The 288358-nt window shown below is 46.4% G+C and overlaps 4 protein-coding genes and 2 long non-coding RNA genes across 10 annotated transcripts; 2 read left to right on the forward strand and 4 right to left on the reverse strand.

Moving 5' to 3' along the window:
- Nucleotides 1-98801: 98801 nt before the first annotated feature.
- Nucleotides 98802-142689, reverse strand: LOC105470768 (glutaredoxin 3). Of its 2 annotated transcripts, XM_071068916.1 has the most exons (12): nt 142531-142648; nt 133394-133502; nt 118970-119058; nt 118736-118810; nt 117816-118017; nt 111537-111709; nt 111238-111299; nt 109025-109082; nt 106890-106942; nt 103051-103090; nt 102871-102963; nt 98802-99072 (listed from the first exon to the last, which is right to left on the reverse strand). In XM_071068916.1, exons 5-12 carry the CDS (start codon nt 117853-117855, stop codon nt 99022-99024), a joined length of 570 nt encoding a protein of 189 aa, XP_070925017.1. In that variant the 5' UTR covers nt 117856-118017; nt 118736-118810; nt 118970-119058; nt 133394-133502; nt 142531-142648; the 3' UTR covers nt 98802-99021. The 2 variants fall into 2 exon arrangements, with proteins under 2 accessions (XP_070925017.1, XP_070925016.1); XM_071068915.1 differs by lacking the exon at nt 118970-119058 and having other exon boundaries at nt 142531-142689.
- Nucleotides 142690-150467: 7778 nt separating this feature from the next.
- LOC105471433 (uncharacterized) lies at nt 150468-165278 on the reverse strand. The gene is made up of 3 exons (XR_011607574.1): nt 164968-165278; nt 157366-157592; nt 150468-152318 (listed from the first exon to the last, which is right to left on the reverse strand). It is a non-coding gene; the product is annotated as an uncharacterized lncRNA (long non-coding RNA).
- LOC139356159 (ribonuclease P protein subunit p25-like protein) lies at nt 158405-159699 on the reverse strand. Its single transcript, XM_071068917.1, has one exon. The coding sequence runs from the start codon at nt 159416-159418 to the stop codon at nt 158729-158731; it is 690 nt and encodes a 229-aa protein (XP_070925018.1). The 5' UTR covers nt 159419-159699; the 3' UTR covers nt 158405-158728.
- A 790-nt stretch (nt 165279-166068) lies between the features above and the next one.
- Nucleotides 166069-227443, forward strand: C9H10orf143 (chromosome 9 C10orf143 homolog). Of its 4 annotated transcripts, none has more exons than XM_024789436.2 (5): nt 166069-166290; nt 199326-199490; nt 199599-199661; nt 204521-204813; nt 214750-227443. In XM_024789436.2, the coding sequence occupies exons 1-4, from the start codon at nt 166222-166224 to the stop codon at nt 204572-204574; spliced, it is 351 nt and encodes a 116-aa protein (XP_024645204.1). In that variant the 5' UTR covers nt 166069-166221; the 3' UTR covers nt 204575-204813; nt 214750-227443. The 4 variants fall into 4 exon arrangements, with proteins under 4 accessions (XP_024645204.1, XP_070925019.1, XP_024645208.1 ...); XM_071068918.1 differs by having other exon boundaries at nt 204526-204813; XM_024789440.2 differs by having other exon boundaries at nt 204563-204813.
- On the reverse strand, nt 168561-171174 carry LOC105470726 (melanoma inhibitory activity protein 2-like). Its single transcript, XM_071068920.1, is given in 5 exon segments — nt 168561-168686; nt 168688-169019; nt 169087-170307; nt 170310-170856; nt 170858-171174. Coding segments are annotated over 5 exon segments (2385 nt in total). The 5' UTR covers nt 171017-171174.
- An 8181-nt stretch (nt 227444-235624) lies between the features above and the next one.
- On the forward strand, nt 235625-238268 carry LOC139356034 (uncharacterized). Its single transcript, XR_011607404.1, has 3 exons — nt 235625-235707; nt 235879-236099; nt 237420-238268. It is a non-coding gene; the product is annotated as an uncharacterized lncRNA (long non-coding RNA).
- Nucleotides 238269-288358: the final 50090 nt, after the last annotated feature.

Genomic DNA, 288358 nt, shown 5'->3' on the forward strand with positions numbered 1-288358 from the left:
GAAGGGGAACATCACACACCGGGGCCTATCATGGGGAGGGGGGAGGGGGGAGGGGGGAGGGATTGCATTGGGAGTTATACCTGATGTAAATGACGAGTTGATGGGTGCAGCACAGCAACATGGCACAAGTATACATATGTAACAAACCTGCACGTTATGCACATGTACCCTACAACTTAAAGTATAATAATAATAAATAAATTAAAAAAAAAAAAAAAAAAGAACCACTGGCATTATTGAAACCTGGCAGCCCCTTGTACGAATGTTAATGTGTTCCTACTGGCTTGGTTACAGGCAGGCCTCCTTTCATCCGGAAAGTCAGTTCTCATCAAAAACCCTCCTCCCGCGGGTCCAGGGTGATTATGCTGTTTTGGCAGCACGCACTCAACCATATTGTACATTTTCAAAAAAATATTGATTTTTCATTTGTCCTTAAGATTCTTCAAAAATAAAAATAAAAAACTATTGATTCCACTACATTTACATTTAAAATTTCAGCACGCTCTTGCAGATCCCGTGTTAGAGACTTTTTCTTAGAAGGCTTATTTCATGGGTTCAATGCTTTCTCCAAAGGTTTTGCACAACGGAGGGTTTGTTTTTGTTTTTGTCCTCTACAGGATAGAGGCTTTCTTTGCCAAATAAAAGGACAAGCTCTTGAGGAAAAAAGAAAATCATGTTTCTAGAGAAAACTCAATATGGTCCCCACACACCTACTTTGAAAGGGAAAGGTCACACATGAGAAGCGTTATTCTAGACAATGTGACTGGTATTTCAACAGATGGGTCAAATTTACACATCCAAATACACATTGTTTCTTTACAAAGCTCCATTTTTATTTCATTACTGGAAAAACCTCTTTGTCATCTGCTTTCAGAAAGGTGTAACAGATTATTTTGAACAGGTAGAAAAATCTTCCAATTTTCCCTGGCACAGTAAAGCCGAGGCAGGAGGATCACCTGAGGTCAGGAGTTCGAGACCAGCCTGGCTAATACAGTGAAACCACATCTCTACTAAAGAAAAAAAAAAAAAAATTAGCCAGGCATGGTGGTGCACATCTGTAATCCCCACTACTCCGGGGGCTGAGGCAGGAGAATCGCTTGAACCCAGGAGGCAGAGGTTGTGGTGAGCCGAGATCATGCCATTGCACTCCAGCCTGGGCAACACTGTGAGACTCCGTCTCAATTAAAAAAAAAAAAAAGGAAGAAAAGTCTTCTAGTTTTGAGAATAAATTGGAAGTCTGGGAACAGTCAAAAGTCATTCATGGCAGGGTCTGATAAGACAGGAGGGTGATTGAATGGAAAGAATGCTGTCGGCGGCCAAAGGTAAACCTGGCTTGCCTCTGGCAGGTTGCAGCTGCACTAATGACAGCTTTGGAGGGCGGAGGGGTCTTGATGTGGACTCTCCACACTGATAAGCGCTGTGTTTCCTCATGTGGACTCCTGGGAGGTCACTCAGCACTTGCCACCTCCCCCAAGGTGAAACACAAGGGGCCTTCCGGTGCGATGTGGGACACCAGGATAATTCTCAGGTAATGGCGATTTCTGGCATGAATGCAGCTTTCCTGACCAGCCCTGCTGAAGATGCAGAAGAGACTGGCGATTCAGTTTTCCAGAGGGCTTTTCTGCTTCAAGTATAACAGATTACTTTTTCCCCCAACATGTCTTAATTTGAGTTCCCCCTGAAGCAGACTTCAAGCCGAAGAATCGAGTGCAAGTGGTTTACTCAGGACATGATCCCAGGAAGGCACTGGTCAGGGAGCGGGCAGTGGGATGGGGAACAGGAGGAAAACAAAACAGGGTATGTTGTTGAACAAGCTACACTGTGGACAACTGGTGCTTAATCCCATCGGGCACTCTGGGGGAGCACGAAGACCATGCACCTCAGAGCTACACCCCAAGGCAAGGGAACTTGGGTATTTATCTACCAGTCCTGTGGTTCCGCTGTTAGCTGAAGATTTCTCTAGGATGGTGAATGGGACCCAGACCAAGTGGGCTCTGACTGCAGAGAAATCCCTTTGGGAAGGGGATGCAGCTCCCAGACATTTGTTGTGAGGCTGAAGGACATGAAAGAGTATTGCTGGAGACACATGGCTGGGTGCCTACAGTGTCTGCCACATTCCACAGTGGCAAGAGGGTCATGGCCACTTCCACCCATCTAGAACCCAAATCCTCAGAAGGTGAGAGCAGCTGTGTTGGATCATAGGGAGTGTCCCCAGGATGTATTAGCAGGAGAAAAAGTGCAAGCCAGTGTGGATTGGGCTTCCACTTGAATAAGGGAAAGGAACACACACGCTTTCTCATGTGCCGCATGCCTTATTTCTGGAAGAATCCACAAGGAACTCTGAGAGGGGCACCAGAGCCCAGGCTGGGAGAGGGGTTACTTTTCACCGTCTGACCTTTGGTGCTCTTGTTAACCTTTTCCTACGTGCATATACTCTTTCTTTAATTAAAACTCTGATGGGCATCACCTGTGTTCAGAGTTGGCTCCAGTGATTCCCCCACTGTTCTTGCTCTGCATTCCCCTCCCAGAGACGGGGTGCCATGATTACCCCAACTTCCAGGCCCATGAAACAAATCTGGGGCATTGGCTGGACAAGAAAGAACCCAGAAAGCCAGTGGACCCTCAGCTTGCAGAAAGCCTGCACCCCACTATGAGAACTGCACATCTAGTGACCAGATGCCAGGAGGCTGGGGGAGGAGGCAGAGCCCTGGTGACCCAGGAGGCTGGGGGAGGAGGCGGAGCCTCAGTGACCCAGGAGGCTGGGGGAGTCTCGTGAATAGAGCTGTTGCTCCATAGGACTTCTACAAGCAGAGGTTTGGGATGGGTTTGGAAGTGGGGGAATGGAAGTGTGTCTTTAGTTGTCACACACTGGGAGATGCAGGAGACGTCTTGTTCTGTGATGTGCATAACAGTTTGTGCACATGAGAACCTCCCCTCCCCTAAGGCTGTAGCTCAGGTCCCTCCCCACATCACTTTGGGAACATCGTGGAAGCTTCCAGTCCATTCTAGAAGGGCTGTGGCTCTCCATAAAAGCCATGTGGCCTGCAGCATTGCCAGATCTACTGATCAAGAACCCTCCTTTGGAAGCGAGTCCCTTTCTAGGGCCAGGTCCATGGAGCACGCTCTGGGAACCGTCCTCCGTCAGCCAATACAGCTCTGTCTTCATAGGGAAGGGTGACAAGGCCTCCTGCTGAGGAGGCCACAGCAGCACCTGGGACAGAAAGGGCCTCGAAAGAATGCTGAGACACCGTGTCGATGTGTCAAAACCAGAAGAGACTGGCGCCTGTAGGTCCACAGGGCCCTGGGTCCTGCATACATGTAGCCACAGTGTGCCCTGTGTGTTTGCGACACCAGGCCCAGTTCTCAGCATCCCTGCCTTTAACTTCCTGACAATGCCAAAAGTGGACATCAAGCAGGAAAGCCCCAGAGAGCCACGCTCAGGCTGCGGGGCACTGGGAGTGGGAACCACCCGGAGACAAGGGCTTCAGGGGCTACCAGGTAGCCCTGGGCTGGGGTATTTTCTTCTCCCAGGAATGGCGGCAGAGCAGGGGTAAAGGCTGAGACCTTGGCATCAAACACACCTGGATTCAAGTCCCAACACTACCAGTGCCTGCTGGGTGACCATGGGCAAGGTGCTGGCACTGTTTCCTATTGGGTAAAATGATATCCTTATAATCCCTGGGATGTGGGAATGTGGAAGAATCAGGAAGGTAATGTGTACAGAGCCAGGGCCTGGCCACAGTTACCAGTGGACCAAGGTGGCTGCTGGCACAATGAGGGCCCAGCTCTCTTGAGGAGGGTCACGGCCATCGCAGCCAGGGCATGGGGCTGCGCTCTGCCTTTCCTTCAGGCAGAAACACTGAGGTTCAGGGGAGTAAGGAGGCTTGTCCACAGCCACACAGAGCAGGGCCAGTGAGAGCCACACCCAGTGCAGGACAGGCATCCCTGGCCTTACCACCACCCACCACCCATCACCTCCTAAGGCACCATGTTGGAGTGGGGAGTGGGGACTGGATGGAAGATCAAGGGAAAAAAATGGTTCTGGAAGCAGGAACAAAACCTGTGCCGTCTGTACCATCTCCTCTCAGAAGCAGGGACAGTAAGAGCATCTGTATTCAGGAAAAGCAAAATAGAACTATGTGGCTGCTCACTCAGAACACACCCCCAGAGCACACACCTGCAGCACACAGGACACACACATGCAAAACACATATATAGAACACAGATCATATACGTGGACACACATGCACCCAGAGAATGCACAGAATACACAGAGAATAAATAAAATGCACACAGAACAGACATATGCAACACACACACACACACGCACACACACACAAAGCACACACATGCACTCCAGAAGAGATCGGTCGGCCACAGTCTCAGCTGGCAGCAAGAGCAGAGGTTGGAGGAACGGCTGAGAGGAGGAGTGGGGGTGGGTGAGGACAGAACAATCGGCATGGTCAGCAGCTGCAAACTCATTTCACTGCTTGGAAGAACAACTCAGCAGCCCAACATCCACAGCGAGGTTCTGGGACCATTGCATGCATTGGTGGGGACACTCTGCCAAATGCCCAAACCTTTATGCCAGAGGAACTAGCTACAGCATAGAAAATGGCCTGCATCTTGGAGGACCTCTGTAACATCACCTGGCTGGAGGTCATCACGCCAACATCAGACATTTCGGCACAGTCCAGCCTGGCCAACATGGTGAAACCTCGTCTCTACTAAAAGTACAAAAATTAGCCAGGCATGGTAGCACTTGCCTGTAATCTCAGCTACTCGGGAGGCTGAGGCAGAAGAATCGCTTGAACCCAGGAGGCAGAGGTTGCAGTGAGCCAAAATCACACCACTGCACTCCAGTCTGGGCAACAAGAGTGAGACTCTATCTCAAAAAAAAAAAAAAAAAAGACCTCTTTCTTTCATAAATTACCTAATATTGAGTATTTCTCCATAGCAGCACAAGAAGAGACTAATACAATGAACAAACTCACTGAATGGGCCAGAGCAGAGCAGTAGCATGGTGGAGAGTACCCACGCTGCCCCTTGTGGATGCTTGAAATGAAGGAAGGAGGAAGGAAATCTATGTATGAAAGGGCTACATGAGTAGTCTTAAATCTCTACACTTATCACGTAGTCCTTCCTCCTGGGTTCAACTCCACACCTTCCTCACCAATCTTTCTGCTATGGCTTTGTGACATAGCTGGAGTAGCTTCATTCACTAGCAACCGTGGTAGGCACTGAGATGCACCTGCAGAGCCCAGTTCCTTCAGGAATTGTCTCAGCTGTCTCCCCAAGGCCAGGCCCTCCCTGAGACACCTGCATTTGGTGTCTGAGTGAGGCAGGACATACATGAAAGCAGCTTTCACTTCAGGACTTCCAGGCCTGTGCCAGGCTGACTTCTCCCTCTGCCCAGTCCCGTTTCCTCCCCTCCCTCTCAGATGTTGGTCACCAATAAGCATCCACTACCCCGTCTCCACCTCAGCACCACTCTGGAGAACCCAGCCTGAGACAGTGAGACCTGGGCATGGCCCACAGAGGAGGAGCCATGGCAGGCGAGGTGCTGGAAACCCCACAGCCCTGGCAAAAGGTGGGCCGATGGTTAGGAACCTCTCTCCAGCGGTGATGGGGACCATGCAGGACAGGAGGGAAGCCCCAGAGATGCAACGAGGCACTGGGATGTCGAGAAAAGCATCACTGTGGGACAGTGGGAGGGACTAGATATTGCTAAGCAACACAGGCGCCCCATGCAACAGCCCGTGGGCCAAATCCTGTCCTAGGCCTGTGATGTGTGGCCTGAGAGGCATGGGTGGCTTTTACATATTTAAAACATGAAAGAGGAAGAGGAGGAGGAAGACAGGAGGTGCAGGAGAAGAACCTGTAGACAAAAATAGAAGTTCCAGGTCTTGGCAGGGGCAACCAATCCTAATCCTGGGGGAACAAGGTCTCTGTCCACACGGGGTGGGGGAGGAGGCGACTCAGAACCTGGGAGCCTCCCGGGCACCTCACGGAGCTCCCTCAAACAGCTGCTACAGTAATGGACGGATGAGGCAACCCCATCCCGAGGGCCAGTCACGCCGCCACCTGAGCAGTGAAACAAGCGTGGATGCTGAGTGATGGGGAGGGGGAGCCGGTGGACACAAAGAGGGAGACGAAGAGCTTCACTTGGGGCTCGAGGCCACTGCAACAGGGGGGACTGAAGTTCATCCTACTCATCGTCTTCCTCAAGAAAGGAGTCCCCTGCAATCCTTAGGGAGCTGCTCCCCAAATAGCTAAGGAGGCACCAGTGGTAAAGTGTGGTCATCATGGAGATGCACCTCCCAGATTCCCCTCCGAGCAGGCATTGCCTCCCCAGCTGCCGGCTGCCATGAGCGAGGTCCTAGCTCCACCAGCACCCACCCAGTTGTAGAGCCACCTTGCCTGCCACACTCTTCTCTGCCAGGGTAGCTCTTCTGGCTTGAGAAAGCCAATTGCTGCATCTCTTCCCAATTCTGTGTTCAGTCGCTAGAATCTAGTCCTGAAGAGAGTGTTTACGCTTTGGATCCTGACAAATGCTACAAGGCATGGCCTGTGTCCCAGACAGCCAACTGTTAAAGTGACCAGCGTCCCCTGCCTGGAGAAGCCAGCACCCAGACAGCCAACTCTTACACAGTGACCACCAACCCCTGCCAGCACCCAGTGACGAGGCAGGTGGAATGTGAAAGCCCCAGGTCAGCCCAAGGGGGCACTTCTGATGGGGCCCCTTGGCCTCAGGGCTCCTGGCGAGGCTGGCACAGGTTGCCACTGGACATCTTTCTCTGCCCCATTCTGCCTCCTTTCCCTTCCTGCATCTTAAGCTCTGTCTTGGCATCAACATCAGGAGAATCCAGCACACACCCTGGTCCCTCCTGGAGCAGACACCCTAACTGACCCCATACTCGCGTCGTGGCCTGACCCACACAGTACAGAGGCCTAAGGGTTACCCTTTTAACTGTTTTTTCCAGTCAATCAGCAAACGCATATCAAGTGACTTCTATGGGACAGACACTGCACTAGAAACTACATATAAAAAGATGACTAAGACATAGTCCCTCCCCACTAGTTCAGAATCTGGGGCACGTACAGACACTCAGACAAGTCAGTCCCGTGCTACGTCACCTGTGGGGACCAGGGCAGAGGGTGCCGCACGAATCGCGCAGTTGGCTTCTGTTAAATTTGCTTTAAATTAATATAGCAATTACCTTTATAATTATATAAAAGCAAAAGAAATAACAGCATAAAATATGTTCAAAACATGTTATTGTCATTTTAAAAAATGAGATTTAATATCTTTGACATTAGAAAAATAGATATGTCCTGTTTTTGTTTGAAGTGGATTATAGTTAAAAATGAAAATCAAACTGGGTTGTCAGAATTTGCATAATTTGTTAACAAAACAGAGTGTCAAGCAATGGACTTAAAAATAGAAACCTCTGTTTCAGGGTTTCCTAAGCCCTGCCTGGGCCAGCCCCTGTAAGAGAAGGATCGGGTGATACAAGAAACGCTCACCCTTGAGAGTGCTTCTCCATTGCAGAGTCCCCACCAGGACTGGCCTCTTTGCAACCAACCCTCACCACCCACACCCTCACAGGGCTGGTTCCATTCTCCCCACTTCACAGCAGAGGAGACGGGGGCTCTAAGAGTTAGGGCACCGGCACTCTGGACAGGCTGTTCCCGCAATTTTCTGTGAACAGGTCTTGGTGCTCACCATGAGGTGGCAGCCACTGACGCTTCCAGATTTAAACAAAATCACTGTATTACAAGCAGTCAACATTTCTAATTTTTAAAAATAAACTGTCTTGTAATTAGGCCTCCTGTTTTTTTAGGGATAATCCCAAGAGGCCTGCACCCCCATGTCTGGGGACCCCGAGCGTAAGTGGATTGTCGCTCAATGAAAAAGATATTTGAAAACCACGGATTTGGGAGAATTGGGGAAAGCACTTATATTTTCAAGTATTCTCTAGGAAACCATCCAAAGCCCACATGTCACAGAGATAAAAGTGATTCAAAGTTATCAAGAAGTACTTTCAGGCTTCCAGTAGAAAACCCTTGAGAATTCAGAAGACAGAAGCCAGGCAAAGGGATAAACCTCTCTTCAGCAGTAGCTCTGGGTCTGGAGCAAACAGAATCCACGGGCAAAGCCCCAAAAATGAGACGTTCCCAAACACCATCAAACTGAAAATGGTTTCCCAAAATATCATTTTGAAAACAATTAGTGATTTGGAATTTTAAAAGCCGTATGTGGCGCTAATCAGGTTTCATGCATATTCATTCTATTTTTCTCTGAGTTTAGAAACAATAGAATCACAAAAGCCTCTTTATTGAGGGTATTTCATCACCATAATTTAATGTTAAATTGAAGTTCAAAAACCTTCATTATCTGCAAGGTTTTTGTTCTGTTCATTTAAACTTCGAACAGCTTCCAACTTAATAACACCCTCTTTTATAAACTGATAATGGCTTGCAGCAGAGTAGGAAGGTAGCTAAAGCACTGCAACCTTTAACTAAGTCTGACTTCATGCATTTGCATTCGAGATGTCAACATGAAGAGCAATCACTTTTAATAAATGATAGTTAAAGCCAATTACAAATTTGCTATTAAAATCACACTAATTCCACTTTGAATCTGAAAAATTTAATTTCATTTTAAAGACAAAGCACACTCACGCCTTTCTGGAGCTGCACAAACACATGTCAACAGCGCTGTGTGCTCATCTTTTTTCACTGCTACTTGAGTCAGGATCGCATGAAAATTTCCAGTTGAACCCTGCCCGAGCCAAATTCTAATGTGCTCTCTTCCATTAGAAGGGGGCGGCAGAACAGAGAACTTGGACAACAAAGAGGCTCCGATAGTGACCACACATAAAAATAACAATGGCCATTTTCATTATTATCATCATCATAATACTTACCTAGAGAAATGATAGTAACTAATATGCATTGGTTTTAACCATGTTCCCACATTTGCTGAGTGTTCTAAAGGCATCACGTCACTGAATCCTCGCACCCCCTCTGTAATACATGTTTGGTGTCTCATGTAACAAAGGAGGAAATGGAGCCTCGGGAAGAATAGAGTCTACTGCCCACAGAGAGCGCCAGATGGGGGATGCAGAGTCACTGATGAGATCAGTGGCCCCGATTCACGGTCGCCCTGTGTCCTCCCCTTTGCCCTGTCACTTTGGAGTCTCCCCTGACTCTGAGTCTTGACCCATGGGATTGTAACACTTGCTATCAAGAACCTTAACAAGTACTTGTGTGTTTCTGCCTCATCTCTGGCTTCCCTGTCATCACCATGAGCATCACTGCCACAGGAGCCCGAGGAGGGAAGTGAGACAGTCAGAGGAGAGGTGGGTGGTCCCAGATGAGGCCACTCTAGACCGGTTAACCCCCGGCCAACGCATGAGCTGTCCACAGACACCCCAGCAAGCCCAGCCAGGCCAGGCCCAGAGCACGGACAACCAACCACCCAGTGCACCTGCAGCCCAGGGAGAAATGAGTGGCCGCTGTTTTCAGCTTTCCAGTTTCAGGGTGGTTTGTTCTGTAGCAATGGAATTCTTAACCCTCACTCTACACTGCCAGCCAGGAAGTTCTCTTCATGACCTCTGGTCAGCTAATGGCCCCCAGAGATGTCCAGATCCAAATCCCTGAAACCTGTGCATGTTTCTTATATGGCAAAAGATACTTTGCAGAGGTGACAGATGCAGGATCCTGAGATGGGGAGATTATCCCAAAGTATCCAGGTGGGCCCTAAATGCAATCACCTGTGTCTTATAAAGACAGAGACAAAGGGACATTTGAGATAGAAGAGAAAAGCAGTGTGACGACTGCAACAGGATGCTCTGCTGCTGCACTGCAGGATCTGGAGGTGGAGGAAGGGCCCCCAAGCCAAGGCCTGCAAGGAGTGCTTCCAAGTGGAGGATGGAAGAGGCTGGGAAACAGCTTCTCCCAGAGCCCCAAGAGGGAGTGATGCCCTGCCTACACTTTTTGCCTCAGAGAAGGTAATTTCAGACTTCTGACCTCCAGAACTATAAGAGAATAAATACATGTTGTTTCAAGCTATCAAGTGCTTGGTAATCTGTTGCAGCAGCTAAAGGAAGCTAACACACATACACCAATTTTAGAGACACGGAAACACGAACTCTGCTTTAATTCACATCGGATGGCATTTTATAAAACCAAACTTAAAATAGAAGCTTATAGCGCTTTCCTGTCTGCAAGGAACAAAGCCTACTCCACGCCAACCTGGACCCAGACGCTGCAGTGAGCACTGGGGGAGGAACAGTGTCCAGGGGGAGCCTCAGGACTGAAAACAAAGTCAGGGCAGGGGCCACAGGGAAGGCCCCGAGCACCGAAAGCTGGCATGAGCCCGTGCCACTCACACATCCTCAGCCAACTGTTTAGAAAACCCCAAGCTCGCTGAGAATGAGGAGATCTTTTAAAAACAACTGACTCCTTTCAGATAATAAGCACAAGCCATGTGGTGCAGCACGGCCAGGCAGAGCTTTCTGCAATGGCAGAAACGTCCTCCATCGGTGGTGTCCAGGATTGGCAGCCACTGCTGCCCGGGGCTTTTAAGAATGGGAAACGTGGCTGGTGCATTTGAGGAACCGGATCTTTAATTTTACTCCATTTTAATACATTTAAATATAGCAGCCACATGTGCCTCGTGACTGTCACAAGGGACCACGCATCTGGGTCAGTAGAGGAACTTCAGGTTTGTAGCCCTGGGAGCATGTCTGGCCTAGAGGCCTTTCTGTCCATGTGATCCCAGCAGGGGATGGAGGCTGAGTCAACACTGACCTGCAGCAGCTTTGCTCCTGATTGTGGCTGTGACAATCCTGGGGGCTCAGTTTCCCTATCTATCTCCTGGGAAGATCTTCTAGCTCCAGGGTGGTAAGGATTAGAGATAATCTCCGTAAAGCCCTAAGCGCGGTGCTGAAGATCAAATACGACAAACATTTCACATGGAAGCAATAAAGAGTAGAACCAACCCTCCCCTCCCATGATTCAAAATTCGCTGCCGGACTTTGCAAAACCTCCAAGTAACCTCACCAGCATCTGTCACTGCTGCGCAGGACCACAGCTACCCAGAACCTCCAATTCCCTCTAGAAACACGGCGCAAGCCGGCTTGGCTGTGGACTTGTCTCTGCTCTGTTTTGTGTTGCTGTTCTGGGGGAGGGGAGGGGAAGGCCATTCGCACAGCAGACGGGTCACGAGGGCAGAGAGGGCAGCCGCCACACCACAGTGGCCACAGTGCTCAGGACCCGGCCGTGCCTGGTACTCCCGCATGGCTGCACAAGCATGGCCTGGCCCAGCCAGGCACAGAGCAGGGGCTCCCAGCGATGCCCACCTCCCCTCCTCCAGCCCCGTCTCCATCTGCAGCTTCGTGAGGAAAGCCCTCCATCCACCTCCCTCCTCTGGAGTTCCCGGCAGGATCCCCAGGTCAGGGTTCCCTCCTCTCACCTGCCTCCCCTCCCAAACCAACCTGGCCAAGAGGCCTCCTCCACACTGAGTTTCCCCAAGGCTGCCCTGGGAGTGACATCACCGTGTCCTCCCCACCTGGGTGCCCAGGACACGTGGCCCTGCCCAGCACGGAGAGCACATCCGGGCTGCTTCTCCCCCGAGGACAAACAGCCAGGGGGCACGTTTCCCTGTGCGGGAATGTTTTATGTCAGATGACCTCTGTCCCAGCCCTTCTCACTACCCTCCCACAGCACCTCTGGCAGGAAGAGGGCGATGATGCCTCGCTGTTCTCTCCTCGTGCTCCAGAAAATTGAAGATTCATCATTGTTGGTTGGAGTCGCCCAAATGTGCAGGGCAAACCGAAGGTCAAAGTTACTATGCAACCCCAATCTTAAAACCAACAATAATAACAGCAGCACATAATTTAGTGGAGAAGGCCATGTGTCAGGCACTGTCCAAATGCTTTCCACCACGGTTGTCTGTGTAACTTTCACACAAGCATGTGGGGCACGTGTTACCATGACCTGAGGCTCAGAGAGGCAGTGGGACTGGCTTACCGTCTCAGTGCTATTAAAGGCTGGAGTTGGGATCAAAGCCTAGATCTGTGAATCCAGCAGCCCAAGCCTTCCGTCCTACACAACCGTCTTTCTGTTGACCTTTAGGCTGGTACCACTGACCTAGACAAGGACGCCAACCAGGAAATGCCAACCACACAAGAGCCAGCACCTGCTGGCACAGCTGGGACAGTGCAATGAGCACCTGGACCTCGGCCAGCCTCTGTGAGACTCAGTCCCTGAGGCCAGTGACTCACGAACTAGGTTCTGTTTCCTTGCATCTGGTCTTCAGTAATAACTCCCCCTTCCCTCCCCGTTTTTCAAAGGTTTCCAGTATCTTTGCATGTGAATCACATACACAAAACCTCAATATGACCAGCTATATGGTTTGGCTGTGTCCCCACCCAAATCTCATCTTGAATGATAGCTCCCGTAATTTCCACGTATTGTGGAAGGGACCCAGTGGAAGGTAACTGAATCTTGGGGGTGGGTCTTTCTCATGCTGTTCCAGTGATAGTGAATAAGTCTCATGAGATCTGATGGTTTTGTAAAGGGCAGTTCCCCTGCACACACGCTCTTGCCTGCCTCCATGTAAGATGTGCCTTTGCCTCTCCTTTGCCTTCCACCGTGATTGCGGGGCCTCCCCAGCTATGTGGAACTGTGAGTCCATTAAATCTCTTTCCTTGCTAAATTACCAGTCTCAGGTATGTCTTTATTAGCAGCGTGAGAACTGACTAATACACCAGCACAGTGGAAATGAAATTTTAAAAAGGTAAGAAGTCAAGCACCCTTCATAGGTGGAAACCAAGGCATATTTGTAGTGGGGAGTGACAGGGAGAAGACCAGGGAACGAGTGGACCTGGGTGAGGCCCCCAGGAGCTGATGGCTCCAGCCATAGAAGTGGATAAGCCAGAGGCAAGGAAGAACCCCAGGGTGGAAGAGGAGGGGAGGTCATGGGACAGCAGCAGCCCTGTTTTGGACTCTGTGGGTTTGAGGATCAGGGGACACCTGAATTGAGGGCCTTGTGGGGAGCTGGAATTCTGCTCCAGGGCCCATTAGGGGCTGAGGTTGAGCCCAAGAGAGAGAAACTGTGGGAAGATGGTAGTGAGAGGAGGAAGCAGAAGGAGGCAGAGGCGAGTCAAGGCACGGAAGGAGCAGCCAAGTGTGGGAGGCCAGGCCAGGTGCCAAGGGTGGGAACTGGAGGAGTCACAGTCTTAGGTGGGTGGAACATATTTAAGTCTGACCTTGCTCCCCAGGGCCAACACTCCTCCCTGGCATCCCCCAGAGGGTCACTAGGCCCTGCCCCATGTTCTTTCCGGCACTGGGAGCCATCCTCTCACTCAGAGACTGAGACAGAAATCGCTTTCTGGGCACGGCTGTACTTCCTGCCTAGGGATCCACTACGGTCCTCAGTCTCCCAAGGAAAAGCAGTGTGGGTATCTCAACAGCAAGTGTGTATCGTCACCATTCCACAACCCCCCGCAACCCACCTGTGGCTGATGAGGCTATGGCCGGCTCTGATGGTCAGCAAACTGCCATCTAATGCTCATCCCCCAGAGCATTGTCATTAACCCATCTGGCCTGACCCTCCACCCCTCCCCGAGGTGCTCCCATGATCATAACCCTGTACCTGCACTTAGCCACGCCCCTGCGTCCCTGCCTCTGACCTCCAGGCAACGCCAGGCATTCAGCAGGGTGAAAATGACAGGCCCGTCAGGGGCACATTGAGACCCACAAATCGATGGATTACCCTGGCAAGGAAAGGAAGGGGCTGGGAATTGTAATAAAGTGTTTCTCAAATGGTAACCATGGCAACCAACAGCACGAGGGAGATTTTTATGTCTTCTCCAAGTTTTATGAGTCACAGGCAACTCTTTTATGGACTCTGGCATTAATTAGGCTCATCATAGGATGGGCTACACCGAAGTGGGAAGGTCGTTCACCCGTAGGGCTTTGCTCAACTCACACACATTACCCATAAAAGTTTAAGGAAGTAATTAGAAGGGTTCCCATTTGGGTTACTTTATTACTTAATAGTTGACGAGGCAAGGAATTAAGGTCAAAATATGAGCTTAAACAACAGAAAAGAAGAAAAAGAGGAGGGGGTAGTGTTGAATTTTAGGCAGAACAGAGCATCCACTTGAAGCAATACTATGGGAAAGCTCCTGTCTGATCAAGACAGACACTTAGACGTGTGTGCAAAAAATAGTTCAACTTGTTTCAAAATCTATAGCAGATGGTAACACAAAATCAGGCCAGAATGTGGTTTTTTCTGTTTAATCTTTCTAGATTCCATCCATTCAGAAATAAAGCAGATACTACTATTTCATTGTTGGAAATCCCTAAATTCTCAGTAGCACTTACTTCCACAGAATATTTTCAGCATGTTTCAATTAAATAAACCCATCATTTAAACTTTAACTCTTGTCCTGAGGGCCAAACATCCAGAGTTTTCTGCAAGAAAAGATGTTGGGGAGCTGGAATACTGCTCCAGGGCCCATCGGGGGCTGAGGTTGAGCCCAGGAGAGAGAAACTGTGGGAAGACGGCAGTGAGAGGAGGAGGTGGAGGGAGGCAGAGGCAAGTCAAGGTGGGGAAGGAGCAGCCAAGCGTGGGAGGCCAGGCCAGGTGCCAAGGGTGGGAGCTGGAGGGGTTCCCTGGACTGGAGTCCTTGAGTGTTGTGCTGTGGATGGAGTCATGCCAATGGATACTACTTTCTTAGGTCATAGAATTAAAACGGTAGAGTCTGCTGTATCTGCAGGCCTGTCCCCGTGGCTCACCATTCACTGATGCCCAAAGAACTCAAATCTCAGGTGCTACCAAACTTCCAAGCAGACAGGCAGATCAAACACTCACTGCTTTCTCTGTCCCTACCCGAAGCCCAGAAAATGACTGCAAAGGAAAACCCAGGGGATGGTCCCCTGAGGACAAAGGGAAGCAAGAAACTGCTGCAGGCCTGCGAGGTCAGTGGCACTGTGAGACTGGAAGGCAGGCTGGGGCGGGAACGGACTTTGTGGAACAGAGAAAGCTGAAGCTAAGGCTTTCGGGAAAAAAGGGGTACAGGACCCAGAAACTCCCCAGTGGGGGAATGGGAAGTGCCTGCTGCTCTGAGGATGAGCACAGGCCATACCTGCAAACAGCACCTGTAGTGACAGGAGCGCAGGGAGCAGTCCAGACCCCGCCGAGACCAGACGCAGACAACACCCCACCCCACCCAAGGAGAAAACAGAGATTGACTTGCTGGGGAGGCAGAACCAGGCAGGCTCTCAACTCCGGGACATGGGACCCAGCTGAACATGGGAGAGGAATAAATGTCGGGGGACTCAGTGAAAGTCAACATTCCCTTAGCCCTGCCTGGGCTCACTGACCACTAACAGCCACCTTACATCCCAGGACATGGGCAGAATCATGTCCCTCAAAATTCACAGGTGGAAGCCCTAATCATCCATGGGACAGTGATTGGAGGTAGGCCCTTGAAGGTAATTAAGTTGACATGAGGTCCTAAGCATGGGGCCCTAATCCATTAGGACTGGGGTCCTTAGAGGAGGAGAAGAAAATGGCAGGGATGCATGCACAGCAGAAAGGCCAGGCGAGGACACTGCGAGGAGGCACCCTCTGCGAGCCAGGAAGACAGGCCTCCGTTGGAAACCCACCCTGCTGCACTTTGATCTTGGACTTCCAGCCTCCAGAGCCAAGAGACATAAATTCCCACTGTTGAAGGTTGTTATGGCAGCTAAAGCCAACTAAGACACCCTCTAAGCAGGAGGTGGAGGAGGCCTCTCTAGGAACCTAGGAAGAAAGTTCGAACAGAGACACCTGGAGCCTCTCTGTGAAGTGAGCAGGCCGCACCGTCTCCACCCAGAGAACGGGCCACTCTGCACAAAGCTGCAACCCGCATCTAGGACTGTGCCATGAAGAGTCCCAGGCCAGAGACCAAGTCAAGGAGAAAGCACAAAGAAGGAAAGGAAACTCATAGCGTGCAGGCATGTGCAGAGGTCAGAGTGGGAACACTGTAAGAACAGAGCAGAGCTGTGACCTACATCCTGCCAAAGATAGTTTGCTGCATCCACAAAAGAACAGGAGTCTCTAAAACATTCAGACGATAGGGGAGAGGGCTTTAACGTTAAAAGTGTGATCGCAGAATTAAAGAAAAAGCACCAAAGGCTTGAAAGGTAAAATGAAGGACATATCCTGAAAATGCTAATGAAAAGACAGAGATAGAAAATAGGAGATTTAAAAACAAAAGAAATTAGATGACTTGTCTAGGGGTTCCAACATTCAAACAATAGAAATTCCAGAAAGAGGGGACAAAGAAAAAGAAGAAATTATCAAATAATGGGAGCCAACGGAAAGTCAGTAGACGATACTCAAAACAGAATAAGAACAAACAATCAAAAGTAGAAGTATAAGCCCATTTTTAGATGTAGAGACTTAAATTTCAGAAGAAAGAGTCAAAAAGGATTAGGGTGGTTTCTTCTCACAATGAGAATCAAAGTGGGAGAGGAGGGTCAGGGAGCAGCTGCTGTTTTGGGTAATCAGCCTGGTGATGTTTTGACTTTTAAACCACATATGTTTATTACTTTGATTTAAACAATTTTAAAAGTGGCCAGGCATCATGGCTCATGCCTATAATTCCAGTGCTTTGGGAGGCCAAGGCAAGAGGAGGTCCCTTAAGCCCAGGAGGTCAAGGCTGCAGTGAGCTATGATCGCACCACTGCACTCCAGCCCGGGCAACAGAGCAAGACCCTGTCTCTTTAAAAAATGATTCCAAAAATTAAACATTAAGATACATCAAAAGTTCCCCTTCCCTTCTCTAAGTTTCTTTCTGTTTTTATGCATGTGTATGTGTGCCTACGAAAACCCCATGTTACTGTTTTTACTTCACTTTTACACAACTGACATATTTTTAAATTCCAGTGGAGTGACTGCATACTGGAATGTTCTGATTTTGCTCAGAAGCAGAAAATCCCAAACTCTTACCTTCTTCAGGAGCTTCACTGGGCAGTGTAAAATGGCTGCACAGCCTCACGAGGTTCCTAAGGCATGGATTTGGAGTGACGCTGGGCACTGACCCTCATTGTCCTGCCTCAGGAAGGGAGCAGAGCATGATGCAGAAAGGAACCAGTGTCCCCAGAGAAGCAGCCAAGAGCCTCTCGGAACTTTGTGCAAGGCCATGGGTTGCAGAGCTGCAGGACTTACAGGCAAATTGAGCCTCCTTCTCCCACACTGACTTCATTCCATTTCTTCCATCTCCTCCCTGCTCTGACAACAAAGCTTTCACTCAGAGGCAGTCTCTTGCCCACCTTGACTTCATAAAAGTCTCTTTCATCTCCAATAGGCTTTGGGCATGTGGAATGTCATATTATTTGTACCACTGTAATTCAGTATTATGAAATGATGGTTGAAGAAAAGCCTAGTTGGTTATAAAAACAAACAAAGAAAATAATCTCGAGAAGATACAACAAAAGTGTAATAGCAAAAAAGAATCCTCAACTCTGGGTTTTGAGGATTAAAATCTAATATTTGTCATCACTAAGGCACGCATCCACCCGTGCATCCTAAAAGCACACGGAGGCCATTCACAAGCTGCTGCTGGGGGCAGGACCAGGTGGCCTGGCTGGCCAGTTACAGCCATGCCCAGATGCTGAAAGTCAGCAACTCTCATGCATTTATGCCAAGGAGGACAGAGGTGGACCCTGCATACCAGACCCCATAGCAAGAAAACGGGTTCCTGTATGGAGTCAACAGCTACAATGGACCCAAATGGGCCATACTTGCAACTTATTAAAAACAGGAACAAAAGGTGAGGAAATTAACACAGGGCCAGTGCCAAGGCCCTATCTAACATTATGTTCACTGGCATAAAGTGCTGTAGCTCTAAGGACCAGGGAAATGAAGAATGATTGACTCCAATTCACAACTCCCAAGCCCCTCTGGCTTCTTCTATTGGTCACATATTTGCAACGTCTGCTGGAGTAACACGGAAACAACACAGTCAGGCAACAGTGTTTTCATTCAAGACAACAAAATTCCTTAATTTCAAGGAACTGTGCATACAAAATATTTTTCCTAGTTTATCAGTCTCTAAGGTAAATATTTACTTTAGTATAGTGGCTTGATAGTGTCTCCCCAAAACTCATGGCATGTCCGCCTGGAATTTCAGAATGTGACCTTATTTGGAAACTTATTAGGGTCACTGCCTATGCAATTCATTAAGGTAAGGTCCTAATAGATGAGGGTGGGCCCTAAATCCAATGACTGGGGTCCTCACAAGAAGAAGAAAGTATGCAGTCCTAATTCAGGAAAAGGAGTTAGGCTGGTGGGACCAGAGAAAAGCAAAAAGAAAAGGCAGATAAGCTATGTCTGCCTTTCTTCATGGCCCGGGACACATATCCCTCCTGGACAAATAACGCACAATCTTCCTGTGCCCAGCTATCACCAGACCCCTGGCTGATAGAAAAATGCAAGTTACCACACTGCAGCTTTGGCATTGTCAGTACCGACATAGCTGTCTCCAGCACAAGCACCATCCTATCAAATCTCCAACAAGCCTTTGTCTCCCGGTAGTCAGCTCCTCTCTTGCTGACTTGCCCATTGCTTTCTTGCAATGTATTTTCTCACTTTCTCTACTAAATCTGCCTTTCTTTACCTACAACTGTCTTGGTAAATCACCGTTACCGCCTGCACAACACCAGCCCCAGAGAGTTGCTCCCCACAACGGACAGGACACACACCGTGGAACAGAATACACAGGGATAGATGCCCTGCAACCATGAAGGCAGATGCTGGAACCATGTGGCCACAAGCCCAGGAACTCCAGGAGCCACAAGAACAGAAACTGGAAGAGGCAAGGAAGGATCTGCCCGCAGAGCCTTCAAAAGGAGGATGACCCTGTCGCCATCTTGACTTCGGAATTCTGGCTCCAGAACCGTGAGAGATGAGAGTATGTTGCCATAAGCCTAGTTTGCAATAACTTGCCATAACAGCCACAGGAATTGTGACCATTTAGCATGTATACGATAGAGAAGTGCTGGACTTCTACAAAATCCCACTGGATCTTCATTCAGCAAGTAAACCAAGAATGGTTTTATATACATGAGAGTTCCAACGCCAAATAATTTTAGGAACAGACAGCGAGTAGGCCCTACGCCTTGGCTTGGGACAGCTGGGGTCGGAAGGCAGGGAGGCTGCCCTCCTCTGAGGATGGGGCCTGACCAGCAAGTCCAGGGCCTCCTGCACTGGCGAGAGGGCAGGACTCACAGCTGTCATTCAAGAATTCCCCACGCTGGTGAGAGCACTTACAAGAAAAATATTTTTACCAAATATTTTATTCTTCAGGAAGAGATCCACTTAATAATGGGGAAAATACAGGTTTGAGCTTTTGTCAAAATTGTTTCCTTTGGGCTTCATTATAAATTTCTCTGCCTCATTTGAAGCTCAGAGAACTTGGTATAAAATGACCCTATTTCCCCTCTAAAGTCTATGTGGCCACATCAAAGTTAAAATTACTTTTCCAAAGATCTTATTGCTTTTTCAGTTTTTCTGTGCTGTATTAATAATGTATGGGGTGTGTACACGACTTTCCTTCCAGTTCTGTTTCCTTGCTGGAATAATTTGTAAACAACATGGAGGCCTTTAGGGCAGATGGTCAAAGACAGACACAGAACTTGGAGCTTACATGAGATCTATGCACGTTCTTTACACAGTTCCCACAGGGTGATTGATGGCTCAGCAGCCACATCTACACACACGTGATCTACACACATGTGCAAGCCTGCGCACACATGCAGATCTGCACACACATACACAGATGGGAGCAGCGTCCACACCGTTTTCCATAGAGCCCTCGCTTCCAGCAAAGGGGCCCTGCTCCGGAGCTGGACAATCATTAGAGCAGGGTGAATGCAGAGGCTGGGGGTAGAATCTGGCTCTGCCACTCCCAAGGTATGACCCCAAGAGGACACCCAGATCCCCCGGGCCTCAGTTGCTTGTCTGTGAATCAGGAAGACACCCAGTCCGAGGCCGTGGTGCCACCACCCTCAGTGAGGGTCCCACACCTTCCCCAACACACGTCAATCAAGTGTCTCCTTTCTCTGGAAAATAGCCTTGGACCATTGCCCTTCAAGGGCAAAAGAAGTAGAGCAACACTTATTGAATATTAATTATGTGCTAGTCAGTGGCCGCGGGAACTACCTGTTATTTCATTTGAAACTCAGTACAAGACACACAAAACACTAGTAGTTTAAAGTAATTTAAATTCTAAAGAGAAACCATTTCTAACACCCATTTTTCAAAGCATCAACAAAACCATCAAATAAACCCTCCATAGAAGGCTGTGGTGACCAGCTGTCCTGATGGCCAAGAACAGGAAAGGGCCCCTCGGTGTGTTGTTTGTGGCGCTGTGAACGGGCACCCATACGCAGGGATGTTTCCTTTGGAGAGCACTTTGGCAAGATCCACCAGTACTGTAAGTACACCTGGCCTCGGACCCAGTGATTTCAGTCCTCGGACTGAATATCATGAAACAATCGCCTGCAGGCACCAAGACGTGGGCACCATTAGGCTGATTGTGTGGTGGTTTGAAATAGCAATTTATAGAAACTGCCACTAGGGGACTTGTTAAACAAATCATGGTGCCTCCATTTACCGTGAATCTAGGCAGCCTGTTAGTAGAAGGGTGCAGATCTCCAAGTGCAAACATAGAACAATTTCCAAGACACGTCGGGCGGATAATGCAAGCAGCAGAAGAGGAATGTGTGTGCATGTTCTCGTTAGTTTACACATGTGTGCAAGCGTGTGTGCCTTTGTATGTTGCCATGTATCTGGAATGACACCCATGGACCACAGACTGTGCTTGCCTCTCAGGAGATGCTACAAGTCTGCAACGGGAGGGAGGCTTTATACTCTGTTCCTAAATTGCAAATGTTTGAATTGTTTACCAATCTGGTGGAAAAAAAAATAACTAAACCGTTCATTTGTTTAACAAACATTACTGAGCACATCTAAGTGTGCAAAGTCGTAAACTAGATGAGCCAAGGTGGGGCCCACAGCACTCTGTCTAGGGGAGCACAGGATCTTTTCCACGGAAATGACCTGCAAAGTTGCTAGTTTAGGACTGCTGACTCCATTCACTTCTTCGGGTGGATTTCCGTGCTGGGATAGAGAGAGTGGTGGGGATGACTCACTGTTTCCCAGGAAAGGTGAAAGTGCAGGGCTCCCCACCACGTGCATGGGCTTAAAACAACACATGTGCTAAGGAGAACCAGGACTGGAGCTTCCCCGCCTGCTGAGTGCGACAGTGGTGTTGTCTTTCAGAACCAAAAGCCAGTGTTTCATCTGTGACATTATTCGAGTTTCCAAAGTTTGAAGGATGGTATTGCTTTGTGCACCAACACAGCTGCCTTCCCCTGTGGGCCCCATGGAGCTCAGGCACAGTCCAGCTGCAGGATTTAGAGTCCATTCAGAAAACAAATACAGGTGAGATCCAGACAATTCCATTCTTCCCTCATTAACTAGGAAAAAGTGCATTGTGGCTTTCTCTGAAATAACATATAGAGGAAAAACGTTCACCTGCCATTCATGGGGTCCTATAACTCATAATTATCTAAAGGTGTGCGGTTTGAATAGTGTACCCCAAAATTCATGTCTACCTGGAACCTCAGATTGTGACCTTATTTCAATTATGTTATTTCAAATCTGCAGTTCCCGTTGCGTCCATCCTTAAAAAGCTTGACTGTTCTGCTCTAAAAGGTAAATTCATCTTGATCTGGTCTGCTGTCTGCCTGGGGTTTGCAACATCAATATTCCCCTCCCACACAAACCCCCAGGAACACCCCAGGCCTCTCCCTTTCCTGAACCCCTTCACCCAATCAGTGACCCTGCCTTCTGCTGAATCACACACTCAGGGACCGTCTTCAGATGGCTACTTGACTAGGGGATTGAGGGGGCTGATCTCCATCTGGAGTCCTGAACCAATCAAGAGAGACAAGGGAGGAAGGAGAGGAAGACAGAAGGTCTACCTTGTCCCTGTTGGAGAATGTGGCTTGGTGCCCTGCCACAGGGGCTTCCTAATCCCACACACGGGAGGTAGGCAACTCCCACCCAGGTCCTTCAACAGCCACAGACTCCCCTAGGGCTGGCCTTGGGCTAGTACCTTTACTATCATCACCCTCCAGCAACGGGACCATAGCCTGCAAATCTCATCAGGAGTTCCATTTGGCACCAAGGGAGGCTCTTGATAAGAAAACAGCCCTCCACAGGGCAGAGCAAACATTCGGACTTAGAAAGAAAAGATGTAAAACTGAAGTGTAAAATGTGGAGCCGGTCTCCATCCTAAAGTCCTGCTGCCCCCAGGTGGGGAAAGAGCTGTGGGATTTGTCTGCATGGCCACGCACAGCCTCCTCCACCATCCGAGAACAAGTGGGGGCTGGGAGCCAGGAGCAGGACGCGTCCATTCTCCTCAAAAAAGCAACCTATTCTTGCCTTAGGCATCTCAGGAAGCCTTCTCTAATGTCCCTTTTCCACCCCCCTAAACTATGTTTCTAAATTGATAAAGAGCAAATGAGAAGCAGGAAGTGCCATCCCCCTGGGCTGCACTGTGGTGCCTCGGGGCCCCAGCACACAGACAGCCCCACAGACTACGGTGCTGGGAATACTGGGGGCTGCAAGAAGAGCGTGCCCGGCCACAGGACACAGCCACAGCCACTGGCAACTGGGTGCCTTTCCGAGGCAGCCTGTGACACATGCAAAGATAGGAGTGACAGCTGGAGCTCATCACGGCTTGGGTATCCATAACTACACATTCTCCCAAGAAGCAGTCAGCATTTGGACAGTTCTTAAATGTTCAGACCAACTTAAAAGCCCGCTTGTTTATCACTGCAAATCCCTGGGCAATTCACCGGGGAAGATAAGATGCATCCCTTGCTTGTTATGTTCAAGATGAGACAAAGCACAAAACTCAGGCTGCAAAGGAAATTTGGTGTTTGCCAAGTTCAGAAGAAGTGACAGTTTATTAAAAAATATAGGCTACGCCGGGAAAAAGTAATATCGGATTTTATGATTATTTCATACTGGGAATTGTTACATAGTTCCAAGCCTGTTTATTACATAACTACAGATTGCAATAATACATTTTGTAGCTTATAAAGTTCTGAACAAGCAATTTTTACATAGCTACATTTAATAGGTTGATATTTTTTAAAGGAGGGGGAAATCTCATGTTAAGAGAAAAATAAGCCTTTGGGAGAATAAAAACTATCATATTTTTCACATGATTTTCTTATAGTTTGACAGAACCTGTCTTAAACAGTGTCTATGCTGACACTCACGTGTATCAGTTTTGCAATTAGATCACTGGGTCGGGTGCTGGAACTGGTCCTTCCTGGAGCTGTTGTAAAGCCAACAGGCAAATGCTCAGCCCTGTGGCTCTCTCGGGATTGTGGAGCTGTGGGATACTGTTTTATGTATTCACAAAAGTTCTTAAGCATCCTCAAAGTCAGGCGCCATGGTGGACACTAGGCACATGATTCTGAGAGAACACACACACACACACACACACACACACGACCCTGTCCTTTCAGGGTTTATAGATGAGGGAGAGACAAACATCAGTCAAATAAGTCATGCGCTGTAATGCAAGCTTACAGCTGAGATCATTTCTAGAAAGGTAAGTATATGGACCATTAGGAACAAAAAGAGGCTGTCAATAACCAGCCAGTTCCAAATTCTGATTGAAATGCATCCTTGTTGTTGGAGTGGAATAATATGATTCTCCAAACATGAAAGAGTATTTCCATAAACAACATCTTAGTACAAAAAGGTGCTCAAAATAACTAGTCCTCTTGCTAGGAGAACCTAAGCCTTGTTAGCTGCATTGACAGCATCAATAAAAGAGATTAAAAAAAATCATATTCAATCTCCCAACAGACCCGCAAGTATCCTGGAGTACCCCTAACACATCCGCCTCCTAACACAGCCAGCCACCGCCAATGCGCGCCCCTTCCAGGAAGCCGTTTCATGGGAGTTAAAATAAATCACTCCCTTGGTTTCAGGAGAGAATGAGACACAAACAAGATCATATCCAGTAATAATTTGCCATGGGTTTTAATAAGAAAATCAGCCTTGTTTGCTAGGATACCTGTTTTAAGACACATGAACTCAGACCAGAAGATGACACAGCCATTGCTTTTCAATACATCTGACTGTCAAGGGCTCCTTTTCACAGTGATGTTTCTTTTGGGAAGAGTAAATGTTCGATTCACCCAGGCAGCCCCTGGGTGAGCACTAGAAGGAGAAGCACAACAGGGTCCCTTTGGAATGAGCTCCAATAACAAGCACTGTTTCAGGGCAATGTGTGAGTCATTATAAACCCTATTTTACCAACCGCTGCCCTCTTAGAGCTGGGTGTGTACCAGGCTCTAAGTCCACTCTCACACCCTCTAACATGGTCTCACTTTGACCTCAGAGAAGCAGTGCTCTCAAGGCTCTGTTGTTGCAGCCAGTGTGCATTAACTTAGAGGGGAGGGATGCATTTGTTGTGTTCAGGTTGGACCTGGCACAGTGAGGCCAGGAGCTATTAACAAAATCTGAGTGAGAGAATGGCCAGTGCCACTGCTCTATCTGTCTGTGTCCAGATCAGACTTCAGGGCTACACACTCAAGAAGCTCCATGGCTGATCAATGGCCACACCTCCATCATCATCTCCTTCCCCTCAAAACAAACACAGTTCTAAACTCAATGCAAAAGGGAAGGTCACCAGAGATTTGCGACAAGTCACTCCACAAACCAGGCTGACAGGCAGTCCGAGCACATCATTCCAGGGGCTGAGGAGGCCACACATCTCAGCATGTGAGTCAGCCCCACCGAGAAATTCAAAGGGTGACAGTCGAATACCACTGCCTAAAAGTAGGATGGCTGGCTAAGAGCAGAGCTTCTCCTCTATTGTGGGTTAAACTGTGCCCCCCAGGAAACATATGCTAAGTCCTCACCCCCAGCACCTGTGACTGTAACCTAATTTGGAGACAGAGTTCTTGCAGATGTAATCAACTTACGACGAGGTCATGCTAGATTCAGGTGGATCCTGAACCCAGTGACTGGCGTTCTTCTCAGAAGAGGGAGATCTGCAGACACACAGGGAAGGAGGCCATGTGACAGCGGAGGCAGAGATTGGAGTGATGCAGCTGCAAGCCAGCAAAGGCCTGGGAGGGCCAGCAGCCACCAGAAACCTCGAAGAGGCAAGGACGGGATCTTCCCTAGATCCTGCAGAGGGAGCACAGCCCTGTCAATACCTTCGTTGCAGACTTCTGGGCTCCAAAACTGGGAGAGAATAAAGTTCTGTTGTAAATCACCTAGTGCATGGTCATTTGCTACAACAGTCACAAGGAACTCCTGCATCCTCCAAGGTGAGGCATCACAGTTTACTGCACGACACCCGTGTGCAGGTTTACGTGTATTTCCAAACATGTGAACAAAGGAACGATAAAACAAGAACGAACAACACACAAAAAAGCATTCACTATAGAGTGAGGGTGAGGAGAGACAGGAAGGGATAGGGAGGGAAGCCAACCTTTCTGAATATGCCTGATTTTATGTCTTGCCTTTGGAACTATGTAAATGTTTTCTATAAAATACAAAAAATAAAAATGGTCATCTTTAAAAACCAAAAATAAACTGAAAAAAAAAAAAACTTAAGGGTACATCAAGTAGGTGGTACAACCACACAGAGAAAAATTACTGTGAATAAATCTGAAACAAGGTATCTCAGCTGTGCAGCCCCATATGGTATGAGAAAGGCTGTGAGCAAAAAGGAATCTTCACCTGCATGCAGTCATCTTATTTTTATTAATGTCAGTTTTCTGGTTTTCTCTGCCCTCCCTGATGGAAGATCTTACATTCCTGTCAATACTTTCATTGCAGATTTCTGGGCTCCAGAACTGGGAGAGAATAAAGTTCTGTTGTCATAAATCACCTAGTGCATGGTCATTTGTTACAACAGCCACAAGAAACTCATGCATCCTCCAAGACAGGACTCCTCTTTGACGGGAGTCTTGGCTGTGTGATTTGCAGGCCCTTTCTGCAGGAAGATGAGAAGTCCCCTCCCTGCTGTGCTCAGGATTGGCCTTGTAACTGGATGCAGCCAAAAAAAAAAAATGTGGATGGAAGTAATGTTGCAAGAAATCTAAAAGCCAAGTTCCAGTTCACTACATCTGTTTTATCTCTGCCAAGACCATGGACCATGCTACATGGTTATTTCAAGTAATTCAAGAAAAAATAGAAAAATTAATAAAAATGGAAAGTCTTCACCAGCCTGGGCCTCTGGGGCCTAGCCCAAGAAGCAGGGCCACGGCCGAATCAGGTGGACACAGGGCAGGAGCACTAGAAGAACTTTTGCAGCTGCAGCTCATGGAGATTCAAGGGCCATTTGTCCCCCACAGCATCATCTAGCTTGTCTCTACTGATCATGGCTGGGTATATAATAAGCAGCATAACTATTATACACAATTAGGAAGGTAGTCATTGTGCTTTCAGTGCAAAAGAGAAACCAACATAAAATCAGGGTAATTGAATTTAACACCTTGTAATTTTTCATTTGAACTGTTATCAGTATAAGCTCATAATTTTTTTCTTTCTAAAAAGTATACATTGCCTATCTTCATTCGTTGAAGGCCTAAAACAATGAAAATCCAACAGCAATGAGCACCCCAGCACTCAGATGATGATCTCTAACTACCACTTCTCTCTAAAAAGAACAAAAGCTCCTTAGAGAAATGGCTCAAATCAGGTCTGGAGCAATAAATATTCAAGATGAGTTTGAGAATGTTTCATTGGCCCAACACACCACACACATGTATTTGCACACACACGCACACATACACGTGTATACACACATATACATACAGGCACACGCATACACACACATACACACAATCAGAAGCCACTGGGATTTCATCTACCTGATGAGCAGACCAGATAGAACCCTCACCAGCCAACTAAGGAAAGATTTGAACATCAGAAAGATCAATATTAATTGTAATGTGGTATCTTGAACTGGATTCCTCAAAAAAGGACAATGGTAGAAGACCTGGAGGAACTCAAACAAAGCCTGCAGTTCAGTTAACAGTCACACACCCATGCTATTTTCATGAGTTTGGCAAATGCCCCACGGTGACATGAGATGGCAACAATGGGAAGCTGTGCCGAGTGTGCACAGACTCAACGCTCTCATGGCAACCTTTCTGCAAACTTAAAATTATCCCAATAACAAGTGTGTTTCTAAAAGTATAAATGACTTAAGTTAAACTACAAGAAATAGATATGTTCATGGATGCATAATAATGCCGAAAAAGACTCATTGACCGCCTACGAAGACAGATAGGGCACCAACTCAGTCAGAATATTGATATATATTCTCTCTCTCTTTACTCTTTCGAGTAAGGCGCCTCTCCTGCCTTTTTTATGGCACTCTATTTTCAGGTGAATCAAACAGTTAACGAAGGCAAGATTTTCTTTATTGACAGTGTACAGTCAGCAAATGCAAAAGGAATGACAGAATTAAAAAATTCCATGTTGCTGCTGTAACCATTCTAAAGGGTGGAGGAATATGGGAATATTTAGAAAAATTACACATGTAATTATTCTTTTGCATCTTCAGAACCCTATCCTGCTGCATGTTAGACCTATGTGCCATGCTATTTAATAGGAAAAGACTGGATTTAACTAAAACGATCATTAATGGGGGACTGGTTAATTAAACAATGATACATTCACAAAATGAAGTGCCACGCAGCTATAAAAAAGAAAAGAGGAGGCCGGGCGCGGTGGCTCAAGCCTGTAATCCCAGCACTTTGGGAGGCCGAGGCGGGCGGATCACAAGGTCAGGAGATCGAGACCACAGTGAAACCCCGTCTCTACTAAAAATACAAAAAAAAAATTAGCCGGGCGCGGTGGTGGGCGCCTGTAGTCCCAGCTACTCAGGAGGCTGAGGCAGGAGAATGGCGGGAACCCGGGAGGCGGAGCTTGCAGTGAGCCGAGATCGCGCCACTGCACTCCAGCCTGGGCAACAGCGTGAGACTCCGTCTCAAAAAAAAAAAAAAAAAAAAAAAGAAAAGAGGAATTTCTCTATATAATTATATGGTGTGATCTCTAGTGTATTATCAAATAGAAAAAAGCAAGATTAAGAAAAATACATATAATACATTCTTTTAAGAAGACTGTTTAAAATATGTAAATCTATATTTGAAAATATAAAAATAAATAATAAATGAAAAGATCATTTTAATGGCTAGCCTTTGGGAGGATAAGGCAGAGTAGAGGAGACATGAAGAGAAGTCTGACTCCTGTAAATAGATCTCATTTTATAGATTTGACTTCAGAAACAGGTCAATATTCCATGTATCTTATAGATTAAATTAAATTATAAATTAATCTCTACAATTCAAACTTGAGGACCAGGTACAGTAGTTCACACCTGTAATCCCAGCAGTTTGGGAGGCCTCAGGGCAGATCATCTGAGGTCAGGAGTTTGAGACCAGCCTGGCCAACATGGTGAAAATCCGTCTCTACTAAAAAATACAAAAAATTAGCCAGGTATGGTGGCGCGTGCCTGTAATCCCACCCACCCAACAGGCTGAGGTGGGAGGATCACTTGAACGTGGGAGGCAGAGGTTGCAGTGAGCAGAGATCGTGCCACTGTACTCCAGCCTGGGGCGACAGAGTGAGACTCTGTCTCAAAAAAAAAAAAGTCGAACCATTTGAAGATAGCTGTGTTTTGATTCAATGGTATTTCCTCTTAGAGAGAAATTATTTCAAGTAATTTTAAATCACAGTAAGATAATCACACATCCCTAGTGGGAGACAGTCTAAGGACAAAACACCATGAGAAACTCAGACTGATTTCAGGAATTCCCTCATTAGTGGCGGTTGGCGGGGTTGGAGGGGGACTGATGAGATGAGAGTTGTGTGATCCTGAGACTTGCACATGTGTGTGTGCTATGGATGATGCAAATCAGCAACTATGTCGGTGTAACAGGGAAATGGGTTTCACATGGAGAAAGTAGATACAGATATAACACTGCAGAGATGAAGTGAAAACTCTATAGCCTTTCATTTTAATTGAAACTACAAATATGAATTTATAACTTTTTTTTCCTTCTTTTTTTACCTCCTGCCTCAGCCTCATGAGTAGCTAGGACTACAGGCATGCTCCACCATGCCCTGCTAATTTCTTTTGTATTATTAGCAGACACAGGGTTTAACCATGTTGGCCAGGCTGGCTTTGAACTCCTGACCTCAGGTGATCCACACACCTTGGCTTCCCAAAGTGCTGCGATTACAGGTGTGAGCCACCGCACCTGACCTATAACCTCTTTATCTCTAAAATCATCTGTGTGTCTTTTTACCTGGCCACTGAAAAAGTCTAAAAACAGTGAGCAGCTTAGCAGCAATAAGCATTCCTACTACCCTATTTCCTGTACTGCTACTTCCACTAATACGAAGCAGCATTTCTCAGAAAAATATCTGATTCAGTGAGATGTGCCTGGAACATTTTGTCTCAGCAGAAAGCAAACAGGCTAAAAAAGATTGGGATCATGTCAGATGTACTCAGAATCCAACTGGAAGATGTCCCCTAGGCCACAGATGGGACAATTTTAGAATCAATAAAGATAACAGTGCAGCAGCTCAAATACATCAAATGACTCAAATCCATGAGTTCAGAGCAGTGATTTTTTTAAAAACTCAGTGTTCACCTTTGGAGGATGTTAGAGAACCAAGTCATTATTTTGAAAGCCGGTTTAAACAAGAAAGAAAGAAGTAAGCATTTCCCCAGCCTTTCCTGGATGAATCAGATCTGATCCCTGGTATGAATCGTACAACTAATAATCAATGAGAAGTTTCTTTTTGTAAAAGCATTACATCTTATAAAGGAAGAAGCAACAATAGTTCATCAGAATATCACCATTTGTCAATCTAGTAAATGAACCTGGGCAATGACTATCATGGGTTGCAACACCATAAAGAAGAGATCACCAGACACTGTTGCTCCTGACGGAAGTGCACACAGCTTCTTATTGCTCAAACAAACAAACAACAACAACAAAAAACACTGAATGTGATTGAGCCTCTAGATCTCATTACTAACTTACAGGAAATGCAGAGAAAACACGTTAAACATACACATACACGCACGCGCACGCACACACACACACACATGCCCCACTACAAGGCATGTAGTCAGCAAAATACACACTGTGGGAGACTCTACCAGTGAAATTTTGTTTTTCAAAAATAAATTGTAAGGGGTATGAGAGGGTAAGAAGGAGATGGAGATGGAGGAGAAGAAGAAAAAGAACACAAAGAACAAGAAGTAAAGAAGAAATGTACAGAGGAGAAGAGGCATACCAGGTGGTTGAAGTGGATCAAATTCATTTGGATCAAACAAACTAAAAAAAGAAGCATGAGACAACCAGGAAAAGTTAAACTCTGATTGGAAGGTAGAAAGGATTTATTGTTGACATTTTAGGGGTGATAGTGGTGTTTTGATTCTATGGAGAGAGGGAAAGCAAAAATGAAAAAAGTGGCCACCAGTCACCATTTCACATCCCCAATCACCCATCAGATAAAGGAAAGTTAATGGAAGATTTTCTAATAAGGTTGATGGTGAATATTGAGTGTCAACTGGATTGAAGGATGCGAAGCATTGTTGCTGGGTGTGTCTGTGAGGGTGTAGCCAGAGTAGAGTAACATTTGCGTCAGTGGACCGGGAGAGGCAGACCCACCCACAACTGGATGAGCACCATATAATCAGCTGCCAGCACAAAAGCAGGCATGGAAACAGCAGACTTGCTGAGTCTTCTGGCCTCCATCTCTCTCCCATGCTGGATGCTTCCTACCCTTGAACATCAGACTCCAAGTTCTCGAGCTTTTGGACTCGTGGACTTCTACCACCAGTGGTTTGCCAGGTGCTCTCAGACCCTCAGCCACAGACTGAAGGCTGCACTATCAGCTTCCCTACTCCTGAGGTTTTGGGCTTGGACTGGTTTCATAGCTCCTCAGCTTGCACATGGTCTATTGTGGGACTTCACCTTGTGATCATATGAGTCAGTCAACTCCCCTTCATACATTCGCCTACCCTATTAGTTCTGTCTCTTTAGAAAACTCTGACTAATACATAAGGCAATCAGGCTGCCAGCATTGAACGGCCTGCTCTATCCCAACATCCCTACAGGTGGGACAGCCAAGCCCACTCGGTGGAGACACGGCCGACCCTCACCTCCTGATGCATCCCACAGGAGTGCTGCCCTATAGAAGATCTTGACTGCAAGTTGTCCAGATTCTTGACATATGGAACAAAAAACTGACGCACAAACAAAGCAGCAAAAGAGTGAAGCAAGGAAAGCGCAGGTTTATTGAAGTGAAAGTGCACCCTACAGAGTAAGGGCAGGTTAGAGCAAGCAGCTCGAGAGCTCCAATTACAATGTTCTTTAGGGTTTTTATAAAGCTAAAAGAATCAGGTGGCTGGGCATGGTGGCTCACACCTGTAATCCCAGCACTTTGGGAGGCCAAGGCAGGCAGATCGCCTGCGGTCAGGAGTTCAAGACCAGCCTGACCAATGTGGTGAAACCCCATCTCTACTAAAAATACAAAAAATTAGCTGGGCATGGTGGTGCGCACCTGTAATCCCAGCTACTCGGGAGACTGAGGCAGGAGAATCACTTGAACACAGGAGGTGGAGGTTGCAGTGAGCAGAGATAGTGCCATTGCACTCCAGCATGGGGAACAGAGCAAGACTCCATCTCAACAACAACAACAAAAAAGGTAACACCCCTAGGGGCCCTTTGGAGGCCTTCAATTGGTTACATCCTATGAAGGATTGGCCCACAACAAATCAGAGGCTGAAATGGAGACTTGGCCTGAGGCTAATCAGAGATCAGAGGCTGAAGTGGAGACTTCTGTCTTGTCCACCTCCCCCGCCCCTGGGAGTGAGGACTTGGCCTGTGTGCTGTCCTATCTTGCTTAGAACTGTCTGCACCTGCCATTCTCTTGCTTATGCCTTAACCCTTGGTTACCCTAATTCTCTAATTGTCTTGGCTTGTCCAGTCAAGCACATGCAGGGCCCAGATCCAGGTTTCCCATCACCACAGCACAGACGCTCATTTCCATGTGACTCTTGTGACCACGAAACACAAATGCAAAGGCTCCCTGATCCCTACGAAAGGATCTGACCTCCACATGGGAGAGGTGAGGGCACAGCAAGGGGTGGTGCTGGCTTTGCTTTTCTTCCTGCTGGTGTGGAACAATGACCCTAGGTGGCCCCGCAGCAACCTCCCACTACCTCACCACATGCCCATGGGGCAGTGTAAGGAAGGGCTAGGTGCACCAGGAGAAGGGGAAGAGGTACATTTCTTCCTTCCTGATGCAAATGCTGGTTTAGCATTTCCATCATATCAGACCTGGGGCATCACAAATAAAACAGGAAGCCAGGCCCTGGTGAGCCAGACTCAGTTACTGGGGGATGAAAGGCAAGGGTCAGGCTGGGGACTTGTCTAAAACGAGGGAAGGACCTCTGTTAGGGACAATGTGTGGCTGCCTGACCCAGAAGAGCAAGGGCCTGGAAATCAGATGCACTAGGTCATGTCCAGAACTAAGTTCAAAGAAATCAGCACCCACCCAGCCAATGGGACCAGGCCAGAGGAGACCACACACTTGAGTCAATTTGCATGAGCCCCTGAGACCAGGAGCCTGGGGGAACAGGCCGTATTGTGAGGGCACCTGTACCTGCAGCACTAGAAGATTCCTGGAGGCTGGCAAGTGCTCAGGAAACACTGGGTGAGAGAACGAGCCTGTCTTTTGCAGGAGCTGCTTTGTGCCCCAGAGCACAAGTAATGCCGCATGACAGGCCAGGGGGGCAAGAGCACTCTCACCTGTCAGTGAGGACCAGGGACACCTGTCAAGAGCAGGGGCAGGTGAAATGTCATGCCCAAGTGACTCTGCAGACTTCAGGCCACAAGGGACGGGGGCCTGGGAAGGAACGACATGAGGGGATCTTTTGCAAATATGCTCAGGCAGGGAGCCCAGGAAGTAACCAGAGGGCACGGTGGCCAAGAAAAGGGACAGAGGCCGCAGGCTGAGGCTGGGGACAAAGGGCCACAGGACGGTGCATCCTTGCAACAAGTGTGGCCTCAGTGGTGCTCATGGAGCACTTTCAGGTTTCCAGCAAGCAGTCAGGGCCAGACACAGCACCCCAGGCCTGGGGATCCAAGGCCTGCTCAGCTCACATGGGGAGTTCCTCCATGCTTCCTGCTGGGGTGGTAGCCAGTCAAGGAACCAGAGTAGCCCAGCTTTGAACACCCCCAGGACCCACAGCCCCTGCCCTGCTGAAGCTTTAGCCACCCAGTCTCCTCTGCAGACCATCAGCTCCTGAACACCAGATGGCAGCTTCTCTCTGTGTCCCTGTGCCCAGTACAAGATCCGTCGCAGATGGGGACTGGTAAATGCTAAACAGAGCTTCAGCATTCTCCTAGGCTACCTCACACACATGGGTCTCCGAAATTGTAATAATATCATCCATGCTTGCTTCCTTCACCTGAATCTACCAATTGCTCAGGTTCAAGGTAACCATCAAAAAGGCAGAAAACAAAATGAGACAGCACCCTGCAAAGGGAAAGGAAACACCTGGCATTAGCATGACACCTGACATTTTAGCATGTCCAACCTATGCCTAACAGCTGGATACAGTAATTCTGTGCATTAAAGCCCAGAACAGTACAATAAAACATCTTTTGGACCAACACAATTCTGGTACTTATTATTATTTTAATATTTGCTTTTTTCCAAATTTCACTTGTATTGAACACTGACCCAATAAGAAAATTTTACTTCGTGTAGATCACTGGTTCCAAACCTGGTGGTAGATGAGACCTGCCCACAGAGCATGTTAAACACACATGCCCCAGACCTTCTAATTCAGCTGGTCTGAGACACTTGTATTGTAATGAGCTCACCAAGTGCTCCGGAAGCTGCCAGTCCTGGGAGGCATTTGGGAACTGTTGGGGTTGCCAGTGGGAATTGCTCCATTGATGGAATCATATCAAACTTCACCCTGATGTGAGTGAACATCTGTGGCCATGGACAGCAGTATCTGTAGTGACATCAGCAAACATTTGCTGAACGTTTATGCTATGGCAGGTACTTGGTAGGTACCATCTCATTTAACCTTCACAACAATGCCGTTGAGATATTTGTGGTTATTGTCTCATTTTAATGACATGCCAAATGAGACCAGAAAAGACAATAAGCCATTTGCCCAAAAGATCAAACAGCCGGTAAAGAAGTAATCCAGGACACACACTCAGCCCAGGAAACCCAGGGCTTATGGTCTTACCAGTACGCAAAGATAACTTTGAGAGTTTCGTACAAGCTGCATTTAAGAATCATTTGCCAATGTAATAAAACTTAATTCTCCCCTTTCTGCAGTTAGTAAACTTTCCAAATATACTGTGCTGCCAAACACTTTTGCAAAGAAAAACATATTGTTCCTCTTCCTCTTAAATGTAAAAAGGAGAGAGAGGGAAATCACTTGAGAAAGTAACATATCTGGCAGTTTTTATACCTGACACATCTCTAAATGTTCTACCTCTATTGCAGTGTTCCCAAATTCTTAAGCACTTAAAAAGCATCAAGTAAAAGCCTACAGAACTCAAGGAGGAAAAGTCCACTCATCTGAATGTGGCAACTCCATGGCTCACTTTCCATCTCCTCAAAAAGACAAATCACCACAGCTTTCCTCAGGAGGGTTTCTGATGCCTCTTTCCTGCTTAGAGCCTGGGGCTTCTGCACACCTGCAGAGGGCAGGGGCCACTTCTGGCTCAGCAGCTGCCATCTCCCAAGAAGACAAGAGAGCTTTTCAACAATAAAAGACTCAGAAAATCCTCTTTCAGAATTAACTGCTAAGAACTTCTGCTGCCAGCCACAAAGGATTTACTGCTACAGGAGTTGTCCTCCTGCCATAAACAACTAGAAAACCAGACAAATACATAAAACAACTGTTTTCTGGAAGAAAAAAAAAAAGTGGAAAAAAGACAATGCAATACTGTTGACCCTGATTGAAAGGAAACAAATGAGGTGAATCCCAGATTAGTGCCTGGACAGTAAACTGGCTGGGTCCAGGCCATGGTGCAGGTGGGGAAGACCCAAACAGAGCTTGGGGGTCTCTCTGAATTGAGAAGGTCAGAGGCTGTGGAGGTTAAAGCAACTAGAATCTGAGGAGCAGAATTCCAAACTGGAGGGAGCTCTGTCCAGAAAGACTTCCAGCAATCTGCCTAAGGGCTCCCTTGAGTCTTTGACTAAATACAAATCTGCACTTGGAGCTCCCCCAGGCTGGGCAAGATCAGCTCCTCCAGAAGCAGAGTGATCAGAATCTATCAGACAAACAATTCTCAGAGCTCGCACAGGGCTGCAAATTTTCCAGCTTTCCCCAGAGAGATTGGACAGACCTCACAGGCATTCCACAGAGACCCCAGACGTATAAGTCTTTAAAAGTGGAGCTAAATTAGCTGTGCAATAAAGCTACTTAGACCTTCTCTAAAACAGCTTAAAAGTGAGCCTCAAAAAGATCACACTAATCCAAAGGTAATTTATATACCTGCCAGAAGAAGTCCACCACTGTTAAATAAATGAAACAAAACCCTGAACTCAACAAGAAAACGTCCCGCATCTCATCAAAAGACATAGAAAAAAGCAAGAAAATGTGTCCCATAACCAGTAGAGAAATCCATCAATAGATATAAACACAGAAAAGACAGAAATGATGGAATTAGCAGATAAGTACATTAATGTAACCATTATAAATTTGCTCTACGTGCTAAAACAGGTGAAGAAAATAGGAATGCAATGGGAAGTGAAAGATATTTTTTAAAACCCAAATAAAACTTCTAGACATGAAAAATACAGCATCTGAAATTTTAATAATATACAAAATAAGAACAGCAGATTAGACACTGTAACATGGCGAAACCATCTCTACTAAAAAATACAAAAATTATCTGGGCCTGGTGGCAAGTACCTGTAATCCCAGCTACTCAAGAGGTTGAGGCAGGGAGAATTGCTTGAACCCAGGAGGTGGAAGCTGCAGTGTACCAAGATCATGCTGCTGCACACCAGCCTGGGTTTGGAGGCTTAATTAGCCCCATTTTTAGGAAAATTACATCAATCGAGGGGTAGCTGTTGAGATATTCATGATTAAAATAGACACAGCAAGACTCCATCTCAAAAAAAAAAAAAAAAAAAAGAAGACATCAGTGAACTTGATTACATAGCAATAAAAACTATACAAAATGAAGTACAGAGAAAAAATATGAACAGAGTCTCAGTAACCTGTGGGACAATACAAAGTGGTCTAATATATGTGTAATTGGAGTCCAATGAGGAAAGGAGAGAGAAAGGAGACCAAAAATAAATTTGAAGAAATCATAGCTAAACATTTTCCAAATTAAGAGAAAACTATAAACCCAAAGATTCAAGAACGTGAACAAATGCTATACTTGATAAATATAATAAACTAAGAAGTAATCAAAATAACACAGGTATGTCATAATCAAATTGCTGGAAATGGGTGTTAAAAAGAACAACTCAAAAGGAACCAGAGAAAAACACATACTATGTGCAAAGGAATAAGGGATGATAACAGAGTTCTCACCAGAAATTATACAAGACAAAGGACAATGAAATTATATAATTAAATTGCTCAAAGAAAAAAGAAGTCAACCTAGAATTCTACACCCAGTAAAAATATATTTGAAAAATAAAGGCAAAATACAGACTTTGTGAAGCAAAAACTGTAATAATTAATTGGCTCTACAAAACAGAAAACTCCACAAAAAATATAGGAAGCTCTTTAGGCAAAAGGAAATGTGCTTACATTATACATAAATCTTAGAGCAAACAAATATCATCATCATCATTATCATCATCAGAGAAAAACAAATAAGCAAATAGTGGAGATAAAATTAAATACTAAAACTACTCAATCAAAAAGAAGGACAGAAAAGAGGGAAAAGGATCAAGGAACACAAAGACAGGTGAAAAATAGAAAATAAATTAAAACATGGTAAACTTAAACTCAACCATATTGATAATTATGTTAAATGTAAAAGGTCTAATCACTTCAATAGAAGGCATAAATTTTCAGAATTCTTAAAACAGAAAGACCCACCATATGCTGTCTACCATAAATCCCAGAAAATGTAAAGTCACAACAAATAGGTTAAAGGTAAAAGATTGAAAACAATGATATACGTCAAACTGTAAGAAAAAGAAATCTTTAGTGGCTGTATTTCGTCCAACAAAGTAGACTTCAAAAAGAAATACTACCAAGAATAAAGAGAAACTCTTGAAAATAAAAAAAATAGGACCAATTCCTCTGAAAAATATAAAAACCATAAGTATTAAGCACCTAATAACAGAGATTCAAAATATATGTAGTAAAACTGATAGAACTGAAAAGAGAAATCTACCAGTACTATTGTTTCAATAATTGACACAAGGAGATTAAAAAAAAAAAAAAAATACTGCTAAGGACATAGAAAACTGAACAACACTAACATACCAACTAGAATTGACATTTATAGGAGACTCTACCCAACAATACCAGAATTTGCTATAGAACATTTACCAAGACAGATCATAATCTGAGTAATAAAATAAGACTCCATTTACTTTAAATAATCAAAATATTACATAGTACATTCTCTGGCCACAGCAGAATTAAATTAGACATCAATTACAGAAAGCTATTGGAAAAAAATTTCAAATATGTAAAAAATAAACAGCACACCCTACATATGAAATGGGTCAAAGGAAAAATTGTGAAGGCATTTAGAAAATACTTTAACTATATTAAAATAAAAATGCAAATTATTAAAATGTATGTAATACAACTAAAGCAATATTTAAGGAGAAATTTATAGTAATAAATGCTTATGTTAGAAAAAAGGACAGATTTAAAGTTAATAAACTAAACTTTCAACTAATAGAAAAAAAGAACAGGCCGGGAGTGGTGGCTCACGCCTGTAATCTCAACACTTTGGGAGGCCAAGGCAGGTGGATCACGAGGTCAGGAGTTCAAGACTAGCCTGGCGAAGATGGTGAAACCCCATCTCTATTAAAAATACAAAAAAAAAAAAAAAAAATTAGCTGGGCACAGTGGCAGGCACCTGTAATCCCAGCCACTTGGGAGGCTGAAGCAGAAGAATTGTTTGAACTCGGAGGGCGGAGGTTGCAGTGAGCCGAGACTGCACACTGCACTCCAGCCTGGGTGACAGAGTGAGACTCCATCTCAAAAAAAAAAAAAGAAAAGAAAAAGAAAAAGAGAACAAATTGGACTCAACATACGTAGAGGGAAGGGAATAATAAACATTACTGGAAAGCAATGAAATAGAAAATAGACAATCAATAGAGAAATTTGCTGAAACAATAAAGAATAAAACAATGAAACAAAAAGCTGATTCACTAAAAGAAAATCAGTAAACTTGATTAATGCCTAGCCAGATTGATCAAGAAGAAAAAGAGAGAAAACAAATTACTATTATCAGGAATGAAAGAGAAGATATCACTACAGAACTTACAGACATTAAAAGGATAGTAAGAAACTATAATAACAATTCTATTCCCATAAATTTGAAAACTTTGACGAAATGAAATAATTATTTGAAAGACATCAACTAGCAGAGCTCACTCAAGGACAAATAGATAACCCGAATAGTTCTTAATCAAAATTGAATTTATAGCTACAAATGTTCTTAGAAAGAAAATTCCAAGCTCGAATACATTCACTGATAAACTCTACTAAATATTTAAGAAACAATGCCAATTCTACATAGACTCAGAAAATAGAAGACAATGAAAACACATTTAATGAGGTCAGCATTACTGTGTTACCAAAAGCAAAGATATTACCAAAAAAAGAGACTATTCAATATGCTTATGCATATAGACTTAAAAATCCTTAACAAAATACTAGCAAATAAAATATAGTATTATGTAAAAAGGATGATAAATCATGATCAATTAGAATTTAAGCCAGAACTATAAGCCTGGTTTAGCATTTAAAAATTAAACAATGCAACATTTCATAAAAGATAAAAAGCAAAACCTCAATGGAGGCAGAAAAATCATTTGATAAGAAGTTAACAGCCACTAGTAATAAATAAAAACTCTCAGCAAGTTAAAAACAAAAGGAAACTTTCTCAGCCTGATAAAGGGCATCCATAGACACTCATGACTAACATCATACTTAATGATGAAAGGTTGATTCTGAGATGAGGGACAAGGCAAGAGTGTCTCCTCTCACCACTTCTATTCAACATTATGGTGGAAGTCCTAGTCAGTGAAGAAGGCAAATAATAATAATAATAATAACAATAGGCATATAAATAAAAGGAAGAGATAGAACTGTCTTTATTCACCAACATAATTGTCTATATAGAACATTCTGAAGCCTACAAAAAGAAACTACTACAGACAATATTTAATTTACAAAGGCCTTAGGATACAAGGTCAATATATGATTATATTTCTACTAGCACAGTATCAATGAACAATTGAAAACTGAAAACCTAAAATAAAATACCATTTACAATAGCAACCAAAAAGAAAACTCACGAAATCTTTAGAGAGCCAGATATGTTCACAATTTGTACATTAAAAACTATAAAGCACTGAGAGAAATTTTTAAAGACTTAAACGGGGAGATGTACCATATTCACGGATCAGAGTACTCAATATAGCTAATAGATTGATGCTCCCCACATGGATATATGGATTTAATACAATACCAGTCAAAACCTTTGCATGCTTTTCTGGGAGAAATTGACAAGCTGATTCTAAAATGTATGTGGGAATAGAAAAGATCACAAATAGCCAAAACAATTTGCAAAGACTTTTTAAGTTGAAATTTGCACTTCTTGATTGTAATAGTTATTATAAAGCTTTAGTAATGAAGAAAGTGTAACATCGGCAAAAGGATAGGCAGATAAATATAGAGCATAACAGGGGATCCAGAAACAGATCCACACATACATAGACTTGACTTTCAGCAAAGGTGCAAAGGTAGTGCAGAGAAGAGAGGGCAATTTTTATGAAAGGTATTGAAGTAAGTGGATATCAACATGAAAAAAAAAAAGCCCTCAACCCTACCTCACACATTATACAAAATAAATGCAAAGTCAATCATAGACGTAAACACAAGAACTGAAACCATTAAACTTCTGCAAGAAAACATAGGAGAATCCTCGTGATGTTGAGTTAGGTAAAGATTTTTTAAATAAGACACAAAAAGGCAACAACGTGGATCAATCTCAAAGGTATTAAGCCAAGAAAAAGAAGCCAGACACAACAGAATACATACTATATAGTTCCATTTAAGTTACACTCCAGAAATGACTCATGTAATCTCCAGTAACAGCAGATTAGTGATTGCCGGGCATGGTGGAGATTGCCTGGGAACTTATTGCAGTGAAAGAAATGTTTGGTATCTTTAATGAGGCTGTGGTTGCATGGGTGTCTAACTAAATGTGTCAACACTCATCAAAATGTACATTACAATGGATGTGTTTTACTCTATGTAAGTGTACGTCAATATAATTGATTTTCTGGAAATTAGATATCAAGAATCTCTAAACTTGACCTTTGGGTTGATTTCATCAAACTGAACCCCAAGAAAAGTTAGGAGTTTCCAATCTGGTTTTCCTTTGTGGTGGAAGGGTTGATTTCTGAGCTGCCAGTTTTAGATATTTATTTGAACCGAACATAAACCTGTGGTCATTTGGTAACCAGCTGCCAGTGAATCACTTTATGGTGGTAGAATTATTGTAGCTTTTCCATCAGAATATAGAAAGTGATTTCTCTTTAGACTGAAACCATTTTTGCTAACAAAACCCTATTAATGTGGGTCATAAAAGTGGCCATGCTAAATGCCCTTTACAGGGAAGGTGGGGAAAGCCAAGCCTCCTGGTGAGGACCCGGGTCCCCTTTCCCTTATTGCATGTCCCAGGCAGGGGCCTTCTTTGAGGTTCTCTCCAGGCATGGAAGTCCTGTGTGCATAGCATCAAGTTCTACTGCTGTGGTGCTGGCTCCTGGAGCTGTGCCCAGGGGACACGCACCATCCTGACAGCACCCAGCCCTGCTAAAGCCAGGACATTTTTATCATCTCCATTGTAAACTGAGGCACAGAGATTCTGAGAAGTCTTCTGAGTGGCATATCCAAGGCCAGACCAGGTTCCTGAAGTCTTTGCTGTCTCCCCACCAAGGCGAGGTTGTCTTCATCACATCATCCTTCTTCAGCTGAGACTCAACCCTCTAGTCCTCTCAATTTCCTGCCTGGAGTTGTGCAGAGGATCTCGCATTTCTGTGGCAATTCACAGTTCTCCATGACCTTTTCCACGAATTACCTTATTTGTTAATCAGTCAACAACCACACACACACTCCTTCCACTGGCTGAAGCCCCCTCCCCTGCATCTGCATCTTCTCACCCCCGCAGCTGGGATCTCAGTAACCAGCCAGCCTGCCTCTCACCACCCCAGATGCAGACAAATCAAGTCATTTCATGAGCAGAATCCCAGCTGTCTCTTCTGTGTTTCGTGCTATAAATCAAACTTAATTCTGGAGGATTTTTCCTTAAGGCTGGTGATATTTACCCTTTAAAATGAAGTTTTCCCCACGACCCATCAAGGATAAGCTGATATTCCCAGACACTCAAAGGAATCTCTGAGGAACAAGAACATTAACAGAGCAAATAACCCAACTTCAGCCAAATCCAGGAGGCCACTGCACAGCCCATCTCCATCACTGCTGAGTGTCTGCCGCTTCCTGAAAGAAGACTAGGGAAATGCAATACATTCAAAAGGCACACGGCTGCTTCCCGGGGTTCCCCACAGGCAGAATTCATAAAATTCCAGACTCTCTCAGATAAAGAAAGCTTTACAAATTGTCGTATTCAATCATCTTCTCATGCTTGAAGGAAAACCATGTATGGGTGGGTGTGCAACCTCAGCTGTATTGCCCTTTGTGATGGGAGGCTCACTACACCCAAGGCAGCATCAACAATTTTGGTCCACACAACCCATTGAAAGTGTTTCCTTACTTCATACAGAAATGACCTCTAGGTGGCTTACCAGCTTTGGTTCTGAATTGAGGCTTTCAGTCTTGGCCATGGCTAGGGAGAGGGAGGTGGGGCAGGAGAGAAGAGGAGGAGCCAAGGGGAAGTTTGGTCAGAACTCTGGTCCAAATCACAGTGTCCAAGACCACAGAGGCCTAGGCACCTGCCAGGGGGATGGGCAGCTGAGGTAGGGGCACTCTAGCAGTGGCAATGCCCAGTGAGAGAAACAATTCAGGCCCCATGACCTATGCCCTCTGGCATTACTCCCATGATTCTGTTACCAGACATGGAAAAGAGGACTTTGCAGATGTCATTATGGTTACTAATCAGTTAATCTTATAATAGTGAGGTTGTCTTGGATAATCAGGGTGAACTCAATCACATGAGCCTGGAAAAGCAGAAGAGAAGAGCGGAAGAGAAAGAGAGGATCAAAGTGCAAGCAGAACCTGGCCTATCCGCCAGGCTTGGAAAGAAGGAGAAGAAATTGAATTCTGCCAATAACAAGCAAGCTGGAAAGAGGACCTTGAGCCCCGGGTGAACTCCAGCCCCAGGCAGCACCTTGATTTCAACCCAGTGAGGCCCTGGGAAGACAGTCTAGCCTTGCCATACTGGAATTCTGATTTACAGAACATGGGATGATAAATGTGTGTTACTTAAGCTATTAAAATTGTGGTAATTCATTGCAGCAGCTAGAGGAAACAAATGCACTCACTCTTGGAAAGTTCTACCTGCTGGGTCCAACCAGCGTGGAGGACTCCATGCAGTGGCTGCAGGCCATGGATAGTGGACAGGTCCAGACCCTGGAGAAGGCAGCTGGCACCAGTTGGGCAGAGTTCCAGGGGCAAGGCTCCTCTGGGGGTGCTGAACCTGGCACAATGTGCTAATCCCTCCAGATGCAGAAGTATAAGCCCGAGCAGAAGCCCAGCCATGGGGGCAAAGCCTCTTGGCAGGATGGGGCAGCTGCTGATCCATGGCCCACCCCAGGAGCAGTGAGAAGCTAATTGCAAACAGTACCACTGGCCAGGGCTGGGCAGAGTGGTGCCAACGGTGGGAGCTGGACCTGGCAGGAGCAGCAGGGTGCACCTGCAGGACGTGTCTCATCGGGCTCCCAGCACTGCCTCTCGCCAGCAGGCCTGCAGGAGTCATCACTCACCAGCTCTCAGCAGACCAGGGAGGGGAGGGGCAGTGAGAACGGGGCCCAGGCAGGCTCTGGGTCCACTCTGCGAGCTCTGTCCATTTGCTGTGCTTGCAGCCATGATGGCAGTGGTACTGACCTCCCCTGCTTCTGTCACAACGTCGTGAATGGCCTTCCTGGGTTTGCATCTGGGAACATACCAGAGCACAGAAAATATTACATACAGAGGAAGCTAACTACATGTCACATAAAAGTGCAGCTGGCAGGGCCCAATGGACACAAGAGGGTGGCCCCTGAGTGGCCAGGTTGCCGAGTGGCCAGGTTGCCGAGTGGCCCGCCTGGGCAGGATTTTGGAAAATGGAGAAAGCCAGGGAAGAATGAGGGACTGGGAAGATGCAGCTTGCTGGCTGCCCAACTCCCCAGCTGGGCCACGGACTCCCCTAGCTCTCCTTCAAGCCATCCTTGTTCTCACAGGGTCCTCTTGTTTTCAAAATGCCTGTTCACTTTAGGAAATCTTTAAAATGTAAATAAACCCCAGCAACCACAATCACCTGCACACTATCACCCAGAAATAACCACAATTCATGACTTGATGTAGAGTCTTCCAGAAGTTCATCCCACAATACCTGTCTATATTTTTATATTGCTCACCTTGGATCATAATGATTTAATGTTCTATTTGTCTACTTAACATTTGCTTATCTTGCACCTGTTTCCTTGCATTAAATGCACTTTCTTTCTCATCCAAACCCTTCTGGAGCTCCAGCAAGCAAGGACAAGCCCCAGAGTTCTTGTCTAGAGTCCAGACCTCATTCTCCACAGGCTAACTTCAGGGCACCCTTTCTCCGTAAGCCCTCTGTCCTACAGAAAGGCTAACCTTGCAGGCAAGCACAAAGGCTCATTTACAAAGTCTTATGAAAATCCCAGCCCTGCAGCTTCCGGGAACCTGCTAGACTAACACTGGCAGCGGGTGGGCTCTGCCTGGGATCACCATGGATGGGACAGTGGCAAGCATGCCAGCCAGAGGAGGAGGTGGCCACCACAGGCGGAGCCCCAAGGTCCCCACCTGAGCACACCCCATGGAGGATCACATCCAGGCATCACCCTAATCTGCAGCTGAGGTGCCCCTGTCCTTTCCACATGGGATCACTCTGCACCCCTTGCCCTATTCAGGCTGATTTTATGGGACATTTTACGATGTGACCACTGCTGGGTATAAGCCAGGAACAACTGGCCCTTGGAAAGCACACATTTTTACGGTGCTTCCTTCACATTTGATTTCTATTTGTCTAAAATGACCTGCAATAAAATGAAAACGTGCATCGTGAAGTCGCGAAATTGTTCACCCTTACAGTATTTCAGGTGGCTGCAAACATCCACAGACCTTGTTACCCGAAGCCTGGACCCAGTGCTCAGTGGAAGTGCCCATAAAAATTAAATGACACACAAACATTGCCTGCAGACTCGGGAAAGGATAGAGCGTCAGGTAGCACGAGACACATTTTCACTGACTTCTGTGTTTTAGAGACGCCTCTCGGCCTCCGGGGCCAGGAGAGGATGGGAGTCTGCAAAGCCAGAGCCATGCGAGGCTGCTGAGGGCTGAAAGTCTTTCTGCCGGTGGCCTGCCGTGCACACTCTCCTGCCATCCCCATCGGGCACGTGCCTTCTGTGCCAATGCCCTCCTTCCCTTACAAGTCCAGTCTCGGCACTGACATCTAGCATCGCCATTCCTAGAACCTGCTTTCCTGCTGGCACCGCCTCCACTCCTACCCACATCCAGCCCTGAGAACCAGCTTTGCCAGGCACAGAGAAGAGAAGGCCTGGCCCGTAGGGTGGTGTGAGGATCAAGGCAATGACAGGGGACAGCACTTGGCATAGAGCCTTATGCATAGTAAACACTGAACAGTCTCATGACTGCCATCATCACTGCTGCAAGCCTGCACTGCCCTGGGCTGGGCCTCACCACGGCCTCCACCATCCTTCGGGTCTCTTCCCCTTCCCCAGGGCAGCTGGCATCTTCCTAAAGCATCCAACTTTAGGAACTGCAACTCCTGTCTGCCCGGGCTGGGCTCTCACTCTGCTGGGCTCTGAAACCATCTCTGCCCCTCCCTGCACAGCTTTCACCACCCTGTGACCACTGGCACCAGCAGCTCTGAGCTCCGATGAGGAGGAAGGGAGGGAGGCCCAGAAGTGCCCAGCGCAGCAGCAGTGTTTAGAAGACATGCACCGCGTCCAGTCAGAGCTGCAGCATTTATATGCACAGACTGTGTTCCTAGAGAAATTTTACAACAAACCTCTGATGTCACATTAATTTTAAAAGCTCTTCTGTTTGTATTACAGCAACCTGCCCGCTCGGGGGAGACGTTCCTGCTCCAACACGAGAAATGTATCACAAACGATGGAGGAAAATATGGTTCCCGGCCACTAAGAAAACAAACCGTATGATCCCCAAATAAGGGAAGATTTGCTGACATTTTAAATGCAGAACAGAGAAATGAAAAAAGGAAAAAAGTAGTTTATATAGAAAAACTAATTTATGTCAGTTGTATATGTGTGAGGCCCCCAAATACACTGGATCCTATGCAGAATAAACAACTCTGCCACAGCCCTGCCAGCATTTCTAGCTCAGAGGCCAGGAAGACAGGTCGTGGGCATTGCCCACACTGAACCTGGCAGAGGTGTAGGCTTTCATTGACTTTATATTTCAATTATTGCCACTTTAAGTTGCATAAGCTTTAAAAAAGTGGCCCTGGCAGCCTCCTCTAAAATTAGGTGTGTGATGGTTTCCTTCTGTCTCCAGCCTCAGTAGCTTCAGAGTTGATAGATAGGCATGTGCCAGCCATAAGAACCAGAAAACCTCCCTTCACTCCCAAACAGCTGGCAGGATTCCCATCCCCTGTGTGCACATCAGGAAGCTGAGTCCCAGGGTGAGCCGGGGCCAGGTCACTGGGGCGGCAGAGCCAGGCCTGGCCTGCAGAAGGGCCTGGCTAAAAAGTCCTTAAGAACAGGAGGCCAAGTGGCCCCGGGTGCAGGAAAAGCCCAGAGTGGAGCTGGAGCCAGGCTGGGAGGCAAAAGCCTGTGTGTACCGGGGGCAGCTGCACAAATCGATGTGGCCAGTGGAGTTACAGATGCCCACGATTCAACACCCACAGCCTGTGCACGCGTCACCTTCCATGGCAGTGGGGACTTAGCAGCTGTGGCTGAGCTGGGAGATGATCCTGCATCATCTGGGGTCCCAGTGGGATCACAAGGGCCTCCTGACAGTGGGACAGGAGAGTCAGGGTCAGAGATGTGACGACGGCAGAGGCAGAGGGTCAAGGGCCAGCCCCATGCCGAGCCTGGGGCCTCCAGGAGCAGACACTGCAAGGAACAGACACCCCTCCAAGCCTCGGGGAGCACAGCCTTGCCACCCCATTCTGGACTGCTGCCTCTTGCTAGATAACAGCTGTGCTGTCTGACACTGTTCCGTGTGTGGGTGTGTGGATATTTGTCCCAGCAGCCCCAGGAGGCTTGCATGGGCCAGTGCCATCTTTGGGGTGTTCTGCTGTAACCCCATTAGGCACAGAAAGGAGAACTGAGCTTCCCTTCGCCTCTCGGAAGGACATCAGGTCAGCCCCCTCACCCAGGAAGATCTCGGAGTGTTAAGAGTCTCCAACCTCCAGAGGCACAGAGACAGAGCTTCCCAGGGATAGAAGCTCCCAGCTTTGCTGGGACTGAGAGAGACCGTGGCCTCACGAAGACAGTGACTCCCCAGGCTGAGAGGATTCAGAGTCTGGGCAGCGGGCAAAATGAACCCACTGGGCAGTCACACTGGGGGTTGGCTGTGGGGCTCTCAGGGAGAGCTTGGAGAAGCGGCTCCTTATGCAGATGGAGGAAGGTGGGGCCTCTGGGCTGTGGGGGCACAGCCACAGTCACTAAGAAGCAGGTTCCCTGGAGGACACAGGTGGGACAGGGGCTGAGTAAAGGGCAGGAAGAGCTCCTGCCTGGGGTCACCTGCCCTGCCCCACCCTCCCTTCAGTGGAGGCTTGCTGAGCCTCTGCAGTGCCTCTCCCAAGCCCCTAGGAAGGAAATTTGCAAAGTCTCACCTCCCATTTTGAGAAGTGGGACGCCCATCCCCAACCCCACCCTACCCTCGCCTTAAAGATTGAAGCCTCTCATCTTCCCTAATGATCTTGGATAGACGGACAGCATCCTTTCCAGGAAAGGGCACTGAGCAGGGTGGGGCTGGAGTGTAGTCCTTCTATCCCCATCATCTCCTCGGAGTTAACCCTGAAAGTATCTGCTCTGGGGATTCCAGGGAGATTAGAGTAGGGGGAGCAGTGGGGTTGGCTCAGAGCAGAGCATCATGGAACACACAGCCCCCCGCCAGGTGCCCCACCCTGCCTGGGGACAAGTGAGTGGACACAGCCATGGGAGTGACCCAGGTGAGCAGATCTGCCTGCCTCAGCACAGCCGCCCCACACAGGACCCTCAGCTGCATCTCAGCCCTGCTCTGCCCATCTCTCCAGGAATGCTGAGGACCAAAATGTCCTTGACCCACCCACATCTATTCTTCTGAAAACGTGCATTTCAAAGAAGGCCCTGGGGAAGGTGATGACAAAATCCGAATATCGCATCTCCAGTGGGGGAGGTCAGGTCCTCACATCTGAGAAACGGGCTGTGCAGGCTTGGGGCAGGAGCCTTCTGTCCACTTCCTGATCACCAACCACATCCCCGCAAGGACTGAACTCTAACCTTGTTTTCCTGCTCAAATCCCTGTTTAAGAAGCCTGGGGAAAGTCACCCTTACAAGCCATAAAATTGTGTTAAATGGGTCTCTTTGGCCCAGTATATCATGGCCTGCTTTCCAACCGGACTCTGGCCTGGCCTCACATGACAGACAGCAGACCCCCTTATCTTAACTCAAGCATTCCTTTCTACTGACCCCGAGGCTTTAGACGAAGCTCAACTTTTTCAACCAACTGCCGAGAAATAATCTCTAAACCCACCTATGGCTTGTAAGTCCCCACTTCAAGATGTCCCACCTTTGAAGATAGATATATACCAAATCAATGTGTATCTCCCATGTATTGATTTATGATTTTACCTGCAATTCCTGTCTTCCTAAAATGTATAAAACCAAGCTGTAACCTGATGGCCTTGGGAGCGTTTTCTCAGGGCCTCTTGAGTCTGTGTTTCCCCAGGCCGTGGTCACTCATATGGCTCAGAATAAACCTCTTTAGATATTTTGGCAGAGTTTGGCTTTTTCATTGTCACCTCATACTCTTCCCTCCTTCCCAATCTCTCCATGCCAACCCCTTCTTGGAGCTTTTCCCACCTGGAGGACCCCAAAATGCCCTTCACTGACCTCCCCTACTCACACTGTACCCCTGGGTCCTCCCCTAATCCTGGTTGACATAGCCAGAAAGTCAGCCCAAGTATGGAGTTCTCCTCAGTCAAGACCTTGAAAGCATTATCATGGCCTTCAAGAACAGAAACATCCAGCAGTAATTGGCTTTGGAGGTTTCTATCAAAACAGAAAGAATGAACCTTCTTAGTGGGGCAATGTTAGTTCAGCATCAAACAAACAGAAAATCACCCTCAGCCTTTAAATGAATGCTTTCCTCCCAGGGCTGCTTTCCTGTCTGGGTCTAAATAAATAACAACGGCATTAATAGAAAACACAGCTATTTACCTTCAAGAATAGAATTTCAAACCCCACAGAACAGTTACTGGTGTTTCAAGCTTTGATGAGAAAAGAGTAAGTTTACACCAAATTGTATTTTCAATATGTTAATTAAACCAATAAAGAGTAACTATATTTGAGTTTCCTGATCTAATAATAAAAAGATATGTTTGGCTGACTATTTAAAGTGCTTGATGGAATATTTTATATGCTGTATTTGCATACTGAATAAATGCAAGACTAACATTTCAAGTTTCAGTAAACTGCTCAGAATTCCACGGACGAAGAGTTCTATACAATTGCAAATGACACCCCCCTGTAATTAACTCTTGTTGTTCAGAAAACCAAGGCTATAAAAGTCTATTTAATCAAACTTCCCACCATGTGCTTTTTTAAAAAATTACACTTAGAAATCTATGCACTGAGATTGTAATTTCAACCATAGTGAGATCATTTGACTAACTTGCATAGGAGAATCACAAATTGAAAAGAAGACAATTAGCAAAACTGAATTCTGAAACTCACATAAAAACATCAGAGACCATTAGGTTTGATTAACAAGCATTACTTTTTATAAATCTGCCATTTGTAAACTTGCACTAACACTGGCTCCATGATAAACTTTACCCATAAATCAATGGGAATATGAAGAGCACAAACCACGTATAACCAACCATATTTCATGTCTTCTGTGTCTTAGTCTCACTAAGCTTAAAAAGCACCATACAATAAAGCTTTCATTCACTGAAGCTGGAGAGAAAACAGTGGTTAAAGTTATCTGTTGTTGCACAAAGAATTACCCCCAAAATTTGGGGACTTAAGACAACAACACGGTTCTATGATTAACTCTCACACTGGAGGTTGACAGGGCTCAGCTGGGTGGTTTTCTTCTGGGTCTCTTCTGGGAAGCTCATTCAGTCACCTATCTGGAGGTTGATGCTGGCTGTCAGCTGGGCCCTCAGTTGACTCTGTCAGCCAGAACATCCACACATGGCCTCTCTGTTACCATCTCTGTCTCCTCACAGCATAACTGGGCTCCAGGAGCAAGTATAATAGTGAAACAGCAAAGAACTAACGTAGCTAATATCATTTTTGTTTAAGGAGCCTTTACCCATTGGTTTTTATAACTAAGTCTGGGAGTAAAGGGGAACTACATATACCACTAACTATGTTTTGTTAAAGATTTATAGGAGTATTGTGACCTGACAAAGTTCCCAACCTCCTTGGACCCTGGCTGCCACTCAGATTTCTGCAGGCATCAGTCACCTTTGGATCTCAGCCTCGTCCTCTTCTCCCTGTCCTTAATATAAAAGGAGCCTAAAATTTGTACTGGCATACAATGGTACTTTATGATGCTAGCTCACCACCTTCTCAGTTTTGTCGGCTCTCCAAATAAACCTGCTTTTCCTCCCACCAACCCTTGTCTCTCAAGTCTGGCTTTCCAGGGGCAAGCCACTGAACTTGGGTTCAGTTACATCCTGAGCATCCTAAGATGGAAGACACAGTGCTTTTTATGACATAGTCTCTCAAGTCACATAGTGTCACCTTCCCTGGAGACACAGTGCCATCCAGATTCAAGGAGAGAGAACCCAGATCCTGCCTCTCCAGTGGTGGGTCAACCTACATTGTAAGAAAAGCATGCAGGAGGGAGAGCAGCTTATGTTTTTCAGCTCCAGTCCCTTCAGATCACACACTGCCTGCTCCCCAGCCTCTGTCCGCAGGTCCAAACCTGCATTGCCACTCCAGTCCATTTCCTCGTGTGCATCCCACAGGCTGCTCTAACTCAATTCATAAGTGTTATGGGCTGAACTTTGTACCCACAGAACTTATATGTCGAAGTCCTAACCCCCAGTTCCTCAGAGTGGGACTGCATTTGGAGACAGGATATTTAAAAAGATGGTTAAAGTTAAATGAGGTCATTAGGGTGGGTCCCTAGTCCAAAAAGACTTCCATCCTCCAGAATTCTAGGGGAACAAATTTCCATGGTTGAAATCAACCAGTCTGTGATCCTTTGCTATGGCAGCCCCAGCAAACTCCACCCCAAGCCAAACCCATCTCCCCACCGTTTACTATCTTAGAGAATGGACATGTCTCTTTGCCAGAACCCTAGAGTCCTTCTAGATGACACCAGCTCCCTCCCCACAGGTACTTAGCCACCCACTCCTGCCACACACTGCCCACACCATAACTGAGCCCATCTTCCTTCCTCCCCTGCTGTCACAGCTCTGATCCCAAGTCGGACAACTACAGCCCCTGCCCCAGCCATTCAGCCTGTGCCTCCAATCCATCCAGAGCCAGTGTGGCCTTTCCGAAAAACAAAGCTAATAGGTCACTCCTCCAATTAAAATGTCCCCATGGCTTCCCACTGCCTTTGGAAAACTTTCCAATGCCCAACCCTGACACCCAGGCCAGGAGAGACCGTGGGATGTGTGCATATGCATATGAGCACCAGAGACCCGTTGCCAGTTCAGACACCAGCCCCACCTTCACCAGCAGTGAGCCCGTCTGTGGGTAACACACCTGTGCCTGCCTCAGTTTCCTCAGCAGGACAATGAGGCTAATCCCACCCATGCAGAGAGTTGCTGGACAATTAAAGTAGCACATGGAGAGTGCCGCCATCAATGATGCTGCCGAATGCTGGCTGTTGTCACTGATGGTCTCACTGTTAGCTCCTCTTGTGTCCCTCCCTTTTGAGAATTGGCTCCATCACGCCACATGGCTGTGGTCACCTCCTGTGTCCATTCTGACTCCTTCAAAGGCCGGCCCATGGGAGAGGCCTTCCAGGCTCCCCCGGGGGGGCAAGCCCCTACAGCTCTGCACAACCCTCCACTCACTCAGGACCAGGGAAGTCAAGCGGGGCAGTGGTTGGGTGGGGTGTCCTCTCCAACTCAACACTCTCCTTTTCTGCCTCAGAATGTCCCCCCAAAGCTAGAAAAGCCCCCATAGCCCATGAAAGTCACAGCCCCAAACTAGACTCATTTGTCCCAGAGAACTTAAGACTTATTTTCTCACAGAAACCTCTCCAATGTTTGTAGCAGCTTTATTCATAACCACCAGAAACTGGTGGCCACCAAGATGTCCTTCAGTCTGGGAATGGATAAACCACTGGTGCATCCATGCCATAGAATACTGCCCAGGGCTCGAAAGGAGCATGCTATTAATTCATGCGACAACAGCGGCAAGTCTAAGCGGAAGGAGCCAGTCCAACAAGGCCCTGTCATGTAGATCCCATCCCCGCGACGTCAGGAAGGGATGGGAAGCACATCCACGCCAGCTACTGCAAAGTGAACGCACAGCAGAATTCCAAGGGCATACAACTCTCTGTGCAGTACTAGGGCAGCAGAGGCAAGGCCCTAGGCAGTAATCAAAGCCCACAAGACTGTGCGACACAAAAGTGAAGGTTCACACACACAGATTTTACAGAACCAACCAAGATGACAGAAGGTGCCAGGAAGGAATGCAAACTGGGTCAAGTAAGGAAAAACTTCTTTTTTTTTTTTTTTTTTTTGAGACAGAGTCTCACTCTGTCAGCCAGGCTGGAGTGCGATGGCATGATCTTGGCTCACTGTGACCTCTGCCTCCCAGGTTTAAGCCTCAGCCTCCTGAGTAGCTGGGATTACAGGAGCGCACCACCAGGCCCGGCTAATTTTTTTTTTTTTTTAAATTTTTAATAGAGATGGGGGTTTCACCATTTGGCCAGGATGGTCTCGAACTTCTGACCTTGTGGTCTGCCCACCTCTGCCTCCCAAAGTGCTGGGATTACAGGTGTGAGCCACCGCACGTGGCCCTGTGAGGGGAACTCTTGCAGGCACACAAGGAAGGGCAGCGGACCTAAGGCACTTTGGAAAACAGTGTTTTGACTGGAAGCTCTAAGGTTAAAGACAAAAACAGCCATAAATAATCACTATACTCTCCTTGGAAAAGTTATTACTCACAGGAGAAGGGCTGAAAAATCTGAATCTGCTTTGCATGTATATGACATGGAATAAACAAGTAAAAGAATGGTGGGTGGTGGCAGCCAGGTCCTCACTGGCAGAGAGGACAATGACAGATAAGCACAAGGAGGGCCGGGATGTGCCATGCACCCCTGGATTAGAGGCGGGAACATAAGCACGGACTCAGGTTTTTCTCACTCTAGACACAGAGGGCACCTAGAGGCAACAATACCCTACAAACATGTTTTCTAAATGCCATTCTTCAATGAAAGGAGCTGGGACTGCTTGGAGAAATGACTGATTCCGGGATCAGGATGCAGAAGATGTGAAATGGGCATGGAGCCCCTTTTGGTGCCAGAAAGGAAGGAAGTGCTCTGAAGAACAAAAGGATGGAAACGTCAAAGGACCCAGGACCCAATCTGAAAACCTAACCATCCAACCGCCAAAGCTGAAACAATGTGAGCAACAAAATAAATAACATAGGATTGAATCACAACCAAAGTAGCAAATAAATATGCATGAGTTCCTAGTGACATAAATAAATGCATGATAAATGGATGAATAAATAAATGGGAAGAAGAGAGATCTTCTTTACAGAAGAATTTTTAATAATCTATGCAGCTATTTTCCTCTCCAAGGAGTGGAGCTTACTTCCCCCCACCCCCCCCCACTCTGAGCAATGGCTGTGCTCAATCACTTGCTTCCAAAGGACAGAGTCTGCATGCGGGGGAAAGTGGCTGGACAGTGGAGAAACCTGGCAAACATGACCTTGAACAAGTGTCAAGGTCATCATCCCCAGGGATGAGTCAGGTTGAGGGTACGGACTGTCTGGCATGATGTGATGAAGCGGACAGTTCACCTTTGTGATCTTCCTCCCAAAAAAAAAAAAACCAATGAAAAATGGAAGGAGGGTCTAGGAAATGCAGGGCCAGCACTCCTCAAAACTACTGAGCTCATTAAAGACAAGGAAAGTCTGAGAAATTGTGACAGACCAGAGGAAACTCAGGAGACGTGACAACCAAACACAACTATCATATCCTGAATTGGATCCTAGAAGAAGAAAAGAACTAGTGAAACCCAAATGAAGTCTGGAGCGTAGTTGAATGTAATGTGCCAGCATCGCTGTCTTAGTTTTCAGAAACATACCGGGAGAAGAAGATGTAACATTAAGGGAAATGAGGAAAGGGGTACACGGATACTCTCTGTACCATCTTTGCAACTTTTTTGTAAATATAAGATTATTCCAAAATGAAAAGTTTACTTTAAAAAAAAAAAAAAAAAGCATAGAGGTTTTGCATACTTGGGATGTCTTCCAAGTCTCTTGTTGAGAACCACTCCTACTTCCTTCCAAATAACCAAAAAATAATTAGCAATTCCCCACTCAGCTCCTCCTCAGCCCTGCCTGCCCCTCCCTCAGGCATGTTTTCTTCTACTAACCCAGGTTCACATGAGGCACCGGTGCTGCCATTATTCAATAAAGCAACCAGGTACAGTGGTTGGTTTTGTTTTTGTTTTAATCCAAATGATTAAATCAACTGCATTTAAAAAAAAAAAGAGAAGAAGAAGAAAAAGGGCCAGCCAGGCACGGTGGCTCACACCTGTAATCCCAGCACTTTCAGAGGCCAAGGCGGGTAGATCACAAGGTCAAAAGATCGAGACTATCCTGGCCCACATGGTGAAACCCCATCTCTACTAAAATACAAAAATTAGCCAGGCATAGTGGCGTGCACCTGTAGTCCCAGCGGCTCGGGAGGCTGAGGCAGGAGAATCGCTTGAACCCAGGAAGTGGAGGTTGTAGTGAACCAAGATCGTGCCACTGCACTCCAGCCTGGCAACAGAGTGAGACTCCATCTCAAAAAAAAAAAAAAAAGTAGGTTTGACAGTGCATTGGACTACCCTATTCTCTGGCATCTTTGTAAACGGGTGGCCACAGCAGTTTCCCAGAAAGACAGGGAGGGGTAAACAGTTCTGTCTCAGTGCTGCCCTGTTGCATAATGAGACTGTGGTGATTTTGCAGTCACATGGGATACGGGACCCGGGGACAGGGAGAATCAGAGCAAGTTGGAGACAATTATATAATTGGCACACTAGCGTATTTTTAAAAAGACATAAAATGTAAATTACCTGGTTGCAAATTGCACTTTGACTATTTATAGAATGTGTGACTTTGAGTGCTTCGCTGTAACTCTCCAGGAAACGAGGACACCAGCACCTGCAGCAGCCACAAGCCCCGACTCGCAGACGAGTGGCTTTGGGCTTTTGGAGAATAGCCAGAGAGTGTCCCTCTGGGGTAAGACGATTCCAAGAAGTTATTGGATACATAATCATTTTGTATGAAATCTGGACGCCAACCACCTAAGACTCCTGGTCTTTCAGAGGACAGAAGTCCGTACGAGCATTTCCAGGCATCTGGGCCCAGTGCTGCAGCTTTGACTTGCTGCCAGAGAAGGCCACCTGGCTGTGGTCACAACCAGAGCACTGGGTGGACAGCACACCCTACCCTTGCCCCTGGCCGAGCAAGCCCTGATCAGGTGTTAGCTACACCTTAACACAGCACAAGCCACGAGTACATTTCCGCGGCATTGTCACACAGTGGCCGTGACGGCTGAATGAGCTAAGATCTGTGATGCGCTGTGCCAGTCAGGACCTGCCGGGGACGGAACTCACCCTACGCGAGGTCCAGAGGAAACGCTGCTAATCCAAGTACAACTGTGTTACAAGAGAAACTCGGGACTGTAACATCCTCCCCCTAAACTGGAAAGATGTTGAGAGACCAGAGAACGACTGGGACAAGTGCAGCCTGCTGAGGACTCACCTTTGGGGCACTCCTGGGCAGCAGCAGGACTGCTCTAGCAGTCAGCACCGCCTCCCATCTCTGAGCTGCCTTTAAGCTAATTGTCTGGCTCTTTGCCTCCTGCATTTGAATGATGAGACTGCTTTTCTTGGTAGGTTCTCAGATCCTCTCCAGGATGTCTGGTTTCTCAGGGACACCTGCTCCTGGGCCGGGCACCATGACTTTGGCTCACTGCCTGGCCTTCAGGGTTCAGGCAGTGGACATACGCCCTTAAGTAACCTGGTGGGAGATGTGTCACACTACGGACTGAGATGGAGACACACCCAGAGTCTGGCCATTACCTCCCAAGGCATAAAGGCCAAGGGCCAAAGGAAGAGCATGTCCACCAGTGCAGGGAAATCCAGCCGTGAGAAGGAAAGGCTGCCAGGGGAGGCTGGCACCACAGCACAAGGGAACGGGAAGAACACTCCCCAGGCTCTCCTCCTGCTGCCAATATCCAGTTCGCCTCAACCTAAACTCTGAGACCAACCTAAACCCCGCCAGTGAGGGACCAGAGCCCAGGAGATGCTGCCCTCAGAGGTTGGGCTTCAGGGGCACTAAGGAGGGCAGAGAGAGGAGGAGAAGATGGGCAGAGGGCTCAGGAACAACTCCTGCAGACATCGTCTATGGGGGAGTGAAGACTTCGGCCTGACACGGATGGAAAGCTGCAGCGAGTGGAGGAGTCCGCCACTGCCTTATATGAACGTATGAGTCAAACACACATCAAAAGCTACAAGGGGTCGCCACATGTGCTGGGGTCCCAGGGAAACCTTTGCTTCTTCACACCTTTCTCTAGCTCCATATTCTCACAATAGATTTTTCATATTTTATATTCAGAAAAAGATTTGTTTCTAAAATGTAATATAAAATATACACACATTCACACTGACATATTAGAGTGAACCATAAGCAACTGCTATTGTTGTAGTCAACATGGTTGAATGTTCGACTTAACACACACACACTCACACACACATACAGATGCATTTCCACACAGTTACCTACACACACACTCACACACACACATACAGATGCATTTCCACACAGTTACCTACACACACACTCACACACACATACAGATGCATTTGCAGTTACCTACAGACACACACTGTCACACACATACATATGCATTTCCACACAGTTACCTACACACACACACACACACACATACATATGCATTTGCACAGTTACCTACAGACATACACCCACACACACATACATATGCATTTCCACAGTTACCTACACACACACTCACACACACATACTTATGCATTTCCAGTTACCTACACACACACTCACACACACATACAGATGCATTTGCAGTTACCTACACACACACTCACACACACATACAGATGCATTTGCACAGTTACCTACACAGACACACACCCACACACACATACAGATGCATTTGCACACAGTTACCTACACAGACACACACTATCACACACACGTATTAGACACATACATCCTGAGCATCCTAAAATCAAGATGGAGCAACAAATGCCAACTGGTGTATAGGGGCTGGCAAGACAATTAGCTGAGTCTTGCATCTATGGCCATGCCTCTGTTGATGTGGGATGTTCCAGCCGGTCCTCAAACCATCAGCCCCTCTGTGTCATCACAGAGCCTGGACTCCACAGAGCTGACCAGGCCCAGCGCCTGTGTTCACCCGTCACATCTGTGATGCCTCCCGACATAAAGCCTCACAGAGACTCCTCCTCCATTGCAGAGATGTTTGTCTTCCGCTGTGAGTATTGGCCAAAGGGCAGTTTTACCCAGATGTGTGCCTTGTGATCACCACCATCCTGCCCACAGGGGCGGGCTCAAGCTGCGGTGGGGACAGAACTGTGTCCCCCATGTCTAGCAGGCTTTGGGAGGGGTTCCCTTCCATTCGCTGCACCCCCACCTGTGTGTGTGCTCACAGCTGACGAGGGCTGGCCGCCGAGCCAGAGTTACTGGAAACATCACATTATTAAAAAGATATACCTTATGGGGGGAGCTTGTTACACAGCCGTGATTTTTGCAGGAAGTTTATGGCAGGATACTTTCTCAGCCCTGAACAAATGTCTCCCTGGTCACACATTGTCAGGGAGCGCAGTTTCCCCGCGTGAAGATACATGCCTGCTGCGGAAAGTTCCCTGCAGAGGTGATCGATGGCCAGCCCATCCGGCCCTGCTATGGGGAATGTGTCCTAAATCAACACCCTCCACTCAGCCTGCCCATTCACCGTTTGAGAGACACCTCTCAAAGATCCGCAGACACTCTGAGTGCCTCGTGCCCACTGGTCCCAACTGCAGCAGAAAGTCCTTGGCCCTTGCACCTGCTGTCGGCCCTTCACCCACCAGCACATGGCAGAAGCTCCAGGTTGGCTCCCTACGTGCAGAAATCCCTCCAAGGCCAATGGCCTCTCAGGCCTCAGGCTGGCAGGGCCAGCATCAGCCACAGACCTTTCAGAGGACAACTGTCCCTCCCTGTCTGGGGCTCTCTTCACTGACATGCGTTTATTCTCTATATCCCTCTAAACTTTGTTCCACCCCTGCAATTTCTTAAAAGAAAAACTATAGACAAATTCAATTTAACAGAGTTTAACTGAGCAATTTAAAAGAACAATTTGCAGCCAGGCACAGTGGCTCACACCTGTAATCCCAGCACTTTGGGACTCCAAGGCGGGTGGATCGCCTGAGGTCAGGAGTTTGCAACCAGCCTAGCCAACATGGTGAAACCCCATCTCTACTAAAAATACAAAAAATTAGCCGGGCGTGGTGGCAGGTGCCTGTAATCCCAGCTACTCAGGAGGCTGAGGAAGGGGAATTGTTTGAACCTGGGAAGTGGAGGTTGCAGTGAGCCGAGATGGCACCATTGCACTCCAGCCTGGGCAAGAAGAGAGAAACTCCGTCTAAAAAACAAACAAACAAAAAAACAATTTGCAAGTCAGGAAGCCCCCAGAATCACAGCAGAGTCAAAGAGACTCCAAGGATGCCTTGTGGTCAGAGCGAATTTACAGACAAAAAAGAAAAGCAACACAGAGAAAACGGAAGTGAGGTACAGAAACGGCCGGGTTGGTTACAGCTTGGCGTTTACCTTATTTGAACACAGCTTCAACAGTCAGCTGCGGTGAGGGGTTGAAGTACGGCTGCTGGGATTGGCTGGGACTCAGTACAGCTGCGGGGATTGGCTGGGACTCAGTACAGCTGCTGGGATTGGCTGGGACTCAGTACGGCTGCTGGGATTGGCTGGGACTCAGTACAGCTGCGGGGATTGGCTGGGACTCAGTACAGCTGCTGGGATTGGCTGGGACTCAGTACGGCTGCTGGGATTGGCTGGGACTCAGTACGGCTGCTGGGATTGGCTGGGACTCAGTACGGCTGCTGGGATTGGCTGGGACTCAGTACGGCTGCGGGGATTGGCTGGGACTCAGTACGGCTGCTGGGATTGGCTGGGACTCAGTACGGCTGCTGGGATTGGCTGGGACTCAGTACGGCTGCTGGGATTGGCTGGGACTCAGTACGGCTGCTGGGATTGGCTGGGACTCAGTACGGCTGCTGGGATTGGCTGGGACTCAGTACGGCTGCTGGGATAGGCTGGGACTCAGTATGGCTGCTGGGATTGGCTGGGACTCAGTACAGCTGCTGGGATTGGCTGGGACTCAGCAATTGTTACAGAAGCCTACTCCCAGGTGAGCTTTTCAGTCTGTCTACCTACTAAGCCAGGTTACAGTTCATCCTCAAGGACTCAGCAGGTATGGAAGTACAGAGGCTGTCTCAGGCCATATTTAGTTCGATTAACACTTCCTTCCCAAGCATGCTTTTTAAGAATGTAAACCAACATGAGGCCCATGACTGACTCGAGGGTTGTACATCAAGCAGTCAGCCTCACTTTGGAGCCTAGGGCACAAACACCTCCCAGCTGTGTGACCTCGAGCAAGAAACTGCACCTCTCTGGCCTCAGTGTCCTCACCTGCAAAAGGCAGTTAGTCTCCGGCCCGCCTCCCAGGCTGTTGTGAGCCTCGGCCCAGTGCCTGGCCTAAGTGAGAGCTCAGAGAACACCTGCTGTCACTCCTGCTCCTCCAGGCCCCCAACACAGGACGCGCCTGAACACGCCGTGGGGCGGACCAGTGAGTGGGATGTGAGCGGCCCTGACCCTATTAAGAGCTGCTGTATGGCCCTGGACCAGCCACACCTACCGCATATGGGCCTCAGCTTTCCCATCCGCAAAATCGAGGGCTTGGGTGAAATCATTTCTGAAGTCCCGTCCAGCCTCCACATTCCTGTCGGTCAGATCTAGTAGCGTCTGGTTTTCTCTCTGCATCTACCTTGGTTACAAAAAAAAAAAAAAAAAATCAAAAATGGGCAAAATCCAGATGTCACAATTCATCCGGCAATCGAAATCAGGGGCCCAGATCACAAGGAAAATTCCAGTGCTCTAGGGCAGGCCACAGCTTCCCAGGCCAGGGAGGGGACAGCAGTCAAGTCCTGGTGTGGCCCAAGACAAGCGCCATCACGGGCATCCACGGATTTAGCCACTCCAGACAAAATCTGGCAGCAACCACTCCCTTGGGAAGGGCCCTCCACAGAGGCTCCTGGGACAGAGATGCCCCAGCCCAAAGCAGCCCTCCTCTCAGCCAGGCCCTGGTCTCATGGCCAGCAAGCAGGAGCAGCAGGCCTGGTCACCGTCTCAGCACCACCGCAGTACACAGAGCAGGTCCTGTCAGGTCTCGGGGGCCACAGAAGAGCCGACCAAGAAAGTAGCAGCCGTCTACCCTGGGTCCTCCCCCCAGGCCTGGATGAAGGCCTGCCGCAAGCACCACGAAACAAACACACAAGACAGAAATGTGCAGTCACTTTAGGACATGTGCAGGCAGGCTGTTTCAGACCAGCACAGCACGGCCACCAAAAGTACTCCCTCCTCCAAAATCATCGTGTGCCACTGCCAGGAGTGGAAAATGGTGCCACGGCTGTAGAAGACAGGACAGCGGCTCCCCCCAAAAATTAAAAACCTCAAGGCACAGTGACTCATGCCTGTAACCCCTGCACTTTGGGTGGATTACTTGAGCTCAGGAATTCAAGAGCGGCCTGGGCAACATAGTGAGGCCTGGTCTCTACAAAGAAAAAAAAAAATTAAAAAGCAAAAAATTAGCCAGACATGGTGGTGCAAACCTGTGGTCCCAATTACTTGGGAGGCGGAGGTGTGAGGATCGCCTAAGCCTGGGAGGTCAAGGCTGCAGAGAACTGTGATCACCACCCTGCATTCCAGTCTGGGTGGCAGAATGAGACATTGTCTCAAAAAAAAAAAAAAGAAAAAGAATTACAAACAATCACCGTATGATCCAGCCATTCCACTTCTGGATATACACTCAAAGGAATTAAAAACAGTCTTGAAGAGATATTTGTACAGCCATGTTCGTCATAGCACTATGCACAACAGCCCAAATGTGGAAGCAAGCTAAGTGTCTGTCAGTGGATAAATAAACAGAACATGGTGTATCCATATGATGGAATATTATTCAGCCTTAAAGAGAAAAGAAATTCTGATACGTGCTACAACTTGGATGAACTTTGAAGACATTATGCTAAGTCAAATAAGCCCGTCACAAGAGGCAAATGTCCTATGGCTGCACTTCTTTGAGGCCCTAGAGTCATCGAATTCATAGACAGAAAGTAGAGGCTTCCAGAGACGAGGGGAGGGGCACGGGGAGTCCGTGTTGAATGGGAACAGAGTTACAGTTTGGGAAGAAGGAAGCACTCTGGAGATGGATGGTGGGGACGGCTGCACAACGGTGTGAGTATGCTTCATGCCACACAACTGCACACTTCAAATGGATTAAAATGGTAAATTTTCCATTATGTAAACTTTACCACAATAAAAAAAGAAAAAAGAGAACACAGGTAAGGAGACAGACACGCGGGAGGAGGAACCAAGATGCTGGGAAATAGCTGACTGGAAGAGGAAGCAGAGTCGGGCAGGGCACAGGGCAACCGGAGGGAGAGCTCAGCAGCTGGGGGTCCCAAGAACCATAAAAGCACCCCAGGAGAAGAGCTGCTGGGCAACAGCCCCACAGAGAAAGCTCGGTGCCAGGTGCACCACGCCAGTCCAGCAAGGACATTCCCATCTCCACGCCCAGAGTGAAGGGCTGATAGCTGCAGTCAGCAAGGGGTGACCACAGGGCAGCCCCCCAGGCACAGCCACCTCCCTCCTGTCAGCGTAACCCATCTTCTGTGTAAGAGCTCCAGCATGCACTTCCCCAGCACCCACACATCACCGTGCTCCAAAGATTCCAGGCCAGGCGCAGTGGCTCACACCTGTAATCCCAACACTTTGGGAGGCGGAGGTGGGCAGATCACCTGAGGTCAGGAGTTTGAGACCAGCCTGCCCAACATGCAAAACCCTGTCTCTACTAAAAATACAAAAAATTAGCCAGGTGTAGGGGTGGGCACCTGTAATCCCAGCTACTCAGGAGGCTGAGGCAGGAGAATCGCTTGAACCCAGGAGGTGGAGGTTGCAGTGAACCAAGATTGAGCCACTGCACTCCAGCCTGGGCAACAAGAGTGAAACTCCGTCTCAAGAAAAATAAAGAAAAGAAAAGAAAAAAAAGGGGGATTCTAAAAAATGACACCTACTGCGCGTTATTTCTGTCTTGCCATTTTAAAACCTACATTTGTATTAACATTTTAAAACACACAAGAAAATGGAAGTTATAAGTAACCACACCACCCGGAAATGCCCCTCCGACATTTTGGTGTACAGCATATACTTCCAGAGACTCAACCGTGTACACAGACACATATGTATATGCACCTACAGACATATTCAGGCGTATTATTTTTATTTCTCATCTTTAACCAAAATGAGATTTACGGTGTCTGTTCTTTTGATGCCATTTAGAACTTTCTCTATTACTAGCTTTTACCAAATGACTAGCTCTTCCTTTTTTGAATGTTGTATTCTAATGACTGCATCATATGCCACCGTAAGGCTCAGCCGTGTTTCATTTGGACTAATTCATAATGGAGAACACTCGGGCTATTTCCAGTTTCTGACAGGAACACTGCAGAGCTGTGCACCCTCTCGGCCGAGTCTAAAGGACATTCATAATTCATTCCTAGCTGAGAAATCTGTAGCTCAAAGGGCGCACGCATGCCCCTTGATGTATATCACCCTCCAGAAAAGCCACGCCAAGTCCCACTCCAGCGGCAGTGTGTGACAAAGCCGAAAAGGAAATCAACTTTGACTCAATTAAATTTGCTAAATCAATGCATATGAAGCAAGGGTACAAAATGAAGGCAACCAGGATAGGATGCGACACCTCCAGGGCCTGTGGGGATTCCCAAGGTTGTCTGTCCAAAAGCTCACCGGATTCTGCTGTCAACGTGGAACTGATGTTTCGTGCAAACAGGCTGCAACTGCTTGGGGAAGTAACCTCCAGTGAAGTGCCTCTGCACCTGCAGGTCCCCCCCGCCCCCACCAGCCAAGGCCACACCTTGTCAGGCCAGGTTAGGGCACCCAGGATGGCTGGGTCAGCCATTCACCTCCTGGGTCTTCTTGGCCTCCAAGGAAGCTGGAGCTGGTTTTCATAGAGCTGCCAGTTAGCAGAACCAGTCCTGTGACCCCAGCCCACGGGGGCACATCAAAGGCCTCACCTCCCAGGCTGCTTCTGATGGTGTTGATGGCATTGATTTTGTGTCAAAAGTTAGCAGGGTTCTGTTTTAATTGATGATCTTACAGCTGACCCCTGGAATGCATTATTAATGAACGCCACATCTCCAACAGCCGGTACAGCCCTCTCAGGGCAGTGTGCATCTCCTGGCCCACAGGGTACAGAACCAGAAGCCCAGAAGGACCCAGGAGGCAGCAGTCTCCAGTCGCTTCCAGCACCACTGTCATCAGGCCCCGACCCCAAATCCCCTGGGCATGCGTTTAGCATGCACATCTCCGGCCCCAGCCCAGGAGGTGCAGATACAATAGCTGGGGATGGGGCCCAGGAACCTGCATTTTCACCAAGCCCCTCCTAAACCAGGTGGCCCCTGAGTTGGAGTCCCCACCTTTGGGGCCACTGCTGCATGTCAGCTTTCTCTCTGGTTTTCTTCTTTTTACATTCACCTGGCTAAAACTTTAACCAATATTTTTGAAATATGTGCAGTCTATACCGAGGGCCAGTGACGACAGGACTGTTACACGGACACAGCCAGATCCACCCCTCTCACCCTCCTAGGGCTCTCCAAGGCTGGCCACAGGCCTGGAAATGTGCATTTTTAAAACTCTTCAGGTGATTCTGACACTCACACAGGTTGGGAACCCATCTATGAGGTGAAGAGTTTGGAAGTGAGACATGCTGAAATACGTCCTAGTCACTCCCTCTTGGACTCATAAAGCATGGCTCCCAAGGTGCACAGCACACCACCTTCAGGCCCCAGAGCACACTCACGGCAGTGGAGGAGGCAGCAGCAGGCCTGTATCCTAGGATTCAACCAAGTACAACTCCCCCTGGAAAATGGGCCCTCCCATGCCCAGACCTTCCCTCTCCTCCACCTCCTGAGTGGCGATTACTGCACCAGGCCTTCCAGACCCTTCTTGACTCCCGCTGCAGGTGATGGTTTGGGGCACCAGTGAGACCTCCTGCCCTGGCCTGCTTTGGATTCAGTCCCATTTTGGGGTCTCTGTTCTAACCTCCACCTATTTCCTCACCATGCGCAGTAAAACCCAAAGAGGAATCCACCACATGGATCACACTGTTTCCCAGAAAGTCCCTCGGGAAAACAGCTGCTGCTGGGAGGACCAGAAACTGCTGTTCTCTACCCATCCCAAGACCCCGCGCAGAGCCTCCTGGTGACCTCCGCAGTAGAGAGGGATTCCAGCAAATGCACAGAGCATGAGCCAGGGGAGGCCACGGATGAATAGGGTCCTGTGGTTTTGTTTTGATTTTTTTCAATTGCATGGTAAGCCTTCTATTTGGAGTCAATTCAGAATTCTCCAAAGGACATGGGTCTATAGACTTAGGAAAGGCCCCTGAGACCCCCCTGTAATCTCACCCACCATTCTGGGTCACGTTGGCCCCGAGGCCCTGCAGGCTGAGGGTCTGGGTGCTGGAGAGGCGTCTCCCTCCCCAGGGCTTTCCAAGGCCCAGCGGCGTCCCGCAAGCTCAGGAGGCCTCAGCAGGTGCGAGGGTTCTTGTGGGAATGGATTGGGCTCACGCATCAGAAGCCCCGGTCCTAGAGGCTGAGTTACTGACTCCCTCTACCCACAGTGTAAAGTGGTTAGACAGCCCCGGGCAGTGAGACCTCGCAGTCACTTAGCAGTCCCCATTCACTTCCCCGTCAGGGTGGGCCGAGGTCTCAGGTTTTCTCTTTCTTGAGCCTAGGCTGCCTGTGACTGAAAGATTCTCCCTGGGGCCTGAAAGCCGAAGGGAACGAATAACTCCTCCCTTCTCAGGCCCAGTCCCAAGGCGCAAGACCTCCTGCGCCGGCAGCGGGCGTCAGCAAGACAGCAGAAGCAGGAAGAGAGTCAACTGGAGGACACCTACCCCATGAAGACCGAGAAAGGCCGTCCGGGTTCCGCGCAGCTGTTACATCAGACTGAGACACTTCCTGTTTACAGGAGACCATAAAACCCCTGCCCCATCCTCATTTGGTGCTGACGCTGTTTTAGGCCTCAGCCCACCTGCACCTGGGCGCGCATTAAAACAGCGTGTTACTCCACACCGCCTTGTGTTGTCTGTTGACGCACTCTTGGGGTTTGAACCGATACAAGAGCCTTGCAGTGACAAGGCCCAGGTCATAGACATGGAGGCTTAGGATCCAGCTTCAGTTCCCTCTCTCCTTTCTGTCACCCTTTTCTTTCTTTCAAGGATCCAAATTCCACTAAACCCGACCATCTTTTCCTGAGCCGTCGCCTCTCACAGCCCCAGAGAAAGTTCAGGCCGGGAAACATCTTCCCCCAACTTTGGGGCAAGTTTTTAGGCAGACATGCTCTGACTGTACCAGATGTCCCAGCAGAACCTGCTAATATGAATCCATTAGTGGATATTTACTAGAAGTTCTTAAGTACATGTCCTTAATTTTGCCAATTAAGTTCCCAACTGCTATGGTAATGGGCCCTGTAAAAATCCTAGAGCAATAAAAGCCATTAGATTTACGACAGCTGGGAAAGGCCCGGGGTAGGGGGCTGGGCTGTTCAGGTCAGGAGTCACTCTCACATTCGTTTATTCCGAAGGGTGATGTTGATTTCTAGGTCCAGCCCTGTGCTGGGTGCTGGGGACAGGCGGAGGGGAAGACAGGAGGACTTTGATGTGAGCCCCCTCCTGCCACAGAAGGAGATCAGAGTAGGAGAATGAAGGGACTGTGTGAATGCACCCAGGCATTGGAGGCTGTCTGGAGGCAGGGGTCCTCAGTGGGAGGGGAGCGGGGCCTGATGGGAACTTCCCACCCCCCACCCCAGAACCCTGTCCATCAGGCACAGCAGACGCCAGCTAGGGACCCAGGAAATGTTTCATTTCTGGCAACAAACAAGATGGCGAACTTCTTCACTATACTCATCTTTGCACCAACACAATCTAAAATACAATTTTTAATGTTTTTGTAGAGTAAGGGCCCAGGAACGTCATCAGGAGGCCCTGGGAAGGGTCCAGGCAGGGGAGGGGTCCCGGTGCTCGGAGAGCTCTGATGCAGCCCAGACCACAGTGCTCCCCCACCCACCCAATGCCTCCTGAGAGACGAGGTGGCTCCAACAGAGAGACAAGTGTGAGAGGGACAAAGACTCCCTCAGAGGCTTCCCCCAGGAGGAGGAGCTGTCCAGAACAGGTGGCTAGTTCTGACCTGGGAGAGTGTTGGAGGAGCAGACCCTCCCACTACTTGCACCCTGGGGTCTCCAGGGCTACTGACTGGCCCCAACAGCGCATCACCCACAAGACTGGTGTTTACACAAAGCAGGTAACCCCAGCGCTGAGAAGCCACCAGGGCTGCGTGTGGCTGCATGTGGCTGTGTGCAGGGCCATCACCCTTGCCTACACGTCAGTTCAGCAGCCTTGGAGGAGGAGCAGCCTTCCCAGGAACCAATAGCTCTACGGAAACGTCCACCAGCTCAGCCACTCCAGGCCAGAGGCTGTAACTGAAGGGGAGGGACTTGTCCACACAGGTACCACAGGGGTTGGGGTCCTCACTCTGTTACACCCAAAATCAAGCCAACCCCATTAAGGGTGTTTAGACCCAGCCCTGTCAAAGAGGAAGCTCTGGCAGTAATGCCGGTTGCCCTGCAGGAGCATCCGCACCTAAAGCCCCCGCCCCAGGTTGAGGCAATCCATTTGATGAAAGGGACAGGCACGTGTGGGAAGGGCGTGCATAAGCATGGCGGTGGCGGCTATGGCTGACATCAGAGTCTCTCATCCCACCTCGGTCTCATCCCACCACCATGGCTTTCCTTCGCCTACAGAATAAAGTCGTCTTGTTTTGTCATGGGGTTGAAAATCAAAGAAAAATGACCCAGGTGCATCTCAATGAATTTAGAGGTTTAGTTTGCCAAGGTAAAAGGAACACAAAACCACAGGACCATTTGTGCTTTTTCCAAAGAGGGTTTGGAGACTTCAGTCTTTAAAGGGGAAATAGTGGGCAGCAGGGGAAGGAGGAAAGAAAAAAAAGAGGCAAAGAGAAGATAAAGGAGGCAAGCGGTTGCATTCTTTTGAGGCTTTGATCAGCGTTCACTGAATCTGCATTTTACCTGGGAAAGGAGTGAGTAGAGGAACTGTCAGCTGTGCGTTTGTCTGGCGCTCAGTGAAACTGCGTTTTTACGTAAGATAAAATAAACATAGAGGAGGCAGTCAAAAGTGCATTTGTCTCAGGTGAGTAGAGGAATGACTTCTAGTTCCATCTTTGTCCCTACTGAGCAGATAAGCTGTTAATTGACACTGTCAGGGTGAAATTCAACAGAAGTTTGTTTTAGGGTAGAGATCTTGGGGCCTAAAAGGAACTTGCTTGTGAGGAGCCTCCATGGGGAGGTAGGTGGCCTCCATCTTTGCAGCAATTTAGGAACAAACTTGGAGGTAGTTTTGCATAATTTGGTTCCTAAGCTTGACTGTTTTCTTTGGCATAGTGAGTTTGGGGTCCTGAGATTCTTATTTTCCTTTCACAGGATTCACATTCTCACCCCAAATTATCTTCCCTGCCTAATAAACTTCACCTTGTTTTCTTCCTTCAACCATTAAGCTACCTACAGTTCCCAAACATTGGATGTTCACTTACAGTCTACAATTCCATGTGCATCTTGGTTGATGTAGTGAGTCGAATGGTGGCCCCAAAGAGATATGTCCACATCCTAACCCCAGAACCCATGAATATGACATTATTTGGAAATAGGGTCTTTGTAGATGACAGTAAGGATCTCAAGATGGAGTAATCTCAGATTACTTGGGTGGGCCGTCAATCCAATGACAAGTGTTCTTTTAAGAGACAGAAGAGAAGACACAGTGGAGAGGGCCATGTGAAGACAGAAGCAGAGGTGGCACTTATCCTGCCAGAGCCAAGGAGTGCCAGGAGCTCTGGCTGCAGGAAGTGGGGAAGGACCCTCCCCTGGGCCTCCGGAAGGAGGACAGCCCTGAAGACACCTTGACTTCAGACTTCTGGCTTGCAGAGCTGTGAGAGAATAAATTGCCATTATTTTAAACCACCCAATTTGTGATAATTTGTTATGGCAGCCCCAGGAAATAAATACAGTTGACAAACATACGGCGTGGCTAGGGGCAAAGCCAATACCCGTTATTCTATTCCTGCCACGACAAGCACATCTGGGGAGAGAAATACACATAAGAAGAAAGAATGTGAAAAATTGCTTCCACTGACCCACTAAGGGAAACATGAGCGGCTCCTGCGCCAACCCTAGAGCAAGTCAGGGGAAAGGAAGGAGCGTGTTAAAAGCAAGAGATTCAAAAGCTCACAGTCTCTGGGGGTAACATTTCAGAGCCTCTTTCTGCAACCCACAGGCTGAACATTCAGATTTGCTTGTTCCAAGAAAGGATTTTCATAGTCTTGGGGTGGTGCTTTTATAACAGCTATGGAATTGCAGAACAACACGCATTTTAAAATAACCTGAAATCAGTGGGCCTGGTTTTGTGGAATCCTCTACAAGCTGCCAGTGAAGAGGGGCCGGGTCCAGGTGACTGGCCTCTGTACTCTGGGTTTGGACCCCTGATGGCTCTGCACTGGCCATCCCCACAGGCCACAGACCATGTGGCCTACAGGACATCTGAGAACGCCCGACAGGTGCCCTGAGCTAAACAATCTTCTCTGTGAAACACACACAGAGTCTTCTGGGATCCCCGTCAGTTTCAAGCTGTATTGCCTTGGGGATTTTTTTCAGAGCAACAAATTTGTATTTTCTAAAGATGTGAATAATTTCAAACAAAAGCAATGATGAAATATACATGAACATTACTGTGCATGGCTTTTTAGTTGGAAAAATGTCCTTATAGTCAGAAGAGCTGTTTCACAGGGTTGTATTGCTGAGAGCCATTTGATTAGGTTATAACACAAGAGAAACAACATTTACAGAAAGCACGAATCCAATAACCGTATCAGGATCAGGAAACAGCATTGTGCTAACCAACTAAACGTACTAAATGAGAGAGCTGGACCCTGGACACAAAATGAGGAATGAGTGTCCCTGCATCAAAGTCACAGCCTGAACCAGGCACCAAAGCTCAAGGCTGGCTGAGGGATGTTGTGCTGCCCAGGAGGATGCCTGGCCCCTGCTTCATGGGGGACATCTCTGAGCTCCTCATAGACTCATCCGTGTCTCTGTTGCAGCCAGTCATACCACAGTTCAACCCCTCACTCTGCCCTGACTGCTCCCACGTCCCTCACAGGCATCGCTCCTGAGCCTTCTCAATAAATGCCCTGTGCAGATCTTCATCTGAGAGTCCTCTTCCCAGGAATCAGGCCTGTCCTGGATGAATAAAACCCCCATTCCCATTTCAGGACTCAGTTTCCTCCTCAGTCTTCCTTGAGATTCTGAACTCTCCCTCCTTAAAGTTGTTTTCAGATCGTGCTATTGTTTCCATTTCCTTGGGTGTGCCTTTTTCCACATGTACTGTCTACCAGTTGTTTCTCGGGGCTATAAGTGTCTTGTGATTTGCAAATTTTGTTTGCAACGTCTCATGTGGACATTGCTTCTCTCACCTGACTCTGCAGTTGCCTTAGTCTGGCCCACAGGTTGCATGGTTAACAGCAGCTCCTCCAATAAGCATTTGAGGCTTAGAAAGCCTTGCTGGTCACTCCATCTGGTCCCCAGTCCCTTGAACCCACTGCTTCAACCTCTGCTCACCCCCATGGGCCTTCTCACTCCTGGGCCTGCAGTTTGCCCTTGCTTTTGAATATGTTCTTTCTTCTTTTTAAAAAACAGTTTACGTATAACCTATGTTAGGAGCAGAGGGGAGAGAATGACTCCTGGCTCCACTCCCTCATCTGGGCTTAGAAGTCCAGCCCAGTCTTCAATAAACAGATCTTCATGTTAAAAGCTTCACCTGCATTTAGAGTCAAAATCAGCCTCTTCCAAGTTGTAGTCTTTAGTCTTACCTCTACCCTCCGAAGCCACCCAGAAACATTTCTGCTCCTCCTCCACGTGAAGTCCTTCCAACAGGTGATGACTGACGGTGTTTCCCATGCCTTTCCCGGACAAAACATCCCCATTCTGCCTAAAGCATGGTTCTGAAACCTTTCATCTACTTGGAGATCTTTCTCTGGATGCATTTCCATTTGTCAATTAATATTTAATTCTCTTAATGAATTTTCTTAATATAATTCTTAATACAAGTATTTCCTTCTCCACTGAAAAGTCTATGCAGACTTTCCATTTCATTGCCAGAATATTTCCATGTGCAAAGAACTGTGCACCCCCAGCCCAGAAACACCCCCCCACACACACAGCATCCCCAAGAGACAGCCCACCTGCCCTAATCGGGGCTATCCCAGAGATGGGACATACTGACTTCCCAGCCAGGTCTCAGGCCACTGGGCAGACGTTGAACATGTTGGTCTTTGCTTTCACTGAACAGAAATCTTCCTCCCATCTAAAGATGAACGTACAAGAACATCTGTTAGGACATTCCTTCTCATCGAAAAGTGGGGGCAGGAGAGGGGTGGGGGGCAGGCACCTAAACACCCGTCAAGTCAGGAAATGATTAAACACAGCAAGGTAGATCACGCCATGGCAAGAACACATCCATAAATGCTGACAATGTCTCTCTAGTGACACAAACAGTCCACTACACGCTGCTGCCGTGTGAGTGTGTGAGTGTGCATGTGACAGCGTATGTGTGAGAGTGTGAGTGTGTATGAGTCTGAGTGTAAGAGAGTGTGTGTGTGTGCATGTGATTGTGTGAGTGTGACAGCGTATGTGTGAGAGTGTGAGTGTGTATGAGTCTGAGTGTAAGTGTGTGAGTGTGTGTGAGTGTGCATGTGATTGTGTGTGAGTGTGACAGCGTATGTGTGAGAGTGTATGAGTCTGAGTGTAAGTGTGTGAGTGTGAGTGTGCATGTGATTGTGTGAGTGTGTGACAGCGTATGTGTGAGAGAGTGTGAGTGTGTATGAGTCTGAGTGTAAGAGTGTGAGTGTGTGTGAGTGTGCATGTGATTGTGTGAGTGTGTGAGTGTGACAGCGTATGTGTGAGAGTGAGTGTGTATGAGTCTGTGAAAGAGTGTGTGAGTGTGAGTGTGCATGTGATTGTGTGAGTGTGTGTGAGTGTGACAGTGTATGTGTGAGTGAGTGTGTATGAGTCTAAGAGTGTGTGTGAGTGTGACAGCGTATGTGTGAGAGTGAGTGTGTATGAGTCTGAGTGTGTGAGTGTGTGAGTGTGCATGTGATTGTGTGTGTGAGTGTGACAGCGTATGTATGAGTGTGTATGAGTGTGAGTGTAAGAGTGTGTGAGTGTGTGAGTGTGCATGTGATTGTGTGAGTGTGTGAGTGTGAGTGTGACAGCATATGTGTGAGTGAGTGTGTATGAGTCTAAGAGTGTGTGTGTGAGTGTGACAGCGTATGTGTGAGAGAGTGTGTGTGTATGAGTCTGTGAGTGTAAGAGTGTGTGAGTGTGTGTGTGTGAGTGTGCATGTGAGTGTGTGATGTGTGTGTGAGTGTGTGTGTGAGAGTGTGTATGAGAGAGTGTGTTTGAGTGTGTGTGTGTTGGGGACAGGTAGTATAATGAGCACTGAGTGGCTTCAGTGATGCAAAACATGAAAGCAACCATTTTATACATAGATGTTTGTATTTGTAAATACATAGAAAAAAAGATCTCGAGTCTGGATTCCAGATAAAGCCTGCCCAGGGCTGGAGCGGCTTTCTCCCTGCAGAAGACCAGAGATGAAGGACAGAGTGTGCAGCTTTCAGTTCATTTTACACATAATTACCTCTGTATTGTCTGAACTTCAATGAGCATGCATTACTTTTGCAATGTATAAAGAAAAAGGAAAACATATTCTCCAAGGCCACATGCCAATGAATAACACTTCTAATAGCACAGTGAGTGTCTGCCATCTGCTGACCTGAGCTGAGGGCACCACGTGCCCACGCCTGCTGCCCATCCCATAGCACACCCTGCAGCAGAAACCACCATCCCCTTCAGCAGACAGAAAGGCAGAAGCACAGAAAGGCCAAGTGGTTTACCCAGGCCACACAGCACAAGGCATGCAGGGCCAGGACTGGCATCCCAGGAATCCCACCAGGAGACCATACGCCCAACCTCTGCTCAGTGTGACCCCAGGACTCTCTGCCTGCCGAGGACCTCTTCAACCTGAGCTTGAGCAGACAGCTTTTAACCGATGCACAAGAGGCCTGGAGCGTCCAGCACAGTGGCCTCCTCCTTCAAGTGGTGCCCACATGCCTAGCTCCCACGTGGGCCTTGAGGGCCCCAGTGACTCGGCCTCACTCATCTGTGCTCATGAACTCAGCACAGCACCCCAGAGCAAACGCATGACAAACCCACATTCTGTAATAGAATGTTCTAAAATTAATTCCACAAATACGTTGATACACATTCTGTATTAAACTCAGCATTTGAATATGCTGCTGTTCTTGAATAGGCACCACCTTGGATGTACGACTTTGATCAAGATTCTCAGATTCTTTACTTCTCAGTTGTCTCCCAAACATGACGAAGAGCAGCTCCCAAGGTGGTCCTGAGGAGTAAATGAGAACTAAACCTACAGGAGGCCGTCGCCCGCGGAATCATTTCAATAGCCAGCATAGGGTTCAATGCTTTCATTCAGTTGACCCCTTGTTGCTGAGGAAGAGATGGGGGTGGCAGGTGTTGGGATCTCATGAAACGTCACTGCCATTCAGTGACATGAACCTGAAGCCCCACTGCCCCAAAGCAGACCTCAGGCCTCACAGAGGGCAGAGCTAAGCGACATTCCCCATCTCTTATGACTGTGGCACCAGAATGCTAAGGCCAGGCATGTTACATCTGACAGTTCCTCTTGTCTTAAATATCGCCACAATAGCCCGTCTACCCTGATGTAACATAGACACCAACCTCGGACAAGGACCCCCCCGGGCAGAATGGAGAACTCTGGACCCTCCTGGCAGGAAGGTGTAGGGAGGACCCCGCCCTGGCTTCAGCAGGTGGTCCTTCCACCCGCTCCTTTCCTAACCGCCTCTCCAAGCACATCCCAGCCCAGGCACCTTCTCATGTGAACACAAATGCTACTGTGCACAGAAGATTCCTGAGGCGTGTATAGACGCCGCATCTGGCTTGCTGAGTTAATTATCAGAATGAGAATAATGGAGCAGACAAAATGAGCTAACGCCACTCACCACGACAGTGGCAAGAGGAAAACAGAGCCCCTCGAAGTTCTGAATCGGACTCAAGTGAACCTATTTATCACTGTCTAATTAAATACCCCCATTCCTTTGGAAAATAAATTTCCATAATTCTTTCCTCAATTAGACCAATAAACTGTTACTTAAGTGTCTTTCTCTTTAAAGTTTTTCTAACTCCTCACTCTCAGCTCTTAAAGCCACCTGCCCACATTCAGGAGCTTGGTGAGGCAGGGACAGAGATTTTAAATTCTCTGTGTCCTCTGTCCCCTTCCATCCTCCCCTGGCCCCCATCCGGATCTCATCCTCACCTCTCCTCAGTCCATCCCTGGCTGGGCCTGGCTGGGCCTGACTGAAGAGCTCCAGAGGCCCTGGTGGAAGAAGGCCAGTGCAAGCCCCAGCTCCTCCACGGACCAGCAGGGTGGCCAGGGAGCACCGACTGGCGGAGCATGAGTCCCCACCAGGGAAGTGGGAGAATGCACTCAGGGCTGCTGTGAGAGCCCAGGGAGACCTCAGGTGAGAAACACCTAGAGTGCATTGCAAACCAAACGCAGGTTACAAACACCCACATTGTTCTTGGGACCAGCACGATGCTCTGCCTCACCCACTTCCCTCCCATCACCCTCAGGGAACCTGTGCTCTAAGGGAAAGCCATCAGCACTTGGTCCTCAGATCAGCAGACCTGGGCTCTAATCCCTGCTACATGCCATCATACCTGTCCTCACCTCTCTGAATCTTCTTTTCCTGTCTGCAAACCAGGAGTCCCAGTCACCCTCAGTTTTGCTGTGACACTAAAGTGCACACAAACTGCTAGCTTGGTGCCCCGAACACCCAGGCTGTGAAATGGCCCCATGACTAAGTCTGCGCTCCCTGAAAAGCAGACACTCATCGCACCTGAGTGCCCGGAGGAGGCAGGGTCAGCACCTGGACTTGTCTGCTGGAAGCATCCAGACCCTTGGCTGTCGACAGAGAAAGGCCAAGCAACCCGTATTTGATGAGAAGACTTTAATTGCTAACTTTGATTCATCTTTCCAATATCCTCAATCCCCTAATGAAGATGTGCACAAGATTAACAGATGCAATTAGAAAGAGAGGCTTTTGTTTCATTCTATACAGAATCAGCTTTATTGTGCTTATTTATAAAACCTTCCCATTTTCAAAGTCCAGGAACACAGAAGGGAAACACGGAATGCCGGAGGACATCACAGGCAATTATCTTTGCAGGAAAATGAGGACAAATGCATGACATAAATTTCATTGCCCACTGAGTGGTGAGCCTCCACAAGAAACAGAAAAATGTCCCAAGTTTGTGTTTACAAAACAAGTGCCCCTGTACGTTGCCTTCATAAACACTTTGTGTTTATGACACAGAATTTTATCAGGGTGCCAGCAGCAAGGCAGGGGCCCAGGCCTAGGGGAAGTCCTCGGGGGAAACTGAGGCAGGGGCATGGTCCGTGAGACCAGGGCCATCAGCTGTGAAAATGCCTGGCTACCGGCATGCTGGTACCTGTCACCCTCCCCAGCACGGTCAGGGCTGGCAAGGGCCTGGGACAGGCAGAGTCTGAGAACGCCCATCCTGGCAACCAGGGGCCGGCGGGGGCAGGCGGGCAGTGTGGGGAAGGTGGGCAGGGATGGACAGCCGGGAGAGCAGGGATGGATAGAGGGCAGCCAGGGCTGGTGAGAATGGACAGGGGCAGGCAGGGGCGGGTGGAGGCGGGAGGGGCAAGCAGGCCTTTCTCGAACCGATATTCTGGAGCTTAAAGAAAAAAAAAACCTACATCGTCTGCTGAATATTTTCATGCAATTCATACAATAAGAGCATTAAAAATAACCAGTGGGAATTATTTTGACTTTCAAGAAGCCCTCTTAAAAGGCGACTGAGATGAGCGCGTCCTCGCGGGAGGTTAACAGTAAGATCTTCCATATATTAAACACCGATGAAGCATTAGGAATGAATCGTAATTCTCAGTTCTCTATTGGAAACACGTTAACTGTGCAGAGTTTGAAAAAATCAGAGGAGGTGTTTCTTCCCTGCGATCATTAGCAACCGGCCACCGCCACCAGCAGCTTGCGACAGTTTGTCAGCCACGACAAAACAGAGTGGCAGCGGCTTCCCAAGTGACCTCAGGGCACTGCACAGCAGTGAGAGGACACCTGGCACCCCCGCACCATGCGGGCTGTGCGGACACCGTGAGGGCTGTGCGGGCACCGTGTGTGCTGTACGGGCACCATGCGGGCACCGTGTGTGCTGCGTGGGCTGTGCGGGCTGGACGAGCTGCGCGGGCTGTGAGGGTAAAGAACAATGAGGGCAATTTCATGTTATGTGTATTTTACCACCACTTAATTAATTGATTTTTGATTTAAAAAAAAAAAAAAAAAAGGGAATTTGGGGCCGGGCGCCGTGGCTCTCCCAGCACTTCGGGAGGCCGAGGTAGGTGCATTGCCCTAGCTCAGGAGTTCCAGACCAACCTGGGCAAAACAGTGAAACCCTGTCTCTAATAAAAATACAAAAATTAGCCGGGCGTGGTGGGTGCCTGTAATCCCAGCTACCCAGGAGGCTGAGACAGGACAATCGCTTGAACCCGGGAGGTGGAGGTTGCAGTGAGCTGAGATTGCACCACTGCCCTCCAGCCTGGATGGCAAAGCAAGACTCCAACTCAAAAAAAAAAAAAAAAAAAAAAAAACAGATTTGGTTTTGTTGCGGGGTTTTGGGGGTTTTCTGAGACAGGGTCTCACTCTGTCTCCCAGGCTGAAGTGCAGTGGTGCAATCACGGCTCAATGCAGCCCCAACCTCCCAGGTTCAAGTCATCCTCCCACCTCAGCCTCCTGAGGAGCTGGGACCACACCCAGCTAATTTTTATTTGTTTTTTTTAGAGATGGGATCTCATTATGTTGTCCAGACTGGTCTTAAACTTCTGGGCTCAAGTGATTCACTCACCTTGGCCTCCCAAAGTGCTGGAATTACAGTCATGAGCAATCACACCCAGCTAAAAAAGATTTGGAAGCAGCCACAGTCAAGCTGAGCCTCCTTACTGCCTCACTATCTCCCTTCACCTCGCCAGTTCCCCTCTCATCTCCTTAAATCCACCCTCACCTCCCCAGATCCACCCTCACTTCCACAGATGCCTCCTCACCTCCTCAGATCCATCCTCTCCTCCTCAAATTCACCCTCACCTCCCCAGATCTTCTGATACCTCCTAAGATTCCCCCTCACCTCCTCAGATCCCTCCTCACCTCCTCAGATCACCCCTCACATCATCAGATCCCCCCTCACCTCCTTAGATCTCTCCTCACTTCTTCAGATCCCCCCTCACCTCCCCAGATCCCTCCTCACCTCCTCAGATCCCCCCTCAGCTCCCCTGATCCCTCCTCACCTCCTCAGATCCCTCCTAACCTCCTCAGATCCCTCCCCGCCTTCACATCCCCCCTCGGCTCCCCAAATCTCCCCTCACTTTCTCAGATCCCTCCTCACCTCCTCAGGTCCCTCCTCATCTCCATTTCCCCCTCTTCCCCAACTAGGTGACCCACTGGGCCTGTCTTACCCAGGACTTCCTTGACTTGAGGACTAACATTCCCATATCCCAGGCACTTCTTCAGTCTTGGCACACTGGGACAGCAGGTCACTCTATTCACTGGGCCTCCTTCCTCAGAACTGGTCATCACCCCATGGACTCCTCTCCACATGTCCCCCAGGCCTGAGGCAACAACACGTTACAGTCCGTATCACAGCCACTGCCCTTGGCTCACATTCGGCCTCCCTCTGGGCTGCTCCTGGAGCCTCTGCCCTCCCCTCCCCCTGGTACTGGTGTTCCCGGATAAGAAAAGACAACCTAAGTCTCCCCAGCCATGGAGGCCCTGCCTCCTTCCCTCCGGGTACTCACCATGTGCCCCGTCCACTGACCAGAGCCAGCTCATGAAGGACCTTGAGGCCTCCGCGGACATCCATGGGCTGCTGTGCAAACTCCCAGCTCAGCCCAGGGGCTCCCCATGGTTCTGTCCTGGGCCAGGCCCCCTTGTTCTCTGAGCCCAGGCTAGGGACGAAAGCCAAGCAGGACGTCTCCCCTCCTGCAGACCAGGCCTCCTCAGACAGTGGGTTCCAGCTGGAAAACTGGCTCAGGCCCAGAAACATGGCCAGGGACTGTGACCGTGTCCTGGGGGTGACCCTCAGCCTCCTTGCTTCTCGTGGCCATAGAGACTGAGCAATGCCCAGCAGACGGCCCGCTCTCTCCTGGGGCCACGTGTCCCCCTTTCAACTCTCCCCACAGTGCCCCACGGGTCAGGGCCTCGCTGCCACACATTGCAAAACCGTGTCCTTTCTCTGTGCACTTATCACAGTGACATCCTGCCCCGCCCACCCCAAATGGTGAGCCCTGCTCGGTGGCACCGCTTTGGCCCGCAGAGGCCAGCGCTGGGCTCCCAAGGGGAGCTGGAGCCGTCACCAGCAGGCTCCCCCCAGAGCATACAGGTGGCCTCATGCGGACACCCACATCTCTGAGCCTCTGGCCCCTCCTCTCTGGACCCTCTGGTGCTTCTTCACTCAGCCAGGCCATCGCCCCTGAGCCTGCAGGAGCCCTCCAAGCACTGGGGCCTGCCAGGGCATGGACCCCATACCCCGAAGCTCCCAGAGCAACAGATTCTCCTCTCCCACCTTCCCATATGCCACCCCCAAGTTCCAGTCCCATGCGGCCTCTCCCAGCTCCTGGCAGCACAAGCTGGCTGGTCCTGCAGTGCCCACGGGGTACAGGGCCCCTGGGGGCTCAGGAGGGGAGGGGAGGCCAAACTCTGAGGGAGGCTGAGCTGCCCTGGAGGCTGGGCGTCCACGTGTGGTTTTCGACAAGGAGAGTGCTAGCTTTAAATGGAGGGTGGGGACAGAGAATCAGAGGATTCAAGAGTTCTCCCTATGCCATAGGTGGGGGTCCTCTTGTTTCCCCTGACTTTGTGACTATGTGCCTGCCTGGGCTGAGAACTCAGGCTCACCCAGTGCTCTGCATAATCTGAGGCTTGGGCCAGGCCTCACCCTCGTTGCCCTCACTGCTTGGGGCAGTCTTTCAGGAGAAGGAGGGTCTTCAGTGGTCAGAGGAAGGGGCCGGCCAGGGCCATCTGGAGACCATGGAGTCACACCCATACCTCCAGTACTCCAGGAGCCCCTGTGGCTAATGCTCACCACCCTCCACCTTCACCATCCTCCTCCTGGGTGTCACCGGTCCCAGGAGCTGTCGCTCCACTTTCCTATTATTGCTGCATCCCGACACCAGTGACAGCCTCGGTTCCGCATTAAGGGCAACTGAAAGCAGAAATCTGCTGGAATGGGGTGAAGGGATCTATAGGGAGTGTAAATGCATGAGTTAGCATCTCAGCCAGCCATCCTGAGATACACAAATACCTTCAAACCCAAACTCTCTCTAGGTACAAAGGAAGTAAAATGTGATCGCAGCAGAGCGTCCCTTCTTTCCACCTTCAGGGACTCCTTCTAAGTCCCTCTGGGCATGGGTGGGGTTTTTATAAAGCTCCAAAGTCTCCCTTCCAAGTGAAGTTGAGGCTACAAACCAGTGCCTTTCATAAGCCAAGCTTTAAGACCTGAAGCTACCATCTGTTTTGTTTGTTTGTTTGTTTGAGACAGAGTCTCACTCTGTCTCCCAGGCTGAAGTGCAATGGCACAATCTCGGCTCACTACAACCTCCGCCTTCCGGGTTCAAATGATTCTCCTGCGTCAGGCTCCTGAGTAGCTGGGATTACAGACGCTTGCCACCGCACCCAGCTAATTTTTGTATTTTTAGTAGAGACAGGATTTCGCCATGTTGGCCAGGCTGGTCTCAAACTCCTGACCTCAGGTGATCCACCTGCCTCGGCCTCCCAAAGTACTGGGATTACAGGTGTGAGCCACCACGCCCAGCCCACCATCTGCTTTTGATGCAGTCTTTCAGGAGAAGGAGGGCCTTCAGTGGTCAGAGGAAGGGGCCGGACAGGGCCACCTGGAGACCATGGAGTCACACCCATCCCGGAACCTGGTCCTAGGGCAGCAGCACCTGGTTGCAGCCTGGGCTTCTAGGAACTCATGATTAAAAGCTAAATGATGTTTTAGAAGTAATAAGGTTTTTTGTTGTTGTTGTTTGTTTGTTTGTTTCTTTGAGACGGCATCTTGCTCTGTTGCCCAGGCTGCAGGCTGGAGTGCAGTGGCGAGATCTTGGCTCACTGCAAGCTCTGCCTCCCGGGTTCACGCCACTCTCCTGCCTTAGCCTCCCCAGCAGCTGGGACTACAGGCACCCACCACCACGCCCAGCTAATGTTTTGTATTTTTAGTAGAGATGGGGTTTCACCATGTTAGCCAGGATGGTCTCGATCTCCCGACCTCGTGATCTGCCCACCTCGGCCTCCCAAAGTGCTGGGATCACAGGCATGAGCCACCGCGCCTGGCCTATATGTAATAAGTTTTTTATATGTACGTTTATGAAAAGAGCATCATGGAACATGTCCCTCTAGTGAAAGGGCATTTCCATTAACTCGCCCGATGCTCCTCATGCCTACCCAACTCCGTAATGCACAATGCACTTACAAGTAATGACACCAAATTGCTTCCTCAGTGTTCTGCAACTCAGACTTCTCACTGAGACCCAGTGAGCTTCATATTGGAATATCACCTTGCTGGCACCTCTTTAGCAGGGAGTTGCTACAGTAAATCCAGGTGTGCTGTGAAACCTCTGGATGAAATTTTCTTTCCCTATCTGTAGCTTAAGGATGAAACAGACTACATTTCTCAAAGAGATCCACGAGCTGCTGAGAAAAAAAAAAAAAAAAAATTCCACTGGTCAAAAATTTGGTATCTTTCTTACAATTTGTATTTTTAGCTATATTTGAAATCAATTACTCACATTTTTGCACAGGTAGCCAAACATGTTCTCAGCAAAATTCTTTCTTTCTTTTTTTTTTTTTTTTTTTTTTGAGATGGAGTCTTGCTCCGTCGCCCAGGCTGGAGTGCAGTGGCGCGATCTCGGCTCACTGCAACCTCCACCTCCCCAGTTCAAGCAATTCTCCTGCCTCAGCCTCCAGAATAGCTGGGATTACAGGCACCGCCACCTCACCTAGTTAATTTTTGTATTTTAGTAGAGATGGTGTTTCACTATGTTGATGAGGCTGGTCTCAAACTCCTGACCTCAGGTGCTCTGCCCACCTCAACCTTTCAAAGTGCTGGGATTACAGGCATGAGCAACCACGCCCAACCCGCAGCAAAATTCTTAATGAGCAGCTTGTCACTATGTTGTTGACTTTTGTGCTTAGGGGGAAGGATATGCCACTACACTTGGATTTAAAGGACAGCCACAGAATCTGGCACCTCAGCCAGGTGATGCTCCCCCACCAGGTGATGCTCCCCCCCAGGTGATGCTCCACCACTAGGTGATGCTCCTCCACCATGTGATACTTGCCTGCCAGGTGATACTTCCCCACCAGGCAATGCTCCCCCAGCAATGCTCCCCCTCAGGTGATGCTCCCCCCAAGATGATGCTCCCCACCAGGTGATACTCCCCTTCGAGGTGATGCTCCCCCCAGGTGATGCTCCTCCACCAGGTGATGCCCCTGCCAGGTGATTCTTCCCCGCCAGGCAATGCTCCCCCCCAGGTGATTCTTCCCCGCCAGGCAATGCTCCCCCCCAGGTGATTCTTCCCCGCCAGGCAATGCTCCCCACCAGGTGATGCTCCCCACCAGGTGATGACCCTGCCAGGTGATGCTCCCCTACCAGGCCATACTCCTCTGTGGCTTCTACTCTGCAGAATACCTACTTAATTGAGCTGGAAGATCATTCCCCGTTATGGTTGTTAGTGGAGAAGCTGGTAGCAGCATTATCCCCCTTCAATAGAATAATTTTTATGTCAAGGGTCTCAGCTATAAGCAGTAGAAGAAATCAGTTCCCAGTTTGTATCCTAATAAAGGAAAGATTCTCTCTGCTCACATTGCAATGAGGTCCTGCCTAGAGAAGAATGCTCCATTGAACCCCTGATTCCAGGCTGACCCAGAGGATTGGGGGGACAAGAAATACTCCCACCACCTGGAGAGGGGCAGACTGTCAGCCCTGACTGGTGCTCAGCCCACACCATGCTGCTGCTACCAGGAGAGCAGGGATGCCCCGCAGGTAATGGGGTGGCAGGGGCCAGGCTGGATGCCCACCACGGGCCATGGCAGGCAAGCTCAGGCCTTGGCGCCACACTGTGGCCTGCTATGTCCATGGATGCCAACAGGATCCTGTAGTGGAGGACAGCCATTCCAGAGCAGAGGCTGCACAAACATGCTCCCTGCAACCTTCTGCAGCTGAGGGTGCTGTGTGAGCATCCTTGGAGTCTCTCCTAGGCAGCAGGGCCAGTCCACGCTCTGTTGGAGGCTGGAGACTCCAGGCCTGCAGCTCCTGCCCTGACACCCATCTGGGCTCAGATCCTGGCTCTCCACAAGACGTCCTAGAGGGTCACCAGCAGGATACCAGAAATGAGCTTGCATCTTCCCACATACATGCATGCACACATGCACAAACACATACACATATATAAACACACTTGTGCACATGTGTCCATGCGCATGCACACACATCACATCCATGCACCGAGTTTACACACCCATGCACATGCATGGGCACCCCCACACACACATGCACTCCCCACAGCTTAACTGCGCCGGTAAGGCGAGTGGACGCCAGTCTTCTCTCCCTGTAGCCTGACATTTCCACAATGCACCTTTACACCCCCACTCAGAGGTGAAGCCTCTCCCTAGCCCGGGACGCTGGGCATGTCACTAGCTCCAGCCTGGGCTCCGGGGGCTCACACACATCTACTTGCCATCTTGGACCCTGTGAGCTCCCTGAGGACAAGCCCAGGCCAGCTGCGGGGAGGATGAGAGGCCCAGTGGAGCCCAGCTGAGCTGTCAAGCCAGGGTTGTCCCAGAGCAGCCGGCCCCAAGCCAACCCCGTGTGTGTGAGTGCCCCGCCAAGCAGAGTCCCCAAGTCCAAGATGGCAACAGATAGGAGCAGAGAAGTGGGGTGGGGGTTCAGACTGTTGTTACTGTGGCAATGGGTGCGAGATACAGTGGGTGGGGACAGTGACTCTCCTATTGGTATGAAAGCATAGTGAACACTCAACACACCCAGAAAGAAGAGAGTCTTATAAATGGCTGGGCTGTGCAGGGTGCCCGCCTGCTCCCCTGCACCGAAAAATAAAATCCCTGCTGCGAGAATCAGGTAAGCCCCACCTGTCCATGTGCAGCCTTGTAACAGGAGCCTAATGAAGGCCACAGAGGGCTACTGAGAAGGCCTGGCCTGATGGGCAATGGGAACCTGGCTCCCTGTCCTGTTCCCATCCTTCAGGCCTGATGCGAACAGGATGCAGGTGCCTGTGGGGCTCCTGGCACTGACCCATGGCACCCTGGGCCAAAAATGGCTTCGAGGACCACCCCTCAGGTCCAGCCAGCCACCTGGGCTCATTCTCCAGGTCTGGCCTTGGCCTCTTCTGCCAGTCCCACCTGTGTCAGTGTCGGGCCACTAGGACTGCAGTCCTTGAAGCCTGTCCCCAGGCCAGCAGCCACCACCACCTAACCTACCTGCACCTGGGTTTCCGGCCCTGCACAGTTCCTCCTGCCACAGTGGCCCAGGCTAATGTATTTCCAGCAGCATTTCCACTTCCATCACCCCTACCCTGCCCAGGAGCTGAGGGGTTCCCAGTCACTCTGGGGTTAAGGGCCAGCCCCATACCTACTATGGACGGACCTCCATCCACCGCAGGCCCCTGGTGCTCGCTGCGTGGGGTCCCCTCAGTGACCAAGTGACTCGGCATGGATGCTGGACGTGCACAAGCAGACGGTGTCTGGAGCCTCCATGGACCCAGCACTGGGGAGCAAGGGGACGTCACAGGAGGGGACCCTGCACCTAGGAGGGAGTGGGGAGGGACTGCTGAAGCCAAGGAGTGCCACAGAGGAGCCGGTGTGACTCAGGGACCCCAGCAGAGCCCCTCCACAGCCCCAGTCCCAGCTCTCCCTGGCCTGGAGGGCACTGCGTTCCCAGCTCACCGCTCCTTCTTGCTCATCTCTGAACCCATCCAGCAGCAGCCCCCAGGGAGCCAGGCTCCCAGCACCACTGTTGCTAAGGGCCACGCCTGCCTTTCCATGCCATGTGTTATCTTCACTCCTGCCTGCATCTAGCCAGCCCCTGAGGCTGAGCGACGTCCTTGTTTCTCCTTCTGTGCCCCCACAATGGCCAGAGCCAGGGACCGAGCCTGCCAGATACCTGAGAAATGATGGAAATGGACAAGCCCCAGATCACCTTCCTCACTTTCAATCTGTACCAGGGAAGGATTTAGAACTAAATATTCCATTGGCCTGGAGGGGCCTGGCCAGGAGGTCTGGGAGAATTGAAGAACTTCCCCTTCCCCCTCCTCCCTCTCCCCCGTCCTCTCCTCCTCTCCTCTCCCCTCCTCTCTCTCTCTCTCTCTCTCTCTCTCTCTCTCTCTCGCTCTTGCTCTCACTCTCACTCTTTCTCACTCAGACATGCCACGTCTGACTCAAAGCCCAGTGGTAACAGTCAACGAAGGCCAAGGCTCTGTGGAGACAAAATCTCTGGGTAAGCCAGTGATCACCCTGCCATTTCTGTCCTGCTGGTGGCCAGGCCACAGGAGAACCACACCCAGCTCGGCCCAAACCAACACCTGGCCACTTTCCAGTTGGTGCCTCCAGGACCCCTGGGGGCTCCTCCATTGTCTGCATGTCTAGTCACCAGCCTGGGACCTCCAGGGGCCAGCAGGGCAGCAGGCATGGGCAGGAGAGGAGGTGAGAGAAGCCACAGGTCCCCATCCTGTCCCCAAGCACAGCCCTGAGCAGGCTCAGGAAAGACCAAGGCAGGGAGCAGGGATCTGAGTCATCGAGCACCCACTTTGCCCTGAGCACCATTCCACATGCCAGGGATGCAGGAGGGAGGCAAGGGCAGCCAGACGTCCTGGTAGGATGAAGAGACAGTGAGAGTGTGAGGCAGAGAAGTATAGACGGAAACAGAGAGATACAGAGATAGAGACACTGAGGCAGAGATATAGAGAGACAGAGAGACACAGACAGAAAGAGACTAACAGAGAGAAACAGAGACAGAGAGAAGGGTAGCGAGGCTCCCGAGAAACCCTTCCCTTAGTCAGAGGGAGAGTGTAGGGGGAAGGCGGGCTGCGGAGGCGGAGGAGTATGAGGGAGGCAGTGGAAGGGGTGGGCCAGGCAGCATCCAGGCAGGGGTGAGGAGGGCCTGAGAGAGCTGGGCAGAGCAAGTGCACCTGCCATCACTCAGGGGCCACTTCTGCCGCCATGGTGGGGAGCCCTGCGGACCCAGCCTGGGAGGGCCTGGGAGATGCCACTGCAGGCTGCAGGAGGTGTGATCTGTGTTGTGGATTAAAAAGACGTACCCCCAACCCAGGAGAGCTGGGTGGAAGGGGAGGTGGCTGTGGGTGAAAGGGCAGGAGGGAGCCTTCGGTGATGGCTCTTCTGCATCTGGCTGTGGGTGCTTGTGGTGGAATTGTCTAGAACTCGACGTGCCCACATACACACAGACAGGTGCACACAAAGCTGAAGCCAGAACAAGGCTCATGGTGTATTGATGGGATATCCCGGCTGTGCTACTGCACTCCAATTTTGCAAGATGCTCCTGCTGAGGGGAACAGGGCAGGGTACACGGGGTCTCTCTGTACCACCCCTCGCCATTGCCTGTGAGCCCATAACTCTCTCAAAATGTATTTTAAGCACCCCATCGCTGGCACATGGAAAAGAGAATGTAACTGCCTATGTAGATGCCTGAAGGTGAGGCAGCTCTGCAGGAGACCAGGACCTGGGCGGGAAGGGCACGTGGAGAAGGGGTCAGGGTAACACTGGGACACATGGGGACTGTGGGCAGAGGGAGCAGGGCTTCGGAGAAGCAGGGACGGGGTGGCTGCCCGGGGCTTTCACAGGCGAGAAGAGAGAGAGAAACAGTTTTCTACCCAGGGTGCCTAGTCCCAGGGCTGTGTTACCCCAGACTCTGGCTGAATTCCCCCAAAATAGCCAGGTTTTGTGTGGAAATTAAGCGAACTTATAACTTTGACGGGTCATTTGAGTTTGGGAACAAGGCTAGTTTGCCAAAACGATTCTTCCCTCTTTAATTAAAATCTTTTATTAACTGCCAAGCTAATACCTTCCCCTAAGACAGACGAGATAATGAGCCCACATCCATCAGCCCAGGCGAGCAGCCGTCCACACAGGCTGGGGTGGGCTCAGGAGAGGGGAGCCAGCCCCCACAGACACCCCACGCTCTCGCTGCAGGGACAGCCCCAAACGCAGGCAGGAGTCCCATTCAGGACACACAGCAGCCCTGTCAGAAGGTCCCTGCCAGAAACAGGGTGGCCCAGCCAGTGGCCTCCAGCCCAGCACTTTGCAGGTTGTAATGTCCCCCACCACTTCTACTGCCATGCACTCGGAGAGGCCACGGGGCCGCCTTAAGGGCAGGGCCCGGTCCCAGTGGGTCCCAACTTGCTCTCTCGGTCACTGAGTAGGGCAGGTTTTGGAGGCCAACAGGAACCACCCCTGGGCCTCAGGAGCCTCTGTTAGGGCTATAGCCATTAGCACAGACAGAGCACCAGGCACAGGGACAAAGGCCCAGCACAGCCCGGTCCAGATCCAGCCTGACACAGGGGCAGGCTCTGGTAAGGGACTGTCCACCAGCCTGGTTCACCCCTCAGTGGCGGTCCTAACCCCATCTTTATTTCACTTCACTAGAAACATTTCAAACACAGACAAGAATAGGGACCCACACAACAAGTGCCCAAGCGTACACCAGCAGCCTATAACCACACCCCTCCTAACCCCTTATACAATACCTATGAGTCTACACTGACAGAATGATCGAATAGATGAGTCAATGCAGAGAAGGCTGTGCAGTGGCTCATGTCTGTAATCCCAGCACTTTGGGAGGCCAAAGAGGGAGGATCACTTCAGCTCAGGAGTTCAAGACCAGCTTGGGCAACATAGCAAAACTTTGTATTTTTTTACAAAAAATACAAAGAAATTAGCCAGGTGTGATGACGGCTGTGGTCCCAGCTACTTGGGAGGCTGAGGTAGGAGGATCGCTTGAGCCCAGGAGGTCGAGGCTGTAGTGAGCTGTGTTCACACAACTGCACTCCAGCCTGGGTGACAGAGAGATACCCTGTCTCCAAAAGAAAAAAAATGAAGAAAAGAGATGAGTGTGCAGACGTCTCCATGTAGAACTCAGCAATTTATGGGCTACTCCCCCTCAGGGACACTCACTCATTGTGGGCTGCACGCAAGGACTTCCAACGACACCCTGTAGAAGGAGGGAGAAAGCAGAACTGGGGTGGAGACCGGGCAGGTGACCAAGGTCAGCGCCGCAGCGACAAGTCGTGTCAGCAGCGTAGCCTCGATGTGACGGGAGCGGGGTGGCGCTTTGCCCCTGAGGGCTTCCTCCCAAAACACCGCTGCCCCAACCTCACCGTGAGAAAACCCCAGTCGAGAAAGCCTTCACAATACTCTTCACACTGTCACGGTCACCAGAGACAAGCAGAGTCCGAGAAATGCTGCAGCCAAGGAGCGTGAGGACACGGCGGTCTGGTGGGATCCTGGGGCAGAAAGGGGACCTCAGCTGTATGGACTCTAGCTAATAGTAACGTGTCACTATTTGTTCATTCATTAGAACAAATGCACCTCGCCTGTGCAAGATGTTCACGGGGCGGGTAGGTGGGGGGAGCAGGGGGTGTAATAAGAACTCTGGACTACCTGCTCACTTTTTCTGCAAATATAGAACTGCTCTAAAAATAAAGCCGACCAGTGTTTTAAAAAGCCGAACCTCAACTGTCCCCAAGGTCCCCTGGCTCCCCTCTTCGAGGGGACGCAGAAGGCTCACCGGGGCTAAAGAACAAAATACTCCTGGGGAGGGCCGACTCCGGGGAGGGGAGGCCAGGCCTGCGGGGCCCTGCTGCTCGAGTGCTGGGGCCCAGGCCCGGTGGCTGCAGGGGCCGAGCCGACCCAGGTTTGGGGAGGCGGGCAAGGCACCCCGATGGTCTGGGGCTGGGGCTATGCCAGCTCCGCTCCCTTCTCCAGCACAGGTCGCAGCCCGGGCAGGACGGGACAGGGGCGTCCCCTGCACGACCGAGCACCCCGGGCCAGGATGCAGGGCCCACCCCGAGGAGGCTCGGCCGCCAACCAGACGGACCCGCGGGTCCCCGGGGACGGACGGGCAGGGGTCCGGGGATCCGCCCTGCTTCCCCGCAGCCGCCGCTCCCAGCACGGCCGCCTCCAGGGCTCGGGCACGTGTTCCCCGGAGGTCCCGGCCCACTCCTGCTCGGAAAGACTGGGCAGCCGCAGGCAGCGGGGCGGGGCTCCGAGCCAGACCTGGGGGTTCCTGCCCCGGCCACGCAGGCACCGCGGACTCCGCTCCGCTCCCGCAGGTAGAGCACGGTGCATGCAGGTAACGCCCGGGCCGGCCGCAGAACCAGGTGAGCCCCGCTCAGGTGTGAAGGCAAGCGCCTCTGGCTTGGCGCGCCCCCGAGACCTTCCAGCCGCCGCTTCATCTGCGGAGGAGGCCCGGGCAGACCGGTCGCGCTCCCGGGACCCCGCACACAGTGGGGCACACGGCGCGGCACACGGCGGGGGCGCGCGGTCCGGGATCCGCGGGCGGACTCTTGCGCGCTCCTCGGTCCTCGCACGCCCCCTGGCGCCCGGAGACCGCCCCTGGAGACGGCGAGGCCGGGCTGGAGCGCGGTGCGCAGCGCCCTCGCGTGGACACGCGCTGCCACCGCCCGCCGCCGAGGTCTGCAGCCGCCGTGGCCTCCCTGTGACTTGCTGCGCGCTGACCTCGATGGTGCAGTAGCGACCAGGGGACAATAGCATCCTGGACCGTTTTGTATACGTGGAAACTGAGCCTTTCAAGGTCCTGGAGCTGGTGCATTGACTCCGCATATGACAGAAGATTCAGTTCGCGCCCCGGCCTTGTCCCTCCAGTCACACCAGGCTGCAGCGGCAGCAAAGCTCCCAGTTGGCGCGGGGCCCTGGGCATCACCTGACATCGCTGGTCCCAGGGTGTCCCTGCAGCCTCAACGTCCAAGGCACTCTGGGATCCAGGACAGGGACCCGACCCAGCCAGGCAGGGCTCATGACTGGCTCCTACCCTGGCGTCTGGTTCCAGGGCTGTTGGTTCCTGCACACGCCCTCCCCAGTGGCGCCACCTGGACCCTGGCACCAGGAGCTGCGCGCCTCCCCAGATGCGCCGGGCAGACTCCTCCAGAAGGGATGTGCACAGGCCACCCCCAGGAGCGCGCGCCCGGAGCCTGAGCAGCCCCTCCCAGCGCAGACCCCTGACCCCACCCCTGTGCGCCCCAGGGCCCAGGGGAGGGGACAGAAACAGGATGGGAAGCAAAGGGGGCACACGTGGGCGGGCGATCTGTTCCCTGAAGCTCCCAAGACCCAGGACTTTCTAAATTCACAAGGCAGCCTTCACGGTCACTGGTAGGTGTATTTGTCAAGGTAAGAGGACAGGACACGGTTTAACGTTTGTTCGCTTAAAACTTCCAGTATTTGCGGCCGGGTGCGGTGGCTCACGCCTGTAATCCCAACACTTTGGGAGGCCGAAGCGGGCCGGATCACGAGGTCAGGAGATCGAGACCATCCTGGCTAACACTGTGAAACCCCATCTCTACTAAAAATACAAAAAATTAAGCTGGGGGTGATGGCACGCACCTGTAGTCCCAGCTACTCGGGAGGCTGAGGCAGGAGAATAGCGTGAACCCGGGAGGCGGAGCTTGCAGTGAGCCGAGATCGCACCACAGTAGATAGAACCCTCCCGCCCGCGTCAGACCTGCCTTCAGGGAGAATCCGTCCCCGCCCCAGGCCTGAGCACAGTGCTTGCTGTGATCCGGGAGAAGCAAGATCCGGAGCGGGTTTGAACCCTCAGCTGAGCCACTCGCCCCCGGGATGAGAGCTTTGGCAAATTCCTGAGCTTGTTTTCCTACCGGCAAAAATAACACCCAAAATGCCATCGTGCTGGGGGGTCCTCAGCAGGTTCTAAATAAGCACCATGCTTGGGGCAGGGCATGGCCTTCACAGTGGGCTGCTCCTGTGGTGCCAGCGTTCTCTCCTTCCAGCAAAGCCGGTCCTGGGCACCTCCTCACCCTCTCTGCCTACCATTAGGACCAGTATGGGCCCATTCACGGCCCATCACTCCACCCTCCACACAGTGCTGTCCCTGGCCACCCAGATGAACACGTCTCCCTCCCAAGCCACAGGAGCCAATTCACTGACTCCTCACACCTCACAGGGGTTAAGAGGGCCAACTGCAGCCAGGAGGCCCAGGGTCAAATCCTGGTCCACCAGATACTATGACCAGAAGCAGTTTGCTTCACCCATGCCTCAGTTTCCCCATCTGTCAAATGGGGCTGATGATGCCTACCTCATAGGGTTGTGGTGAGAATTAGATGACTTAATACGTGTCAACTATTCAGGACAGCACCTGTTTGCTGTGGTAGTTTCAGCGTCGGTTGGAGAGTAGGTCCCCGCAGGAATGCACATAGAACAAGGGGTCACAGGTGACCAGGTGTGTGTTTCTCTAGTGAGAAGTTCAGAGCAAGTTCAAAGAGAAGATCATGGTTAAGGTAAGTGGCCCTTTAACAGAATCTCCAGGAAAGGAGAACCCTGGGATCAGGGCCTGAGCTCCCCAACCTCCTTCAGCCACACTGCTTGAAGCAGGACTGGCTTTCCAGGCCTGCCACCTGTGCGGTCCTGTGGGGCCCTGCACTCAGGACTACATTCGGTTTCACGTTCTGCTATCATCATCTCGAAATTCTTAAAAATTTTATCTGAACACGTGCTGTTAGTGCAGAGGCACCACAGAGCATGTGGGTGAGCAGAGAACTGGCTACTCCTTGCCACCCGGCTAACATGCAGGGTTCACGATGCACCAGAAGCAGCGTTCCAGTGGGCCCCAGCGTCAGGCGTGACAAGACTCAAGGCGAGGGCAACCTCAGCGTGTAACCGGCTATGACAGGAGAGCTGGAGCTGACAGCCCTGGCACCACACTTTCCAATCACACCAGAACTTGCTTCCAGCCCAGAAAGAGAGCAATTGCATTCTAAGAAACACGGATGACGGAGTAAATCATCATATCCTCTCTGCCTTGTCTCTTGCCTGTACTAGCCAACTACTCACTGAAGATGACACAGAAGGCAGGCAATGAGAGGGCAACCCACAGCTCCTTCTCTCTCTCTTGCCTTAGCCTGAAGGCAGTGCTCGCTGAGGGACTGTGCACGGATCAAGAGCATTTCCTTTTGTGCAGCGCCTCCAGCATCCTGGCAGAAGCTGAGACAGACATTAATGGGCCAGTTCAGGTACCCTACACACAAGTTAAATGCTCTTATATTTGCATTTGAAATTGCCACTGCACAGTGTAAAGAAAAGCAGAAACGTTCATGTTAATGACTTAAATTTCTAATTTTTCTTTACTTAGAATATTAAGTAGCAAATAATAAACACCAGGGGGAAAAGCTTTGTATCTCAGCACCTCCCAAGGGCACATTTTGCCTGCTTCCTGAACAAGCCCTAAAATTTATACACCTGGACCTGCTTGCAGGCCCTGCCCTGTGATATAGGAGACTCCTTCCCTGACAGCGGACGGGGAAACAGCAGAGGGCTGCAGCCCCGATGGGAACCCAGGGCTCCAGGACTCCTGGGCTTAGCTGCAGGAGGAGGGCAAAACCTGTCGTCATCCCAGAGCACGCCCAGCGGGATGTTATTTTCAACAGGAACATGCTTTCTTACATTTAAGTGTGTGAAACTACACACACTTCCTGCACCTCAGTGTATGGGGTTCAGGGATGGAGACAGAATGGGCCACCACCTCCCATCTCAGCCTCTCTGCTCAGGACCATCCCTGCCAGATCCTACGCTGCTTCTCATCAGCAACTTTAGACAGCCAAGCGTGCTGCAGCATGGGACGCGCTCCTACCCACCAGGAGCCTCTGATTCTGGGACAAGACTCCTGGCATGAGGAAGACCCGCAGATCCTCCTACCTGCACCCACCAAGGGCAAATGTCCTGGAACCTTCCTCCAGACCTAAAGGCAAAATAGAGGGATAGGTTGGGGCTCAGAAAATGATACCCAAGGCCTGGGGTTTTGGCACACTGAGTACTAGGAACTGCAGGACACCGGAAGGGCCTCAGAAGCAAGGGCTCTCTGACCCCCTCTGGCCCCTTCCCTTGCCCCCACCCCACCCACCTCAAGGTAGGCCACAGGAAGTAGAATGCCTCTTCCCCAGTGCAGGTCACAGAAACCAGAACCCCTCTCATGCAAGGCCAGCCATAAAAACCTAGAAATATGGCCGGGTGCTGTGGCTCACACCTTGTAATCCCAGCACTTTGGGAGGCTGAGGCGGGTGGATCACTTGAGGTCAGGAGTTCGAGACCAGCCTGGCCAACATGGCGAAACCCCATCTCTACTAAAAATACAAAAACTAGCCAGGCATGGTGGTACATGCCTGTAATCCCAGCTACTGGGGAGGTTGAGGCAGGAGAATTACTTGAACCCAGGAGGTGGAGGTTGCAGTGAGCCAAGATTACGCCACTGCACTCCAGCCTGGGGGACAAGAGCAAAACTCTGTCTCAAGAAAAAAAAAAAAACAAAAAAAAAAAAAACACCTAGAAATATGACTCTCACCTTCCCTGGCCTTTGTGTAGGAGTGTAACTGAGCAGCTTAACTTCAAAATGCATTTTTAAACTTTTTTTTTCCCCTTTTCTTTAGTACTGAGACATAACCTTAAAGCAAATTGCAGAAGCCTTTTCCCTTAATCTTAAAATAGACTCCATACCCCTCCCCCTTCTCACCGTATACCCTCTTCACATGTGTCTGTGAGCTAGTCTCTAATTACGTGCTTATTTCGAAGTTCTAGGGGCTAATCTTGTGACAGACCGAGCGTGGAAACACAGCTGCAAAATCCCAGAGCTTACCTCAAGGTGGGCAGTCAAATCTGGCCACTCGTTGAGATGATGCCAACCCATACTCCAGGTGGACTGAGGCCCAGGACAGCCACCAGAACAAGACACACATTGTACTCAGCACAACCCCTGCAAGCCTCCCATTTCAAGTCCCCTCCTGTCCCCGCTTTCTAAACCCTTGCCTTCTCCCCAGAAATTCAGTCGTTACTTTGGGTGGGAATCCAGCCATATCCCCATGACTAGCTCTGGTTAACCGTCATTTTCTTTCTACCAGACCTTGCTCTTGTCAACTGGACTCTGTAACTGGCGAGCAGCCGGACCCGCGTTCCACTACAGGAGCCGGCCACAAAAACATCCTCCATAGTACTTTATCTGAAAGTGTTCCCAGACCTTCATCCCAGAAGGGCCCTGTCCTGTACCTGGAAGGAAGGAATGCTACACAGGGGGCAAGATTTTCCCATCCAGTCTACGATTAGATTCTTCCCTTCTGTCCAATCACATTTCTGCATGGCCACCCACTCTTTGTTGAATCTGAGTGTGAACATGCAGTTTCTCTTGGGTCTTTATTTCTGAAGTCTCCTGTATCACCTAAGTCTTTACATAAATTTTATACTTTTCCTTGGTAATCTATTAAAGGAGTGTTGGCGGTGCCCCTTGTGATGAGTGAAGAAAGGTATCCTCCTTTCTGCCCCTACAGACAGGTGACGGGGTTCTCGAGGGCATCCAAGCTCCTTCTGGCTTTTCTCCATTATATCAGGGCTCTTCCTTTTAAGCACAAAACATAGGACAAGAGCATAAAAATCTATTTTAATTCCTTTACAAATTACCATACATGCCTTCGTCCTAAATAGACGGCTCCCATATCCAGGTTACAAGCTTGGGCTCAACGACAGGGCTAGGAGTTAGGGAACTCGTTCCTGGGGACAGCAGGCTGGGAGACAAGGGGCAGAGAAACGCTTACCTCACCTTGGACCACATGCAGGCATCCCCCAGGCAACCCCGAACAAGGGCAGGCTCTCTCTCTAGGAGTTCATACGGAAATCTGTAACTTCCTCAAACAAAACTTGATTTTTTGAGAAAAGATTAAATTAACACTGTACCACTGACAACCAATGACAAGATGAATGACCGTGGGAAGAACAGGTCTTTTTCAGTCAAAATGTGCAGGTCCTCGCAATTTTTTTTTTCCCCGAGACAGGCTCTTATTTTGTCACCCAAGCTGGGGTGCAATGGCACCATCACTGGAGCCTTGACCTCCTGGGCTCAAGCAATCCTCCTATCTCAGCTCCCCAAGTAGCTGGGACTACAGGTGCACACCACCATGACCAGTTAATTTTTTATTTTTTGTAGAGATGAGGTTTCGCCATGTTGCTCAGGCTGGTCTCAAACTCCTGAGCTCAAGCAACCCACCCGCCTCTGCCTCCCAAAGTGCTGAGATTACAGGCATGAGCCATTGTGCCCAGCCTGGCACTTAATTTGTAAAACCCACATCATTTCTAACAGGAAGGTAAAAATACCAGGTCATTTCAGAAGCCCCAGACTTGGGCAACTCCACTCACTAACGCAGTGTGCTACCTCAAAGGCCAGTGTGGCATGAGGCTTCAAGTACAGCACTGGGGCTGCACTGAGGGATCCTGGTTCGAATCCCCACTCCTAGCCCTAGAACCTTACAGTGACCTAAGTGCACCAAGACTCCTTCAAGGTATTCTGCTGCTTTCAGTGACAGTGCATGTGCCCAGCTCATGAGCTAACTGAACTCATTTCTTCTGAATCTGAATGTCTCTAAATATCAGACAAAGCTGTAAGAAAAAAGCCCCCAAGACTCTGAAACTAGAATGGGATGCCAGTTATAAAACTTCTCTTTAAAGTTACCCATCCTGGTGAATGAGGCATCAGGAAGCTACTGCAGCTTGTGTCTGATTTGGAAAGGTGGATACCTTTCCTCATCCATCACAAGGGGCACAGCCGACACTCTTATAACAAAAGAGATTAACAAGAGAAAACCATAAGATTTATTTAAGTCTTACGTGACACAGGAGCCTTCAGAAATGAAGACCCAAAGACTCAAGAGAAACTGTCCATGTTTACACTGATTCAATGATCAGTGGATGGCCATGAGGAAATGTGACTAGACAAAAAGGGAAGGGTCTAGGTCCTCCAACTCAACATCTGAAATGTGTATAAAACAAGAATTCATCTGCAAAAAATCAAATTACTTTAGAAAGGTTTACATTTTGAAAAGTCGCAACTGTCAAATTTAACAAAACTGATCTTAGGCCGGGCATGGTGGCTCAGGCCTGTAATCCCAACACTGTGGGAGGATCACTTGAGCCCAGGAGATTGAGACCAGCCTGGGCAACAGAGTGAGACTTCATGTCTACAAAAAAAATCAAAACACAGCCGGGCATGGTGGCACATGCCTGTCATCTCAGCTACTGAGGAGGTTGAGGTGGGAGGATCTTGAACCTGGGAGGTCAAGGATGCCATGCCATGATTGCACCACTGAACTCCAGCCTGAGTGACAGAGGAGACCCTGTCTAAAACAAACAAACAAACAAAAAGATAGGAAGGAAAAGAAAGCTGATTTTACTTTAAAAACTAAACCAGAAATCATGTTTCATATTGCAATCTTAAGCTTTTAACTTTTGACTGTCACGATAGGTCTTATTTGTATAATTCTTTCCAATACGACAGATCATGATTACCAAGTGCTTAAAATGTATTACAGTTGTTTCAGAGATTAAACATTTTCTAAGTTAATAAAATGAGACTTTCTAATTATAAAAACGTGCTATTTTTTAGTCTACTCCTCAGTAGACTTATGACATTTTTGTAAAGAATGAAAATGGCAATAATTTTTCTCCTTCCTTCTTGATGATCAATCCAGTGAGACCAAGGTGGACTTCCTGATGCTTCTGCAAGGCTCAGTGTTCAACAAAAAAAAAGCAAAAGCATGTAAGTCACCCGTGGGCAAGGCAACTGAACCCACCAGGTCCTGTTATTTTAATAAGGAGCATTTACATTATGATAGCAAGTTTCAACACATTCATCAACAAGGCAGTCTTCAAATCAGTCAACCCCCGGAGTTTAGAAAACAGAGTCATGAGGAAGAGCTGCTCGGCTGTAGGAAGTAGGGTTAATGCCCTCTAATCCCCAGGAAAGGGGCAGACTGAAGCCAGAGGCAGAATCCTGGCAATTCACCAGTTTCTCATCACAGGTAAAAAGGCAACTGCATCCCACACAGCTCTGAGGGGGAGGCCTCCCGGGAGGGGCAAGCCTAAGGTGTGGGTGTCCCAGACCCTGGATGGAAGCCCCAGCTCCCAACCTGTAGCTGTGCCCTTGAGAGAGCTGCTTTCTCCCCTCACCTGCAAAGGAGAATTCCACAAACTACCTAACCTGTTTCATTGGTTTTAGTTTTCCTTTCCATTTTTGATCAAGAGTTTTTATTTAAAAATAAAAAAAGTTCATTCCTGCAGGCTTATTTCCCCTAAACAGATACCAATTCCCTAAGAAGCCTTCCTACAAAGAAGGCACAAACACACAAGTCAGGAGGAGTGAACAGCTCTGTCTGTATGAGGGCCTTTCTGGTTCCTATTCAACCGGCCTCTTCTAGAAAGGAAATTCTGACATGTGAGGTTTGGTTTCTAAGAGTTAACAGGCAAACAGATGGCAGCCCCCAACATTGAGAGCCTCCCCACAGCACCAGCTCTATCCTAAGCACCATGCAGCTTTAACCTGGCAGGATGCCACACGAAGCCCCACTACAGACACAACAGAGCAGGCCGAGAAAGGGAGGGCAGGCAGAGCTGGCCACAGGCTCTGGCCTGGGTCCATGCTCCCAAAAGCATAGCAGTGCTTCTCAGGACAGAAATGTGTCCAGACATGAAAACTCTCCATACAAAACCTGCCTGAACGGTCCCTCCCACCATAAGCACCCAACAAGGCCTCACGTGTGGGACAACATCCAAATGTCACATTGTCACCTTTCCTTGTGAACTGAACAGATTTCTCAAATTCAGAAAAAAACTTTGTCTCTAGAATTTGAGGATCAGAGAGGATTTCAATTCTGATAAAACATTTCTACAAGAGCAGGCTCAATTATAAACCCATACACAAACTCTCTTTTTGTTAGAAAATTCAATAGGGGAAGTTCAGTTGGGCTCAAGAATCTTACTTTACTTTCTAAAATACACTAATAAAATCAGATTACGAATGGCCATAAGTCTGCTTGCATGAACAAGATCTCTTGACCTTCTCCATGTCTGGCCAAAAACAACTAGAAAATAGAAATATGCTGCATTGTCACCCCAACTTACCTGGAGTCAGCGGAGCCAATGACCACCAGAATTTAAGAGGATAAATTCATATAGGACACAGGGGCAACTCCCCAAAAACTCTCAACACTCATCCTGACTCAAACCAGGATGGCTCAACAAAGGATAATGTCACTGGTATCTTATGTCCTACAGGAGTCAACCAAAGGAAAGGAGGTCTTCCTAAAATGCACTAACCACATGACCTTATCAGAGCAATGGCCTCTGGCCAGAACAGTGCTTCCTAAATTGGAGGTAGCCATTTATGTTGAAAGTTGTGCATTTTATTTATTTGTATGTGCATTAGAAAAAAACGGGCTTACTGAATCTGTGATGGCAAAGATATTCTTGCTTAGGATAAAGTGAAGTTAAAAGCTGACTTAGAAAATATACTAGGACAGTTGGCACTTAAAGAAAAAGCAGTATGCAAATGATTTAAGTATACAAAAAAAGTACGGAGCCCTCCTCCATGACACACACATCCCTGCAGCCAATGGCTTCATAAAATTTCAGTTAAAATTCTATTTGTATCTGCATTTAAAAAGTTTTATTTATACAATGATTTTCATTTTAAATAGAAACAAGGAAGTTGTCATGGACCAATGCTCTAAAGAGCCTTATTTAATTACACAGAATGCCAAGAAAATCCACCACCATAGGCATCCTAACACCTAGCAGGAAGCAAGGCCTCATTGAGCTTTATGACTTGTACAGACCAGCCTCTGTCACACACAAATATAGACTCTACTCCTTACACAATCAAAACAGAGAAAAACAGCCTGAGCTGAAGAGACAGCAACAGTGGGCAGGTGGTGGGCTAATCTTACCTAGGCCTAGGAATAGACGCATTTCATCCTGTTTATTCTTGTCTGAATTACTGACTTCTGCTTCCCTTTCCTTATCACCACCAGACAGTGCCAGCATCTTAACTGCCTAAACAGGGTGGGGTAATATATGAAGAGAAGAACACATTCTCTTCATATATTAAAATATCAAAAAAAACTTAAAAAAAACTAAAACTTCATATATCAAAAAAAACTAAGACCCATGAGGTGAATTTAGCCATCCCATTTGAAGCCTGCTTGTGGAAGCCTAGTGAAGCAACTATTTCTCATATATGTTAGATTCAGGATCAAAAATACTGTTGAAATTTTCATGGACTTCAAACTGTTCTCAATAGGAGGACCAAAGGACCTTGAAAGACCAAATCAATGTTTATTATAAACAAGTGGACCAAGTGTGGTGGTCCTACCTGTAAATTCCAGCACTTTGGGAGGCTGAAGCAGGAGACCTCATCTCTACAAGAAATAAAAAAATTAGGTAGGCATGGTGGTGGCAGCCTGTGGTCCCAGTTACTCAGGAGGCTGAGGCAGAAGGATCGCTAAGCCCCGAGAAGTCGAGGCTGCAGTGAGCCATAATCGTGCCACTGCACTCCAGCCTGGGTGAGAGAGCCAGACTCCGTCTTAAAAAAAAAAAATAAAAAAAAAAAAGTAGTGATGCTTACAACAAATGACAATACTTTTCCATTCTTTGTCATGACTACCCACTCTTCTAGACCTTATGAAAAAGTGCTTGTTGTATCATATTCAATGAGAAATCATTTTCCTCTGAAATGTTTCTTGATAATTCACTACTGGTGCCTTGTGAAATGAGAGTCTAAACCTGCAGACATCCTACACTGCCTCTGCAATTTAACCAGTGCCGAGCTCAGCAATGACATCAGAAACTAATTTCCGTTGTTTTTCCTAAGCTGTAAAGAGATCTTTCACCAGCGAGGGGAGCCATTGTGTTGGCAAAGGAGTTGTCCTAAATACTGTTGTGTACTGCATTCCGCCACAGTTCTCCATTTTCTGAAGACTGCCTTTCTTAACTGCTAGAAGATACTCATGTACTAAGAAAAAGAGATTTAATGTGGGTTAATTATAGTAGCTGTATGTTTAATATTGCTGTAAAGATATACTTTTTTCATACAATTATTGTTAATAATTTGAAGATGTTTATTGCATTCTATTTTTGGTGGGAAAAAAAATGTAACATACATTTATTTAGCACGACATTGTGAAATACACAAAACATGTAACTGAGTAAGCAGGAATTTTCTATTCCTAGTCCATTTCTGAGGACTAAATCATGAACTGCTTCCAATGTAATTAAATATTTCTTGCAATAGTTGGGCACCAAGTTTAAGATTTATTAATTTTCTCCTCTCAGTATAGGCAGCAATTCACCATTTTCTTTCAGTTCCTAAAAATGAAAAACAACAATAATAATATGTATATGCATATATAAAAAGATGGAAACATCTAAACAATCACAGCTTGTATGTATATCTGAGAACCAAAAGAAACACTTATTGGATTAAAACTCCAGTCTTTTAACACTCTCAAACTAAATGTGCCATAAAACCTGAATACACTATCAGGTTAAAAAAATAACAAGGTATTCTTGGCCAAGTGTGGTGGCTCACAAATGTAATCCCAGCATTTTGGGAGGCCGAGACAAGCAGATCACTTGAGGCCAGGAGTTCAAGACCAGCCTGACCAACATGGTAAAATCTGTCTCTGAAAAAATAAATAAATAAGGCTGGGCACAGTGGCTCATGCCTGTAATCCCAGCACTTTGGGAGGTCGAGGTGGGCAGATCACCTGAGGTCAGGAGTTCAAGAACAGCCCGGCCAACATGGTGAAATCCTGTCCCTACTAAAAATACAAAAATTAGCCAGGTGGGTGTGGTGGCATGTGCCTGTAATTCTAGCTACTTAAGAGGCTGAGGCATGAAAATTGCTTGAACCCAGGAGGTGGAGGGTGCAGTGACCCAAGAGCCAAGATCACCCCACTGCACTCCAGCCTGGGTGACAGAGTGAGACTCTGTCTGCAAAAAAAAACAAAAAACAAACAAACAAAAAAAGCAGTGTGACGTTAAAAGCCTACTCAAATCTGATGCTTGTTCCCCTCCCGTTCTTCCACTCACAGAGAGGAAACAGGCTTTGCTATTGAAACCCAACCTGGCAATACATCTCTGTCTCAGGAAAAGCAGAAACCATCAAAAAGACCTAACAATTCAGAAACACACATGGCATCAAAAGAGCTACCACTAGATTGACTGGAACTGCAGTACAGGCGCCATGCTCCTTGTGCCTGTTCTTCAGATTTAAAATCTGGAGTATAGACCCCAAGTTTGAAAGGAGAGACATGATAAATAAAATTTTCTCGTTTAAACAAACATTTAATATGATATAACATTTCAGGTTATCACTGAGCAGTGTAAACATCAATCAATAAAACCATTAAAATCCATATGACCTCCTCTCTGGATGAAATTCAAATAGGAATGATGCTGTCACACAAAACCCAGACGGCTTTGTCATGTCTAGGGATCTTCTTCTACTACTCAACGAGCAAACACCCTGCCGCTCCAAGGGACCGAGCAGGACTTTTCTGAGCACACGCTCAAGGAGGCAGAGAGAGGACCATGCAGCTGAGTGGGCAAGGGCAGGTGGCCCTCAGGTGGATCCAGACTCAATGGATTACTAGTGATGGGATGGTTGACAACTCACCTGACCTCTCCATGTCTCTGTTTCCTCATTCTTCTACTGACAGAAGAATTCTGCCCTCTGAGGCTGCTTGGGAGATTACGTGAAGCAGCCTCTTAAAGCACCAAAGCAGTGTGCCTGGAACACTGGGAGTGCGCCAAATAAGGAAGTCCTCACCATCCTCACTGCTGTTAATGTGAGTCGGCAGGTGAAACATCTAAACCTAACCAAACCAAATCTTCTAAATCTCTCTCAACAAACTGTGTTAAGTACAAACATTCTGCAACAGCAGCAGTGAACCGTTTACTCTTCAGAGGCAGTAACAACTCACAATTTTCTCAGGACACTAGATTGGCTGAGTAACGAAACATTATTCAGTCACTCATTCAACAAAACAAATGCTCTTTGCTCCAAAGAGGCCAGCCAGATTAGACCATTTCAAACATCTTTTAATTGAACTGAACATGAAGAACTGCATTCTGCAAGAAACAGATCAAAATGGCATCGAAAGAGCTATTCCATGTATCTTCTCAAGGAAAAATGTTAACAATATCACACATTTCAAATGTGTATGTTCTTAGCAGGTGAACATAAAAAAATCATATAACACTCTGTTATATAACTAAAAAGAAGTTATCCACGCAGCTTAGCTTTAGAATTAAATGAGATTTATTGATTGTATCTTCCCAAGAGTTACCAATGGCTAAGGTACAGGCTATAAAACATTCAGACAAGAACAGGCTCAAGAGTATTTGGGGTGTGAGTACTGTTTGTGTCTTACAAAAATAAGATTTTATATATATATATAGAGAGAGAGAGAGAGAAAGAGAGAGAGAGAGAGAGAGACAAAGGGAGGGAGGGAGGGAACGGGAGGAGAAACAAATGCAGATCTGTTTTTGCTGCTTCAGGGCTATACAAGAGCTATAGTCTTAAACATTTTTTCCTCCAGGAGTGAGACCGTTCCCCAGGAAAAATGTCTCACTGGCTTGTTGAAGAAGTATGAGATCAAACCTGGAACTCCACAGGAAACAAAACAGAGGCCACCACAGGACAAAAACAGCCTCTGCAGTCAATGGAGCTCAAGCTTTGTTTCTATAAAACATATTGGTCCAAAGTGCTGATGTCATTTCAGTGGTATGCTAGTGCTTCACTTTACAAAAGCATGTGTTAAAAACTTTTATTTTGGCCGTGCGCGGTGGCTCACGCCTGTAATCCCAGCACTTTGGGAGGCCAAGGCGGGCGGATCACCTGAGGTCAGCAATTCAAGACCAGCGTGGTCAACATGGTGAAACCCCATCTCTACTAACAATACAAAAATTAGTGGGGCGTGGTGGTGTGCGCCTGTAATCCCAGCTGCTCAGGAGGCTGAGGCAGGAGAACCACATGAACCTGGGAGGCAAAGGCTGCAGTGAGCCAAGATTGCACCATTGCACTCCAGCGGGGCAACAAGAGTGAAATTCTGTCTCAAAAAAAAAAAAAAAATTTATTTTACAACATAACTAGAAGTAGTACTACTTGCTATTTGTTTTCCACATAAAAAGTCGGAAGATCTGACCTCACAGAAAATTCTCTAATGGACTGAGGCAAGAGGAAGGTCTGAGGGCAGTCGGCAGCCCACCTTTTGGGGCAGTTTTGTTCTTGTCCCCGAGCAGAACCTGGCATTCCTGCCCAACATTCCTGTCTAGCTCCTCTCTATACCCACCCGGCTACCACCCTCCTCGATACCACCATGCCCACAGTGGGCCTGGGGTGCAGTGGGGCCTGTGGGTAGATATTAAAGCTACAGCTTCTGTTTACTGTTTTGGGCTAATCAAAGAGCTATGGAGCACACAGGTGCTAGTTGGTGGGCCTGCCCTAAATTCTAGACATTAAATATGAGCAAAGTCATGTCCATTTAAAACTCAAGCAAGAAGTAAAGTCACTTATTCATCCAACAACCATTTACTGAACTCCTAAAATACACAAAGCATCAGGAAGGACTCAAGATACATAAGAAATGGTGTCTTCTCTAAAACACCTACAATCTAACAGATAACAGATTTCCAAACATCTGAAAACCAAAAAGCGACCTACATTTTTTCTCTCGGGGGACCAGGGGCAGTGATCTTCAGCCTCTGTGGCAAGGATGGGCAGCATTGGGCCATAGGCCTCACACTGCTGTCAGTCCATGCACCCAAGGGCAGGTGAGTAACGCAAGAAAAAATAATTTGTTGGCTGGGAGCTGAAGCAGGATCTCACAAGGACCCTGAGTGGCAGGTAAGATCACCCCAAAGAAAGGGGATGAAATGGCTAGTTCAGGTGTGGAAGTAAAAACCGGCTGCCAGGTGGGGACAGTGAGAATGGCAGGGTACTTATGCACACAGAAACGGTGATACTGGTCTAGAAATGCCTGAGAGTCAGGCTGGAAACAGGAGTCAAAAACAACTCTCAAGTTTCCATTCAATATGAAATCATTTTTAAACACACCAAAGTCTTCTCCGTTCTTTAGAAGAGCAGAAGAACTGACTTACCTTCACGATATCCAATCCTCCCACCAGCTCCCCTTTCACATACAGCTGAGGGTACGTTGGCCAATTTGAGTAGGCTTTTAATCCTTGCCGAACCTAAAGAAACAAGAGTCCGGAAACCATCCTGTCAGGCCCTTATGATTAAAGCTAAGACAAAGGTGAAACATCAGACACAGAACTTACTTCTTCATCCTCCAATATATCGAATGTTTCATATTCAACACTGGAAAAAAGAGAAGACATTTTAACTGGAAATACAGTTAAATCAAATTGTAAAACCTCTATGCATTTGATGTTTTTAAAATAATCAAGAAAACTATTTTGTTGCTAACAAAATGTACTACAGACCAATGGAAATGATTTTACTTCTTAATCTGTCTGGTACTACACAGAATTAGTCATTCCAAGATACGACTTTATCTAGATTTTTCTCCGGACAATATTGGGTTAGACCAGGGATGGGGAAACGTCTTCTTAAAGAGTGAGACAGTAAACACTTCAGGCTTTAGAGGCCAGTCTCTGTTTTAACTGCTCAGTTCTGCTGGGCAGCACAAAAGCAGCCACAGACAACATATAAATGAAGGGATGTGGCTATGTGCCAATATAAATTTATTCACAAAAATGGGCAGCCACCTGCAACTTGCCAACCCCTGGGTCAGACCCACATCCCCATCTGCACAAGCCTTCATTAACTGAACACTCTCATCCACTTCTCATATCTAATCCACCCCCAGCTGCTGCTTCTTAACCTCCTGGAAGCTGCCCGTGGAGCAGGAAGTAGTAGTGCTCGTGGACGGAGGCTGGAGGGCTCAGCAGCCAGATGACAACCACGCTGCCAGTTCCCTCCACCTTAGCAGGAGACATGCTTTCCACACTTAAACTTATTTCAGAGAGGGCGCTGTTTTTAATGTACAAAAGGCCAATGAAAGCTTTGTGGCTTTATGCCGTACAATGAACATTACTCGTACAAAGAAAAATCACCGCATGAATGTCCAACTGTATCTACTCAGAGTGATTTCACCGTTAGGTGGTCAGGTATTAGCAAGCATGTATGCCTAAATCCTTGCAGGGTGCCTGAGGGTACAGGTGCAATTCCCAAAGGTGGTCAAAGAAAATGCTACATGTAAAAAAAAACTAGACTTTCCATAAAACTGAAACCATCACAGGGAAATCTTGTTTATTTAGTAAACAAGTTCCCAAGGAAACTGTCTATGGTGCAGGGAACAGTAAAAAAAAAAAAAAAACAACTAAATGACAGGATAAATCAGAAGCAATTACCAAAAAAGGAATGTTTGAAAGAAGAGCAAAAAAGGACCCCAATGTAAACCTAATGTTTTTTTAAAAACCCAATGTAAGTCTTTGTTCAAGCTGAACTAACTAAAGGTGGCAGATCTCTTAATACTGTGATAAAAACAATGAGTTATAAAACTATTCATAAAGGATCCAGGAAGCACTGGGCCCAAGTGTATGTATGTGGAGTCCTAACAGTCAATACACTTCCTAAGAGTTATTCATAAAGGGTACCTTTCAAACCTCAATATACACTTGGTTCTCAGCCACTCATGCATGTGTATTTTGGCTACTAAAGGAAAAGATAAGAAATGAGAAAAAGTAAAAAGGAGTTTTCTCCACATACTTTGACTCCAAACAAGAGCATGGTCTGTTCACGTTAAAAGAAGCTGAGGTCCTGGATGGCCTCACTCATCCTAGAGCCAATCATGCTTAGCAAGTCCGGAGCTGGGAGTCATTCTCTCCCAAAGTAGCCTCCTGCTCTCTGCGACAACAGGGTGCTTTCAATACAATGGAGATCAGACAGATATGGGACAGAAAGCCAAGTTACCAAGATGTTCTACCACAGACATGAGCTGGGTCAGGCCCAGTGTGTCGGCTCAGAAGACACCTGAGGAACCTGGTGCTGCTTAGGGAAGGATGGACTGTGTGTGTCTCACTGTGGGGCTGCAGCAGAGGGTTGACAAAGAAAAAGCAAAATGACCAAAAACAAGCCAGCCCCCACTGTATGGCCCAGGGCAGGAGTGAAGAAAGGAACAGGCTGGAAGTTACCATCACAATACACTCACTGTACTTGCCTCTATAAAATGTCATAATAATCTGAAGAAAACCACCACATCTTTTTTTTTTTTTTGAGACAGAGTCTCACTGTCACCCAAGTGGGAGTGCAGTGGCTTGGCTTCAGCTCACTGAAATCCACCTCCTGAGCTCAAGTGATTCTCCCAGCCTGGGCCTCCTGAGTGGCTGGGATTATAGGCGTGTAGGCATGTGCCACCACACCCGGCTAATTTTTGTATTTTTAGTAGAGGCGGGGTTTCACCATGTTCACCAGGCTGGTCTCGAACTCCTGACCTCAAATGATCAGCCCACCTCGGCCTCCCAAAGTGCTGGGATTACGGGTGTGAGCCACTGTGCCTGGCCCCATATTATTTTTATGTCCCTGAAATTGTATTCAGCATGTGCTATTCAACTGACGATTTTCAATAGATCTTTGAAGTATATCAAAGATTACTTTAAAGTAATTTATTTAAAGTTACAGTTAGAATATATGATTTTTAAAAGATGCAATTATGAAATAATGAGAAATAAACAAAAATATTTGACAAACCCTACAGAACATGTGCTATATATCTCCAAATAAGTGCTTTTGTTTTTAACCACAAAAATCAATGGCAGTGTTCTTACCTGACAGCTTCACCACTGAGCACATTAAAACTAGGAGCACTGCAATTTAACTTGCGTTACATCTCTCAGATCCAGGTAATGGACCTTAATATGCACCCCTCAGCTTTTTGTATTATTTAGCAACTAGGATATTTGAGAAAAATTAAAAACTACCTATAATATGTTCTCCCTGAAATATATTTATGCATGGTGAGGACTCAGTTACACATCTTCCTCTGGGAAAGTAGACAAATAGTTATACCAAAGGTTGCCTAAGGACCTCCTTTATGTTACTAATAGGTTGACACTGGCCAGAAAATACTATTTTGGTCTAAGTTAAGGCATTCATAAAATAATACAGCAAAAACAATGAAAAGATACAAATATTTATGGATATAGACATTACAACTGAGAAGCACCAGTGGCAGAACGGAAAAGTTGAAATATTTTTTTCTTTTTTTTGAGACAGGGTCTTGCTCTGTCACCCAGGCTGAGTGCAGTGGTGCAATCACGGCTCACTACAGCCTCACCCTCCAAGACTCCAGTGATCCTACCACCTCAGTCTCTCAAGCAGCTGGGACCACAGACATATGTGACCATGCCTGGCTTATTTTTTTATTTTTTGTGGAGAAGGGGTCTCACTATGTTGTCCAGGCTGGTCTCAAACACCTGGGCTCAAGCAATCTTCCTGTCTCAGCCTCCCAAAGTGCTAGGATTATAGACGTGAGCTACTACGCCTGGCCAGGTTGGAATTTTTTGGGTTTTTTTTTTTTTTGAGTTTTAAAAGTTTAACTTTATTTTTTTTACTAAGGTCCAGAAATTTCTGTAAGACAAGTACATTAATGAAATGTTTCCAAAGAAATACTGAACAATATACACTCTAGTTTGCTGAGGGGTCCAGCTCAAAAGTTCAAACCTAATTCTTGTGCAATAAAAATCAGCATGGATAGCAGATGATCTAGAATACACTGTGTTTTGAAATCCACAGCTGGTTTCATTTTTAACCATAATGAAAAACCAGTACTCCTATTCCATCAAATGTGTTTTATAAGCAATAATAAATTCAGATCCACTGTATTATGCAACACACATCTTTGGAAAGCAACATCAACAGTGAGATCAGATCAGTAGAAATATACACAGTGAAAAGAAATACACAAAGTACTGTAGTTTTATTAAAAACTACTACTTGAGAAAGAAATCTTTCCACAAATAGCATACAACTGTAGAATGATGAAAGGATTTGGGAAAGCTTTACGAAAGCTTAATTCCAATTCTATCTTCCTGAGAGTGGTGGCAAAGGGTATTTCCTTCCTTCTCTGGGACATCTGAAAACAACATTTACATACCCAGTACTATTTAGTATTTCCAGAATTTGTTTGCTGAATCCACATTTTGCTTCCTAGATGAAAAAAAAATTTGTAAAGATTACATTTTTTATATGACCCAAGCAGCATGGTTGTACCTAAAACTCTGTCAATCAGCACAGCACTTGTCCATCGTGGTTGCCACTGCTTTCACTCAGCTAGCAGAGCTTCTGCTAATCCCTTCTTCAAGTACGAACCATCTGCACATCAACCCAGGCACACGTGACCCACAGACGTACTTTGGTTTGTAACCACTTGAGATGACATGTGTTCCAACAGTTTATAATCTCTGTGGTCAAAAAGTTCCTCTAAGTGAAACCTAGATTTTCTACAAAGATTTCAGTTCATTCTTCACTTCACTCATGCAAAATGATCTTAACTCACTTAGTCTTTTTGCAATGATTATGACAATTATTTTCCCATTTCCAACTGGACTCTGACTCCTTTTTTTTTTTCTTTTTTTTTTTTGAGACGGAGTCTCACTCTGTCGCCCAGGCTGGAACGCAATCTCGGCTCACTGTGACGTCCACTTCCCAGGTTCAAGCAATTCTCCTGCCTCAGCCTCCAGAGTAGCTGGGACTACAGGCGCACGCCACCACACCCCGCTAACTTTTAGTATTTTTAGTAAAGATGGGGTTTCACCATGATGGCCAGGATGGTCTCGATCTCTTGACCTCAGGATCCATCTGCCTTGGCCTCCCAAAGTGCTGGGATTACAGGCATTAGCCACCACGCCCGGCCTCATTTATTTTTACATTACAGAATACTAACACTTTTTTGAGTTTATGAAAATCTTAAGCTTTTTTCATGCCACAGGACTCCAAATTCCAGCAATCTTGTGGAAAAGATACGGTACCATGTAAACATTTTAATAGCCCTAATAACACTGTTTCCAAAATGTATTAAAACTTTCTAGGTTTCCAGAAAAAAACAGTTTTGAGAATAAATATCCGCTTAAACAATTACCAAGAATAAGAAAAAAATGTCACTTTATCATTACTAGGAATTATTAACTTCCTCTATTGTTTCAATACACTGAAGCAAAATCAAAGAATTTAGGATCTAACCTAGTGATTCCAAAATGCTGAAATTTATATTAACATTTTATTTGTTACTGTTACTTTCATTACCTAATTATATTAACCAATTAGTTATGTTAACTAATTAGCTTCATTATACTAGTTATGTTAACTTACACACTAGTTATGGCAACCAGAGTCTGCCCTGTGAAGAAGTATTGAGTCCCTTTCCCAATGAGCAAAGTGGCAAAGTGGTTCTGTGTCACTTGCCCAGTGCATCTGGCTAACAAGTGAGGCAGTTTCTTTATTCTAACACCCTCACCTTTCAAAGCTTTGGTTTCTTTATCTCTAAAATAGGCCAAACTCTGTCCAACCCTGCCTACTTCAACAACTGATTGAGAATTAAATAGAGGTTCAATTGCTATGAAAACTACAAAATATGGCATAAATGTGTATGGCTGGTTTCTGGAAATTACCACTCTGATCTCAATCTGAAAGAAAATTAGTTCTGCTCAAACTATTAGTGGAAGTAATCTATCAAACTTGATATTCAAAATGACACACAATCAATATGCACTTTCGTCAAAAAGCTACAAGAACCATCCCATTACAAATGAGAATTGCTGACCATTTCACTCATTCATCAAACACACACAGAGCACACCTGCTACAGCCAGGGTTTGCTCCTCCACTGTCACAAAAGGACGATCTAGGGGTGCAAACCCAAGCACGACCAGGTTCCCTGCATTCAGGAAGTCCAGTGACTCAGCTGCACACTCCAGCAGTCCACAAACTCCAACAAAGGATAATGAAATAACAACTCATACAACCAGTAAAGTGTTAACAGTGTTGACCACGTTAGCTGACAAAGTTTGGCAGCAGAAAGAAATGCACCCCACTGAGATGTTGATGATAAAGTCAAGCAAAATGTAGATTACTTTGTTTGATCTCCGTAAGCACCAATTAAGGCCTGGATAACTTCCTGATACCGCTATAGCTTCATTAGCTAAAGCTAGGAAAAAGAGATTTAACTGTCCCCTTGTTGCAGATGTTAACATCAAAAGAAATTACAAATAAAACCATTTTTGAGTTCTTTACCTGTTTGTTTCCTTTCATAAAGAGCATCACAGAAGCTTTATTTGTCAGCACTTTGAGCCTAAAGAGAGAAAATTGATATAAAACGGCTCAGCTCAATTATGCAACACCACTTTTCCTCCGCTTCGTGAGTAACATGCATATTTGAGGGATGGCAGGATGACAGTTCACAGCTTTGAGTGGTATTAAACAAGCAAATGCGTTGACATTTTCCTTGATTTCATTCTCTCCCTAAGCCACTGTAAAACACAATATGGCTTTTAAGGCAAAGAATGTTCCTTCAAGTTGCAATTTAAGCCCATCAACTCACAGTAATAAAAAAATAATAATAATAACCAATTCAGTAAGGAATTGTTCAATAAGGGGCCTATATATTAAGCCCATCCAAAACTTCCAGAACTAGATCTTGTGAGCACCATCTTCCATCATGATGCTGCACACCACTGTACACGTGTAAAGCTCACAAGGTCAGACTGCAGGGTGACAGCATTAAACCTCAGAACATCAACTAATGCCAGATGCTAAAATCAAATACTTTCATCTTAAGATTATATTTTATACAGTCTTGCCAACATCATAATCTAATATGTTATCAGAAATTTTAATTATCTGTATACAGCCACAAGTTTAGTCACAAATCTCAGGAAAAGTCAGTGTTGGGACAACAGGTCACTAAAGAACCTAAGCTCCATGGGGTCACGCCACCATGTTCTCCCAATTCAAGGCTCAAAAATCTCCTTATAAACGAATCCCAAATGAAATGCATAAATCATGCACAAAGCTGTATCACTTACATTGCCAACCGAGTGGGATTAGCTCAAGTTCAGAAAAATATGAATGGATACAGGAATACGATGCTGACCCTGACAACCCAATAACTAACCCAGCCACCTGGATACAGGGAACCACAGCTTACAATGTACTGCCAAAATACACGTCACAAGTCCATGAACTCCACTTCCTGCACTCTGCTCACTAGGAGCCCTTTAAATTATTACTCAAAATATGCTGAATTTTACTTTCTACATAATTCTAGCCAGTTACCTTTCAGTGTCCGCAAGCACAGATTTAGAAACAGCACATTTAGGAAAACAAAGGCCCAATGGAGACAAGGCCATTAACAGCAGCAAGTGTACTCAGCAGAGAAGGAAAATCAACTGAACAGCGAATACAAGCATATAAAAAGCACAGCTGTCCTTGGAGAACACAGAGCCTCCATGGGCCATGGGCATCACCAGGCTACAGGCAAGAACCACACATGAAGACGCCCAGAGTCAACAAAGGGATGCGGAGCATTACTTTCTCACGAAGAACGCAGAAAATGGTACAAACCACAGGACAGAATGCAGTACTCAAAGATCAGCCTTACGTACGTGGAATGGAACATTATTTATAGAAATTATTAATTAACAACAGACAAATGAGGTATTTATTATTATTACACACTTTTAGAAATTCTCAAGATGTTACATGGCAAAAAAAAATTACCAAAGGAAGGTTTATCTTACAATCTCCAGCCCCAACCTATGAATGGCTGATTGCTGATATAGTAAGTTCCTCTTTAAAGTTCTATATTAATTCACATTTACTGCAGTAAAAAACCTATTAAGTTGCCTTATACACCAAAGTCCAACGTTTCTGTAAGAGAACTTCTCCAAAAGCCAAGTGAGATCCTTGACAAAACAAATACATGTTTTCACAGCCCCAAAACCTGCTCATGTAAGTTCTCGTGGTCTAGAAAGGCCATGAGAAGTGCCCAAAGCTTGTTGCGAGGTGATGAGCTTTTCACACTCACCACTTGTCACTCAGTGCTCTGGCGTTGGGGCAGCACCCGCAGCAGTCACCAAGGCTGCACCCAGGAAAACACGAGTGTGCTGAGGTTACGCCAAGGAGCAGTGACAAGACAACTGGACCCTGGCTCTGAAATGCAGAGAGGTAAGCAAAATTTGGTTGTTCCACAGAAACAATGACATTTCTATAAAAGCAAAGAAGGTCCTCCACATGATCATTAAGTTGGTGCTAAAATTTCTCCAATCCAAATTAGATTTGCCAAAGTTTGCATGGCTAGTTTGACTAAACAATGAAATTATGACCTCTGGCATACAAATACCAAATCCTTGATTTCTACACAGAAAGAGCAATGCAAAACCTGAGGACTTTAAAATATTTTTAACATATTAAATGACAGACTATTTAAAACTTTCCAAAACACTTACCTTTCCTCTAATTTGGGAGCTTTGGGACAAATTGTATCTAGTTCTTCAGATGCTTCTAGCTCCTAAAATAAGCACACATGTCAGTTTTATAAAAAAAAATTATTATAACATAAATCTCCTTGATCACACCATAACACAGCTTATTGATCAATCAACTAATCAGAAATACTGTGTATTCATTGCAGGTTCTTATTAGTAAATATAGATTCATAAGAAATTTGTATCTTAGATTTATCACACTTTAAAAAGTATGCTCTAAATGGAATTTATTTACAAAGCACAGACTTCTCAATTCTAACCTTAATTATATCAAGTCCTCCTATGAGCTCTCCAGAAACGTAGAGCTGAGGATAGGTAGGCCAATTGGAATAGGCTTTGAGTCCCTGTCGAACCTCTTCATCTGAGAAGATATCAAAACTGCTAAATTGAATATTATGTTTGTGAAGAATTTCCACCATCTGCTTGCTGAAACCTGTACACAAAAAAAGAAAATAAAGCACTTAGCTTCTCTCTCTCGAAACATGTACACATGATAATACATTAGTTCAGCATACACATCATCTAATGGACATAGACGCCTGCCTTATTTTGCTGGTGATTTAATTAGCATGGCTGAATAGTATACAAACAGAAAATAAATTCCTGGATCCCCTTATTTGACCTTGAACCATATCACACACTCAGATATGACTTAACTTTTTGACACAATTGTGAGTATTAAAAAAAAAAAGTGGTGTGTGTATTTATTAAAGTTACTCTTCAATATCCTGGACATTTTTTGTCACAGAAGAAATAGCACTAGCCAAAAAGCAGAGACCTGAGGGTGATGGTGCATACCCATAATCCCAGAGACTGGGGAGACTAAGGTAAGAGGATCACTTGAGACCAGAAGTCTGAGGTTGGAGCAAGCTATGAGATTGTCACTGCACTCCAGCCTCCAGTCTGAGTGATAGAGCAAGACCCTGTCTTTAAAAAAAAAACAGAAATCTGAATCTGACACCTGCTCCCTCCACCCACCAAGGTGACACATGATGAGGCCATGGGTGGCCTCCGCTCAGCACTTTCCTAGTAATCAGGAGACCTGACGCTCTGGACAGTCCCTCCCAGCCTTCCTGTTGTGAACCTACAAGAATCAATTCTGGGCAGAGGAAAAAATTCTACAATTGTTATTTTTAACTACTACTTGACTATACTAAAAACCCAATGCTGTTTCGTTTCTACTGCCATTTTACTACTTCCTGAGTTCCCACTTCGGTAGTTCTCAATCTTCACTATCTCTAAGTAGGATAAATTAAAAATCAAGAAGGCTTGTGTTCTCCTGTAGTCTGAAACACACACAGTACATTGAATTTTAAAGCTATCTTCTCTGTTGTTATATATGAACCATCAATAGATTGACGGTATTCTTTCTCATGTCATAACTTGACAGTTTCTTTTTTAAAACTATTTACATTCCCTAAAGTATGTAATGTAATTTTTTTTACTACACTATAGTGACAATTTTATGTTCCATGATTTTATTATACTTTTGTGACACATTTTTATTCTGTACTTTTTTGACATCATCTTATTATGACATTAGAACTGAAGAATAAGAGTGTGAATATCAGTCTTTTATAAACCTATTAGCCTAGTCTGGAAAAAAAAAGTATTTTTCTTTCCATAAGCTAATTCTTCTTCCATTGTTCCCAGTACTTTGTAGGGCCCTACTCTTTCATGCCTCATTCTTCTTCTCAAACACAGTTATAATTCACTGGAAAAGAACCTATTCTTCAGATTCAAAATTTCTAAAAGACTTAGCAGTATCAGCAATTGTTTTTAAACAAAATCAAACCATAAAATTCAATATAAGATTAATTGCAAGAAAGGGCTTTACTGATGTCACCCAAAATCATATTTACTATTAAAACATGGATCTACAAGTGAGCTCCAAACATTTTCCAAATCTGCAGTTTATTGAGATGAAGCACTAGTATTTATTTGTATAGCATGTAAGTTGCTTTTTCTACATCTGAAGTGTGAAGTTCATGTACAGCCTGAAGTAAAACACTGATTCTGAAATTTTTTTATTCATCTGGGAGTTCATTAGTAAACAGCTAACGGCTGATTGCTGATGGTTATTCTGTTGCCAATATATTAACTCATTTTTACTGTAACTGGCTGAGAAAAAGCTTTATTTTAGCTTTAGGCAATTACATGCAGACTAGGAAGATTGATTGGTAGTGTTTCATTTTTAAGGGTTAAAGTGGCAGACTAGAAATGTTATGCTTCAGGATAAGATGGCAAGAAGGCTTTATTCTAGTAACAAAATATTTACACACTTTTTTTTAAGAAAAATGCATGCATGCAATAAAAATATTTAAATGTAGAAAAGTAATGTTTAACTGCCACAGAATCCCCATTTCCACCCCCAGTCATTTCTACTCATGATGTGAATAGGTGCCTAACACTGCATCTCATCACTACCTAACAATAAACCCTAAAAAACATCTTTGAAACCTGATTTTGTGGCTGATACTGATTTAAAAGTAAGAGCCGGGTTGGATGACTCTCACTGCAGGAGGAATATCTGACTATGACTTAAATACCTTTTGCTTTGCTAAAAGCTTTGTTAACTGAAATAGCTATAAGAATTCCCAAATAATTAACCTGCTCAAGGATTTAAGATTCTGTTTAAGATGACATATACTTCAGTGCTTCTGGAAACTCTTCCTAAAACAAGCATTTTCCTGTCTTCATGAGGATCACGAATAAGGACAATCCAATTCTTTTCAACTGAGACCCTATCTACATGTCAGGCTCATAACACACCATACAATTCTGCAGGCAGAGCCCACGTGAAGGATAAGAAGATGGAGACATGACCTGTGCAGGAGCTGGGCTGAGTCCAATGGGGCTCCAGCAGAAACCCTAAAAATGGCTTTCAAGGTTTTCTAGATATAAAATTTAAATGTTTTTCATTCATGTTTTTCTGATTAGCAGAAAGCAAAGTGGGGACCAACTAAACAGACGTCGTTATACTCCACAGTGGAGTTCAGCGGTGTTAGCAGAGGTAGCGCTTTCAAAGCTAATTTAGTGCAAAATAAGGAAAGAGCAGCCACATGCGTGCTCACAAGATGAGACGGCCAGTGCTTTTATAAAGGGGGCTTTGCCTACACCCTTCTCTAAAATGCCAGCAGAAAAGCAAAAACAACGCTCCGCTAAGCAGGCTCGGAAAGGAACAGCAGAGGGTCCAGGGGACTTACGTTCCCATAAGAAAACAGTTTAGGCCGGGCGCGGTGGCTCAAGCCTGTAATCCCAGCACTTTGGGAGGCCGAGACGGGCGGATCACGAGGTCAGGAGATCGAGACCATCCTGGCTAACACGGTGAAACCCCGTCTCTACTAAAAATACAAGAAAATTAGCCGGGCGAGGTGGCGGGCGCCTGTAGTCCCAGCTACTCGGGAGGCTGAGGCAGGAGAATGGCAGTGAGCCGAGATCGCGCCACTGCACTCCAGCCTGGGGCACAGAGCAAGACTCCGTCTCAAAAAAAAAAAAAAAAAAAAACAGTTTAAAAATATTTTCCAATTAATCCTAAGTATTTTATTAAAGAACAGCAACATTCTTAAATGATCTATTTACTATGTAAGACAGAAAGACATGTAACAGAAAATATCAGGAAACAGAAAAACCCATTGAAAATGTAGTTATAAAAATTATATAGAAAACAAGTACTTTGAAAGAAGAAACTAACCGTTCAATCATATGTATCTCAAAATATTTATTGTCTTGTATTAAATATCTATAACACCATGTTTTCAGATGGCTCTGAAACGTGTTTTGTTCTGTTTTGTTTTGTTTTCAGACGGAGTTTCACTCTGTCACCCAGACTGGAGTGTAGTGGCTCAATCTCGGCTCAATGCAACCTCTGCCTCCCAGGTTCAAGCGCTTCTTCTGCCTCAGTCTCCCAAGTGGCTGGAATTACAGCATGCCACCACGCCCAGCTAATTTCTGTATTTTAGTAGAGACAGGGTTTTGCCATGTTGGCCAGGCTGGTCTCAAACTCCTGACCTCAAGCGATCCGCCCACCTCAGCCTGTTGAAGTGCTGGGATTACAGGCGGGAGCCACCACGCCCAGCCCTGAACTATTTCAAAGTTTCTTTTTTATTCTATTATTTGTTCAGTCTTCCAAATGTCACTCCATTATAATAATATAAATATAATTTAAATAATATAAGTTTAACATAAATATAAAAATGCTAGTATATTCTAAATTCAGTTTAATAAAGTGAAAGGTAAGCAGAAAAATTATAATTTCTAAGTTTCTCTCTAATTTACTTGAATAATCATACAATATCTGCACTGAAAAGGCCCTCCAAGATTGGCTCCAACAGCCAATCTTATTCCCAACAGCACTAGAAGGAATTAAAGGCATAAGGAGGGTACCTGACTTGTCTCCAAAGTTGCTAAGGCCGCAGGGGTGGGCCTGAGGCTCGCCTGGCATGACATCCAGTGTAGCACACTTCCCAGGACACCCTTCTCCTCTGAGCACCCCTTCCCCAAGCTTCAGTGTTGCCACCTGCCTTTTCATTAGTTTTATCATTCAGAAAAGACTGAGACTGCTGTTGTTCAACCCCAAAGGAGACAATATTGTAGAGATTTCACTGTAGGTGTGCTTCACTCACATTTCATAGCCAGTTCTACTGTACCTGAGATCTGAATGAAGGTGCTGAATACGATCCATTCGACTGAAGTGGTAAGTTCCCATTTAGTGGCTACCACATAAAGTACAAGAAATGATTTTCATGTTTCATGGAAGAAGGTGAATGTGAACCATTTGCAACCCCCGTTAAAAACAAAATAACAAACGCAACAGAGACTATCTGTTGCTACCTTTAGTTTAGTACAGACTAAGTTAGCTTTACAATACATAAACAGCAGGCATTATGTGACACATAAATACTGGCAGTGAAATTTTTTAGGCAGAACTAAAAGATATTTTTAAGACAGAATTCACAGGTGGCTCACGACTGTAATCCCAGCACTTTGGGAGGCCGAGACAGGCGGATCACCTGAGGTCAGGAGTTCGACACTAGCCTGACCAACACAGACAAACCCTGTCTCTACTAAGAATACAAAAAAATTAGCCGGGCGTGGTGGCAGGCACCTGTAATCCCAGCTACTCGGGAGGCTGAGACAGGAGAATCGCTTGACCCCTAGGAGATGTAGGTTGCGGCCCGCTGAGATCACACCATTGCACTCCAACCTGGGAAACAAGAGCGAAAATCCATCTCGAAAAAATAAGAATTCATCATGAAACTTTAGTTTTAAAACTAGACATAATCATAACCTAATATGTAATTTAATAGCCCTACAGGGAAGAATTTAGAATCAAATTCACACTAGAAGCTTGGCTATCTTTATAAAGTCACTCTGGACATGCTGTAATCACATTAAGAGCATACTCAGTGTTACTGCCCCATCTTAATGAAGTCCCTCCCGTGTAGTTGATACAAATACTCTTAGAGTCTCAACAGCATCATCAAATGGCATTAAATGCTCAATTATGCAGCATACTAATGTTGTACTAGGCACAGTAAAAAGAAAACAACATAAACCCAGTACCAGAGGGGTCAAATAACTCTAAAACTTACTTAAGGACAAAATTATAAGCATCCATGTGTACAGAAAGTAAGAGTGACTACAGGCCAAGATTTCGGAATCTTTCCATTACTAGCAGCTATAAACTGGAAATGACAGCAATGCGGGAAGAGAATCATTAGACAGTGATGACGCAGGGGAGGCAAAAGCACACAGGGTGGACACAAAAACACTAAAATATTCCACAAATTTTTTAATTGCTGAATCTGAACTAGGTGAAAAACAGGAGGCTGCCAAGAAAGAAAAAATAACTGCTAACAGCAAAAGCAGCTAAACAGGCAAAAGAGACAGCAATACAGCAGTTGGAACCTAATCCTAACTCTGCTTACCAGGTGATCTTGGGCAAGTCACCTCTATCTTTGAGTCTGAGGACTTAAGTATAAAGCAAAAATCTGAATTCGATGAGTTCCAAGACTCCTTTTGGTTCAAACATTCTGAGTCCATAATGCAAACTAATTCTTTTCTTTTTTTTTTTCTGAGACGGAGACTCGCTCTGTCGCCCAGGCTGGAGTGCAGTGGCGTGATCTCGGCTCACTGCAAGCTCCGCCCCCCGGGTTCACGTCATTCTCCTGCCTCAGCCTCCCGTGTAGCTGGGACTACAGGCGCCCGCCACCACGCCCGGCTAAATTTTTTTTTACATTTTTAGTAGAGATGGGGTTTCACCGTGTTAGCTAGGATGGTCTCGATCTCCTGACCTTGTGATCCGCCCGTCTCAGCCTCCCAAAGTGCTGGGATTACAGGTGTGAGCCACCACGCCCGGCCTGCAAACTAATTCTTCTATAGTGTCACTGGGAGTTATAAACTTTCTGATTTTAAAGGTATGTGAACACAAGTATAAGATGTATAGTATAGCTTGGAAAGAGGATGCCCATCTCAACCATACCCTGTTCTGGGAAAGCACCCATTTTGTTTATATTATCTTAAAGGCAGCTTCTTACCACAGCGTGGTTCTTGAGGAGTTCCTTTCATAAACAGCATGCAGGGGGCAGCATGAGTCAATTTCTTCAAGCGAAGGTTGAGATCTTCTTTCAGATGTTCATTAGCGCTGGGTGGGAAGGAGCCACTAGATGCATGTCGCTGAACTTTTTTGGTCAACTCTGGGGCATGTGCACCATCTAATCGGTCGATTTTCTGAGAATTCTAAAGTTTAAAAAGTTATTTAGAATACGTGCAGCATTCCATAATAATGACATTGTTCTAGCAAATTTTTAAAGGGGACAACAGTATTACTGGAGATGTAAAAAAAGAAACCCTCATTGCCAACTGCCTGCACTGCATCTCAATTTTAGAAATACATAATAATTTTTTTTCTTTTCTTGGAAACACACAGAGAAAACACCGCAACATCTCAAAGTCAAATCAGGTCAGTCTAATATAATACAAAAAAGACGGCCCCCACACTGGCTGGGATGAATCTATTATTAAGTATAAATGAGGCATTTGGGGAACTACGATGACACCCATGGGTGCCCAGCACAGTTGTGCACATGCTTCCTAAGACTCATTCATCAAACCAGAACCAGTCAGAGGTTCCATTATGTCCAGGCACATGCTCTGAACAACCAATTTAACCAACTCAGGGAACACTGGGGTTCCACACCACATATCTGAATTTTGATCAAGAAGCTCTTGATTCTGGCTGCTGGCCCTACACAGTCCATGTAAGATGTTGGCAAGCAGCTGGCATGGTCTTCTTTTTCAGCATGGGTGCAAAAATGAGACTATCAGAAGAAAGGTGGAGGGCCAGAAACAGCCAAACACCTAATATTCGGGGATTAGGGAGAGGGTAAAGAAACAAAATAGGTAGCCCCATGGCACCCTACAAATGGATAATCTCTTGTACCACCTTTATCCTTACCTTAAAAAACAGAAAAGTGGGAACAGAGCTAATTTCATATTTTTCAGATACTTCAGGAACACCTTCAGCTTCCAACTTTAAAATAAAAGAATTCAAACTTGATTATTACAAGGTCCTTTTTCTCTACTTTGATATGTAAATCAGTTTCACATGCAATATTCCTTCAAGTAGTTGGCATTTTTAAAGAGTATGGTACAAAAGTTTATGACACATTTACATTTAAATGAGACTCACTGGGCTGGCATGTCATCCACTGAGTTTGCAGTGTCAAAACAGGTTCAGAGGTTTTTATTTTGTTGCACATTTCAAAAGATGCCTGGAGGCTGTGAATAAAATTTTTGGTGCACTAGTGACCTAGTAAATTTTCAATCATATGCAGCTACTACTATATTGAAATCCATAAATCACTGACCCCAGTTATGTCATGATTACAGTGCTTATTTTCTGCCCACAGCAATTCTTGCTGTTTGCTCTATTGACTAATTTCAAGAGGCAGTACATCATGACTGACAGTTGCAGCCTTCTGCAAATTATGAAGCAAAAAGGACTATTTTTTCAATAAACTATTGATGTCTGATAAATTTTGCTTTTAACTCCTGCAAGGCTGCTGGACACTAGGCAGATAACTTGCTAGCTTACTTGCTTCCAGTCTATTTACAATGTACATGCCTTTTAAATAAGATGACTGCATTGTTTGATAATTTCCTTGAGGCCCCTCAACAAGACAGGATGTGATATCTGATGCATGAATTTAAAACATATTTAGTAACAGAATTTCTAAATAATTAGAGCACAATTACTGTAAGCTATTTATGTAGGTCTTTATAAATGATATACTTTGAGAAATACCAAGATATATCCTTCCCTCATAGGACTGTCAATTTAATATAAACTTTTTGAAACCAATAAAAATCTGTATTCACATTATACCTGTAGGAAATAAAATTTATTGATAAATTATATTGTTAAAAGTTTTTAAAATATATACACTGTATTTTTCCAAGAGTGAAAGATTTCCACTGGGCTTGAAATACTATTTTTATTTAGAGCCTTACCCAATCAGGTTATATCTACCCAAATAAAGTTTGTAGATAAAGTGGGAAGCAAAGTCATACGTATTTGGTTTTTATCCTCTATCTCCTACATTCTTGGGTGCTCTTTTACTACCTTAATTTTTAATATTTTAGAAAACCCTTGTGCAACAATATTTTTAATTGTTTCCATTTTTAAAATGTACTTATATGAAAATTCCATAAAATCAACAACGTCTAATAATCTGAAAAAAGAACAAAAAGATAAGGCATTCTGAGACAGCGATTTAGTACAGACTCTCAAAAGTTTTAAAGACGTTTGTGCTATTTTCTTTTACACAACAGCACACTCAGATCAAAGATGACCAGAAAAGTTGACGAGTAGGGCATGCCTACATTACCATCCTCTAGCTCATTATTTTCTGTCTTTCAACTAACATCTATGGAGTGCCCACTACGCACTGGGCATTGTGCAAGGATCAGAAAACGGCCCTTCCTTTAGTACAACTGAATTCTAATCAAAAAGTAATACAAATCTAAAAACAGGGCAATACTAAGTAGAAACAAGGTAATGTGATCTTAAACCAGAACAAAACAGGTAGCACCCTGACTCATAAAAACAAATTCCAATCTTTTAAAATCTGATTTCTTAGCCAGGCATGATGGCGGGTGCCTGTAATCCCAGCTACTTGGGATGCTGAGGCAGGAGAATCACTTGAACCCAGGAGGCAGAGGTTGCAGTCAGCCCAGATCGCACTATTGCACTCCAGCCGGGGCGACTAAGCAAAACTCTGTCTCAAAAAAAAAAAAAAAAATCTGATTTCTTCTTATATTCTTACATTCCTGCTGGTTTCCAGTGGAGTAACAATTATTCTGAGAAGTAAACGACCTCTTACAATTCCTGCTGAAGGCTGAGAACTACCACAACTGCCTCCACTCAATCAGCTCCCAAAAGAAGAGATCTTCATAACACAGAGGCAATGGTAACAGACAAATCTTCAGAAGAAGGCAACAGGAATATCATTTAAGGCAAAAGAGTTCTCCAGAACATCAAGGGCATCTGACTGAAGTCCTAAAACCGTTGCAGCACTAAAATTCACTACAAATACTTTGTTGGATTTAACGTAACAGTTTTAACAATGAAAATAGAAAATAAATATATAAACATTTTTAAAGGATCTGCATTCAGAAGAGCTCAAAGATGACCAGAAATAGCTATCGTTCATGGGCGACCTACTCTGTGCCATAAACTATGAGAAGGCCTTAACATAAAACAACCTAGCCTACAGACAATTTTGAAAGGTGCAAAATTTTAGCATGTTATCATCTCAAGTTAGTAAGTGGTTAAAGAGGAGGTGCAATGGTTGGTTTAAGGTTTCAACTTGAATGGGTTAAGAGATACCCAGACAGCTGTTAAAACATTACTGCTGAGCATGGCTGTGAGGCTGTTTCGGGAAGAGAGTGGCATTTGAATCGGTAGACTGAGTAAGGAGCAATATGGTGGGGGGGAGGGGCACCATCCAGTAAGTTGAAGGCCTGAAAAGAACTAGGAAAAAAAAATGCAGAGGAAAAGCAAAAAAGCAAATCCTGTCTTTCTCCCTCTTTCTCTCTCTCCCTCCCTCTCCTCCGCACACTCCCATCCCCCACCCCTCCTGCCCCATTCCTCCCTCCTGGAGCTGAGATATCCATTTTCTCCTGTCTTTGGACATCAGAGCTCTAGGTTCTCCAACCCTTAGACTGCAAGACTTGCATCACCGGCCCCCCAGGTTCTCAGGCCTTCAGACTTGGACTGAGCCACGCCACCAGCTTCCCTAGTTCTCCAGAGAGTGGAGGGCAGATGGCAAGACTTCTCAGCCTCCTAAATCCCCTCACATCTATCTGTACCTATCCTATTTAGTTAGTTCTGTTTCTCTAGAGAACCCTAATTAACACAGGAGATAACTTGGGTAACTTGCCCAAAGATACACGGCTAATAAATGGCAGAGCTGAGAAACAAATCCAAGTTTGTTTGACTATAAAACCTGTGCTTTTTTCACTATACCATGGTTAATTTTTTCTACTACTACAATCAAAAAGAAAGATTACATGTCAAAGTAGGATTTATACACTTCAGGACCAACCAAACATGAACATTTCCAAAACAGAATCTAGGCAAAATGCCTCAAGTGGGAACCACTTGCTTACTATACCAAGAATCTAAACCTTGGGACCAGTCCCACCTGATATGTGTCTATGGAGAAAGAAAGAAAGCGCAAGGGAAGCATCAGGTAAATCCAGAGACGGGGAATCCTCTCTCTATTCTACTTTTATTGAGCAGGGGTCATCAGAGGCCACTGTGATAGTAACAGCAAATAGCTACAATTTATTCTGGGCCAGATACTATTCTAAGTGTGCTTCATGTATAGACTCATTTAATCCTCACAATAACAGGTACTGTCTTTAACATCCATTTTACAGAAGAAACTGGAACTTAAAGAGGTTCAATAACTTGACCTAGATCACTGCCATGGTTTGAATGTATATGTCCCTCCTAAATTCATATGCTGGAAATTAACATCCAAGGTGATAGCAATTAAGAGGGGACCTTTGGGAGGTGATTAGGCCAAGAGGGCTCTGCCCTCATGGATGGGAACAGTGCCACTATAAAAGGGTTTGAGGCTGGCTAGTCCGTTTTTGCCCTTATTCTCCTGCTGCCAAGTGAGGACACAGCAACAAGGTGCCATTTTGGGAACAGAGAGCAAGCCCTTGCCAGACACTGAATCTGCTGGTGCTTTGATCTTGGATTTCCCAGCCTCTAGAACTGTGAACAATAAATCTGTTGCTTAAAAATTACTCAGTCTAAGGTATTCTATTACAGTAGCACAAATGGACTAGGACAATTACAAACCGTTGAGTGATGGAGGCAGTGTGTCTCTGGAGCCAAGCGCCTCCCTACACCACGTTCCACTTCATGGCTGCTGCCCTTTCTTCATTCCACAGACCCTTCAGTAACCTTCAGTAACAGTGACCACAACCACCTTCCTGCAACACCTTCCACTTGGCTCTCCATGTTTCCTCTGCCCTCCCGAACTGCTCAGACTCTGTCCATTTCTGTCATCTCTGGCAGCCTCTGAACACCAGCATGTGCCAGCCTTGGTTCTGAGTCCTCTTCTATGCCTATCCACACTCACTGTCCTGGAGTGGGCTCATCCGATCCTATGGCTCTAAATGACGCTGCTATTATAACTCCCAAGTTCTTCCCAGCCCAGGCCTCTCCCCTCACCTCCAGACTATACACTCAACATCTGCACTCAGAGCTCTATCAAACACCTCTCACTAAACCTGTTCCTCCCAAGGCATCTCTATCTCACAAAATCCATCCAGTTCCTCAAATCAAAAAGGAGACAACCTTGATTAATCCATTTCTCTCACTCTCACATCTACTCCATCAACAGGTTTTCTGGGTTCCCCTCCAAAATATAATCCCACTCAGACCATGACATCATTTCATCTCTCACCTGGCCTAGCAGCCTGCTAACCGGGGTACCTGCTTCTATTCTGCACCCTTCCCCCTTCAAACCATTCTCCACCCAGCAGCCAGAGTAACTGACTTATGACAGGAATGGAACTGTGTCATTGCTACTGCACTTGGAATAAGACCTGAATGTTATCATTCCCCACAAGGTCACTGACCCCTGCCTGCCACTCCAACCTCATGTCACATTCTCCCCTCCCTCACCACTCTCCAGCCCCACTAGCCTTCTGCTCTGACACTCTGTACTTCGGTTAAAAGCTCTTCCTAGCTCTCCCAAGGGCTGGCTCCTTTTCATTCTCCTGATGGCCCTGCTGGCACAGTAGCTCACACCTGTAATCCCAGTATTTTGGGAGGCCAAGGTGGGAGGAATGCTTGAGTTCAGAAGTTTGAGGCTGCAGTGAGCTATGATCACGCCACTGCACCCTGGCCTGGGTGACAGAGTGAGACCTTGTCTCTTAATAAAAAAAAGAACTCTCTTCCTTAGATACACCTTCCAGTCCAATCTAAATAAAGTATCCCACCTATCCCAGTTCCCATTTTTCATAGCCTATTTCTTTCTTTTGCAGAACTTATTACTACCTAAAATTACCTTGATAACATATATGTCTACCGTTTGTTGTCTGTGACCCTTAGTGTTATGTTTTGTATCCTCAGTGCCTAGACTACTGTGTGGCATTTAGTGTTTGATAAATAAATTTTGATAGAATAGTAAACAAAGGGGGTCAGTATACCTAAGCCAAGAATGGGGATGGCCACTTGCCAATGATGGCACTGAGCCGCAAGACTAAAGAGAGAACACTTAAACCTGCTATTCAGGAACATTTGGTTAAACCTCCAAAAGAGGCTTCCTTCTACTCTGTGATGTGTGATATTAAAAAAAAAAAAAAAAGAATTTCAAAATCAAAATCTTTGTCAAACAGCCAAATATAAATCTCACAATAGAAATTTAAATTAACAGTTTTGATAGCTTAGGCGGAGATCGCTTCCAATATGGCCAAATAGGAAGAGCTCCAATCTGCAGCTCCCAGCAAGACCGACGCAGAAGACAGGTGATTTCTGCATTTCCAACTGAGGTACCAGGTTCATCTCACTGGGACTGGTTGGACAGTGGGTGCAGCCCACGGAGGGCGAGCCAAAGCAGGGCGGGGCATCACCTGACCCGGGAAGTACAAGGGGTTGGGGGATTTCCCTTTCCTAGTCAAGGGAAGCTGTGAGTGACTGCACCTGAAGGAATGGTACACTTCTGCCTAAATATTGCACCTTTCCCACGGTCTTCGCAACTGGCAGACTAGGAGATTCCCTCTGGTGCCTGGCTTAGTAGGTCCCACGCCCATGGAGCCCTGCTCACTGCTAGACAGCAGTCTGAGACCGACCTGGGACGCTGAAGCTTGGCTGGGGGAGGGGCGTCCGCCATTGCCGAGGCTTGAATAGGCAGTTCTATACTTACAGTGTAAACAAAGTGGCAGGGAAGCTCGAACTGCAGCCCACCGCAGCTCAGCAAGGCCTACTGCCTCTCTAGATTCCACCCCTGGGGGCAGGACATATCTGAACAAAAGGCAGCAGACAGCTTCTACAGACTTAAACATCCCTGCCTGACAGCTCTGAAGAGTGCAGGTGGTTCTCCCAGCATGGCGTTCGAGCTCCAATAACAGACAAGTGGGTCCCTGACCCCTGTATAGCCCCACTGGGAGACACCTCCTAGTAGGGGCCGACAGACACCTCATACAGACGGGTGCCCCTCTGGGATGAAGCTCCCAGAGGAAGGGTCAGGCAGCTATATTTGCTGTTCTGCAGCCTCCACTGGTGATACCCAGGCAAACAGGGTCTGGAGTGGACCTCCAGCAAACTCCAACAGACCTGCAGCTGAGGGGCCTGTTAGAAGGAACACTAACAAACAGAAAGGAATAGCATCAACATCAACAAAAAGGACATCCACACCAAAACCCCATCTGTAGGTCACCAACTTCAAAGACCAAAGGTAGATAAAACCACAAAGATGGGGAGACATCAGAACAGAAAGGCTGAAAATTCCAAAAACCAGGAATGCCTCTTCTCCTCCAAAGGAACACAACTCCTTGTCAGCAAGGGAACAAAACTTGACAGAGAATGAGTTCAACGAGTTGACAGACGTAGGATTCAGAAGGTCGGTAATAATAAACTTCTCCTAGCTAAAGGAGCATGTTCTAATCCATCACAAGGAAGCTAAAAACCTTGAAAAAAGGTTAGACAAATGGCTAACTAGAATAGTCAGTGTAGAGAAGAGCTTAAATGACCTGATGGAGCTGAAAACCACAGTACGAGAACTTGGTGAAGCATACACAAGCTTCACACTAGCCGATTCGATCAAGCGGAAGAAAGGGTATCAGTGATTGAAGATCAAATTAATGAAATAAAGTGAGAAGACAAGATTAGAGGAAAAAAGAGTGAAAAGAAATGAACAAAGCCTCCAAGAAATATGGCACTATGTGAAAAAACCAAATCTACGTTTGATTGGTGTACCTGAAAGTGGCAGGGAGAATGGAACCAAGTTAGAAAACACTCCTCAGGGTATTATCCAAGAGAACTTACCCAACCTAGCAAGGCAGGTCAACATTCAACTTCAGGAAATACAGGGAACACCACAAAGATACTCCTGGAGAAGAGCAACCCCAAGACACATAATTATCAGATTCACCAAGGTTGAAATTAAGGAAAAAATGTTAAGGGCAGCCAGGGAGAAAGGCTGGGTTACCCACAAAGGGAAGCCCATCAGACTAACAGTGGATCTATCCGCAGAAATCCTACAAGCCAAAAGTGAGTGGGGGCCGATATTCAACATTCTTAAAGAATTTTCAACCCAGAATTTCATATCCAGGCAAACTAAGCTTCATAAGTGAAGGGGAAATAAAATCATTTAAAGACAAGCAAATGCTGAGAGATTTTGTCACCACCAGGCCTGCCTTACAAGAGCTCCTGAAGGAAGTACTAAACATGGAAAGGAACAACCCGTACCAGCCACTGCAAAAACAGGCCAAATGGTAAAAGACCATTGACACTATGAAGAAACTGCATTAATGAACAGGCAAAATTACCAGCTAGCATCATAATGACAGAATCAAATTCACACATACAGGCTGGGCATGGTGGCTCATACCTGTAATCCCAGCACTTTTGGGAGGCCAAGGCAGGTGGATAATTTGAGGTCAGGAGTTCGAGACCAGACTGGCCAACATGGTGAAACCCTGTCTCTACTAAAAATACAAAAATTAGCTGGGCATGGTGGCGGGTGCCTGTAATCCCAGCTACCCAGGAGACTGAGGCAGAAGAACCTCTTGAACCTAGAAGGCGGAGGTTGCAGTGAGCCAAGATCGCATCACTGCACTCCAGCCTGGGCAACAGTGAGACTCCAACTCAAAAAAAAAAAAAAAAAATTCACACATAACAAAATTACTTAAATGTAAGTGGGCTAAATGCCCCAATTAAAAGACTAAAAGACACAGCCTGGCAAATTGGACAAAGAGTCAAGACCCATCAGTGTGCTGTATTCAGGAGACCCATCTCACATGCAAAGACAAACACAGGCTCAAAATAAAGGGATGGAGGAAGACCTACCAAGCAAATGGAAAGCAAAAAAAGCAGAGACTGCAATCCTGGTCTCTGATAAAACAGACTTTAAACCAACAATAACAAACTGGATAAAGAAAATGTGGCACATATATATACACCATGGAATACTAGGCAGCCCTAAAAAAGGATGAGTTCATGTCCTTACAGGGACATGGATGAAGCTGGAAACCATCATTTTCAGCAAACAATCACAAGGACAGAAAATCAAACACCGCATGTTCTCACTCATAAGTGGGAGCTGAACAATGAGAACACATGGACACAGGGAGGGGAACATCACACACCAGGGCCCTGCTGAGGGTGGGGAGCTGAGGGAGGGATAGCATTGAGAAATACCTAATGTAAATGATGAGTTGATGGGTGCAGCAAACCAACATGGCACATGTATACCTATGTAACAAACCTGCATGTTGTGCACCTGTACCCTAGAACTTAAAGTATAATAATAATTTAAAAAAAAAAAGTTTTGATAACTTCTTTAAAGACTTTCACCAAACTTAGCCCAGAAACAGCTAATAAAACCATGTTAATTGTGGGTTTTTTAAATTACCATGATAGCACAGATAAAAACCTACAGTCTTTTTAAGATTTAACAATTCTACCAGAATTATCTGAGAAGCAATTTTAGAGTTCCTTCCTGTAGAATGAAATCCAACATATGCTCTCTTAAGATGCCAAATAAATTGGCCAACATTCTCTTACACTGAAAATGTTTAAGTCCACTAGTTAGCGTGCACCTGGTTATACAGTTAGTTGGTATCCTTCAGAAGATTGCCCAACACTATCTGTTTACACAAAATAATTATACACTCAGATATTAAACATAAACTACACTTACATTTATGATTGTACAGACCTTTAGAAATTCAACAATGCAACCTGTATCTTTAAGACAGTCGCACTTTCAAAATAAGAATAAACTTTAAAGATTCCTGTTTTTTAAGAAGCAAAAATACATTTAAATACATAACTCCTCCATAACCTTGATCGTATATTTTAAATTACAGTCAACATAAAACGCAAGTACAGCAGCTACTATACAAACAAAATTAATGTCAAATAAAATACAATAGTATAAAATCTCACCAACCAGCCAGGTGGTAAGTCTGACTTTGAGAATGTTTGCGCTGAAGCACATGATATGGTAAAATGAGTATACCACAGCCTAGCAGGATGAGAGTACTAAGCTGGAAGTGGGATCAGGAAGGCTTGCATGGAAAGCAGGAGCCACCCCAACAAAGGAAAGTCATTTTTTTCTTTTTTTTTGAGACGGAGTCTTGCTCTGTTGCCCAGGCTGGAATGCAGTGATGTGGTCTCAGCTCACTGCAACCTCTGCCTCCCGGGTTCAAGCGATTCTCCTGCCTCAGCCTCCCGAGTAGCTGGGAATAGAGGCACGTGCCACCACACCTGGCTGGGGTTTTTTTTGTATTTTTAGTAGACACGGGGTTTCACCATGTTAGCCAGGATGGTCCCAATCTCCTGACCTCGTGATCCGCCCGCCTCAGCCTCCCAAAGTGCTGGGATTAAAGGCGTGAGCCACCATGCCCAGCCCTATTATTATTATTATTTTTTTACTAATGAAAACCTGGTAAGGTAAAGGTCCCCATCTCAAGTATCTCACATCTAGTCAAGGAGACAATGAAAAGAGGAATCGAATGACAATACAGACAAAAACGTAGGGCATTTCCTGATCCAAGCAACCCATGGCACAGACTAAGTTCAGAGACAAACAAAAAGCTACAGGAAAAAATAGCTAAACTTTCATACAAAATAGCTCATTTGGATCTCAAATACAACCAGCAGCAGGCACCCAACAAAGCCTTGTGCTATTCTTCCTCTCTCCCATCCCCTCTGCCAGATACCATATTTTGGAAGATTCTATCAAACAATTAATTAAATGACAAAGGTGTACTCCTATTTTAGGTAAAGACACAAACAAGGATCAGTATGAGAGAAGGTACTGACAATGTAATTTGAAAATAAAAGGCATTAAGATATTTTAAGTATTTCATTTTATTCTGAATAAACGTAAGGTTTCTCTAAGACTTTTTTGTTCTGTTTTGAGACGAAGTCTCGCTCTGTCGCACAGGCTGTAGTGCAGTAGCGCGATCTCCGGTCACTGCAAGCTCCGCCTGCTGGGTTGAAGTGATTCTCCTGCCTCGGCCTCCTAAATAGCTGGGATGACAGGCGTACGCCACCACACCTAGCTAAATTTTGTATTTTTAGTAGAGACAGGGTTTCACCATGTTACTCAAGCTGGTCTTGAACTCCTTTTAGTGATAGAAATACCACATCATCTCTTCCGTGCCACTGGAGGTGTGACAGCCTCAGGATGGAGCCCAGAAGAGCCCACTATACATGTCAGTGACTCAGGTAAATGGAACACCACCCATTATAAACACAGCACCCAAAAGGAGTACAGATGCACTTTTAATTTTTTTTTTAAGAGACAAGGTCTCACTCTGTCACCCAAGCTGGAGTGTAGTGGCACAATCAGAGCTCACTGCAGCCTCTAACTCCTAGTCTTAAGCAATCCTCCCACCCCAGCCTCCCAAGTAGCTGGGGCAACAGGTGTACACAGTTAGTTTTTTAAATTTTTATTCTGCAGAGATGAAGTCTCGCTATGTTGTCAGGCTGGTCTCAAACTCATGTCCTTGAACAATCCTCCCACTCACACCTTCCAAAGAAGCCTCCAAAAGTGCCGGGATTACACGTGTGAACCACTGTGCCCCACCCCAAATACACTTTACGACCATACCATCAATATAGAGAATGAGGGATTCGGACGCAATAAATATGAAAACCTTGTCCTTCAGCATTCAATTCCAATGAGCACAAACTAACTACTCTGACCAAAAATGGGTGACTAACTCTTCTAACTCTATTTTACCAGCTCCTACAAAATAAGAAATTATTGATAGTCACAAAAGTTTACAACCTGTTTAAAAATATCTAGTTTATGATCACTTATTTAAATGATTTTATAAATCCCAGTCACAAAAAAGAACTGATCCCTTTACAAGCCAAAAATGCCAAATTATTTTATCATTAAAAAAAAAAAAAAGACTGAAGGGCAAAGTGGCTCACATCTGTACTCCGAGCACTTTGGGAGGCCAAGGTAGGCAGTCTGCTTGAGTCCATGAGTTCAAGACCAGCCTAAGCAACAAGCAAAATACAAAAATTAGCTGGGCAGGGTGGTGCACACCTGCAGTACCAGCTATTCGGGAGGCTAAGGTGGGGAAATTGCTTGAGCCTGGAAGGTAGAGGCTGCAGTGAGCCAAGATTACACCACTGAACTACAGCCTGGGTAATAACGGTGAGACCTTGTCTCCAAAAAAAAAAGACTAAGAAATCAAATAGACACAAGATAAAGTAGAAGAACATTAGTTCATACTCTAGAACTTTCCAAAAACTCTCATTAACAAAAAGAAAGCAGTTTTAAAATGAACTACATTCCTTTTTTTTCAGACACGGTCTCACCCTATGTCACCCAGTGGTGTGACTGCCTTGAGACCTCCTGGGCTCAAGGAATCCTCTGCCTTATCCTCCCGAGTAACTGGGACTACAGGTGCACGCCAACATGCACAGCTAACTTTTTTAGTTTTTCTTGTGTAGAGATGGTTTTGCTATGTGCATCAGGCTGGTTTTGAACTCCTGGCCACAAGCAATACTCCCACCTCAGCCTCAAGAGGTGTTGGGATTACAGGTGTGAGCCACGGCGCCCAGCCTGCATGCCTCTCTTACTGGGAAAGACCAATGATATCTCATTCTACTTCTCTTTTACTTACTATTGTTCAGCAAGTACCTTTTAATTAGCTACCTTATAAATGCCATGCAAATTACCTTTGCCCCTAATGATGGCTAATGAAAGAAAACTATGTTATAGAGTGAATTTCCAGAAAGTGATGACTCCTGGAAGAATGACCAATCTTACGCTGTCATCATCCTCATGAGTGGCAGGTGCAGTCAGGCTCAGGTATCCCCCACAACCCAAAATCGCTGAGGGCTCCTCCAACCTTTGGCTCACAGAGATACTTAAGCACTTGAACAACTTAAAATCTCACTGCCAAGTCTGGTACCAATGTGAGAAGTAATTCTATAGTCACTTTAAATAAATCATTCAGATAGCAGCTAAGAACAATGTGTTACCTAAACCAGTAACATGATACACATAAAAGCAGACTTAGAACAATTACCATCATCTCGATTAATCTTATGATTGAAATGTTTAATCATTCATTTCACTTGTAATCATTATCTTTTATCACTGACCAAACATGCAGTTTTAATGCCCTCCTTCTATTATTTATATTGGACATTTTAGGGTTACACTCTAAAGTTACATTATACATTTCATTGGAATTTTAAATAAGCCCTTAAATTTTAAAAACCTAATCACTATATTCACATCTGCCCTATTTGCATAAAGAAACACTAGAAGGATTCATACAAAATTAATACAAGCAGTTACTTATGTGGTGGGACACAAGGGTGACAACGGAGGAATGGGGTGAGCCTTCTCAATGGACACCTTTCTATACTGTTCAGTATTTTGAGCCATCTCAGTACAATACCTATTCAAAGCAAACTTATTGCTACAGAAGCTGCCTGAAAATTTTATCACCTACTACACGAATGAATTATCCTGTCAGAATTCTGTTTTCAGTTTACATAAAAAGAGACATAAGACCAATACAGTTGATGTTATTTTTAACCCCATATATGAGTATACTGGATAACATGTACTCTGAACTCACAGATTCTTGTTTTAAAAAATAAGACTCTGGTTTTTCTTTTTTTTTTTTTTAAATCTTAAGGATTCAGGCTTTGGAATACAAGGTGCACCTCCCTCCTGATAATTCATTTCTAAGACTTTCAACACATATTTTGGCCCTGTTGCCTAAACCAGTACTAAGTCCTAAATAGTATTTTCAATGTGCTAAACCAATTGAGTTAATCCACAGTCACAACTATGGCTTTCCTAGTACTTATCCACTCAAGAGAGAAGCAGGAATGGAGGAGCACACAAACCAGAGTGAAAAACAAAAGAGGCAAGGAAGAGACTGACTGGCTTCCCTCTTCCTCCGCATTCTGAACAGGTTAGAAAGACTTTCACCTTCTCCCATAGGTCTGTCTGCCTTCATTTAAACCAAGATAGCAACTTCCTGTTCCCTGGTCCCTAGCAGCATTTACATACCCTTTCCTGAACTATTTTCCACAGCACACCTAGCTTTTCAATGACATAATTTGTGTTACTATTTTAAATGTCTTAAAACCACAGTTACCCACAGGGAACTAACTCGTCTGCCTGTGCTCTCCAAAACTCCAGCCCACAGCCACCTTGATGTTTGATAGTCATGCCCCACACCCGAGGATGATCGAGGAAAAGTGTACATTTGGCCGGGCGTGGTGGCTCACACCTGTAATCATAGTACTTTGGGAGGCCGAGGCAGGCAGATCACGAGGTCAGGAGACCGAGACCATCCTGGCTAAGATGGTGAAACCCAGTCCACCAAAAATACAAAAGATTAGCTGGGTGTGGTGGTGGGTGCCTGCAATCCCAGCTACTCAGGAGGCTGAGGCAGGAGAATCGCTTAAACCAGGGAGGCAGAGGATGCAGTAAGCCGAGATCGCACCACTGCACCCCAGCCTGGGCGACAGAGCAAGACTCGTCTCGAAAAAAAAAAAAGAAAGAAAAAAAAGAAAAGCAAAATTATTTTAAGATTTTTAAGAATAATGTGCAAAAATAACAGATCCCACATCAATCACAGATATTTGGAATTCCACACTACTCCATCTTTATATTAGTTAATAAAATCTGATCTTTTATTTTATTTATGTATTTTTCAGAGACAGTATCTCGCTCTGTCACCCAGGCTAGAGTGCAGTGGCGCAATCTCGCTCACTGCAACCTCTGCCTCCCAGGTTCAAAAGGGTCTCCTGCCTTAGCCTCCCACACAGCTGGGATTACAGGCACCGTCCCCCCACCACGCCCAGCTAATTTTTGTATTTTAGTAGAGACAGGGTTTCACTATGTTGGCTGGGCTGGTCTTAAACTCCTGAACTCAGATGATATTCCCGCCTCAGCCTCCTAAAGTGCTGGGATTACAGGCGTGAGCTACCACGCCCAGCCCTAATCTAACCCATAAATCAGAATTAGGCCGGGCGCGGTGGCTCAAGCCTGTAATCCCAGCACTTTGGGAGGCCGAGACGGGCGGATCACGAGGTCAGGAGATCGAGACCATCCTGGCTAATACGGTGAAACCCCGTCTCTACTAAAAATACAAAAAACTAGCCGGGCGAGGTGGCGGGCGCCTGTGGTCCCAGCTACTCGGGAGGCTGAGGCAGGAGAATGGCGGGAACCCGGGAGGCGGAGCTTGCAGTGAGCTGAGGTCCGGCCACTGCACTCCAGCCCGGCGACAGAGCAAGACTCCGTCTCAAAAAAAAAAAAAAAAAAAAAAAATCAGAATTAAATTCATAAAAGACATGACATTGAAATATAAATACCTTCACAAATGAAACTTGAGGGTGTTCTTTAGCTAACTCTGCCATAACTTCGTTCATCTGTGCACACTGTGGAGCCCATGGTGCCCAGAAATGGACCACAAGGAGGGATCTGTAAATCAATTAAATGCATTGATTTAAAATTATAACAATTTTGGAAATAAACAAATACTGATATAGATTAAATTACCAAAAAGAAAAAAAAAACTTTAAAAGAACTGCCTAAAGTTTTTCATATTGCTAGAATTTTGTTGTATACAACACTGGGATGTAAAAGCACTCTGCAAAGTCTTGAGACTTTCAGATAAATTTTCAAGTCAATGGCATTTTGAGTCAAGCCCATTTGAAGTAGATCTGAATATTCATCCACATCAATTAAAAGTCATGTAAATCACTGTTGTTGGGAGTGTAAATCAGTTCAACCATTGTGGAAGACAGTGTAGCAACTCCTCAAGGATCTAGAACCAGAAATACCATCTGACCCAGCAATCCCATTACTGGGTATATACCCTAAAGATTATAAATCATTCTACTATAAAGACACATGCACACATGTTTATTGCAGCACTATTTACAATATCAAAGACTTGGAACCAACCCAAATGCCCATCAATGATAGACTGGATAAAGAAAATGTGGCACATATATACTATGGAATACTATGCAGTCATAAAAAGGAATGAGTTCATGTCCTTTGCAGGGACATGGATGAAGCTGGAAGCCACCATTCTCAGCAAACTAACACAGGAATAGAAAAACAAATGCTGCATGTTCTCACTCATAAGTGAGAGGTGAACAATGAGACCATATGGATACAGGGAGGGGAATATCACACACCGGGGCCTGTCAGGGGGTAGGGGCCAAGGGGAGGGAAAGCATTAGGACAAACACCTAATGTATACAGGGTTTAAAACCTAGATGATGGGTTGACAGGTGCAGCAAACCACCATGGAACATGTATACCTATGTAAGAAACCTGCATGTTCTGCACATGTATCCCAGAACTTAAAGTAAACAAAACTAAAAAAAAAGCCAGGTAAATCAACTATATTTTCAGACCCCTGGGCAAAGTGGAAACTGAATTTCCGTATTAATGGCACGATGTTTGTGAAAAATGGTTGTAGACACATTATTACTAGTAATATCATTATTTACTTTTTAAATGTGGTATAGTGATGAAGAGACATAACCGTGGCCATAGAAACAATAGTAAGTGTTGAAAATGAAGGCATGCCAGTGGAAAACGAGGAAAAGAATAGAACTGCTTTCACAAAGACATTCTTTTATACTTTTTAATATTATGCTACAAAAGATTTTTCCAGGCCTGGCACAGTGGCTCACACCTGTAATCCCAGCACTTTGGGAAGCCGAGGCAGGCAGATCACTTGAGGTCAGCAGTTCAAGCCCAGCCTGGCTAACATGGTGAAACCCCATCTCTACTAAAAATACAAAAAATTAGCCAGGTGTGTTGATGTATGCCTGTAATCCCAGCTACTCAGAAGGCTGAGGCAGAAGAACTGTTTGAACCCGGGAGGCAAGAGGTTGCAGTGAGCTGAGATCACACCACTGCACTGCAGCCTGGGCAGCAGAGCAAGACTCTGTCTCAAAAAAAAAAAAAAAAAGGGATTTTTATAGGCCAGGCAAGGTGGCTCATGCCTGTAATCAGCATTTTGGGAGGCTAAGGTGGAAGGATCACTTGAGCCCAGGGGGTCGAGGTTGCAATGAGCTATGATCGTACCACTACACTCCACTGTGGGCAACAGAGTAAGACCCATTAAAAAAATAATAATAATAAATTTCTAAACATTTGTAGTATGAACACACAGAATAGATTAATAACTCAGTATCTACTTTAGTTAGCTTTCATACAAAATTATCTTGGCAAAGATATCTATGGTCATATCCAACTGAAAAATCCTTCAGTTTTATGGAATTCTGTTCAAATATAATACCACCTCCCAAAAAAAAACTGAAAAATCACGAACAGAAATATGTTCTATGGCAAAAAGAAACAAGGACAACTAACCTATGGGTAAAGAAAGGAATAACAAACTGTAAAAACCAATCAAATAACACCAGTGAGAAGAGAATAAGCCTACAATAAAGTGTCAGGAAAGCAGAAGCAAAGAGCAGCATGAGGATTTCGAAGGTAGAAAGGACAGGATTTGGTGACAGATGAGGCGGTCTACAGCTGACTCCAAGTTCTGGCTTAGAGACTGACGGCTAGTGGCGAAACTATGCCTCAAATCATAGTGCAGAAGCTGCCAACCTGAGGAAAGGAAGTTTAATGGGCTGTTAGCATGATGTCTAGACCTCAGGGAAGAAGTCTGCACTTGATATACAGATTTGGGAATCAAGAAAGGAACAGTGCCGGCACCAAACTGCAAAGGGATACAGAGGGACACAGAAGAGACCCGAGGTCAGCGCCTCAGGGGGCTTAGCAACATTCAGTTACGACAGATGGAGGAGAAGGAATTCATGTAGTGAAGCAGAGAAGGGATCCTAGGCGGTACTGGAAGACTAAAGGGTCTCAAAGAAGTCAACAGAAGAGTGTCAAGAGGGAGTGACAATCATCCAATGCAGTGGGAAAGGGCAACTAACAGAGTAACTTCAATAGAATAGCAGAAGCACAGGTCAGACTGCAGTCCACTGAGGACTGAAGTGAAGATGAGGAAGGAGAGATATACTCTAAGAGATCTGTACAGGCAGAGGGAAAGACAAAATCAAGGAATGGGCTTTTTTAATACAAGAAAATCTTCATATGTTTACTTTACCAGGGGATAGTGCAAATGGAGAGGGAAAGGCTGTAGACACAAGATAGCTGAGGATGCAAGGACTCAGAAGAGGCAGGAGAGGGGAAATCCAGAGCAGAGAAGAGCTTACCTTGCAGAAGAAGGAGGCAGTCTCCTCTGAGTCAGGAGCCAAGGAATTAAGAATGGGTAAGGCTACAAATAAATGGTAAGTGTTGGGATAGGTAAGAGTGGAAGGAGGGCTCGGGGAGATACTACCTGAAGTCCTGTTTTCTCTCAGGTGGGAAGCAAGGTCATTTGTCGAAACGTAGGAAAATAGAGAGCAGAGACCACTGGTAGGACTGAGGAAGGGAGAGTGTCCACAGGCACACAAAAGGAAAGCAGGATGCTCCAAATAAAGACCCACCTAAGGCAGGGAAGGACACATTCTAGGAGCCCCCAATCACTGGCTGTTAATTTGCATCCAGCACAACTCAGCAACTTCAATGGTTAAGTAGGTGGCGCCTCAGGTCCAAGGCAAAGACTGTGCTGTTTCAATCAAGCACTGTTTCATTTTCCTCCTGTGCATTCAGCTAGATTACATTTTTCAGTCTTTTCCTTGCAGTTGTCTGGGGCCCTGGAACTGAATTCTGGCCCCTAAAACTAGAACACAGGCCTGACCCCTCAAAACCCTCCCTCAGAAGCCTCTGCCCACCATAGCCTCCAGCAATGAAGAGGATCCAGGGAGGCTCCATTGCCTAAGGATGGTGAGAACAAAACAGAGGTTCAGAGGCCTCAAGCAAGAATGCTCACGGCAGCCCTATACATAGTAACTCAAAACTGGAAATTAGCCAGATGCCCGCCAATGGGGGAAAGTGACAGACATTCATACAACGGAATGTAACTTAGCAATAAAAAGGAACCAACTACAAACACAGGCAATGACATGGATGAAGCTCAAAAATATGTGAGCAAAAGATGCCACAGACAAAGAACTGTATGATTCCACTCACACAAAGTCCAAGAGCAGGGAAAACTCATCTACGGTGACAGTAAGAAATCAGTCGTTTGGGTAAAGGGGATAGAAAACTTCCTGGGTTCTACATTCTTCCTGTGAATGGTGGTTATTGGTATGTATACAATTGTGAAAATTCATCACATCTGATGATTAAGATCTGTGCATTTTGTTACTGTATGTAACACTTCAACTTCTTTATAAAGCTGGGATACCATTTTTCACCAAATTGACCAAAAAAAATTTTTTTTTCTCTTTTTTTGAGACAGGGTCTTACTTTACTGCCTGGAGTGCAAGGCAAGTGTAACCTTGACTTTCTGGGCTCGGGTGATCCTCCCACTTCCGCCTCCCAGACTACAGCCATATTTTGTTCTTTGTAAAGTTGGGGTTTCGCCAATGCCCAGGCTGGCCTCAAACTCCTGAGCTCAAGCAATCAATCCAGCTGCATTCACCTCTCAAAGCACTGGGATTACAGGCATGAGCCACCATGCCCAGCCAACAAAAGGACTGTTTAAATCATAATATTCAATGATAAAAAGGACGACGAGAAGTACTTTCATGTCCTAACGGTAAAAATTAAATTGGGACCTTTCAGAAATTTCTCACACATGAGTATCAATCCTAAGGAGTAATTAAGAGAAAAAGATTTTCTGTATGTGGATATTTTCCCACTATTTTATGTAGCAAATCAGAAAAATCTGATGCTCAATAATAGTTTTTAAATGGTCATAAGAAAATATTATAAAGCCATTACAAATCAAATTTTCAAAGAACTTTCAATGCCACAGTAATACTAATATAACTACATTTTTCAAAAATTAAAGTAGGTTACCAAACTTTATAACAGTATGAGCCCAAATAAGTAAAAAAGAAAAAAAGAGAGTATGCTATAGAAACAGAATTCATTTCAGTTTCATTATTACTAACATGACTTTGAAGAGTAATTTAACTTCCACATCTGTAAAATAGCAATAACCAACACTCTGGGATGTTGAGAAGATGAAACAAAAATATAAAACATTTGAAAACATTAAAACATGATATTGTTAGTTGAAATTATCCACAATATTCTCCTATTTAATGCTTAACTTCCATTTCTCAATTAAGCACATAATGTCCAGTATTATAAGGACATACTATATCTGAAACAAATATAAACGTTATCCCCTTTTGGATTATATGTTACAGTATTCTTTCCATCTTAATGGATAGCCCCGTATGCCTGGTGCACTGTTGGAGAAAAACATCAGACAAAAACCACATTCAAATCCTGACTAATGTAATTTTAGACAATGTAATAAACGTCAGCTCTTCATCAGCAAATAGTTGTTTTTCAATTATTATAGTATTCTGCTACTACATTCATCTGCAGATAATACCAGCTACTGCTTATTAAACATATCATATACTAAACCTGCTTACTCTGCAAATGGATATTAATAACCCCATTGTACAGACCAGCTGAGATTTCAGCAACTCATGTAAATATCTGATTCAATTACTTAAAAGAAAAAAATTTCAATTCATGTCAAATTTTAAAATTGGAGAAGCAATGATTTGGAAAGTAGATTTAAAATTATTACATCAACACAAGTACTAAAATTCGGGCACTTTTTGTTTGTTTTTTGAGACAGGGTCTCACTCTGTCACCCAGGCTGGAGTATAGTGGCAGGATCACAGCTCACCGCAGCCTGGAACTCCTGGGCTCAAACAATCCTCCCACCTCAGCCTCCTGAGTAGCTGGGGACTACAGGTATGCATCACCATGCCTGGCTACTTTTTTTATTTTTTGTAGAGATGGGTTCTCACTATGTTGTCCAAGCTAGTCTCAAACTCCTGGCCTCAAGTCATCCTTCCAAAGTGCTGGGATTGCTGGTGTGAGCCACCACAATATTCTCTTTTTTTTTTTTTTTTTTTTGAGACGGAGTCTCGCTCTGTCGCCCGGGCTGGAGTGCAGTGGCCGGATCTCAGCTCACTGCAAGTTCCGCCTCCCGGGTTTATGCCATTCTCCTGCCTCAGCCTCCCGAGTAGCTGGGACTACAGGCGCCCGCCACCTCGCCCGGCTAGTTTTTTTTTTTTTTTTGGTATTTTTTAGTAGAGACGGGGTTTCACCGTGTTAGCCAGGATGGTCTCGATCTCCTGACCTCGTGATTTGCCCGTCTCGGCCTCCCAAAGTGCTGGGATTACAGGCTTGAGCCACCACGCCCGGCCCACAATATTCTTAAATGTCTCCATCTTCACCAAAAAAGCTGCAGAAATTTGCTCCTTCCCCAGATGCCACACATCGTTTCTCGTGTGTCCGTTTAAAATAGTCACTAAGGAAAGTGTACATTGTTTCCTGGGTCATTTCAAGTACAGACCAGTGGCAAGGATACATCCAAATGGTATTCACATTTAAACTTTTATCTATTTTGGCCAGGCGCGGTGGCTCATGCCTGCAATCCCAGCACGCTGGGAGGCCAAAGCGGGCAGATCACGCGAGGTCAGCAGTTCAAGACCAGCCTGGCCAACATGGTGAAACTCATCTCTACTAAAAATGCAAAAAGTAGCCAGGAGTGGTGGTGAGTACCTGTAATCCCAGCTACTTGGAAGGCTGAGGCATGAGAATCGTTTGAACCCATGAGGCGGAGGTTGCAGTGAGCCAAGATTGTGCCACTGCACTCCACTCCAGCCTGGGCAACAGAGAGAGACTGTCTCAAAAAAAAAAAAAAAAAACTTTTATCCATTTTGATAGTTTAAGGACTTTTTAAAACATGAAGCATTTAAAACAAACATATAAAACACATAGACAAAACAGTCTTTTCAGGTGATGGTAAATTCAAAACGTTTACTTAGGGCAGGTCCACACAAGACCACCTGCTCATTTCAAGAGGTCACTTCTGGTGACTCCCGTGATTGTGCTGATCTGTACTGGATGAGTCAGAGCCCAGCTTCCATCAGTGAGTAAATGTCACATGTCCCCCCGACAACCCCTGCTTTTTTTCCTTAACAATTTCCCAGGTAAACCTGAAATGCCTAAAGAGCTGTGTTATTTCATCACCCCCATAAAGTATTTCTAACCATTAGTCAGTAACTCTCACCCCTCCCCCTTTCCAAAGGCAACACCCCATCTCACCTGCACTCTCCATTGCAAAATCAGAGTATACTACTTGCCTCTAATTCAAATTCAGTCAGCAAAATTTCACTCCATTTAGATCAACAGTGCTGGTCACGGGGGCTCAAGCCTGTAATCCCAATACTTTACAAGGCCGAGGCAGGTGAATCACTTGAGCTCAGGAGTTCCAGAGACCAGCCTGGGCAACATGAAGAAACCCTGTCTCGCCGGGCGCGGTGGCTCAAGCCTGTAATCCCAGCACTTTGGGAGGCCGAGACGGGCGGATCACGAGGTCGGGAGATCGAGACCATCCTGGCTAACACAGTGAAACCCCGTCTCTACTAAAAATACAAAAAAAAAAAAAACTTAGCCGGGCTAGGTGGCGGGCGCCTGTAGTCCCAGCTACTCGGGAGGCTGAGGCAGGAGAATGGCGTAAACCCGGGAGGCGGAGCTTGCAGTGAGCTGAGATCCGGCCACTGCACTCCAGCCTGGGTGACAGAGCAAGACTCCGTCTCAAAAAAAAAAAAAAAAGAAACCCTGTCTCTACGAAAAATACACAAATTAGCCCAGCGTGGTAGACCGCACGTGTAGTCCCAGCTACTCAGGAGGCTGTGGTGGGAGGATCGCCTGAACCCAGGAGGTAGAGGCTGCAGTGAGCCGAGATCACGCCACTGCACTCAGCCTGGGCAACAGAGCAACAGCCTGTTTTGAAAACAAAACAAAACAAAATCTGGATCAATAAGCATTTTTGGCCAGATGTGGTAGCTCACACCTGTAATCCCAACCCTTTAGTAGGCTGAGGAGGATAGATCGCTTGAGTCCAGAAGGTCGAGACAAGGCTGGGCAACGCGGAGAGACCTCGTTTCTACAAAAAAAATATAAAAATTAGCCGGGCGTGGTGGTGAGCACCTGTGGTCCCAGCTACTCCAGAGGCTAAGATGCGAGGATGAGGTGGGTGGATCACTTGAGCCTGGGAGGCGGAGGCTGCAGGGAGGCGTGATCACTCCCCTACACTGCAGCCTAGGTGACTGAGCCAGACCCTGTCTCAAAAACAAAACAAAACAAAGTATATTTTGCCTGTGAATTCCATGAACCACTCTGCTTCCTACCTAAGGGCCAACATCTACTGAGTGTTTCCTGCATCCTAGGCATTGTATTAATTGTATTTTACATACGTCATCTCATTTAACCCTCACAACAACCCTGAGGTACTAATAGGTGCTGATCTATTTCATCGTTGGGAAACTGAGGCTTGGGTATGAAATGTGCCCAGGGGTTACACGGCTAGTGAGTGGCTGCGGTGGGACTGGCTCCCAGGCAATCCGACAAAAGAGCTCCCGTAGCAACCGCTATTAATACAACTAAGAGAACAACTCAGTCTTTGGAGTAGTCTACAATGTGAGGTGGTATTACCACGGGGAGTCCACGCGCAGACCTTTCCCCGCAAACACGCACGCCAGTAAGCATTTACTCGTAAGCATGCTTGCAGTTCAGAGCTTCTAGTCCACCCAGAAAACGTTTTCTATGCATTCCTATGGATCTCCTTTTGTCTTCCCGGGATGGAAGACTTGCCACCGGCGCCAAATCTGAACAGACTCTCTCTCACCACACCAGTTCATGCAACAGGAAACCTCTGTCTCCGGCAACAGGTTCGGTCTGAAGACTGAGGCTACCTGCTGACCAACAAACTTTAAAGGCTGACTTCAAAAGGCAGCCAGGCCTAGCTAATGCAGCGGGGCCTTCCCCAGCCGCTCTTCCTGCGACAGGGGCGTTCCTGAAGGGAGGCTGAAGAGGAATGGGCCGACGACGGGTCTGCAGCTCCCTCCCGGCGGGCACAGGAAAGGTGGAGCCCGCAGCCATGGGTCCCCGCTCCGTGGCGCGGTGGGCCGGGGTCTCGGCACCGCCCCGTCCCCCGCCCCGCCGCTGCGGCAAGGCTGAGTCACCGCCTCCGTCCCGCTGCGGGGCCGCCCAGGCCAGAGGACGGGAAGGTCGCGTCCCCCGGGCTTGGACAGCCGTCGGGGTCGGAGCGAGGGCCGGGGCCGGGGCTGCGAGAAAAGCCTCGAGCCCTGCTCGCTGTTCCGGGGCGGGGAGCCCGCGGTTCGGGCCAGTCAGCGCCGGAGGCTCGGGGGAATCCACGGGTGGCGCCGGGCCCGGTCCCCCGAGGCCGAAGCGAGCCGGGCGCCAAGGAGCCGGGCTGGGCCACCCGCCGCCCCACACCGGCCCGGTCTCGCGGCCACTCCCGGCCCGGTCTCGCGGCCTCTCCCGCCGGCTCCTCACTCCTGCCACTCGCCGCCTCGCTTACTTGGCTTTGAGGCGCAGCAGCTCCTCAAACTGCCCGGCTGAGCCGACCTCCTCCAGCGCCGCTACAGCTGCCTCAGCCGCCCCCGCCGCCATGCTGCCGCCGCCAGACAGAAGCAATCGCGTGCCGGCGGCCGGATGTAGGCGGGGCCGCGGAGAGCTTAGCGGCTGCGCGAGGGAAAGCCCCGCCCCTGCCTGCGCTGACGCTACAGAGCCTGAGAAATCCCAGAAAGGGCCTCGGCCGCGGGCGCTGAATCCCGCTGGGTGGCTCTGGATCCCGCTGGGTGGCTCTGGATCCCGCTGAGGGGCTCGGACCCTGCCAGGTCTGGGCACTCCGCTGCGGACCTCCTGGCTTCCGGAGTTCATGGCTGTCATGGTTCCTGGCTGTCAGGGCTGTCGGGGCTCCCTGGCTGTAGTGGCTCCTGGCTGTAGGCGCTCCTGGCCCTATAAGGACTTCTGGCTATAGTGGCTTCTGGCCGTCCAGGCCCCTGGCTGTAGGGGTTCCTGGCTGTCGGGACCCCTGGATGTCGGGGTTCCTGGCTGTAGGGGCTCCTGGCTGTAGGCGCTCCTGGCTATAGTGGCTTCTGGCTGTCGGGACCCCTGGATGTCGGGGTTCCTGGCTGTAGGGGCTCCTGGGTGTCAGGGTTCCTGGCTGTCAGGACTCCTGGTGGTAGAGGCTTCTGGCTGTCGGGTTCCTGGCTGTCGGGGTGACTGGGTGTCGGGGCTCCTGGTGTTAGGGTTTCTGGCTATAGTAGGGGCTCCTGGGTGTCAGGGTTCCTGGCTGTCAGGGCACTTGACTCCTTAGGCTCCTGGCTTTTGGGGCTCCAGACCTTCCTTGCACTTCCTGTGTCTCCTGGGTCTGCAATAGTGAGAAGGGGCCGGTGGAGGAGTGGGGGTGAGACGTGAGTGAAAGTGAAATCAGATGTGTACATTTAGGAAGCTGAAATTATCAAAAATGAAATTGCATAAAGGTGAGGAAGAACTGGGAGGTTTGGGAACAGAAGTGGTAGATCTTGAACTTCAACACAGACCCGGTGCTTCCAACTCAGTCCTGAATTCAGACCTGAACCTGGAGCCCACAGCATGTCCCTCCTCCCCTGGCCTCCGCGCCTGCCACCACTCATTGCAGCCCCACCAAGCCATCACCCATTGTAACCTCAGAACAATGGATTCTGCTGGGTGGGTCCACTGGGTTGGGGGCATGGGTCCAAGATCCCTGCATTCCTCCTCCCTGGCCTCCTCAAGTGGTCCCTGGCTTGTCTTTCTCCCTTGGGAATCCCCCTGATTTGGGCTCTCCATGTGGCATACTCTGTAACCCCATGCTTCCCACACACTTTCTGGCCTGAGTAATCTCCACTCCCCCAGTGACATCAACCTCCAGGGAAACCTCAACAGCCAGCCCAGAACCCTCCCCTGCACCCCAGAGCCCAGCATCCATTAACTTTGAGGAGGGGCCATCTTTTATTGGATATCCCCAAACCACACTGGGCCTTCCCTCCAAAGTGCCTCTCCTCTTGGTTCCCATCTCAGGGAACACCATCGCTCCTACCCAGACACTGGGACTCCCTCTGACTGGTCCCCCTGCTGTCCCTGGGCTTTGAGGCCAAGCCCCCACAGAGCCTTCCCTACTAGCCAGGTGTTCCCAGGCCCCCTGTGCTTGCTTCTACCATGGCCTGTCTCATGTTCTAGAACTGTGTTTGTCCCCTCCATTGGCCTGTGTTCTCAAAGGGCAAGAGCTGGTCTGTGTCTCAGTGCCTGGATCAGAGTCAGACACATAGGAGGCGCTCAGTCTGTGCTAACAGCTGCCAGAGGACTGGGCTCACTGGATTGCAAAGACTTCGTATGAGAAAAGTAGCATATCATTCATACTTTTTATATTGATTACATGTTGAAATGAGGATATTTGGATATATTGGGTTTTCTGAAATATATTATTTAAATTGGCCTCTTTTACCTTTGGCTCCTGAGAAATGTCTAATTTCATAGGCAACTTTCATTCTTGGCCCTTGAGTTTTCTTGGGCAGCACTACTGTGGTGATTAAAAGAGGCCTTTTGGAGCCTGTCACATGTATACCTCACCTGGAGAAATACATGGTATTGAACACAGTAAATTATGTTATTTAAAATGCAACGGGAGAATGATGAGGAACCATTTTGTATCTTGCCTGTGGTGGTAGGAACGCAAACTAAACATGATAAAATTGTTAGAACTTGGCTGGGCGCTCTGACTCACACCTGTAATCCCTACACTTTGGAAACCCCAGGCAGGAAGATGACTTCAGCTGAGGAGTTGGAGACCAGCAGGGCAACACAGGACAACTCAGTCTCTACAAAAAAAAAAAAAAAAAAAAAAATGAGCCAGGCATGGTGGCTCACACTTGTGGTCCCAGCTAGGTAAGAAGCTGAGGTGAGAAGATCACTTGAGCCTGGGAGTTGGAGGTTGCAGTGAGCCATGATCCTGCCACTGCTACTGCCCACTAACCTGGGCGACAGAGCGAGACCCTGTCTCAAAAACAAAAACAAACTAAACACGCACACACGCACGCGCGCACGAGTACAAGTAAAACTGGGAAAATCTGAAAAAGATCAGTGGATTGTTTAAAATATCAACATCCTGGTTGTAATATTACAGTTTTGCAAGGTGTTGTCATTGTAAGAAAGTGTACACAGGATCTGTATTATTTCTTACAACTGCATGTGAATCTACAGTTCTTTTAAAATAAAAGTTTAGTTAAAAACAATGTAAATAAGATTTTAAAGTTTACTATGAAAAGAATGCAATGGGAGGGAAAAAGACACCATGTCAAAAAAAAGAAAAAGATACCATGTCATAAAACAAGATACACATTCTGGTCATCATTTTTTTTCTTTTCTTTTTTTGAGATGGAGTTTTGCTCCTATTGCCCAGGCTGGAGTGCAATGGCGTGATCTCGGCTCACCGCAACCTCCGCCTCCCAGGTTCAAGCAATTCTCCTCCCTCAGCCTCCAGAGTAGCTGGGATTACAGGGATGTGCCACCACGCCCGGCTAATTTTGTATTTTTAGTAAAGATGAGGTTTCTCCATGTGGGTCAGGCTGGTCTCGAACTCCTGATCTCAGGTGATCTGCCCACCTCGGCTTCCCAAAGTGCTGGGATTACAGGCGTGAGCCACCACGCCCAGCTTGTGATTATCATTTTTAAGTAGAATTGAATGTAAATAAAACATATAACTATATCAGTGAGTGGCGCATATAAAAGGGTCTCCAGAAGGATGCTCCCCAAATTATTTTCAGAGCTTGCCTCCAGAGAGCGGAAACAGAGGAGAGCTAAAGGGAGGCCCTTCACTTTGGCTTACACAATTCTTTGTGTCATTTGCATGTTTTCCAATAGCATGGACTGCTTTTGAAATTTAAAAAATAATGAAATTGTATTGCATAGGGGAAATGTGCTATAGTGAATCCTTTTTTAAAAAAAGCAGTAATCGCCCCTCAAATGTGGCTGTTTTATAAAGGCTGATTTTTCTTTTTTATTATTATTATTATTTATTGATTTATTTATTTTTGAGATGGAGTCTCACTCCGTTGCCCAGGCTGGAGTGCAGTGGCGCGATCATGGCTCACTGCAAGCTCCGCCTCCCAGGTTCACGCCATTCTCCTGCCTCAGCCTCCCGAGTAGCTGGGACTACAGGTACGTGCCACCACGCCCAGCTAATTTTGTGTATTTTTAGTAGAGACAGTTTCACCGTGTTAGCCAGGAGGGTCTTGATCTCCTGGCCTTGTGATTCGCCCACCTTCGCCTCCCAAAGTGCTGGGATTACAGGCATGAGCCACCGCGCCTGGCCCGCTGATTTTTCTTTTAAGTGGAATTTGCTGAAAGTAGCACAAACCAGTTGCAGAGCAGACTCTTTAAAAAGAAAAATGCTATGAAAACTCCTGGATAACACTTCCATTTTTGCCCTATTTGTAGTTTATTATTGTAGGGGCCACAGGAAATCTTCCCCTTAGCCCTCTGATGGTTTGCGGAAAATCACTGACAAAAGGCAGATTAATAGGAGAAAAGATACACAAATTTATTTGATCACAGTTTCACGTGACTCGTGAGGACTCAGAGATACAGGGAAAACTGTCCATTTTTATGCTTAGGTTCAACAAAGTATGGACAGTTGTGTAGAAATACGATTGGACAAAATGGGTGTGCTCTTACGCTAGCAGAACTCACTGAGGGCTTTGCAGATGCTGACGCCCCCCTAGGAACCCCCTGCTACCAGCCATGGTGAATCCCACCATGTTCTTCAACATGGCCATCAATGGTAAGCCCTGGGGCCATCAAACAGCCCTTCAGGCTGTTTGCAGACAAGATTCCAAAGACGGCAGAACAGTCTCCTGCTCTGAGCACTGGAGGGAAAGGATTTTGTCACAAGGGTTCCTGCTTTCACAGAATTATTTCAGGGTTTATGTGTTAGGGTGCTGGCTTCATACGCCATAATGGCACTGGTGGCAAGTCCATCTACAGGGAGAAATTTGATGATGAAAACTGTAGCCTGAAGCATACAGGACCCGGCATGTTGTCCAAGGCAAATGCTGGACCCAACACATACGGTTCCCAGTTTTGCATCTGCACTGCCGAGACTCAGTGGTTGCATGGCGAGCCTGTGGTCTTTGGCAAGGTGAAAGAAGGCATGAGGGGCCGGGCGCGGTGGCTCAAGCCTGTAATCCCAGCACTTTGGGAGGCCGAGACGGGCGGATCACGAGGTCAGGAGTTCGAGACCATCCTGGCTAACATGGTGAAACCCCGTCTCTACTAAAAAATACAAAAAACTAGCCGGGCGAGGTGGTGGGCGCCTGTAGTCCCGGCTACTCGGGAGGCTGAGGCAGGAGAATGGCGTAAACCCAGGAGGCGGAGCTTGCAGCGAGCTGAGATCCGGCCACTGCACTCCAGCCTGGGCGACAGAGCGAGACTCCGTCTCAAAAAAAAAAAAAAAAAAAAGAAAGAAGGCATGAGGGTCCCGAAATGGCAAGACCAGCAAGAAGGTCACCGTTGCTGACTGTGGACAACTCTAATAAATGTGACTTTGTGTTTCATCTTTTAAAAAGAACTGACTGCCAAAACCCGGCAGGGCCTGTCTGGTGTTCAGGTTCTTCCTGGCCTCTGTGCGGCCTCCTTCCTTCTGGGTAAAGGAGCAAGACCCTCTCTGGAATGGGGGTCTTATGACCTCCACTCAAGCAAGATAGGTCAGAACATTTCTTTTTGGCCAGTTTTGTGTTTGTTTGTTTGTTTTTGAGATGGGGTCTCGCTCTGCCACCCAGGCTGGGGTGCAGTGGCATGATCTCGGCTCACTGCAACCTCCACCTCCCAGGTTCAAGTAATTCTCCTGCCTCAGCTTCCCAAGTAGCTGTGATTACAGGCATGTGCCACCACACCGGGCTAATTTTTTGTATTTTCAGTAGAGATGGAGTTTTACCACCTTGGCCAGGCTGCTCTGGAGCTGCTGACCTCAAGTGATCCACCTGCCTTGGCCTCCCAAAGTGGATGAGCCACCATGCCTGGTCTGTGGCCAGTTTTTACAGAGAAAAGTTGGGGTGTTGGGTTCTGTGTTTTTACACAGGAAAGGTGGGGTCAGCTTATTTAGCTGATCTTACTATAGGATACAGTGTATTAGGTAGCATAGAGAATTTTGGATTTTCAGGTGTTGGGGGGCAGGGAGTTAGAGTAATTATTTGGGGAAAAGGGGTTCTGGTTTCTATGTCATGCCTAAGGGAAGAGGGATTCTAGTTTCTCTGGCTAGCCTCAGAGCAGAATGAAGGGCAGGGACAAGAGGGCAGGAGAAGGTCAGAGAAAAACTTTTGCTTCTGAGGCTACAGCTGAGGCCTCATTCTGGGGTTCTGTTTCCTGAGCCCGTGTTGTCACTGTTGATATCAAGAGGCCCAGAGGCAGCAGATGACCTCCTCCTAGCTCTGGGAGCTCTGATGTTCTGACGTGGACAAGACTACTAGGCTCTGCCCTGAGCTGAGCCAGGTTTTGGGGAGCTGTGGGATACACCGGTGCCCACTGGTAGATGGCACTTTTCAGCTATTCAAAACCCCCCAAAAGTAAACATCCGTATTGATCATTCAGCACCCCCTTAAGCTGATGATGTGGGAACCACACTGCCCACGCCCCACTGTATAGCCAAGGAAACTGCCCAACCCACGGCAAGGGAGGGGCGGTGCCAGGACTTACTGCCCCAAGCAGTGCCCTGGAAAGTCCATCCTCTCTCTGTATGACCACGTTAGGGCCCACAGGGAAAAACTGGCCATGACCCTATTAAATTGGCTTGGGCTGGCACAGAACACGCTGGACATGGCCTTTCCTTAAGCCCCGTTAAAGCTGAAAAGCAAGGACTGTGGCTGATTGTGGCTATGTGCCCACGGGTTCCTCCTGCCCACTAATATTCTGCCGACCCTGTATATAAGTATGTAAGTATCATTTAGACATGCTCTTTTTTTTTTTTTTTTCGAGAGGGAGTCTCACTCTGTCACCCAGGCTGGAGTGCAGTGGCGTGATCTCGGCTCACTGCAACCTCCACCTCCTGGGTTCAAGCAATTTTTCTGCCTCAGCCTCCCAAGCAGCTGGGACTACAGGTGTGCGCCACCACACCCGCATTTAGCCATTTAGCCATGTTCTATTCCTTCTTGGTGGTGGTGGTGGGGTTCCCATAGCCTGAAGAATAAGGGCCTGGGGCTGAAGCTTGGGCCTGGGAAACCTGAAACTCCAGAGGAAGATGCTTTCTTGGACTTCCCTGGCAGCAAAAAAATACTTCACCTCTTGCCTGTGAATTGACTGTATTTTAAAGGGTGTGTGTGTGAGAGAGAGAGAAAGAGAGAGAGCGAGCGAGAGAGAGTGAGAAATTGAGGTGTAATTATTTTGCTGGGTAATGACAACAAACATTTACTGCTCCTAAACAGGCAAGGAAATGATTTAGCCACAAACTTTTCATGATGCCTCATTCCCTCCTGTGGTCCTGTGGTCCTCAGCCTGCCCAGTGGGAGAAGGGGGGTGGGGGGGCCACAAATAACCCATGTGGAGAGGAATGCGGGGTCAGCCTCAGGAAAACTGGGAGGGGAGGTCCCACCTGATGAGGGTCTTTGTAAACCCTACCAAGGGAAGCCCAGAAACACCAAGAAGTACAGGGAGAGAGAGGCGAAGGTGTTTTAAAGAGTAAAGCCTGATATTAAAAAGTGTTGTTATTCGAGTAAAATGGCCAACGTTTCCTTTCTTTTAAGAGCGACTCTTAAATTCCAATTACTCCGCCCCCAAAGACCAGTTGAGAATAACCCCAACTGGAGGGAATTAATTTCCTTAGGAATTTCACTCTTACAAGATTAATGGAGCCCCCCTGCAGAGAAACAGTAAAACTGTAAGTACAGTAGATTTGCACCTGAAGGATACATATTTTAATTTCTGTTCTCAAGCTGCGATAACATCTTCTCCAGCTACTATAAAAAGCATAAATGAGCACCCGCACGTCTGCTGAGAACTTGCAACCCCAGGCTCCCGGGTAGCAGCCCCGCGCCGACCCCCCACGCTGCTCGCCTGGGCGCGGGATGGGAAGGCCCGGGACAAACAGCCTCCCCGCGAGCCGGGTCGACCCAACCCAGAGCAGAACGCCTGGACCAGATTATCCGAAGTTGACCCCTACCCCACCCCCAGCCCTGCCACCCACCCTGGCACCGCCCTCCCGCGGGGACAATTGGCCTGGACCCAGAATGGGGAGCCTGAACAGTGGCCGGTCTCCCACCCGCTCCTCCGGAGCCTGCAGCGGGGTTCAGCCTCTGTCCAGCAGACTTCCTGGCCCCAAGGATGGGCCTTGGGAAGGGTCTCCCCTGACTCCACGTTGAGAGCAGCCCATCCCTTCTCCTTAGCCCAAGCCACTCTGGCAATGGGGACCCCCCTCCCTCACCCTAACCAAGGACTGGTCTGGGATGGGGAGTTGGGGATGGGCTGTGAGGACTCTTCCTCAGCCCTTAGGAGTCCAGAACTTATCTGGAACACATCAGCCAATTTTCTGTTCCCTTTCTTGCCAGGAACTGCTTTTATTGGAAGAAGTCTGTGTATATGCGTGCTATAAAGGTTGTTTATGCTGTCATAGCTAGATTTTTATTGGTTGTATTTTTGCTGCACTTGCTTGAAAAAATAATTATTTTCAAAGAAAAGAAGAATTACATATCCAGTAAACTAAATAAGACTCGCTGTTTATTAGAGACCTCTGACAGCTCCTCAAACATGAAAAAAGATTTCCAAGCAGTGGATGGACAATTTATGTGTAAGTTTATTTGTAAAACAGATTTCAAGACATACTTCATCTTGGCTTTGCCAATAAAAATACATTCCATTTCTTTTCAGAAGTATGTCTTATCTGATGGCTTCACAGTAATCTGGTTTCCCCTAAGAAGCTGAGACTGTCCGGGCAAGTGTGTACCCAGTAGCCCAGTGTAGCCTGGGGTTGAGTTGTGGGACTGCTATGCAGGGGGGAAAAGTGATTATGTCCTACGGGAAGTTCTCTAGAAGAAATGTATTTGTAAGAAATGTAGTTCATAAATCCCAACCCAGCTGCTGCAATCTCCAAAAATTACTTAGTTAAAATAATTTTCAAACATGTTTTTAATTGTTTACAATTTACCGGAGGGAAGAAAAACTCACCTTGGAATTGCCTGCCCATTTTGCATTCCCTGCATAGATTCTGATCTCTCTCCCACCTAGGATGAGCCAGGGAGTTGGGCGCGAATTGTAGTGCCAGATTCCAGGCTGTAGGTGGCATAAGTGCCTCTTCAGGCGGGCGAAACAGCAGCCTTTGTTGGGCGGCTTCTTTATCCAACCTGAGAAACCACAGCTGAGAATTCACACAAACTGATGCTGTATTTGTGGAGGCTCCGCTGACTCACCCCAAACACGTGCTTTTCCCCTGACCTGCAAACTTCTAACACCTTCTTCTTCTCTTCCCGTTTCACTAGGCTATTTGAGATCTTGCAAGATTTATCAAGACCGTGCTGGCCATATGAAAGCATGTTAACACAGGGAGGGAGAGAGGAAGAGCCCTCCACATGTTATGACTGGCATGCACACTTCCAAAGCATCGTTACTAACCAAAGGCCCAGTTCCTGCGGCGATCACCCCAGACACACCGAATGCTATTTGCTGGTCACTGAGGGTGTATACCTAATTGCCACGGATGTTTACATGTAGCTGCATTTTCTCTCCTTTTGAGTCACAATGTTTTATATGTAAATAGTATTGTGTGTGTATGTGTATTTATCCTCCAAGTCCAGTTGGAGTTAATTTTCTGCAGTTATTTGTAGTTCATGTTTCATATCTAAGAAACTAAGGACACAGAGGAGCTTTCCTTGGTGTCACAAACTTTTATTTTATTTTTTTAAATAGAGATGAGGTCTCACTATGTTGCCCAGGCTGGTCTCCAACTCCTGAGCTCAAGTGATCTTCCTGCCTCAGCCTCTCCAAGTGCTGGGATTACGGGTGTGAGCCACTGCACCTGGCCAACAAACTTCTGATTCTTATAGAATCAGATGTAATTCCTTAGAGACCTGAGAAGTTCTATACTCAGGTTCTTTCATGCTCTCTGGCTTCAAGAGTTCTCGCCTGAAGGAGGTCCCTTCCAGGACACTGGGTCCCAACCCACACCACCTCCTTGGAAGGTGTGTGCCCTCTCTTCCGCTGACCTTGACATTCTTTCAGAGGCTGCTTTTGCACAGAAGCATCACCTCCCAGAGGGGACCACTGGAGTGGCCTCAGGCACCAGGTACAGTCAGTGGCTCCTACCTGTGGAAGGCAATCAGGGTAGAAAGGTCTAGGAAACACTAAAAATACATACAACCCTTACAAACACAACTCGGTGATACACGCTCATAGTTCTGGGCTCCAAGCTGGGGCCAAAGCACAGACTCCATAGCTAGTTCTAGCATGTAGCAGATGTCACCTAACCTGAAAAGCTACTTGGTTGAAACTTAGTTAAATCAGTGGCCACAGCAGTTTTATACTTGCCCGGAGTCCTCCAATGTCTGCCACACCTGCAGTGGCTTCCTTCCCATTCTCTCTCTCCTCTAAAAAACAAGTGACATTTCCCCCCAGTGCAGGAAGATGGAACACAGACTATTTTGTTAATCATCTAAATTTGTGTTCTTGAGTTTCTTCTGGAGTTGTCCAGGCTGAGGCTGCATGGACACTGGCCCACCACAAATGCCTCCCTGTGCCGAGAGTGAGGTGGGCCAGTCGGGGCAGAACGCCTGGTTCTTATGGCACCCCGTGCTCGCTCAGCTCTGGGAGCCCCCGTGCCAGCGTGCCAGACAGCTACTCTAAATGAAGTTCGAGTTCCATTTCAGGAAGGTGGTGAAACAATAAAATAACCCAGGATGACGTGAACAGTTTTGTATTTGCTTCAAACTCTGAAAGGATTCATGGTTCCCATGGCCTCCAGACTGGATGGCACACTTTGGGTTTCAATGGCACAATGATTTTTCTGTAAAACAATGGCTGGCTTTAAATTTCTTCTTCTAGAACAAACCAAAAAAGAAAAGAAAAAACAAACCACTAATTTTTAAAGGATGCATAGGCCCCAGTTGCCTGATGGTATGTAGAAAGAAAGCCCAATCCCTGATGGTATGTGGAAAGAAAGAAAAAAGAATACAGAGGGAATGTTCTGGTGAGGGAGCTAATTTCGTAACAGTCAAGTGGAAGCTTGCTGTTGACTCCATGATTAGCCTACGTCTGAGGTCGTATCTATTACTTGCCCATCATGTGAAATATGCTTTAATCAGAAGAAACATCTCATTGAAACACTCCACGCCAACATTACTTTCATACTTTCCCACCATAACATATATGTTCTTTTTCCAGTTCGCCGCTGGTTGAAATGACTAAGAAGTGGAAACAGGAGATGCAGGAAGAAAGTTACCCTCCTATGATGAGAGACGGATGTGTGGGGCCCTACTGAGGAACCCTTTACTCCATGAAACCGAGGGAAAGATCTGTGCTGAGCCACGTCTGGCTGACTGCACAGACACAACAGGGCAGCTCTGCCGGTCACCAAGCCCCTCAGCAGCCAGGTGGCCAGTGAGCAGCAGCTGCCCTGAGGGCTGATGGTGGGAGGCAGAGAGCCCAAAGGCCGAACGAACAGAGGGCTCAGTGCCCCGCTCCCTCCTCCTCAGCCCCTCCACGGGGGAACACAGTTTGGCCCCATTTTCAAAGCCACTGTTTTATTTCTGTTGTCCCAAACTCTGGCCTTCCTCCTGGAGAACACCAAGAGGAATGCTCTCACCAGTTAGGTTGAAACCCTTATTTTTTAGTTTGTGTACATTCTATGTCACTATGCTAAGAGTGACCAGATGTATTAGTCAGTTTTCATGCTGCTAATAAAGACATACTGGCCCGGCGCGATGACTCACGCCTATAATCCCAGCACTTTGGGAGGCCGAGGCGGGTGGATCACCTGAGGTGGGGAGTTTGAGACCAGCCTGGCCAACATGGGGAAACCCCATCTCTACTAAAAATACAAAATTAACCAGGTGTGGTGGTGCATGCCTGTAATCCCAGCTACTTGGGAAGCTGAGGCAGGAGAATCGCTTGAATCTGGGAGACAGAGGTTGCGGTGAGCTGAGATCGTGCCATCGCACTCCAGCCTGGGCAATAAGAGTGAAACTCTGTCTCAAAAATAAAAGACATACCCAAGATGGGTAATTTATAAAGGAAAGAGGTTTAATGGACTCACAGTTCCATATGGCTGGGGAGGCCTCACAATTATGGCAGAAGTCAAAGAAGGAGCAAAGTCGTGTCTCACATGGAGGCAGGCAAGGAGCTTATGCAAGGAACTCCCCTTTATAAAACCATCAGATCTCATGAGATTTCTCACTATCAGGAGAACAGCACAAGAAAAACCCACCCCCGTGACTCAATTACCTCCCACAACACGTGGGAATTATGGGAGCTACAATTCAAGAAGAGATTTGGGTGGGGACACAGCCAAACCATGTCACCGGACTGCCTCTTGAGGGAATGAATCACAGATGTATTCCTGACCACCCTGTTTTCTCCCTTCTTGAATCAGGTAAGTATATAATTCCTTGCCCAGGACTGAGATTGGTCATAACTGTATTTGCCGTAAAGAAACATGTCTTTTTATGATGGGAAATATTTATTGAATAACAGTATTCTGTTATTTAATGACTACATGACCACTAACACAGCTGGATGAAGTTGAATTCCAAAGGAATCCCAAAGCCTAATCCTATCCTTAAATAAAATATTCTTTTCTTTGAAAAAGGGTCTTGCTTTTTCACCCAGGCTGGGGTGCAGTGGTGTGATCATGGCTCACTGCATCCTAGACCACCCAGGCTCAAGGGATCCTCTGCCTCAGCCTCCCGAGTAGCTGGGACCACAGTCGTGTGCCACCACACCCAGACACTTTTATTTTTATTTTTCATAGAGATTGGGGTCTCCCTATGTTTCCAAGGCTGGTCTCCAACTCCTGGGCTCAAAAGATCCTCTGCTTTGGCCTCTCAAAGTGCTGGGATTACAGGTGAGAACCACCATGCCTGGCCTAAAATGTTCTTTTTTTAAGAGATAGCTGTAACAATCTTTAACTATTTAGCAATCCTTTTGGAGGGGGGGAAGGTTGTCTTTTGTTTGTCAGCAAATGTAGTATGTGAGTTTACATGTCTTTGCTTTCATTGTATAATTTCAAATAGTCAGAAAATATTGCATTCACTGGCAATCAATTTATTTTGATTGATAAAAAGGGGTTAATAAAAACCCCCTTAGAAATAAAAAGAAGGTGAATAGTAATATATCAGTCATGGTGCCTTCTTTCTGCTATGCATAAAGAAAACAAGCTTTTTTACTTCTCCCCAATAAGTCTTCTCCCCTTATTTTCTACACCTATGGAGTCATTTATAATCTTTATTATTTCCAACCACACACTAACATGGCATCAGTCATATTGCCACATGCTGGGTTTTTTTTTCCTTACTATGTTGTGAGAACTGAGAGGCAAAAATGTCCTATAATTTATATGAAAATATATGTCCAAAATGGATTATCAGACATAACCAATGTGACTTCATACACTTGAAAATAAAAAAATTTAGGATGAAATATAAAATACCATGGTAAAATTTCAATCTATTGTTGAAACAAAGCATGACTTAGAACGGACATTGGTGTGTGGCATTTAACAAACATTGTCAAGCTATTAGAAGCAGGGGTAGGTTAAGATGGGAGACAGTACTTTCCAGTCAAACATAAAGCTATTGACTTTGGAAGGTACATTTGTGGTTTATTAATATTTTTATTTATCAACAGCACCTATGAAGAAAATGCAAAATGACAGACTATAAAATTCTTACCTTCTATATACAGCGTGTGTTTATAGTACCATTGTGAGATGGACTTGGGCATATACATTACACAGTGTGTCATATAGATCTCTAATTTGCACTGGTCATAAAGACTTTTTTTTTTTCTTTTTTTTTTGAGACAGGGTCTTACTCTGTCACCCAGGCTGGAGTGCAGTGGTGGGTGAGATCTTGGCTCACTGCAACCTCCTCCTCCCAGGTTCAAGTGATGCTCATGCCTCAGTCCCCTGAGCAGCTGGGATCACAGGTGCCCGCCACGACACCTGGCTATTTTTTTTATTTTTATTTTTAGTAGAGATGGGGTTTCACCATGTTGGTCAGGCTGGTCTCGAATTCCTGACCTCAAGTGATCCACCCACTTCAGCCTCCCAAAGTGCTGGGATTACAGGCATGAGCCACTGCGCCTGGCCTAAAGTCTTTTGATATTAAATAATTATCTGTTTCTTTATCGTCCTTAAAAAGCACATTTACAATGTCAGAAAATAATTCAGGGCACTGGCTTAGATTACAAGTCTGCACGTAGAGGTATTATTTTGAAAGTTGAGGCCAGGTGTGGTGGCTCACGCTTGTAATCCCAGCACTTTAGGAGGCCGAGGTGGGTGGATCACCTGAGGTGGGGAGAAGTTCGAGACCAGCCTGACCAACATGGAGAAATCCCATCTCTACTAAAAATACAAAATTAGCCAGGCATGGTGGCGCATGCCTGTAATCCTAGCTACTCGGGAGGCTGAGGCAGAATTGTTTGAACCCAGTAGGCGGAGGTTGTGGTGAGCTGAGATCGCACCATTGCACTCCAGCCTGAGCAACAAGAGCAAAACTCTGTCAAAAAAAAAAAAAAAAGAAAGAAAATAAAGTTGAAAAATAGTGGGTTGTTACTTTCTTTTTTGTTTTAATGACGTATTCCTGGATTGTTATAAGGATTGCATTTAGAAAAGTCTTTCTCTTTTTTTAATCTCATTTTTATGAGCAGGTAAAAAAGTCTTAAACTGAGTCTTATAAAAGAAAATGCAGCCTGAGCTAAAATGATACTGGAACAAAACCATGACCCTCACCAAAACAAATGTGTGACTTCCCTTGTAGGGACAAGGGCATCCTTCAGGTTCTAATCCTCTTAGGCTAGTACAGCTGCCCTGTCCACAGGGAGAGGAGAGGGCTAAAGACCGAGTCTAGACAGGAGAGATGAGAGACAGCAAAGCGGGAGACCCTCCGTAGGCAGTCCTATGCAGCTACTCTTTAGTGATGCGATTTGAACATACAAGTGTCAGATGTCATGAGAAAATCACGAAGCAGCGTCTGCGTGGCTTGTGCATTCTCACTGACTTGCCTCACTTAACGTCGAGTTGTGTCTGCTTCACTGGAGCCTCTCCTGCAGAGAGGGCAAGAGGGCAGGGGTACCCCTCCTAGAGGCTCCCCCAGGGCTGGGCCTGAGCAGACACCCCACAGCTAACTGCTGAACTCACCTATCCCCGGCCTTGAGCAGGCACCCACTCTGGGCCCTGCCTGCCCTGGGCGCCAGGACACACAGATTAGCAGACACAGGGCACCTGAGCTCCCTCAGCAAGTCCAGGTGAGCAAACGCGGATGGCCGGCAGAAGGGGGAGCTCCTTTGGAGGACCAAGTGCCAGGAGAGGTCAGAGGAGCAAGCCTGAGGCACGACGTGAAGTCCCCACACAGCACTGGCTGGAGCCTGCAGGAGGAGAGAGGTGGAAAGTGCATGGCATGAAGCCAAGCCTGGAATGCACGGCCCCGGGGCAGCGCAGGCACTGGCAACGGGGTGGTAAGCGGGACCAGCAAGGAGCCGGGTGGGGAGGCAGGCAAAGCCCTTAATCGCACATGGCCCTGCACAAGCCACTTCAGACTCAAAGGGGTGTGTGCAGAATAAAGAGCACACAAGGGTGTGCAACAGAGGCTCATGTCAGAAAGCCACGACCTGGGCCTTGCACGTCACTCCCCAGCAGGGCGCCCAGAAAGTGCCACTGGGAAATGGAGGCCTTTGGGGTAACTGACAAGATAGAGCTGTGGGTTGCTGTTTCTGTTTGTTTGTTTTTGTCTAACTCACCTTGCTTTCAGGAAGACTTGCAGCTTAAGCGGGCTTTACGTGGGAACCCAAAGGCTACTGGGCACAGAAGGGTGGGAAACCAGATGGACTTGCTTGAATTCAGGTCTGCCACTTGGTGGCCTTGCAGCCCCGGGAACCATGGGTAACTTCTCCGAGCTTCGGTTTTTTTGTCTGAACATGAGGATAGTCCTGCGGTATTACTGTGATAATTAAATGAAATCAAAGATTCCAGGCTAACTAGCAAAGTCTCTGTTGGCACACTTCTTTCCTGAGTGCCTGCAGTGTGCCTGGCTCTGGACAGCGGGGAACAAGCACTCTGGGGGGTTGGGGGGAAAGTACAGAACATCAGCTTGTGAACCCCGAATATCTGAGACGGGTCTCAGTTAATTTAGAACGTTTAATTTTTTTTTTTTTTTTTTTTTTTTTTTTTTAGAGGCTCATCAAATAGGTAGAAACTTTATTTCCTAAATCCCTCCCTGGACCTCTTTCAGAAGGCAGTTCAGATGCATTGTAGGTAGAAGGCAGAGTAAGCCCTCATTGAGCAACGCGGAACTTGGCAGAGGCCCCACACCTGTCACTCTTCACAGCAGTCCCTTCCCACATGCTAGAGGGAAGGGAAAGCATGACAGGGAAGTCCACTTCTGTGGACTCAAACCTTGATGGGGATTTGCGCAGTCACAGGGCTTCTCAGAAAAGGCACAAGCATCCCAGACATTCAGGCCTGGAGAACAGGCTGGCTCAGCAGGTCTTCACGATCGGGTGTCTCAAGCCCTTCTTCGGGAACGAGGGCCACAGCTGGAGCTGGGCATGGAACCCAGGCCAGGGGGTGCCCTTGGGGGTTGGTAGCCACACTCATTGGGGTCCAGGCTGAGCAGTACCCACACTGCAGGCACATGGCGGCGCACTGTGAGGGGGTCTAGCCCTGTGTCAGGTGAGGCTGGGACCCAGCTGTCCTCAGTCTGCAGGAAACGTAGCTTCGTGAGCTGGTGCAGGCCTGGGACCCTCCACTTGACAATCTCAGCGCAGCTGACAGCCTTTCCTGCAGCCCTGCCAGAACCTGAGAACACCACATGCCGTGCACTGCCGCCCTCCAACCCACCCAGAGCCAGTCCCAGAAGGTTGCGAATTTTGCTGCCATCTCGGACCCGCATCTCAAGGGTATCAGGAGGTAGCTGGGGCATTGGGGAAGGCGCTGGGAGCTCTACAGAACCAGCTTTCCGGTAGTGCTCCATCCTGCTTGCTGTCTTGAATGTGACTCTCGCTGCCCACAAATCCGCCTCACACACGATCCGGAGCCAACTAGAACGTTTATTTTTGCCGAGGTTGAGGATGCATGCCCGTGACCCAGTCTCAGGAGGTCCCAATGACATGTGCCCAAGGTGGACAGAGCACAGTCTGGTTTTATACATTTTAGGGAGATACAAGTCATCAGTCAACATATGTGAGATGTACATTGGTTCAGTCCAGAAAGGTGGGACAACTTGAAGCAGGAGGGGGCTTCCAGGTCATAGGTAGGTAAGAGACAAATGATTGCCTTCTTTTGAGTTTGAGATGAACCACTCCAAAGGAGACAAACAGATATGCATTTATGTCAGCGAGCAAAGGGGTGACTTTGACTAGAAGGGGAGGCAGGTTTGCCCTAAGCAGTTCTCAGCTTGACTTTTCCCTTTAGTGATTTTGGAGCCCCAAGATTTATTTTTCTCTCACAAACCAGAAGAGAAACTGCCACAGAGTGATGAGCACCCTGGAGAACTGGAATTGGGCTACACAGGCCAGCACCAGGTGGCTGCTTTAACCTGGGTGGTCCACACGGCTTTGCTGGGAAGAGGACATTTCAGTCAAAATCTGGAAAACCGGAGCAAACCAGGTGCAGTTGAGGGGTTGAGGGGTGATACAGTTTGGATGCTTGTCCCCTCCAAATCTCACGTTGAACTGTGACCACCAGTGCTGAAGGTGGGCATAGTGGGATGAGTCTGGGTCATGGGGGTGGATCTCTCGTTAATGTCTCCATGTCATCCTCCAGGTACTGAGTGAGTTCTGACTCTGTGAGTTCATGCAAGAGCTGATTGTTTTTTTTTTCTTTTCTTGAGACCGAGTCTTGCTCTGTCGCCCAGGCTGGAGTGCAGTGGCCGGATCTCAGCTCACTGCAAGCTCCGCCTCCCGGGTTTATGCCATTCTCCTGCCTTAGCCTCCCGAGTAGCTGGGATTACAGGCACCCGCCACCTCGCCCGGCTAGTTTTTTGTATTTTTTTTAGTAGAGACGGAGTTTCACCGTGTTGGCCAGGATGGTCTCGATCTCCTGACCTTGTGATCCGCCCGTCTTGGCCTCCCAAAGTGCTGGGATTACAGGCTTGAGCCACCGCGCCCGGCCAAGAGCTGATTGTTTAAAGAGCCTGGCACCTCCTCCTCCCTCTCTTGCCATGTGAGACCCCGCTGCCCCTTGGCCTTCTGCCATGATTGAAAGCTTCCTGAGGCCTCACTGGAAGCAGATCCTGACACCATGCTTCGTGGACAGCCTGTAGAACTGTGAGACAAATAAACTTTGCTTTGTAAATACCCAGCCTCAGTTATTCCTTTACAGCAGTACAAAATAGACTAATCCAACAGGGACGCCTTTCCAGGTAAAGACGATAACCGATTATTGTTACTATAATATCTAAAGAAACTGTAAATTTCAAAGGTAAAAACTAACCTTATCCTAGTGCCCAAGGAAGTGCTGGCAATGTTTAAATAAGAGGGCAGCAGGGAATGGAAGGAGTGCCTCTGAAATGCCTACTCCATGCCAGGCTCCCTACTACAGGCTTTACATGTTATCTTGTATATCTCAGTAAGATGAGCAGACACGGTGCCTTTTAAAAGACGTCATGGGAGTTTGAAAGGGGGAAGACTGGGTAAATGGAAGAACAGAAGTAATGGCGTTGCAACAGTTGAATTGAACTGCTCCTTGGCCTGGCCTGGAACACACACAGATCCCCCTTGGCATGGCCAAGATGAGTGTGTTCATTGGCAAATCAGCAGCCACTCTTGGAAGCTCTGACTTCTCTGGAAGGCAGGCGACAGGAGCAGTCTATGTTATTCCTATTTTATAGATGAGGGAACTGAGGCTCAGAAACAAACACTCATCAGTTGAGTACAGGAGCCATTACCAAGTCAAACCTCTCTGGAAACTTCCTGAACTCTATGTGATCCAGGAAGGGGAGAGGCTACATGCTCAGTTGGAGAAAGACTAGAGACAGTCACACCAGCTACCATTAGTTGAGAGCTTACCAGACACAGTGCTCACCACCCCACAGTCACAGACAGCATCTCACTTAAAACTCCAAAGTGGCCAGGTGCGGTGGCTCACGCCTGTAGTCCCGGCACGTTGGGAGGCCGAGGTGGGTGGATTAAGAGGTCAAGAGTTTGAGACCAGTCTGGCCAACATGGTGAAACCCCATCTCTACTAAGAATACAAAAATTAGCCAGGTGTGGTGGCGAGTGCCTGTAATACCAGCTACTCAGGAGGCTGAGGCAGGAGAATCATTTGAACCCAGGAGGAGGAGGTTGCAGTGAGCCGAGATCACACCACTGCACTCCAGCCTGGGCGACAGAGCAAGACTCTGTCTCGGGGGAAAAAAAAAGTACAAAAAACAAAAAACCCAAAAGTATTCCACTGAGGTAGATACTATTAGCATCCCAATTCTTAATTTTATTTCTCTAGTTTTTAGACAAGGTCTCCCTATGTTCTCCAGGCTAGAATGCAGTGGCCATTCATAGGTTATACCATAGCACACTGTAGCCTCAAACTCCTGGCCTCAAGCAACCCTCCTGCCTCAGCCTCCCGAGTAGCTGGGACTACTCTAAGTATGTGCCACCGTGCCAGGTTTTCTTATTCCAATTTTATGCACCAAAAAGGGGAAGGGGACTTAGAGGTTCAAGCAGCTTTGTCCAGGTGCTGGAAACTGGCAGGGTGGGACTGAACTCAAATCACCCTCCACCTGAGAGAGACTTCCCTTGAAGGCGGTGTGCAAGATGACAGTAAGTGGTGCATAAACAGGTTTTTATTTATTTATTTATTTAAGGCAAGGTCTTGTTGTGTCGCCCCAGCTGGAGTGCAGTGGCATGATCACGACTCACTGCAGCCTTGACCTCCTGGGCTCAAGTGATCCTCCCACCACAGGCTTCTGAGTAGCTGGGACTACAGGTGCACACCACCATGCCAGGCTAATATACATATATATACACACACACACACACATATATACACACACACACATATATATACATATACATATATATATATACACACACATATATATATTTTTTTTGTAGAAACCTGGCTCTCCCTATGTTGCCCAGGCTGGCCTAGAACTCCAGAGTTCAAGTGATCTCCCCACCTATGCCTCTCAAACTGCTGGGGTTACAGGTATGCGTCACCATGCCTGGCCATGAGAAACAATTTTTATTTTATTTTTAGAGATGGGGTTTTGCTTTGTTGCCTATGCTGGTCTTGAACTCCTGGGCATGAGCTACCGTACCCAGCCAGGCATTCTTTATATAATCTGAATATTAGCTCCTTATCAGATATGCTATTTGAAAATATTTTCTCCATTTCCTGGGTTGCCTTTTCACTGGATTAATAGTGTCCTTTGATGTACAAAATTTTAAATTTTGATATAGTTGCAAATTATCTATTTTTTTTCTTTTATTGACTGTACTTTTGGTGTCATATGCAGGAAATCAATATCATGAAACTTTCCCATATTTTCTTTTCCTTTTTTTTTTTTTTGAGACAGAGTCTCGCTCTGTCGCCCAGGCTGGAGTGGAGTGGTGCAGTCTCAGCTCACTGCAACCTCTGCCTCCCAGGTTCAAGCGATTCTCCTGCCTCAGCCTTCCAAGTAGCTAGGACTACAGGTGCGTGCCACCACACCTGGCTAATTTTTTGTATTTTTAGTAGAGATAGGGTTTCACCATGGTGGCCAGGCTGGTCTTGATCTCCTGACCTCGTGATCCACCCGCCTCAGCCTCCCAAAGTGCTGGGATTACAGGCGTGAGCCACCGCACCCAGCCAATTTTTTTCTTTCTTTCTTTCTTTTTTTTGAAACAAAGTTTTGTTTTGTCAGCTAGGCTGGAGTGCAGTGGTGTGATCTTGACTCACTGCAACCTACGCCTCTGGGGTTTAAGCAATTCTCATGCGTCAGCCTCCCAAAAAGCTGGGATTACAGACATGCGCCACCATGCCTGGCTAATTTTTGTATTTTTAGTAGAGACAGGGTTTTGCCATGTTGGCCAGCTGGTCTCGAACTCCTGGCCTCAGGCAATCTGCCCGTCTTGGCCTTCCAAAGTGCTGGGATTACAGGCATGAGTCACTGTGCCTGGGCTCCCATATTTTCTTCTAATAATTAATCTATTTAACATACGAAAGTAGTGAGCATTCAAACCATCATTTTATAGATGTTACATATTATTCTTAAAATTTTTCAAACTTAAGATATTGAGAATTTAAATAAATGTACTATGTAAATAATAGGAGAAGTTTAGCATACACCTTGCAGTTAGTACCCATGACTGATGCTTGGAAAATAGTGTGCTAAGCTAAACTGCATCTTTCTGAATATACCTATTGCTGTATCTCATTCCTAGGCTAAGTAGTCTTCCCCATTACCAAATAGTTGCCTCATGCATCCATTTAAGAAAGACAGCAGGCCAAAACTGGAGTCACTAATGCTAAGGATCCATGCCACTACACTGAAACCTGGGTTGCTTACTTATAAGATCTTCTGAGAAATCAGGAGAGATGAAAGCCAAATTACATAAAGCCAAGATTTTGTTTGCACCTCTATAAGGGAAGTAATCCTGAAATGACTGAAATGACTGTTCTGCTATTTGTTCATTCTTCCTGCTTTCCTCCACTTTTTTCTGCCCGTCAAACTCACCCACTCGGTCCTCACTGGAGCACTTTTCTGTCTTGTAGACTGCCTGGTGCATGCAATGCTAACAAAAGCCAATCAGATCTTTGAAACTAAATTTGTTAAAATTTTGTTCTTACACACATCTGAAAAGCAGCCATAAGTATAAAGGCCAGTGATACCAAAAAAGGGTAACAAAGCAAGTCATCTAATCTCAACTGCAAGACAAACGTTTTTAGAGGCCTACGACATACCTTATTTTCAATTCTGAAATGCAAAAAGTCCTCCATATCAGTTTTTCCCCACGCTTGGAGTGAACTCATTTGAACTGATATGAGACTATTTACAACTTTTATTTATTGATTGTATTTATTTCATTTGAGACAGGGTCTCACTCTATTGCCCGGGCTGGAACCACTGCAGCCTCAACCTTCCAGGCCTAAGCAACCTATCTTCCCATCTCAGCCTTCTGAGTAGCTGGGACTACACGTGGGAACCATAGTGCCCAGCTAATTTATTTTTATTTTTATTTTGTAGTGACGGGGTCTCACTATGTTGCCGAGGTTGGTCTCAAACTCCTGGGTTCAAGCAATCCTCCCGCTTTGGCCTTCCAAAGTACTAAGATTACAAGCATAAGCCACTGTGCCTGGCCCTTTTTACAACCTTTATATATCCCACTTAGGGTGAATATTTGTGAAGACTCACACATTTCTGCTATAGAAACATTGTTTAGCTATAGGGGTATACAATATATCTCACCTTTTTTAAACATTCAAAAAATTCTGAATTTCACAAACACATCTGGCCTGAAAGGTTTTTGATAAGGGGCTGTGAACCAGTGGTGGCACAATTAGTCCTAGGAGTACTAACTAGTAGGAGAAATACAACATTTGTTGAGTACTTAGTTTGTGTCCAGCATTGTTCTAAGTATCTTCTAGGTAAAGGCCTCATGTAATCCTCACAATCTCTATGCTTTATTATCCTATCCTTTATAAATGAGTAAACTGAGTGAGATTAACTATTTAATTTGCTGAGGATCATGCAGCAAATAGCCCGAAGAGCGATTCATGCGTTTCACTATAATGGTTAAGAACAGGGCTTTGTGCAAAGGATACCTCCAACTGCAGAATGATGGACTCACATCACAGACACACGACGAAGTGACCGGTAGTCAGTTGTGGGTTGGTTCAGAGGCTCAGGCTGTTCTGGCTTTAGGGGCTTTCCTGCTTTCCTAGGGTTCCCCCCAGCTGCCCTCACGGTGACAAAAAGGCTGCCGCAGCTCCAGGAAACTTACACTGGGCAAGGACAACAGGAAGAAAACAGCCCCCACCCACCCACGGCCCGTACAAGGTCATGTGCCCATTGCCAGCCAATCGCTGGCAACGGATTGGCCCCGTTTTAAATCATCCAAAAAAGGCGCCGGTCTGGGCTGTTTGGAGCAATCAAGGGAGCTCCGTGCTAAGGCAGGAGGGGCCTGGACAAGCGGCTGCAGGAGTCCGGAACTCGGTGCCCTACGATGAGGGCTCAGTGGTGCTCAGCACCGCGCCGGGCCAGAGACTGAAACGCCGCCGGCTGTTGAGGGTTGGTTGGCTGCATCCCCGGCAGGGGCCAGGCGGAGCGAACATCACGGCGGCAACCACCTCCGCAGCACACGCTCCCGACAGTGGCTGCGCTTTTCCCTTCAGCACAGCCCAAAGGCCCTGGCAGCTCAGCACCTGCGACCTCCTAGTACCCTCCAGCCTAGGGGAGGAGAAGTGCTTCCGGGGCCTCCCAACCAGCAGCCACCAGACACAACAGTCGTGTGCCGCGCGGGGCTGGCCTGAATGCTCTGCACCTTCCCACCGCGGCGCCAGTGGCTCCCACCCGGAAGCGAGGCAGCCCTGCGGACCACAACTCCCAGAAACACCCGCTGTCTCGCTCAAGCTAATTGGCCCCCTGCGCCATCTATTAGCCAACCAGCCACAGGGAGACCGCGCCCCGCGAGGACTAACAACCAATCATAAGACAGAGGAGGCGGGCGCTCCTCCAGCCGATCCACCGGCTGTTGTCAAAAGTTTGGCGGGATCCTGAAAGAATGCTTTCTTTGGAGCCCCACGGCTGCTCCTGTGAAGAGAGAAGCCACAAGCCGACCTCTCTGCGAAGTAATGACTTGGGGCAGACGGACAAAGCCCACATCGTCCCAATATTCCCAGAAGACTCCGGTCTCTACTGCTCCTGCCTGTGGTCCTCGCCTTGGTGCTCTCGCGCTTCCCGCGGCGCCCCGCCCCTCAGTCTCCCCATTGGCTCCCCAGGGCCGTGTGCGGAAGGGGGCGTGGAGTGCGGGCCTCGGCTAGGCCTGAGAGGCCCGTAGGGTTTGACGCTGTGGCTGCATGGACAGCCTAGCGCTCTGCCGCTGGCGGCGGCGGAGGGCGGAGGATCTGCAGGTTCAGGGGGACGTGGTGAGCCCCCGGGGCCTGGGCATTAGGGACGGGAGGGCGGATGGCCCCTGGGTGGGTTCCCACCGCGCCTCGTGTTGGCGGGCGCGGCCCTGCCTATGAGGAGGCCTGGCCCAAGCCACTCGCAGGCGCGCGCACCTCCCTGGGAGGGCGTGGCCCGTTAAGGGCGTGGCCTGTTCCGGGCGGGGTTGTGACACCGCCCTCCCGGTTTCGCGCCTGCGCGGACTCGCGGAACCTGGGCACGTTGACCACACGCTCACTGGGGCTCCAGACCCAGGCTCCCTAAAACATGCGCCGGGACTCATAGCAGGACCTCGGGTGCTTGGTATCCGTGTCAGGTTTTCTCCTGCCGTCTACACTTGACTGTTCATGAGTCTTGTTCACTGAGCGCTTGCCACGTGCCAAGCCCAGGGCTGGGTGTTGGGGGACGAGTACGTGGGGAGCGAACACGCGCAGAAAGTTACCCGCATTGAGCGTGTTAGTGCTTCTTGGGCTGAGTCCATTAACCGATGAGAAAAGGGTAAGATGAGATGGTATGGGGAGGCTTGCACAAGATCCCAGGGTGAGTGGGTACGTCAGGTATGTGTGAGACGTGAAGGATGACCAGGGGTATGTAGGATGGGAGCTGACAAAAAACAGTGTTGGAGGAAGAAGCTTAGCGTCTTAGGGGAACTGAAAGAAGTACTGCAGGATTGGATCTGGAAGACAGAGCTGCTTGGCGTTACTGTATTTTATCTTCCACCTCTGCTTGCAAATTGGCCAGTTCTTACTCAGCCTCATTTATTTCAAAGTTCCTTGCTAAGGGCAGCAGTGAGCAGCCAACATACCGCATATTTGCTTTTTTTTTTTTTTTTCTTTCTAGAGCTACACAGGCTTGGTAAGTGCAGGATCTGTCTTCCCAGTTAATGCAGGCAGCATTTTTTAAGATGTATTTACTGCGTAGCGGGAATGACTAGCTTTCTACCCTGCACCACCTCTTTCCTCACCACCCACTGCCTGGCCGTGAAGCCAGTGCCACTGAGGTTTCTGTCACAGCCGCACCCCTTCTCCAGGTACAAATTGTTACATTACTAGGGTGCAGGTTACCCCAGTAATGTAGTAATAATATGGTATAGTAATGTAGTATAGTAATAGTATAGTACAGTAATATAGCAGGTTAGGGTGCTTTTGTAACCAAGAGCCTTCAAAGTATGCTGGCCCTAACAAGATGGAAGTTTGATTCTCCTGCACAGAACAGCATGAAGGTGAGCAGTCCAGTAAGGTGGAACCCAGGGTCACTAAATATAGGCGTAGGGCTGGTGGCACCCAGATCAGGGGATATGCAGGGACCTAGATTCCTTCCCATCCCACCATCCCCTGGGTGTTACCCTCCTCTGCATAGCCAAGAGTGGATCACCACTACCATGCTACCAGACGGTAGGGAAACAAACAGGAAAGTGACATGACTATGCTGATGTGTTTAGACCTTACTCCACTGCCCTGGAAAATGAAAGGTGCGGTCAGTGTGCAGGCAGGGAGGCAAGGCTTGTGGCTACAGTAGTATGTCAGAGGAGAAGTGGCAGAGGCTTGCACAAGAGAGGGCAGTGGGGTGGTGATACTAGACAGACGTGACTGTATATTTAGAGGGAGAGCAGACAGTCTCACTGATGGAATGGCTATGGCAGGGTAATGTGAAGGGCAGAGTCCAGGGTGATGCCAGGTTGACTTGAGCCCTGGGAGGGCAGTGCTGCTGTTCCTTGAGAGAAGAGTGGTGTGGAGCTGTGAGAGGCAGTGAAGAGCTCCTGTTAGGCCGTACTGTGTTTTCGGCGACTTTGAGACATTTAGTGGAGACATGGCAAATACTGCTAGTGATAGAATGGTTATCATGTAGATTATCTGAATTTTTTAATCAACTAAAATTTAATTAAGCATAAAGTTACTTTCACATTTGTCTACACCTACAGTAAATACAGTTCTTGGCTTAAAGACACAGCCTTCAGAATTTAAAGCCTCCCCACCTGCAAGATTACATACGTAAAGCTCCCACTATCGTTTCTATAATAGTGGATTAGTTAATCAAATTAAAATGGTTATACTATCTAGAATAAAATACAGTGGAAATAATTTCCTCATAAGATTCATATTTAAATCATCCTTACTTACAAAATACTATCCTAAGAATTATAATTCCATTGTTTCAATTTGAGCAAAAGTGTAATCACTTAAGTAACAGCAGTTACTTAAACTGAAAATGAGATCAATCAGAATTACTTTTGCAGAGAGCAAAAATATTGTCAGGTGTCTTGCTGCAGTTTTGGATGTTCAGTAGCAGGCTCATTTGAAGGCGATATCAGCCCAGAAGGGAACTCATTTATACCTTCAGAAGGTGGGGGTGCGGGGAAAAATCCAGGTCTTGAGGGGAAGGTAAGGAGGAAAACCCCTCGGTGGATAGACATTTCTCATTGCAAGTGGAACATGTGGCGGACCTGGGAAATCCCTTCGTGGAAAATAATCTCGAGAAGCTCCAAACCTGGTTCCTGGAGGAGGTCGGGGCAAAGGAGGTCCTCTTCTCATGAACGGGCCCCTTGTATCCACTGGAAACAATGGACCTCTGATTGGAGCAAGAGGTGGAGGAACAAAGCCAGGGCCAGTTGCTTCATTTTCAGCAGGGAGAGATGAATCAGGCATATTTAAATTACCAAGATCATCTTTGGTATCATTTCTACTGGATTCCATTTCTGAAGGCATTGACCCATCCATTTTATCCAAAGAAGGCACATTAACTGGATTCCATTTCTGAAGGCATTGACCCATCCATTTTATCCATTTTATCCAAAGAAGGCACATTAAAACTTCTGAGTTCTGCTGGTCCAGATGGTCTACCAGAGTTAGAATAAAATCTGTCTTGCCTCTGGGGAGGACGAGCTGAATCAGGATATGATCGTCCTGGTGGAGGAAACATCCTACAGTCCTGTTCCCACGGAGATGGCAGGGACCCAGTGTCAGAAGGAGCCGTGTGAGGATGGGTTAACTTCTCACAGCTTGATTCTCGTCTTTCATTGGTAATCTGATGGTCCAGAGGATTCCCTGGGCCTCCTGAGCTTCTTCCTTCTTCCCCTGGAGGCAAAGGTGAGAGTCTGAGTGGACCTTCCAACACAGTTGGAGGAGAGAGAAAAGCTCTCTTTTCAGATAAAGGCTGACCCAATGATGAGGGACCATATGGAGAATGCTGTCTGCCAAATGCTGTATTTGGACCATCAAGTACATGAGGATCTTTTTCTAAAAGTTCAAATTTAAACTCTGTTTTAGTTAATTTTTGTCTGTTAGCATTTTCTTTCCTTAAATCATTGAGGTTTCTTTCAGCAGTCCAAGCTGCCAACCAATTATGATGTGCTTTTTTCTCATGGGAAATAATCTGCTGTTGATAATAATGAATAGTTCTTTCCAATTCTTCTTCAAGATCTTTGGCTCGCTGTCCATAGGTCTCCAGCTCTTTAGTGGCATGGCTGATCTTTTTGTCTGCCTTAGAAAGTTTCTCTTCTTTCTCTAACCGGTTATTTTCCTCTACTGTTAATTTCCTGTAGAGTTTCATTTCATTTTCTTGATATCATTCAGTCATTACTTTAAGTTTCTGTTGAAGCTTCTGATTCTCACTTTCAAAATGTGTGTTTTCTGACTGCAAAGATGCTTGTTCAGTCTGAAGATTTTTAATATGCTCTGTAAGCTCTTCCTTTGTTTTATCAACTTCAGATAACTGGATATAAATTTGGTTTCGTTCTCCTTGTAAGGTTTTTAAAGAAGCATTTAACTTAGCAGCATGAATCAGTTTCTTCAAAGCTCCTTTTGGAGGATCATCTAAGTAAGCACCATCTTCCGATTCACTGTTCACTTCTAAGTTACCGTCATCCGTTATGTCTTCTCCAAGCCTAGCAGTCCAATCTTTCATCTTTAGCAAGCGTTCAGTCAGAGTCTTGATGTGATTTGCTGTATCATTTAGAACTTGTTCTGCATGTACTTTGGAGTCTTCAAATGTTATTTTCTGTTAAGTTTATTCACTTGTTCTTTCCATACTTCAACTTCTTGCAAAAGCTGTTTCTGGCTTTCCTGAAGTTGAGAATTTTCATTCAAAGCATCTTTTATTGCTATCTTCAGTCGTTCTTCAGTCATTTGAAATATCTTGAAGATTCTTTTGGCTTCAGCTACTTGTGATTTGAGGGATTTTGACTCATCTTCTAGAGACTGTATCCGTTTTGAAAAATCTGCCATCAATTCATTTTTTTGAGAATGTTTAGATTTCTCTTCTGTTAACTCTTTCTCTAGACAGAGTATTTCATGCTCAAGTTCAGAATTGGACCTGTTCAGATTTTCGCAGGTTGCCTCCAAACTTTGTTCTTCCATTGTCGCATTCTCAAAGCTGGCATCCTCTAAAGATGACGCTACTTCATAGTCTTCATACTCTTTTTGAACAAGGCTAAATTTTTCAAGTAGTTTACATTTTACTTCAATTAGTCCAGAAAGCATTATAGCAAGCTTTTTCTCTCTTCCCACATAAAGCCGACTCCTAACCGATATAAAACTTCTCCGCAAAAAAAAGGAGAACAGCAAAAAATCCAACAACAGCGGCACATATCACCAATTCCCATGGAAAACCATAAGGATTAGAATCTATAGGCAGTGCTGCCACAACCCTGTGTAGCTCCCCCATGACCAGCCCCAAGTACAGCTGAGGGGTAGCCCCTGGCTCCTCCATAGCGCCAAGGCTGCTCTGGCGGTCGCCGCAGTAACCCAGCGACAACAAGCAGCGGAGAACTCGTAGCGTTCTGTCCGGAACCAAATCCGCAGCCGGCAACCGGAGCGGACCATACCGGACCCGGCTGCGGGGGGAGCTGGGGGATGCGGGCACTCGCAGGCCTAGGCTGCCCACCCTGGCCTGCTTGTTCCACTACCTGAGGCAGCACATGTCCGAGCCGGAACCGCGCAAGCCTGTGAAACCACCCCTCGGTTTGGTTTCGGCCAGGCAGCCTTGGAGGGGGAGGTTTTTTTGTTTTTGTTTTGTTTTCATTTTGTTTTTTGTTTTTTTATTTGAGACGAAGTCTCTGTTGCCCAGGCCGGAGTGCAGTGGCGCAGTCTTGGCTCACTGCAACCTCCATCTCCCCGGTTCAAGCGATTCTTCTGCCTCAGCCTACCGAGTAGCTAGAATTGCAGGTGCCTGCCCCCATGCTCAGCTAACTTTTGTATTTTTAGTAGAGATGAGGTTTCGCCGTGTTGGCCAGGCTGGTCTCGAACTCCTGACCTCAGGTGATCAGCCTGCCTCTGTCTCTCAAAGTGCTGGGATTACAGGTGTGAGCCACCATGTCCAGCTTGGATTATCTGAATTTATAGCACAACACTGCTAAGTTATTCCCTTGATACAAATGAGGAAACTGAGACACAGAGAGGGTAATTACCTGGCCTAAGGATACACAGCTAGTAAATGGTGGAACAAGGTCTTAAATCCAAGCCATTTGGCTGCAGGGCCTGCCCTCTTAACCACAGGGCTACACAGCTTCCCATGTAGCATTTGTGGAACTAAAATAGCAGGCGGGGCGCAGTGGCCCATGCCTGTAATCCCAGCACTTTAGGAGGCCAAAGCAGGCTGATCACTTGAGGTCAGGAGTTCCAGACCAGCCTGGCCAACATGGTGAAATCCTGTCTCTACTAAAAATACAAACATTAGCTGGTCTTGGTGGCATGCCTCTGTGATCCCAGCTACTCAGGAGGCTGAGACAGAAGAATTGCTTGAACCCAGGAGGCAGAGGTTGCAGTGAGTAGAGATCACACCACTGCATTCCAGCCTGGACGAGAGAGTGAGACTCCATCTCAAATAAAAAAGTAAAAATAAAATATACCCACAAAGCTTCCCAATGAAGTCCTAAATTGGCCATCATAAAATGATGAAAAGTGTGATGCTGTGGGCTGTCAGGGAAGGGGAGCCAGAGGTCATTATTGATCAGCGCGAACAGGGAAGGTTTAATGGAAGACACCCTGAATGATAGATCAGGTTGGAATTGCTGAAATTGAGTGCCAGGCTTCAGGTTGCAATACTTCTTGACTGTTACCTAAGAATAATGAGTTGGGTATCTTATTGGCATGGTGTATATTGCCTCTTAATTTGATAAAGTTTTGTTTGTATTGTATTGTGTCCTAGTCTTTGATTTAATAATCCAGATTGAGTTCAATAAAGTATCCAAGTTCTTCTACCAAGTTTTCTGTCCTCTCTCTGCCTCTCTGTGTATTTCTCTCTCACAGGCGTCTCCAGAATTTGGTTACTGAGGAACGGTAACTAGTTTCTTCTGTTCACAGCCTAGAGGCTCTATACTCTGCACATAACCACCAGCAAAGTTTTGGAAAACACAGCAGCCAGGACCCATCTCGGTAGTGACTTTGCAGGTGATTCTCGGGCAGAGCCAGGGCGAAGCACCGCTCCTGTACTGTGAGTGTCTGATCACTGTGAGTTTCCTTGCAGTCCAGTTAGCTAGCGTGGCCACATGTGTCATACATAGTTCAATGCCAGTAGTGTTTATCGTTTCCATTGGGCAGACATGTTTAGAGCACCTGCTGTGTCTCAAGCCCTGTCCTAGGCGCTGGAGATGAGATGAAGAAAAGATGAGCGTTGCTTACGTTTATCCTGCAGCTCATGACGAGGCTGACTCTGCAGCTCCAGTGCTCGACTTTTTACACAGTAAGTCCCCCTGCTTACCACACGCTGGCCATACTCATGTGTTTCAGACTGAAAGTTGTCTGCCTAGAATGCCTAAAGATTCAAGTCCACTCAGTCTTTCACCTCTGCTGAGACTCTCCTCCCTAAAGAACTCACTGAGACCAGGTTTCTTGGGTAGAGCAACATTTTAGATGCCTGGACTGGAAAATCAAGTTGATATTTTTCTTTTCTGGTGTCATATGAGTTGATTCAAGATCCTTGTTTCTAGCTTTTTTTTTTTTTTTTTCTTTTTGAGACAGAATCTTGCTCTGTTGCCCATGTTGCAGTGCAGTGGAGCAATGATGGCTCACTGCAGCCTCCATCTCCTGGGTTCAAGTGATCCTCCTGCCTCAGCCTCCTGAATAGCTGGGACTACAGGCGTGCATCACCACGTCCAGCTAATTTTTTTAAAACTTTTGTTGAGATCTTGCCATGTTGCCCAGGCTGGTCTCAAACTCCCGGGCTCGAGTGAGCCACCTGCCTTGGCCTCCCAGAGTTCTGGGATTATAGGCATGAGCCATGGCGCCTGGCCTCATGTACAAGTATTGATTGATTGATTGATTGATTGACTGAGACAGAGTTTCGGTCTGTCATCCAGGCTGGAGTATAGCAGTGCCATTTGGGTTCACTGCAACCTCCGCCTCCTGGGTTCAAGTGATTCTCCTGCCTTAGCCTCCCAAGTAGCTGGGACTACAGGTGTGTGCCAGCTAATTTTTATATTTTTAGTAGAGATAAAACTAAATACCCAAAGGAAATTGCAGAGATTATTAGATTGAATAAAAAATATCAAGACTTGGCTGGGCGCTGTGGCCCAATGCCTGTAATCCCAGCACTTTTGGAGGCCGAGGCAGGCAGATCACCAGAGGTCAGGAGTTTGAGACCAGTCTGACCAACATGGAGAAACCCTGTCTCTACTAAAAATACAAAATTAGTTGGGCATAGTGGCGCATGCCTGTAATCTCAGCTACTTGGGAGACTGAAGCAGGAGAATCGCTTGAACCTGGGAGGCAGAGGTTGCGGTGAGCCAAGATCGTGCCATTGCACTCCAGCCTGGGTGGGCAACAAGAGCGAAACTCTATCTCAAAAAAAAAAAAAAAAGAAAAATCAAGACTCAATTATAGTCTACCTATAAGAAACTCACTTAAAATATAAAGATACAATAGATCAAGAAATAAAAGGATGCAAAAAAATATATAATGCTAACACTGACCAAAAGAAAGGTGGAGTTGCTATATTAATAAAAAACAAAGTCAATTTTAGAATAAAGAATATTACCATGGATATAAAGGATGATTTCATAGTGATTAAAAAAGTCAATTCATCAAGAGAACATAAAATTCATCAATGTTAATGCATCTAATAACAGAGCTTCAAAATACATGAAGCAAAAGCTGATAGAACTGCAAGGAAAAATAGACAAATCCACAATTATATTGCTAAGTTTCAATATCTTCTCACAAAAATTGATAGATACATGAAGAAAACCATTAAGGATATAGAAAATTTAAACTACTGGCCAGTGCAGTGGCTCATGCTTTGTTTTTTATTTTTGAGACAGAGTCTCGCTCTGTCCCCAGGCTGGAGTGCAGTGGCGCGATCTCCGCTCACTGCAAGCTCCGCCACCTGCTGGGTTCACACCCTTCTTCTGCCTCAGCCTCCGTAGAAGCTGGGACTACAGGCACCCACCACCACGCCCGGCTAATTTTTTTGTATTTTTAGTAGAGACGGGGTTTCACCGTGTTCGCCAGGATGGTCTCGATCTCCTGACCTCGTGATCCGCCCGCCTCGACCTCCCAAAGTGCTGGGATTTACAGGCGTGAGCCACCGCGCCCAGCCGGCTCACGCTTTTAATCCCAGCACTTTGGGAGGCCGAGGTGGGCAGATCACTTGAGGTCAGGAGTTTGAGACCAGCCTGGCCAACATGATGAAACCCCATCTCTGCTAAAAATACAAAAAATTAGCTGGGTGTGGTGGCAGGCACCTATAATCCCAGCTACTCAAGAGGCTGAGGTGGGAGAACCACTAGAGGCAGAGGTTGCTCTCGCTCACTAGAGGCAGTGAGCCGAGATGGCACTACTGCACTTCAGCTTGGATGGCATAGTGAGACTGTCTCAAAGATAAAATAAGATAAAATAAAATACTGTCAACCTGTCTTACTTGACATTTATAGAACTCTTCATTCAGAAACAACAGAATACAAATTTCCCAAGACTAATTATATTTTGAGCCATAAAGGTAGCTTCAATAAACATAAGCTGGGACTACAGGCACATGTCACCCCATCCCGGCTAATTTTTGTGTATTCTTGTAGAGACATTTTCACTGTGTCACCCAGGCTGGTCTCAAACTCCTGGGCTCCAGCAATCTGCCTGGCTTCAGCCTCCCGAAGTCTTGGGATTACAGGTATGAGCCACCATGCCTGGCCTCAATTTTGTTTTCTGCCTGAAGGAATTTTTTTTAACATTTCTTATAGGATAGGTTTGCTGGTGATAATTTTTTTAACTTCTATATTCTAAAAAAGTCTGCTTTTTTTTTTGAGATGGAGTCTTGCTCTGTCACCAAGCTGGAGTGCAGTGGCGTGATCTCAGCTCACTGCAACCTCTGCCTCTTGGGTTCAAGAGATTCTCCTGCCTCAGCCTTCCGAGTAGCTGGGACTAAAGGTGCCCACCACCATACCCAGCTGATTTTTATATTTTTATAGAGATGGGATTTCACCATGTTGGCCAGGATAGTCTCAATCTCCTGACCTCATGATCCACCCGCCTCGGCCTTCCGAAGTGCTGGGATTACAGGCATAAGCCACTGCGCCCGGCCAAAAAAGTCTTAATTTTATCCTTATTTTGAAAGATATTTCCACTGTGTATGGAATTCTAAATTGATAGATTTTTTCTTTCGGTAATATAAAAATGTTGCTCCACTGTCTTGCCACATTTGCTTCCAGTGAGAGATCTGCAGCCACCCTGTCTCTGCTCCTCAGTGTTGAACGTGTCTGTCATCTCTGGCTACCTTTAAGGTTGCCCTTGACTAGTGGCTTTGAGCAGTTGGCTCATCACATGCTCTCATGTAGTTTTTTTTCATGATTTTATGCTTAGGTTTTATTGAGATTTTTGGATCTCTGGGTTTATAGTTTTTACCAGATTTGGGACATTTTCAGCCTAGATAAATAGATAGATTTTTTTTTTCCCCAGACAGAGTCTCACTGTATTGCCCAGGCTGGAGTACAGTGGCACGATCTTGACTCACTGCAACTTCTGCCTCTCGGGTTCGAGCGATTCTTCTCCTCCCAACTAGCTGGGATTACAGGTGCACTCCACCACACCCTGCTAATTTTTTGTATTTTTAGTCAGCATGGGGTTTCACCATGTTGGCCAGGCTGGTCTCGAACTCCTGACCTCACCGGACGTGGTCAAAAACAAAAACTGGCAAAGAACTGACACAGATGTTAGATTTAGCAGAGAAGAACATTAAAAGAGTTAATATAACTGTATATGTTCAAAATATTAAACAAAACATGGAAGATATTTAAAAAAAAATAAAAATAAAATGTGACGAGATCCAAACCAAATGCTGTAACGTCTGGGATTAAAAATGCACTGGATATAATTAGTGGACAGTTAGACATTGCAGAAAAAAAGATTCATGAACTTCAAAGCACAACAGTAGAAACTATCATAAACCAAACACAGAAAAAAGATTTTTAAAAGTAGACATAGCATCAGGGAACTGTGGGACGACGATCAAGAAGCTTGCTAGATGTGTAATGGGAGTTCTAGAAGAAGAGGAGAGAAAAGGGACAGAAAAAATATTGAAAGACATAATAGCTGAGACCGGGCGTGGTGGCTCATGCCTATAACCCCAGCACTTTGGGAGGCTGAGGTGGGTGGATTACAGGCATGAGCCACTGTGCCTGGCCCTATTTTGTCCATTTTTGATCAGTTCATGCAGAAGAGTAAATCTTGTTGGTCCAGTTTGGCCCAAATAGGAAGTTGGATAATACAGTTTGGGTCAGAGTTTAAAAGAAAATGAAGGCTGGGCATGGTGGCTCACGCCTGTAATCCCAGCACTTTGGGAGGCTGAGTTGGGTGGATCACGAGGTCAGGAGTTCGAGACTAGCCTGGCCAACATGGTGAAACCCCGTCTCTACTAAAAATACAAAAATTAGCCGGGTGTAGTGGTGCACGCCTGTAATCTCAGCTACTCAAGAGCCTGAGGTGGGAGAATCGCTTGAACCTGGGAGACGGAGGTTGCGGTGAGCCAAGATGGCGCCCCTGCACTCCAGCCTGGGTGACAGAGAGACTCTGTCTCAAAAAAAAAAAAAAAAAAAATTAGAAAAAATGAGGTCGGGCATGGTGGCTGTAATCCCTGCACTTTGGGAGGCTGAGGCGGACGGATCACTTGAGGTCAGGAGTTCAAGACTAACCTGGGTAACATTGTGAAACCCCATCTCCACCAAAAAATACAAAAATTAGCTGGGCATTGTGTCACACGACTGTAGTCCCCAGCTACGCAGGAGGCTGAGGCAGGAGAATCACTTGAACCCACGAGGCAGAGGTTGCGCTGAGCCGAGATCATGCCTCTGCACTCCAGCCTGGGTGACAGAGTGAGACTCTATCTCAAAAAAATAAATAAATAGAAATAAGAAGATCCAGAGTTAAATTTCCTTGTTTTACCCCATCAGTTGCAGACTTTATAGCTCATCTGCTGAGTGAGATCCTTGCCGTGAGAACCTAGTAAATAACCAGCTGATGATGCAACCCCTGACAGAAGCCCTTATTTTGCCTTTCTGTGGTCATTCTTCTTCTAAATAATTATAACCCATTCCTCAAGAAACAAGGTATTTAATTCTCTCACCCATTTTGTATTTTGGCAACAATCTGTTGAGCTATATTATGCTGTTTGTTATACCCAGTTTAATGAGATTCCACCATCCTCCCATCTAGATATAGGAAATTGATGGATGATAATTCATCTTTGGTTACAATCCTAATACAGGTGTTCACCCTGCCAGTTATGCCTAGACTCAATCATTTCTTTTTTCTTTTTTTTTTTTTTTGAGATGGAGTCTCGCTCTTTTGCCCAAGCTGGAGTGAAGTAGCATGATCTTGGCTCACTGCAACCTCCACCCCCTGGGTTCAAGTGATTCTCCTGCCTCAGCCTCCTTAGTAGCTGGGATTTTACAGGTGTGCACTACTACGCCTGGCTAATTTTTGTATTTTTAGTAGAGATGGGGTTTCGCCACATTGGCCAGGCTGGTCTCGAACTCCTGATCTCAGTGATCCTCCCTCCTCGGCCTCCCAAAGTGCTAGGATTACAGGCGTGAGCCATAGCGCCCAGCCAATCATTTCTAATTTTTGGCAGGTTTCTTTATATACGACACAGAAAAGTCACAGTGAGGTTAGGATCAGCAAGGAGGCCATTTTCTGTGGTTAGCCACCTCTTAAGGTGTCTGTTTTGTCCAGCGCTGACCCTGGAAGGACTCTGCCTTGGCTTCTGGTTCTGGAATTACTAAACGCCCAGAACTGAGTGGGGCACATAGCAGGTATTCAGGAGAGGTGTTTGGTTGACTGACATGTGACAGTGTGTGTGTGTTTAACTGAGAATTGGTGAAAAAAGGATTCAGCAAGGGCATAAAGCTGTTGGTATTTTCAAAACATCATTTGTTGAGGGAAAATTATAATTCATTTGGGGAAACCGCCCTCAGCGTGCCACAGGGTCGCCCTTCATTATCATCGCCCAGCTACCATCTTTTTAGATTTCTCTCTTGCAGTTATCAAGAGCATGTTATTTAGGTTTAGAGCTTTTTTGTTTTTGTTTTTTGAGACAGAGCTTCCCTCTATCATCCAGGCTTGAGTGCAGTGGTTCGATATCAGCTCACTGCAACCCCCACCTCCCAGGCTCAAGTGATTCTCCTGTCTCAGCCTCCAGAGTAGCTGGAATTACAGGCACATGCCACTATGCCCAGCTAATTTTTGTATTTTCAGTAGAGACAGGGTTTCCCTATGTTGGTCAGGCTTGTCTGGAACTCCTGGCCTCAAGGGATCCTCCTGCCTCAGCCTCCCAGAGTGTTGGATTTACAGGTGTGAGCCACCGTGCCTGGCCAGGTTTAGAGTTTTTTTAAAAGTGTGTAATTAAGTGGTTTTTAGTAAATTTACAGCTGTGCAACTATCACCACCCAGTTTTCATTATCTTCACCTCAGAAGAATCTCTGGCCATTGGCAGTCACTCCGTTCACACCCCTAGCTCCAGGCAACCACTGACTGACTTTCTGTCTCTGGATTTGCCTTTTCTCGAACTTTCTTGTAAAGGGAGTCATACGTGATAGGGTCTCCTGTAGCTGGCTTCTTTCAGTTTGCATCATGTTTTCAAGGTTCATCCAGATAAAGCATAGTGTGCTCCTTTTTATGGCTGTGTGATATTCCATTGTGTGAATAGAACACATTTATCCATTCATTTTGGTTATGAATAGTGCAGAAAATTCTGAAAATTCACATAGGTACTGATCATTGTGTGAACATATCTCTTAGATGGATACTTAGGGCTGGAATTGCTGGTTTCTATGGTAAATTTATTTTTAACTTTCTAAGAAACTGCCAAAATATTTTCCAGAGTGGCTGCACCATTTTACATGCCCACCACCAACATATGAGGGCTCCATTTTGTCCACATCCTCATATATAGTCATTCTAGTAGATACAGAGCAGTATCTCACTGCAGTTTTTATTTTTACATTTTCTGTAGAGGTGCAGTCTTGCTATGTTGCCCAGGCTGGTCTCAAACCCTGACCTCAAACGATTTTCCCAAGTCGGCCTCCCAAAATGCTGGGATTACAGGCATGAGCGCCCATGCCTGGCCATCACTGTAGTACTGATGTTGAGCATCTTTTCATATACTTATTGACCTTTCATATCTCTTTATCGGGGAAATTACTCTTCACATCTTTTGCCCCTTTAAAAACTTGTGTTGTCTTCTCATCAAGTTGAGTTTTTAATGTATTCTGGGCTGGGTGCGGTGGCTCATGCCTGTAATCTCAGCATTTTGGGAGGTTGAGGCAGGAGAATCGCTTGAACCCGGGGTTACGGTGAGCTGGGATCGTGCCACTGCACTCCAGCCTGGGTGACAGAGCGAGACTCTGTCTCAAAAAAATAAAAAAAAATTAAATATATATGTGTGTATATATATATTCTGGATACTTGTATTATATATATGATTTGTAAACATTTTTTCTCCACGAATGTGGCTTGTCTTTTCACTTTCTTTCTTTTTTATATATATATATATATTTTAAGTTTTGGGATACATGTGCAAAACATACAGGTTTGTTACATAGGTATACACATGCCATGGTGGTTTACTGCACCCATCAACCCATCATCTACATTAGGTATTTCTTCTAATGCTATCCGTCCCCTAGTCCCCCGCCCCTTGAAAGGCCCCAGTGTGTGATGTTCCCCTCCCTGTGTCCATGTGTTCTCATTGCCCAACTCCCACTTATGAGTGAGAACATGTGGTGTTTGGTTTTCTGTTCCTGTGATAGTTTGTTGAGAATGATGGTTTCCAGCTTCATCCATGTCCCTGCAAAGGACATGAACTCATCCTTTTTTAGGGCTGCATAGTATTCCATGGTATATATGTGCCACATTTTCTTTATCCAGCCTCTCACTGATGGACATTTGGATTGGTTCCAAGTCTTTGTTATTGTGAATAGTGCTGCAATAAACATACATGTGCATGTGTCTTTTTAGCAGAATGATTTATAATCCTTTGGCTTTATACCCAGTAATGGGATTGCTGGGTTAAATGGTATTTCTGGTTCTAGATCCTTGGGGAATTGCCACACTGTCTTCCATAATGCTTGAACTAATTTACACTCCCACCAACAGAGTAAAAGCATTCGTATTTCTCCACATCCTCTCCAGCATCTGTTGTTTCCTGACTTTTTAATGATCACTATTCTAACTGGCATGAGATGGTATCTCACTGTGGTTTTGATTTGCATTTCTCTAATGATCGGTGATGATGAATATTTTTTCATGTTTGTTGTCCTCATAAATGTCTTCTTTTGAGAAGTGTCTGTTCATATCCTTCACCCACTCTCTGATGGGGTTGTTTATTTTTTTCTTGTAAATTTGCTTAAGTTCCTTGTAGATTCTGGATATTAGCCCATTGTCAGATGGATAGATTGCAAAAATTTTCTCCCATTCTGTAGGTTGCCTGTCCACTTTAATGACAGTTTCTTTTGCTGTGCAGAAGCTCCTTAGTTTAATTAGATCCCACTCATCAGTTTTGGCTTTTGTTGCCATTGCTTTTGGTGTTTTAGTCATGAAGTCTTTGTCCATGCATGTGTCCTGAATGGTATTGCCTAGGTTTTGTTCTAGGGTTTTTATGGTTTTAGGTCCTACGTTTTAGTCTTTAATCCATCTTGAGTTATTTTTTGTATAAGGTGTCAGGAAGGGGTCCAGTTTCAGTTTTCTGCATATGGCTAGCCAGTTTTCCCAATACCATTTGTTAAATAGAGAGTCCTTTCTGCATTGCTTGTTTTTGTCAGGTTTGTCAAAGATCAGATGGTTGTAGATGTGTGGCATTATTTCTGAGGCCTCTGTTCTGTTCCATTGGTCTGTATATCTGTTTTGGTACCAGTACCATGCTGTTTTGGTTACTGTAGCCTTGTAGTATAGCTTAAAGTCAGTCAATGTGATGCCTCCAGCTTTGTTCTTTTTGCTTAGGATTGTCTTGGCTATACAGGCTCTTTTTTGGTTCCATGTGAAATTTAAAGTAGTTTTTTCCAATTCTTTGAAGAAAGTCAATGGTAGCTTGATAGGGATAGCATTGAATCTATAAATTACTTTGGGTAGTATGGCCATTTTCCTGATATTGATTCTTCCTATCCATGAGCATGAAATGTTTTTCCATTTGTTTGTGTCCTCTTTTATTTCCTTGAGCAGTGGTTTGTAGTTCTCCCTGAAGAGGTCCTTCACATCCCTTGTAAGTTGTATTCCTAGGTATTTTAATCTCTTTGTAGCAGTTGTGAATGGGAGTTCACTCATGATTTGGCCCTTTGTCTATTATTGGTGTATAGGAATGCTTGTGATTTTTGCACATTGATTTTGTATCCTGAGACTTTGCTGAAGTTGCTTATCAGCTTAAGGAGATTTTTGGCTGAGACAATGGGGTTTCTTAAATATACAATCATGTCATCTGCAAACAGAGACAACCTGACTTCCTCTCTTCCTATTTGAATACCCTTTATTTCTTTCTCTTTCCTGATTGCCCTGGCCAGAACTTCCAATACTATGTTGAATAGGAGTGATGAGAGAGGGGATCCTTATCCTGTGCTGGTTTTCAAAGGGAATGCTTCCAGCTTTTGCCCATTCAGTATGATATTGGCTGTGGGTTTGTTATAAATAGCTCTTATTATTTTGAAATACATTCAATCAGCACCTAGTTTATTGAGAGTTTTTAGCATGAAGGGCTGTTGAATTTTATTGAAGGCCTTTTCTGCACCTATTGAGACAATCAAGTGGTTTTCGTCGTTGGTTCTGTTTATGTGGTGGATTACGTTTATTGATTTTTGTATGTGGAACCAGCCTTGCATCCCAGGGATGAAGCCAACTTGATCGTAGTGGATAAGCTTTTTGATGTGCTGCTGGATTCGGTTTGCCAGTATTTTATTGAGGATTTTCACATCGAAGTTCATCAGGGATATTGTCCTGAAATTTTCTTTTTTTGTTGTGTCTCTGCCAGGTTTTGGTATCAGGATAATGCTGGCCTTATAAAATAAGTTAAAGAGGAGTCCCTCTTTTTCTATTGTTTGAAATAGTTTCGGAAGGAATGGTATCAGCTCCTCTTTTTACCTCTGGTAGAATTCAGCTGTGAGTCTATCTGGTCCTGGGCTTTTCTTGGTTGATAGGCTATGAATTACTGCCTTAGTTTCAGAACTTGTTATTGGTCTATTTAGGGATTCGACTTCTTCCTGGTTTAGTCTTGGGAGGGTGTATGTGTCCAGGAATTTATCTATTCTTCTAGATTTTCTAGTTTATTTGTGTAGAGGTGTTGATAGTATTCTCTGATGGTAGTTTGTATTTCTGTGGGATCAGTGATGATATCCCCTTTATCATTTTTTATTGTGTCTATTTGGTTCTTCTCTCTTTTCTTCTTTGTTAGTCTGGCCAGTGGTCTCTCTATTTTGTTGATCTTTTCAAAAAACCAGCTCCTGGATTCACTGATTTTTTTGAAGGATTTTTCGTGTCTCTATCTCCTTCAATTCTACTCTGATCTTAGTTATTTCTTGTCTTCTGCTAGCTTTTGAATGTGTTTGCTCTTGCTTCTCTAGTTCTTTTAATTGTGATGGTAGGGTGTCAATTTTAGATCTTTCCCGCTTTCTCCTGTGGCATTTAGTGCTATAACTTTCTCTCTAAACACTGCTTTAGCTGTGTCTCAGAGATTCTGGTACATTGTGTCTTTATTCTCATTGGTTTCAAAGAACTCATTTCTACCTTAATTTCCTTATTTACCTAGTAGTCATTCAGGAGCAGGTTGTTCAGTTTCCATGTAGTTGGGTTGTTTTGAGTGAATTTCTTAATCCTGAGTTCTAATTTGAGTGCACTGTGGTCTGAGAGACTGTTTGTGATGATTTCCATTCTTTAGCATTTGCTGAGGAGTATTTTACTTTCAATTATGTGGTCAATTTTAGAATAATTGCAGTGTGGTGCTGAGAAGAATGTATATTCTGTTGATTTGGGGTAGGGAGTTCTATAGATGTCTATTAGGTCCGCTTGGTCCAGAACTGAGTTCAACTCCTGAGTATCTTCGTTAGTTTTCTGTTTCGTTGATCTATCTAATATTGAAAATGGGGTGTTATAGTCTCCCGCTATTATTGTGTGGGAGTCTAAGTCTCCTTGCAGGTCTCTAAGAACTTGCTTTATGAATCTGGGTCCTCCTCTATTGGGTGCATATATATTTAGGATAGTTAGCTCTTCCTGTTGCATTCATTCCTTTACCATTATGTGATGCCCTTCTTTACCTTTTTTTTGATCTTCATTGGTTTAAAATTTGTTTTATCAGAGACTAGGATTGCAACCCTGCTTTTTTTGCTCTCCATTTGATTGGTAAATATTCCTCCATCCCTTTATTTTGAGCCTATGTGTGTCTTTGCAGGTGATGTGGGTCTCCTGAATACAGCACACCGATGGGTTTTGACTTTTTATCCAATTTGCCAGGTTGTGTCTTTTAATGGGGGTATTTAGCCCATTTACATTTAAGGTTAATATTGTTATATGTGAATTTGATCCTGTCATTATGATGCTAGCTGGTTATTTTGCCCATTAATTGATACAGTTTCTTCATAGTGTCGATGGTCTTTACAATTTGGTATGTTTTTGCAGTGGCTGGTACCAGTTTTTCCTTTCCATATTTAGTGCTTCCTTCAGGAGCTTTTGTAAGGTAGGCCTGGTGGTGACAAAATCTCTCAGCATTAGCTTGTCTGTAAAGGATTTTATTTCTCTTTCGCTTATGAAGCTTAGTTTGGCTGGGTATGAAATTCTGGGTTTGAAATTCTTTTATTTAAGAATGTTGAATATTGGCCCCCACTCTCTTCTGGCTTGTAGGGTTTCTGCCGAGAGATCCGCCATTAGTCTGGTGGGCCTCTCTTTGTGGGTAACCCAACCTTTCTCTCTGGCTGCCATTAACATTTTTTCCTTAATTTCAACCTTGGTGAATCTGACAATTATGTGTCTTAGGGTTGCTCTTCTCGAGGAGTATCTTTGTGGTGGTCTCTGTATTTCCTGAATTTGAAAGTTGGCCTGTCTTGCTAGGTTGGGTAAGTTCTCCTGGATAATATCCTGGAGTGTTTTCCAACATGGTTCCATTCTCCCCGTCACTTTCAGGTACACCAGGCAAACGTAGATTTGGTCTTTTCACATAGTCCCATATTTCTTGGAGGCTTTATTCATTCCTTTTCATTCTTTTTTCTCAATCTTGTTTCATGATTTATTTCATTAAGTTGATCTTCAATCTCTGATATCCTTTCTTCCACTTGGTCAATTCAGCTATTGATACTTGTGTATGTTTCATGAAGTTCTCGTGCTGTGTTTTTCAGCTCCATCAGGTCATTTATGTTCTTCTCTAGACTGGCTATTCTAGTTAGCAATTTGTCTAATCTTTTTTCAAGGTTCTTAGCTTCCTTGCATTGGGTTAGAACATACTCCTTTAGCTTGGAGAAGTTCGTTATTACCCACCTTCTGAAGTGTACTTCTGTCAGTTCATCAAACTCATTCTCTCTCTAGTTTTGTTCTCTTGCTGGCGAGGAGTTGTGTTCCTCTGGAGGAGAAGCAGCATTCTGTTTTTTGGAATTTTCAGCCTTTTTGCACTGGTTTTTCCTCATCTTCATGGATTTATCTACCTTTGGTCTTTGATGTTGGTGACCTTTGAATGGGGTTTCTGTGTGGATGTACTTTTTGTTGATGTTGATGCTTTCTGTTTGTTAGTTTTCCTTCTAAGAGTCCAGCCCCTTTGCTGCAGGTCTGCTGGAGTTTGCTGGAGGTCCACTCCAGACCCTGTTTTTTCGGGTATCACCAGCAGAGACTGTAGAACAGCAAAGATTGCTGCCTGTTCCTTCTTCTTATGAAGCTTCCTATGAAGTTTCTCCCTGAAGCTTCATCCCAGAGGGGTACCTATGAGATGCCAGCTGGAGCTCTCCTGTATGAGGTGTCTGTCAACCCCTGCTGGGAAGTATCTCCCAGTCAGGAGGCACAGGGACCAGGGACCCACTTGAGGAGGCAGTCTGTCCCATAGCACAGCTCGAGCACTGTGCTGGGAGATCTGTGGCTCTCTTCAGAGCCAGCAGGCAGGAACGTTTAAGTCTGCTGAAGCTGCACCCATGGTCACCCCTTCCCCAGGTGCTCTGTCCCAGGGAGATGGGAGATTTATGTGTAAGCCCCTGACTGGGACTGCTGCCTTTCTTTTAGAGATGCTCTGACCAGAGTGGAGGGAGTCTAGAGAGGCAGTCTGGCTACAGTGGCTTTGTCAAACTGAGGTGGGCTCCGCCCAGTTCGAACTTCCTGGAGGCTTTGTTTACACTGTAAGGGGAAAACCACCTACTCAAGCCTCAGTAATGGCAGATGCTCCACTCCCCACCAAGCTCAAGCGTCCCAGGTCAACTTCAGACTGCTGTGCTGGCAGTGAGAATTTCAAGCCAGTGGATCTTAGCTTGCTGGGCTCCTTGGGGGTGGGATCCGCCCAGCTAGACCACTTGGCTCCCTGGCTTTAGTCCCCTTTCCAGGGGAGTGAATGGTTCTGTCTCGCTGGTGTTCCAGGTGCCACTGGAGTATGAAAAACAAAACAAAACAACAACTCCTGCAGCTAGCTTGGTGTCTGCCCAAATGGCCACCCAGTTTTGTGCTTGAAACCCAGGGCCATGGTGATGTAGGCACCCGAGGGAATCTCCTGGTCGGTGGGTTACAAAGACCATGGGAAAAGCGTAGTATCTGGACTAGAGTGCACCGTTTCTCACGGCGCAGTCTCTCACAGCTTCCCTTGGCTGGGGAGGGAGTTCCCTGACCCCTTGTGCTTCTTGGGTGAGGCGACTCCCCACCCTGCTTCAGCTCTCCCTCCGTGGGCTACACCCACTGTCTAACCAGTCCCAATGAGATGAGCCAGGTACTTAAGTTGGAAATGCAGAAATCACCCGCCTTTTGCATGGATCTTGCTGGGAGCCACAGACCCGAGCTGTTCCTATTCAGCCATCTTGCCAGCCCCCACCTTCTTTTTTTTTTTTTTTGTGACAGAGTCTTGCTCTGTCACCCGGGCTGGAGTGCAGTGGCACGATCTCGGCTCACTGCGAGCTCCGCCTCCCGGGTTCACGCCATTCTCCTGCCTCAGCCACCCAAGTACCTGGGACTACAGGCGCCCGCCACTATGCCCAGCTAACTTTTTAGTATTTTAGTAGAGATAGGGTTTCACGTGTTATCCAGGATGTTCTCGATCTCCTGACCTTGTGATCGGTCCGCCTCAGCCTCCCAAAGTGCTGGGATTACAGGCGTGAGCCACCGTGCCAGGTCACCAGCCCCCACTTTCTTAATGGTATCATTTGAAGTCCCAAACCTTTGAATATTGATGAAATCCAAATTTTCCACTTGTTTCTTTTAGGGATCATTCTTTTGGTGTTGTATCTGAGAAATATTTGCCTATTCCAAGATCATAAGTTTTTTTTTTCAAATGTTCTCCTTTAAAAATTTTATATTTTTAGTTCTTACATTTAGGCTTCTGATCCATTTCAAGTTAATTTTTGTGCCTGATATATGTCAAGAGCCCAAATTTATCTTTTTACATGTGGATATTGAATCATGTCGGCACCATGTCTTCTAAAGACTGTTCTTTCTCCATTGAATTTTCTTGGCACCCTCATCGAAGATCATTTGACCATAAATATAAGTGTTCATTTCTGGACTTTCAGTTCTGTGCCATTGAACTGTATGTTCATCCTTATGCCAATACCATATTGATTATAAGCCTGTATATTAAGTTGTATATTAAGTTTGTATATTAAGTTTCTATTATATTAAGTTTTGAAGTTTTAAAAATACATTGTTTAGTTTCTAGTGCTTCTTTAGGTGTATTTTTCAGTCTTATCTCTCCACCTAGCCTGAAAGCAGACTTAAGACCCAGCTCGGTCATTTCATATCACCAGACTTCAGGCAAGTTGGCTAAGGTTTATTTTTTTTTTTTAACTTCTTTTTCCTCATCTATAAAATAGAAATAGAACTCCATACCCCTCCATTGTCACAGGATTATTGTGAGGATCAAATGAAATAACAGACGTAGAAACATCTAAACTAGTTTTCTGTAAATGCAAAGGACATTTATTAGGCTGTGCCTGTTGCAAGTAAATGTGCATAACTGCTTTCCTTAAGATCCTTAATTTATTCAGGACTATAACTTATGTTTACAGTGTGCTTGGTAAACCTTGCAAGCCTAAAATTAATCCTCAACAAGTCCAGTGTGTTCATTTATGTCTTTTTCAGAATCAAAGTAGAAGAGTGGTTTTTCTTTAATCTTCTCCATTATCTCAAGATAAGTAGCTCCCCTAGAATTCAGTTGCCCTCTTACTTTGAGTGTTGGCTTGTTCATATCAGAACTTGCCTTCTCTTTGCCAAGCTAGACTTGGTCAAGAGTGTGGACTGAAAGCTTGAGTGTAGTAGGCCGAGGAGTCTTTTTTTTTTTTTTTTTTTTTTTTTTTGAGACGGAGTCTCGCTCTGCCGCCCAGGCTGGAGTGCAGTGGCCGGATCTCAGCTCGCTGCAAGCTCCGCCTCCCGGGTTCACGCCATTCTCCTGCCTCAGCCTCCTGAGTAGTTGGGACTACAGGCGCCCGCCACCGCGCCCGGCTAGTTTTTTTGTATTTTTTTAGTAGAGACGGGGTTTCACCGTGTTAGCCAGGATGGTCTCGATCTCCTGACCTCGTGATCCGCCCGTCTCGGCCTCCCAAAGTGCTGGGATTACAGGCTTGAGCCACCGCGCCCGGCCGTGTCTTTTTTAAAAAAGTATCAAGATGTTAAGATCCAGTTGGTGAAAGCCCCAGTGTGCCCTGGTAATGCAGGAGTTGAGTGTGAGAATCCTAACTTCTGCTCCTCCTTAGTCAATGCAGTTCCAATTGTCATAGAAAGAAACCTCCTAATAGTACCAGATCATTCTCCAAATGAAAATGTCATAGGGAAGGAATCTTTACTTGATGGAAAGAATGCTTTCTTCCTAAATGGCAGTCTGTGGAGCCTTCTTAATCTTGCTCTATCCAGCATTCCTGTTCTGCGTTCAGACCAATGGGCATGCATGTCAGCTGCTTCATCTAGCAGAATTAACTTTATCATGGTAGGACTTGAACTAAACTGAACTGAAGAAACTTCCCTCAGCCGACTGTTCCTGGTACCTATGGACTCAATTACCCAGCATTATACACTTATACTACAAATGATCTTCAGCATAAGGGCCATTAGTCAATAAAAATTCTCAAAATGAGAAGATATTATTTTATTTTATATAAAATATATTTCCTTGTGGACTTATTAATTGCATTACTGATTTCTAATGGTTTCCTTTGTTATTTTATTTAAAGAATTAATATTTTTTTTGAAATGGAGTTTCCCTCTTGTTGCCCAGGCTGGAGTGCAGTGGTGCAATTCCAGCTCGCTGCAACCTCTGCCTCCCGGGTTCAAGCGATTCTCCTTCCTTAGCCTCCTGAGTAGCTGGAATTACAGGCACGTACCACCACGCCCAGCTAATTTTTGTATGTTTAGTAGCGACGGGGTTTCACCATGTTGGCCAGGCTGGTCTCGAACTCCTGATCTCAGGTGATCCACCCACCTTGGCCTCCCAAAGTGCTGGGATTACAGGCGTGAGCCACTGCACCTGGCCAGCTCCTTTGGTATTTTAGTTTGCTGTATATTTGCTTAACTCATATGGTAGCTCACGTATTAACACATGTAATACATATGCTTAATCCAGTGTGTTTGATGTTGAAGAGTGTGCCATTTTCTTGCTTTGCTGACTGAAGAGAGTATGTGGTACTTTTCTGTTGAAGAGGTCAGAGAACCATGCATCTTCTCTATTCTCCATCCTCCTGTTGAGCCCAGAGTGCAAGCTGCCAGCATGGCCGAGCCCCACCGGCGGCAGAGCGGGCTCTGCTCACCCTGCTCCTTGTTCTCTGGCTCTGCTGTATGTTTCTGGGGGCTTTGGGGAAATGTCCCCTGTCCGGTTTGTATAAGGGCTGGCTCTTCTCAGCACAGAAACCAAGGCTTTGAATCTCATCTCTGGCAAACTGTTAGGTCTTCAACCCCCTATCCCTTAATAGACACTTCATTCATTAAGCTCACTTTGAACCATCACCTCCAATAAAGGAAGAAGTCCCCTCCAACAAATGGTTGGTCTTGCCTCCTCAAGACAGGCAGCGAGGCTGCCTGAGACCTGTGGCAGCTTCGTGTGTTTCTATCATTGAGGCAGCACCATCCCTGTTTGCTATTTTAATTTAGCATCCTTTGAAACAGCGTCTATTTCTCGGCCACGCTCCTGCTTCACCTTTCTCTGATAAGGATGCTGGTCACTTGGTCTATTCTAGTTATTGTTATGTAATGGGGTCTTTGTGTATACTTAGGATTTTCATTTCATTCATATAGTGCAAGTGTCTTTTTAGCTTGGCGTAAGTCTTCATCTGCCTTTGCGAAGGCTGACAGATCTTCTCGTTCAACATAAGCAGCCCTAGATATAAATGCCTCTGTGGCAGTCATTTTTCTTTGTCCAGGCCAATCCATGACAACTGAACTATTTGCCAAGTAAGTGTATAGATCAATATCGTATGTGGTCAGCTCTCAATAATCCACAGTAAGTGACAGAAAATATGAATAAATTAATTCACTCTGCTGGCTGAGTGCCACTGAGGCGTCATCCTCACGTTCCCTAGTGGAACCCACGCTCTGCTCGCCTCGGCGGCAGAGTATGGCTTGGCTCTCCTTTCTCCTACTACAGGCTGTGGGGACCCTGGCCCTTCAGTCCCCTGCGCCCCTTGAAGAATGTCAGCTTATCATTGCAGATAATCACAAGTCTGCTGACCTTCATGTGCCAAGGGTCATTCAGCCACACAGAAAAGGTGTAGAATATAGTTTCATAAGTGTTGTAAATTTCATCCAGAAAGTACAGGTTCTCATTCATATTCATGCATGCCTGTTTGCTTTCCTTTTGAGTAAGTCCCATGTTATTGAGAAAAGAGGAAGGGAAATAATATTATTGCTATTAGCCGACTGTGGTGTTACTGATGGGGGAAAATTGAAACTTGTAAAATTATGTGGGGAATACTTAATATTTCCACTTTTCCCCTTTAATCCAGATGATTGAAAGTTGACAGCAAACCAGTTTTAACATAATACACCTCCTTTTGCACTGTAAGGATTGAGCAGATCCTGAATAACCAGAGACTGAAAGCCTTGGTCTTAGTTCTTCAAACTGTCATCCAACTAAGGTGAAGGCATAGAAGGCTGCATTATTTGCAAAAGTCCTAAAGATGATTAATATGATTGCTGTAATATATGGCAGAATAAGGATTGAATATATTTTGATATGCTACAAATCAAATACATATTCCATGGAAATCAGATTTAACTAGTGTGCACAGGAGAGCCTACAGTTAAATTAAAAGAAGAAAAAGAGGAAGACAATAACAACTTAATAAGCTCCAGGAACGGGAGAGTACGTTTGTGTGGAGAAGCCAAGGAGGCTGCACGGGAGGGGAACTCGCATGGACCTGTGTGTGATGTGGTTGCTGGGGCTGTTAACCTAGTGTAGGTTTCTCCTGTGGAAACACAGTGGCCAGTTCTTGGCAAGTGGTGATTCTACTCCGCTAGTTACATGGCATTGAAAGTATTTTGCATGGTTTATTTTAAGCAGGATATTGGCAATTTAGAAACACTGGAGTAGGGTGTCTAGGATATGAAGAGTCTGAAGAACATCTCTGAAATGGAATAATGAGAGAGACTAGGGATGTCTGGTTGGAGAGAACAAGCCTCCAAAGTGTCTGAGAATGATCATCAAATATGTGAATGTTTATCTCATACACAAGTGGCTTTGTTTATTTTATGTTGCTCAAAGGGGAATAATTAGAAACAGTGGGTTGAGGTTGTGAGAAGGCGGTTTGGTTTAGATCAGTATTTCTCTCACATTAGGGATGCAAGTATATATTTTTTTCATCTTAAAAAACTTGTTATTTTGAAATAGTTTTAGACATACAGAAACGTTGCAAAAACATAGTATAGAGAGTTCATATACATCCTTCACTTAAGCTTGTTAATGATCTTAGTATAGTTAGCAAGCCATGAAATTAAAGTTGGTGTGGTACTGTTAACTATAGACCTTATTCCAGTTTTACCAGTTTTTCCACTAATATCCTTTTTCTGTTGCAAGATCTAACCTAGGATCCCACATTACATTTAGTTGTTGTGTTTCCTTCCTCTCTTCCAATCTGTGACACTTCGGCCGTCTTTTAGGACCTCGACACTTAGTGATTATTGGTTAGTTATTTTGTTGTCCCACATTTTCTTATGATTAGAGTCAGGGTGTGCGTTTTTGGCATGAGTACTGCAGAAGTGATGTTGTGCCATCTTGGTACATTGTGTGGAGGAGGTTCATGGTTTTGTGTCCCATTACTGCTGTTGTTCACCTTGTCACTTGATTACGATGGTTTTATCCACTGTAAAGTTACTATTTTTCTCTTTATAATTAATACGAATCTTGGGGAAGATAGTTTGAGACTGTGCAAACATCAATTTCTCCTTAAACTGTTGCCTCCTGATTTTAGCATCTATTATTAGATCTTGCCCACAATAATTTTTACTGTGATATTTACTTAATGCATGTCCCTCTTTCCTTTTGCTTTTATTAATTAGAATTCAACTATAAGGAAGTCCTATCCCTTCTTACCTATTTATTTCCTCAATTATTTTTGATATGGGTAGACTAATAGGCATTTACATTCTTCTGTGGATTATCCAGTGCTGTTTTTATTTTATTGCTTAAATCATTCCAGCTTTGGCCAATAGGAAGTCCTTCCTTTGACATGCCCTCATTTTACAAGAACTTTCTAAGTTTTTGGCCCATAAAGTATTTCAGGCTCATCTTCTATTTTCCCTGCTGCTTCCCTGAATCAGCTGCTTCCCATGGAGTCCAGATTCCTTTTATGGGAAAATGGTATTTAGAAACCAATTTCTAGGTGCTAAGTGTAATCTTGCTACTAGGATGCCATTGTCCTTAGTGGACACAGCTAGGATATATATACATATGTGTGTGTTTGTGTATATGTGTATATCACCCCCACACACAGTAACCCACACATACATATCTTTATATATTTCTATATCTCTGTCTGGATATGTATTAAAAATTCTAATCCAACACCACTGGGTTCATTGTAGCCTCTCCCTTTTCTGTATTTGTAGCTTATTTCTTCAACAGTGAGAAACTTAGCTCTTATTATTTACGATGTATTTACTTACTTATCCAGTGCCAATAAAGTAATTTCAAAATTGCTAACCCTGTAATAAACACATTTATTAGCTAGAGTACAGCATTTCTATACAGTGCTTTTTGTCTTTATTTAGCCTTTGATTTTCCAGTCAAAATAGTTTTTTTTGTGTGTGTGTGTTTTTTTTTTTTTGAGACAGAGCCTCGCTCTGTTGCCCAGGTTGGAGTGCAGTGGCGTGATCTCGGCTCACTGCAGCCTTGACCTCCCAGGTTCAAGCAATTCTTCTGCCTCAGCCTCCCTAGTAGCTGGGACTATAGGCGCCTGCCACCACACCTGGCTAATATTTTTGTTGTGTATTTTTAGTAGAGATAGGGTTTTACCATATTGGCCAGGCTAGTCTCAAACTCCTGACCTTGTGATCTGCTCGCCTTGGCCTGCCAAAGTGCTGGGATTACAGGCATGAGCTACCACACCTGGCCCAAAATAGTATTTTTTAAAGTTATTTGGGGTAGTTGTTTTCAGTGTGGCTGTGTTACTTATTTGTAATGTAGTTAGGTTCATTATTTTTGTATTCCACTTGGGTTCCCCTCCCTCGATGTCCTGGTTTACTTAGATTTTTCCCTTCCTTTTTGGCATGTGAAATGTTACTCTGGTGCTTCAATGCAGAGCTATATGCTCCTCTTCATTTCTGTTCCCATGCCACCCTTTTCCCCAAACCTTTCGTACCCACTGTCTATAGGAAAGCAGTCTCTTTCATTTCTCAAATATCCTTCCTGTATTTCTTTTGCAGAAATGAGCAGATAGTGTCTATTTTCTTATAACCTCTTCTTTCTTACACAAAGGATGGCATATTATAGATACTCTTTTGCACTTTTTGTTAAGTGTTTTTCACTTAACAATGTTTTCTGGAAATCACTGTAGACCAGTTCATGGAAATCTTCCTCTTCCTTTTCTCAGTTGCATAGTACTTCATTGCTTAGAAGTACCATAGTTTATCTAACCACTCTCCGGTGTAGGGGCATTTAGGTTGTTTCCAATATATTGCACTATTGAAGAACTCTGTGCAAATGTGCTTTTTTCCCACATTGTTGGAGGTGTATGTTTAGGGTAGATTCTAGAGTTGTAATTGCTGGGTTAAAAACTGTGCATATAGCTTTGTTAGGTATTGCCAAATTTCCCTGCATTAATTTGCATTCTCACCAGCAAAGTGGGAGGTGCCTGTTTTCCTGCAGCCTCACCAACAGGGGCTATATCACATTCTACAATTTTTGCCCTTCTGATGATACATGATATCTTGATGTTATCTTAATTTGTATTCTTTAAATATGAGTGCGTTTGAACACTGTTTTCATGTTTGAGGACCATTTTAATAGCTTTTGTAAATTGTTTATGTCTTTTCTCCATTTATCTTTCAGGTTTTTGGTCCTTTGTCAGTCAGCTTTTGTAATAGTTTCTTATATTCAGGTTATTTACCCTTTTTCTGTGATATATGTTGCAAACATTTTTCTTCCTTTTTTATCAGTTATCTCTTGATGTTGTTTAGGATTTTTTTGTTTGTTTGGCCCTACAGAAGTTTTTATTTTCATATAGTAAAACTTATCAATCTTGATTTTCTTGCCTCTGTATTTTGAATCATATTTATTGCCTCTGTATTTGAATCAGTTAGAAAATCTTTCCCTACACCAAGATTAGAGAATTCACTCATATTTTCTCCTAGGAATTGCATAGTTCTTTATAATTAGACCTTTTGCATTCAGGTCCCTGATGCATCTGGTTTGGTTTTGTATGTGGTTGTATTAGTCTGTTTTCATGCTGCTGATAAAGACCTACTGGAGACTGGGTAATTTATTAAAAAAAAAAAAAAAAAAAAGTTTAATGGACTCAAAGTTCCATGTGCCTGGGGAGGCCTCACAATCATTGCAGGTGAAAGGCACACCTTACATGGCAGCAGACATGAGAGAGAATGAGAACCAAGCTAAAGGGGAGCCCCTTATAAAAACATCAGATGAGACTTATTCACTAACACGAGGACAGTATGGGGGAACCGCCCCCATGATTCAGTTATCCCCTAGTGGGTCCCTCCCACAACATGTGGGAATTATAGGAGCTACAATTCAAGATGAGATTTGGGTAGGGACACAGCCAAACCATGTCATGGTGTGAGGTGCAGATCTAAATTTCTTTTCTCCAAATGTTTCCAAGTTGTCCCAGCACCGTATATTAAAAAGTGCATCCTGCTGGGCACAGTGGCTCATGCCTATAATCCCAGCAATTTGGGAGGCCAAGATGGGAGGATTACTTGAGGCCAGGAGTGTGAGACCAGCCTGGTCAACATAGTGATACCTTATCTCTTAAAAAAAAATGAAAATTATATATGTAAATATGAAAAGTCCATCCTTATCACAGTGATTTGAAGCCAAACTTTCATATATATTTTGATTTCTATGTGGACTTTTAATGCTACCACACTGGTCTGTTTGTCTCCTTGTGTGCCACCGTGTTTAATTATGGAGTCTCTATGGTTTGTTTTCATGTCCAGGAGTTGTTTCATTTTTTTCTTCAGGGTTTTCCTAGCTCTTCTTGCTTATTTGTTTTTCATTGTGACCATTAGTATCAACTAATGTAACTCTGTAAAATAGTTTACTGGGATTTTTACTGGGATTATATTGAATTTACAAATTAATTTAGGGAGAACTGTCATCTTTATAATGCTGGGTTATCCTATCCAATAATTGGGGATGTCTTTTCTCTTGTTCATATCTACTTTAGTGTCTTTCAAGAATGTCTTACATTCTTCTTGTATAGATTTTGTGAAATTCTTGTTAAATTTGTTCCTATTTAATCCTTGTTGCAATTATTTTAAATTTTTATCTGATTATTATTTTGTATTTGAAAGCTATTGATTTTTGTATGTTAATTCTGTATTAGTGAATTCTTTTATTGTTTGAGTTAGTTTTATCATTGATTCTCTGGGGATTTCCAGATATGTATGGTTATCAACTGCAAATAGAAGTGGTTTTACTACTTTACCCCTTCTTATAATGCTGATTGATTTCTCACGTCTCAGTATATTGGGTAATACCTCTCATACAATGTTGAACAGCAACAGAGACAGTGAGCATCTTTGCCCTGTTCCTGATAGTAGTAGAAATGCTATTAGTTTTTCCTCATTTAGTAATGAATTAAGGAATGTGTATTTTATTAATTTAACAGTATAACCCTCAATTCCTGTGTTCTTTAACTTTTATCATAAATAAGTTTTAAATTTTGTTAAAGGATTTTTCAGAATCTATGGAGGTCATCACACTATTTCCTTATGTTTATTAATATAGTACATTATATTAAGAGTTTTCTAATATTTTGAATATCTTAGACCTCATTCATATTTTTACATCGATATTGAGCAATTGATTGGTGCATAATTGTATTTTCTTGTTCTTTCTGTCTGGTTTATCAGTGTTACATTTGCTTCATTAAAGGAGACAGTGTGCTAGAATCTTCTTCATAGAGCATTGGCATTACCTGGCCTTTGAAGGTTTGGGAGAATTCCCCTGGGAAACCATGTGGTCCTGGGGCTTCTTGTGGGTAGTCACTTAATAACTCTTTCTGTTTCTTCTGGGAAATCATCAGTTTAAACTTTCTAACTCTAATGGGATCAGTTTTGGTAATCAGACTATCCTTAGGAAGTTATCAGTTACATCTACATTTTTCAAATTCACTTGCATAGAGGTCTGTGAAATAGTCCCTTAAGATTTTTAGAATTTCTTGTTTCATTGGTTATTTCCCCTGGGTCCTTTCTTATTTTCTACTTTTGTATTCACTCCTCCTTTTTCTTGAGTAACTTAACTAGTGGTTTGTCTACTTTTTTTCCCTCTAAAAACCAGGATTTATATTTGTACATTAGATCTACTGTTTTTCTGTTCTCCACCTCATTAATTTTATCTTATCTATTCTTTTTTTCTCATTAATTTTAGCTTTTTCCTTCATGTTTTCTTTGTGTATTATTTTGGTTTGCTTTCTTGTTCTTTTCCTAGTTTTTATGAGCTGGGAATTACTATTGTTATTATTTGTTTTTTGAGACAGTCTCGCTCTGTTACCCAGGGTAGAGTGCAGTGGCATGATCTCAGCTCCCTTCAGCCTCAGCCTTCTGGGCTCAATCTTCCCGCCTCAGCCTCCTGAATAGTTGGGACTACAGGTGCACCACCATGCCTGGCTAATTTTTATATTTTTTGGTAGAGACAGGGTTTCACCATGTTGCCCAGGTTGGTCTCAAACTCCTGGCCTCAAGCGATCTGCCTGCCTTAGCCTCCCAAAGTGCTGGAATTACAGGCGTGAGCCACCGTGCCTGGCTGGGAATTATTAACTTTCATTCTTTCATTTTTATTGATAAAAGTGTCAGTGCAATGAATTTTTCTCTGATTACTGTTTTAAATGTATTTCATGGATTCTGATATGTAGTGTTTTCATTGTAATTATTTTTAAAAAATTCTTTCCTCTCAGTTGGTGACCTAAGAAATAATAAGACTCTTAAATTTCCAGGTGGAAGTGCCTTTCCATGTTTTTGTTTTTGTTAATTATTGATAGTTTATTGCATTATAATCAGAAAGTATTGGTTACATTTCTACCCTATGGAAATCATGGTTTTTTCCTTTAATGCCATCAGTGGTGACTGTGCTGTGGGTTCTTGAGAGGAATGTGTATACTCTGTTATCAGGGTACAGAGTTCAATATATATGTCCATAAGGTCAACCTTTGTTGATTACGTTGTTTAGATCTATCTCCTGACTTGTTTTCTGTATACTTGCTCTGCCTTGTACCGAGAATGGTGTATGAAACCTCCTATTATTAGTATGTTTCTAACAGCGTTTGTTCACATCTCCTGTAGTCTTTGTTTGATAAAGGTTTTGGTTATATTATTCGGCTCATAGTGTTCATGAGCATTCTGTCTTCACTGTGTACTGTGGCTTTTAGCGTTAAAAAAAAAGTCCTTGGTTGTATTCACACTTTGGAGCTTGTGTTCTATGTGATCTGCTCCTGCTCTCTTTTTGTTTTTATTTCTCTAGTATACTTTGGTCCATCCTTTTTATTTGTAGCCTTTCAGAATCACTTGATTTTAAGTGCGTCCCTTGTATACAGTGTATAGTTGGGTCTTGTTCTTTTAAAATTTTGGATGTAGAAGGATTTGTATTTTCTAGTGATTATTTGTGTTTAAACCTATTTAATATCCTTAGGTTCCCTGTTTTATTATTTAACCCTTCATTGTCCAATTCTCAGTTTTTTTCAGCATCAGTTAATACTCACCTATTGCTTATACAATAATGAACTATACAATAATGAGAACTCTTCTCTCTTCCTTTTCCTTCATCTCCCATTTTTAATGCATCATTTCTAGTCATAAGGTTTCTATATTGTATAAATGCATTAAGTGAAAAAAGTTCATTAAGAATATATTAAATAATAGTAGCACAGATAATAAACACATTTTGCAAAAGTCATAAAGGTGATTTGCAAGTGGCTGAAGAAGTTGGGGAGATGCCAGTGTACTATGCAGTGTGTTCTGAAATCGGGGCTGTCCAGCAGCGGGGCCTCTTGGGCTGGCTGCCAGGGCTCTTGGCATGGATTGCTGGCCCTGGGCCAGGGTGGCCTCCATGACTGTTTACAGAGGTCCTCCTGCCTCTGAAACTCTGTGTCAGTTACAACATTGTTACTCTAAACATAGAGAAAGTCTTGGGACTTTCAAACCGAGTACTTTTTTTCTTTAGCATTAGAGGATTCCTTTTGTAATTATTTTCTTTAGTTCACATAGTAGTAAAAACCAAATGCTAACTTTCCCAAAGGTTATCAGTTATGGACTGTGTGTGCAACCTTTGAAATAAATAAAATTAATTTGCTCTTCAGTGCCAGTGAGACAGAGAAGTAGTCACATGTGAATTATTCATATTGTATTAAGAAAGTATGTAATTTGATACTAAGCAAAAGCATATAACTAGTTTCTTGAATAAAATTTATGGGTTTTGCACATTTTCAATATCAATAAACCAGTCACCAAGTTTATTACAAGAGTTTCAGCCAAAATTATTTGAAGTGACTATTTTAAATGTATAAAGCTAAGTAAATATCAGGCAATGCAAGAAATAATGAGGTTAAATGTAATTGATGATTGTTATTCTGAAAAGATAAAGTTTAAAATCATCTCCTCAAATGCCCTATAAAGTTTTCCAGCTCCACAGGGTTCTGTATTTGCAGCTGAAGCTTTCTGAAAGCAAATTCAATTAGAGTGTTGTGTGCTTTATGAGACCATCTCAAGTGAAATTTCGTTTGTTTCAGAAACGGGCATGCAGGAGATTCGAAGCCAGTGGGCACGAGCGTGGCTGCCACCCGGTGAACGCCTGTGTCCTGGCATCGTGGGGCCCAGAGGACCGGGAGCCTCCCTCAAGAGGCTGCCCCCCAGCACCGAGGCCAGAGAGTAGCCAGGGGAGGCTAAGTACAGGGGTATGTTCCTGTTCCCACCAAACTAGTTGTGAGCATGTTGAAATATTTTAATAGAAAGTGTAAATAATCATTGTTCTGATATATCTGCAACTGTGATTTGTTAAATAGATTTCTCAGAATGGTGGAAGGAGCTCAGCCCAGCCTTGCCCAAGATGTATTGCAGGGGAATCTGTAAGTGCATTAACCTTCTTGCTGTGACATAAAAGATAGACTTCTTCTTAAATATTAGATCCATAAAACAAAGTCAATAAAAACTGCAATTACGTTTCTGAAGAATGAGGAACATAAATAAAAAGGTGAAAATTGATTTAAGCTTTTCTTAGCATTCTATCAGTATACAAACTAATTTGTGTCCAGCTTCAGATTGGAAATAGAAATTGCAAATACATTTAAAATTCCTTCTAAAAAACAGGGTTTAGGGAAGGGACAAGGCCATTGGATTTGGTTAAAATAGAGAATCATTTAAGGACATCTTGGAGAAAAGATCTTTCTCATTTAATTTTCCAAATAGGAATCACCATTGCGTTTTTCTTTTCCCTGTTTATACTTTTCTTCCATGTTTCTGTCATAAACTTCACATAAATCACAGATTTCAGAAGGGAACACAGTGTTCATTAATTCAAAGTAAAGGGAGGTCAGAAACTGCCAGAGTCAGATTCTCAGTCTCTTCTATTGGGCAGAATATCATAAAGTATATATTAGCATAATAATACCTTTGTTATTAATTTTGAACTTACTCCAAGAACAAGTTAATATGTCTTTGATAACCTCTATAATTCTTGGGTTTCTTTAATTTTAAATTTGAAATCTTAATATTGCAATAAAATAGAATTATATTTAAATTCCACCTAGAAACCAGGAATTTGTGTGTGTGTGTATGTGTATTTCTGAGATTGCCCCCTAAAGATCTTTAGAGAAATGTATTGCTGTTTTTGATAAGCAAAAGATTGAGTCAATAAATTATGGAGATCCTCAATTGACATACTGTAAGCTACTGTGTTTTACAATGATAAGCACTGATTTTGTTTCAAACAAAGACCTAAAACCATGACAGTCATCACCATGTCTGATGACAGGGTGAACCTCTAATTGTCTGAATTCCTTAGACAAATATGAAAACAAAGTTTAGTATGAAACTCATTCCATGAAGGTATACTTTGCTACTTTTTGTACTCTCTTTAGAAAAATTTTCATAGGTTATGTTGCATTCTATGGTGTAATTCTGAACAATGGTGAAATTAAAGATCCGGCAACTTGAATTTAGTATGTTTAGGTTGATTCACATAGCTGTTAAATATACCCTAGAATACAAATGAATAATGCTTACTTTGAGAATCATGCCTCCATTGGGGTTGAATTCCTTGTTTGCCAATGACTGACTGGTGCCTTCTTTGTCCCCCCCACCCCATTTCCATGGAATGTGTCTTTCACATCCCCCCGTCTGTTGGAAGCAAACACTTGGAATGTAGCACAGATTCTTAATGCTTTGAGAGCTTGTGTTCTGGCATGAATGGCTTAAAGAAAAAAAAATTTAGTTCCAGCAACTGATTGGATCATTTTGGCTAATATTCTGTTTGAACAACAGTACCTATTTGATTAGGGTTTTTCCTTTCTTTATAATTCCCCAAGCTTGCCTCTGTTATGTTTCGTAGGAAATGAATCTATGAGCAGAAAACCTTCATTGATATGTAAATATCTTTTTTTTTTTTGTTAATACTCAATATTCTTTTCATCTAAATTTCAGAAACTGACTTTAAAAAATCAGTTTCCTTTTATTTGTAGTTATTCTCAATAAAATTTCACCCAGGCTTGGGCGTTTTAATATTTACACCCACTATTTCTGAAAGTCTAATGTAAATAAAGATTGAAATGTGAATTTGAAAAGTCACACCTCTTGATATTTGAACAGACTATAGCTGCATATATCTTCTTCTTCTAATAATATGGCTAGTTTCTCTCCTAAGCTTTTAAAATAATAAGACACTATTTTTGTATTATAAAACATCAAAAGGTTCAGTGTTAAATAAAAAGCAAATAGTATTTTTAGCAATGAAAGATCCCTGGGAGTTGTGCTTAACAATAAATCACCAATGGGGCAAAATTCCAAATTTCAGAAGACTTTATTAAACTTGCGGTTCCATTCACAAATGCCTGCTTACACGTGGACCTGCCCGCTCTCCTGTGATGCCCGTAGGCGGTTCAGAATGGTTCTCTTGGTCAGAGAGAAGCCAAGGTGATGTCAGGGGTAGTTTGTGTGAAATTCCTAATGGGAAGCTTACATGTGATTCTGAGTTAATTTGGTGGCTTTTCTCCAGTAAGCTCCTTTGCATCCTGAATTCTCTAGTGTATTTTTGACCTTAGTAGGATGTCAGCTGATCTGATCTGTTCTGCTCTGAATTCTCAGTATAGCCGTCTGAGCTTGGTGGTCCTTCTGTTCCTAAGCTTTTCCTTATGTTTATGATTGAGTTGTTTCTTACACATATAGGGTTTTGACATTTCCCATATGCAAGAGTTTCCTCGGCAGACCTCTTCAACCTCATTTTCCAAGTTTGCATTTCGGTCTATTTCTGTTGACCCATTCTGGCGCATCGTAACCATTATTACAATGGTTCAGGAGTGGCTGAGGTGGTTTCTTATAGTAATTACCGTTAGGGTTCACCTCCTGCTGTTCGTTATTATTTAGGAGCATCGCCTCGTAGCCCTGTATCACCCTGCTCTTGTTATCAATGATCGAAATGAATGTGGTGAGACCTGGTCTTGCTGCATCCAGGGCATCTGCTCCTGCCCAGGGTCAGGCTGCTTGCTCTCGCTGTTGTGCACTGTCTGGGGCTGCAAGTCCTGTAGAGGATGATTGCCATCACTAGGAGGCTTCCTTTCCTGCCACCACTGGCTCCCACGCTGGGCAGTCACCTGGGCTGCAGGCTTCCTTTCCCGGATCTGCACGGCTGGCTTGTACCCAGGCCACACAGTAACCAAGTGTAAAATGGAAATGAAGCTGCTCCTTGCAAATTCAAAGCAATTAAGTGAAAACTTAGGGGGCTGCCAGAGGTCTCCAAAATAATCAAAAAAAGGTACATGAAAAAGGGAGGAAGGCTTATAAGGCAGAACACTGTAGAAAGGATTTAGGATATTGGTTGAGGGGAGACGTGATGGTATTTCCTCAGCACCGTGTTTTCCTAGAGGTCTCTGGTCTCTGATGTTTTGTAGTCTCTCAGTGCTGGAATCCTCTGGAGAAGGGCCCACCCTCGGATCTTATTGGATCACTGGTCAGCCGTTGCCTGTTTTTTTCTCAGCTCTGACCCCCTTTCTCTGCCCCTCCTCTGTGTTGTGGAGACTGTGTTTCCCAGACTCCTTTGCTTCTGACTTCTGGGAGAATCCAGCCAACGTGAGGCATTGGTGGGACACAGGAATGCTGGGGAGAAGGAGGAGGAGGCCAGAGCATTTCTTTCTCTCTCTCTCTCAGTCCTCCCCCGGGACTCAGCTCCTGCAGAGCAGTCCCTCTCGGCCCAGCTCCTGCGAGGTCCACTTCCTCCTCACTTTGTCCTCCTGGTGAGTGTTTGGCTCCTGTACTAGTCCATTTTCATATCACTATAAAGGACTACCTGGTGCCTGTAATCCCAGCTTGGGAGGCTGAGGCAGGAAAATCGCTTGAACCTGGGAGGTGGAGGTTGCAGTGAACCAAGATTGCGTCATTGCACTCCAGCCTGGGTGACACATGAGACTCCATCTAAAAAAAAAAAAACTACCTGAGACTGGATAATTTATAAAGAAAAGAGGTCTAGTTGACTCACAGTTCCACAGGCTGTACAGGAAGTATGGCTGGGAGGCCTCAGGAAACTTACAATCCTGGTGGAAGGTGATGGGGAAGCAAGCATGCCTTACCATGGCAGCAGGAGAGAGACAGCCAGAGGGGAAGTGCCACACACTTTCAAACAACCGATCTCATGAGAACTCACTATCACAAGAACAGCAAGGGGAAGTCTGCCCCCATGATCCAGTTACCTCCCACCAGCTCCCCTCTAACACGTGTGGAGTACAATTCGAGATGAGATTTGGGTGGGGACACAGAGCCGAACCATATCAGCTCCCCCATTTGGCTTCTCATCGCTTCCATCATTTGTGTAGCCAAATCCTGTTACAGTCCCTCTGTTTGAAATATACCTAGATTGGTTTCTGTTTTCTTACCTGTGCTAATCAGCTAATGAATGGACAGACTCTCCTGGGGAGAAAAGTTGCTGTTTCTAACAGAGGTCTCCGGGCCTTTGTTGTCCCCTGCAAGGGCTCAGTCAGTAGTCCGCAAGCTTGGCACTCCAGAGTGCTGGCAGGGCTGATCCCGGTGATAAGCCACATGAGTCTCGAGAGCCTGGACATGAAATTTCAAAATACAGTCAGGCCCTTCAATGTTGCCCATCACTAATGCTCCTTCACTCCCTTTTATCTGTGGTTATTGGTTTTTATTGCTCAAACGGGTAGGGAGTTACCACTGAAAAGCCAGCATGCAAAACATGGTGTTTCCTGGTGCCATGGAGCCTCTGGTCCCATGTTGATTCTGGATACCAGCGTTGTCATTAGCCTAATCTTTTTTTTTTTTCACTGAGGGCAAATAGCAAGGGAGCAGTCTTAATTAGCCTCCGTATTATTCACTTTTTGACGCTGAAATCTATTGCCTGACAACATTTGTGTGTGTGTGGTGTATATGGTGTGTGTGCATGTGTGTGTCTATGTACATATGTAGTGCGTGTGCACGTCTGTGTGTGTGGAGTCAGGCAATGTAGGAGTAGAAATTGAGGGCAGGGGAAGGGAGGTGTTTGGTCCAAACCTATTGTTTTGGTTCAGTTTTCCCTTGTAGGGACAGCAGGAGGAGCCAAAGTATGATTATTCTGATTCTAAATGGATGCATTTTTTTCTTTGTATTGCTTTTTATCTCCAAATTGGTGACCTTTAAAATACTTCTGTTTATTTTGTTTCCATATCTGTACATTATTGGTCACTGCTTTCTACATCTACATCATCTATAAATACTGCACTAGAACAGGAAGGCTTGGAACCCATTGATCTCTGCCCTCCTCCAGTGCCTGCGGTGACGGCTGAGAACGCTGCCTGTGCTTGCTATGGCGGGTCCGAGTGTCAAGCTGGGGTCGGGGCCGAAGATGGAAATGTAACGTTCTGACATGGATGAACAGAGATCGATGCGCAGTGCCCTGCTCTTTGTGTCCTGTCTCGGCCACAGCTGATAGCAAGCATCCTTGTCAGTTCTTTCTTCTGTCCTGAGAGAAGAAAACACAATCATGGAGGGATCAGCGGGAACTTCATTGATCATTCTGTAAGAATCAAGTTGTGCTCCATGCATTTCTTCCCCCAGGTCTGTCAAGGATCCCGGAGTTCATTGGTCTAACCCTGTCAATTTACAGATAAGGAAAGTGAGGTCCCCAGGCGCTAAGCGGTTGGCCTGCCACGCAGCGTCGTTGATGGGGAGGCAGGGGCCTGAGCACTCGGCTGGGAGCCCCCTCTGCTTTCTGCTCTTTTGGCTGATCAGTGTGTTTGCAGTTAGCATGCCGGCGTCACTCCCCCACACTGGTGGCCCAGCGTCAGGCTCGAACACCCTCTGAGAAGTGTGGCAGTGATAGTGCAGGTTTTTGTGGATTTTCATCCCCAGACACAGTGAGAAGCTCTTGGCTAAGACACAGGGCTGATTTACTCACACTGTGAGGGAATAAGCTGGGAATGGAAGAGTCTGGCTGTGTCAGTATAGCCAAATATGAATCCCAGAATAGACGGGTCTGAATAGACCACTGACAGAATCTTCAGACTTAGCTTCTAGCAGTAGCTGACAGTCTCTCTGGAATACGGATATTGAAAAACTACCTTTAAAAAAATTTTAACTGTTACTTAGGTCATTTTCTGGTGCTAAAGGAGCTGAGGGGCTTCAGATGACTGGAAGAAAAAAGACAAAAGTTCAATTTAGACTTCCTACAGACATGTTAGATCAAACCAACACAGATGTGTCCCCCTTCTGCTGCAGAGACTCAGGGTAGACGCTGATAAAAAACACACCTGATCATGTAATAGGCAAAGAGAGAAAGCAAAGGTAGAGCCGTTGGGACCAACACACTCTTTAGTGGACCATTACTGGGTCTGGGTACTTGTTGGGTTTGGTCCTAGAATGCACCCAGGACTGGGAACTGGAATGCTCATGTCCAGAGATAGATGTGGTTTTGGCCTAACAGAGGTGTGGGAGCTAGAATTTGGATCCTTGCATGAAGTTTAGAGGCTCGAAGATCTGATTATACCCTAAAAGGGGACTGGAAATTACAATACCAGGCTTTGCGTGGGTGTGGGCTCCAAGCTTATTTTATCTCAATCGTATAGGAACCAAAAGTAGAAGCCCTGCCATAAAAACAGTTGCAGCCCATTGAAGTCCTGAAGGCCTTGGGTGGCAGCAGATGCAGAACTGTCCTGTAGGCATGCCTCCACCGCCCAGTGCATAGGAGATTTGGAGATAAAACAACCCCTACTAAGGATAAGATCACAATAGAAAAATAAGCACATAAACAAATCTACTACCATGGTGAGAAGAGGGGTCAGGAAATAAACAGTAGAATCGAAATCTCCAAGAATCTGAAATAATAGAAGAACCTGAAGTTGGATATAAAGTACGGGCACACCTCATTTTATTGCACTTCACTTTATTGTGCTTTGACGATATTGTGGTTTTTATTCATTGAAGATTTGTGGCAACCTTGCATTGAACAAGTCTGTTTGGTGCCATTTTCCCAAAAGCATGTCCTCACCTCATGCTTCTGTGTCAACATTTTTAAACAACAAAGTATTTTTAAATTAAGGTGTGTACATATTTTTAGGCAGAATGTTGTTTGCACACTTAATAGACTACAAGCATATTGTAAACAAAACTTTTATGTGCACTGAGAAACCAAAACATTTGTGTGACTCACTTTATTGCAGTGTTCTGCAACCAAGCCTGCAATGTCTCTGAGGTATCCTGTAGTTATTTTACAAAATGATTAAAGAAGAAATCAAGCCATAATAAGAAAGGAAGGCAGTTTGAAAAAACTATTGGACGATTTTTTTAAAAAGAACTAAAAGTGCATGATATGTTCACTGAAGTTTTTTTTAAAAAGTCATCAGATTAGACACAGTTAAAGACAGAATTCATGAATTAGAAGATAGAGCTGGATAAATCCCCCAAGCATAGCAAGGGAGATAAGAAGATGGAAAGTATAAAAGTATAATTAGGAGTCATAGAGGAAAGAATGAGAAGGCCCATTAGGAAATCCAGAAGGAAGGACTTTAGAGAATGTGTGAGTAGAATAGTTGAAAAGATAATGGCTGAGAATTTTCCAGAATTGAAGAAAGGCATATGTGGTCAATTTCGAAGTAGAATAACAAGCAAGGGAAATTATCCATCAGCTATCAAGATATATTACAAAGCTGTGACCATTAAGACAATGTATTACTGGCCCAAGCGTAGACTAACCAATGAAATAAAATTGAGATATTTAAACATGCATATATGGCAGTTTGAAGGCATTATAAATTAGATTTACATAGACCTATAAATTGTGCCAGGGTAATTAGTTATCCATATATGAGGAAAGATAAAATTAGATCTCTGCCCCACACAAAATCAATTCTAAGAGGTGGGAGGTGGGAGTGGGAGTTAATAAGAACCTATATATGAAAAAAAAAAACTTTAAAATTGTTAGTAGAAAATATAGAATGTGACGGCCAGGCACGGTGGCTCATGCCTATAATCCCAGCACTTTGGGAGGCCAAGGTGGGCAGATCACCTGAGGTTGGGAGTTGAAGACCAGCCTGACCAACATGGAGAATCCATGTCTCTACTGAAGATACAAAATTAGCCAGGCGTGGTGGTGCATGCCTGTAGTCCCAGCTACTTAGGAGGCTGAGGCAGGAGAATCGCTTGAACCCGGGAGGTGGAGGTTGTGGTGAGCCAAGATCACGCCATCGCACTCCAGCCTGGGCAACAAGAGCAAAACTCTTGTCTCAAAAAAAAAAAAGAAAAAGAAAATATAGAATATGACCACATATATTGACATGCTCCATATCAGAATTCCTTCATCATTGTCTAAGAAAAGCTCTTTGCACAACATAAAGATGGGTGTCTTGAATAAATATGCAAATCAGTCCAGTAAATAAGTGGGCAAAGTATATGACCTGGCAGTTCAGAGAAAAGGAAACTCAGAATGTCCAATAAATATAAATAGGTGTTCAACTCACTAGTAATTTAAAGACTTGCAAATTAAAACATCAAATTAGCAAAAATAAAAATGGTGCTATAAGTGTGGGTGAGGTTGTAGAGTGAAAGGACACGTTCACTTCCTCAGAAGCCATGTAAATGGGTAAAGCTTATGGTGTGCATTTCTGGTGAGCTAGAAGATATAGTCCTAGGTGTATATCTTAGTTGATGCCCAAGAAAGTGTATACAAAATATTTGTTGTATTTGGGAGGCTGAGGCGGACAGATCACTTAAGGTCAGGAGTTTGAGACCAGCCTGGCCAATATGGTGAAACCCCATCTCTACTAAAAACGCAAAAACATTAGCTGGGCATGGCGCATGCCTGTAGTCCCAGCTACTCAGGAGGCTGAGGCAGGAGAATCACTTGAGCCTGTGAGGTGGAGGTTGCAGTGAGCCAAGATCCCATCACTGCACTCCAGCCTGGGTGATAGAGCAAGACTCTGTCTTAGAACAAAACAAAATATTTGTTGTAGCACTGTTAGCATAAGAAAAGCCAGAAACAACCTAAATGTTCATTAATAGAATGGATAAATGAATTGTAACATATTTACTCAATGAAATGTTATAGAGAGCAGTGAAAATGGATCAAATGGATAAAAAAGGAAATTACAGAAGGATCTATGTAGAATGATACTATCCAGATACAATTTTAAGCATGGGAAACATATATATGTACTAGAGGAATAAAAACATTTGTGAGAGTGGTAAACAACTTCGAAATAAGGAAGTTGTTTCCACTGAGTGGAAGGGCTCAGGGTGCAGTGTTTTGGTGATATCTAATGTTTTATCTCCTAAGTTATGTGATGGTTCATGAGTGTTTGTTATATTGTTGTCTGTACCTTTTTTCGTATGTCTGAAGAATCACGGTGAGTCTTGGGCGTGATGTATCCACACATAGATAGGTCATAATGACACTGGAGGACATCAAAGGCAGAGAAACATCTGTAGAGCTGCTAGAGAGAAATTACTGGCCAAGCATGAAGGGATGAGAATTTGACAACAGATCTCTCATTAGTAGCAATAGATGCCAGAAGACCTTGGAATGCATCTTGGAGATGCTAAGGGACTGCACTGTGACATGCATGTGGACAGGCTGCACTAGGTCTAGGGCTGCAATGGCCACTGCAGTGGGGTTCCTCTCCCCACCCCAGAAAATTCAGTTGCAAAAACTGACTCAAGAACAGAGAACAGAATCAGGTCAGTAACAATGGAAGAATCTGGGAACGTTATCAAAAAGCTACCATTGCCGGGATTTTACAGATTTTAACAACCCTGTATGAAAGAACACATGGATGGTTTAACATTAGGAAAACAATCACATTGTCTGATCAGAGGGAAAAAGAGGTCATCTGTTAGATGCAGAAACAGCATACAGTCAGATGCTAATCCCATTCATGATACATGTTTAAAAACTCCACAAAACAGAAATAGAAGGCTTGCTTCTGCTAAAAATTAAGGACGTGATACTTAGTGGAAGCATCTGTGTTGAAGAGAAAAGGACGAGGATGCTATTAGCGCTTCTGCTTGGTGTGCTAGGGCTCCTAGCTGGCATAATGTGATAAAAAAAAAAAAGAAAGAAAGAAACTGGGCGTAAGAATTGGAAAGAGAAAAATCTAAATTGTTATTTCCAGATGGCATAATTATCTACATAGAATATCCAAGGCTGACCACAGTGACTCATGCTTATAATCCCAGCACTTTGGGAGGCTGAGACAGGAGGATCGCCTGAGCCCAGTAGTTAGAGGCTGCAGTGAGCTATGATTATGCCACTGTACTCCCTCCCAGGCGGCAGGGTGAGACTCCATCTCTTAAAAAAATAAAGTCCAGAAAATCTGCAGATAGACTACTAGAACTAATATCCAGCAAGGTTGTTGAATATAAGATGAACACACAAAAATAGATAGACTCTTATTTACTGGTAACACGCAATTAGAAGAACAAAACTCCATTCACATGGTTGCAGCATGAGGATGTAAGTTGCTATCTAGTGTTCTGTATTTCATCTTGAAGGACTCCCTTCAGCATTTCTTGTAAGGCAAGTCTTCTAGCGACAGATTTCTGTTTTTTGTTTTTTTTTTTTTTAATCTGGGGATGTCTTCATTTCTCTATCATTATAATTTCAATGTCATTTGGTTTTGTTGGACATCGAGGAAAGGCGTGTATGGCCACATGGTTTTGAACTAGAGTAACAGGTGCTGACAGTCTTTCTCCTGGCACTTGGAATATGTCATCTCGCTGCCTCTCCCTCCACGATGTCTGATGAGAAATCAGCTGTTAGTATCACTGAGGCTCACTTGCACGTGGTATGTCGCTTCTCCCTTTCTGTGTGCAAGATTCTTTGGTTCTAGATCATTTTATTATGATGTGTCTAGGTGTGGATCCCTTTGGGTTCATGCTAGTGGAAGTTAATTGAGTTTCTTGTATATGTAGATTAATGTTTTCAAATCAAATCTGTGAAGTCTTTGGCCATTATTTAAAAAATATTCTTTCTGCCCTTTCTCCGTGTCCTTTTCCTCTGAGACTCCCGCTGACGGGTGTGTTGGGACACCTGATGGTGCTGTGCAGTCTCTTCAAAGCCCTGTTCATTTTCCTTCGCCTTTTTTTTTTTTTTTTCTGTTCCTCAAACTTGATAATCTCAATTGATTTCATGTTCACTGGTTCTTCCTTCTGCTTGCTTAAATCTGCTGTTGAGCCCCTTTAATGAATTTTTAATTTCACTTATACTTCTAAACTGTAGAACTTCTGTTTATATGTATAAAATTCTCTCTTTATGGATGATTATCTATTTGGTGAGACATCATTCTCCTTTCCTTTAATTCTTAATCATGATCTTTTTTTGTTTTTTGAGATGGAGTTTCGCTCTTGTTGCCCAGGCTGGAGTGCTGTGGTGTTATCTCAGCTCACTGCAACCTCTGCCTCCCAGGTTCAAGCGATTCTCCTGCCCCAGCCACCCAAGTAGTTGGGATTACAGGTGTGCACCACCACGCCCGGCTACTTTTGTATTTTTAGTAGAGACGGGGTTTCACCGTGTTGATTGCTGGTCTCAAACTCCTGACCTCAAGTGATCCACTCGCCTCAGCCTCCCAAAGTGCTGGGATTACAGGTGTGAGCCACCGTGCCTGGCCATGACCTTCTTTAGTTCTTTGACCATATTTAAAATGGCTGAAGTCTCTGTCTGGTAAGTTCATTTCTGGACTTTGTGTTCTGTTTGCCCCTCCAGGTCAGATCCACTGCCCACCTTTCCCGGCATCTGCACAGGAGGCCAGCCTGTATGGCTTACATCGGGGGGTGCCTGGGCTCTCCCACTTCCCTTTGGGCTCAGCCTCTAGGGGTATTTGGGACAGGCAACAGGAGACTGGAGAGCGAGGGCAGGGTATGTGGCCATGTCCCCTGGCCAGTGTCTGCTCCTCTGAAGGAGCCGGCAGCATGTGGCACCTCCTCCTTCCGGGTTCTGGCAGCCGCTGCTGCCCTTTATCCCTTGGCTCTGGCCCCTGCACTGTCCCTCGCGGCTCCCAGGCAACTTTGTGACGAATCCTTTTGTAATAACCCCTTTGTGAGGTCTCCTGTTCGCCCCTGTATCTATTTCCTGTTGGGGCTATGACTGGTACAGAAGGGTGCACGCCCACTTTCGAGTGTTGACGCCTCCAAGAAGGAAGAGAGGAAGATGAGGCAAGGGTGTGACAGGTGTCCATCGGCACAGGGCATCGCAGGTGCTCTAAAGACATTTCCCCATACAAAGATGCGTGCCGGCAAAGACGGATGATTGGCTTAGAGGTCCAAGCTTTTACTGTAGGCCTTTGAAGAATTATCTTGAGAAGGGACAGTGTTTTGTGGCGGTAAAGATGAATATGCTGTTAAAGGAAGAAAAAATGACTCCTCTGGCAGATGGTAATGGCAGGAATCATCAACATCTTTAACCCACAGAGAGCTGCTGTCATTCTGTCACACAGGTACTCGGGGAGAAGCGGAGAGCTAGCCACAGCCAGGGCTCTGCCCATGAAGGAAAAATGGCTTCAGCAAAAAGGGTGGGGGATGTGGGGTGCAGTTCTCTCCTCCCCCAGTCTACCGAGATGACTTGCAGCTAGATGTGCCGGAGGTGCAGGCATCAATCTTGGTGTTTCATGTGATGGTCCCAGATGGAGTGAGGTGTATTCCTGTTGGCTCTGCTGTCCTTGCTGGCTCCACAGAAAGGTCATGGAGACCCCAGCGAGGAAGGCTTCCAGAAAGGAAAGGGGGACATTTTGAGGGAGTTCATGCATGGTGGCAAACCCCGTAAAGAAGCCATTGCAGTGAGAGATGAAAGAAGGGCTGAGGCCACACACGTGTGCCGCAAGGGTGCAGAGGAGAAGGCGCTGGGCAGCAGGTGCAGCCAGAAGCAGCTGGCCCTGGCCCCTTTTCATCCCAGGGTTAGAAGCAAATAAAAACTCCCTCTTAAACGTCGTTCTCTTGCTCCGTGGAACTGTGTTTTACCAAAAGTGGAAAAGGGTTTTTCCATTATTGCTGATCCAATGACTTCAAGCCTGACCAAACAGGAGGCAAGGCATTTTAATTGTCCACAGTAAGACTCACAGTTGAGGCACAATGAGCCTGAAGCTCCTCATCAGACCTGCCTCCAGTGGCTGGTGTGGGCCATCTGTGAGTCCCAGAGTCCGAGGACTTGAGGTCCCACTGGCCCAGCCCCGGTCTAGATTGGGGTCAGTACGAGGCTTCTCTTTGGGTGTCACTGGGGGCTGCTTGCTTTGAGAGAGACAGAGACAAACTGGGACATGTCAAGAAGAGAGAGTAGGATTATGTGAGGGCTTGAGATCATGCCAGGGCAGAAGGTTTAAACGAGCGATTTCTAAAGGTTCTTTTGTGTCTAAGAGAGAGTAGAATGATGCGGGGGCTTGAGATCGCACCAGGGCAGAAGGGTTAAAGAGCAATTTCTAAAGCTTCCTTTGTGTCTAAGATTCTGGGTCTTGGCCAGATGCATTGGCTCACACCTGTAATCCCAAGACTTTGGGAGGCTGAGGCGAGTGGATCGCCTGAGGCCAGGAGTTCTAGACCAGCTTGACAACATGATGAAACCCTGTCTCTACCAAAAAAAAAAAAAAAAAAAAAAAAAAAAAAAGCCAGGTCTGGCGGCAAGCACCTATAGTCCCAGCTACTCAGGAGGCTGAGATGGGAGGATCTCTTGAGCCCAGGAGGCTGAGGCTGCAGTGAGCCATCATTGTGACACTGCACTCCAGCCTGGGTGACAGAGCCAGGCCCTGTCTCAAAAAAAAAAAAAAAAAAAAAAATTCTGGGTCTCAGTCCTCAAATTGATGTGGCTCTATCTTTGTCCCCAAGTTTTAACATGTCTTCCAGATATACCCCTCCTTGAACAGAGCAGGGAAGGATGCGTCAGGAGTAAGTCACCTCAGTGAATAGCTTTTTTGAAATGAATTAAACTGCATTTCCCTGCAATCCTCCCATCTCTGCCCTAAGAGAAGCCCACTGTCTCTTGGGCCTGCGTACCCCACTGCACCTCAGAGTGAGCCTCCCAGGCTTCCGCCGACTCTGCCCCTTCAGTGCACGGCCCAGAGCCGCGATTTGCCAGCTGGGCTCCTGTGCTCAGAGTCTCCCTACAGAACAGGTTCTTGTCCAAAGAAGTTCAGGAAATGCTACGTACTTTCCGCTGCCTTTTAGAGATTTGATGTCCATTACACTATGAAAGACCTTGAGAATTGCATGAATGTCCTTTTGCAAAGGGATACCTGCTACACATGTGATTCTGGGAATATTCTGGGAAGTAAAGGCCTGTTGAATAAATATATGCACCATGGCATCAAGGGCCCTTCAAATCTCAGTGCTGCTTGACCTCCCAGACAGCTGCTCCCATCCCTGTCCTGTGCACCACAAGCCCCCGCTGTAGCCGCCACAGCTTCTCCGATCCTGGAACGGTCTGACCTTGTGCTGTTCTTATCGCTTGGGATATACCTTCCCACCTCCAAAGATTCTCTTGCTCCTTCGTGGCCCACCCAGGATTCCTCTCTTGTGTGAAGCCTTCAGGCCCCTCACCAGGTAGGGTCACGTGCTCTCTTCCCTGGCTCCTGTAGCGTTTTGTTCTGATCACTCGAAGGAGCCATCAGTGTCTCACGTCAGTGCTCTGTTGTCTAATAGTCCCTCCAGGCAAGTCCAGAGTCTCTCCTGTCTGGTCCCCTTGGGTCAGGGCAGCCCCTGCCTTCCAGGAAGCAGGGATGTCATCAAGGACTGGACTGCTTTGTTCCCTCACCGCCCAGCCTACTCCAGCCTTCCTGGGCTGCAGCCAGCTCAGGAGCCTGTTGCCCTGATGGTGGAGTCCTTGCAGGACAGGGAGGCTGTGCCTGTCTCTGCCTGTGGGCCAGAGTGCCACGCTGCTATGTGCCAGGATATGTGGCCAAGTGTGACAGAGATTCCTCAATGCCGACGAGCCTCTCATTGCACAGTGGTACAGTGTCTGGCCAACTGTCTATCCCCAGCCATCTGCTTCTCCCACTTACTTCTGCAGGTGACGGTGAGGAGATAAGAGGCCTGCCCCAGGAGATGGGTGGGGGGACGGAGGGTCCCTGGTGGGGATTGTCAGGAGCCTCTGTTACTGCAAGATGTCCCTGCTGAGAGGAGCCACTTTTGTGTTGCTTTTGTGCTGAATCCTGATTCAATATTTAGACATTTTTTAAAAATTTATTTTATGAATATATGAATAGTATTTTCATTCTCTTGTTATTCCTCATAGTACTATAGGAAAGAAGGGAAGTAACATTTATTGAAAATGTTCTATGTACCAGTCACTACTGGAAATGCTTTAAATATCTTAATGTAATATATATTAATATATCTATAAACAGATACCTCAGGAATTAAGATATCGCTTACAAATAGTCATTTTAAATGTAGTGCTTTGTGTTGGCAAATGTATAGCCAAGGTGTATTAATTTGGCCAAGTTAAATTAATTCCTGCAATGTGCTGTTTTATCTTTGTAGGGACATTTTAACCATACCAAGAATCGTTAGAAGATGCAAGCTGGAAGAAAGAAGATCCCAGTTTTGGTTTTTAACCCTTCATGTTGCAGCAAATGTGAATCTCCTACAGATGGGTTTGGGGATTTCCCTGTTCAAATAGCAGCCCGGTGTCCTCCATGGGTCGGGGGAAGTTTGTCCTTTCCTTCTCGTAAATCCACCATCCTCTGCACGAGAGCCAGGAGAATCTACATCACTTCAAAAGAGCCCCCAAGGCCAGGCACAGTGGCTCACGCCTGTAATCCCAGCATTTTGGGAGGCCGAGACAGGCGGATCACAAGGTCAGGAGATCGAGACCATCCTGGCTAACATGGTGAAACCCTGTCTCTACTAAAAATACCAAAAAAAATTAGCCTGGTGAGGTGGCGGGCACCTGTAGTCCCAGCTACTCGGGAGGCTGAGGCAGGAGAATGGTGTGAACCTGGGAGGCAGAGGTTGCAGTGAGCCGAGATCGCACCACTGCACTCCAGCCTGGGCGACAGAGCGAGATTCCGTCTCAAAAAAAAAAAAAGATCCCCCAAATCATTACTACGTACTATAGCCTCCTTTCAAATGTTCCTGGTTGAGAGGGAGATGAATTGCATTATTTACAAGTCAAAAAATGTTGTATCAAACTTCCTATGAGCTTGGGCACTCATGGCCTGTGGAGGCCCGCCCAGACGCAGCCAGGATGCTTTTTCATTGTTTTGTGGATGTACCCAGGGCTGTTTACACATTCTTTCATTAAAAGGCTTATTTTTATATTTAAAATGTTCTAATCTTGCAGTGAATTTTACTAAGTGCTAGTGTCCAATCTGTTCCCCAACTGAGGTTATCAGAGACAGAATCCCTTTTATATTCAAGTGGAAATTACTCATTTTCTCCTGGGTTTTCAATGTGTTGTCTGACTGTGTGGCTGGCATTATTTTCTCTGGGTTTGAAAGCTTCCTGAGATGTCCTGTTTGTAAGCTCCTGTCCGCATCACGTTATCTGCAGGGAACGTGCTCCCTCCAGGGAGTGCCCTCCACACCGATGTGGGAAGAGCCCCCTCTGTAAGTAGTCATGGCATTCGGTCATAGGGAGAATTCCGTAAGGGAAAGATGGAGCAGAGGAAGACAAGGTGTTGAAACCGGTACAGTGCCACCTGGGATGTGGATGATCCAGAATTACAGGACACGTCTTCATTAACCCTGGGTAAGATCCCAGAGCTGTGACTCGATTAAAAAATGCCAGTTCGTGCCAAACGGCCAAAGCTGGGAGAGAGGGAGAAGGTATTGGATTTGTGGCCTTACGAAAGATTCTTATGAAGAGCTTTAGTTTGTTAAGATGAGATACACATCTTAATTTTTATGCGAAAAAAGAGTAAACTCTTAGATACACAGCATGTTCTTTTTTGTGTGTAAACTCTTCCTTCTCACCCTCGTTCATGGAGAGAGCAGGTGTCCACGCAGTGTCAGGTGGGTGTTTTGTAGCTGACGTGGCGCGCGTCCCTCCACTTATTCATACGAAGCTGGCTTTTGTAGAGAACAGTCCCCAGGCATCCTCCTGCCCCAAGGAAAATGCCCCTGCTTGAGAGTCGGACAGATGTGAGTTCCCATCTCATCTCCACCGACCATCTCCACGTGACCTTGATGAGTCCTTAGACTTCTTGGAGCCTCTGGTTCCCATCTGTGTGGTGGGGAGGTCCCCCTCGGGGTTTGTCCTTAGCCCCCAATGCAACTCCTTGGTGTCAGCGCTCTCCCTCCCGGTGCACAGCCTCTCCAGCCCGAAGCAGGCCTTCTGTTCTGGAAAAGCAAAGCTCACGAAACATGATGACCAGGTGACAAGGACGAAAGGGATGAGGTGCAACTGGCCAGAATGTGGGTGTATTAGGGTTCTCTAGAGGGACAGAATAGGATAGGTGTATATGTGAAGGGGAGTTTATTAGGAGGGTTGACTTGCACGATCACAAGGTAGGGTCCCACAATAGGCCGTCTGCAAGCTGAGGAGCAAGGAAGGCAGCCTGAGTCCCAAAACCTCAAAAGTAGAGAAGTCGACAGTGCAGCCTTCAGTCTGTTGGTGAAGGCCCAAGAGCCCGTGGCAAACCCCTGGTGTAAGTCCAAGAGTCCAAAAACGGAAGAACTTGGAGTTGGATGTTCAAGGGCGGGAAGCATCCAGCACGGGAGGAAGAGGAAGGCCGGAAGACTCAGCCAGCCTAGTCTTTCCACATTCTCCTGCCTGCTTTAGTCCAGCCATGCTGGCAGCTGATTAGATGGTGCGCACCCAGATTGAGGGTGGGTCTGCCTTCCCAGCCCACTGACTCAAATGTTCATCTCCTGTGGCAACACCCTCACAGACACACCCAGGATCAACACCTGGCATCCTTCAATCCAGTTGACACTTGATATTAACCACCACAGTGGAGAACCAGCAGCTTTATCCAGGTGCTGGAGTTTCTGGACTGTGAAGGGAATGGAGGAGCTTGTCACTGGGTTCCTAAAAGAGGGGATGGCAACATTTTCTTGGTGTTTTCAACCATTTTAGTACAGGCCATGAAATAGAAGGCTCAGAAATTCCAGACTTTTCCTAGGTGTGGTCCACACCTCAGTCCAATCCTAGTCTGACCTTGTGTGGACAGAGGTCCTGCCCGTGGCCTTGTTGTCTCCTGACAGCCGCCCGCCACCCACCCCCTGACTTGCTGTCACAGCTGCCCTGGCATCCATCCTGGCCTTCAGCCCCACCTTCCTGGCTCCAGAGTTGTCCCTGGCCACGGGACAGTCTCTGCTCTCCAGCCCAACCCACCTCCTGCTGGGATTACCTGGAGGAGCTCGCCGCGTGCAGAACTGTTTCTCCCAGGCAAATGAATTTGTCAGCACCACAGGTACTAAAACAGATTAGCTAATAGGCAAAACCTGCATAGATTTCACTAAACTGGGTCTTGATGCGCCCATGACGAGCGTGAAATGGGATTATCCCTTTAAAGTGCTTCATGTTTGTGTTCTTGTCAAAAGAGGAGGAAAAAGACATTTTCTTACACCCTGAGGAAACAGACTGGGCATTGATGTGTGTGTATTTCCATTAGAAAAGTTTTCAATTTGTTCTTTAATTATAATCTGTTATTGCTTTTGGGGGGAGATAGGGGCTAAAATGTCAAAACATACCTTTAATAATTTCACAAAGTAAGTTTCTAAACCAACAACTTGTGAAACTCATTTTAGAACATTCAAAAGCGTGGTAAGTGGTTAACAAAGATGTGTTAACATCATTTGACATGTTTTTCCTCCTTTTAAAATATAATTTCCAAATTTGTTTTTAAAACAATAAAAAAGTATACTTGAAATCCATGCTTAGTAAAGAAAAAAATGTTTAATTATAAATTTTAGATAAAAATGAAATTAAGTCGTCCATAATTCCATTACTCAAAAGTAACTCATGTTCACATTTTGATGTATGTCCTTTCAAAATTTTTTCTATGTGAATATGTGCTCCTAAGCATGTACTTTTAAAATTTATATTTTATTTTATTTTGAGACAAGGTCTCACTCCTCTTACCCAGGGTGGAGTGCAGTGGTGCAATCACGGCTCACTGCAGCCTTGACTTCCCCGGGCCCAGATGAGTAACTCCTCAGCCTCCTGTGCAGCTGAGACCACAGGCATGTGCCACCACGCCCGGCTAATTTTTGTATATTTTGTAGAGGTGGAGCTTCACTATGTTGTCCAGGCTGGTCTTTAACTTCTGGGCTCAAGCCATCTGCTCACCTTGGCCTCTCCCAGTGCTGGGATTACAGGTGTGAGCCACCGCACTCAGCCTAGCATATACTTTTTTTTTTTTTTTGAGACCGAGTCTCACTCTGTCGCCCAGGCTGGAGTGCAGTGGCGCGATCTCGGCTCACTGCAAGCTCCGCCTCCAAGGTTCACACCATTCTCCTGCCTCAGCCTCTCGACTACAGGCGAGGACTACAGGCGCCCGCCACCACGCCTGGCTAATTTTTTTGTATTTTTAGTAGAGACAGGGTTTCACCGTGTTAGCCAGGATGGTCTCGATCTCCTGACCTCATGATCCATCCACCTCGGCCTCCCAAAGTGCTGGGATTACAGGCGTGAGCCACTGCGCGTGGCTGCATATACTTTTTTTTTTTTTTTTTTTGAGACGGAGTCTCGCTTTGTCGCCCAGGCTGGAGTGCAGTGGCCGGATCTCAGCTCACTGCAAGCTCCGCCTCCCGGGTTTACGCCATTCTCCTGCCTCAGCCTCCCGAGTAGCTGGGGCTACAGGTGCCCACCACCTCGCCCGGCTAGTTTTTTGTATTTTTAGTAGAGACGGGGTTTCACCATATTAGCCAGGATGGTCTCGATCTCCTGACCTCGTGATCCGCCCGTCTCGGCCTCCCAAAGTGCTGGGATTACAGGCTTGAGCCACCGCGCCCGGCCTATACTTTTTAATGTTAACATCATGTACATCTTTTCATGTCAATTAATATATATATTAGATTACCATTTTAAGTGGTTACACAGTATACCGTTAAATGGAAACGCTACATTTACCCAGTTCCTTCATAATGAGTGCTTAGGTTGTATATATCTACTTGCTGTTATAGAAGTTGCTCTCTAAACATCCTTTTATTTTGTAAAGTTTTGGAATTATATTCAAAAGAACATTCTAGAAGTTGCTCTGTTGGATCAGAGGGCACTTCTGGTTTTCTGACCTCTGGAAAGGTACCAAGAGCCCATGTCCTGTCCCTCTGCACCAACATTGGCAGAAACATTTTTTAACATGGAGCATTTTGCACCCACAAAAGTAGGCAGGACAAACAGACAGGACAAGGAGCTCTGTCAGCTCTCATTCAGCTCCAGTGATGATCGGCCACTGCCAGTCCTGCCTGCCTGTTCCCACCTGGTCCCACCGTTAGATGCAAATACCAGAGTATGACTGCAGCTGCGCTTTTTTTCAATGTCTCTCCTAAAGAGACATTTGAAAAGCAAAACCGCAATAAAATTGTCACTCCTAACACAAAATTTGCAATAATTCCTTATATCATGAAATAGCTAGCTTTTGATGAAATTTCTACATGCTTAATCCATTTCATGATGATTTTGTTTTGTGTTTTATAACTTGTGTGAATTGGGATCCGAATGAGGGCCACATCCTGTGACAAGCTGATGGGTTCCTAAGTCTCTCTCTCTGTTCAAGGATCTTCTCTCTCTCCCTTCCCTCTCCTGAAACTGGATTATAGAGTTTGTGCTGATTTCGCTAATTATATCTCCCTGAGGTTTTACCTGCTTCCCTGACCTGTGTTTCCTATAAATTGGTAGTTGATGTAGAAGCTTAAGCAAATTCCATTTTGATTTTTTTGGCAAGCCTTCTCTTTTGATTGATGCCAGTATGATATTTGCTAGTTGCAGTTTTAATTTGAATGCCACACACTGCTTCTCGGAGATGCTTACGGGCCATGTGTGCCTTTTGTAAACTTTCCACCTTTGCCCATTTTTCTATTGGAGCGTGTGTCTTCATTATTTATTTTTAAGAGTTCTTTATATATGAAGGCCGTTGAATCTGTTTTTCTCTTATGTTAGAAATATTTTTCCCAGTTTATTATTTTTCACTTTCTTTTCAATGATATTTATATATCCTTTGCCACACAATTTTTCTCTGTCATATCTGTCAGCCTCTTTTTTGCTGGCTTCTAGTCTTACAATCATTCAAGAAAGGCCTTTCTTTCCCCAAGGTCATGTACATTACATGAGTTGATTGTAACTTATACATCTACATTTTTGCACAATTCTGACATTTAGAACTTCAGCTACAACTTTCTGGAGGGTAAAGAGTGATAGACCTAACTTTATCTTTTCCCCAAACATTAACCAGTTATTCTAACCACATCTTTTCCATTGACTGTCTGTTCCATTTTTATCATACATGGAGTAGTTTCTGTACTTGCTTCTCTGTTCTTTGATCTTTCTTGTGCAGTGGCCATAACATTGTGCATGTGTGGGTGGCCTTTTTATTAAAATGTAACACACATGCAGAAGAGCGAATAAATGTGTGCCCAGGTCTAGTGCACCTGCATGGGTATGATCAACTTTAGGATCATTTTGTCAGATCTCAAAAAAAAAAACCCACATAAAGTATTGATGGGGTCTGTGCTGATTACTGATGAATTGCAGGATAAGGGTAGCTTTAGAGTATTGAGACTTATGCAGACACATGGTACATTTTGCTCTGATAAACACTTTCCCGTTTTGTTAGTATAGGTCCTGCACTTTAAGCTCATCCCAGATCATCTTTATTCAATTACTATTTCTATGTATAACTGTTATACCAGATCATTTCTGAAAAAAAATGCTGTTTAAAACCTACTAGTGCATTTTCCCCAGATGCAAAGGGAAATTTTGGTCCAATTTCTACATGCTTCGTCAATTTCATAATGATTTTGTTTTGTATGGCCGTCCTCAGGAAGCCCATCCTTCCTGAGCACGTGTATGTCAGACGCCGTGCTGGATACTTGCCTTACATTATCATGTTTAACCCCCAGAACTCCTTGAGAGAAGAAGTACCTTCATTGTACTCAGAAGAAGAGAGGCCCAGGGAGGCTGCATCACTTGTCCACAGTCAGATGCTGGGGTCAGACCAGGCCTCCACTCCAGCATCTGCCTCCTCCAGACCCTCACTCCTAGAACTGCACATGGATTGTGGGGTGGCAAAATGGGGGTGGGTGTCTGGTTAAAATGCAGACTCTTAAGTCTGGGGCAAGGCCTGGGATTCTGCATTTCGAAAAAGCTCCCAGGAGATGCCACAGACCACGCTCAGGACTGTTACAGCACATTGCCTGCCCACGTCATTTAGGATATGGTAACACGGGATCTTGTGGAGGTGCAGACAATTCCCCGGCTCTAGAGTGGAAAGCATTCTGTTTTGGGGAACAATTTGAACAGTTTACCTTGCCAGTCCAGGAAGCCCCTCACCTCGGTGCCACTTCCTGGAGTCATGACATCTGGGGGCCTGGGCAGGCTGCCCGCCTGGGGCTCCTCTGCCACTTACTGTGTTTCCTTATCTGTGAAATGAGAATAGCAATAGTACCCGCATCATCACTCACTGAGGAGTCAGTGACATAGGTCTGTATTTGATGCTCTTGGAATGGAGCTTGGTGGCCATAGCCACTTTTACTGCGTGCACTTGCACAGGCCTCAGAACCCACCACTGCAGCACCCAGGGCCACAGTGGCACAGGAATTAAAGCCAGCCCTCTGCCATCCACATGGTGACCCTGTTGTGAAGCCCCTCTCCCCTGACAATCACAGGCCTCGTGGAGAGGCTGGCTCAGATCTCCTCTTCTCCACCCACTGCCTCTTAGCTAGGATTCGTGATTTTTATGCAGTTTTTTGGGGGACCTTTAGAAACTTCTGGTCCCCCAGTTGCTTACCGATATGTCAGAGTATTTGGTGAGGATTTCCTGGCCTTGGTGTCTATGATCACTGTCAAGTCTTCAGCAGCTTGGTAGAAAGGCAGGGTGGTCCTAGTGCAAACTTGGAAGGGCGCAGAGGGGACAGCAGGGAGTTCGTGTTTACTGGGCACTGAGTTGCAGATGGGGAAGATGAGAGTTTTGGAGTTGGATATGGCGATGATGGCTGTACAACTGTGAAAACACTTAATGCTGCTGAGCTGCACACTTAACAACGGTTTAAATGGTGAATCTTATGCCATGTATATCTTACCCCCATGAAAAAAATTCAGCTGGATGTGGTAGCTCACACTTGTAATCCCAGCACTTTGGGAGGCTAAGGTGGGAGGATCACATGAGCCCAGGAGTTCAAGACCAGCGTGGGCAACACAGTGAAACCCCATCTCTACAAAAATAAAAAATAAAAAAAAAAATAGCTAGGCATGGTGGTGGCATATGCCTGTACTTTCAGTGAGTAGTGAGACTGAAGTGGGAGAGTCACTTGAGCCCAGGAGATCAAGGCTGCAGTGAGCCATGATTGAGCCACTGCACTCTAGCCTGGATGACACAGTGAGATTCTGTATAAAAAATAAAGAAAGAAAAAACTCTCAATGGCTCAACCCTTCCCTTCTCTGTAAAATGGCATTGTTTCTTTTCCTCATTTCTCACTGACTATGGACCAGCCAAGTACGAGCTTTCAGTCACCCACGTGAAGGCCCTGGGGTATTCACTGAACGCTCGGCTCAGCATGACCCTTGCTGTTGAGCCCTGTGCATGCAGTGGCTCTCGGGGTGCTGCCCTCGCCCTGCTCATGATGGCACTCCCACCCCGAATCTTCTGGTCTGGCCACTGGAGCTTGGAGCCTGAGGGGCAGCACTTCCCTCTGGGCAGGAGCCCAAAGACCACCAGTGGCTTGCTAGGGTCGGTAAGGGCTCATTTCACATTTACTAAATACACAGCGATGTGTTCAGCCCTAAATCAGGACATACAAGATTTCCTTTCTGACATCTAAATTTACTTATGTGAAAATCATTACACAAAAACATTTAAATTGCATTTAGTCATTTATTCAGTGACTATTATTAAAAAGGGTAAAGTTATTTAAAAGTTAACAACCATCAGCCACCAATGTATTTTTCAGTTAAAATGATCTATTTCATCACTCTTCTGGTGAGGCCCATTTTTCTCTACTTTTCTTTTTTTTTTTCTTTTCAAGACAGAGTCTTGCTCTGTCACCCATGCTGGAGTACAGTGATGCGATCTCAGCTCACTGCAACCTCTGCCTCCTGGGTTCAAGCAATTCCCCTGCCTCAGCCTCCCGAGTAGCTGGGACCACAGGCCCGCACCACCACGTCCAACTAACTTTTTTGTATTTGTAGTAGAGCTAGGTTTCACCATGTTGACCAGGCTGGTCTCAAACTCCTGACCTGGTGATCCGCCTGTCTCGGCCTCCTAAAGTGCTGGGCTTACAGATGTGAGCCACCGTTCCCAGCCAGGTGAGGCCCATTTATTCACATTTCAGGAAAGCCAATTCAGTGATGATTCATAAGTCTTAATTTTTTCAAACATTCTTGACAAGCCTTTTAAAAATTAATTTGAATCAGCAGAAGAAATTAAATCTCAGGAGTCATAAATGCCTTGGGCAATCACTGCAAGTCGTTGATCAAAAATGACCCATGGCCATTCCTGTGTCTCCTTTGGAGAAATGGCTAAAGCCCATTTTTAAATTGGGCTATTACTTTTTTTGCTTTTGAGTTGTGTAAATTCATTATATAGTTTGGAAATTGACCCTTTGTCAGGTATGTGGTTTGCAAATATTTTCTCCCATTCTGTAGGTTTCACTCTTTTCACTCTTGATTGCTTTCTTCACTGTAAAGAAGCTTTTCAGTTTGATGAAATCCCACTTGTCTATTTTTGCTTTTGTTGCCTGTGCTTTTGGGGTAATATCCATGAAATCAACTCCAATGTCATGAAGCTTTCTCTCTGTTTTTTTCTAGGAGTGTTTTGTTTTTGTTTGTTTGCTAGACGTTAGCCCACTTGGTGAAATCTAGGAGTTTTATCGTTTTGAGACTTCCATTGAAGTCTTTAGTCCATTTTGAGTTGATTTTTTTTTTTTGTATGGTATAAGCTAATGGTTCAATTTCATTCTTTTGCATTTGCATATCCAATTTTCTCAATACCATTTGTTGGGGAGACTGTCTTTCCCCCATTTTACATTCTTGGCACCCTTATTGAAGAGCAGTTGACCATATATGGTTGGATTTATTTCTTGACTGTATTCCATTGGTCTATAGATTTGTCTTTGTGTCAGTACTGTACCATTTTTATTAACTGTAGCTTTGTAATATATTTTGAAATTAGAAAGTATGATGCCTTTAACAGATATATGAAAAGATGCGCAATGTTACTACTCATCAGGGCATTGCAAGTCAAAATCACAATGAGATACCACCTCACACCCATTTAAAAAACAAAAGACAAGTGTTGGTGAGAATGTGAAGAAATTGGAAGCCACGCACACTGTTGGTAGGAACGCAAAATGGTGCAGCCGCTATGGAAAACAGTGTGGAAGTTCCTCAGAAAACTGAAAATAGCACTACCATATGATCCGGCAATCCCACTTCTGAGTATGTATCCAAAAGAATTATAATGAGATCTCAAAGAGATATTAGCACTCCTGTGTTCATTGTAACACTATTCACAATAGCCTGGATGTGAAAACAACCTGCATGCCCACTCAAAGACAGCAGATGAGGAAAATGTGACATGTACATATGATGGAATATTTCTCAGTCTTTAAAAAGGAAGAAACCCTGTCCTATGTGACAACATGGACAAAACTGGAGGACATCATGCTAAGTGAAACAAGCCAGACACAGGAAAACACATACTGCGTGATTCACTTCTGTGTGAAACCTGGAAACCTTGAGCTCACAGAAGCACACAATAGAATGATGCTTGCCAGAAACTGGAGGGAGGGAAAACGGGCAGTTGCAAGTCAGCCAGTATAAAATTTCACTTACAGCAGATGCATAGTTCCTGAGATCTGTGAACACTGTGCCTGTAGGTAACAATGCCACATTGTACACTTAGAACTCTGCTAAAAGGGCAGATCTCATAGCAAGTGTTCCTGCCACAATAAAATTAAAAACAGCACACTGGCCCGTGACCCACGGTGGCACTTGGAGGGAGGGCTCATGCTTTCTCTCATCCTTTCCATTTGGGTTCAGATACTCACGCTCCCACGTGAGAATCTCCCCATCCCAGGGTGGTCCCTAAGGGGCCTTCCCCCACTCTCCTGGGGACCCGCAGTTTCTCCTTGAGTTGGTGCTGGGCTAGCCTCCTGGCAACAGAGTGGGAGGAGACTCTGACAAAGCTGCCTTGTCTTTCCAGATGGTTCCACTTAAGACGCAGTTTCGCTGGCATCCATAGTAACTGACAGATGTACTCGGGATCTCTTGTCCAAAAGTCCTGGCTTTCGAGGAGCCCTTTCGGCTGCTGTGCTACCCGCAAACTGTGCTGAGTCCCAGCCATTCACCCCCCTCGAGTCTCAAACCCAACAGCAAGCTCCTGACACAGGTGGAAATATTCCTGTGGGGGCCTCACATGCCCGGGGCCTTGTTCTGGAAAACACCATCACAGAGGTAGAGGCAAGAACCAGGGGTCTGACTCTGTGGTCCCGAAAACCTTAATGAAGAACAGTTTTGTTTCAGCAGCTTAAAAAAGAAATCCTGAAGTATTTTTTATATTCTTTCAAGCTCTCCATCAGTATAAAAACTTAGAAACTTTGGCCGGGCGCAGTGGCTCACACCTGTAATCCTAGCACTTTGAGAGGCCAAAGCAGGTGGATCATGAGGTCATGTGATGTATCAGGAGATCGAGACCATCCTGGCCAACATAGTGAAACCCCGTTTCTACTAAAAATACAAAAATTAACTGGGCGTGGTGGCGGGGGCTTGTAGTCCCAGCTACTCAGGAGGCTGAGGTAGGAGAATCACTTGAAACCTGGAGCTGGAGGTTGAAGTGAGCTGAAATCGTGCCACTGCACTCCAGCCTGGGTGACAGAGCAAGACTCCATCTCAAAACAAACAAAAAACACTTAGAAACTTCTAGAGTAACAAAACCCAACATTTTTCCACTGCCTGCCCATAGTTCCTCTGTATACACAATTCACAGAAATGTGCAAGACTGTGCCCCAGACTTGGTATTCCTATTTGGCTGCAAAGGTTTACTGTACGAATGACCACCAGGATTCGACTGGAGTTAGCTGTGTGTAGAAAACATTCTTAGAATGTGCATTGTTTTTTCTCTTCAGAGTGAATGCAAGAATTTTCAAATGCTCTACTAATCATTTGCTTTATCTTCAAGGGTACTGAGAGGCCCACAAAAGAGCAATGCTGACGAGTTGGCCACTAGTCTTATTCACTGGTGTCCTGGTCTAAGCTCTTCTTTTAATCCTGTGTTTTTATTAAAATAGCTCCTGATATTAGAATAGGTAGCTTACATTTGTGATTAAATAGGTACAGTGAAAGTCTATGATGACGAGGTGACGGGGTCCAAAGATTCGGCTGTGTAACCTCAAGTGTACCATGGGGCTGACACAGGCTGGGGCAGCCTCCTCAAAGCTGGTCTGGGCGTGAGACCCAGCTTGCACCTCACGTGTCCTGGCTGTGTCATCTGGGGGCAGGAACTATCACGGGGATGCTTCTGGGTGTGGGGGACTATGGGGTTGGTGCTCTCAGCTCCCATGGCTACCTTCTCCAGAGATCGCCCTGTTGGTTCAAGCTGCCTCACCTGGAGGTGCCTGGGGTCACCCTCCATGATTGGGTGGCCCAGGGCTGACCGCTGTCCTGTGCGGGGTACATGGACCCCCACTTCTTTGCCTCAAGGAGCTCCATAGAGCAGCATGTGATCCCCATCGGGCTCCCGTCCAAGTTCCTAACCCAGGGCAGAGGTGCATTGTAGAGAAGCTATTTTATACAGGCCGGAAGGATGTATGGTGGTGGCCTCCTGAGGTGGGGGTGGGAGAGGGAAATGAAACTCTTAACGAGCTGGAGGCGGGAGAGGGAGATGAGACTCTCAACAGCCACTGAAGGAAGGTGAGCACAACGGTCACTGTTTACTAAGTATCACAAAAGCAAAAGCAAGTATGACCAAGTGTTAACAGTTAATTCTGGTGAGAACATGGATGTTCGTTATGTATTGTAGTTTTCCATTTTTTGTGTGTTTCAAACATGAACCTTGAATAAATGGCAAGTTGGCTTAGCAGTGGAATCTCTGAACTGTAATTGCAGCCAGAGCTGCATCTGTCCGCACACGGGCCGGTGTCTTTTGCACATAACAGCTCAGTGGTCCCTCCACACCTGAGATGGGACCATCGTCCATGTTGGAGACGAGGAAGTTGGGGCACTGGCCAAGGCCACATACCTGCCTATGGCTGAGGTCGGTGCTCCAGCAGGAACCAACCCCAGACAGAGAGGCACCAGGGTTTACGTCCTGTGTTAAGAGCTGATTTGGTTGCCACATGCTTTCTATATTCAAAACAATCTCTTAGAATAATTTCTTAAATAGCATCTGAGAGATAATGCTTTGTTTATGTGAAATGAACTCAGATGCTCCCTATTGTAATTGAGGTAGAAAATGGCATGTATAGATATTCAAGTTTCTTTTAAAAAAACACACATTGTTTTAAGGCCTTACTACCCATTATTTTCCATTTTGCCTTTGTGACTAAGGTGATTCTGATTATTTTATTTATGTATGAATGAATGGACAGGGTCTTGCTCCGTTATCTAGGCTGCAGTATGGTGGAGCAACCAGGGCTCACTGCAGCTTTGACCTCCCATGTAGCTGGGACCACAGGCACACGCTGCCACATCTGGCTAATTTTTGCTGTTGAGGTGGGGGGTCTCGCCATGTTGCTCAGGCTGGTCTTGAACTCCTGGGCTCAAGTGATCCTCCCCACTTGGCCTCCCAAAGTGCTAGGATTACAAGCGTGAGCCACCGCGCCCGGCCGAACCTATTCTTAATGAGCCACAGCCACAACTCTGCACTTGGCTGGGGCCAGCAAGAGTGCACGTTTGGGTATGAGGCTGGCCCATTCCTGCTCCTCATTCATGCGCCTGCGACCTGTCGTGAATGTCTCGCCTAGGCGGATCCCACCACCTGTTTTCTGTTTCTGAATCCTTCCCCAGCCCCTCGTTTTTCCATTAGGGCTGATGATTTTCTCCTGGGTATAAAAGCTATCCATGCACACTGTCGAGGCCCTGAAAACACAGAACACTTGGAGATGAGATTTTAAATCACTCAATCTCATCACCGATGGTTTTACAGCCACATTTTAAATGTTGCTGTATATCCTTCTTTCTCTTCTTTGATTCTGTAGCAATACCATCTATAAGGATAGAAATTCAAATTAACATCTTGAATTTTTATTTAATATTTAAATCATTTCCGTTGACTTTTAAATCTCCCTAATTGTTATTTTGGAGAGGTCTTCAAATTCTAAAAACCCAGACTCAGTCCTGCCAGTGGAATGGTCTCCCTCCTCAGGACTCAAAGCGGCTCTTTCTACATGTTGTCTGCAAAAGAACTGGCACTGGCAGCAGTGACAAAAAGTGACTGCAAAGTGAGCACGAGTTGGCCACAGTGTGAGCCCAAAATCCCTGTAGGTTCCCTTCCCGGGACCCACCTTTGAGCTCCCACCGGTCTGAGTGGGGGCTCCGGTCCCCAAGCCCCTGCCCAGGACCAAAGGGTACTCAAGCATCTTTCCAGAGCTGGTTCAACAAGGGCCCCTCCAGGCGAAGGCGATCTGGCTGGCCCAGGGGCTGCCTGGTCTGCTGCACACCACGCTTGCCCCACCCTGGGTGGCACCCGGGGCGTGTTTTCCACTTGGAATCAGTTGTTTGGAGCTCTGGCTCTGAATGAGCCACAGAGTCACAACACACCAGGGTGGCGAGGGGCCCCTGCATGGTGTTCCCTCCAGTGGCAGAGGGGGAGCTTGCCCGAGCTCCCATTGCTCCAAGATGCCTGCTGTCTCCATCATCACCACCGGATGATTTTCCTGTAGATGGAGACCCGGTGTAGGAGGTGCAAATGAGAGCCCAGGTGCTGCGCCTGACATTGCAAAGGAAGCCCAGGCAGTGGGCTGGCAAGGAGCACAGCTGGGGCTTGTCTCTCAGGGATAAACCTGGGACAGTGCTGAGAGAAGGGAGCCCCAGAGTCCTAGGGGCCAGCTGTGGCCTTGCACATTTCAGGGCCTCTGCATTTGGTTATATTAAGAAGATGGAGCTGGGCACAGTGGCTCACACCTGTAACCCCAGTGGAGGCCAAGGCAGAAGGATCCTCTGAGACCAGGAGTTGGAAACCAGCCTGGGTAATATAGCAAGACCCTGTGTCTAAGAATAAATAAATAAATAAAATTAACTGGGCGTGGTGGTGCATGCCTGTACTCCTAACTGCTTGGGAGGCTGAGGCGGGAGGATTGTTTGAGCCCAGGAGTTCAAGATGACAGTGAGCCATGGTTACGCCACTACACTCCAGCCTGGGAGACAGAGTGAGATTCTGACTCTTAAAAAGAAGATGTCTGTCAAGCTCATGGCTTCCTCTGCATTGCGTGGTCTACAGGAAGACTTGGTACACCAGGGAATCTGGAGCTTTTGTAGCCTTGGGGCTAGTGGGTGGCCCTTGGAGCCTAAAAGTGACCGAGGTCCCTGCACATCTCAATTCCTTGGGTTCCCATGGATCTGGAACAGCCAAATCCACTTACCCTGTGACGTGAGTTGGGGACTTGCAGAGGGTACTGGGGACTTAGGCGAGTGTGTATCCAGCCAGTCACAGGCAAGGTAATGATGGGGCTAAAGAGGGGGATGCCAGAGAGTGGGTGCCTCAGGAGAGAGGGCACCTACTCTCAGCCAACCTGCCTCCAACCTGGCCAGTAGGAGAGGCACCCACAGACTGGGGCTCTACCCTCTGTCAAGGCAGGTGGTTCCAGGGAGGGACCACAGCCAGGTCATCTTTCCCCTGGGCCTGCTGTCCTGTAGCTGTAGGGGTGAGCTGGACAGCTGACCCCCAGACAGCCCTCATATATCCACAGAGGGCTGGCAGGACTGCTGTCCTCCCCTTCCTGCCTCCTCCTCCTCCCTGATAGCTTCCATCTCTCTGCTTACTGGACTTCAGGGCACCAAGATGATGGGGGGCCTGTGATGCCCCATGACTGGGATGAAGTCCTGTAATGAGCCGCAGAGGCAGAGGGAGGAGACAAATTGCAAATAGTATTGAGGGGGAGACACTTGGACCAAAAGCCAGGCTGCCAGACTGGAGCACTCAATTTTTGTCTGAGTTTCAAAGGCAAAACAGCTGGCCTCCAGAAAGGAAGCCACATTACTCTCCTGGTGCTAAATCAGAAAAAAAAAAGATGTTTCCAGTGGATCTTTATGAAAATGACATTGATGGGAGGAGGGGAAGCGTGTGTTTGGGTATCTCTTATGGGCACTAGAAGCCAAGGCCACCATGTTAAAATATAAGGATGTGAAAGCATGTCTCAGGGAGCTAGGGTCACGTGGCCTGGGAGTGACCTGTCCATGGCTTTAGGATCAGGAGTAACAGAGAAGGTGGACCCCTCATCAGCTCAGCTGGCTTCGTTCGGGTCTGACTAGCTCTGGACGCAGGAAGCTTGGAGTGCGGGGGCCTTAGTGGGTTACTTAGTGCTGGAATCTAGGAACTTGAGAAAGCGGCTGCAGGTTGAGAGCTGTGGGCACCATCAGGGCATTAAGGCAGCCTCAGGGAAGGGGGGCCCTGGAGGCTTCTCTACCAAGTACGCAGCCCCCCTCAGTGCCTTACACAGACCCCCCATGCGCTGTGCTGATGCTGGGGCTGAGAGTGAGTGAGGAGCAGACTGCCTTTATTTCCCTTGCAATAACAACAGGAACAAAATAGCTTTGCTTCCTACCTGCAGCCAGTACTGTAGCAATTTACGCCATGGAATCTTCCTCCCCAAGGCAACCCCATGGGGTCCACACCAGGCTCCCCTGCATGATAACACCAGGTCCAGAGAAGCTGCAGAATGCACCCAGTGCATCCACCAGGCTCACACAGGGGATTGGGTGGCTGCTTTTGGAGCCCATCTGGATATTGGCAGGAGGCAAACCAACCTCAGTGCCCTGATGTGACAAGCCAGGTGTCCACGGTGGATGCAAGACACATCTCTTCCAGTGAAACACCTGGGTTATAGTGTGCGTGCCTTTCCTTGCAACTGAACAGCTGTACTGTCCATTGACTAGAATACAGAACATTAAAAAGCAAGTGTACACGCTTACACACACACGCCTCAGGGGTGGGCTCACACCGCCCACTTCCCCACTCCGGCACCCCCAGAAAGGTCCTCCCCCTGGGGGACCCGTGACTGGGCCTCCTGGGAGATTTAGGCGTAGGCGCTGCATAGACTCCGGGATTAAATGAACCTCCGCCTGTAGGTGAGCGGGCGGAGCAGGTGAGGAGGTGGCCTCAGGTGCACAGCCCAAAGCCCCTCCCAGAAAGGACACGCCCAGCCCGTGGCGCGGAGACGGCAGTTTCCATATTTAAAGGAGCATGGCCAGCTTCCTATCTGAAGTGTGTTTCCCCGGAGAGACCACCACCATTTGATCTATTTTTGATTAAAATGTAAAAATTAAAAATTAAATCAAATGGTAGCATAATTCCTCGGGGAAAACACACTTCGGTTATGAAGAATTCCCTGCAGTAACCCTGAGCCTCTTATGGCAGCATTGCCTCGTCTGTAGGTGGTCTTTTTATGTCACACATAATTAAGAGGAATGGCGGTGAGAACCACCGAAGACTGCCTTCTGCGTGGGGTCCCGCAGCTGGCGCTTCTGGAGCAGGTCCCGGGGGAGGCACCGGCGGGGGAGCGGCGTGCACAGGTGGGGCTGCCCACCTGCAGGGGGCCCGAGTGTGCCCCCTGAGCCACCCATTGCCGTGCCCCGTGCCCCATCCCTCGTGTCCCACGCCGAGCCTCGCCCCACCCCGTCCACCCCACTCCGTGCCACGCCCCTCGCCCCACTCCAAGCCCCACTAGCACCTCTCGCCCCACCCCTTGCACCCTGCCCCTTCCTGTGCCCCACGCCACGACCCGTCCCACGCCCCGCCTCATGCCCTGACCCACTCCCCGTCCCACGTTCCGTCTGCCCCGAGCCCTGCCACGTGCGTCCCTCTGTGCCGCGCGCCCCACGCCCAGCCCCACATCCCATGCCCCGAGCCCCACCCTGGTCCCAGTCCAGCACCTCACGCCCGGCCGGTGAGGTCGCATCCTGGGAAGGCGGGTGGCTCCTTTCTCCCCCGCACGTGGCAGGCACGTTCCCCACACGACAGATTCTGCGCAACAGCCACGCCCGGCGCCGTCAGACTTCCTGGGAAGCCACAGGTGACGCGGACCCGACTGCTCCTTAGCTGGGCCTCGAGTCCAGGCGATTGCATTTGCCTCCACGTTTTCACGCCCACGTGGCGGGACGCGGCTGTGACTTTCTGAGTCGTGACTTCACGTCCAATTGCGTGGGGTGTGGCTGGACATACCATGGCAGCCATTGACACCTTGGCTGCATTTATTTTTTGACACCTCTGCTTCAAATGAAAATACCAGAGAACAGAAACGGTCCCGGAACGAAGGTCTGGAGGCAGCTCCCAGGGGCGCCTCGCCGGGGGACGTCCTGGGGGTGCAGCTGCAGTGCTGGGGGGCGGGGCGTTGCTGTCCCTGTCCGCGCGGCACTGTGGGCGGGGCAGCCGGAGTTGGGGCTGTACGGTTTCTTACCTGCTAGTTTCAGTCCGAAGACATTTGACACCTGTGCGGGTTTCCTTTTCTGTTGCCAAAAGTTCTGGAAGCAGGGCCTCGGAGTCGGGAAGGAAATGCATTTCAGCAGCTGGGGAGAGCAGGCCTCGCCGACCTGCAGGCAGAGGGCACAATGCCTGGCGAGGTGCCTGCCCAGAGCCTGCCTGCCCTGCAAGAAAAAGCCATTCGGAGGCCCCAAGTGGCCAGTACTGGGACAAAGCTGTTCCCTGCCCTCAGGAAAGCCAGACCCACGCTGGATCAGGTCCTAAACTTTTTCCGTGGGGTGGGTTTTGTTCACCTCCACAGGCAGTGGGGGCCCCTGGACCCCAGAGACAGGGGGGACTGGGGGGACAGGGGGGACAGGGCAGGAGGGGCTGGTAGGGAGGCATCGGGGTGTGGCAGGCACTGGGGCATCAGCCAAATGCCAGTGATGGGCTGGTAGACCTGAACTCCAGCCTAGGTCTTCACCTCACTGAGTAAGGACCCTGCTTGCAATCCGCACACCTGTGTGCAGGGCTGGGCATTGCTGGTGGTAGTAATGGCCTCTCTGTTTGCACCTCTTGCCCCACAAGTCATAGGAAGCCCTTTCTGGGGTACAGAGGTGGCGAGGGTACATCCCCAGAGGAAGTCTGTGACTTCCCAAGGCTGAGAAGCCGTCCGTTGACAAATGGATCCACTGGGTCATCTGGTTCATGATTTCCCCTCCATCATGCTGGCAACTTGCACGCGCCCCTTCCATCAGAAACCAAATGGGATTTAAGAGCCGAGCACCCCTTTCCCTGACTTTGCTCATGTGTAGCTGGGTGCACTTTGTAGCCCAGAGTGAGGCCTTTCCCAGCCCTTAGCAGAGCGAGCAGCTCACCTCAAGAGGCCCCCTTCCTCAAAGGCCACACCCAGGGTTCCCAGCCGCTGGCTCCCTGGCAGCCCTGGCTGCAGCAGAGCCTACCTGGCAGGTAGATGTGGAAGGAAGGAAGAAAAGCAAGCCCAGGAGTGAAGGGAAGCCTAGGCTGGTCTGGGCTGGAGGAGGCATCATGGGGTGCAGCCAAGACCTCTCCACATTCCTCCTCCAGCCACATCCCCATATCCTATTTCTTAAGTCACAGGGAATCTCACCTCCAGTTCCCAGCTCAGCCACCATCCAGGCTCAGCGTGTTCTCAAATGTCTCGGCCACTTTTCCCACCAAAGCTTCTCCTACCACAGTGCACCACTGGGTGGCTTCTCAGGTGCAGTCCCCAGACAGCATCCCCACAGCCTTGCAAGCTTTCCTGACCAGGTTCACAGGTTGGCCTGGTCAGACTGGAGGAAAGCAGCTGTCCCAAGCTAAAGTCCTATCCCTCTTTACCATCTCTCTCTCCCTCTCCTTTCCTCCCTCTCCCTCTCTCTCTTTCTCTCTCTCTCCCTGCTGCAGACTGCAAAGGCCCCTGGGCACTGTCCAGGTGCCCAGGCTGAGCCCCAACCCTAAGAGCGTCACCTCTGTAATGTGCAGAACTAAAAAGCCTCCAATCACTAGCTACAAGTAGGTTCCACCAGCAAGAGGTGGAGCTCTGCACTGCTGGGGCATCTGCTCCTTCATTTTGGTTTAACTGCCAGGATGGACGGTGCCCTTGTTATGCCAAGGCAGGGCATGAGCCCCTCTGGAACAGTGGGGTGGAGATGCTTCAACTCCTGGAAGACCACACCCCTCGGGGAGAACATCTGGGTATCAGGCACAGGAGAAAAGGCATGTCTGACTTGGCGGGAGAGCAGGGCACCTGCGGGTGCTGCCGAGGTGTGTTCCCCCAGCCTGCCCCTGGGTCTGGTCGTCAGTGTCATGGTTGAGGAGGGGAGAAGAAGACCAGGGCTGACAGAGGGGTTGGGGAGAGACCTGCTGCTGCTGGAACGAGCAAAGCTGCTGAGCCGCCCAGAGAGCGACGTGCAACACAGAGGGGTGGAGCTTCTCCCCACCTGCCCGTCTAGGTAACGGGCATCTTGTAAAAATCATACTTTCCAGTGGCTTATGGTTGATATTTAGGAGGAGCGTTAGATTTGGTGTGTCTTGTGTCTAGCCAGCTGATAACCTTTCCAATTTGTTTTAATGTTTTAACAAATTCCCTTCAATTTTCCAAGAATACCAGCATGTTTATAAGTAATGATGATTGATTTGTTTGCGGTATAACTCCTTGGGAAGAACACACTTAGATTATGAAGCATTCCCTGTGGTAACCTTGCGACTCACGGCAGCGTTGTCTCATCTGTTGGCGTTTTAATTATATCGGGTACTTAACTTTCTTATTTTAAAAAATGTATTGTTATGGAAAATTCAAACATACTCAAGTATGCTAGGCCAGTGAGCCTCGGTGCCCCTCGCTCGGCTGCAGTGAGCATCAGCGTTTTGCAGGCTTGCTTCCGCACCGTCTCCAAGGAGTTTTTCTCCTGGAGTGTCCCTTCCCATGCTGGCTCATGGCCAGGAGTGCTCCCCCAGCAAGGAGGCCTCCCGAAGCCCCATAGCCCTTGGTGCCCCCTCACTGAGCCGTAGGCCCCACCACTGTGGTCCCTTCATTCTACTTTTTTTTTTTTTTTTGAGACAGAGTTTCTCTCTTTCACCCAGGCTGGAGTACAGTGGCGCGATCTCAACTTCTGCCTCCCAGGTTCAAGCAGTTCTTCCGCCCCAGCCTCCTGAGTAGCTGGAATTAGAGGCACCCAGAGACAGGGTTTCACCATGTTGGCCAGGTTGGTCTCGAACTCTTGACCTCAGCTGATCCACCCACCTCAGCCTCCCCAGGTGTGAGCCATCACGCTGGCCCATTCTACTCTCTTGAATAAGGCGCTTCCCCATCTGGAGGCTGCAGGGTTGGGTGGAGAGTCTCAGGAGACTTGCTGCTGTCTTATTCTGATGTGTAGGAAGAATGTGACTCCAGTACTCAGTGTCTTACGAACCGAATAATCCACTTCCTAAGCCATTTTGCAAAAGAAGCCTTCACGTGATCTTCGTCTTGGAGAGACCCAGAACTCACACCACCCTGGCACGGCAGGCTAGCAATCAGGCTGCTCTGTCTGTATACAGGGACAGGCAGATGTCATGATATGGTCCTCGGTGCTCTTTCTGGACTGCTCAGCAACAGGTCAGCTGGGATTGGGGTGCCTTCAGCCCAAGAGGGACTGGGGACCGGGGGCATGGATCTTAAGCCTCCTGATGCTGGTTGCTGAACTTCCCAGCACTCCCTTAGGGAGGGGGCATCCAGGCTCAGATGACTCCCACCCCAGCTCCTCGTATTCCCTGCCAATGAGTGCACTCAGCCCGTGGAAAGAGAGAGTGGCAGGGGACAGGTCCCCTCCTGGGGCATCCTCACTAAGATGCCAAGAGATTGGAGCTTCCAGACCTCCCACTGCTGGCTTCAGAATCGGCTTCCCCAGGCAGGCCAGTTTCTTATCCCAAACCCTGCGCAATGCTGTGTGATTTGCCATGCCCCTAAATGGCTCATGCCCAGTGGCTCTCGGGGGGCAGCAATTTGGTAGTCCCCCACTATGCTTTCCTCAGATTCAGCCATGGTACTCTTGGGGAAGGCCATTGTCCCAAGCAGAAGAGCACATGAGACGTCAGGAGCCTTCCTAGGGGCAGAGGTCAGCCTCCCCGCCTGCTGCGCATGGATGAGAATCAGGCCCAGGGCATCCGCTGACTTGCAGGGCATGAGTGTGAATTTCATGGGTCCACTTGGCTGTGCCGCAGGATACCCAGCTAGCTAGTGAAACACTATTTCTGGGTGTGTCTGTGAGAACGTTTCTGGAAAAGGCCTTGATATCAGGAGACTGCATGAAACACTCATGAGATCAGTGTGGGCAGGCAGCATCCAGCTCCAGGGCTGAGTAGAACAGGAAGATGAGGAAGGCACCTTTGCTCTCTCTTGAGAGAGCTTGATCTGGGCCACCTGTCTTCTCCTGTCCTCAGACGCTGCTGCTCCTGGTTTTCCAGCCTTCAGACTCACACTGGGACTCACAGCCGGGCTCCCCTGGCTCTCAGGCCTTTGGGCTTGGACTGGAAATGCACCACCGGTGGTCCCAGGTCTCTGGCTTGCAGACAGCAGAGCGTGGGACGTCTCAGCCCCAAAAATCACATGAGCCAACCCCATAAGAAATCTTTCCCCATGTGTCTGTATATATCCTGTTGGTTCTCTTTCCCTGGAGACACTGGCCAATACACAGATGGACCGAGCAGCACCAGCTGGGCTACTGTCACTGTTCCCGGCTGCTGGGGTGACAGAGCAGCACCAGCTGGGCTAGTTCCCAGCTGCTGGGGTGACCAACTGTCCTGGTTTGTCTGAGACTGAGGCTTTCTTGGGATGCAGGACTTTTAGCACTAATACCAGAACATCCTGGGCAAACTGGGAAGAGTGGTGGCTCCACACGGTACCTGTCAAGCCCCTCCCTGCATCCTCCCTGCCTAGTGCAGCACTCCCCTGCCCTGCAGCCAGAGCCTGCTGGTTCATCACCCTCTCCTGCCTTGCTACCATCTCCGCCTCCTCCAGCTTAGCAGGAAAAAGCATACCCCGTCGTTGCTTACTGGCTGTGCTCTGCTACACTGAGGTGGGCTGTAGGCAGGGTCAGCAGATGATAATTGGGAGGGCAGCCCAGTGCCAAGTTCATTAATCCGGGAGGCCAAGACCAAGGACGGCCCCAGGCATGGCTCAGCCTGCGGGTGGGGAAGGGCCTGGGCAGTGGTCAGCGCCCACACCTCCGTCTGTCCTGGCAGGCCCTTTACTTCCCATCATTTAAAATGAGCAAACGCCAATTAATAAAATAATCCCCCATAACCATTTTTCTCCCAGATTGTGAGCCTGCATCAGAGGTAAGCCTGTAGGGAAGTGTTACACAGGCTTATCAAGACCTTAAGTGAGGCCGTGGGGCCCACCCTCATCCCAGGGGCCCCCAAGACACACGCTCCTGGATGAAATGAAGTGCAAACCAGGGGCTGCAAGGGAGCCACAGGCCAGGGCAGTCTTGCCTAGACAACGGCCTGGTATTCTCCAGTTACTGCATTTCTCTTCTGGTAAACAACATGCAACTGAAGACCCATTTCTCATGCACAAATGAGCAGTTCTGAACCTGAAACTTCAGTCAGTGGCTGGCCCCCTCTCTCAGGGCACCTGTCACCTGCTGGCCCAGTTGCTGCGGGGTCCATGCCTCCCTCCGTGCCGGTACCTGCTGGAAGAGGCCGCCGAATGTTACTCCCTGTCAAGAAAGAATTAAAGAGAGCATCTTGGGTAGGAAGCAATTGTGGAGGGTGGAAGTTTCTGGCCAGGCAAATAAATTGGATTTAAGTATATTACAGTCATAATCTTTTTCTGCCCCTCTCCAGACGGTCTCTGTACATGGAAAAATGAGAATGTATTCGCAGACAAAGCTTGACCTGAGGGAGACGCCTGCCGGAATCTGGATTTTCAATAACATAAGACAATAAAGCTTAGACTTCTAACCTGCCGCAATATGGGAAAAGTATAAAGAGCTTAGCTGCTAATAAAAGGGAAGGGTCTTCCCCTCATATTTGAAGATCCGGACCCCCCAGAAGGACACTTCATGAAGATCACACTGGGTTAGCCGGGATCATGCAGACACGAGGCCCCTTGTTGACCGATTGTCTGACAGTTGTCACGTATGGGTCTGATATTAATAAGACCTGCGTTGATTTCCTTGGGGTATTTTTGTCCCTGTGAGTGCACAGCCTCCTGTTGTGGCTCTAGCCTCGGTTGCACTGAGCTACAGTTGCCCTCGGCAGGATGCACAGGTGGGGCTCCCCTCCCCGAGGTGTGCACACCTTGCCAGTGGCACCTCCCTCGGTGGGTGGCTGGAGGGGAAGAGGAGACATGCTAAGGACAGGGGACAGAGTCAGGGCCACTCCCTTGGAGACCAGGCACCCTGGTCCACCCACAGCAGGCAGGGCTTGTGAACGGTGGGCTTGGGGGTGAGCTTTCTCTGGTTTTGCTTGCTCATCCAGTACTTCCTCCAGGATGTAAGTGGGTTGCTGGCAGTGTGACTGGGGTAAGTAACTGGGTGAAGTCAGCCGGAGGAAAGCGGCAGTGCTTAGTTAAAAGTGTTCTTTGACATGTAACATATGGCAGAAGCGGCAGCCCAGCCTTGGTGAATTTCAATGCTAAGAAGCCTTGTTGCTCACCCATCTCCTCCTGCAGTGCAGAGGGCATCGCCCTGTCCCCATGGTCCCCACCCAGACTTTCTCCAAGGGCACTTTTCAGTGTCATCTGCACTTTAAAATGCCATTGAGGCCAAGCTTTCCAAAATAGTCCAGTTCTGCTCGTACCAGGTGCATCCCTGAATCTGCACCTCAGAGGAGCCAGCCCCATCCATAGTGCACACATCCTCCTAGAGGTTTCGTCTCCAGTGCGGCCCCTGGTAGGAAGGGCGAGCAAAACGCGTGGGATGCTGGTGCTCCAGGACAGGCCCACACTCTGCACACCTGCTGGGCACCATTGTTCTCTGGGAACTTACACCCAGCACTCAGGGTCCTCTGGAGAGAAAGCAACACTGGACAGTGTGCACCTAGGTGGGCTGCATGCCTGACTCGCTGCTGTGTCATATTTTGGGAACCTTTCTACAGTGAGTCAGAACAATCTCCAAGCCATGTGGGCTTCCCACTTTGTCAAATGCCATTGAAACGCAGGATGCTCACAGGAACCAGGTGGCAGCTGGTGAGATGGGGACTGCCCCTTTCAGGGTGGAGGCTCCAGGCAGGGCTTGGAGAAATGGCCCAGCCCAGGGTGTTCTGGGAACCTGCAGAGGGAGCTGCCTGCTTCTGGGTCAATCAGGGCTGCCAAGAGCTGGAGCTGAGCCTTGAGATAGGGACCGCAGAGCCATCTCATCCCCTCCAGCCAGCATGGCAGCTGCCTGGACAGGTGCTTACCGTCGTCCTATGACAGGAGGGCCTGTGGTCTGTGGATGGTGTCCATGACCTATCGGGCTTGGGAGACCAGAGCTCAAGACCCCAGATGGGCTCCTGGTCAGACAGGCCTGGCATGGGAAGTGGGCACCCAGCTGTGTCACTCCCTAGTTGTGACTGGATCTTCCTGAGCCTCAGTTTCCCCATCAGAGTACAGGAGAAACATGGAGTTTCTATGAACCGAATTGGGTCCCCCTAAAATTCCTATGTTGAAGCCCTAATCCCCAGTGTGACCCTATTTGGAGATAGAGCCTACACAGAGGTAATAAGGGTTAGATGAGGTCCTAAGGATGGGGCCCAGATATGATCAAATTTGTGTCCTTATAAAAAGAGAAACCAGAGAGCTCACTGTCCCTCCCTCTCCACCAGGTGAAGATACAGCAAGAAGACAGGCATCTGTGAGCAAGGAAAGGAGGGCTTACCAGAACCCAGCCATGCTGGCAGCATGATCTCAGACCTCCAGCCTCCAGAATGGAGAGAAAATGAGTTTCTGTTGTTTAAGCCACACAGTCAGTGGCATTTTGTTATAGCAGCCTGAACAGACTAAGACATCACTGGGCAGATAACTGAATTAACCGTGTAAAGCACAGGCCCAGGATGCAGTGAGCACATGATGTGTGGTGGTCTACTCACTTCTCAGCTGTGTGATTTGCAGTCATTCTCATGTCTGCAAAATGGGAATCCTGGCAGCTACCACCCTAGAGGATAGGGAGGATAAAGCGAGATAGGACATGTGAGGGCACCATGTAAGCAGTGAGGGGGCAACTGACACCTGGGGAATTGCTGCCTGAATGCCCCACAACATAGGGGCCATGAGGCAGCTGCACCCCTTTGCAGCCTTTTAGGAGAGGGTAGTTCTTAGCCTCTGAAGGGCAGTGTTATGGCTGAACTGAGTCCCCCAAATTCATGTATTGATGTCCTAACCCCCAGTACATCAGAATGTGAGTATTTGGAGATAGGGTCTTTAAAAGTAACAAAGGTTAAATGAGGTCTTTGGGGTGGGTCCTAATCCAATATACCTGGTGCCTTTAGAAGAAGAGGAGGCAAAGACACAGATGAAATACACCAAAGGATGCCCATAGGATGACAGGGAGAAGGTGAGCATTAGCAAGCGGTGGAGAGGGGCCTCAGAGGAAACCATATCTGCTGACACTTTGATCTTGGACTTCCAGCCTCCTGGATGGTGAGAAAATAAATTTCTGTTGGTTAAACTACCCAGCCTGAGTTGCTTGATACAGGTTGATTTGTTCACAGCTGCCTCTGCCCTCAGCCTAGAGAGAGTTGGTCTTCTATTCTTCAACCTCCTCTGAAGGTTTTTCTGTCTGTCACTAAGTCACCTGCTCACCGGCCTCCCAGCTTTGTGACAGGTGAACAAAACACTTACATGTTAGAAAAAATATGAGCATGGCCTTAACTCCTACTGGACCTAAACCTCTTGCAAATAAAAACTACAAACTCTAGACAGAAAAGAAAAACAAAAAAATAAGCTCTACTCAATTATCTGCTTTAACCTTTGAACCACACAGGCTTTTAGGCAGTCTCAATGCATTTTAGCTAAGGATAAAATATTTAAACTGTGATTTGAGCTGATACTAAAAAGATGAATTTACCATTTAAGTTCAATCGAGAAAAAAATCAACATTCTCTGGAAGATTCGAACGGAGTCTAGAACCTCCACAACATAGTGTTCCTAACATTCAGGATACAATCTAAAATTGCTTGACATATGAAGAACCAAGAAAATGTGACCCAGTTTCCACCAAAAACTCAATCAACTGAGAACAATTCTGAGATGATCAAGATGTTGAAATTAAAAGACAAAGATTTTTAAAAAGATATTACAATGATACTCAATTAAGTAAAGGGACATATGCTGGCAGGAAAGAAAAAATAAGAAATCTCAGCTAAGAAACTGAAAATAAGGACCAAGTGAAAATTCTGGAACTGAAAAAAAGGCAATATCTGAAATTAAAGATTCACTGGATTGTCTTAATAGCGGAACAGAGAGGAGAAATGAAGATCAGTGAACTTGAATACAGATAAAATCTATTCTGGAGAGGGGAGAGAAAAATGATTTACAAATAATTAACAGAGCCATGGAAACCTAGGGGGTAATATCAAGAGGTGTAACATAGATATAATTTGAGTCCTATAAGGAAACAGAGGATGGAGCAGAAAAAAACATTTGAAGATGTAGTGGTCAAAACATGCCCTCAATTTGTTGTTGTGCCACGCAAATGTGAGATTCTGAAAGTTCAGTGAACTCCAAATTGGATTGTTTAGTCCTTTTCTTGTTTAGAGAAAATATGCAGTTTGCTTTCAGCACTCACTTAGATTTACATAAACATGCTCTTTTAGGCTGAAGCAACTCTGACTAATTTTCAGTGTGAAAATAAAATATAAAATATTCTTGGAGTTTTTTGTTTTTTGGTTTTATTTTTTGACGGAGTTTTGTTCTTGTCACTGAGGCTGGAGTACAATGGCACAATCTTGGCTCACTGCAACCTCCACCTCCGAGATTCAAGCGATTCTCCTGCCTCAGCCTCCTGAGTAGTTGGGATTACAGGCACATGCTACCATGCCTGGCTAATTTTTGTATTTTTAGTAGAGACAGAGTTTCACCATGTTGGCCAGGCTAGTCTCGAACTTCTGACCTCATGATCCACCTGCCTTGGCCTCCCAAAGTGCTGAGATTACAGGCGTGAGCCACTGCACCTGGCCTCTTGGAGTTATTTCTAAACAGAGCTCACATCAGAATTGTCTGAATCATCAGAACTGTCTATTCCACATAAATCTGATTCATCAGATGAATCTTTGGCCAACAACTGTTTGAGAATGATGTTAACATCACGTGTAGGAAGGCTACATTTTCTAGCATTCGACATTTTCAGCAATCAAGAATTATTGTATTTCGTAAATGAAAACATCACTGCTGAAAACAGAATGCTATAAATAGAATGATGTATTTTGTTTCCAAAGTTGATATACCGGAGTGATGCAAAAATAATAATAAAAGTGAGACATTCTGTGGCAAAATTATCTCAGGGTAAACACTGCAGTGCCAACCCAAGTATTCTCAGAGAAAACAGGCAAAGGGTTAAAGAAATCTATGCCTATATGTTATTGTTAAATTGCTGAAAACCAAAAGAAAGATGAAATCCTTAAAGCACCCAGAGAAAACTAGAGACATTACACATGGAGGAATATGATTTCAATAACTGCAGACTTCTCAAAACTATGAGGCCACAAAGCAGTGGAACAATATCTTTAAAATTCTGGAAAAAGAAACTGTCAACCTAGAATTCTGTAATCAGAATAAAGGTAAAATTAAACTATTTTCAGATCAAAGAAAACTTAGAAGTTCTTTGAAGGGAGATGATATCAGTTGGAAATTCAGATTTAAAGAAGTAATGAAGAGTATTAAAACTGGGAAAGGTGTCACTTTCCCAGAAATGAGGAACACAAAACAGAGGGAAGAAACAGAAAATGAATAATAAATTAGTACACCAACTCTAACCATATCAAAAATCATGTTAAATGTTAGTGGACTGAGCATTATAATTAAAAGGCAGAGATTGTCAGACTAGATTTTAAGAAACAATATCCACATTTCACAAGCATTAGGAAGGCTGCTATCAAAAAAAGAGAAAAGGACAGATGTTGAAAAGGATGTGGAGAAATCAGAGCCCTTGTACCATGTTGGTAGAAAATGTAAAATGGCACAGCTGCTATGGAAAACAATTTGGCAGTTCCAAAAAATTAAACATAGAATTTCCATATGATCCAGCAATTCCACTTCTGTGTATATATCCAAAATAATTCAAAGCAGAGTTTCAGAGAAATATTTATACACCCATGACACACACATTCATAGCAGTATTATTCACAATAGCTAAAAGGTAGAACCAAAGTTTATGGACAGATGAGTGAACAGACAAATGTGGTATATCCAAACAAAGGAATAGTATTTAACCTTAATAAAGAAGTAAATTCTGATACATGATACAACATGGCTAAACCTTGAGGACATTATGCTAAGTGAAATAAGCCAGTCATAAAAAGACAAATACTGCATGATTCCACTTACCTAAGATATCTGGAGTAGACAAACTTACAGAAACAGAATGGTTGTTGCCAGGGGCTGGAGAAAGAGAGAAATGGGGAGTTATTGTTAATGGATGACATGGTTTGGGTCTGTGTCCCCACTCAAATCTCAAGTTGAATTGTAACCCACAGTGTTGGAAGAGGGGCCTGGTAGGAGGTGACTGGATCATTAGTGGATTTCCGCTTGCTGTTCTCATGATAGTGAGTGAGTCCTCATGAGATCTGGTTGTTTACATGTGTAGCACCTCCCCCTTCTCTCTTTTCCTCCTGCTCCAACCGTATGCCTTCTTCCTCTTCACCTTATGCCATAATTATAAGTTTCCTGAGGTCTGTCCAGCCATTCTTCCTATACATCCTGCAGAACTGTGAGCCAATTAAACCTCTTTTCTTTATAGATCACTCAGTCTCAGGTAGTTCTTTGTAGCAATGCAAGAATGGACCAATCCAATGGGTATAGAGTTTGTTTTGTAAGGTGACAAAGTTCTAGAGATTGGTTGCATAACAATGTAAATATACTTGACACTACTGAACTGTGCATTTAAAAATGGTTAAGGTGATAAATTACATATTATCTGTATTTTAACACAACAAAAAGTGACTTTTTTTCAATGCAAGACCTAGCTGTAAAAATTATTTTAAGAATTCACTTCAAATATGAAAACTTGGACAGACTGACCATAAATAGTCAGAGAAAGATATACCATGCAGCCAGTAAGCACAAGAAAACTGGACTGATGGCCAGGCACGGTGGCTCACACTGGTAATCCCAGCACTTTGGGGAGCTGAGGCAGGTGGATCACGAGGTCAGGAGTTCAAGACCAACCTGGCCAACATAGTGGAACCTCGTCTCTACTAAAAATACAAAAATTAGCCAGGCGAGGTGGCGCATGCCTGTAGTCCCAGCTACTCAGGAGGCTGAGGCAGGAGAATTGCTTGAACCCGTGAGGTGGAGGTTGCAGCTAGCTGAGATCACACCATTGCACTCCAGCCTTGGCAACAGTGTGAAACTCCATCTCAAATAAAAAAAGAAAGAAAGAAAAAGAAAACTGGGGTGGCTGCATTAATATCCAATGAAACCAAATGCAAGACAAAGAGCATTAAAAGCAATAAAGAGGCCGGGCACAGTGGCTCATGCCTATAATCCCAGCACTTTGGGAGGCTGAGGTAGGCGGACCACGAGGTCAGGAGATTGAGACCATCCTGGCTAACACGGTGAAACTCCGTCTCTACTAAAAAAATGAATGAATGAATGAATGAATGAATGAATAAATAAATAAATAAATAAAAAATTAGCCGGGCGTGGTGGCACATGCCTGTAGTCCCAGCTACTTGGAAGGCTGAGGCAGAAGAATGGCGTGAACCCAGGAGGCAGAGCTTGCAGTGAGCCGAGATCACGCCACTGCATCCAGCCTGGGCAACAGAGCAAGACACTGTCTCAGAAAAAAAAAAAAAAAAAAAAGGCGATAAAGAGGGACACTTCATGACGATGAAAGAGTCCATTTATCAGAAAGTCATCACGATCGCAAACATGTGTGCACCTAATAAAAGAAGAAATAGACAATCATACAGTCTTAGAGATTTTAGCAGCCATTTCCCAGTAATTGATAGAACAAATAGAGAAAAGTTCAGTTAAAATATAGGTTATATAAAAAGATGATCAAAGACCTTGTCCTAATTGGTGTTTATACTATACCCTGCAACTTCAGAATACACATTCTTTTCAAGTGTGTGGCATGTTCTGAAAGATAGACCACCACATTCTGGGGCACATAACAAGTCTTTTTTTTTTTTTGAGACGGAGTCTCGCTCTGTCGCCCAGGCTGGAGTGTAGTGGCCGGATCTCAGCTCACTGCAAGCTCCGCCTCCCGGGTTTACGCCATTCTCCTGCCTCAGCCTCCCGAGTAGCTGGGACTACAGGCGCCCGCCACCTCGCCCGGCTAGTTTTTTTGTATTTTGTAGTAGAGACGGGGTTTCACCGTGTTAGCCAGGATGGTCTCGATCTCCTGACCTCGTGATCCGCCTGTCTCGGCCTCCCAAAGTGCTGGGATTACAGGCTTGAGCCACCGCGCCCGGCTAACAAGTCTTAATACAGTTAAACAATTGAGATAATGCAGGAGGTGTACATCAACAAAAATGGACTAAGTTAGAAATCAATACTAATAAGATATCTGGAAAAATTCCTGTTAGACAGAATAAGGTCACCCCCCACCCCACAAGGTATCCATATCCTAATCCCTGGAACCTGGGAATGTATTTCATGGGAAAGGAGAATTAAGGTTGCAGATGGAATTAAGGCTACTAGGCAGCTGACTCAGAGAATAGGAATATTATTTTGGGTTGTCTGGCTGGGGGCAATGTAATTACAGAGGCCTCTTAACATGGAAGAGGGAAGAGCAGAAGCAATCAGAAGGGTGTAATGTGAAAAAGTTTCCGCCAGCCATTGCTGGCTTTGAGGATAAAGGAGGTGGCCATGAGCCGAGGCGCACAGGTGGCCTCTAGAATCCAGGAAAAGCAAGAAAATCAATTCTCTCCCAGAACCTCTGGAGAGGAAAGCAAATCGCCTGGTGCCTTCAGTTTAGCCCAGTGAAACCCATGTTGGACTTCTGACTCACAGAACTCTAAAATAATAAATTTTGTGTTGTCACTAAATTTGTGGTAACTTGTTGTGGCAGCAATAGAAAATTAATACAACCCCCAATTTCAATTCACTAGGGTTGTTACAATAATTAGGCTTAATTAAAATTAGGAGGTTAGAAACCAAAGAGGAGCGTGTATTGGAGGAGAGCTACACCTGGCTCCTCCCGTGACTCCCTTCCCTGGCACTGCAGTGGGGTTTGGACAGCAATGTTCACCTTTTTCACAGTTGGCTGCACGAGCAATTCCCATACCCAGCATAGTGGTTGGATAGTGTCCATTCAAAAATTCATGTCCACCCAGAACCTCAGAATATGACCTTATTTGGAAGTAGCGTTTTTGCAGATGTAACTAAGGCTCGAGATGAGATCCTGCTGGATGAGGGTGGATGAAAGGACTCAGACACGGAGGAGAAGGCGCTGTGACCGTGAATGCCAACACTGGGTGATGCATCCACAAGCCACGGAGTTGAAGGATGCTGGCAGCCCCTAGAAGCTGGGACAGAGGCATGGGATGGGTTTTCCCTCAGGGCTTCCCAAAGGAACCAGCCCTGCCCACACCTTGATTTCAGACATTAGCCTCTAGAACTGTCAGATAATACACCTCTGTTGGCTTAGGTCACCCAGTTGGTGGTCTATTATGGCAGCCATAGGAAAACAATCTGCCCAGCGTGCTGGTCTCCTGAACTACCACCACCAGAAGCAAATGCCCAAGGGCTCCAGGGAGAAACAGGCTGCAGCGCCGGCCGGCAGGAGCAGACACGGGGAATCACACTCACTTCCTTCTTGGGCTTTTCTGGACTCATGCTGCCCACAGTGAAGCTCCTGAGGCATCGGTGGTTTTCCCTCTACCTTCATGGCAGCCCTGACCCAGGAGCTGGCCTGGCTTCCTGCCCCTGTCCATTCCCTGGGTGCTGGCCTAGGCCCGATACCTGCTCTGCCCAGGGCCACGGCGGCAGCAGGAATCCCTATGGTCATGGCTGGGGCCTCATTGGAGGCCACATCACCTCTTATACCCTGAAGCCACTCAGCCTCTGGGACTTGTGGGTGAGTAGTCTGGGCCCACACACTGGGTCACCCCTCTTTGCCTTTCCTTCTCAAGATTCCTTTCAGGTCAGACAGAGCTGTGGGGTCAGGGGACCCCTGCCCTGCCGGTCCCCTACAATTGCCAGCTGCTGAGGACTTGCCCAGAGCCCACCTCTCACTCAGGCCAGGCGAGGCATCTGGGTTGTTGCCAGAGAGGACGGTGCAGCCGGCTGGCTGGGCTCACCCAAGGAAGGGAGGCCCTGGTGCTGTTGGCTGTGAGCCCAAGCAATGCACAGGACCAAAGGGAGAGTCCCCGCCCACCGCCCAGGGCTGCTGATTCTACACAAGGCGCATTTGGAATGGTGGTGCCTGAAGTGTCTGGCCTAGGCTAAGGCCCTCAGAGGCAGGCACTTAGCACAAAAGACAGTCGTCCATTCAGGATTCAGACGTACCAGGGGGTCAACGCCTTCAACAGGACAAGTAGTTGAGCAGAGGGCTTGGGACCCTACATCCAGGGAGGGCCCTCGCCAGGGGCAGAGGGACGCCTCGCCAGGTCCTCCTGCTGAGACAAGTTGGGGAGGCAGCAGGTGAAGCTCTGCATGTGATGCCCACAGCACATGCGCTGAGGAAGGGGTCTCGGCCCCCGAGGCGAGCAGAGCAGCACCTGGGCCTTCAGGAAATGTCCTGATTATTCCAAGCAGCTGCGAGCGAAAGTCTCAGAGCGGAGGGGCCGGGGGTTGCGAGGATTGGGGTAGTGGCCGTTCGGGGTCTCAGGATGCCCGTAGAGAGGAGGTGTTCAGGCATCTGCAGTCAAAGCTGCTGGAGTCCCAGCTCTGAAAGTGATGCTCACCTGAGCCCTGCCTGCAGCCTTGGCTCTTGCTGAATTAACGCTAACTCAGCCCACCCTAGCTTCACCCGGCGGTGGGATAGCGAGCCCGCAGGTGGGACTGTAGCGTATCCTTCCCCGTCTCCCTGAACACTAACTCCCAGTCTACCCTAACTTCACGTCATGGTGGGATAGCGAGTCCCTGGGTGGGACTGTAGCGTATCCTTCCCCGTCTTCCTGAATTAACGCTAACTCAGCCCACCCTAGCTTCACCCAGCGGTGGGATAGTGAGTCCCCAGGTGGGACTGTAGCGCAACCTTCCCCGCCTTCCTGAATGCTAACTCTCAGTCTACCTTTAATTTGATTTCGCTGGCGGGATAGCGGTCCCACACAGGGGAATGCAGTCACCCTTCTCCATCCCAACAGCTCTGGGGGCAGAGTGTGGCCCGATGTCCCCGGCTGGCCGTGGTCCACTCAGGGTGTGCAGGTTTGGGGGCAGGGTGTGGCCCGATGTCCCCGGCTGGCTGTGGTCCGCTCAGGGTGTGCAGGTTTGGGGGCAGGGTGTGGCCCGATGTCCCCGGCTGGCCGTGGTCTCCTCAGGGTGTGCAGGTTTGGGGACAGGGTGTGGGCCTATGTTCCCAGCTGGCCGTGGTCTCCTCAGGGTGTGCAGGTTTGGGGGCAGGGTGTGGGGTGGTGGGCAGGCGTGTGGGTCAGGGGAGGCTGTGGGTTCCTCCACCCCATCGCCAGGCCTTGTTTGGAAATGGGGCACAGGGAGACTGTGAGATGGCAACAGTGAGGGCAGCACGGTGGCCTCTGACTGGGGACGGTGTTGGCACCTCTGGGCGGCCTGGAGTCTGTTCCAGCAAAGTGGCAGTGGACACGGGGACATTTCTACTCAAACAAAACTCTTCAGGAGCGGCGAGCGTGTCGGGCAGCACACGTGGACGTTTCTCACTAGAGCTCCCCCAGGGCCTGGCAGCAGGTAGGCGGTGAGTGTGGGAAACTTCCCCTCACTCGGAACCCCTCGGAGCCAAGGGGCACTTAGGCTCGGGCTGACAGCCTGAGGACTCAGGGCTGGTGGGTGCTCACTGTCAGCCTCCTGCCTCCCACAGAGGGCTGTGCTCCCTGGAGGACTGTGGGCACGGGGTCCTGCCAGAGGCACCTGTTTCTCCCCAGTGGTCCAGGGTTCATATGACCTCTTGATGGCCAAAGAGCCACAGATGTGGGGAGGTCCCCGCCCCCTTGTTCTCCAGGCTTGGGAGCTTGGCTGCTGGAGGTGAGAAGCTCGGTGGGCCCAGTTTTGGCTCGTGGGTCACTTGTGGCTGCAGGTCACCAGTGTCCATCTGACCAACAGGACTGTTTCTCACTGGAGCCCGACAAGCAAATGGTGCCACACGGAGGAATGCCAATTCCCTGCCCCTTTTTTTTTGTATATATATATTTTGAGATGGAGTCTTGCTCTATCACCCAGGCTGGAGTGCAGTGACGTGATCTCAGCTCACTGCAACATTCACCTCCAGGGTTCAAGTGATTCTCCTGCCTCAGCCTCCTGAGTAGGGGGGACTACAGGCACCCACCACCATGCCTGGCTAATTTTTGAATTTTTAGTAGAGTCAGAATTTCACCATATTGGCCAGGCGGGTCTCAAACTCCTGACCTTGTGATCCCAAAGGGCTGGGATTACAGGCGTGAGCCACTGTGCCTGGCTCCTTTTGTATATTTTGGTATGCATGGAGAGGTGTTTATTACCTGAACATGGTGCCCAAATTACCTGCCCCCAACCCCCACACTGGTCAGCACTGGAGCTCTGGTGCAAAGCTGACCTCTGGGATCGTTTTGTGGATTCTCAAGGGCTGTGAGGGGAAAAACATTTCAAATTAGGGAGGATGCCCAGTAACTGGGAGCACTTGGAATCTCCAGTCTCACAAACACAACCACGTCTAAATGTAATTCAAAGAGAGGAAAAATTACTCTCCATGAATATCCCTTGAAATTGCCCAGCAGAGAATACTCTGGAGCCGCACGTGGATGCATCCCAAGTTCTCTGGAATGAGGATGTGAAGAGCATCCAGGCTGGCATCCCCTGGATAGTATCGCACAGGCAGTGTGGAGCCTGAAGAAGCACAGGCAGGTGCAGTGTGGACAGCAGCATGGATGTCCAGCCACCCAAGTGTCCCCTCGCCCTTCAACCACAAATCCCACTGTCAGTGCTGCAGACAAACACAGTTCACTCCATAAGATCACCCATGAAATGGGAGCGCCTGACCACGTGCCTGGAAATGTGAAAGGATAATTCTCAGCACTGTGAGCGGCTCCTGACACTGTTCATGGGAACCATTTGCCTGTAAACACAGACGTTAAAACACATCCTTCTTGGCACATGGCAGGGTATCAACCAGCGAATCAGTCAAAATACAGAATTCTAAGGACAAATGAATAAGATCACGGAGGCTTGCTGTGTTCATCTGCTGGGGCTGACCAAATGCCATCACCTGGGGCAGGATGTTAACAACGTGTTTATTCTCTCAGAGTCTGCAGGCTGGAAGTTCAAGATCAAGGTGCCAATAGGTGGGTTTCCCCTGAAGCCCCTCCTCCTGGCTTGCAGACAGCAAAGGTGCTGTGTCCTCGCCTGGCCTTACCCTCTGTGCACGCATCCCTGGTGCCGCTCCCTCTTATGATAAGGATGCCAGTCCCACTGCATTACGGCCCCACCCTTAGGACTTCATTTAACCTCTGTTACCTCCTTAAAGGCCCCAATTCCAAACATAGTCACAATGGGGGTCAGGGTTTGGAGCTATGAACCAGAAGGGGCACAGTTCAGCCCCTGACACACAGCAACATGCTCTCCTTCCCGGCTTGAGTGTTGGTTAAAGCTCCTGCTTGGCTTTGGCCCATAGAATCTCACAGGACCCAGAAGAGAAGCTTGCCCATCACTGCTCTGAAGCAGGGAGCCTGGGCCGACGGCCCTGGGGTGAGGGCCTGCCCCGCACCAGCCATGCTGCTGGAGGTTTCTGCACCTCATCTTTGATCTTTGTCACACCTGCAAGGCCAGGGGTAACAGTCCCATTTGCAGATGGTGGAACTGAGTTTCTAGGAGGTGAAGTCATTTTCCCAAGGCCGCTGGGCTCGTGTGTCCAGGCCCTGGAGACAGAGTCGGGCCATAGACTTTCCTGGCCTTGTCCGGGGTGAGAAACAAACGCATGATGTGCCCATGCACCCTGCGGATAGCATTAAACGGCCACACTTATGGGCACGGGGTGCATCTCAGAAGCATTTTGTGAACCATCCTGTCTCCAATTTGCACTTTTTGTGTACTTTTAAAAGGCAACTTGTAACCTGCTACCAATGACTGTAAAAGAAAATGAACTTCCAGCCACCTCTTACACCTGCATTTCGTGAATGTCTGCTGACCTCAGCAGGAGCAAGAGTTTCTCGAGTGGGAGTGAGTTGGTCTTAGGGGATGAGTGTGCGCAGCAGGCTCTTGTGAGGCTGTTTCCATCATCTGCAGGAGACGGGCACAGGCAGAAGACAGGCACAGGCAGGAGACGGGCACAGGCAGGAGATGGGCACAGGCAGGAGATGGGCACAGGCAGGAGATGGGCACAGGCAGGAGACGGGCACAGGCAGGAGAAGGGCACAGGCAGGAGACGGGCACAGGCAGGAGATGGGCACAGACAGGAAATGGGTACAGACGGGAGATGGGTACAGGCAGGAGACGGGCACAGGCAGGAGATGGGCACATGCAGGAGACGGGCACAGGCAGGAGATGGGCACAGATGGGAAATGGGTACAGACAGGAGACAGGCACAGGCAGGAGATGGGCATAGATGGGAAATGGGTACAGACAGGAGATGGGCACAGGCAGGAGATGGGTACAGGCAGGAGATGGGTACAGGCAGGAGATGGGCATAGGCAGGAGATGGGTACAGGCAGGAGCTGGGCACAGACAGGAGGTGGGCACAGGCAGGAGACAGGCACAGGTGGGAGACGGGTACAGGCGGGAGATGGGCACAGGCAGGAGATGGGTACAGGTGGGAGACGGGCACAGGCAGGAGATGGGCACAGGCAGGAGATGGGTATAGATGGGAGATGGGCACAGGAAGGAGATGAGCACAGGTGGGAGATGGGTACAGGTGGGAGATGGGCACAGGCAGGAGATGGGCACAGGCAGGAGCTGGGCACAGGCTGGAGACAGGTATAGATGGGAGATGGGCACAGGCAGGAGATGGGCACAGGCAGGAGACAGGTATAGATGGGAGATGGGCACAGGAAGGAGATAGGCACAGGCGGGAGACGGATACAGGTGGGAGATAGGTACAGGTAGGAGATGGACAGAGGCAGGAGACAGGCACAGGCAGGAGACAGGCACAGGCAGAAGGTGGCCAGAAGTGTGCCAGGGGGACAGGCTTGAAGTGGGGTGGGATGTGGGCGAACAGGGTGGGCCCTGGGGAAAAGCTACTCCAGGTCTCTGCTCCTGGTGCATCCCGCGGGGCCGGGGCAGCTCTTCATGGCATCACAGAGACAGGGTAGTGGGCCACTAGGGACCAGGCTGCCGGGCAAACACTGCCACCTTGTCCATTGGAGAGCTGAGGCCATGGCTGTCTTGTTCTAACACATCAGCAATTGCAGGACGACTTCCTGAGCGAGGACGTGAAGTGGGAGTGAAGCCTGTCGGGAAGGGGTCACACACTGATTCTCACCAGGGCACAGTCTGGAATGAAGGAGACCAGGCCCAGTGCCCTGGGGGGGCGGAACCATCCTTACCACCTTGGCTTGCACAGAGAAGGTGACTGTGGCTCCTGGGGAGGCCTGTCCTGCCAAGCCAGTGGGGTCCTGGGCCCAGGATGAGCAGTCTGGATGACACATGGCTCTGGGGTCTGGCCTCCGTGGACTCATGCCTTCTGCACCAAGGTGCCCTGGCTGGGCCTGGACCAGGTTGGAGGAGGCAGATGGTGAGGCACACCAGGGTGGGGAGGGAGGTCTGGGAACACGTCCCATCCTGCCCCAGTATGTCTGCAGGAACCCTGAAGCTCTTTGACCCCGAAGTGGCCCTGCTTGCCCCACCCAGCTCTGTGCCCCATGCCCACCTAGGCTCCTAGGACAGCCAGCCCCAGTGCTCCCCACCCAGGAGTCTGGATGGTCAAAAGAGGCGCCCTCTCCAACCTCGTGAAGCAGGGCTTAGAAGTGCATGTGGCTGCTGCTGATTATAAACAGAATTGCCTAAATGCAGGGAATTTGAATTTAATGTCAAAATGTCAGCCATGGTCACTGTGAATGCGAGCTGGGTGACTGTCCTGTTAGCAAATCGAGCATGGGGCTGAGGTGGTTCCCACGTCCTTCTAAGAGGAAAACTACTCTTGGCCTCACTCCTCCCTCTTGTGCAGGCTGATGCCACCTGAGAGAGCAGGGGGTGCAGGACAGTGGGTGGCACCCTGTGGGCAGACCAGCAGGGTCCCCCAGTGACACATCACGGGGGCTGGATCACCTCATCCGTCAAATGGGCATAGGAGCATCTCCCTCACTGGATGTGGGGAAGGACGAACCCATCCAGGCAACGCGAGCTTGGCCCCCATTCTGACAAATGTCAAGCCCTTGACAAACAGCAACAGTTGCTTCTCTAATCCCTGCTTTGCCAACAAGGCCCAACTATTGCCTCTTTAAGTACATGTAAAGTTCAGTTCAGCTGAATGTTCCTCTTTGGTGATTCATTCGTGAGTGCCCCTGTGGGCCGGGGACAGCCTCCAGGACCTGCGTGCAGGAGGGGGAGGCAGGTGCAGATGTAGATGATATAATAACACCCCCTGAGGTCATTGGAAAAGTGGGCTGTGCGGCAGCAAAGGAAACCCAGAGGATGGGGCAGGGCCCAGGAAGGCAAGGAGCCCATGGAGCAGTGAGAGGGAATGAGGGCTTTGTGCTGGGGGTGCCCCATGCTGCCTTGGCAGGGCAACCCAACGGTGAAGGGTGGGTGGGCTGCAGCATGGGCTGCAGGGAGCTGATTTTTTCCAGTGGCTACCTGAATCCCTGAATTAATTTTCTAGGGCTGCCATCGCAACAAATGGCTGCAAACTTGGATGGCTGAAAACAACAGACATTTATTCTTCCACAGTTCTGGAGGCCAGAAGTCCAAAATCAAGGTGTCTGCAGAGCAGTGCTCTCTCCCAGGGCTCCGGGGTGGTTTCCGTCTGGCCTCTGGGTTCTCAGTGCTCTCTGGGTTCCATGGCTTGCAGCTGCTGCATCCCATCTCCCTCTCCAGCATCACATGACCGTCTTCCTCTGTCTGTGTGTCATTTCTTCTCCTCATAAGGACAGCAGTCCCTGGGTTAGGGCCCACTCTAATCCAGCATGACCTCTTAACTAACAGCGTCTGCAGAGACCCTATTTCCAACAAGTTCCATTCTGTAGCGCCAAGTGGATGTGGATTGCGGGGGACACTGTGCAACCCACTCCAGTCTTTTTGGGAAGTCTAAAGAGCAGCCCCTGTGCCCCCAGCTTGGGATGACTTTGGTTTTTATTCTCCAAGTGATGCCTGTAACGCCCCCAAAGTCTCATGTGATAGCGATGGATATCTGCAAGTGTTTTGCATTCTCCACGATGAAAACAGCACGGGCAGGAGTTCTGTCCAGGTTAGCCGAGCGGCCCTGTGCTCTCTTCTGGGGAGGGGAGGTGCTTCCCCTGAAGCCTAAACTAAGCCCTACAGCAATGACAACGGGGCAATGGGTGGGGAAGGAGCTGCTGGCCTCAGGCTCCAGCCACTAAAGGGCTGAGCTCCTCCTGGCATCCCTGGACACTCCATTTTTGCCCCTCTCCACTGGCTGCACTCGCTGCAGCTTCCACCACCACTTTAGATTGGATTCATTTAACCAGACTTCATAGGGCTCATCTGCTTGCCCATGGTAGACACAAAACAGGAACTGGCTCAAGCAGAAAGAATGACTCAGCGAAAACACTTGGCGACGCCTCAAGAGCCACTAAGCTACTAGAAAAGCAAGAATGAGCCAGACTCTGGACACAAGCTCCAGGCCACAGATGCCCCCGGGGCCCTCCTGCTCCTTCCCCACTCGCCTCTTTTAGCATAGGGGCCATTGGCTTCTTTCACTCGCACTGCAAATTGGCTTTCTCCATGGCAGCCAACAGCTTCCAAGTGGGATCTCAGCTGACAGAGAGAGCCCCACTCCCCTCTCCAAGTCCAGAAACCTCAGAACAGCAAATCATTGGTCAGGGCCTCCCAATCAGCAGAGGCCAGCCAGGGACAAGGAGCCCCCAGGGGATGGTGGGGGACCGGGCAGGCAAACCAGGGAAGTCCACACCACACCGCCATCACACAGTGATCTTCGGTTCCGGGAATGGCATTTGGAAGCCACTAGGCAAATGTTTGTCATTTGAAACTCATTCCCTGTGCAGGGCTGGGCAAGTGCCTGGTCTGGAGCTCAGAGCAGCCATTGGAGCCATTTGGCTGGCACCTGCTTGTGTTTGCAAGGGAGCGATGCTCCAGCACCAGTTCCACCAGCTTCTTCCAGGGCCTTGAGGTGCAGTGACCAGGGAGGGTGTGGAAGCTTCTCTAGGCCAGGAACACCGTGCTCTCGGAGGGCCTTTTCCATCAGCTTGCCCGCAGCCAGCCTGACAGTCGCCCCCACTCCCTGGATCAGGGATTCCAAGTCCCTGAGCAGACAGTGCTGGCTCTCACCAATGACAGCCTCGTGTTCCTGCACGCTTTTCAAGCGCAGGCGAGCCTGTCAACAGCTCAGAGAAGACAGCAGGAAGTAAGGGATGGAAGGGAGAGGAGGAGAGGCAGACACAGAGTGCTTGGGCCACACAGGCAGGCGAGTGTTCTCCTGGGAGTGAGCCAGAGAGCTGGGAGGAATCTGTGGACCAGAGGACCTCTGAGGGCTGCCCAGTGCCCCTCAGTGGGGGCCAGAGATCAAAATGGTAACTCTGTGAATTGGGAATTTTTGATGACAGCTTGAGGAAGTTTAGAAAGAGGATTTAATGGGTTGAACCAGAGAGTCTAGAAACATCAATGGCTTCAGGCATGGAGTGACCCATATTGGGTTGGCAGCCTGTGGCCCGAAGGCCAGATTTGCCCTGCCACCTACATGCATCCACGGACATTTGTTCAAGTATTGTCTTTGTCTGCTTCTACTCTACCGTGGCAAGGTTGAGTAGGTGTGGCAGAGAACGTTGGCCTGCAAAGCCTACAGTATTTATTGCCTGTTCCTTTACAGAAGAGACTGACCGACTTCTGCCCTGCAGCTGTGCTGTCCAATATGGCAGCCACTGGCCACAGGAGGCTCTTGTTTTCTGCACTCTTGAAATATGTCTACTCTGAATTAAGATGAGCTGTCAGTGCAAACTAGAGTGCACACCAGGTTTTAGACTTAGTGTGAAGAGAAGAATATGAAGTAGCTCATTAGTAATGTTTTTATACTGATTACATAGTAAGATGTTTTTAATTTGTTGGGTTAAATATAATGTAGAGTTAACTTCACCTGCTTATTTTTACACTTTTTTTTCAAAGATGGGGTCTTGATATGTTGCCCTGGTCTTGAACTCCTGGGCCCGTGATCTTCCTGCCTCAGCCTCCCTAGTTGCTGTATGAGAGGTGCATGCCATTGCGCCCAGCCTATTTTTACACTGTTAATGTGGCTGCTACAGATTTGAAATTGTATTTGTGACTCCCTTTGCTTTCCCGTCAGACAGGGCTGATTTAGAGGCTCAGCCATGTGCCGTGTTTCTTCCACATCCCAGGTAGGTTTTCCACATGGGTGGGAGAGCTGGCTCCCGGCACCGTCTTACTCAGATTGCAGCCCATTAGCGGACCAGGAAATCTTGGTCATGACTATACAGGAGGTCATGATCAGTATTTTTGAAAAACGAGATAGAATAAAATAGAATATGTTTAGAGCAAATTACATGCTATAGATGAGTGCTGGTTTGCAAAACCTATTTTAGTTATGCATTATTTATTTCATCCACCTAAGTGGATGTACCATGATTTTTTGACCAACTAAGAAAGAGAACACACAGCCAATTAAACCATGGTGCAAGGCACTGATGACAGATATCTGGAACAGCAGAATTGGCCACAGCAGCCTCTTGGTGCTCTTGGGTTTCCTCCTATTCTAAGGGATTTGCCCATTTCTCCTGCCTTCAGTTGCATCTCCCTACACATGTCCCGGTCACCAAACACAACAGTGGCCAAGTGGCGTCTGGTACCTCTGTGTACCCAGATGCCCTGAGGTGTCTCTTGTGTTTTAGCAGAAATCCTATGGAAATGGTTTTGAGCATCTGTGCAGTAAGAAGGAGAGGCTCTGAGACTCTAGCCAGCCCTGTGGCCTGTCTGCTTGGCAGTTCTAGACGAGCATGGTGAGCTCACCCCCCTGGCATCTCAGGTGGGTGGGGGCCCCACTGCCTGCAAGTCCTCTCTGCAAATGGCTTCTTGGCCTTGTGGGTGATGACTACATGGGCAGCCCACAGGTCTTGACCAGTGGTCCACCCTATCCTGCCCCTCACTGCAGAAGCCACCAAGGTCCCAGGCCTGGACACATCGGAGTTTATGTGGGTGGTGAAGCCTGAGAGCTCTTTGGACTGGGCATCCAGTTTCTCTTGCGGATGCACAAAACGAGCAGAGCCTGACTTCCTGCCTCTCCTGAGTAATGGTGGCAACCTCACCCCATCCCCCTGGCATCGTTTTTGTGTGCCACATGGCCTGAATGTTGAGCCTTCAAGCACAGGCTGCAGGGCCATGACACAGCTCTGGTAAGTGAGTGCGGAGCACGCGGCTTTAAAATGAGGTTGGAAAGTTTTGGGCTACGTATTTAACGAGTTTTGCATTAAGGTTTAACACAGATGCTATCATTTGCATTTCACAATGCTGTTTGGAACAGATGTTTAATACTAAATGAAGAGTAAATTTGGATATGGCTATGCATCAGACACCTACCATTAAAGAAAAGAGCTTCAAATACAGTGAAATCCTCCTCCGGCAGTGGTTTGCAGCAGGAAGCAATGAATCGTCCATCTGGGCTGCAGGGGGAAGGATGATCTTGAAGGAGCTGTGATCGCACACCTGAGCTCCCTGGTTGGACAGCGGACTCACTCTCGGAGCCTGCGGCACAGCAGCCCCTCCTGCTGTTGGGAGGGGCTCCACGAGGGTCCTGAAACAGCTGCAACCCAGCTGACCACCAAGGCTGGTCCAGCCCAACATCCTAGCTCATTCTGAAGAAACCTTGGTGAGTTTTCCTCTCCAACACAGATTGTTCTAGAAAGGCATCCTAGCCCTTGCAGACCGATTCAGGAAGTTGAAGCAAAGTTATGAATATGTGATAGTCCTTCTATATATCATGATGCATACTGTGTTCCATGGAACACTACAGTGCACTTATTATAGTTTATTTCATAAGGAGATGCACCTTAAGAACAATTTATTCGAATATTAATATCTCTTAAGGGAGACATCATCAACCTGACTAGAAACATTATTATGGTAAAGTCCTGGGGAAAACCTTGCAGAGCAAGGCAACAAAATCGATGAAAAAAAACCCCAGCACCACGTGGCCTGTGTGATGAAGGACATGAGGACCCTCGCTACACTGAGCTGCTTTGGCCGCCTCAGAAGGGCTGCTTGCAGGCAGGCCTGGCCCCCTGCCCAAGGGACCACCGGCCACCGTGACTGTAGCCCAGGAAGGCCAAGCTGGCTGAGAGCCTGGCGCTGTGGCAGGACCGACCCTGCCTTTCTGGAGGGAAGGAACCTCACGTAGCTGGGAGCTGTGATTTGCCCCCAGGGTGGGGCCGAAGGGGGGGGGGGTGCATGTGAACTCCTGGGAGAGGGCAGGGGAGTCAGCAGATGCTTGTGTCGCTGAAGGCAGGAGCCCAGGTGATCTGGGGTAAGTCGCAGCTTCACACCTTTCCACCAAAAGACCTCTGGTGAGTTCCTCTAAACTTTGCGTCTCCGTGCCTCAGTTTCCTCCTCAGTAAAATGTGAATAATGCCGTGACTTCTGAGGGCAAAGGGGTTTAACAAGGATGCAGCGCTCAGACCAGCCCCTGGCACAGAATGGGCACCACGGCGGTGTTTGTTACGGAAACTGCTGTCATGACCACAAGCAGCTGCAGGACTTCGGACAAGTCATTTCCTCTCCCTGGGCTTCAGACTTTCCCTGCAAAATAGAGACAATAATACTAGGCATCACCATAAAACAATTACATTTACAGATGGACCCAGCTGGCATTGGGCCTCCCTGCCAGGCTCTCTGTGGGTGGAGCCACCTCCCACCCCCGGGACCCCAGCTCCCGGCTGCTGCCCAAGCCTCAGGACTCTGCCTGGAGAGAGGCAGGCCGGCTGCAGCCCCAGCTGCAAGGCTCATTTGGAAAATGGAAATGTACGTCATAACCCCATTTGTCATGCAATCGTGCCTCTGACAGCCGAACACTACTGTCCAAAGCAGAGATTTAGACCTAACGGGGAAAAATCTGTTAAAATTGACATATCCATTAGAAGATTTTAGAACTGAAAACCTATTCTTCACGGAGTGTAAGGATGACTTCTTAGGTGATGCTAAATCAATATCTCATACTTTGGTTGAATTCATTATTTTATTTTATGAGAACTGTCTAGTTCCTAAGTTTTTCCTGTGTTGTGTCTTCAGCACTGCCCCAGGAAGGCCACAGATGAATCTTTTAGATGCCAGCCATGGTTCTGACCCAAAGTCCCCCTGAAACAATGAAAGACAAGGGAAATGGGCAGATGGTTTCAAGTAGATCTGACATCACTAAAGGGGGCTTCACTCTCCCGTCCACCACGCTGCCTCCAGACTCCAGTGCAGGGCCCCGTCCTCTGGAGCAGTCCCTGGGACCCTGTGCTGGCACCCTCACCTGCACCTCCCCTCTGAGCTGTGGGCCCATTCAGGGCCAGGTCCCCTATGGCTTCCTTCTGCCTTCTTCTTCTTTTTCTTTTTCTTTTCTTTTTTTCTTTTTTTTTTTTTTTTTTTTGAGACGGAGTCTCGCTCTGTCACCCAGGTTGGAGTGCAGTGGCCGGATCTCAGCTCACTGCAAGCTCCGCCTCCCAGGTTCACACATTCTCCTGCCTCAGCCTCCCGAGTAGCTGGGACTACAGGCGCCCGCCACCACGCCTGGCTAGTTTTTTGTATTTTTTAGTAGAGACGGGGTTTCACCGTGTTAGCCAGGATGGTCTCGATCTCCTGACCTTGTGATCCGCCCGTCTCCACCTCCCAAAGTGCTGGGATTACAGGTTTGAACCACTGAGCCCGGCCTTATTTTTCTATAATTTAAACTTTTATTATAGATGAAGGGGTACGTGTGCAGGTTTGTTACATGGGTATGTTGCATGACGCTGAGGTTTGGGGTCCAAATGATCCTGTCACCCAGGTGGTGAGCACAGGACCCAGTAGGTGGTTTTTCAGTCCGTTCCTCCCCACCTGGTCATCCTCCTTGTCTGCTGTTCCCATCTTTATGTCTATGTGCATTTAATGTTTAGCTCCCACTTATAAGTGAGAGCACGAAATATTTGGTCTTCTGTTCTTGTGTTAATTCACTTAGGATAATGGCCTCCAGCTCCATCCCTGTTGCTGCAAAGGACATGGTTTTGTTCTTTTTAAGGGCTGTGTAGTATTCCATGGTGTATATGTCCAATCCAGTAGGTTGATTCCATGTCCTTGCTATTGTGAACAGTGTTGCAGTGAACGAACGAGTGCCTGTCTTTTTCATAGAATGAATTATTTTCTTTTGCATATATCCCTTGCGCTTCTCTCAGAGTGGACACCAGAGGAAGGACAACCTCTCCTGTGAAGACGGAGAGGACACTTCTGGCTGCTGTTCTGCTGACCAGTCAGGTTTCCATGTCTCCCAAAATGCATGGGAGACTCGACCCGTGGCCAGCAGAGGGATGGTGGGGCCTCGGGGGGACGGTGGCATGGGTGGAGGGCTGGGGGCAGAATCTGGAGGGGAAGCAGCAGCACAGGGCAGCTCAACCCCCACCCCTGCTCCCCAGTCCCCAACCTGCCCGCCTGGCCCCAGGCCCACTGGGATAGGGCCCGGAGCTCAGCTGCTGGGCAGGACCAAAGCCATGGAGGTTTCCGTATGACTTTTGTCTCTGAATCAATGCTTTCATTCACATCTAAGAGCACACCACATAATAGGAAAACCACGAAATTCCACGTAAATATAAGCCTTCAAATGAACCACTTGTTTTGGTATGAAATAGCTCTCCCGAGGAAGCAGCCCAGGACCCGGGCGGACAGGAGGCATCTGGAACCAAGTCTCTGCGCTGAGTGTGACCTGGGTGTGTCCCAGCCGCGGCTGGGGCAGTGGTTGTTTGTTTCTTCATCTTTGTGGCGGGGACAGGATCCTTCCCACCTTGTAGAGCTCCATCTGAGCTCTTCCCACTGCTGATTGGTATCATCTGTTATTACTATTCCTGCTGTTGTTTTCAACCCACATGGCAAGGGAAGGAGTCTTCCTGGCTGGGCAGTGGCCCAATGTTTGTGGCAACCGGTTGACCTGATAGAGACACGCCCATGTCCTGGGCCAATGCCCCAGGCCCAGTACCACAGCTCCGCTATGCCAGCGCCCACCCATTCACCCTCACCAGCGCTCTACCCGGCTCATTCACGGACATTTCCGTTTTCCTGTTTGGATAATGAACTTGACTTAGGTTGCATATCACACCGAGGGGCCCTTGAAGCCCTGAGCCTCTGGGATTCTCTGAGGTCAGCCCATTCATGCCCAAGTGAAATGTCCTTGAGAAGAGAATGGAAACATTAGGTCAACACAAAAAACCAGGAACGCTTTGCTGTTCATTCGGGCAAGCATCTTCAGCATGCCTTCACCCCCGCCATGGCCCGCCTTCTCTTCTGCTAGCTTTGTCATATCAGGTAGGGATTCAGAAATGACATGCAGGGAGGGCGGGAGCACAAGAAATGCTCAGTCACGTGGGTGGGCCGGGAGCGACTGTGCTCAGAAAGACCCACCGGGGAACCCCAGGTCCCCCAGCTCCCAGCTTCGTGGCCTCAGAGAGCCGCCCGGAGATTTTGAGCCTGGAAAACCTCGCTGCCGGCTTGGGAGTGTGACGCCACCTGTATTGTTTCCCGTGGCTGCCTGGACAGATGATCGCAAACTGAGTGCATTTAAATTTATTTTAAAACAACAGACATTTATTCTCTCACAGCTCCAGAAGCCAGAAGTTGAAAGGTACTAGCAGGGCTGAGCCCTCCGGAGGCTCTTGGGGAGGGTCCTTCCTCACCTCTTTCGGGTGCAGGTGGTTCTGGCATTCCTGGGTTTGCAGCTGCGCCCTGCCAGTCTGCCTTCTCCTCTGGGTTTGTATCACATCTCCCATGCACACCTCTGAGGACACGCAATGGCGTTTGGGAAGCCCGCCAGGATGACTGGGGTGCACTCCGCACTCAAGATCTTCATTTCATTGCATCTTTTGTCATGAAGATAATAATCACTTGCTTGCCATATAAAACCACATTTGCGGGTTCCAGGGATTGGGCCATAGACACACCTTTGGGGCCAACATTCTGCCCACTCCACCACCATTCAGGCACGGTGGGGATCAGAGGAGATGTCACCTGGTTTCCGGTTGGTGGCCCTGGTTGCTCGTCCTGGTTGCTATGTTCAGCCTGCATAAGGCTGGACACCGTAGCCAGGAGTGGAGTCATGGGACATCGGGCATCACTCCGCCCCAGCTCTGAGCCCCGAGGTGTTTCATGCAGGATGAAAGGCCCCCATGTTACGGAGACTCTGGGAGCTGCTTATGCATTCCATCACTGTGTGCCCAGGGCCACTGTGTGCCTGGTCCCCAGTGGGGCAGCTGTGCTGGGGAGGGCCCTATTCATATCCCTGGGCCCTGGTGCCCTGTGCTGGTCCTGCCAGAGAGCTGCCAGCACCGTCCTTGAATCTCTCAATGCGACTTGCCTGGGATCCAGCCCCCACCATGGCCTGGAAAAGCCTGTTCCAACTGTGCTCCAAAGCTCCTTTCACCAACCTTGCGTGCCATCCTGCATCCTCTGGATGGGCTCAGAGGGACGTCACCAAAGGGGGATTTGTGGATCTCCTGAACACGTCCTGCCCCTGCCTTGGGCTAGATTTCAGGACTAAGTACACCAGACAGGTGTTTTCTTCCGGAACCTCAAAAGCAAGAATAAAGCAGAATGTGGAAATCCAGATCTCGGCTGGGAAGGAACAGAGTGGCGCTGGCAAGGCCCCACTCTGATTTCCAATCCAGACTTTTCCTGCTTGGCGCAAGGCCCCACCGTGACAGCACTTTGCCTGTGGCCTGTCATGCTTTCCTGGAAGCACACGTCAGGGGTGAGTGCGAGGAAATAAGTTGATGTTTCTGAAAGATCTAACACACATTCCAGACCCAGGCTGCCTTTGGAACTGAAAGTCTGTTTTGTTAGAAGTGAAAAAAGCAGAGTACTTATGACACACTATGAATTTCTGCTCCAACAATGTTCATCTTGCCTAAAACACAAGCCAAGACCCATAAGTCATGGTGATTACAACCAGGCGACGGTTGGCAAGCCCGCAGCGGCGGCAGAGCCCTGCGTCAGGTTCCCTGCTCTAAGAAAAAGAAACGGTGCTTTGTGTCTAATCCATCTTCTCATTATCCGTTCTGAGGACAAGGTTTATAACCAGACCCTTTCAATAATGATGTGATTGATATGGAACCCGATTCAGGTTTGCCCTAAATGGCTGTGATGCCATCCAGAAATGATGAGTCTGCCATGTTTACCTACAAGCACACACATGTGTTTCCTGCATGTTCATGTATGTACTTGCTGCCGTGTGGAGGACGGTCCATCTCAGTCAGGCCACAGACACTGAGGTTATTCACCTGGGCTGGCCGCTGGGGACATCCACTTTTATCAAAATCGGAAAGACAATGCCAGCAAAGCCACAGAAGTTCACATTCGTAGAAACTGTTTGTATCTTCCTTTTTGTTTCTTCTCCTTTTTTCAATCCTTATTGAGTTCCTACAAAACAAAAGTAATTCCTTATTGCAAAAATTCATCTAACACAGAAATGAAGCAGACATAGCACGAAGTTCAGAGCGAAAGCTCCTGTCATCCTTCTCTTCCTTCCAGACCCCCGCCCTGGAGCAAAGGCCACCAGCCAGTCTTGTCTGTCTATGGACAAATATACACATTCTCTTTTAAACAGCTTTGTTGAGATACAGTTCACATATAATCCAATTCAGCCATTCACAGGATACAATGCAGAGGTTTCTAGTATATTCACAGATAAGTACGCTCATCACCATAGCACTTTTAGAACATTTTCAGCACCTCAAAAAGAAACCCCTCTCCCTTTAATGGTCCCCCACCCTACCTCCCCCACCTCTAGCCCCTGATCCCTAAACTATACCAACCTCCTTTCTGTCTCTATAGTGTCCCCTGCTCCAGACAATTCAGATAAATGGAGTCGTACAATATACGCCATCTCATCCTCTGGCTTCCTGCACTTCCTGCTCAGTGTCGGAAAGCACGTAGAATCTGCATGTCCAGCTTTTCTGGAAACTGGGAGGAGATAGCCACCTGTACCCCTCCCCACATGGCACCAGCTCTGCAGGAGCACCTGCCCATCACCCCAGCAGCTTCATCCTGGCCGCCCTTGCTGGCTGGCACTCCTGCTCCTGCCTGACCCCTGATTCTGAGCTAAAGACTCCTCCAATGATAGATGTTTACATTGCTTCCTTTTTGATTGAATGAGCTAGCAACAGACATACTGTCTTAACATAGCCCAGTTACTTCTAGCTTGCACTGCCAGTGCAGCATGGGGGAGCCTGGCCCACTCCAGGAGCCCAGGCTGGTGGAGACACCTTCCTCCACAGGCTCCGCGACCACCCAGAGTGGGGAGCGAAGGGGGCTTGAGGATAGAACTGAGGCCCTTAAACTGTTTGTCAGGAAGCGACACATCACCCTCACGTGGACCTGTCAAAGGTTAAAGGGATGTGTCCATCTGAGTCTGGAAGATTTGCCAAATGGCACTGGGACTCCCTCGGGTACCAGCTGGGCTGCAGGACATCCTGGTACCTGCATGCTTGGTGGCTTTCGGTCAGACACGGACAAATCACCTTTGATTTTGCCTTTCTTGCTATAGCCTACAGGTAATGCATCCCCTTCTAAATGTGGTATAAAGTTCCCATGTGGCCTGTTTTTAAAATAATGGAAGGAAATAGGCACCTTGGTTTTGGGCTACTCCATGAACACTCGGAAGCGTGGCTCCGTCTGCTATGTTTGTCCTGCTCTCACCTGCACAGCTGACCTGGGGAGTCCTGCTTTCTTCAAGGACACATCCTCATTAACCAGGTGGTCCTCAGAGCCCTGTTTGCTTCCTTTGACCCACCTCCCAGGCCACAGTCACTACATGAGGGAGAGGAGCAACCAAACTGCCCTAAACCACCCTCAGGGTCTTCACCCATCTTCCTCTATGGAAAGGACCCCTGTGAGTCCCACCTGAAACCACGGACCCCCGAGAGACTGCCTTTTGCAGCCCTGAGCGGCTGGGTTGACTAGGACTGGTGTTACCCTGAGCAGCCTCCTTAGAAACAAACACTCGCCCCACATCTTCCTCTGCCTCCCGGCCAAGCAGCAGGGGCCTTGGTGATGGTGGCCTTGGAGCGCGGTGGAGCCCTGTGGGGTCCGGAGGTCCCTGTGGAGCCAACTGTGTGCCCATCTCAGCACTATTAGAGGAACACATGGGCTTCCCAGGGCTGCATGACAAAGTACCACCAGCTGATGGTTTTGTAATAATGGAAATTTATTATTTAACAGATCTGGAGGCCTTTTTCATGTCCAAAATCAAGAGAGTTGGCAGGGCTGTGTTCCTTCCGAGGGCTCCAGGGCGAGGCTCCTTCCTGTCTCTCCCACTTCAAGGGGTTGTTGGGGCCCCTCCACATTCCTTGGCTTGGAGCTGGAGCACAGTGATAGCCGCCTCTGTCATCACACAACATTCTTCCTGCCCGTGTTCCTGTGTGTCCTCTCCTCTCCTCATAAGGACAGTAGTCAGTGAGTTAGGGTGTGTCTCTGTCCATTTTGCATTGCTATAAAGGAATACTGACGCTGGGTAATTTACAAAGCAAAGAGCAAAGAGGTTTATTTGGCTCATGGTTCTGCAGGCTATACAGGAAGCATGGTGCTGGCATCTGCTTCCGGTAAGGACTCAGGAAGCTTCCACTTGTAAACCAAAAATAAAATTCTAAGCCCTACAACCCTCTGAATGGTCCCCTCCATTCAGACAAGGACATTCCAAAATCATCCTGAACAACTCATTCAGGCTATGGTGGGAAGTGGGAGCTGGACGCGCTTCATTACCCTCCACCCTTTTGGAATCACTGATTGAACAGGATCTTTAAGTCTGATAAGAAACATTTACAATCTATTCCCTCTGAAGCCTACTACCTGGAGGCTTCATCTCCTGATCCAACTTTGGTCTCCACAACCCCATACTGTAACTTAGAGATTACTTTCTATTGATAATAACTCTTTCAACCAATTGCCAATCAGAAAATCCTTAAATCTGCTATGACCTGGAAGCCCCCTCTTCAAGTTGTCCTGCCTTTCTGACCAAGCCAACGTATATCGTACATGTGTTGATCAATGAATCACATCTCTCTAGAATGTATAAAACCAAGCTGTACCCCAACCACCTCAGGCACGTGTTGCTGGGACCTCCTGAGGCTGTGTCATGGTGACATCCTTAACCTTGACAAAATAAACTTTGTAAATTGACTGAGACCTGTCTCAGATACTTTCAGTTCACTTACTCAATCCTGCAAGAACAGCACCAAGCCATTCACGAGGGATCCAGCCCCATAACCCAAACACATTCTAGCAGGTCCCACCTCCAACACTGGGGATCAAATTTCAATGTGAGGTTTGGAGGGGACACACATCCAGACAGTATCAGGGTGCACCCTCGTCTTAACTAATCACATCTGCAGAGAACCCTGTTTCCAAACAGTATCAGGGTGCACCCTCGTCTTAACTAATCACATCTGCAGAGAACCCTGTTTCCAAATAAGGTCCCATTCTGAGGGTGGATGCTAATTTGGGAGGATGCTGTCCAACCGAGTACAAGGGAGAAATAGCATCTTATTTAAATTGCTGCATCCTTTGAGACCCTTATGACAGCTTAACCTGTATCCAAACACACTAACCAGTCAGGTTGCCTCCTTGGGGATTTAAGCCAGGGGCCAAAGCAGCCAGGAAAAGCTGACATCTCGAACAGAGGATATGCTAACGTCAGAAACAGAACACCTCTATAAAAAGAAAGATGGTGCATCTTGCAGTCCCTAGCGGAGACCCTCTAGCTGCTTCCTTGGGTGCCTCTGTCTCCAACTTAGAGAGTTCCCCTGTGTAGCCCCTGCCATGGGAGACCTTGCCCCCATTGTGGCGGGCCCTGTGCCAACCCTTCTGCATGGTGTCTGCTGGGGCTGGAAGGGCTGCCGTACCATGCTGCTCTACCCCTGAGTCTTGTGTCAAAGGTCTGTCTCCCTGCACTGGGGTTCCCAGAGTCCCAGGACAGGATCAGTATAAATGCCTTTCTGCCCTCTGCATGCCCTTCAACTCTCCAACCCACATCTGAAGTCTTGGGCAGGGAGCCACAAGTTGGACAGCCCCTCTCCCAGGCAGCTGGCTCTGTCCCCCCGCTTCCCATGATCCGTGGGGCAGTGGGGCAGGCTTTCCTTTCCTTCTCTGTCTTCAAAGGACCTTTTTTTTTTTTTTTTTTTTTTTTTTTTTTTTGAGACGGAGTCTTGCTCTGTCACCCAGACTGGAGTACAGTGGCCGGATCTCAGCTCACTGCAAGCTCCATCTCCCGGGTTCCCGCCATTCTCCTGCCTCAGCCTCCCGAGTAGCTGGGACTACAGGCGCCCGCCACCTCGCCCGGCTAGTTTTTTGTATTTTTTAGTAGAGACGGGGTTTCACCGTGTTAGCCAGGATGGTCTTGATCTCCTGACCTCGTGATCCGCCCATCTCGGCCTCCCAAAGTGCTGGGACTACAGGCTTGAGCCACCGCGCCCGGCCAAAGGACCTTTTTTAAGGTAAGATCCCAGGATCTGATCCACCAACCCTAACCCACAACATGCTAGAAGTTAAATGAATTTAGAAAGTCCTTTGTTTTTAAAGATGCCTGTACTCTAAATCTTGCCATAAATCCCGGCTTGGATTGGAATGTCACAACTTGGACATTAACTTCTTCTTGCTGCAGAGATGCTCACCCACCCTCTGCCCATGGAGTGGGGTGGATGCTTCTAGCTGCCCAGGAGAAGGTTGTCTCTGTGCAGAACAAGAAAAAGCACATGGGTGTCTTCCAAATATTAGTCCGTTACATGGAGTTACCCTTCTCTTAGGGAAATGGCACAGAATTCACCTGAGTCACAACCAAAACCATGTAGGCCTTTTATGATGATTATAAAAGTGATAATATATGTCCATTTGTAGAAAAATTAGAAAATCCAGGCAAAGAAAGTAAAGACAAAAATTAAAGCGTCCATAATTCCTTTATTCATCCATTTATGAAAAGCAATCATGCATCACTCAGTGGCAATGACATGTTCTAGGGAGTGCATTGTTAAGCGATCTTGCTGCTGAGCTACAAACTGTACAGCATGTCACTGTACCGATCCCGTAGGCAGTTGTACGAAGGTAGTTGTGTATCTACACATATCTCAACATCACAAAGGTACAGTAACAATGCAGTATTAGAATCTTATGAGACCATCATTGTATATGCAGTTCATTGTTGACCTAAATGTTGTTATGCAGCGCCTGACTTTACTAATTTTGGGTCTACTGGGCTGAGCCCTGGGTATACAGTTGTAAGCAAAATTGGTGCTCATGGTTCCCCTGGTCTAGTAAAGCAGCAGTGAGGAATGGAAGGACACATGAGTGAATATATTGTGAATTCTGATAAATACTGGAAAGGAAGGAAAAAACCTCTGCTCCACTTGTAACCATGAGACCCCAGGGAGATCCCTCATCTATCTTGATATCAAATAAGTTAAATGTTTAAATGAAAGTAACTGTGAGCATTCTAGAATGTATTTTTCCAGCTGTGTGTGCAAATGCGCATGTATGTGACTACAATTGAATCATACTATTATATTGATTTGTAATCTTTTTTAAACACTTAATTTATATTAAAGACATATTTTTGTGTAACTAACTATATACGTCCAGTACTATTTTAATGACTGGGTAGCATTGATGATATGGGTTACCTTCATCTACTTTACCCTTTCCCTGTTTGGAATTGTTATGAGTTGAATCATGTTCCCCGGAAAGATGTTGAAGCCCGTATACCCAGTATCTGTGAATATGATGTGATTTGGAAATGAGGTCTTTGCAGGATCAAGTTAAGATGAAATTATTAGGGTGGGCCCTAATGTAATACCACTGGAGTCCTTACAGACTGGGCAAATGTGAGCACAGAAACACGCACACAGGGAAAACACCAGGTGAAGATGAAGGCAGAGATTTGTAAGCCACGGGAATTATTCCATTCTCAAATCACTATAAAGAACTATCAGAGACTGTGTAATTTGTTAAGAAAAGAAGTTTGATTGGCTCAAAGTTCCACAGGCTGCATAGGAAGCACGGCTGAGAAGGCCTCAGGAAACTAACAATCGTGGCAGAAGGCAAAGGGGAGGCCAGCATGTTCTACATGGCTGGAGCAGGAGGAAGAGAGCAAAGAGGGAAGTGCTACACATTTAACAACGAAATCTCATGAGAACTCAATTATGAGACAGCACTAGGGGGATGAGGCTAAACCATTAGAAATCGTCCCCATGAACCAATCCCCTCCCACCAGAGCCCACCTTCAACACTGGGAATTACAATTCAACATGAGACTTGGGTGGGAACACAGAGCCAAACCATATCAACAAGTCACACCTAAGATTGCCAGCAAACCACCAGAGGCTAGTGGGGCAACCTGGGGAAGATTCTACCTCCCATAGTCAGAAGGAACCAACTCTGTTGACACCTTGATCTCAGATTTCCAGCCCCCAGAACTGGGAGAAGACAAATGTCTGTTATTTATAATCACCTATTTTTGGGTAGTTTTTTACATCAGCCCTGGCAAGCTAATACAGGGATAGACAGTTGGTTTCCAATATTTTGGATTATTATTATTATTTAATTCCTGAAATGAACATCCTCGTAAGTACCAGGGACAGAATAGGCATTCAATCAATACTATTCCTTATCTAATTGTTCATTTGTATCAAGTGAAGAGCTGAGGGATCAGATTGAAGTATATTTTTACATACTTACTGAATTATTTTCTTAGCCTAAATTCTTCAACGTGAACTGCTGGACTCACAGTAATCTTTTTTCTAAGTTTTGATCATGTCATCCAGTTGGCCTGAAGAGCCCAGGGACCAGGCTCCCCGTGCACCTGTCATTATGAGCTCTTCCCCTTCCCCCCTCCACTCCTTCCTCCCTTTCCTCCACTTCCTGCCATTTCTCCCTATACCTCTTTTTCTTCAATTTTACTAGAGGTAAAATGTTAATTGACTGTCTTATTTGGTGATTTTTAATTTCTTCTTTGGTGAGTTTGTATCCTTTCTCTCTTCTTTTTTTTCCATAGATGTATTTAAGGATTTTTGTTACTAATTTGAGAAAGTTTTTTGTATTAAGAATGTCAACCTCTTTGTCCTCCATATCTGTGGCAGATATTTTTCCCTAGTCGAGACAAACTTTTTTCAGGTGTGAAATTCTAGAAGTTTATAGCATGAATCCTCACATAAGGGACATTTGGTGACATAATGGACATGAGTGTCTTTTATTGCAGTTTTCAAACAATATGGATACACTCTTCAGATGGCCATTTTTTATATTGACCCTCTATAAAGTCCAGTGGCATAATACTAAATCATAAATAAGTGAAGACATTTTTACAGGAAACAAGGATATTGAGGTCTGTGTACATAGCTTTTTCCCCACATTTTTTTAAATTATAAAAGTAATACACACACAAAGTAAAAATATTAAAGCAGTATAGACTGATATTAAATGAAAAAGGAAAGTTTCATGCCCTTAGTTTCGCTCTCAGGATAGAACCATTTTAACAGTTTATGTTTTCAGATCTTGTTGTTACCACCATAATTCTAAATAAAATGCTTTTACTTTGTTTCTGGATTTATCCATTTTTGACCATTTCTATTTGATGTCCCAGTATGAAAGAGAAGTTTAAGTCATTTCCACTTCCGACATTATCCCCTTAATTTTGTTAGTTATGTTATTTTTAGCTCTTCCATATTTTTGGAAATAGCCTGGAGTCGTATGCATAGACCTCTGTTTCTGTTTTACCAGCCTGGGCACTGTTTCATGACTCCCTTCTGTGTCAAGTGAAGAGCTGAGGGCTCCTATGCTCTATATCTTATGTGCCAGCTGATGTCATTAAGCCCTTATGTTAAGTTGCTCAGATGTCATTTGTTCAAGAAAATGTAGTGAGCACCGGCTATATGCTGGCCACTATTGTGGGCAGCAAACCAAACAGACAAAAGCCCCCAGCCTTACAGAGCTCACCTTCCAGTTTGAAGGAGACAAAAAAATAAACCAAAATAAATAGGTAAATTAGACAATGTATCAGGTGGTGATAAGAACTATGCAGAAAACTAAAGTAAGGAATAAAGGAAGAGAGAGTCATAATTTAATAAGTAGCCAGAGAAGGTGTATAACATTAACTCTCTGTTCTGAATCTGTAACTATGTCTTCCCTGTAATTGCCAATATTTTGAGTCTATAATTCTTAAACTAGGAAAAATGTATTATGGTTTCATAAATATTATTCCTTTCTGTACCCAGGAAGGAAATGAAATCTTACACCCTACCTGGCTGCTGGCAGGGGATAATCTGGGAGCCAACGTTTAAATGGATATTTTTTTACACTCTTTATCAATTGCCCATGATATTCTTCTGTAACTCTTTGTTTATCCTGGCCTTGCTCATTGCCTTTGTTTTTCCATGTTGATGGAAGAATCATGTGAATAAGACCATCCAGCATCATCATTGTACTATTCTGAATGGCTCATTTGTATCAGCTCCTTTTTAGACTTTCAGACTATAATTTTTTTTTTCTGTTGTACATGGGGTAATGCAACTGTTTTCTGATCCCATTTCTCTTTTTCTTGAATTCCTTTTGTTGTAACTGACTTGTAATTGTAATTGTAATGTAATTGGAGTACATCTTGAAACAATTTCTTCTCAGGAAAAGCACAAAAGAAGAAGCAGGAGATAAACATCCCCCAAACTTGCATATCTGGAAATTCATCCCCAGACATAATTGATGGTTTAACTGGGCATGGATCCTGAGTTCAAATTACTCTTCTTTCTTATAACTCTAAAAGTCAGCTCTGTGGTTTTCCAGCACCCACTGAGCCTGATGAAAAGCATGTTGCCAATCTGATCCCCATTTCTCTGTGGTTCACCTGTTTTTTCCTGTGTGATTGCTCCAGAGATCTTTCCATAATTCTTGATATCCTGAAATTCCTCAAGTCTGGTACCAGGTTTGAGTCTCCTTTCAGGCACAAGAAACAGAATCTCACAGGACCAACAGGCTTGGGTAGCTTGAAACATGAATGTAGGCTGTGGCCGGCTGCTGTATTGTAAGAGGGCCTGTGCAGGGCAGACAAATTCATACTAAGGTGTGAGTGGCTAATAGGCTAACTGCTCTCAGGAAAGGTAAACAGAGAGTTGTAAGGTCCAAGGAAGTTCTAGTTCTTGGTGTGTGTATGGAGACATTCTGTGGCACAGAGCCCCTCCTACCACCACAGTGCCCACACACTCCACTTCCTCACCCACACCAAGCACACTCACACCCTGACCCACAGATGAGGGTCACCTGTCTGGCACTATAGTTCTGAAAGTGTGCCAGCCTTACAATGGCTGGTTAACAAAGCCTGTTATGCAGGCACAGCTTAGAACCGTGACATCAAGTCCTTGACACATCACAGGTCCAGCTGAGAAATCAGGAATGTCTTTGCAGTCGGCACGGAGACAACTTAACCTGTCAGGCTGACATCGCACTGCCTGGGTCCAGTGGGAACCCAGTTTCAGCGTTCTCCCAGAAGTGCTCACATCAGCCATGCCTTTGTTCTCAGCCAGCTCTAGGGAGATGAGGTCTACAAACTCGTCATCACCTAGGCTTGGGGTGGAGTCACCATCTGTGGCTGCCTGCCCATATCCGGTTTCTATGAAGTCACATGTCAGAACAAGACCCCAAATCTTACATCTGTCTGGCAACTTTCATTTATGCCCTGCTCCCCAGCTTTCCACCTTGAGGGAGGTTTGGAGACAAACAGCTGAGAGAGAGAAAGTTCTTGTTGGAAATGATTTGAGTGAGTACCTGACGTCAGTGTCCTTCCCCTTGTAAACTGTGTTTGCGGATGGCCCAGGCACAGCTGGACACTGGCTCCAACTATGTAAGTCACTGTGGTGGGCTCCCAGGCACTGGTAGACTCTGATGGGGCCTTCCAGGGACCCTTGCAACTGGGCCGCGAAGACCTGGATGTCGTTTTCCCTTTGCCCCATCTCTTGGCATTGTGCCTTCCATTTGGGGAGTTTATGCAGGGCCTGCTGGGTCACCCTTGGGCCCAGATGCAGATTGGACACCTTGCCTTGCCGTGGAAGCCCAGGTCCCTGGCCTGGCCAAAAGGCAGATGGGAGGAAATTCCTGCACATTTGAGAAGAAGCCATCCCCAGCTCTGTCTTTGCAGGCAGCTGGGCTGGCTGGTTGGGGCTGCCCACTGCAGGTGTCTGGAGGCCAGCCCCAGCCTCAGAATCCAGCCTGAGCATGACAGCCAGAGCCAGTGGCTGGCAGTGCCCAGCATGCCAGGCAGGATTGTCTGGGCAGCTGGCCTCCCCCACTGCCTCTGCATCTCCTTCACAGAGGGTATCTGGGCATGGGGCTGCTGGGACAGGCCTGGCACCCTCAGAGTCCCAGCACAGGTCCACAGCCACCACCTGGTGTCTAGAAAGCTTGTAGTCCACAGCACATCTGGTCCCAGAGGACGGCTACTTCTCAGCTTAAGGTCATGAGGAGAGGTTGTGCCAGCAGTGGGACAGGAGCCAGACCCAGGCCCCAGAGAATCCAGTGAGCTTATGGTTTCTGAGGCAACAAACAATAACTACCGCTCATCTCTAGAATGGGCAAGTGTCCTGCGTGGCCGCGTGCTACTGGGTGACGTTACAGCTGCTGGTTCTGAGTGAGATGAGCTCCCCCTGCATCTTCCCAAGGGTGAAGGCCCCCATAGCCATGCTGGTGGCAGCATGGACCCTGGGCGGACCCATGGCCTAAATGGACAAGAGAGAGGTGGGACTGAGGATGATGCCCTGATTTCTGGCTTCTACAACAGATGAGTGCTGCAGCCTTGGTTAAAGATGTCCAGAGGGCCGGGTACAGTGGCTTACACCTGTAATCCCAGCACTTTGGGAGGCCAGGGTGGGCAGATCACTTGAGGCCAGGAGTTTAAGACCAGCCTGGTGAACATGGCAAAACCCCACCTCTAAAAAACTACAAAAATTAGCCGGGTGTGGTGGTGCACACCTGTAGTCCCAACTACTTGGGAGGCTGAGGCAGGAGGATCACTTGAGCCCAGGAAGCAGAGATTGCAGTAGTGAGCCCAGATAGTGCCACTGCACTCCAGCCTGGGAGAGAGAGGGAGAGTCTGTCTCAAAAAAAAAAAAAAAAAAAAAAAAAAAAAAAAAAAAGTCCAGGGCAACCCAGGTGTCAGATAACAAGGAGAATTTCAGAGTTCAGAGTTAGATAGGACACATGCCCGGAGGAGAAGGGGCCAGTCTGGGCTGGAGCCCCAGATTGAGGAGTGTAGTTGGCTGAATGATGGCCACCCCAAAGATATCAGGTCCTAACCCCCAGAACCTGTAATCTTACTTCATAAGGAAAAAGGGTATTTGCAGATGTGATAAAGATCTGGAAATGAGGAGAGTGTCCGGGATCATCCAAGTGGGCCCTAAATGCAATCACAAGGATCTTTATACAAAGGAGGCAGAGGGAGATTTGATTCAGACAGAGAAGAGAAGCTGCTCTGACCTCAGAGGTAGAGAGCAGTGATGCAGCCACAAGCCAAGGAAGCCCTGCAGCCTCCAGAGGCTGGAAGAGGCAAGGAATGGCTGCTCCCCCCGAGCCTCCGTTAGGACTGCAGCCCTGCTGCTACTTTGACTCTAGCCCAGTGATACTGATTTCTGACTTTGGGCTTCCATTTCTTATGAAAGAATAAATCCCTGGTTTTTTTCTGGTTGTTTTTTTTGAGACGGAGTCTTGCTCTGTCGCCCAGGCTGGAGTGCAGTGGCGCGATCTCGGCTCACTGCAAGCTCCACCTCCCAGGTTCACGCCATTTTCCTGCCTCAGCCTCCTAAGTAGCTGGGACTACAGGTGCCCGCCACCACACCCAGCTAATTTTTTGTATTTTTAGTAGAGACAGGGTTTCACCCTTGTTAACCAGGATGGTCTCGATCTCCTGACCTTGTGATCCACCCGCCTCAGCCTCCCAAAGTGCTGGGATTACAGGCGTGAGCCACTGCGCCCGGCCATCCGTGTTGTTTTAAGCCACCAAGTTTGTGGCCATGTGTTACAGCAGCCCCAGGACGTGAACACAGGCAGCCTTCCAGGTACAGAGGTGTTTCACATCACCCGTGTGCAGGAAAGCTCCCAGGGAGCTGGTGTGCACATCCCAGGATGGGGGCCCCAGCCTCTGAGATGGCTTGTTGTATTAGTCCATTCTAACAGTGCTATAAAGACATACCCGAGACTGGGTAATTTATAAAGGAAAGAGGTTTACTTGACTCACAGCTCCACATGGCTGGGCAACCTCAGGAAACTTACAATCATGGTGGAAGATGAAGGGCAAGCAAGGACCTTCTTCACATGACAGCAGGAGAGAGAATTGCTAGCAAGAGCTGGGAAAATTGCCTCATAAAACCATCAGATCTCTTGAGAACTCACTCACTATTATGAGAACAGCAGGCGGGAAACTGCCCCCATGGTCCAATCACCTCCCCCTGGGTCCCTCAGTCAACACAGGGGGATTATGGGGATGAAAATTCAAGGTGAGATTTGGGTGAGGACACAGTCAAACCATATCACTGGTCTACCAGGGAGGTGATCCTAGGACACACTCGGAGGGGTGTGGGGAAGTCAAGCAGGAAAAGCTGGGAAGTCAGTGCAGGGCATGTGGATGTGCAGGTCACCACAGTGGGGCACTGGGGCTCAGTCCTGCTGTGACATCATGGAGATTCATCCTACCTGCATGAGGATGTGGGTGTCCTCCGTCCCATGTGCAGGCTGAGTAGGTGCCTGTGGCCAGTGTCCTTCCAGAGAGAATGCCAGGGACTTTAGTGGGCACAGAATGCACCTGCTCCAAGAGAGGGGGTGGTGGGGTCTCTGAGTGCAGTGGATGGGCCCTTTCAAAGACAAGGCCAGCTTGTGTGGCGGGCCCAGAGACAGCCAGAGGGGAGTGGGTGGAGGCTGAATGGGGTAGTGGCCCTAATATATTCTGGTTATTAATCCCTTGTCAGATAGTTTGCAAATATTTCTCCCATTCTGTGGATTGTCTCTTAATTTTGTTGTTTCCTTTGTTGTGCAGAAGACTTTTAACTTGATGTGATCCCATCTGTCCACTTTTGCTTTGATTGCCTGTGCTTGTTGGGTATTACTCAAGAAATCTTTGCTCAGACCAATGTCCTGGAGAGTTTTTGAAATATTTTCTGTTAGTAGTTTAATAGTCTGAGGTCTTAGAATTAATTCCTTAATCTGTTTTGATTTCATTTTTGTAGACAGATAGAGAAAGGGGTCTAGTTTCATTCTTCTGCATTTGGATGTTCAGTTTTCCCAGCACCATTTATTGAAGAGACTGTCCTTTCACCAATGTATGTTCTTGGCACTTTTGTTAAAAATGAGTTCACTGTAAGGATTTATTTCTGGATTTTCTATTCTGTTTTGTTGGTCTGTGTGTCTGTCTGTATGCCAGTACCATGCTGTTTTGGTTGCTATAGCTTTGTGGTATAATTTGAAGTCAGGTAATGGGATTTTTCCAGGTTTTTTTTTTTTTTTTTTTAGTTTAGGGTTTTTTTGTTTTGTTTTGTTTTTGTTTTTCTTCCTCAGGGTAGCTTTGGCTATTCTTGGTCTTTTGCGGTTTCATATAAATTTTGGAATTTTTTTTCTATTTCTGTGAAAAATGTCATTGGCATTTTGATAGGGATTGCATTGAATCTGGAGATTGCTTTGGGTAGTGTGGATATTTTAAAAATATTGATCTCCCAATCCATGAATGTGAAATATCTTTCCCTTTTTTTGTGTTTCCTCTTCAACTTCTTGCATCAATGTTTTATAGTTTTCATTGTAGAGATCTTTCACTTCTTTTGTTAAGTTTATTACTAGGTATTTTATTTTATTTGTAGCTATTGTAAAAAGGATTACTTTGTTGATTTCTTTTTCAGGTTGCTTGCTTATAGCATACAGAAATGCTACTGATTTTCGTATGTTGATTTCATATCCTGAAATTTTACTGAATTTCTTTATCAGTTCTAATAGGTTTTTGGTGGAGCCTTTGGGTTTTTCCAAATATAAGATCATATCTGCAAACAAGGATAATTTGACTTCCACCTTTCCAACTTGGATGGCCTTTACTTCTTTTTTGTTTTGTTTTGTTTTGTTTTGAGACAGAGTCTCGCTCTGGTGCCCAGGCTGGAGTACAGTGGTGTGACCTCAGCTCACTGCAACCTCTGCCTCCCACAGTCAAGCGATTCTCCTGCCTCAGCCTCCCAAGTAGCTGGGATTACAGGCCATCATGCTCAGCTAATTTTTTGTATTTTTAGTAGACACGGCATTTCACTTTGTTGGCCAGGATGGTCTCCACCTCCTGATCTCATGATCCACCTGCCTCAGCCTCCCAAAATGCTGGGATTACAGGCATGAGCCACTGCGCCCAGCCATCCTTTACTTCTTTTTCATGTCTGATACCTCTAGCTGGGACTTTCAGTACTATGTTGAATAACAGTGGTGAAAATGCAGATCTTTGTCTTGTTCTATATCTTAGAGGAAAGTCTTTCAGTTTTCCCCTATTCAGTATGATACTAGCTGTGGGTCCTTTGTATATGGCTTTTATTGTGTTGATGTATGTTCCTTTAATACCCAGTTTTTAAGGGTTTTAATCATGAAGGGGTGTTGAATTTTATCAAATGCTTTTTCAGCATCAGTCAAAATAATCATATGGTTTTTGCCCTTCATTCCATACATCAATGGAATGAAGGGTATGGAATGAAGGGCAAAAACCGTATGATCATTTGGATATATGGAGATGGTATATCGCACTTAATGATTTGCATATGTTAAACCATTCTTGCATCCTTGGGTAAATCCCACTTAACCATGATGAATGACCTTTTTAATGTTTTGATGAGTTCAGTTTGCAAGTATTTTGTTGAGGATGTTTGCATCAATGTTCCTCAGGGATATTGACCTGTAGTTTTCTTTTTTTGTTGTGTCTTTGTCTGGTTTTGATATCAGGGTAATACTGACCTCATAGAATGAGTTTGGAAGTCTTCCTTCTGCCCCTGTCTTTTGGAATACTTTGAGAAGGATTGGTTAAACTCTACAGTTTAACTTCATCACCCTGCTTTTTAACTTTTTGTTGTTTCTATTTGTATCTTATACTGTCTATGTCTTGAAAAGTTGTTGTAGTTAGTACTTTCAATAGGTTCATCTTTTAGTCTTTCCCCTCAAAACTAACCAAGACCCAAAATTCAGCAGTGAAGCTTTTGGGTTTTGGGCTTTTCTTTGATGGGAGACCTTTTATCATGGCTTCGATTTCATTACTTGATATTGGTCTGTTCAGGTTTTAGATTTCTTCATGGCTCAATGCTGGTAGGTTGTATGTGTCTAGGAACTTACTCATTTCTTCAAGGTTTCCCAATTTACTGGCATATGGTTGCTCATAGTAGTCTCTAATGATCCTTTGAATTTCTGTGGTATTTGGTTGCAATGTCTTTTTCATCTCTGATTTTATTTATTTGGGTCTTCTCTCTTTTTTTCTTAGTCTGAGTAAAGTTTTGTCAATTTTGTTTATCTTTTCAAAAACCCTATTTTTCATTTTGTTGATCTTTTGTGTTGTTTTTTATTTCAATTTTATTTATTTCTGCCCTGTTATTTATTATCTCTTTTCTACTAACTTTGGGTTTGGTTTGCTCTTGCTTTTCTAGTTCTTTAAGTTTTATCATTAAGTTGTTTATTGGAAGTTTTTCTACTTTTCTGAAGTAAGCACTTATTGCTATAAACTTTCCTATTAGTACTGCATTTGCATAGGTTTTGGTAAGTTGTGTTTCCATTTTCATTTGTTTCAATAAATTTTTAAATTTCCTTCTTAATTTCTTTATTGATCCCCTGGTCATTCAGAATCATATTGTTTAATTTCCATGTGTTGGTATAGTTTCCAAGGTTCCTCTTGTTATTAACTTATAGTTTTATTCCATGTGGCCAGAGAATATTCTTGATACAATTTCATTTTTTTTTTTAACTTTTAAAGACTTGTTTTGTGGCCTGACATATGGTCTATCCTTGAGAATGATTTATGTGCTGAGAAGAAAAATGTGTTTCTGAAGCTGTTGGATAAAATGTTCTGTAAACATCTATTAGGTCCATTTGGCCTGTAGTATAGATTAAGTCTGATGTTTCTTCATTGATTTTCTGTCTGCATGATCTGTTCTATTCTGAAAGTGGTGTGTTGAAGTCGCTAGCTATTATTGCATTGGGATCTATCTCTTTCTTTAGCTCTAAAAACATTTGCTTTATATATCTGGGTGCTCCAGTGTTGGGTGCATATATATTTACAGTTGCTATACCCTCTTGCTGATGGACTCCTTTAGCATTGTATCATGACTTTCTTTGTCTCTTTTTATGCTTTTTGTCTTGAAATCTATTTTGTCTGATATAAGTATAGTTACTTCTGCTCTTTCTTGTTTTCCATTTGTATGAAATATCTTTTTCCATCCTTTTATTTTCAGTCTACCTGTATCTTTACAGGTGAAGTGTGTTTCTTGGAGGCCACAGGCTATTGGGTCTTGTTTTTTAAAATCCATTTGGCCACTCTATGTCTTTTGATTGGGGAGTTGAGTCTATTTACATTCAATGTTACTATTGAGTAAGGACTTACTCCTGTATTTTGTTATTTGTTTTCGGATTGTTTTGTGGTCCTCCCTTCCTTCCTTCCTTTCTGTCTTCCTTTTAGTTAAGATGATTTTCTCTGGTGGCGTGTTTTAACTTCTTGCTTTTTATTTTTTGTATATCTGTTGTATGTTTTCTGATTTGAGGTTATCATGAGGCTTGAAACTAATATCTTATAATCCATGATTTTCAACTAATGACAACCTAACACTGATTGCATAAACAAACTAACAAATAAGCAAAGAGAAAACTAATTGAAACTCTACAGTTTAACTTCATCATCCTGCTTTTTAACTTTTTGTTGTTTCTATTTATATCTTATTATACTGTCTATGTCTTGAAAAGTTGTAGTTATTACTTTCGATAGGTTCATCTTTTAGTCTTTCTACTCAAGATATGGGTAGTTTACACAACACAATTACAGTGTTATTATAGGCTATGTTTTTCTGTGTACTTACTATTACCAGTGAGTTTTCTACCTTCAGACGATGTCTATTGCTCACTTAACATCCTTTTCTTTCAGATCGAAAAACTTGCTTTAGCATTTCTTGTAAGACACATCTGGTGTTAATGAAATCCCTCAGCTTTTGTTTGTAGGGGAAAGTATTTCTCCCTCATGTTTGAAGGATATTTTTGCTGGATATACTAGGGTATATCTAGTAGGGTATATACTAGTGTAAAAGTTTCTTTTCTTTAGCACTTTAAATATATCATGCCACTCTCTCCCGGCCTGTAAGGTTTCCACTGAGTGGTTTGTTGTCAGACATGGAGCTCCTTTGTGTGTTATTTGTTTCTTTTTTCTTGCTGCTTTTAGGATCCTTTCTTTATCATTGACCATTAGGAGTTTGAATATTCAATGTCTTCAGGTAGTCTTATTTGGGTTAAATTTCTTTGGTGTTTTAAAACCTTCTGGTACTTGAATATTGATATCTTTCTTTAGGTTCGGGAAGTTCTGTGTTACTAGACCTTTGAATAAACTTTCTACTTCTATGCCTCTCTCTCTCCCTCCAGTCACTCTTAGATTTGCCTTTGAGGCAGTTTTCTAGATCTCGTAGGCATGCATCATTCTGGGAATGTGCTGGGTCACACTTGAAGCCAGTGTGGCTCTGAGTCTCGCCCCTGGCCTGTGGTGAGTGTTGCCTGGCTACCACTGCTGATTATTCAGAGGAAAAGAAGCTCTTTAGTCAGCAGATGATGAATCCTGCCACGACGGGATCCTTCCCTTCAAGGCAGTGAGTTCCCTTTTGGCCCACAGTGTGTCTAGAAATGTCATCCAGGAGCGAAGGCCTGGAATAGGAGCTTCAGAACTCTGCCTGTGACCTATTTTAACTGCAACTGAGCTGGTATCCAAGTTACAAGACAAAGTCCTCTTTGGTCTCTCTTCTCCTCAAGCAGAAGGAAGAAGTCACTTTTACTGCGGCAGCTGCACTGCCTGGGGTCAGGGGAGGGAGTGGCACAAGCACTCCTTGGCCACCCTGGCTGGTGTCTCACTAGGTCACAAGTCCACTGGCTCTGAACCCAGCACAGCACCAGGATTTGCCCAGGAATTGCAGTCCTTGTAGCCTAGGCTGTCTCTCAAGTTTATTTAGGACTGCAGAGCATGTTAGCTTGTGGTGGTGGGGCTTACCATAACTCAGGTTCTGACCACTGGGATGGATGATTTGCCTCTGACTAGGACTGGTCTAAATGCTCCTTCTGTGGGTGCCAGCCAAGTTCTGTCCCATGTTGCTTTCCACTGTGACAAAGCAGCACTGAGTTCCGATTCAAAGTCCCACAATCACTGTGCTTTCCTTCCCCCAAGTGCACAGATTCTCTCTCCAAGCCACACAAGTGCTGCTAGGGGATGGGAGAGGGGTGGTATAGTAAATGTAAATGGTCTAAACACATCATTAAAAAGAGGGTGACTAAAAGAGTGGATTAAAAACATGACTCAACTATATTGTGTCTGTAAGAAACTCACTTCAAATATAATGATATAGGCAGGTTGAAAGTAGAACGATGAAAAAAGATATATTACATAGACATTAATCAAAAGATAGCAAGAAGCTCCCCTTGCCTTTAGTTTTCAGAGGTCTAATTGTGATGGGCCTTAGTGTAGATTTCTTCTAATTTATTTGTTTTGGGGTTTCCCAGCTTCTTTCTTTCCTTCCTTCCTTCCTTTCTCCCTCCCTCCTTTCTTTCCCTCCCTTCCTTCCTTCCCTCCTTCCTTCCTTCCTTCCTTCCTTCCTTCCTTCCTTCCTTCCTTCCTTCCTTCCTTCCATTTCTTTCTCCTTCTTTCTTTCTCTTTTCTTTCTTTCTTTTTTTCTTTTCTTTCCTTTTCTTTTCTTCTCTTTTCTTTTCTTTTCTTTCTTCTTTTTCTTTCCTCTTTCTTTCTTTCAGGGGTTGAGGACAGAGTCTCTCTCTGTTGCCCAGGCTGGAGTGCAATGGCATGATCGAGCAACCTCGGCCTCCCAGGTTCAAGTGGTTCTTGTTCCTCAGCCTCTCAAGTAGCTGGGACTACAGGCAGGCACCACCATGCCCGGCTAATTTTTTCTTTTTCTTTTTCTTTTTTTGGTATTTTTAGTAGAGACAGGGTTTTGCCATGTTGGCCAGGCTGGTCTTCAACTCCTGACCTCAAGTGATCCACCTTCCTCGGCCTCTCAAAATGCTGGGATTACAGGAGTAAGCCACCGTGCCCAGCTTGCCCTGCTTCTTGAATCTATAGATTTATATCTTTTGCCAAATTTGGGAAGTTTTCAGTTTTTATTTCTCTGAGTACTTTTTCAGCCCTGGCCTCATTATTTTCCTCTTGGGACTTCAATAACACGATTGCTGAATCTTTTGTCATTCAAGACTGTCTTTCCTTCCCTCTTCAGTGCCTCTTTCCTTAATCTGATGTCAATACCAGGTACTGTGACCACTCACCTGATTTTTGGTCCTTATAAGGGTGCTTTTCTTGTGTGGATAGTTGTTCAATTTGGTGTTCCTGCCAGGGGGACAATTGCTGGAGGCTTCTATTTGGCCATCTTCCTTCACCTCATGGCTGCATCATTTTATAGTCCTGTCAGCCATATATGAGTTATCCAGTTTCTCCATATCTTCACCAGAATTTGATGTTGTCATTATTTTGTATTTTAGCCATTCTGATAGGAATGTAGTGTTATTTCATAGTGATTTTAATTTGCATTTCTGTAATGACTAACAGTGTTTTAAATATGTTCGTGTGATTAATTTCCATCTGTGTCTCCTCCTTGGTGAAATGTCTCCATATCTTCTGCTCATCTTCTAGTTAGATTATTTGTTTTTTTACTGTTGAGATTTGAGAGTCCTATATATACTCTAGATACCTATTCATTGTTAGATATATAATTTGCAAATATTTTCTACTAGTCTATAACTTATCTTTTGATCTTTTTATTGTGGGATCATTTGTAAGACAAATGTTTTTTTCTTATTTTAAGAAGTCTAATTTGTCAATTTTTCCTTATGCAGATTGTGATTTTGTATCAAGTCTATGAACTCTTTGACTAGCCCCAGGTACTCAAGATTTTTCCCTATTTTGAATTAATTTTTATATAAGATGTGACACTTAGGTTAATGTTCATGTTTTTGTCTATGAATGTCCATTTGATCTGGCATCTTTTCAAATGTATGCATTTAATACTATAAATTTTCCTCTCAACACAGCTTTAGCTGTATCCTAGAAATTTTGATATGTTGTATTTTCATCTTCATTCAATTGAATGCATTTGTTTTTTATTTCCTTCAAGATCTCCTCTTTGACTCGTGGACTTATTAGAAGTACCTTGTATAGCTGGGCATGGTGGCTCACACCTGTAATCCCAGCACTTTGGGAGGCTGAGGTGGGCAGGTCACCTGAGGTCAGGAGTTTGAGACCAGCCTGGCCAACATGGTGAAACCCCATCTCTACTAAAAATACAAAAATTAGCTGGGTGCGGTGGTGGGCACCTATAATCCCAGATACTCAAAAGGCTGAGGCAGGAGAATTGCTTGAACCCAGGAGGCGGAGGTTGCAGTGAGCCGAGATCTCGCCACTGCACTCCAGCCTGGGTGACAGAGCAAGACTCCGTTTCGGGGAGGGGGAGGGGGAAGTACCTTGTATAGTTTCCAAGTATTTGAAGATTTTTTTGCCATTAAATATGATTTTGATTTTGTTGTGGTCCTAGAACACACTTCTTATGATTTTGATTCTTTTAAATCTGTTGAGGTCTGTTTTATGGCCTAGGTTTTTTGGTCTAGATTGGTATATGTTCAATAGATATTTAGAAACAATATATAGAATGCTCTTGTTGAGTGAAATGTTTTATAAATGTCCTGTAGATCCTAAATGGATCAAATTGTTGGTTGATGGTGTGGTTGAATTCTTCTTTCTCTTAGCTGACTTTCTGTATAATCGTTCCATCAATTGTTGAGAATGGGGTGTTGAAATCTCCTAATATAATTGTGAATTTGTCTAATTATCTTTTAATTTCTATCAGTTTTTGCTTCACACATTTTGCAGCTCTGTCTTTTAACATAAACCCATCTAGCATTGTTCTTTCTTCCTTGTAGATTGACCTTTTTATCTTTATATAATGTCTCTGATCTCTGATAATTTTCTTTGCTCTGAAGCCTACTTTTTCTGATATTGATATAGCCAATTTTGCTTTCTGTTTTTAAATTATTATTTTTTATTTTTTTTATTTCCATGGGTTTTTGGGGAACAAGTGGTGTTTGGTTACCTGAGTAAGTTATTTAGTGGTGATTTCTGAGATTTTGGTGCACCTGTCATCTGAGCAATGTACACTGTAACCAATGTGTAGTCTTTTACCCCTTACCTGACTCCCACCATTTCCCCTGAGTCCTCAAGAGTCCATTGTATTATTTTTGTGCCTTTGTATCCTCATAGCTTAGCTCCCACCTATGAGTGAGAACATGCAGTATTTGGTTTTCCATTCCTGAGTTACTTCACTTAGAAAAATGTCTCCAATTCCATCCAGGTTGCTGCAAATGCCATTATTTCATTCCTTTTTATGGCTGAGTAGTATTCCATGGTGTATGGATAGATCGATCGATTGATCTATCGATCGATCTATCTATCTATCTATCTATCTATCTATCTATCTATCTATCTATCTATCTATCTATCTATATCTCACAATGTTGTATGCACTCATTGATTGATGGGCCTTTGGGCTGGTTCCATATTTTTGCAATTGTGAATTGTGCCACTATAAATATGCATGTGCAAGTATCTTTTTTGTATAATGACTTCTTTTCCTCTGGATAGATACCAAGGAGTGGGATTGCTGGATCAAATGGTAGTTCTACTTTTAGTTCTTTAAGGCATCTCCACACTATTTTCCATAGTGGTTGCACTAGTTTACATTCCCACCAGGAGTGTAAAAGTGTTTCTTTTTCACCACATCCCCACTAGTATCTATTTTATTTTATTTTTTTTATTATGGTCATTCTTGCAGGAGTAAGGTGGTATCACATTGTGGTTTTAATTTGCATTTCCCTGATCATTAGTGATGTGGAGCATTTTTTCACATACTTGTTGGCCATTTGTATATCTTCTTTTGAGAATTGTCTACTCATGTCTTTACCCCACTTTTTGATGGGGTTATTTGTTTTTCTTGCTAATTTGTTTGAGTTTCTTGAAGATTTTGGATGTTAGTTATTTGTTGGATGTATAGATTGTGAAGATTTTCTCCCACTATGTGGGTTGTCTGTTTACTCTGCTGATTTTTTTTTTTCTGTGCAGAAGTTTTTTCCTTTAATTAAATACCATCTATTTATGTTTGTTTTGGTTGCATCTACTTTTGGGTTCTTGATCACAAAGTCTTTGCGCAAATCAATGTCTAGAAGGGTTTTTCTGATGTTATTTTCTAGAATTTTTATGGTTTCAGATATTAGATTTAAGTCTTTGATCCATCTTGAGCTGATTTTTGTATAAGGTGAGAGATGAGGATTCAGTTTCATTCTTCTACATGTGGCTTGCCAATTATCCCAGCACCATTTGTTGAATAGAGTGTCCATTCCCCACTTTTTGTTTTTGTTTGCTTTGTGGAAGATCAGTTAGCTGTAAATACTTGACTTTATTTCTGGGTTCTCTATTCAGTTCCACTGGTCTATGTGACTATTTTTATACCAGTACCATGCTGTTTTGGTGACTATGGCCTTATAGTATAGTTTGAAGTCAGGTAATGTGATGCCTCTGGATTTGTTCTTTTTGCTTAGTCTTGCTTTGGGTATGTGGGCACTTTTTTGGTTCCATGTAGTTCTGTGAAGAATGATGGTGGTATTTTGATGGTAATTGTATTGAATTTGTAGATTGCTTTAGGCAGTATGGTCATTTTCACAATATTGATTCTACCCATCCATGAGCATGGGATGTGTTTCCATTTGTTTGTGTGATCCATGATTTCTTTCAGCAGTGTTTTGTAGTTTTTCTTGTAGAGGTCTTTCACCTCCTTGGTTAGGTATATTCCTAAGTATTTTATTATTTTTGCAGCTATTGCAAAAGGGGTCGAGTTCTTTATTTGATTCTCAGCTTGGTCGCTGTTGGTGTATAGCAGAACTACTGATTTGTGTGCATTAATTTTGTATCCTGAAACTTTGCTGAAATCATTTATTAGTTGTAGGAGCTTTCTGGAGTAGTCTTCAGGGTTTTCTAGGTATATGATCATATCATCCACAAACAGTGACTTTACCAATTTGGATGCCCTTCATTTCTTTCTCTTGTCTGATTGCTCTGGTTAGGACTTCCAGCACTGTGTTGAATAGAAGTGGGGAGAGTGGGCATCCTTGTCTTTTTCCAGTTCTCAGAGGGAATGCTTTCAACTTTCCCCCATTCAGTATTATGTTGGCTATGGGTTTGTCATAGATGGCTTTTATTACATTAAGTTATGTCACTTGTATGCCAATTTTGCTGAGGGTTTTAATCATAAAGGGATGTGGGATTTTGTCAAATTTTTTTTTCTGCATCTATTGAGATGGTTGTGTGATTTTTGTTAATTTTGTTTATGTGGTGTATCACATTTATTGACTTGAGTATGTTAAGCCATCCCTGCATCCCTGGTATGAAACCCACTTGATAATGGTGGATTTTTTTTTATATGCTGTTGGATTTGGTTAGCTAGTTTTTTGTTAAGGATTTTTGCATCTATACTCATCAGGGATATTGGTCTATAGTTTTCTTCCTCTGTTATGTCCTTTCCTGGTTTTGGTGTTAGGGTGATACTGACTTCATAGAATGATTTAGGGAGGATTCCTTCTTTCTCTATCTTGTGGAACAGTGTTCATAGGATTGGTAGCAATTATTCTTTGAATGTCTGATAGAATGAAGTTGTGAATCCATTTGGTCCTGGACATTTTTTGTGGGCAATTTTAAAATTACCATTTCAATCTCACTGCTTGTTATTTGTCTGTTCAGAGTTTCTTTTACTTCTGGTTTAACCTAGGAGGGTTGTATATTTTCAGTAATTTATACATCTCCTCCAAGTTTTCGAGTTTATGTGTGTAAAGGCGTTCATAGTAGCCTTCAATGATCTTTTGTATTTCTAGTGGTATCGGTTGTAATATTAATATCTCCCGTTTCATTTCTAATTGAGCTTATTTGGATCTTCTCTCTTCTTTTCTTGAGTAATATCACTAATGGC

Source organism: Macaca nemestrina, chromosome 9, assembly GCF_043159975.1.
Source record: "Macaca nemestrina isolate mMacNem1 chromosome 9, mMacNem.hap1, whole genome shotgun sequence".
Lineage (NCBI taxonomy): Eukaryota > Metazoa > Chordata > Mammalia > Primates > Cercopithecidae > Macaca > Macaca nemestrina.

Excerpts from the sequence above, each read along its gene's own strand:
- LOC105470768 (XM_071068915.1), bottom strand. The coding sequence starts at position 142,622 with ATGGCGGCGGGGGCGGCTGAGGCAGCTGTAGCGGCGCTGGAGGAGGTC. Across the intron at positions 118,811-133,393 it reads CTCAAGTTTCATTTGTGAAG|TTGGAAGCTGAAGGTGTTCC; the intron begins GTATTTATATTT and ends TTTATTTTAAAG. Across the intron at positions 111,710-117,815 it reads TCCTCAAGAACCACGCTGTG|GTTTCAGCAAGCAGATGGTG; the intron begins GTAAGAAGCTGC and ends TTTTGTGTACAG.
- LOC139356159 (XM_071068917.1), bottom strand. The coding sequence starts at position 159,418 with ATGTACATCTCACATATGTTGACTGATGACTTGTATCTCCCTAAAATG.
- C9H10orf143 (XM_071068918.1), top strand. The coding sequence starts at position 166,222 with ATGGACAGCCTAGCGCTCTGCCGCTGGCGGCGGCGGAGGGCGGAGGAT. Across the intron at positions 166,291-199,325 it reads TGCAGGTTCAGGGGGACGTG|AAACGGGCATGCAGGAGATT; the intron begins GTGAGCCCCCGG and ends CGTTTGTTTCAG. Across the intron at positions 199,491-199,598 it reads AGGGGAGGCTAAGTACAGGG|ATTTCTCAGAATGGTGGAAG; the intron begins GTATGTTCCTGT and ends TTTGTTAAATAG.